The sequence below is a fragment of the Phyllobates terribilis genome, unplaced genomic scaffold (genome assembly GCF_046119375.1).
Source record: "Phyllobates terribilis strain yellow unplaced genomic scaffold, ASM4611937v1 Scaffold_115__1_contigs__length_5345438, whole genome shotgun sequence".
Taxonomy (NCBI): domain Eukaryota; kingdom Metazoa; phylum Chordata; class Amphibia; order Anura; family Dendrobatidae; genus Phyllobates; species Phyllobates terribilis.
This window is the reverse complement of record NW_027362875.1, coordinates 1,198,965-1,487,322: the sequence shown is the minus strand read 5'-3', so window position 1 is coordinate 1,487,322 and position 288,358 is coordinate 1,198,965. Positions and strand designations below refer to the sequence as shown.

Here is a 288,358-nt window from a genome sequence, read left to right as displayed (position 1 = left end):
CTAAGGACACCAGGGACAAAATTGTAGACCTGAACAAGGTTGGGATATGATATCGGATAACAGGCAAGCAGCTTGGTGAAAAGGCAACAACTGTTGGCACAATTATTAGAAAATGGAAATAACACAAAATGACTGTCAGTATTCCTCGGTCTGTTGCTCCATCCAAGATCTCGCCTGTGGGGTAAGGCTGATTTTGAGAAAAGTCAGTAATCAGCTCAGAACTACACGGGAGAACCCGGTCAATGACTTAAAGAGAGCTGGGACCACAGTCTCAAACATTACTGTTAGTAACACACTATGCCATCATTAGAATCCTACAGGGCACGTAAAGTCACTTGCTCATGGCAGCATATGTCCAGGCCCTTTTGAAGTTCACCAATGACCATTTGGATGACTCAGGAGAAGGTCATGTCATCAGATGAGACCAAAATAGAACTTTTTGGTATCAACTCCACTTGCCGTGTTTGGAAGAAGGCGTATGGATACAACCCCAAGAACACCATCCCAAACATGAAGCATGGTGGGGGAAACATCATACTTTCAGGGTGTTTTTCTGCAAAGGGTACAGGATGACTGCACCGTATTGAAGAGAGGATGGATGGGATCATACAGTATATCGAGAGATTTTGGCCAACAACCTCCTTCCCTCAGTAAGAGCATTGAAGATGGGTCATAGCTGGGTCTTCCAGCATGACAAACACCCAAAACACACAGCCAGGGCAACTAAGGAGTGGCTATGTAATAATCATTTCAAGGTCCTGGAGTGGCCTAGTCAGTCTCCAGACCTGAACCCAATAGAAAATCTTTGGAGGGAGCTGAAACTCAATATTGCCCAGCGACAGCCCCGAAACCTGAAAAATCTGGAGAAGATCTGTATGGAGAAGTGGGCCAAAATCCCTGCTGCAGTGTGTGCAAACCTGGTCAAGAACTACAGGAAACGTCTGACCTCTGTAACTAAGGTTTCTGTACCAAATATTAAGTTCTGTTTTTCTATTGTATTAAATATTTATTTCATGCAATAAAATGCAAATTAATTATGTAAAAATCATATAATGTGATTTTCTGTTTTTTATTATTAGATTCTGTCTCTCACAGTTGAAGTTTACCTACGATAAAGATTACAGATCTCTCCATTCTTCGTAGGTGGGGAAGCTTGCAAAATCATTAGTGTATCAAATACTAAGTTTCCCCACTGTATAAAGGAAAGGATATGGTACTCATCAGAGAATGTTTCAATAATCTGCCTCAACGAGTTTCCCCAACAGCTTCATCAGGAGCTTTGATACAGGGATGATAATTCATGATGTTCAGCATAGTGTGCCTAATAGCCAGCTGTCCATGTTTAACCTCTTTGCGCCAGAGCCTGTTTTCGCCTTCGTGACCAGGCCAAATTTTTCAATTCTGACCAGTCACTTTATGAGGTAATAGCTCTGGAATGCTTCAACGGATCCCCCTGAATCTGAGACTGTTTTTTTGTGACATCTTGTACTTCATGATAGTGGTAAAATTTCTTCGATATCACTTGCGTTTATTTGTGAAAAAATCAGAAATTTGGTGAAAATTTTGCAATTTTCAAACTTTGAATTTTCATGCCCTTAAATCAGAGAGATATGTCACACAAAATAGTTAATAAATAACATTTCCCACATGTCTGCTTTACATCAGCACAATTTTGGAACCAACATTGTTTTTTGTTAGGAAACTATAAGGGTTAAAAGTTGACCAGCGATTTCTCATTTTTCCAACAAAATTTACAAAAACATTTTTTTAGGGACCACATCTTATTTGAAGTGACTTTGAGGGGCCTTTATGACAGAAAATACCCAAAAGTGACACCATTCTAAAAACTGGACTCCTCAAGGTGCTCAAAACCACATTCAAGAAGTTTATTAACCCTTCAGGTGCTTCACGGGAATTTTTGGAATGTCGAATAAAGCAATGAACATTTAACTTTTTTTCACAAAAATGTTACTTTTGACCCAATTTTTTTTATTTTCACAAGGGTAACAGGAAAAAATGGACTACACAATTTGTAGTGCAATTTCTTCTGAGCACGCTGATACCCCATATGTGAGGGAAAACCACTGTTTGGGCGCACGGCAGGGTTCGGAAGGGAAGGAGCGCCATTAGACTTTTTGAATGTAAAATTTGCTTGAATAATTAGCGGATGCCGTGTTGCGTTTGGAGAGCTCCTGATGTGCCTAAACAGTGGAACCCCCCCCCAGGTGACACCATTTTGGAAACTAGACCCCTTAGGGAACTTATCTAGATGTGTGGTGAGCACCTTGCACCCCCAGGTGCTTCACAGAAGTTTATAATATTGAGCCGTAAAAATAAAATTTTTACATTTTTCCCACAAAAATGTTTTTCATCCCTTAATTTTGCATTATCATAAGGATAACAGGAGAAATTGCACCATGAAACTTGTTGTGCAATTTCTCCTGAGTACGCCCATACCCCATATGTGGGGGAAAACCACTGCTTTGGTGTACGGCAGGGTTCGGAAGAGAAAGGAGCGCTATGTTGTCTGGGATAGGTGGCAGACACCATGTCACATTTGAAGAGTCGCTGACATGCCGAAACAGCAGAAACCCCCACAAGTGACCCCATTTTGTAAACTACACCTCTCAAGGAATTCATCTAGGGAAGTAGTGAGTATTTTTTAAATTTTAAATTTATACCATTGGGCAGTGAAGAAAACTTAATTGTATTTTTACCACAAAAAAATGTTTTACCCTCAGATTTTACATTTTCACACAGGGCAATGGGTAAAAATGGTGCCAAAATGTGTCACACAATTTCTTCTAAAAGTGGCAATACCCCATATGTGGCTGTATCGTACCGCTCAGCCATACGGCGAGATCTGGGGGGGACGAAGCGCTATTTGACAATTGGAGAACAAATTATTGTAGAATAGGCATTTGGATTTGGGAGCACAACATTTTCTGAATTTCTTTTGGGGGGCAAGGGCCATTTCGCTTTTCCAGAGCCTTTCTGCTACCAGTAACTTGGAAGTCCCTTATATTTTTAACAGATGACAGACCTGAGTGGGGACTAGCTTTTTTTGAGGACTGAGTTGAAGCTTTTATTGGGAACATTTTACGTAACATTTATCCGGCGCTCTAGGCTGAGCACTTACATCGGGGTTTCCATCTAAATTTTCAAGTGATGTAATTCAGATGAAACCCCTGCGGGATCCATTCACTGTAATGAGGCAGCAGAGTTACTCTGGACTCCGTCTGGCCTCTGTTTAGCAGTGTCCTTTTTTTCAGAAGTGCACAAAACTGTGGCCAACCGCACTTTTATGCACGCCTAAAACAAATGACACCGTGGGATCCCAGGCCAGACGGCATCCACAGTGGCCTATATCTGCCTCATTACAGGGAATCTTCCGTCATGGGCTCCGTCTGAATCACGTATTTCAGAGATTTACACGGAAACTCTGGTGTAAGTGTTCAGCGCTGAGCGCAGGATAAATGTGAGCAGAGCCTTACAGCGATCTTTGGGAGACATAATAAACAAATCAGTAGCAGGTGAAGAATTGGTTTTATTTATTTTTTACGCCGCTCCTAGTGTGATATAACTGATTAGATTACTTTATTCTTCGGGTCGGTGCGATTACAGAGATACCAGATTTATATCGGGTTTTTATGACTGACAGCTGTCACACACTAAGAGACGCTTTTTTTTGCAAAATCTAGTTTTCACATCGCCATATTTTGAGAGCTATAATTTTTCCATATTTCGGCCGACAGAGTCATGTGATGGCTTGTTTTTTGCGGGACGAGTTGATGTTTTTATTGGTACCATTTTTGGGTACATGACATTTTTTGATCGCTTGCTATTCCGTTTTTTGGGAGGTAAAATTGACAAAAACCAACAATTCAGGAATTGTTTTTTGAGGTTTGTTTTATGCCGTTCTGCGTGTGGTAAAACTGATAAGTCAGCGTTATTCTTTGGGTCAGTACGTTTACAGTGATACTACACTTACTGTATATTTTTTTATGTTTTGGCGCTTTTACACAATAAAACAATTTTATAGAAAAAAAATTTTTTTGCATCGCTTTATTCTGAGAGCTATAACTTTTTTATTTTTCGGCTGATGGAGCTGTATGGCGGCTTTTTTTTTGCAGAACAAGATGATGTTTTCAGCGGTACCATTTTTATTTCCATGTTGCTTTTTGATCGCATTTTTTTCCACTTTTTGTTTGGCAATATGATGAAAAAGCATAGTTTTTTGCCCCGTTTTTTATTTATTTTTATAACGGTGTGCACAGAAGGAGTTAATTAGTGTGACAGTTTTATAGATCGGGTTGTTTCAGATGCGGCGATACCAAATATATGTACTTTTTTTGTTTTTGCATAAATATACGGATTTATTGGTTTAATATTTTAGTTATTTATTTTTATTTATTTTGTGATTTTTTTTAACAGTTTGAAAACATTTTTTAGACTTTTTTTTACACTTTTACTTAGTCCCTGTATGGGACATTAATTTGTATTTTTCTAATCACTGTTCTCATGCAATGCAATAGACATGTATTGCATTGCATGAGAACTTTGCTGACAGTTTCACACTGTCTGTCTCCTGCTTGACTCAGCTTCAGGCTGAGCCTAGCAGGACACCATATATGGCAGATACGGAGGCGGTCATGTGACCTCCGGCTGCCATAACAATGGCAGGTCCTGGAAGACATCACCAGAAGATCGTGAGAGGAGAGGGGGTCGTCCACTTACCTCTCCGACGGCCCCCTCTCCTCTCACGATCTTCTAAATGCCGTGATCGCTATAGATCATGGCATATAGAAGATAGCAAAGGGTTAACATCATTGGGACCTGATCCAATCAGGTCCCGATGATGTCCTCTGTCAGAACTGTCGCTCTGAACCGCAACCGCAGTACTTGCAGGACCCTGGGGGTCCTCAGGGCTGTGGGACCACCGACCGTTCATAAACGTCGGCGCTGCACAGAGCCCAGGCATCGCCGACGTTTATGTACAGTGGGCGGTCGGGAAGCGGTTAAGAGATCAGCATCCAGACATCCGGAGTGTTATCTCATGGTCTCAAAGAAAACTCACCATGTCATAGTCTCTGTTCAAACCTTTTGGGTCTAGAGTTTGAAGTAAGAAAATCCAAAATGCCCCACGTTTCTTCAACTGTTTAATTATGTTTTGTCCCCTTCTGAGGGGTGGTGGCACGGGTGTGTCAAGGTTGACAGACAGTCATACGGTGTCCGGCTGTAGAAGGTCGTTGCATTTGGCCTTACAAACATCTCCCTAATCCTTTTAGGATTCCTCTCTCTTTAGAACCCAGAGGTGATCCTCCCCTTGCTTGGGGATTATACCTTTCCCTTTAGGACCCTGAGGTATCCTCACCTTTCTGCTGTTAATCAACACTTTCTTGCCGTGTCCTTAAATACACGCAGAACCTCAGAGAGTTGCTGGTGATAGCGTGTTTTTACATATTCAGTCCTGAGATTCTAGTAGTCGACTAGAATTCCCTTGGAGTTCCTTCGTGGATTGTTGCCGTGCTTTCTTCTGTGTCATCTTGGAGCTAAGTGTATTCCTCTGTTTGTTTCCCCTGTGTGTTCTTTAGTTTGTAGTGGGGCTGACTTAGTGCTCACCCCTCCCACTCCCTACCTAGGGCCTAGCCTTAGGGTCAGCTAGGGACAAGTGTCCTGCTTGGCGATAGATGCAGAAGCAATTTAGGGTCTATAGGGGAGTCACGGTTTGTCGTTAGATCTCCCTTTCTCTATTTGTAGGGCTCCCTCCCATTTTCCCATCGTTATACGCTGGGTTCTCCCCATTCCTGAGGTGACAGATATGCAGGAAAGAGGTTTATTAGTCAACAGTCACAGTGGTTTGTCCTGATGAAGAAGTTTTGAACTTCGAAACGCGTTGACTAATAAACCGCTTACCTGGATATCATTCTATTCTTCAATACCGGCAGTGCAGAATTAACCCTAATATTCTAATTACTTGTTTTCCACGCCTCGTGTCCACAGCAGCCTTGAGCCTTTTAGTGGCTGTGGATACGCAACCACACCAGGTGAGTACCGTTGCCTTTCGTCTCCCCTTTGCTACTCGGATAAAACCCTATTTGTGCTTTATTGTTATTCCAGTTTTCCTATTTATAAAAATCAGACCGGTATTTGATTTGCATGTAATCGATTCACTCATCTTTGCTGACAAGTGACTTGTTCACAGTCACTGCATTTGGGTTAACCACATCTTGGTATCATGTAACATACTGATGACAGATCATGAAATTTACATTTACATTGAACAATTTACTGCCAACAATTTTTTTTCCTCGCATAAATGAAGAGCAATGATCATTTTTATACAAATCCCAAAGGTTTAAGACCTGTTTACACAGTTATGCCTAACAAGTACTCATTAGCAAAGACTCCAAAGACCTACTGATAGGGAATTTAGATTGTGAGTCCCAATGGGGATAGCGATGATAATGTATGTAAAGTGCTGCGGAATATGTTGGCGCTATATAAAAATAAAGATTATTATTCGCATTTGAACTATAATTATTATCTGCATGTCTAAATGGACCATAAATGTGGATATACTGTAGCTAAAAATGAATCGGACTCCTGTTATAGGGAACTTCTATGTGTCTGGAAGTCATGTAGAAATCTTTATTCTCTATTGTTAGTACAATAAAGGTCCATTTTCATTGTCCAACCAGTGGCACAATACAACTGCCGATCAGATAACTTTTACAGATCTGCAGTTATTTGCCGGTTTACACAGACAGACAGCAGTAAATGATGTGCACGGAGCGATCTGTAGTAAATCCCTCAGTGCACATAGTGTGGGCGGCCATAGTTCTCGGCAGTGTGAGCCCTGTCTATACAGGACAATGCACGGCTGAGAATGCGGAAGAAATCATTCCACCCAGTGAATGTTCAGCAAACTGTTTATATGGCAAGATAATAATGAAGAGGGCATTTTTAACAATGCTCATTCATGATTATCTTGCAGTGTAAATGTCCCTTAAAGGGGTTTTCCCACGAACAAAAGTTAATTTTAATCAATAGCTGTGTCTGACCGTGTACGGAACATGGTCTGATCATACCACATCTCCTGGGCAGGGGAGGAAGGAAAAGAGTATACAGACATTACAGCAGGGGAGGACGCAGGAGAGTATACAGACATTACAGCATGGGATTGCAGCTGATTCTTTCTTTGAATAAAACATTGTTTAAAAACAGGCAGTGAAATGTTTTACCTCACAAAAAGAATCAGCTGTGATCCCCTGCTGTAATGTCTGTATACTCTTTTGCTTCCTCCCCTGCCCAGGAGCTGTGGTATGATCAGACCATGTTCTGTACACGGTCAGACACAGCCATTACACAGGGGAACATTTATAAGATTATCTCAGCATAGGAACATTTTTAAACACATACAATTGTGGAACTTATTAGTAGTCCAAGGTCTATTGATTAAAATCAACTTTCCTTCATCGGAAAACCCCTTTAAGTCATTTATTGAATGTATACAATGCATTTAGTTGCAGCTGCACCAATACCTCACTACTTTTTCAGATATCTGTATGAAAAATAGTTTGATTTTCATCCATAAAAAACTACAATTTTTCACGTGTATGTCTATTTTTGTCATCAATATCAAATATATTAATTTACACATCAAAAAGCTAAAAAATTACGCAAGGCCACATACAGTTTTCTCTGTTAATAAATGCAATGGATTCGTGAACAACAGATGCCATACATATTGTGTCCATATGTCATTTTACACACCCATTGAGTTTAATAGGCAAGCCTGATCCAAAAATGGATCCGAGTGTTGCATCTGCAGTGATCAAGGTTACATATGTCTGAACATTAACTTGCAACGGTCTGTGTGTGGTACATTGGTATATTCATTGTGTGCCAAACTGTTTGCAAATGGAAATCCATTTATCTGAACAGACCCTAAGACTCATTCCTTTTACCAAGGCATTTTGTCCTATTACCAAGACTCTGATGAAGTCAGACCAGCAACAGCTTATTAACATTTAAGCCATTTACAACTTGCTGTTCCTTCATGGACAACACTAACAGGTAAGCGTATCACAAACTCAACCTTCTAAAGATTTTATTAATATGGTGCTGTGGCAAGCTCATTTTTGTTAAAGTTTTTAGTTCAATCATAGTCGATACTAAATGTGAGCTGTAAAATCAGCATACCCTTTTTTACCGTGAAGAAGCTATATTGTGGTATACTTTATTGTGATATACTTTAAGGATGATTGCATTTTTTAAAATTCAAATTCGCCAGGTTTCATACCCATTTTTACCATGGAAAAGCTATATTGTGACATACATTAGTAGCTATTAAACCCGTTCTATGCACAGATGGGGAGCATTTTTATTGGTATATGCTCATCATAATGTGTGGGGGGCTGTGGTAACCATCATACTATTTAGGGGGCTGAGGTGACCATCATAATGTGAGGGGGGACTATAGTGACGAACATACTGTGTGTGGGGGGCTAGGGTGACCATTACTGTGTGGGGATTGCAAGGCCATCATGCTGTGTAGGTGCAGGAATGTGGGAACATCATTCTGTATGGGGCCATTTTTGTGGGCATTTATCTATGGGGGCTCATAGAAGGGATATCATAATGGACAAGAACCCTTAGGGGCTTCAGTATGGGCGAAATAACTGTAAGTGCCGCAGTACATTGTACAGTGGGTATGGAAAGTATTCAGACCCCTTTAAATTTTTCTCTTTGTTTCATTGCAGCCATTTGATAAATTCTAAAAAGTTCATTTTTTTCTCATTAAAGTACACTCTGCACCCCATCTTGACTGAAAAAAAGCCCAGAAATGTAGAAATGTTTGCAAATTTATTAAAAAAGAAAAACTGAAATATCACATGGTCATAAGTATTCAGACCCTTTGCTCAGACACTCATATTTAAGTCACATGCTGTCCATTTCCTTCTGATCCCCCTTGAGATGGTTCTACTCCTTTATTGGAGTCCAGCTGTGTTTAATTAAACTGATAGGACTTGATTTGGAAAGACACACACCTGTCTATATAGGACCTCACAGCTCACATGTCAGACCAAATGAGAATCATGAGCTCAAAGGAACTGCCCAAGGAGCTCAGAGACAGAATTGTGGCAAGGAACAGATATGGCCAAGGTTACAAAAGAATTTCTGCATTACTCAAGGTTCCTAAGAGCACAGTGGCCTCCATAATCCTTAAATGGAAGAAGTTTGGGACCACCAGAAGTCTTCCTAGACCTGGCCATCCAGCCAAACTAAGCAATCGTGGGAGAAGAGCCTTGATGAGAGAGGTAAAGAAGAACCCCAAGATCACTGTGGCTGAGCTCCAGAGATGCACTAGGGAGATAGGAGAAAGTTCCACAAAGTCAACTATCACTGCAGCCCTCCACCAGTCGGGCCTTTATGGCAGAGTGGCCAGACGGAAGCCTCTCCTCAATGCAAGACATATGAAAGCCCGCATAGAGTTTGCTCAAAAACATATGAAGGACTCCCAGACTATGAGAAATAAGATTCTCTGGTCTGATGAGACAAAGATAGAACTTTTTGGTGACAATTCTAAGTGGTATGTGTGGAAAAAAACAGGCACTCCTCATCACCTGCCCAATAGAATCTCAACAGTGAAACATAGTGGTGGCAGCATCATGCTATGGGGGTGTTTTTCAGCTGCAGGGACAGGACGACTGGTTGCAATTGAAGGAAACATGAATGCGGCCAAGTACAGAGATATCCTGGATGAAAACCTCTTCCAGAGTGCTCTGGACCTCAGACTTGGCCGAAGGTTCACCTTCCAACAAGACAATGACCCTAAGCACACAGCTAAAATAACAAAGGAGTGGCTTCAGTACAACTCTGTGACCATTCTTGACTGGCCCAGCCAGAGCCCTGACCTAAACCCAATTGAGCATCTTTGGAGAGGCCTGAAAATGGCTGTCCACCATCGTTCACCATCCAACCTGACAGAACTGGAGAGGATCTGCAAGGAAGAATGGCAGAGGACCCCCAAATTCAGGTGTGAAAAACTTGTTACATCATTCCCAAAAAGACTCATGGCTGTACTAACTCAAAAGGGTGCTTCTACTCAATACTGGGCAAAGGGTCTGAATATTTATGACCATGTGATATTTCAGTTTTTCTTTTTTAATAAATTTGCAAAAATTTCTACATTTCTGTTTTTTTCAGTCAAGATGGGGTGCAGAGTGTACTTTAATGAGAAAAAAAAATGAACTTTTTAGAATTTACCAAATGGCTGCAATGAAACAAAGAGTGAAAAATTTAAAGGGGTCTGAATACTTTCCATACCCACTGTATGTAACATATACATTCAACCTAAATATGAAATTACACATAGTATCTATAGGTGGTGCTATAACACTGTTGAGGGAGGGCAGCAATGACCCTTCACGGTTGACCAAGTGAATGTCAAATTATTATGTTACAAGGTTGATTGCAATCAGGGGACGGAGACAGAGCTCTGTATGGGAGGATTCGGAGAATCTCTAATCCCGTTTATTTTACTTAGCATTATATATTGTTTTGAGTATATCAATAGCCAATCACCTACAGCCATACTACAGGCTTAAACCAATGTTAGTACAATTATTACGGAAACACACATATGGTCATATTATCGTTAGTTCGGCACATGATGGAAAGTTACAAGGTTATACAACCCGACTCAGACTAGTTAGATAACAGGAGCAGGGTATTTCATAGAATATTCTTGAGAGAAAAGGTTCTTGTGAGAAAATTGCATGTGAAGAAGGAGAAAAGAATAAAAGAATGTATGCTATGCAAGGAGTAATAATAACATGATTTTAGAAGCAAGCAATCAAAAAATGACGTAACTATAAAAGTAACTATAGCATGAATATCGATATGTCCTTTACATTTCCCCCCTAAAAATTATGTTATTATCAACAATAGAAGTGCTTTCCCAGGGTCATGGTTTGAGTCTGAGGGACATTGGTCTTCACTCAATTAGTGCCCTTGTCACCAATTGAGGCCGTCTCGGCATGTCCATTCCCCCTTGTCCTTTGATATAATCATAAAGCTCTGATCTTCAGACGTGAGGTTGGTCGGGGTGTGCGGGTGATGGTCATCATTCCCTTGCCGTCCAAGTCCTCAATTCTGGTTACATCTGGAATGTCCGTGTATAGTAGCACTGGATGTTGTTTGACAGCATTCTCCTTGCTCTCTGATGACTGGCAGGTTTTCCTCATGCAAATTGGGATACAAAAAAAGACTAGTTTTAGTAAGACCTACATTAACAAGATGCAAGCAGCAATATGCAACACTCCTTGTAATATTCCAGCAATCCATCCACCAATCCCTTTAAACCAATTAGTAGGATTTAAAAAGGAGAACGTGTCAGACCACCAACTGTCTTTGGTCAATTCGTTATGTTTGTTATATTCTTCCCTGAGTTTCCTAATGTCTTCCATTTTAGTCTTTAACCGTATGGTAGAATCGGGGTCAATATAGTGACAACAGGCTGGGCCTATTGTAATAGTGGGGAAGGGCGTAGCCTTCCCTTGGTACTGAGGTAGTTAAAGGAAGTGTTCCTAAGTCAGACCTCCTCCAACTGTGGTAGACCAAGCTAAGGGGGTTGGCTTTGGTGGTCCAGTTAATAGAGTAAAGGGGGAACTTAGTGCTCTTATCAAGCCTAGAGGGATATAGAGCTTGTTCCTGGTATAGTTCCTTCTGGGCTGTAGTACCTGAAAACAGCCACAAGATGCCACTGTTCTGGTTGCAGACGTCAGGTTGAGTCTCCCAGCAGAGTCATAGACAGTGATGGGTTAAAGTTCTGTGATGACAGCTCACCGAGGGTGGGCATATTAGGAAAGTCTCTGTTTTAATTTCCAGAATCAGGAAGTGATTGAGTAGTACGAGTTGAGACCTCAAGTTGTTCAGACAGCCTGATTATAGTGGCTGCTAGGGTAGACGGGAGCTCCGTACCCTCAGACAGTGGGATCCCAGCGTGCAAGTCTCCCCACACAAGAGCACGAGTCCTGTCCGCCAGCCCGGTGAAACTCATCAAAGTGTAGTGAGGACACGGGGCACTTCTAGTCTGCAGGAAGCAGAGGAAGCTAAATAGGACTCCAGGCTAAGACGTGGGGGAGAGATATCGGATCCAAGTCACTGTCAATACAGAGGAGTCTCTTGGGCCAGGGATTATAGCCACAGAGATGCTCCGCTTAAAGAGGGAACCAGGGCTGAAGCAGTTAACAGCGCCTGTGAGAGAGATGATTGCCTGTCGGGCCTTATCCATTATATCTGACTGTAAATATTCCTCTTCCCCAAGTAAAGTCCAAGTTCTGGTTAAGAACCTCGTGTCCTCTGAAATTATTGCTGCCCTGGTCCCAGAAGAAAATTACCTGGAGACAGCCGCGATCGGATGGCTTGAAATAAGTGAAGAGCACTACATACACAGCCACACTTCAGAGGGAGGACACGTATTGTCTGTAGGGTGCCATAGCGAGAGGGGGCTACAGCTCGCCCACGACTACCTCGCTGGGGCACCTTACATTATAACCTGACACATCCCTCCTTGAGCTGCTGTCAAATAGTCCAGCACTAAAGTATGTTGATTGGCCACTATAATAAGTTTATTCTGCACCGCAACAGTAGTATTAATTACTTCCAATACACTCCAATTCTGGTCATCTAAGTAGTCAATGACTTCCACTAATTTATCCCACATTTGTGTTACCATAGGGTAGAGGAAGACAGTTCTGGCTATCTTATCGGGTATACTCATTTGTACTAAATGAGGTCTTCCTGATGGGCGTGGGGTGTTGTCCTTGGCACGTTTATAAATGGTATGAAGAGGGATGGCTCTCATATCTACTTCACTATGGGGAATAAGATAAGTGGCTGGTGTTAGCCGGGCCAACGTACAAGTCCCCCCTACTCCAACTGGGAGCCATTTATACGCATTATTCCCACAGACCTAATATGTGGCGGATGGCAGATCACATAAAGCAGAGTGCTGTAATACTAATTTATCTACCAAATCGATAAAAACGGTGTTATTTGATAACATACACCATGAAGGCATTTGTCCCAGGGGGCTACAATATCCAACATCCGGATTGCCACATGTTGGATCACTAGGCTTATATTCAGAAGATTCATTGCAAGGGATGTTACCAGATATTTTATAACATTTGTCAGTGGTACCTTTTATAAACAGATTTGCATGTACCCATGAGTGATTATGAATGTATCTTTCCAACAATGACGGTTTAAAAGCATCTGCCGTACTAGAGGTAGCATTAAAACTGATTTGTAGACCTTCAGTTGGTATGAAGCCTAAATTAGTCAAGGAGGACTTGTTTCTGGGAACCCATTTGTTTCCTTTAAGGGCAAGAAATTGTAGGTGTCTACTGGTGGCAGTAAGATTTCCTTGCCACCAGGGGAGATCCACCCACCCAACTACTGGTATACCTACAGTGGTGTTCCATAATCTACTAAACTTAGTAGCGTTATTAGCAAGGGCGTCGCTACAATTGGGCCAGTTTAATAATTCCTGCAGAGTGACTGGGACCGCCAGAAAAGGCATACTAGTGGCTGAAACTGGTGAGTGAGTATATATCCAACAGTCACTGATCTGGTTGTTCTCTAATTGACCCAATTATTGTACCAAAATCTGGTGGTAAGTAATGAACTTGTTATTAAAAGGGTCAGTACTCTGTTGTAGGCTATTCCAGGTATTGACTAGTCTAACCACGCATATTATCATAAAACATCTCAGGATGGTTGACGTTTGCAGTGTGAAGCATGGATCCATGTTGACTTCCCTTCAAGTTTTACTGCTGTTGAGGTTGTAAGGAGCACTTGGTATGGTCCGTCAAACAATGGTTCTAGTCCGTGTTTCCGAACATGCTTCTTCACATACACATAATCTCCGGGCTTGAGGGTATGACAACATTCTGCATCAGCTGGATCTGGAATAGAAGATGATACTAACGCATGGGTGTTAGTTAGTGCTTTGGCAAGCTGAATCACATACTGTACAACATAATCCGTTTCCTCTGACAATTGTTGTGGGGTAAATCGAGCTATAGCTAGTTGCGACCGAAATAGTATCTCATAGGGTGACAATTTATGTTTCCCTATGGGGGTGGTTTGGAACAGCATCCCCCGTGATTCCTCTGTGCCATACAACTATAGGATATGTGGACATGTGGCATCAACTGTTTCTCTACGCCTTGGAGGTGATGGCCTTTCTTGCCACTAGGGTTTTGTCAGGGTTTTTTAGTGCAGCTGGGGCATAATAACTGATAGGTGCATCCTTCTGTCAAATGAAAAGGCTGACAGGTTGACTCTTATCAAAATGAACAAGATCTAGATTGGCCCAGGCTTCTCAACCCCACCGGATGACAGCAGCGGAACATAAATCCAATTAAAATGTTCCTTTTTTTCTGATGTATTCCCATACACCCCTTTTCCACTCAAACAAGTGTATACGGTTCATGGTTTATTATTTTCCGTGTCCTCCTCATCTACCATATCAACAGGGTGTTCGTGAGACCCTCGCTCTTATTTTTTACAGGGTGTGTATGATGCCCTCCATCATCATTTTGAGAGGCCTATCTCTAAAAATCTCTTACACGCACACATATACAGTGCCTACAAGTAGTATTCAACCCCCTGCAGATTTAGCTGGTTGACACATGCGGAATTAACTTGGCATTGTGACATTTGTACTGTAGATCAGCCTGGAAGTGGGAATGCACTGCAGCAAACTTTTTTTTTTTTTTTTTTTTTTTTAAACGTTAAAAGTTAATTCAGAGTGTCATTTATTAATCAACCCCTCAAACCACAAGAATTCTGTTTGGTCCCCCTAAAGTATTAAGAAGTAGTTCAGGCACCAAGAATAATGAGCTTCACATGTGTGGATTAAAGATCTCTTTTGCCAGCCTTTTCTGACTATTTAAGACCCTCCCCAAACTTGTGAACAGCACTCAGACATGGTCAACATGGGAAAGACAAAGGAGCATTCCAAGGCCGTCAGAGACAAGTTCGTGGAGGGTCACAAGGCTGGCAAGGGGTACAAAACCCTTTCCAAGGAGTTGGGCCTACCTGTCTCCACTGTTGGGAGCATCATCCGTAAGTGGAAGGCTTATGGAACTACTGTTAGCCTTCCACGGCTTGGACAGCCTTTGAAAGTGTCCTCCCGTGCCGAGGCCAGGCTTGTCTGAAGAGTCAAGGCTAACCCAAGGACAACAAGGAAGGAGCTCCAGGAAGATCTCATGGCAGTGGGGACATTGGTTTCAGTCAATACCATAAGTAACGTACTCCACCGCAATGGTCTCCGTTCCAGACGAGCCCGTAAGGTACCTTTACTATCAAAGCGTCATGTCAAGGCTCGTCTACAGTTTGCTCATGATCACTTGGAGGACTCTGAGACAGACTGGTTCAAGGTTCTATGGTATGATGAGACCAAGATCGAGATCTTTGGTGCCAACCACACACGTGACGTTTGGAGACTGGATGGCACTGCATACGACCCCAAGAATACCATCCCTACAGTCAAGCATGGTGGTGGCAGCATCATGCTGTGGGGCTGTTTCTCAGCCAAGGGGCCTGGCCATCTGGTCCGCATCCATGGGAAGATGGATAGCACGGCCTACCTGGAGATTTTGGCCAAGAACCTCCGCTCCTCCATCAAGGATCTTAAGATGGGTCGTAATTTCATCTTCCAACAAGACAACGACCCAAAGCACACAACCAAGAAAACCAAATCCTGGTTCAAGAGGGAAAAAGTCAAGGTGTTGGAGTGGCCTAGTCAGTCTCCTGACCTTAACCCAATTGAAAACTTGTGGAAGGAGCTCAAGAATAAAGTCCACATGAGACACCCAAAGAACCTAGATAACTTGGAGAAGATCTGCATGGAGGAGTGGGCCAAGATAACTCCACAGACCTGTGCCGGCCTGATCAGGTCTTATAAAAGACGATTATTAGCTGTAATTGCAAACAAGGGTTATTCCACAAAATATTAAACATAGGGGTTGTATAATAATTGACCCACACTTTTATGTTTAAAATTTAATAAAATTCAACTGAGCAACATAACTTTTTGGTTTGTAAGATTTATGCTTCTGTTCATAAATCCTACTCTCGTTTGCAGTTTGAAGGCTCTAACTTATTTGCATCTTATCAAACCAGCTAAATCTGCAGGGGGTTGAATACTACTTGTAGGCACTGTATGTGTATAATTCCCAGGGGGAAATGTTTTTCAGCCCTTGCACTTAGTGAATAGGCTTTACCAATCTAGGAGTCCCACTCCTTTCAACTGGGAAACAAATGTTTTCTGAGGCCCTCCTCTACGTCTCTTCTAAGGCATATTGAAGTCCCTCCTTCTAATTTTTGACCGCCCTTGCACTTAGTGCATAAGCTTTATGACTCGGGAGTCCCACTATCTAACAATTTTAACAGAATGTTCTATGAGCTCTTTTTATGTCTAATACAGGGTGTATCGGAGATCCTTTTCCTTCTTATTTTTGGCAGTTCTTAATAGGGAAAAGAAAATATGTAGCCTGAAAAGGACTTTTGTTTTAGGTTGCTGCAGCAGTAAATATTGTAGTGCGGGGGTGTTCACAATGTGGGGTAATGAGGCAATGACCCAAGGAAAGTTCAACTTAAATGTCTTTATTTGCAAAAACTCACAACTTAAATGCAAATGATATCCTCCGGATTGCAGCTGGGTGGTCCAAACAGCCCGTGTACACTGGTTGACGTGGGCGACTGCAGCGCTCTTTTCCTCTGAGGTGCGCCAGTTACGTTGCCTTCACAGGCCTGTGTTATGCCTTCACACAGGCTTGCAGTGCAAAGAGCCTCCTGCACTGGAACTAGCAAACAAACTACTGACATTCCCAAACCTTTGCTGCAGGTTTTTAAATGAAAACTGTCGATGTGAGCCACTTGAAAGACCAGGATTTAATCAAGGTCTATACTAGAGAAGAAGCCACAGTGTCACTAAAGTGGGACACAAGTTCTCCTACTGAGAGCTGAAGATGCTGTGCCACTGCAAGGTGTGTGTGGCCCTCATCGAATGGACTTTGAGAGCACAAGTAACGAGTCGTACCAATGCACCTCAGCCAATGAGGTCCTCACAAATCAACTGGGAATTGCTCTGAGGGGCCGTAGTGACACATCTCGACCCATATGGTCCCCACAAGGTATGATGGGCCTTCCCACATTTTTTTTTTGCTGGCTGTCGTAGCTTGTAAAAAAAAGTTATGTACCACCACATGTAACCGGAAACTTCCTGACTCTGCATAATGCAGGAGAAGCATTCATAAAGTGTTGTGCCTGCTATCTGAAGTGTATAACTCTCATCAAGTTGTTGTTAAGTAAAGAAAAGTTTATTTTTGGACTTTGGTCTCCCTCATTCGTCTCCACTCCATCCGGTCCGGGCCTGCCAAGTACAACAGCAGCATGTGGTCTGTAGAGTCGGGGAATATGACTCCATTATATATATATATATATAATTTTTTTTTTTCTCCCTTAGAGGTCGGGGGGGCAATAACAGCTATTGCTGTGGAACCTGTGATTTCTATCTACACCACTGTGTATAGGATAATAGAGTATAATAAAGTTGTTATGGACGAGACTTAAATTACATTTTGCAGTGACTCTGTTTTCCCTATAGTGACGGATATTTCTTGTTGCTAAAACTTTTATATTGTTTTTTCACTTTTAACCTTTAACTAAACTTTTTTAAACAATTCTGATTAGTGCGATCATACAACATACAAGCATTTGATTGCTCCGGTGATGCACTGTACTACTGTAGTGCTGTGTATCATCACTGTGTGGTCACTGCATTCTGAGTCTTCTATCCTTTGGATTACGATATCGGAGAGAGAGTGAGACACAGGACAGGATGTGTGTCAAACAAGCTGTAAACTTTATTACAAAGCATGGGTTTTATATCCACCCTGAAGGCAGGAAACAGATTTACCATATATGGTTTGATTATATAATTTTAGCACACAAAGACTAACTTCTATTCTCGTGCTTGTGTTGAAACATTCAATCGGACACATTGAATTAGACACATTAAATCAGATACATTCTGATGACTGGCAAGGACGCATTATTGATTTAAGAAGGAACATTCATAGCTGGTGTTTTTCTTTTGACCTAAAGTAACTTTCAGACTTATATAGCATAGATGGGGCTTTTGACTTGAGGGGCCTCATCTTCTGCTATAACAACTGCCTGTCAGTGTAATATTAACGACCCCATACACATGAGATAAGTGTTGGCTGAATGGTCATTTGGCAGACGGCTATCTCTCATAACTCCCCTATACACACAAATGTTCAAATTTCCTATGGTCTGTATAATAGAGTCGGCTGCAGACTCCTCTACAGGAAGAGCAAACGGATTAGTCTCTGAAATTCAGGATGCCAAATCCTTCTCTGCCCTGACATCATAGGTCGGAAGGCCCCCAAATAAATGATATAGTCGACCAACCCCCCCGAAATCAGTGCTTTCATGCAACTTTAGTCTAATGTGAATAGGGGGCGATAAAAGGTAACTTATTGGAAGCTGTCTCTGGTCCGGCATAGTAGACTTTCATACATTGCAGGCCCAGACACCATTATTAGGCATTTAAGTATCATAGTAACTAAGTAGCCCCATACAATCGAGTACTTGGGGGAGGAGGGGCATTTAGTTGAATTCTGTCAAACCTTATTAGATGCCATGTTTGCATTTGACAGCAGCAAGTGGTTAAACTACCAGGGTTTTTGTTGCTGCCGCACCTGTGCCATCCCTGCAGTGAAAATCTATGTTCTGGTGCCCAAAAGAGTTCATTTTTTTTACAACAAATGTTTAACGTGTTAAAAAATAACAAAATGTGTTCTTTGGTTTTTGCATGTTCTTTTCTTTTTACAAGAATTGTTGATGCCAATAATATCTACTTTTTTCTGGTGTTTCTCTTGTAATATAGGAAAGCCTAAGGCCAGAAATAAACCCCATAAAACACTGTGCATGTAGACTTTGGTATCAAATCATTTCTGCCCTCGGTGTTTGTGCAAACAAATAAGCTTTATAAATGCCTCAAACTTCTGTGTGTGAATCAGACATCAGATCTAACGTGATAGAAGATTTCAGTCCGGTGAAGACGGGAAACATTCATATAGACGACCGGTGGTGATGTAGTCAGTGACGGACTCTGGCTAACTATGTTTCTAGAGCCGTAGTAGACGATGAAGATGTCGTCCTCATCATGAAGTAATTACTTCTCATGTCGTGTAATGAATATCTCCTGCAGTATTGCTAATCCAGTGTCCATAAAAGAGACGAGATGTAAAGAAGAAAACTAAATACTGTAAAATAATAAATCTCCTCATATGTTTCCCTCATTGTCTCCAGTAATTGTATTATTACACAGGATTTTTATGATGTTACATAGGCTCATCTTCTTCTCATTTAGGTCTCTACCATATCAGATCCTCTCAGTGAAGATCTTCTATATAAGAGAATTTTCCTTATTTACCCATCAAATATGGATATGGACAGAGACAAGATGGCGGAGAGGATATTACACCTCACCCTAGAGATCCTCTTCCGTCTTACTGGAGAGGTGAGAGATTCTGATGACCTCACATTACATCATTCTTATCTATGGGAATAACAGATGGACAGAACTGGAGAGGTGAGGACTCTGGAAATGTCTGTAGTGAGATTTATTAATGTGTCTCTCCATAACCAGGATTACACAGTAGTGAAGAAGACCTCTAGTGGGCGCTGTCAGGACCCTGTGTCTGAGGGAAGGGAGAGACCTCTGAGCCCAATCACGGGGCCTCCATCTCACCCCCTGATACATGAGGACATCAATGACCAGAAGATCCTAGAACTTACCTGCAAGATGATTGAGCTGCTGACTGGAGAGGTGACACAGCTGGGACTGCTGGGACATTATACAGTAACGCTATGAAAGGATCGGGGGATGACGGTATCATTGTATGTGTCAGGTTCCTATAAGGTGTCAGGATGTCGCTGTCTATTTCTCCTTGGAGGAGTGGGAGTATTTAGAAGGACACAAAGATCTGTACAAGGACGTCATGGAGGTTCCCCAGCCCCTGACATCATCAGGTAATAGACAGGACTAAATACACACGGCCTATAATTATCTGTATGTAAAGAATGAATTCAGCCCCTGTATGTGTTTCCTCCAGTTCTATCCAGTAAGAGGACAACACCAGAGAGATGTCCCCATCCTCTTCTTCCACAGGACTGTAAACAAGAAGATCCCAATGTTCCTCAGGATCATCAGGTAGATGTCATGAGATCTCCCCTATGATGTGTAGATGGCTGTGAAGGTCTTGTGCTCAGTCTTGTTTTATCCACCAGTATTATATGTTTTATACTTGTGTAATGAGAACGGTGGAGATGGCAGGATTAGAGCTGATCATAGATGGGACTTCTCCATCTGTCTGTGATTCTTACAATATTTGTTTCAGGGTGAAGATCTGACCCATATTAATACTACAGAGACATATGTGAGGGGTGATGAGCGGTGTAAAGAGGAGATTCCTACATATAACCGACCAGGTGAGTAGTAACCACTAAATGCAGAGAAGTCACAGATTCTTCCCAGTCACCGGCTGTGGCTGCTTTATCGGTCGTGTAGACTCATAGAAGAACAAAGCGATCAAGATCACCCAAAAGAATGTTTCTCAATATAAAAAACAAATTTTATTGTATAAATATAAAATGCAAAATGCAATACACATGCTTGACAGAAATTGTGTAAATACATACACTATAAAAAATCCATCGTAATGTAGGACCGACGCGGTCCGTTCTGTGAGAATCACAACAGCTCAGTGGCCATGTGCACTATCATTAAGTGACCCACCTAGCCATACTAGAGTCCAAGTAAATATACGAGCATAGAAGTTAAAGTTGTCCAGGAAAATAATACTGGTCTATGGTAAACAGTTCATTGAATAGTCACCAAATTGTTAGGCATCAAACTATCCACAAGAGATAGATGTATGGACAATTAATTCATACCTGGACACAGGACCTTATGGTGTGAGAGCTCACAGAAGGGCCACGCGTCCACCCCAACGTGCGTTTCGGCGCTGCCTTCTTCAGGGGGCGTAAACCATCTCAGGAGGTGTGTCTCTTTAAATGATAGCCCAGCCAACGAGTGACGATGGGAGGACCATGGGTGACGCATGTAGAGTCGCGGTTGCCAGGTCGACCCGTAACGTCGGCGTCATGCGGCGGATCACGCGGAAGTCACGTGGGCCCATGTGACTCCGCAGGTCCTTGCAGGTGGACACCAAAGACCACAGGGCGCTGTGCCAGCCCGCGAAGCGCATGCGTACAGGTCCTATCGGCCCCAAACACTATCCCAGTGCTCAAAGAATGCAATGCATAACCACATAAATGGCATACCCCCCAATGTTACATGTCACCTTTACCACAACTCATACAATGCGATCTGAAGGTCAGTTTAGCAATACTGGGCTCCAGGGTACTGCCATCGGGGCAGCATTTTCCCCGGCTTATGCTAATCTTTTCCTGGGGCTGTGGGAGAGGGACCTCTCCCTGCTGGATCGGCGGGCATCAATGGACTGCGTCCCTCTGTGGACGCGGTACATTGATGACATCCTGCTGATCTGGCAGGGCACTGTTGAAGCTTTATTTGAGTTCATGGAATCCTTCAATAAGAATGATATGAACATTTTTATCACATATACGTGGGATAGAAATGTAATTAATTTCTTAGATGTGACCCTTACCAGGGATCGAAATAATTTCTTACAGACTAGTATCTATAGGAAAGACACTTCCACAAATATGCTACTCCATGCGACATCCTCTCATCCCCCTCATATGATTCAGGCTGTACCAACAGGCCAATTCCTACGTTTGCTTAGGATTTGCTCTGATGACATAGAATTTGTTAGACAGTCAGAACACCTGAAAAATAGATTCTACGAGAGGGGCTACAGCAAACGCATTGTAAAAAGAGCATATCATCGTGCCAAATACTCTAGTCGACATGAATTATTATATAAAAAAAGAGCCCCAAGATGGAGGACAAAGTGAGATTTATAACAAATTACCATGGGCAGTTTGGACGTATGAGGGAATGCTTGACCAAGTCGTGGCCAATTTTATTGACAGATCCCACGCTGTCAAAAATTCTTCCAGATCGTCCATCTATCACTGTACGGCGCTCCAAAAATCTACGGGACCAATTAATACATAGTCATTACCAGACTGAATCCGTGACTACAATTTTGGGTGCCTCAAGTCCTGTGTGTGGAAGTTTTCCTTGCGGTCGATGTGTTGCCTGCCCTAATGTGGAAAGAGTGAATACTTTCACTAATGCAGCTGGCACTAAGACGGATTTTGGTAAGACCTTACCTGTAAAATCCTTTTCAGCGAAGGAAGGAAGGGAGACACAGTCATTACTAGTGAGGGAGACACAGTCATTACTAGTGGGTAGGCGGAGCCCACATAGGATAGAACACCTCAGATTAAAAAAGAGTGTTGTCCGGCCCCTCCAGCTTGGGCTCCTCCTACTCCAGCTCCCCAGTCCGTACACAAGCTAAGGAAGAGCAAATATCACCAGCGGAGCAACATAACCCCTTCTGAAGAACTTCAGAGAAAAAACAAGAGACAGGTTATGCATATAACAGAAAAACCACACAGTCCCAGGTACTACTCACTGGACCTGACCACTGCGATGAGCTGGCAATGCTGGAACAGAGCCTTAGCGCGCCGACCTCAGCCCAGATAATCGCTATCAGAGAAGGGTCACGCTGCATCTGAAAACACAACAACACACTTCTGCCATGGGAGGGAGCTGTGTCTCCCTTCCTTCCTTCGCTGAAAAGGATTTTACAGGTAAGGTCTTACCAAAATCCGTCTTTCAGCAGCAGATGGAAGGAAGGGAGACACAGTCATTACTAGTGGGACGTCCCAAAGCAGTCCAAAAATTAAGGGTGGGAAAAAACCAACAGAGGCAGAATCCCAACAACCTAGAAAAATGCGCAACTAGCGCTAAATACAAGTTAACGATAACTTAAACTACAGCCGCCTGCAGGACCCTACGTCCTAAGGCTGCATCAGCGGAAGCACTGACGTCCACCTTATAAAACTTTGTAAAAGTGTGGACGGAGCGCCAGGTAGCCGCCCGGCAGAGTTGAGCTGCTGAGGCCCCTTGATGAAAAGCCCACGATGAACCCACAGCTCTCGTGGAGTGAGCTCGAATCTTAATTGGACAAGATTCGCCCTTGAGTCGGTAAGCCTCTAAAATGGCCGACCGAATCCATCGAGCTATAGTGTCCTTGGAAGCTCGTTGACCACGCCGACGACCTGCTGGAATCACAAACAGAGAGTCCGATTTCCGAAAACCTTGAGTAATAGACAAATAGAACTTCAAAGCCCGCACTAAATCCAATGAGTGCAAGGCCCGTTCCTTCGCATTCCTCGGTTCCGGACAGAGCGAGGGCAACATAATATCCTGGTTAACATGAAATTGTGACACCACCTTAGGTAGAAAGTCGCCCCGTGTGCGAAGCACCACGCGATCCGGGAGAAACTCCAGAAAAGGAGGCGAGCAAGAAAGAGCCGCCAGTTCAGAAACCCTTCTCAAAGAGGTGACTGCCACTAAAAAGGCAACCTTCCAAGAAAGCAAAGAAAGGCTAACGGAGTCCATAGGCTCAAAAGGCCCATGTTGAAGAGCCTCCAAGACCAGATTGAGCCGCCAAGGGGACACAAGCGCCTTCCGCGGCGGAAACTGACGGGTTACCCCGCGAAAAAAGGAACGAACGTCCCTACGCGAGGCGATAGCCTTCCGAAACAGCAAGGACAAAGCAGAAACCTGACCCCTCAGAGTGCTAACTGCCAAACCCTTGTCCAGGCCATACTGCAAAAAGGCCAACAAATTGGGAATGGAAAAAATCCTCGGGTTCCTTGAAGAACCCGAACACCATGAAAAGAAGGCCTCCCAAGTCTTGTGATAGATCCTAGTAGTGGCAGGACCCCTGGCAGCTCGCAGAGTGGCAATGACTTCGGCTGAAAAACCTTGACGAGTCAAGATTTCGGTCTCAAGAGCCACGCCGTCAAACGCAGAGACTTCAGGTCCGGATGACGAACGGGCCCTTGGGTTAACAGGTCCGGGCGAAGAGGGAGAGGAAGTGGAGGCGCAGCCAGAAGCGACACCAGCGTCGAGAGCCACGTCCTCCTTGGCCAGTCTGGGGCTACTAACATAGCCGGGACTCTTTCCAGTCTGATCCGACGCAACACCAGAGGAAGTAAGGATATCGGCGGGAACACATAGATTAGCTCGAATTGGTCCCACGGAGCCACCAGAGCATCCACCGCCACAGCCTTCGGGTCCTTGTACCTGGACATGAACGTCGGTAACTTGGTGTTGAACCTTGATGCCATCAAATCCACTTGAGGAGTTCCCCAACGGGAGCACAGCTGTGCAAAAATTTCTGGGTGAAGACTCCATTCTCCGGGATCCACCTTCTCGCGACTGAGGAGAATGAGCATTTGGAGAGTCCTGGAATGAAATTGGGCAAACGGAAGTGCCTCCATTGACGCCACCATCAAACCCAAAAGGCGCATACACCTTCGAAGGTGCTTGCTTGTCTGGAGGCAGGGACACCACTGCTCGTACCGTGTCGAAATGCATCCCCAAAAACAGGATTGATTGCGACGGTTCCAGAGACGACTTCTTCCAATTGACCAGCCACCCGAAGTCCTCCAGGAGCTGAAGGGATAGATTGCGAGCCGTCACCGCCTCCTCCTTTGAGGACGCCACAATCAAAAGGTCGTCCAGGTAGGGAAGAACCGTAACCCCCTGTCTTCGAAGGATCGCCATGAGAGGTGCCAGAATTTTTGTAAAAACTCTGGGCGCCGAGGCCAACCCGAATGGTAGGGCCACAAACTGGAAATGGTCCTGACCTATGGTAAAACGAAGGAAGCGTTGGTGGGCCCTTCCGACGGGAACATGCAAATAAGCGTCGCGAATGTCGATTGACACCAAAAAGTCGTTCTGCGACAGGGCCGCCACAACCGAGCGAAGCGACTCCATGCGGAATTTCCGGGTGCGGACATGCCGATTCAATCTTTTGAGATCCAGAATGGGGCGAAATTTGTCCTCCTTTTTGGGGACCACAAAGAGGTTTGAATAAAACCCTCTTCCCCGGTCCTCCGGCGGAACCGGTACCACCACACCATTCTGTAGAAGGGAATCGACCTCCTGCCGTAGAGCGGCAACTAGCTCGGGCTCTGACGGAATGCGAGATCGGCAAAACCTGTCCGGGGGTCGAGAAAGAAACTCTATGAAGTAGCCTGCTGACACAACCCGCGTCACCCAGGCGTCCGAAACGCGGGACGCCCAAGTCGATTCGAATTGGAGCAGGCGACCCCCCACTCAAGAGCCCTCGAGTGAAAACCTGGCGTCAGTCCGCCTTAGCGGGCTTTTTGTCAGCTTCCCGCTTGTCTTGACGGAAGCTCTGTTTCCAGGGAGTGCGGGCTTTCTGAGAAGCCTTTTTTCCTGAAAAAGAGGGACGACCCGATCCCCAAGAGGGCTGACCGGACCGTCCCCTGGACCGAAAGGGCCGCCGACTACTACCGGCACTAGGCCTGCCCGACGCAGAAGCCACAGTTCTTCGCTGTGGTAAGGCCGCTTCTTTTGCCTTTGCCTTGACAATCAGCTCCGTGAGGTCAGATCCAAATAACTGACCACCCTTGTAAGCTAAAGATAGCAAACCTTGCTTGGAAACCGCGTCCCCGGTCCACTGTCTGAGCCACAGTGCTCTTCTGACTGTGACCGCCGAGGATTGCGCCCTGGACAGCAGTGACGCGGTATCCAAACCTGCATCACTGCCATATCGGGCCGCATCCTCCAAAAACTTGAAAAGCCCATCTACCTCGGATAGCGGGGATCCATCCTGCCACGCCGTCCGTAGACGGTCCAACCAGCTTAGGGAAGCTTTACAAGCACACATGGATCCTAGCACCGCTCTGAATCCATGACCCGCGGCTTCGTAGATGGATTTCGCCGCCATCTCCGTTTTTCTGTCCAGCGGATCCTGCAGACTCGCCTTCCCTTTAACAGGCAGTAATGAGGATTTGCTAAGCTGGGATAAAGGGACATCCACTTCAGGAGAAGGAATCCAATTATCAATCAACTCCGTGGAACACGGATACAGTGCCTCAAAAAACCGTGTCCCCTGAAAACGTTTATCTGGACACAGGCGTTCCTTCTCCACTGCCCCATTAAGCTCATCCAGAGATGGTAATGCCAAGCGCGACCTATGCGACTCCTGAAACATCCGGGCCGACTTACCAGGACGTCTAGTTACCTCCTCCGGAAACTGTAACGCCTCCCTCATGGCTCCAATAAAAGCCTCTGCACAGCCCAAAAAAGAGGCAGAGTGCCCCTGCCGATCCTCCTTATCCGAATCGGACATCTCCCCATCTGAGCTTGAAGGGGAACCCTCCATAACAGAGATCTCCGAGTCGCTGCGCGGGGAGGGCAGTACCGGCCTGTGGCGCTTCCTGCCATGAGAGGATCTAGCTGACACCCAATAACCTAGAAGGTCATCAATAGAACGAGTGAGGGCCTCCATTTTGACCACTGCCCCATCACCGAAACCCCCGACCGCTGCGCTTGACGCCGTCGAGGACTCCTGCGTGTCAGACACGCGAGACTGATCCTGTAGCGGACCTGGGAGATGGTCCGCACCTCCTGGACCCTGATCTGACATGCCCTCACACAGTATATGGCAGGTTAAACCTGTCAGTAAGTAGGACAGTGTGGTTTCTTAAAAGAAAGCTGAAGGGTTAAAGCTCTTAAAGAGAGAGCTACCCCAGCTGACCCCCAATTAAGGGATAACCGCCTAATAAGGGGTTAATGTCGCAGACTCCCCACAACCTCTGTAAATGAAAAGGATGTGCGAGCCCCAGACAAAAAAAGGAACCTCTATATGAGGTAATAGCTGCAGGACAGCACAGTCTGCCACCTTATTGTGCCTCAGAAAGGTGCCCTGCGCTGAGGGGGTGAGGGGTTAAGCTTCTGCTCTGACAGGCAGAAGCGACTCACCCAGCTGGCCGCGGTGCAGTGTTCCTTCGGTCTGTCGGGAGGAGAGGAGAGTGAGGAGCCCGATGGAAGCCGTTCAGTAATGGCCGCCGCGCTGTGAGGAGAGAGAAGCCGGAAGAGGAGGGGCAGGAGAAAGCGCGCGCTCAGAGCGCTTCCTGCCCGCGAAAGACCGGGAAGGCGCGAAGCCACGCCCCCCGCCGGCTTCAAAAAAAGCGCGCGCGACTCCTCCGCTCTCCGCTCCTGCCCCGCTTCCATGTCCTGCAGGCATCCACCTGCGGACAAAAAAACACAAGTCACCACCTGAATACATGTAGCAGCGGCTGCCGCAGCAGCCGCTGAAGCACTCAAAACACATTAACATGCTGAGTACTCACCCAGCTGAGCGCCACAGGGACCCCCAGGGATTTGTGGCGCTGTGCCCAAGCTTCCCCCCAGGGCGGAGAACGCAGTGACCCCAGATGCGCGGTTTGCGTCCCCGCCAGGGAAGCATCCCTCATCCTCCGGGGCCGGCAGGGTTCTGCAGGGACCTCTCTCAAAGGGTAATGCAGATCCGCCAAGGGAGGGGTGGGGGTCCAGCAGCGCTGAGACCCCTGAGACCTCAAGACCACGGGGGTCCAAGTCTCTGTCCGATAAAAATAAAAAAAATTTCTGAGGAGCTGCTTCCAGCAGCGACCATCCTCTGTGACCTCAAATTTTAGACTGGGGAGCTGGAGTAGGAGGAGCCCAAGCTGGAGGGGCCGGACAACACTCTTTTTTAATCTGAGGTGTTCTATCCTATGTGGGCTCCGCCTACCCACTAGTAATGACTGTGTCTCCCTCACTAGTAATGACTGTGTCTCCCTTCCTTCCATCTGCTGCTGAAAGATATATGGAATCAGGAGCCTCATCACCTGTACCTCACGCTATGTCATCTATTATGCCACTTGTCCTTGTGGACTAATTTATATTGGCCTAACTACGCACCAACTGAAAGTGAGAGTAAGGGAAAATGTGTTGGGTATTTTGGCAGCCACCGACTGCGTGGACACTTCCACACTCAGGACAATACCAAGACACTTCAAGCTATGTCATGGCTGTGATAGTTCCCTATTAAATATTAGAGGGATTGATTCACTTAAGTATAGAATTCGTGGAGGAAAACTTAGTCAACGTTTAGCTCAATTAGGGTCACGATGGATTTGGAATTTAGGTACGGTACATCCAAATGGATTGAACGAGAACCTCAATTTTCTCCCTTTTCTCTGATCGCTCTCTGCCTGCAACATTGATTTTATTTTTCACAGCGTGTATCCATCTATATTTGTTGCTAAATCTTCTTGGGATGGATGTGGCCTAGTTACATCTCTTCTGATGCCCTTTATATTCGACCATGGGTGGAGAGGAAAATTCACTTGATCCAGGAATGACAAGTGCCTTACTGTGCATCGATTGGTTTCCTGACCCGTTGATACTGTGATTTTTTTGTACCCATTGTATGAAAGCTTATCCATTGCAGTTTGGCCATGTGTCTTATGTAGTGCAGGGGGTGTCCAGGTCGGGTCATGTACGGACTCATTTGGGGTTTTGTAGTGCCCAGCGTGGACACCTCCTGTCCATGATATTTTGTCTATATTGGTGGGTGCACACACGTTCCCCTATAGGGACACTTACATTCTTGTGGGATGTAGTGCAAGCCTATATATATATTTTGGACCCCATAGTGACTGCTTTACATGTATGGATGGTTTAGGTGTGAGGACTGTAGTGGTTGTGATGTATGTCATTTTTATTATATGTGAGCTATTGTCTGTACACTGATATGTTAACTATCTATATTTATGTGAATGAAGACATTATAAAGTATGTACATGTTGTCATTGGGTTGGTTAATGTATGAAACTTTTCTATTAATTATAACATATCTGATATATTGTGTTGTATATGATAATGTATTACTATCCAGATCTAAATGTATTGCTAAACTGACCTTCAGACCGCATTGTATGAGTTGTGGTAAAGGTGACATGTAACATTGGGGGGTATGCCGTTTATGTGGTTATGCATTGCATTCTTTGAGCACTGGGATAGTGTTTGGGGCTGATAGGACCTGTACGCATGCGCTTCGCGGGCTGGCACAGCGCCCCGTGGTCTTCGGCGTCTACCTGCAAGGACCTGCGGAGTCACATGGGCCCACGTGACTTCCGCGTGATCCGCCGCTTGACACCGACGTCACGGGTCGACCCGGCAACCGCGACGCTACATGCGTCACCCATGGTCCTCCCATCTTCACCCATTGGCTGGGCTATCATTTAAAGAGACACACCTCCTGAGATGCTTTACGCCACCTGAAGAAGGCAGCGCGTTGGGGTGGACGTGTGGCCCTTCTTTGTGCTCCCACACCATATGGTTCTGTGTCCAGGTATGAATTAATTGTCCATACATCTATCTCTTGTGGATAGTTTGATGCCTAACTATTTGGTGACTATTCAATGAACTGTTTACCATAGACCAGTATTATTTTCCTGGACAACTTTAACTTCTTTGCTCGTACATTTACTTGGACTCTAGTATGGCTAGGTGGGTCACTTAATGATAGTGCACATGGCCACTGAGCTATTGTGATTCTCACAGAACGGACCGTGTCGGTCCTACATTACGATGGATTTTTTATAGTGTATGTATTTGCACCATTTCTGTCAAGCATGTGTATTGCATTTTGCATTTTATATTTATACAATAAAATTTGTTTTTTATATTGAGAAACATTCTTTTGGGTGATCTTGATCGCTTTGTTCTTCTATGAGTCTTTATGGGTGGCGATTAGTGTTGAGCATTCTGATACTGAAATATCGGGTATCGACCGATATTCGCTGTATCGGAGTTCAGATACTGAGTTCCGATACTTTTACAATATCGAATACCGGAATCGGAAGTTCCCATAATGCCTGCGCTCTGCAGTGTCTCTCAAGGATGACAAGCTGGATGTCAGCGCTCAGTTGCGATCCAGCCTGTCATCAGAAAGCCATCCCAGCGTGGGAGAATTCTGCTGCTCAAGCGCTGTTCACAGTGAAACATGAAAAGCCGGCAATTCAGCAGCGGCATACACCGGTACCCGACAATTTAGAACAGAAAGATAGAGCATCACACATAGATTAGATAGATAGAAACATGTCAGTCACATATATAAGAAGTACAGTCACAGTGTTGGTTACTGTACTTGTCATTTAGTGTTAAAGGATTTATTAAAAAAAATAATAGTGTTTTCATGCACCGTCTCTTTAAAAAAGCCAGCCGGCAATTCAGCATAGGTACCCGACAATTTGGAACAGAAAGATAGTGCATCACACATAGATTAGATAGATAGAAACATGTCAGTCACATATATAATAAGTACAGTGATAGTGTTGGTTACTGTTCTTGTCATTTAGTGTTAAAATAAAGGATTTCTTAAAAAAAAAAATTGGCGTGGGGTTCCCCGTAATTTTAGTCTCTAGCGGAGGTTAAGCAGACGGCTGGGGCAGATGTTTGAAGCCTGGGAAGGGGGTAATACCCACGGAGCTTCCCAGGCTACTAATATCAGCCCCCAGCTGAATACCTAGCCTTTACTAGCTATTAAAATGGGGGACCCCCCCCAAAAAATGACATGGGGTCCCCCCTATTTTAATAGCTAGCAAAGGCTAGGCAGACAGCTGGGGGCTGATATTAACAGCCCAGGAAGGGTGCCATGAATATTGGCCCCCTCCCAGGCTAGAAACACCAGCCGTCAGCTGCCCCAGAAATGGCGCATCCAATTCTGGCACTTAGCCTCGCTCTTCCCACTGCCCTGTAGCGGTGGCAGTGCGGTAATAGGGCTGGGGTTGATGTCAGCTTATAATGTCAGCTGACATCAAGCCCAGATTAGTAATGGAGAGGCGTCTATAAGACACCCCCATTACTAACCCCATAGTCAAAGTTAAAAAAAACCACAGACACCCAGAATAAAGTCCTTTAATTGAAATAAAGACACAATTCTTTATTGTTCTAAATTAAACCATACTTACTGTATCGCCCATTCCAGCTGAAGCCAACGATCTCCTGCAATAAAAGTAAAATAATAAACCAACATCATCCTTACCTTTCCATGGTTCCCAGGACAGCTCCAGCTCTGCTACATCGAGATGACAGGCTGGATCGCTGCAGAAAGCTGCCATCCAGCTTGTCATGCTGCAGACACTGAGAAGAGCAGGCATGCTTGCGCTCCTCAGTGTTTGGCTGTGACGGCATCCAGATGAGCCGAGGTCATGTACAATGAACTCAGCTCACCTCATGCACGTCACTGACAGCGTGGGAAAATTCTCCTGCGCATGTGGTAAGCGTGAGAGAATTCTCCTGCGCTGATGGCAAGCGCAGGATAATTTTCCCATGCTGTCAGTGACGTGCATGAGGTGAGCTGAGTTCATTGTACATGACCTCGGCTCATCTGGATGCCGTCACAGCCTGACACTGAGGAGCGCAAGCAAGCCTGCACTTCTCAGTATCTGCGGGATGACAGGCTGGATGGCAGCTTTCTGCTGCGATCCAGTCTGTCATATGAATGTAGCAGAGCTGGAGCCGTCCTGGGAACCATAGAGAGGTAAGGATGATGTTGCTTTATTATTTTACTTTTATTGCAGGAGATCTTTGGCTTCAGCTGGAATGGGCGTGACGGTAAGTATGGTTTAATTTAGAACATTAAAAAATTGTGTGTTTATTTCAATTAAAGGACTTTATTCTGGGTGTTGTGTTTTTTTAAATACTTTACTAGAAATTCATGGCGGTCATGTCTAATATTGGCGTGACCCCATGAATTTCGGGCTTAGGGCCAGCTGATAATACCAAGCTGGCCCTAACCCCTTTATTACCCAGTGAGCCACCGCACCAGGGCCCTGGATGAGTTGGGTACAGCGCCAGAAGATGGCGCTTCTATGAACGCGCCATTTTCCGGGGTGGCTGCGGAATGAAATTTGCAGCGGGGGGTGGGACCAGAAATCTTGGGCCTCCCTGCGCTGCGGATTCCAGCCCCCAGCTGCCTAATTGTACCTGGCTGGACACTAAAATAGGGCGATGCCCCACGTTTTTTTTTTTTTTTAATTATTTCATGAAATTCATGAAATAATTTAAAAAAAAAGGGCTTCCCTATATTGTTGTGTCCGGCCAGGTACAAATAGGCAGCTGGTGGTTGGGGGCAGCACGTTCCTGCCTTCTGTACCTGGCTGGACACAAAAATAGGGCAGAGCCCCACGTCAATTTTTTTTTCATTATTTCATGAATTTCATGAAATAATTAAAAAAAAAAATACGTGGGGCTTCGCCCTATTTTTGTATCCAGCCAGGTACAGCAAGCAGGAACGGGCTGCCCCCAACCACCAGCTGCCTATTTGTACCTGGCTGGAAACAAAAATACAGGGAAGCCCTTTTTTTAATTATTTCATGAATTTCATGAAATATTAATAAAAAAAGGGCTTCCCTATATTGTTGTGTCTGGCCAGGTACAAATAGGCAGCTGAATTTCATGAAATAATTAAAAAAAAAAAATACGTGGGGCTTCTCCCTATTTCTGTGTCCAGCCAGGTACAACTAGGCAGCTGGGGGCTGGAATCCGCAGCGCAGGGAGGCCCAAGCTTTCTGCCCCCCCCCCCCCCCCCCGCTGCAAATTGCAGTCCGGAGCCACCCCATAAAATGGCGCTTCTATGAACGCGCCATCTTCTGGCGCTGTACCCAACTCATCCAGGGCCCTGGTGCAGTGGCTCACTGGGTAATAAAGGGGTTAGGGCCAGCTTGGTATTATCAGCTGTCCCTAAGCCCGAAATTCATGGGGTCACGCCAATATTAGACATGACCGCCATGAATTTCTAGTAAAGTATTTAAAAAAACACAACACCCAGAATAAAGTCCTTTAATTGAAATTAAAAAATTGTGTTTATGTTCTAAATTAAACCATACTTACCGTCACGCCCATTCCAGCTGAAGCCAACGATCTCCTGCAATAAAAGTAAAATAATAAACCAACATCATCCTTACCTCTCCATGGTTCCCAGGACGGCTCCAGCTCTGCTACATCGAGATGACAGGCTGGATCGCAGCCGAAAGCTGCCATCCAGCCTGACATGCCGCAGACACTGAGAAGCGCAGGCATGCTTGCGCTCATCCGTGTCTGGATGTGTCTTTATTTCAATTAAAGGACTTTATTCTGGGTGTTGTGTTTTTTTGTAACTTTGACTATGGGGTTAGTAATGGGGGTGTCTTATAGACGCCTCTCCATTACTAACCTGGGCTTGATGTCAGCTGGCATTATAAGCTGACATCAACCCCAGCCCTATTACCGCACTGCCACCGCACCAGGGCAGTGGGAAGAGCGAGGCTAAGTGCCAGAATTGGCGCATCCTATGGATGCGCCATTTCTGGGGCGGCTGACGGCTGGTGTTTCTAGCCTGGGAGGGGGCCAATATTCATAGCACCCTTCCTGGGCTATTAATATCAGCCCCCAGCTGTCTGCCTAGCCTTTGCTAGCTATTAAAATAGGGGGGACCCCACGTCATTTTTTTGGGGGGGTCCCCCATTTTAATAGATAGTAAAGGCTAGGTATTCAGCTGAGGGCTGATATTAGTAGCCTGGGAAGCTCCGTGGGTATTACCCCCTTCCCAGGCTTCAAACATCTGCCCCAGCCGTCTGCTTAACCTCTGCTAGAGACTAAAATTAGGGGGACCCCCACGCCAATTTTTTTTCTATAAATCCTTTATTTTAACACTAAATGACAAGTACAGTAATCAACACTGTCACTGTACTTCATATATATGTGACTGACATGTTTCTATCTATCTAATCTGTGTGATTCTCTATTCTTTCTATTCTAAATAGTCGGGTACCGCTGCTGAATTGCCGGCCGGCTTTTTTAAAGAGACGGTGCATGAAAACACTAATATTTTTTTTAATAAATCCTTTACACTAAATGACAAGTACAGTAAGCAACACTGTCACTGTACTTCATATATATGTGACTGACATGTTTCTATCTATGTAATCTATGTGTGAAGCTCTATTCTTTCTGTTATAAATTGTCGGGTACCGGTGTATGCCGCTGCTGAATTGCCGGCTTTTCATGTTTCACTGTGCACTGTTCCCATCGATTTGGGCAACCACCTCCCCCAATACATTCTACATTATTGTTAGTTGTTTTCCTTCATGTAGAATTAACCTACAAGGAAAGAAAGGGTTTATTTTCATTCCGATATTTGTGTCCCATTGACTTGCATTGGTTTCCGGTATCGGAATCGGCGATGTCCAATACTTTTTGGGAATCGGCCCGATCCCATCCGATCCGATATTTCCTGATGTCGGAAGGTATCGCTCAACACTACTGGTGAGATCAGTCAAGGACAATCCTCAGACCACCTCCAGAGAGCTCCAGCATCAACTTGCTGCAGATGGTGTCACTGTGCATCGGTCAACTATACAACGCACTTTGCACAAGGAGAAGCTGTATGGGAGAGTGATGCGAAAGAAGCCGTTTCGGCAAGCACGCCACAAGCAGAGTCGGCTGAGGTATGCAAAAGCACATTTGGAGAAGCCAATTTCTTTTTGGAAGAAGGTCCTGTGGACTGATGAAACCAAGATTGAGTTGTTTGGTCATACAAAAAGGCGTTATGCGTGGCGGTAAAAAAACACAGCATTCCAAGAAAAACACTTGCTACCCACAGTAAAATTTGGTGGAGGTTCCATCATGCTTTGGGGCTGTGTGGCAAATGCCGGCACCAGGAATCTTGTTAAAGTTGAGGGACGCATGGATTCCACTCAGTATCAGCAGATTCTTGACAATAATGTTCAAGAATCAGTGACAAAGTTGAAGTTACGCAGGGGATGGATCTTTCAGCAAGACAATGATCCAAAACACCGCTCCAAATCTACTCAGGTATTCATGCAGAGGAACAATTACAATGTTCTGGAATGGCCATCCCAGTCCCAAGACCTGAATATCATTGAACATCTGTGGGATCATTTGAAGAGGGCTGTCCATGCTCGGCGACCATCAAACTTTACTGAACTGGAATTGTTTTGTAAAGAGGAATGGTCAAAAATACCTTCATCCAGGATCCAGGAACTCATTAAAAGCTACAGGAAGCGACTAGAGGCTGTTATTTTTGCAAAAGGAGGATCTACTAAATATTAATGTCACTTTTCTGGTGAGGTGCCCAAACTTATGCACCTGTCAAATTTTGTTTGAATGCAGATTGAACATTTTCTGTTAGTACAATAAACCTCATTTCAAGGCAGAAACATTACTGTGTCCAACAGTTATTACATATATCAAACTGAAATAGCTGTTGCAAAAACACCAATTTTTATAAAACAATAAGCTTAAGATTAATAGGGGTGCCCAAACGTTTTCATATAACTGTACATAGAAATCATGTGGCCCAATAACAGAAGTTCTAATTGAGCCGCCCCACCCAAAAAAAACCTACCTCCCCATGGTCCTCCTCACAATATAATGCACCCCCTTATGGTCCCCTATACCAGTATAATGTGCCCCCCAAGATCCTCTATACAATATAATGCACCCCCATGGTCCCCCACACAATATAATGCGCCCACCATGATCCTCCACCCAGTATAATGCACTCCCCATGGTCCTCCAAACAATATAATGCACCCCCCATGGTCCTCTATACAAGTATAATGCACTCCCCATGGTCCTCCACACAATATAATGCACCCCCCATGGTCCTCTATACAAGTATAATGCACTCCCCATGGTCCTCCACACAATATAATGCACCCCTCATGGTCCTCTATACAAGAATAATGTACCCCCATAGACCTCCATATAGTTTAATGCACCCCCATGGTCCCCCACACAATATAATGCGCCCGCCATGATCCTGCATACAGTATAATGCACCCCCATGGTCCTCCACACAGTATAATGCACTCCCCATGGTCCTCCACATAATATAATGCACCCCCCATGGTGTATTATGGCCACTGGTCCCTGATTTTAAAAAAATTAATACAGTACTCACCTCTCCTGGTTCCACCCAGTGCTCCAGTCTCCTCAGCGTGCATTGTGAAGCGCCGGGCATCTCAGGGCAACGGGCACCATGTGTTGGCGTCATCGCAACCGCTGCTCTAAGATGTCAGACGACGAGGAAGAATTATGGGGTGGAAGTGACTGCTGACCCTCCCTCCTCCATCATCATTGCTTGCACTGGTCCCCCCCCTCCGGCCATCAGCGCGAGCAATGATGATGGAGGAGGGAGTGTCAGTTGACGCTTCCACCCCCATCATTCTGTGTGGGCGGTTGGCCAGGAAGTACGGGTGCTGATGGGCGGAGGTGGGGCCCCGTGCGGGGAGGGCCCAGTGTGGTGCGCCCCCCTCCCCGGTTCACGTCCCCATAGCAGTGATGGCCTGCCTCCATTGGCGGTACGCCACTGTGTGTGTATGGGATGTTTGGCTTGAGATGAGAAGGCTATGGGGCTCTCGTGCTGGACATGGGGAGGCTATGGGGGTCTCATGCTGGACATGGGGAGGCTATTGGAGTTTCATGTTGGACAAAACTATATGCCAAAAGAAAGATAAAGAAGGTGGGGTGTAAAGTCAAATAGTAACCAAAGCAAAAAAACCAAACAAACTTAAAATAACTTTTAATAGATAAATCTAAAAGTACCCTTATCAATATACATAAAGACACAACCCAGGCTATCCCTAGAATTCCCTATTGGACTCGTGGCCTTCTTAGCAGCGGAGGTTGACACCCTAGCGAATGGATTTGGTGTCCCCTCTCCACGTCAGCTCTCCCTTAACCCTTTTTACCCTTAAACAGACATACACATACATAAAAAAGTCATCAAAGATTGAAGGATACCGGCAGTCGTGTTACTGCCCACCTCCGCCCATCAGCACCCGTACTGCCTGGCCGACCACATGCACAGAATGATGGAGGTGGATGTGTCTGCTGACGCTCCCTCCTCCAAGCAGTATATAATACATCAGTCAAGCAAAAAAGCAAAAACAAGGGAAATGCAAAAATAAATATAGTGCACTGATATGGACAACTAAGTCAAATGTACCAATAAGTGATTACGTTGATAGGATGTAAAAGTATTAGCTCAAAAAGCCGTTCTAGACAAATAAAGTGCAGCAGTGCTGATAATTCGGGGCAAGGAGAGGACAATAATATGCCCCTACTGTAATGAGAAGCCCATATGTTCAGTCGCAAGAAATAGACAACAATTTTTCATGCTGGACATGGAGAGGCTATGTGGGGCTCATGCTGGACATGGGGAGGCTATGTGGGGGCTTATACTGTATATAGAGAGGCTATGTGGGCCTCATTCTGTAAATGGGAGGCTATGTGGAGCTCATGCTGTATATGGGGAAGCTATGTGGGACTCATGCTGTATATAGAGGCTATGTGGGGCTCATGCTGTATATGTGGAGGCTATGTGGGGCTCATGCTGTATATAGAGGTTATGTGGGGCTCATGCTGTATATGTGGAGGCTATGTGGGCATCATGCTGGACATGGAGAGGCTATGTGGGGCTCATGCTGGACATGGGGAGGCTATGTGGGGGCTTATACTGTATATAGACAGGCTATGTGGAGCTCAAGCTGTATATGGGGAAGCTATGTGGGACTCATGCTGTATATAGAGGTTATGTGGAGCTCATGCTGTATATGGGGAAGCTATGTGGGTCTCATGCTGTATATGTGGAGGCTATGTGGGGCTCATGCTGTATATAGAGAGACTATGTGGGGCTCATGCTCTATATAGGGAAGCTATGTGGGGCTCATGCTGTATATAGGGAGGCTATGTGGGGCTCATGGTGTATATAGGAAGGCTATGTGGGGCTCATGCTATATATAGGGAGCCTATGTGGGGCTCTTAAGGTTTATAGGGGCTGTGTGTGGGCTCTTAGGGTATATAGGGGGCTCATATGTTATATAGAAGGGGAAATATTTATATATACACGGTATATAGGGGGAAATAAGCATACTTAATTCTGTTCAATATTAAGTGTTACAATTAATATTAATATAAAATAATTAGAATTAATATGTTAATATTAATATTTAGTAAAATCAATTATAAACCCTCCATAGACTTTATTATACATGATTATATTGAATAGCACTGGCTGCAGGGCTTGTCCTAAGCACATTCTAGAATGTTGTGACATCACAAGATCTTCACCATCGTCACCTCTGCCTGGATATTATGACATCATGAGGAATATATAAGCAACCGCTCACCCGGAACTCCTCTGAGAGTTTATAGTAGGCGTTCAGAGGGAGTAAGTGTTTCTTATACTTCTGGTCTGTCCGTATTATTTCCCATTTTCTGTCTATATACGTTTCTGATTTCTTAGGACAAGCTTCATCTACTCCCCAATTCTCATTTCCCATACATTTTTAATGAGAAAGCCTTATATTTATTAATTAGCTCGTTATGGCAATATTTACTATTGATACAATTGGTTTTTAAGATCAGGCTATTCAGAAGGAAACCTCTCTATTTCTTCAATTCAGGATTTTGCAGTTATTTAGATTTGAAAAATATCGAGCAAAAATCGAAGCTCAATTTATGTACCGGTAAGTCCTAAATAAGAAAAGTCATGTAATTCAGAACAGTGATTGTAATGCTGTCTCTATAAGTATATATAATAATGAATTTCTGTTTTCTGATGTCCGTTCTTTACGCACGGCAAATGCCCGGACCAGTCAGGCCAGGACGATTACCACGATACCAAACTTGTATTTTTTCATTTAAAGTGGTGAAAAAAAATTAGCAAAAATTAGCTTGAGTCTGCATTTTTGAATACTCGTAACATTTTAATTTGTTGTGGATGGAGCTGTGTGAGGACTTGTGTTTTGCATGGTGACCAGATGGTTTTATTGATACTATTTTGGGGTAGCTTCAACGCTTTGATCGCTTCTTAATGCATTTTTTGTGGAATTGTAGCAATCAAAAACCTGCAATTTTGCCATTTTGATTTCTTCTTTGCTTTACAGTTTTTACAGATTGGGTCAATTAATTTTATATTTTCATAGATTGGACTTTTCTGAACACGTTGATACCAAATATGTGTATTTTTTCTTTTTTTTCTTTCTTTAATGTTAACTGGAGAAGAGGGGGTGTGATTTGAACTTTTTTTTACTTTTTTAAACACGTTTTTCTTCACTTCTTTCTCTGTTTGTTAGTCCTCTTAGGGGACTTGAATCTGCGATTGTCTGATCTCTTATGCCACATACAGCAGTATTCCGGTATATAGTAAAAATCACTGTCTTCTATGACGCCCAACCACAGGCAGAACGTCACAGGAGAGAGAAAAGTTTTTATATTCTATGGAGCTAGTAACCTGTCAGGTTTGGGGTGAATTGTGGATCACACTCACCCATTGACTGACTATTAGGAAAAACTTGGGAAATTTCCATCAGCTTTTTTATTTTTTCATACAAAGATAAATGGATGACATACTGATGGTAAAAATGGACACATGGACCAAAAAAAAAAAAAAAGATGAAAATCGGAAGCTGCACACTAATGAAAATTAGATTGTTTGGTTTTGTGCAGATGAGAAAAAAAATCACGTGTGAATATGGACTAAAAATAAGTCGCCCAACTGAGTGACTTTTATTAAATACTTCAGTAAATCTAATTCTAAACTATTGTTTGTGTTTTCAGATGCAAGTGTAAATCACAGGTAAAAGTCCTTCCTCTCACTGTACAGTGGTGTGGTGCGCACAGGGCCGGTTTTAGACAAAGTGGGCTCTGGGCAAAAGTTTAAAGAGGGACCCCCAATGTTCACATATTGCAGCATCACACAGAAACATTTCAGTTGTATTCACATGTGCTGAGTTCAGGCCGTTAAACGAGCGCGATCAACAATATTGAAGTCGTTCAACCATTGTTTCCCGGCCTCTTTACACCGACTGAGGAAGAACGATGGACACAATCACTGATAGATCAATCTGTCCCCATACAGTATCATGTTATCAGCAGCATATCTGAACTTTTCCCTGAGCGATGTGCTGCAGAGAACAATGATTTTTGTACCGGCATAAACAATCCAGTCACTGAATGAATAGGCAGCATTTTGATTGTTTAGTGTAATGCACAACCCATAGTCCTCCATATAGTATAATGCACAGCCCACAGTCCTCCATATAGTATAATGCACTCCCCATAGTACTCCACATAGTATAATACACTCCATAGTCCTCCATATAGTATAATGCACAGCCCATAGTCCTCCATATAGTATAATGCACAGCCCATAGTCCTCCATATAGTATAATGCACAGCCCATAGTACTCCACATAGTATAATACACCCCATAGTCCTCCGCATAGTATAATACACTCCATAGTCCTCCATATAGTATAATGCACAGCCCATAGTCCTCCATATAGTATAATGCACAGCCCATAGTCCTCCACATAGTATAATACACTCCCCATAGTACTCCACATAGTATAATGCACTCCCCATAGTCCTCCGCATAGTATAATACACTCCATAGTCCTCCGCATAGTATAATGCACAGCCCATAGTACTCCACATAGTATAATACACTCCCCAAAGTCCTCGGCATAGTATAATACACTCCCCATAGTCCTCCGCATAGTATAATACACTCCCCATAGTCCTCAGCATAGTATAATACACTCCCCATAGTCCTCCGCATAGTATAATGCACAGCCCATAGTACTCCACATAGTATAATACACTCCCCATAGTACTACACATAGCATAATGCACTCCCCATAGTCCTCCATATAGTATAATGCACAGCCCATAGTACTCCACATAGTATAATACACTCCCCATAGTACTACACATAGCATAATGCACTCCCCATAGTCCTCCATATAGTATAATGCACAACCCATAGTACTCCACATAGTATAATACACTCGCCATAGTACTCCACATAGCATAATGCACTCCCCATAGTCCTCCATATAGTATAATGCACAGCCCATAGTACTCCACATAGTATAATACACTCCCCATAGTCCTCCGCATAGTATAATACACTCCATAGTCCTCCGTATAGTATAATGCACAGCCCATATTCCTCCATATAGTATAATACACCCCATAGTCCTCCGCATAGTATAATACACTCCATAGCCCTCCGTATAGTATAATACATTCCATAGTCCTCCATATAGTATAATACACCCCATAGTCCTCCATATAGTATAATACACTCCATAGTCCTCCATATAGTATAATGCACAGCCCATAGTCCTCCATATAGTATCATACACAGCCCATAGTCCTCCATATAGTATAATGCACAGCCCATAGTACTCCACATAGTATAATACACTCCCCATAGTACTCCACATAGTATAATACACTCCCCATAGTCCTCCGTATAGTATAATACACCCCATAGTCCTCCGCATAGTATAATACACTCCATAGTCCTCCATATAGTATAATGCACAGCCCATAGTACTCCACATAGTATAATACACTCCCCATAGTACTACACATAGCATAATGCACTCCCCATAGTCCTCCATATAGTATAATGCACAGCCCATAGTACTCCACATAGTATAATACACTCCCCATAGTCCTCCGCATAGTATAATACACTCCATAGTCCTCCGTATAGTATAATGCACAGCCCATATTCCTCCATATAGTATAATACACCCCATAGTCCTCCGCATAGTATAATACACTCCATAGCCCTCCGTATAGTATAATACATTCCATAGTCCTCCATATAGTATAATACACCCCATAGTCCTCCATATAGTATAATACACTCCATAGTCCTCCATATAGTATAATGCACAGCCCATAGTCCTCCATATAGTATCATACACAGCCCATAGTCCTCCATATAGTATAATGCACAGCCCATAGTACTCCACATAGTATAATACACTCCCCATAGTACTCCACATAGTATAATGCACTCCCCATAGTCCTCCGTATAGTATAATACACCCCATAGTCCTCCGCATAGTATAATACACTCCATAGTCCTCCATATAGTATAATGCACAGCCCATAGTACTCCACATAGTATAATACACTCCCCATAGTACTACACATAGCATAATGCACTCCCCATAGTCCTCCATATAGTATAATGCACAGCCCATAGTACTCCACATAGTATAATACACTCCCCATAGTCCTCCGCATAGTATAATACACTCCATAGTCCTCCATATAGTATAATACACCCCATAGTCCTCCATAGAGTATAATACACCCCATAATCCTCCATATAGTATAATACATTCCATAGTCCTCCATATAGTATAATACACTCCATAGTCCTCCATATAGTATAATACACTCCATAGTCCTCCATATAGTATAATGCACAGCCCATAGTCCTCCATATAGTATAATGCACAGCCCATAGTACTCCACATAGTATAATACACTCCCCATAGTCCTCCGCATAGTATAATACACTCCATAGTCCTCCATATAGTATAATACACCCCATAGTCCTCCATAGAGTATAATACACCCCATAATCCTCCATATAGTATAATACATTCCATAGTCCTCCATATAGTATAATACACTCCATAGTCCTCCATATAGTATAATACACTCCATAGTCCTCCATATAGTATAATGCACAGCCCATAGTCCTCCATATAGTATAATGCACAGCCCATAGTACTCCACATAGTATAATGCACAGCCCATAGTACTCCACATAGTATAATACACTCCCCATAGTACTCCACATAGTATAATGCACCCCATAGTCCTCCATATAGTATAATACACAGCCCATAGTACTCCACATAGTATAATGCACTCCCCATAGTCCTCCATATAGTATAATACACAGCCCATAGGCCTCCATACAGTATAATGCACAACCCATAGTCCTCCATATAGTATAATACACTCCCCATAGTCCTCAATATAGTATAATGCATCCCATAGTCCTCCATATAGTATAATACACTCCCCATAGTCCTCAATATAGTATAATGCATCCCATAGTCCTTCGTATACTATAATGCATTCCACATAGTCCTCCATACAGTATAATGCAGCCCCATATAGTACATATATAGTACACTGCAGCAGGGGCGGACACAGACTGTAGTGGGCCCCTGTGCAAGAAATTTTGGGGGGCCCCCCCTGCCCTTCATAAGGCAACAAAGTTATGTAAACATAACCCCCCATGTGCATCTCTCACCCCCCCATGTGCAGCTCTCATCCCACCCATGTGCAGCTCTCACCCCCCGTGCATCTCTCATCCCCCCCATGTGCATCTCTCATCCCCCCCATGTGCATCTCTCATCCCCCCCATGTGCATCTCTCATCCCCCCCATGTGCATCTCTCATCCCCCCCATGTGCATCTCTCATCCCCCCCATGTGCATCTCTCATCCCCCCCATGTGCATCTCTCACCCCCCCATGTGCATCTCTCATCCCCCCCGTGCATCTCTGATTCCCCCCACTCCTAGTTAATTAATTGTATTTAAAAAAAATAAAACTTGTTATACTTACCCCCATGCAATCCCTGCAGAATCCTGGCGCTCGTCCACGTCGCTGCCACCAGGTTCTCCTGACGTTTGGCCATGTGACGGCGCCACATACATAGCCATCAGCTTTTGTTTTGGCCAAAAGATTTTTAAAGCCGCCACCACGATAAGGTAGACTTTTCTGGGCGGGCCCTACTCTAACCTATTAAAATTTTCTTAAAATATCCAATACTCTTTTTAGATATATTTTTATTTAGTTTTCTTTAAGGGAATGTGTCATATACATTTTTTTTTTAAATGACCAATACCACCACATACAGGGAATACCGCCACACCATGACCAGTCCACATATTACCACAACATAGTGACCGAATAATACCACACAGAAGGGAGAAAAACTGCCACACCATGACCAGACCACATATTACCACTACATTACTAATATTACCACCACATTACTAATATTACCATAAGTGTCATTATACACGGGAGCTCTATACATGGTATGTATAACGTAAGTGTCCAGGTAATCTAGTGATCACCAGTGAAATTATACACAGAAGCTCTGTATATAGTGTCAGTGTACAGGTAATCTAGTGATCACCAGTGACATTATACACAGGAGCTCTGTATATAGTGTACAGGTAATACAGTGATCATCAGTGACATTATACACAGGAGCTCTGTATATAGTGTCAGTGTACAGGTAATACAGGAATCACCAGTGACATTATACACAGGAGCCCTGTATATAGTGTCAGTGTACAGGTAATACAGTGATCACCAGTGAAATTATACACAGGAGCTCTGTATATAGTGTCAGTGTACAGGTAATACAGTGATCACCAGTGACATTATACACAGGAGCTCTGTATATAGTGTCAGTGTACAGGTAATACAGTGATCACCAGTGACATTATACACAGCAGCTCTGTATATAGTGTCAGTGTACAGGTAATACAGTGATCACCAGTGACATTATACACAGTGTGCATGTAATAGACTGACTCACCGGTGACGTCTCTAGGTGAAGTCCTTCATCTTCGCTTTTCTCCTTCATCCAGCACAGACCGCCATCACGTCTTCCAGCCAGGACTCGTCTCTGCATAAAATAACACAGTTATCTAGAGCACATTCCCCAACTTCTACATTACGCAGCTGAATACAGACGTGCATCCACCATCAATATATGGTTAGTTATTATGCAACCTACCATTCCAAATATAAATTGTAATCCACCACTGTGCCCCCATTAACTGTAAATAGGCACTTAATATATAATTTAATTAGAACCTCTAATCTTTCCGCCAATTTGTTACCAGTCACACTCCAGCATCCGCAACGCCCCCTACTCTATACTTCCTGCTCCCCGCATTCAATATTTACATGCACCCCCTGCCCCAATTCATTATATCATGTCCGTGCTCTCCCCACCCCATCATCATTTATCATTTACTCTCCCCCACCCCACATTCATTATGTGCAGCTCATTATCCCCCTACTCCCAATTCCCCCATGTGCAGCTCTCAAACCCCCCCATGTGCACATCTCTCACCCCCTCCCCCACATGTGCCCCTCTCGTCCCCCTCCCCCACATGTGCCCCTCTCTCATCCCCCTCCACCACATGTGCACCTCTCTCATCCCCCCCCCACATGTGCATCTCTCCCCCCCACACATGTGCATCTCCCATCTCCCCCCCACCACATGTGCATCTCCCATCCCCCCACACCACATGTGCATCTCCCATCTCCCCCCCCACACATGTGCATCTCCCATCTCCCCCCCCACACACACATGTGCATCTCCCATCTCCCCCCCCACACACACACATGTGCATCTCCCATCTCCCCCCCACACACACACATGTGCATCTCCCATCTCCCCCCCACACACACACATGTGCATCTCCCATCTCCCCCCCCACACACACACATGTGCATCTCCCATCTCCCCCCCCACACACACACATGTGCATCTCCCATCTCCCCCCCCACACACACACATGTGCATCTCCCATCTCCCCCCCCACACACACACATGTGCATCTCCCATCTCCCCCCCCCACACACATGTGCATCTCCCATCTCTCCACTCCTAGTTAATTGTATTTTAAAAAAAATAAAACTTGTTATACTTACCCCCATGCGATCCCTGCAGAATCCTGGCGCTCGTCCAAATCGCTGACAGCAGGTTCTCCTGACTTCCGGCCATGTGACGGCGCCGTCACATGACCGGAAGTCAGGGGAATCATGAAGGAGCTGCTGCAACAGCGCAGCTCAGCGCTGAAATGTCCCGGACCCGGCGCATAGCATGGGGCCGGGGGCCCCATGAGGAGAGAGACGCACAAGAGGGGGCCCCTACCGGCCGGGCCCCATACTGGAGTCAGGGCAGTCATGCCCTGATGGCGGCCCTGCTGGAGGCTGGAGGGGCCCCCTCTCCCTCGGGGCCCCCGTTCAATGAACCGGCTGCACGGGCGGTAGTTCCGCCCCTGCACTGCAGCCCAATAGTGTACACTGCAGCCCAGTAGAGTACACTGCAGCCCAGTAGAGTACACTGCTGCCCCACAGAGTACAATGCCGCCCCACAGAGTACAATGCCGCCCCACAGAGTACAATGCCGCCCCACAGAGTACAATGCCGCCCCACAGAGTACAATGCCGCCCCACAGAGTACAATGCCGCCCCACAGGGTACAATGCCGCCCCACAGGGTACAATGCCGCCCCACAGGGTACAATGCCGCCCCACAGGGTACAATGCCGCCCCACAGGGTACAATGCCACCCCACAGGGTACAATGCCACCCCACAGGGTACAATGCCGCCCCACAGGGTACAATGCCGCCCCATAGAGTTCAGTGCTGCCCCATACAATATAGTACAGCCCCATACAGTATAATGGCGCTCCAAAAAGTATAATGCCATCCCATAGAGTACAATGCCGCCCCATAGAGTACAATGCCGCCCCATAGAGTACAATGTCGCCCCATAGAGTACAATGTCGCCCCATAGAGTACAATGTCGCCCCATAGAGTACAAAGTCGCCCCATAGAGTACAATGCCGCCCCATACAGTACAATGCCGCCCCATACAGTACAATGCCGCCCCATACAGTACAATGCCGCCCCACACAGTACAATACTGCCCCACCATAGAGTATAATGCCGCCCCATTGAGTATAATGCAGCCCCATAGGGTACAATTCAGCCCCATAGAATATAATACAGCCTCATACAGTACAATGCCACCCCACCATAAAGTATAATGCAGTCACATAGAGTATAATGCTGCCCAATAGAGTATGATGCCGCCACATAGCATAGCATACAATGCAGACCTATAGAGTACAATTCTGCCCCATAAAGTATAAACCAGCCACCCCATAGAGTATAATGCAGCCACTCCAAAGAGTATAATTCAAACCCCCTCAGGGCATAATGCAGCTACCCCATAGAGTATAATGCAGGCCCATAGAGTACAATGCCGCCACATAGAGTACAATGCCACCCCACCTGAAAGCATAATGCAGCCCCATAGAGTAGAATGCTGCCCCAGAGAATACAATGCTGCCCCATAGAGTACAATGCTGCCCCATAGAGTACAATGCTGCCCCATAGAGTACAATGCTGCCCCATAGAGTACAATGCATCCCCATAGATTATAATGATGCCCCATAGAGTATAATGCCGCTGCATAGCATAAAATGCAGACCCATAGAGAACAATGGCGCCCCATATAGTACAATGCTGCCCCATAGAGTATAATGCTGCTCCATAGAGTACAATGCAGCCCCATAGAATATAATACAGCTTCATACAGTATAATGCCTCCCAACCATAAAGTATAATGCAGCCACAGAGTATGATGCCGCCACATAGAGTATAATGCAGGCCACCCCATAGAGTATAATGCAGGCCACCCCATAGAGTATAATGCAGGCCACCCCATAGAGTATAATGCAGGCCACCCCATAGAGTATAATGCAGGCCACCCCATAGAGTACAATGCCGCCCCATAGGGTACAATGCCAACCCATAGGGTACAATGCCAACCCATACAATATAATGTTACCCTATAGAATGCCATAGAGTACAATGCAGCCCCATAGAGTACAATGCCGCCCCATAGAGTACAATGCCGCCCCATAGAGTACAATGCCGCCCCATACAATATAATGTTACCCCATAGAATGCCATAGAGTACAATGCAGCCCCATAGAGTACAATGCTGCCCTACAGAGTATAATGCCACCCCATAGAGTATAATGCCGCCCCATAGAGTATAATGCCGCCCCATAGAGTATAATGCCGCCCCATAGGGTACAATGCTGCCCCATAGGGTACAATGCCGCCCTCATAGAGTATAATACAACTAACCGATAGCTAATAATGCAGCCCATCCCATAGAGTACAATGCAGCCCCACAGACTACAATGCTGCCCCACAGAGTACAATGCTGCCCCACAGAGTACAATGCTGCCCCACAGAGTACAATGCTGCCCCACAGAGTACAATGCTGCCCCACAGAGTACAATGCTGCCCCACAGAGTACAATGCTGCCGCTTAGCGTATGATGCTTCCGCATAGCATACAATGCAGACTTATAGAGTACAATGCCACCCCATAGTGTATAATTCTACCCCATAGAGTATAATATAGCCACCCCAAAGAGTATAATGCAGCCCCCCCTCATAGAGCAAAAAGCAGCTACCCCATAGCGTATAATTCAGGCCATCCCATAGATTACAGTGCATCCACATAGAGTACAGTGCAGCCCCATAGAGTACAATTCCGCCCCATAGAGTACAATTCCGCCATATAGAGCATAATACAGCCCCATACAGTATAATGCCGCCCCACCATAGAATACAATGCAGCCCCATAGAGTACAATGCAGCCCCGTAGAGTACAATGCAGCCCCGTAGAGTACAATGCAGCCCCGTAGAGTACAATGCAGCCCCGTAGAGTACAATGCAGCCCCGTAGAGTACAATGCAGCCCCGTAGAGTACAATGCAGCCCCGTAGAGTACAATGCAGCCCCATAGAGTACAATGCAGCCCCATAGAGTATAATACAGCCCCATAGAGTACAATACCGCCCCATAGAGTACAATACCGCCCCATAGAGTATAATACCGCCCCACAGAGTATAATGTTGCCCCATAGAGTATATTGCCGCCCCATAGAGTACAATGCAGACCTATAGGGTATAATACAGCCCCACACAGTATATTGCCATCCCACCATAAAGTATAATGCAGCCCCATAGTGTATAATCCAGCCCCACAGAGTATAATGCTGCCCCATAGAGTATAATGCCGCCGCATAGTGTACAATGCAGACCCATAGAGTACAATGCCGCCCCACAAAGTATATATCCGTCCCATAGAATACAATGCTGCCCCATAGAGTACAATGCCGCCCCACAGAGTATAATGCCGCCCCACAGAGTATAATGCCGCCTCATAGAGTATAATGCCGCCTCATAGAGTACAATGCAGCCCCATACAGTATAATGCAGCCCCACAGTGTATAATCCAGCCCCACAGAGTACAATGCAGCCCCAAAGAGTATAATGCAGCCCCCCTCATAGAGCACAATGCAGCTCCTCAAAGAGTATAATGCAGGCCATCCCACAGATTACAGTGCCTCGCCATAGAGTACTGTGCAGCCCCATAGAGAACAATGCAGCCCCATAGAGTACAATTACGCCATATAGAGTATAATACAGCCCCATACAGAATAATGCCGCCCCATAGGGTACAATGCAGCCCCCTAGAGTAAACTGCGGCCCCATAGAGTATAATACAGCCCCATACTATATAATGTCGTTCCACCATAGAGTACAATGCCGCCCCATAGAGTATAATGCCGCCCCATAGAGTACAATGCAGCCCCACAGGGTACAATGCAGCCCCACAGGGTATAATACAGCCCCATAGGGTATATTACAGCCCCATAGGGTATAATGCTGCCCCACAGATTATAATGCTGCCCCATAGAGTACAATACTGCCCCATAGAGTAAACTGCGGCCCCATAGAGTATAATACAGCCCCATACTATATAATGTCGTTCCACCATAGAGTACAATGCCGCCCCATAGAGTATAATGCCGCCCCATAGAGTACAATGCAGCCCCATAGAGTACAATGCAGCCCCACAGGGTACAATGCAGCCCCACAGGGTATAATACAGCCCCACAGGGTATAATACAGCCCCACAGGGTATAATGCTGCCCCACAGATTATAATGCTGCCCCATAGAGTACAATACTGCCCCATAGAGTACAATGCCGCCCCACAGAGTATAAATCCGTCCCATAGAATACAATGCAGCTCCATAGAGTACAAAGCCGCCCCATAGAGTACAATGCAGCCCCATACAGTATATTGCCATCCCACCATAAAGTATAATGCTGCCCCATAGTGTATAATTCAGCCCCACAGAGTATAATTCCGCCCCACAGAGTACAATGCAGCCCCATAGAAAACAATGCTGCCTCAGAGAGTACAATGCCGCCCCATACAGTATAATGCCGCCGTATATCATACAATGCCGCCCCATAGAGTATAATGCCACCGCATAGAGTATAATGCCGCCCCATAGAGCATAATGCAGCCCCACATAGAGTATAAATCAGCCCCCCTCATAGAGTATAATGCAGCTACCCCATAGAGTATAATGCAGGCCATCCCTTAGAGTAAAACACAGCCACAGAGTACAATGCTGCCCCACAGAGTACAATGCTGCCCCACAGAGTACAATGCTGCCCCACAGAGTACAATGCTGCCCCACAGAGTACAATGCTGCCCCACAGAGTACAATGCTGCCCCACAGAGTACAATGCTGCCGCTTAGCGTATGATGCTTCCGCATAGCATACAATGCAGACTTATAGAGTACAATGCCACCCCATAGTGTATAATTCTACCCCATAGAGTATAATATAGCCACCCCAAAGAGTATAATGCAGCCCCCCCTCATAGAGCAAAAAGCAGCTACCCCATAGCGTATAATTCAGGCCATCCCATAGATTACAGTGCATCCACATAGAGTACAGTGCAGCCCCATAGAGTACAATTCCGCCCCATAGAGTACAATTCCGCCATATAGAGCATAATACAGCCCCATACAGTATAATGCCGCCCCACCATAGAATACAATGCAGCCCCATAGAGTACAATGCAGCCCCATAGAGTACAATGCAGCCCCGTAGAGTACAATGCAGCCCCGTAGAGTACAATGCAGCCCCGTAGAGTACAATGCAGCCCCGTAGAGTACAATGCAGCCCCGTAGAGTACAATGCAGCCCCATAGAGTATAATACCGCCCCATAGAGTACAATACCGCCCCATAGAGTACAATACCGCCCCATAGAGTATAATACCGCCCCACAGAGTATAATGTTGCCCCATAGAGTATATTGCCGCCCCATAGAGTACAATGCAGACCTATAGGGTATAATACAGCCCCACACAGTATATTGCCATCCCACCATAAAGTATAATGCAGCCCCATAGTGTATAATCCAGCCCCACAGAGTATAATGCTGCCCCATAGAGTATAATGCCGCCGCATAGTGTACAATGCAGACCCATAGAGTACAATGCCGCCCCACAAAGTATATATCCGTCCCATAGAATACAATGCTGCCCCATAGAGTACAATGCCGCCCCACAGAGTATAATGCCGCCCCACGGAGTATAATGCCGCCTCATAGAGTATAATGCCGCCTCATAGAGTACAATGCAGCCCCATACAGTATAATGCAGCCCCACAGTGTATAATCCAGCCCCACAGAGTACAATGCAGCCCCAAAGAGTATAATGCAGCCCCCCTCATAGAGCACAATGCAGCTCCTCAAAGAGTATAATGCAGGCCATCCCACAGATTACAGTGCCTCGCCATAGAGTACTGTGCAGCCCCATAGAGAACAATGCAGCCCCATAGAGTACAATTACGCCATATAGAGTATAATACAGCCCCATACAGAATAATGCCGCCCCATAGGGTACAATGCAGCCCCCTAGAGTAAACTGCGGCCCCATAGAGTATAATACAGCCCCATACTATATAATGTCGTTCCACCATAGAGTACAATGCCGCCCCATAGAGTATAATGCCGCCCCATAGAGTACAATGCAGCCCCATAGAGTACAATGCAGCCCCACAGGGTACAATGCAGCCCCACAGGGTATAATACAGCCCCATAGGGTATATTACAGCCCCATAGGGTATAATGCTGCCCCACAGATTATAATGCTGCCCCATAGAGTACAATACTGCCCCATAGAGTAAACTGCGGCCCCATAGAGTATAATACAGCCCCATACTATATAATGTCGTTCCACCATAGAGTACAATGCCGCCCCATAGAGTATAATGCCGCCCCATAGAGTACAATGCAGCCCCATAGAGTACAATGCAGCCCCACAGGGTACAATGCAGCCCCACAGGGTATAATACAGCCCCACAGGGTATAATGCTGCCCCACAGATTATAATGCTGCCCCATAGAGTACAATACTGCCCCATAGAGTACAATGCCGCCCCACAGAGTATAAATCCGTCCCATAGAATACAATGCAGCTCCATAGAGTACAAAGCCGCCCCATAGAGTACAATGCAGCCCCATACAGTATATTGCCATCCCACCATAAAGTATAATGCTGCCCCATAGTGTATAATTCAGCCCCACAGAGTATAATTCCGCCCCACAGAGTACAATGCAGCCCCATAGAAAACAATGCTGCCTCAGAGAGTACAATGCCGCCCCATACAGTATAATGCCGCCGTATATCATACAATGCCGCCCCATAGAGTATAATGCCACCGCATAGAGTATAATGCCGCCCCATAGAGCATAATGCAGCCCCACATAGAGTATAAATCAGCCCCCCTCATAGAGTATAATGCAGCTACCCCATAGAGTATAATGCAGGCCATCCCTTAGAGTAAAACACAGCCACAGAGTATAATGCTGCCCCATAGAGTACAATGCAGCCCCATAGAGTACATTGCAGCCCCATAGAGTATAATACAGCCCCACAGTATATAATGGTTTCGCAGAGCGCACAATTTACCACCCTTTTACCACCTTGCAGCAAGATTTAACCTGTTTACTACCTGGCAGCAAGATTTAACCCTTTTTTTTACCTAGCAGCAAGATTTAACACTTACCACCTGGCAGCAAGATTGAACCCTTTTTTCTACCTGGCAGCAAGATTTAACCCGTTTACCAACTGGCAGCAAGATTTAACCCTTTTACCACCTGGCAGCAAGATTTAACCCTTTTAACACATGGCAGCAAGATTTAACCCTTTTTTCTACCTGGCAGCAAGATTTAACCCGTTTACCACCTGGCAGCAAGATTTAACCCTTTTACCACCTGGCAGCAAGATTTAACCCGCAAACTACCTGGCAGCAAGATTTAAGCTGTTTACCACCTGGCAGCAAGATTTAACCCTTTTACCACCTGGCAGCAAAATTTAACCCGTTTACTACCTGGCAGCAAGATTTAAGCCGTTAACCACCTGGCAGCAAGATTTAATTCTTTTTTTTCCACCTGGCAGCAAGATTTATCAACTTTTTTCCACTTGGCAACAAGATGTAACCCTTTTTTTTTTCCACGCGACAGTAAGATTTAACCTTTTTTTCCCACCTGGTAGCAAGATTTAATCCTTTTTTTCCCACCTGGCAGCAAGATTTAACCCCTTTTTTCACCTGGCAGCAAGATTTAACCCTTTTACAACCTGGCAGCAAGACCAGATTTAATGCTTTTAGCACCTGGCAGCAAGATTTAACCCTTTTACCACCTGGCAGCAAGATTTAACCCGTTTACTACCTGGCAGCAAGATTTAAGCCGTTTACCACCTGGCAAGCAAGATTTAACCCCTTTTTTCCACCTGGTAGCAAGATTTAACCCTTTTACCCCCTGACAGCAAGATTTAACCCCTTTTTTCCACCTGGCAGCAAGATGTAACCCTTTTTTTTTTCCACGCGACAGTAAGATTTAACCTTTTTTTCCCACCTGGTAGCAAGATTTAATCCTTTTTTTCCCACCTGGCAGCAAGATTTAACCCCTTTTTTCACCTGGCAGCAAGATTTAACCCTTTTACAACCTGGCAGCAAGACCAGATTTAATGCTTTTAGCACCTGGCAGCAAGATTTAACCCTTTTACCACCTGGCAGCAAGATTTAACCCGTTTACTACCTGGCAGCAAGATTTAAGCCGTTTACCACCTGGCAAGCAAGATTTAACCCCTTTTTTCCACCTGGTAGCAAGATTTAACCCTTTTACCCCCTGGCAGCAAGATTTAACCCTTTTACCACCTGGCAGCAAGATTTATCCCCTTTTTTCCACCTGGCAGCAAGATGTAACCCTTTTTTTTCCCACGAGACAGTAAGATTTAACCCTTTTTTTTTTCCACCTGGCAGCAAGATTTAACCCATTTTCTCCACCTGGCAGCAAGATTTAACCCTTTTACCACCTGGCAGCAAGATTTATCCCCTTTTTTCCACCTGACAGCAAGATGTAACCCTTTTTTTTTCCACGCGACAGTAAGATTTAACCCTTTTACAACCTGGCAGCAAGACAATATTTAATGCTTTTAGTACCTGGCAGCAAGATTTGACCCGTTTACTACCTGGCAGCAAGATTTAACCCTTTTACCCCCTGACAGCAAGATTTAACCCCTTTTTTCCACCTGGCAGCAAGATGTAACCCTTTTTCCCACCTGGCAGCAAGATTTAACCCTTTTACCACCTGGCAGCAAGATTTAACCCTTTTACCACCTGGCAGCAAGATTTAACCCGTTTACTACCTGGCAGCAAGATTTAACCCATTTACTACCTGGCAGCAAGATTTAACCCGTTTACTATCTGGCAGCAAGATTTAATCCTTTTTTTTCCACCTGGCAGCAAGATTTAACCTCTTTTTTTCACGCGACAGTAAGATTTAACCCTTTTTTTCCCACCTGGTAGCAAGATTTAACCCCTTTTTTCCACCTTGCAGCAAGATGTAACCCCTTTTAAAACCTGGCAGCAAGACAAGATTTAATGCTTTTAGCACCTGGCAGCAAGATTTAAGCCTTTTACCACCTGGTAGCAAGATTTAACCCGTTTACTCCCTGGCAGCAAGATTTAAGCCTTTTACCACTTGGCAAGCAAGATTTAACCCCTTTTTTCCACCTGGCAGCAAAATTTAACCCTTTTACCACCTGGCAGCAAGATTTAACCCCTTTTTTCCACCTGGCAGCAAGATTTAACCCTTTTATCACCTGGCAGCAAGATTTATCCCCTTTTTTCCACCTGGCAGCAAGATGTAACCCTTTTTTTTTTTCCACGCGACAGTAAGATTTAACCCCTTTTTTTCCCACCTGGCAGCAAAATTTAACCCTTTTACCACCTGGCAGCAAGATTTAACCCCTTTTTTCCACCTGGCAGCAAGATTTAACCCTTTTATCACCTGGCAGCAAGATTTATCCCCTTTTTTCCACCTGGCAGCAAGATGTAACCCTTTTTTTTTTTCCACGCGACAGTAAGATTTAACCCTTTTTTTTCCCACCTGGCAGCAAGATTTAACCCCTTTTTTCCACCTGGCAGCAAGATTTAACCCGTTTACTACCTGGCAGCAAGATTTAAGCCGTGTACTACCTGGCAGCAAGATTTAACCCTTTTACCAAATGGCAGCAAGATTTAACCCGTTTACTACCTGGCAGAAAGATTTAACCCGTTTACCACCTGGCAGCAAGATTTAACCCTTTTTTCTACCTGGCAGCAAGATTTAACCGTTTTACCACCTGTCAGCAAGATTTAACCCTTTTTTCTACGTGGCAGCAAGATTTAAGCCGCTTACCACCTGGCAGCAAGATTTAACCCTTTTACCACCTGGCAGCAAGATTTAACCCTTTTACCACCTGGCAGCAAGATTTAACCCTTTTAACACATGGCAGCAAGATTTAACCCTTTTTTCTACCTGGCAGCAAGATTTAACCCGTTTACCACCTGGCAGCAAGATTTAACCCTTTTACCACCTGGCAGCAAGATTTAACCCGCAAACTACCTGGCAGCAAGATTTAAGCTGTTTACCACCTGGCAGCAAGATTTAACCCGTTTACCACCTGGCAGCAAGATTTAACCCTTTTTTCTACCTGGCAGCAAGATTTAAGCCGTTTACCACCTGGCAGCAAGATTTAATCCTTTTTTTCCACCTGGCAGCAAGATTTAACCCTTTTTTTCCACCTGGCAGCAAGATTTAACCCCTTTTTTCCACCTGGCAGCAAGATTTAACCCGTTTACTACCTGGCAGCAAGATTTAAGCCGTTTACCAACTGGCAAGCAAGATTTAACCTGTTTACCAACTGGCAAGCAAGATTTAACCTGTTTACTACCTGGCAAGCAAGATTTAAGCAGTTTACTACCTGGCAGCAAGATTTAACCCGTTTACCACCTGGCAGCAAGATTTAACCCTTTTACCACCTGGCAGCAAGATTTAACCCTTTTACCACCTGGCAGCAAGATTTAACCCTTTTTTCTACCTGGCAGCAAGATTTAAGCCGCTTACCACATGGCAGCAAGATTTAACCCTTTTACCACCTGGCAGCAAGATTTAACCCGTTTACTACCTGGCAGCAATATTTAAGCTGTTTACCACCTGGCAGCAAGATTTAACCAGCTTACCACCTGGCAGCAAGATTTAACCCGTTTACTACCTGGCAGCAAGATTTAACGCTTTTTTCTACCTGGCAGCAAGATTTAAGCCGCTTACCACATGGCAGCAAGATTTAACCCTTTTACCACCTGGCAGCAAGATTTAACCCCTTTTTTCCACCTGGCAGCAAGATGTAACCCTTTTATTCCCACCTGGTAGCAAGATGTAACCCTTTTTTTCCCACCTGGTAGCAAGATTTAATCCTTTTTTTCCACCTGGCAGCAAGATTTAACCCCTTTTTTCCACCTGGCAGCAAGATTTAACCCTTTTTTTCCACCTGGCAGCAAGATTTAACCCTTTTACAACCTGGCAGCAAGACAAGATGTAATGCTTTTAGCACCTGGCAGCAAGATTTAACCCGTTTACTACCTGGCAGCAAGATTTAACCCGTTTACTACCTGGCAGCAAGATTTAAGCTGTTTACCACCTGGCAGCAAGATTTAACCCGCTTACCACCTGGCAGCAAGATTTAACCCGTTTACTATCTGGCAGCAAGATTTAATCCTTTTTTTTCCACCTGGCAGCAAGATTTAACCTCTTTTTTTCACGTGGCAGCAAGATTTAACCCTTTTACCACCTGGCAGCAAGATTTAACCCGTTTACTATCTGGCAGCAAGATTTAAGCCGTTTACCACCTGGCAGCAAGATTTAATCCTTTTTTTTCCACCTGGCAGCAAGATTTAACCCTTTTACCACCTGGCAGCAAGATTTAGCAACTTTTTTCCACCTGGCAGCAAGATGTAACCCTTTTTTTTTTTCACGCGACAGTAAGATTTAACCCTTTTTTTCCCACCTGGTAGCAAGATTTAACCCCTTTTTTCCACCTTGCAGCAAGATTTAACCCCTTTTAAAACCTGGCAGTAAGACAAGATTTAATGCTTTTAGCACCTGGCAGCAAGATTTAAGCCTTTTACCACCTGGTAGCAAGATTTAACCCGTTTACTCCCTGGCAGCAAGATTTAAGCCTTTTACCACCTGGCAAGCAAGATTTAACCCCTTTTTTCCACCTGGCAGCAAAATTTAACCCTTTTACCACCTGGCAGCAAGATTTAACCCCTTTTTTCCACCTGGCAGCAAGATTTAACCCTTTTATCACCTGGCAGCAAGATTTATCCCCTTTTTTCCACCTGGCAGCAAGATGTAACCCTTTTTTTTTCCACGCGACAGTAAGATTTAACCCTTTTTTTTTCCCACCTGGCAGCAAGATTTAACCCCTTTTTTCCACCTGGCAGCAAGATTTAACCCGTTTACTACCTGGCAGCAAGATTTAAGCCGTTTACCAACGGGCAAGCAAGATTTAACCTATTTACTACCTGGCAGCAAGATTTAAGCCGTGTACTACCTGGCAGCAAGATTTAACCCTTTTACCAAATGGCAGCAAGATTTAACCCGTTTACTACCTGGCAGCAAGATTTAACCCGTTTACCACCTGGCAGCAAGATTTAACCCTTTTTTCTACCTGGCAGCAAGATTTAAGCCGTTTACCACCTGGCAGCAAGATTTAACCCGTTTACCACCTGGCAGCAAGATTTAACCCTTTTTTCTACGTGGCAGCAAGATTTAAGCCGTTTACCATCTGGCAGCAAGATTTAACCCGTTTACCACCTGGCAGCAAGATTTAACCCGTTTACCACCTGGCAAGCAAGATTTCACCCTTTTTTCTACCTGGCAGCAAGATTTAATCCTTTTACAACCTGGCAGCAAGACAATATTTAATGCTTTTAGTACCTGGCAGCAAGATTTAACCCGTTTACCACCTGGCAGCAAGATTTAACCCGTTTACTACCTGGCAGCAAGATTTAACCCTTTTTTCCCACCTGGTAGCAAGATTTAATCCTTTTTTTCCACCTGGCAGCAAGATTTAACCTTTTTTTCCCACCTGGTAGCAAGATTTAATCCTTTTTTTCCACCTGGCAGCAAGATTTAACCCCTTTTTCCACCTGGCAGCAAGATTTAACCCCTTTTTTCCACCTGGCAGCAAGATTTAACCCGTTTACTACCTGGCAGCAAGATTTAAGCCGTTTACCAACTGGCAAGCAAGATTTAACCTGTTTACTACCTGGCAGCAAGATTTAAGCAGTTTACTACCTGGCAGCAAGATTTAAGCCGTTTACCACCTGGCAGCAAGATTTAACCTTTTTAGCACCTGACCAAAAGGTTGTCCAACCAATTATATTTTTGTAATTTTGTAAACACCACAATAAATTGATTTTTGACCTTTTGTTCCTCTTTAATTTCACTTGGCAGTGCCACCACCGATCACTACACCTTACGCCCTATCCACAAAGTTGATAGTCATCACATGTCCCCTACATTACCAAGGGGTAATGTTTACGGTGGCAGAAACTTCTACTGGACCTATGCTGACGCCAGTGCCCACTTCAATTGGATGTGCACCTGGACGCACAATCAGCTGAAGTGTGTTACGGTGCAGAGACACATTGAGTTCCTGCACCGCAATACACATCATCGGCCAATCAGAAGCCAGCAGCTCACAGGCATAGACGTTGCATGGCAGTGACGTTAGCCTACACACACAGTGTAGCCTATGCTGGGGCTACACGATGTTTGGTCACAACATAGGTCAAGCTGCCAAACTTCAGTCTGTGCCGCTGCTACATGTTAGCGTGATGCAGGTGAGTAGGGTTACATTACGACCCCTGCGGTGATGTGACAAGTTCTGATTTTTTTTTATCTGCTTGCTGCATTATGTAGGGTGGGCGTAATGTGACCCTACTCACTTTATTTCTGCTGCTATGTCATGTAGCAGCATTTTACAATGATTATGCTGCACAACCTGCGCTATGACCAAAATCACTGAGTAACCAGCATCAATAAATAATAGTGTAATGTATAGCTGAATAAAAAGAGTCACAGGACTCCATAGGAATCGGATCAGGGTCATGCAAAGATATTCAGCCGGTCAAGAAATAGTGTGCCCTTGTATTTAGTGCCACATACATTCAAGATGATGAGTCTGAATACCAGCCGAAGAAGGTTGCAAGTTTTCCAATAGATCCTGCTGATCAATTGGTCGAGTTTGTATAATATATGAAGCATGTATGCAGTTATTGTTTTACATATAAAAAACGTAATCATACGAATAAAGATTGTTATAGATAAATATTTATTTATAGTGATATACGACAATAAAATGGCAGCACTCCAGACGTGAAATAGTGAAGAAAACTGATCATTACTCACCCATGTATGCAGGGCTGCCACCAGGAATTTCAGGGCCCCATACTGGCAAAATTTTCGGGCCCCCTTGAGACTCTGCCCGGGTTCCACCCCAGCTCCACCTCTATCCCTCGAACCTTCTACAGTCCAACTGCCAACTCTTGGAAAAACTCCACTCCACACATTACCAGTTCCCAGTGAACACCAGATCACACACATAGCCATCAGCTTTTGTTTTGGCCAAAAGACATCCTCACCAATCACACATTACCAGTTCCCAGTGAACACCAGATCACACACATAGCCATCAGCTTTTGTTTTGGCCAAAAGATTTTTACCACGATAAGGTACACTCTTCTGGCCGGGCCCTACTCTACTCTAACCTATTTAAAAAAAATTAAAATATCCAATACTCTTTTTAGGTATATTTTTATTTATTTTTCTTTAAGGGAATGTGTCATATACATTTTTTAAAATGACCAAAAATACCACATGCAAGAGACAAATACCACCACACCATGACCACACCACATATAACCACCACATAGTGATCAAATAATACCACATACCAGAAACAAATACCGTCACACCATGACCAGACCACATATTACCACCTCATAGAGCCCAAATAATATCACATACAAGGAACAAAAACCGCCACACCATAACCAGACCACATATTACCACCACATTGTCACCGAATAATACCACATACAAGGGACAAATACCGCCACACCACGACTGGACCACATATTACCACCAAATAGTGACCGAATACTACAATACTGATCATTAATAAAAAAAACACAATATTACCATAAGTGCCATTATACACGGGAGCTCTGTACATGGTACAATGTATAATGTAAGTGTACAGGTAATATAGTGATCACCAGTGACATTATACACAGGAGCCCTGTACATAGTATACAGTGTATAGTGTCAGTGTACATGTAATACACTGACTCACCGGTGATGTCTCTAGGTGAAGATCTTCATCTTCGCTTTTCTCCTTCATACAGCACAGACCGCCATCACTTCTTCCAGCCAGGACTCGTCTCTGCATAAAATAACACACAGTTATCTAGAGCACATTCCCCAACTTCTACATTACACAGCTGAATACAGACGTGCACTCACCATTAATATATAATTAGTTATTATGCAACCCACCATTCCAAATATAAATTGTAATCCACCCCTGTGCCCCCCACTAACTGTAAATAGCCACTTTCCCCAACTAATAAATATATAAATTAATTAGAACCTGTACTCTTTCCCCCAATTTATTACCAGTCACACTCCTGCATCCTCAACGCCCCCTACTCTGTACCTCCTGCTCCCCCGATTCATTATATTTATATGCACCCTCTACCCCAATTCATTGTCAAGTCTGTGCTCTCCTCATCCCCACCCTCTATTCAGTCAGGAGAAATATGCAGCCACGCAGCTCCGGTAAGGCACTTAGCGCCGAGGTGTGTGCTCCCTTGCGGCGCCCCGGCGCTCGGCACTCTGTTACAGCATGGGGCCCCGTGAGCAGAAGCACAAGAGGGGGCCCCCCCTCTGTACTGCTGCTCAAGGGGCCCCATACAGCAGTAAGGGCAGTAATGCCCTGATGGCGGCCCGGTATGTATGTGCGACGTTTCGGCTCTTCACACTGTGAGCCTTTCTCAAGCCATGAATATTCACTGTGCATAAGCAAGGTATATATAGTGTAAGGCAGCGCTTGTCATTATCCTGGGGGATACTCGCTTTGCTGCGTCAATCACTGCACACCAGCAACTACTTTGCCGTTTTTCACAATCCACAGTTTATTACACGTCATAAACCGTATTTCCCATACATGTCCACGAGCCCAAGTGGCAGACCGGCCCACTTGGCTCTAATTACAGCCTCCCGCAAGGTAATAAAACAATGTCCATGAAAATGTCCATAACATAAAGAGTATTACCTTTATCGGCTTTCAGCTGCTTTTAGTCCGCCACCACTGTGACTCTAAGGCTTGACCACACGTGGTCTCCAGCCCTCCACCCGTCCAAGGCCACTGGCATCTCTCACATACTCAGATCCAGGCTCTGCCCTCCAGGACGCTTGTGTGGCACTCCGAGGCTTACTGGCATCCCCCACACTCTCACAGGGATCCAGGCTTCACCTCCACCGGAGTCCACCAGGCCTCACACGAGCGGTGTTCCCCCACACACACACAGGGAACAGCCTCTTTCCAGCCGACACTCCCTTTAAGGCTTACTGGCATACTACCCATATCCAGGCTTCACCTTTCAGGACGCTTGTGTGGCACTCCGAGGCTTACTGGCATCCCACACACACACACAGGGATCCAGGCATCACCTCCACCGGAGTCCACCAGGCCTCACACGAGCGGTGTTCCCCCATACACACAGGGAACAGCCTCGTGCCTCTCACACGGTGCCCACACAGGAGCTCCCAACACACAGAAACTCCTACACACCGGAACACGCCCACACAGGAACATACAGGGTTTTTATATCTTGCAGCACACATGCACACATCCACAGATAGGACCTTAACTGATGTCAGAGTCATGTGTCCACACCCTCTGTGTGCATAAGGACCTGTGTGATGTCACGGTCATGTGACCAGTCAATTAAAGGGGAAGGTACATGGTCATCCAAACACACTGAACCATTAAAGGGATGTCTGCTACATCACATATCCCCCCTCTGTTCAAACTTGTGGGGTTGAACACATAATATATAAAACAGTCTATATCCCACAGTTCACACTGAGACCATGCACTTGACCCTTGCGTTGTCCAGCCCCTGGAACATTAAACATTGACATTAGCCCACTCCTTAGGGATCTACCATCTGTCAATGTCATTGACTCCGTCAAGTCACATTTCCGGGTCGTAAACTTGTCAGACTTCCCTCGCTCCCAGCGGCTCCCCCACTCCCAGCGGTCAGTCGTAACCTTGTCAGGTCTCCCCCCCTCCCAGCGGTCAGTCGAAATCCTACCAGGTCTCCCCCGCTCCCAGCGATCAATACAACAGTGTGACTCCACATGGTTCCGTCCTCTATTGGGTTGATTGTATGGGCCACTCAACCCCGAGTCACTCGAGGTCTCACTACCTCCAAACCCACTCCCAAGACATCTTGAAAGGTCCCTAACCTCAGCTGTTCTGATATTTAGGGAGCCCTTTCTCTGTCTGGTCTCACACTTTCTAGACGGCTGCCATCTTCTGCTGCTCAGATGATGCTGTCTATCCACTCGCAGTCTAGCGAGATTCAACTTTTCCACCTCTCGCAGGTAGGTCACTCGGTACTCCACCAGCATGCTCATATCTGCAAGACTTTCTTCCGTTCCTACAGCGTAGAACGACACCATGCCGTCTTCATCCGGCATCCAGTCCTGACGATCACGTGGACTGCTTACTTTTACCACACCAGACTTCTTCACCATCATCTGCATGGCTCGGCCATTTCTCCCAATGAGCTCTCTCACCAGAACATGAGGCACCCGGATGACCTCTTCTCGCAGACTGTGAGCTTTTCTCATCAGCTCCAGTTGTCTAACGGCTTGCTCCGTCTTCAACCGGAGAAACCGCTTCGTGCGAATACATCGCCAATGTATGTCACTCAGGATCGCCACCCTCTTCACCGTGACTTCGGTTGTGGACAGGACCACCAGCTGTTTAGCTTCTGAGGTCTAGTACACCTTACAGGCTCCCACGGCCTTCTTAAACTCCTCATGCACGAACTCACGGGTGCATTCTTCCCTCAAGTCCTCGGGTACATCTACGAGGCACTTGTACCGAGACGTTTCGGTCTCACCAGTGGTTTCCAGAAGATCAACCAGCTCAGGTTTCAGGGACAACTGACTTCCAGCTTCTTCACCCTGGATGCTTCCCCTAAGCTGACTCACATCTACAACTTCACAACTTTTCGTCTTGACCACCTCCACTTCACCTTTATCTTCCAACACCTTACTCTTAGCTCTCCTCAGGTCCACCTTCTCATGGTCTAAGGGAGTAAGTGCAACTTGTTTGCCTTTTCCCTTTTCCAAGGAGACCTCGTTCACCACGTGACACTTTGCTAGGCGACCTTTGAGCTCTAAAACTTCTCCTTCCAGCTCAGTTACTCGCCTCTCATAAGTCCATCTCTGAAGCTCTTCCTGCTTCAACTGCTCTTCCAGCAGCAGAGCTCTCTCAGACCTCTCCGTCTCCAATGCGCCCACTCGGCTCTCAATAGCCAGTCTCTCACGCTTCTCTTGCGTCCACTGGGCTTGTAGCAACTCCTTGAGCTGCTTGATCTCGGCTCCGACATCCACCGAACCCTCCGAGCCCACATCACTCGAGGAGGTATCTGCTTCATACCTCCCATCACCAGCGGTCAACTCCTGGCACTGGTCTGTGGCTTTTCCGATGGACTCCTCCATCTTCTCTCGCTCAGCTTCCATCTTGCTGACTGTTTCCTTAAGGTACATCTCCGCCTTCTGGAGAGTATCACAGGACATCTGTAGCTCCTTCACCTGAGCTTCCAGATCTAGGGTCTTTCCCCGGAGATCATCATTCTCCTCACGGATATCTTGCAGAGTGGTCTCAACCACTTGGCGCTCTTGCTCTGCATCCGCCTTATCCTCCTCTAGTTTTTTCTTCACCTTGAGGAGATCCTCATAATCTCTCTTACTCTGTTGCAGTTCCCTACTGCGTTCACCACACTCCTTCCTGAAGTCACACAGCCCCTGGTTGAGCTGTTTGCGCAGTCGTTCTAGGATTTGTTCACGTCCAGAAACACCATCCTGCCGCGCCTCCTTCTCAAGCTTCAACTGCAAAACCTCTTCCTTGATTTTGCGACGGTCCTCCTTAATTGCGTGGAACATCTCCTTCCATTAATTAACTTCCTCGTTGCTTTCTTCCAGTTCGGTATCGGAGGTTGCTACTGGCAACGTCACCTCCTCTTCTTCCAAAAGAGGATCCAAACTTGCAATAAAGGCACACAGCATTACATTCTCTTTGCTTTCACTTTCAGCAAAGACTACAGGAGCAACCCCTCTATGGCCCTCGCGCCATCTACCACGAGAGGTTGACTCTCTCCCCTCGTCTAGCCCCTCCTGACTGACCTCTCCCTCTACTTCCGTAGTGTCACCGTCAGCTACAGGGTCTGTGTCACTCCCCATGATGTTGTGGACTACCAGGTCACCTCCCACTTTGACTTCACCCCCTTCCACGGGAGCTACCCCGTTCTCAACGGTCAAATAGTCATTTCTAGGAGGTACCATCCCACCATCAGCAACAATTTCCAGTTTTCCAAACTCTACGCTCTTGTGAAAATCCGCCCCTTTTTTAGACTCCGCCCCCTTTTTAACAACCACACCGGCAGGGTAATTTTTACAAAAAACATCAGCGACAGTCTTAGGACTCAGTTCACAAGACCTCTTACCACCTCCCCGGGCACTCTGGGACAACACGGCCGCCCCCGGAGAGTCCATAGAATGGTCCACCGCCGCCATTCTATACGGTGCCCACAGCTCCTGCGGTTCCCACACCATGTCCTGCGAAAGTCTCTCAAATACCTGATCCGGTCCCAACCGGTCCCTCAATCGCTCAACAGCTCCAAACACATCTGCTGCTTTGCTCACAGAAATCACGGTACACTGTTCACACTTGAACTTCACCGCTCTCCCCGAAAAATTTTCGTGGCCCCGCCGAGCCACCGCAACACAGGATTTGAGTGCGATGTCAATCTTCGCAACCCCGCCGAGATGCAGCAAGATGCTTTGAACTTCGTGAGCCCCGCCGAGCCACAGCAAACCAGGTTTGAGTTCGGCGACAACCTTCGCAACCCCGCCGAGTTGCAGCAAGATGCTTTGATTTTTGTGAGCCCCGCCGAGCCACAGCAAACCAGGTTTGAGTGCGACGACGACCTTCACAACCCCGCCGAGTTGTAGCCAGATGCTCCACCACACTCGTCGACCTGTAGTTGCTCCCAGCAACCAGACTGCAATTGCCCCTAGCAACCAGACTGCAATTGCTCCCAGCAACCAGACTGCAGAGTGCCCCTAGCAACCAGACTGCAGAGTGCCCCTAGCAACCAGACTGCAGCTGCCCGCACTCTCAAACCACATGTAAGGCAGCGATTGTCATTATCCTGGGGGATACTCGCTTTGCTTCGTCAATCACTGCACACCAGCAACTACTTTGCCGTTTTTCACAATCCACAGTTTATTACACGTCATAAACCGTATTTCCATACAACATGTCCACGAGCCCAAGTGGCAGACCGGCCCACTTGGCTCTAATTACAGCCTCCCGCAAGGTAATAAAACAATGTCCATGAAAATGTCCATAACATAAAGAGTATTACCTTTATCGGCTTTCAGCTGCTTTTAGTCCGCCACCACTGTGACTCTAAGGCTTGACCACACGTGGTCTCCAGCCCTCCACCCGTCCAAGGCCACTGGCATCTCTCACATACTCAGATCCAGGCTCTGCCCTCCAGGACGCTTGTGTGGCACTCCGAGGCTTACTGGCATCCCCCACACTCTCACAGGGATCCAGGCATCACCTTCACCGGAGTCCACCTGGCCTCACACGAGCGGTGTTCCCCCACACACACAGTGAACAGCCTCGTGCCTCTCACACGGTGCCCACACAGGAGCTCCCAACACACAGGAACACACAGGGTTTTTATATCTTGCTGCACACATCCACAGATAGGACCTTAACTGATGTCAGAGTTATGTGTCCACACCCTCTGTGTGCATAAGGACCTGTGTGATGTCACGGTCATGTGACCAGTCAATTAAAGGGGAAGGTACATGGTCATTCAAACACACTGAACCATTAAAGGGATGTCTGCTACATCACAATAGGTTACACCCCATAATCAGTGATTAATCACTATACATCAGGAAAGCATAGTGCATATGTATACAGTGCAGTAATATCAATCTCCTCATGTGTCAGTATGTATATAAAAATAATTCATTTTTATTATGTGCCAGTTGACAGGTCATTGCTAAAGAAGCTGGCTGTTCACAGAGTGCTGTATCCAAGCATATTAACGGAAATTTGAGTGAAAGGAAAAAGTGTGGTAGAAAAAGGTGCACAAGCAACAGGGATAACCGCAGCCTTGAAAGGATTGCTAAGAAAAGGCCATTCAAAAATTTGGGGGAGATTCACAAGGAGCGGACTGCTGCTGGAGTCATTGCTTCAAGAGCCACCACACACAGACGTATCCAGGACATGGGCTACAAGTGTCGCATTGCTTGTGTCAAGCCCCTCATGACCAATAGACAACGCCAGAAGCGTCTTACCTGAGCCAAGGAGTAAAGGACCTGGACTGATGCTCAGTGGCCAAGGTGTTGTTTTCAGATGAAAGTAAATTTTGCATTTCATTTGGAAATCAAGGTCCCAGAGTCTGGAGGGAGAGTGGAGAGGCCACAATCCAAGCTGCTGGAGGTCTAGTGTGAAGTCTCCACAATCAGTGATGGTTTGGAGAGCCATGTCATCTGCTGGTGGAGGTCCACTGTGTTTTATCAAGACCCAAGTCAGCGCAGCCGTCTACCAGGAAATTTTAGAGCATTTCATGCTTCCCTCTGCCGACAAGCTTTTTGGAGATGGAAATTTCATTCTCCAGCAGGACTTGGCCCCTGTCCACACGGCCAAAAGTACCAATGCCTGGTTTAAAAGCAACAGTATCACTGTGCTTGATTGGCAGCAAACTCGCCTGACCTTAACCCCATAGAGAATCTATGGGGCATTGTCAAGAGGAAGATGAGAGACACCAGACCCAACAATGCAGACGAGCTGAAGGCTGCTATCAAAGCAACCTTGGCTTCCATAACCCCTCAGCAGGGCCACAGGCTGATCGCCTCCATGCCACGCCGCATTGATGCAGTAATTGATGCAAAAGGAGCCCCGACCAAATCTTGAGTGCATTTACTGAACATACATTTCAGTAGGCCAACATTTCGATTTTAAAAACATTTTTCAAGCTGTTGTTATAAAGTATTCTAATTTACTGAGATAATGACTTTTGTGTTTTCATTGACTGTAAGCCATAATCATCAACATTAACAGAAATAAACACTTGAAATAGATCACTCTTTGTGTAATGACTCTATATAATATATGAGTTTCACTTTTTGCATTGAAGAACTGAAATAAATTAAGTCGTTGATGATATTCTAATTTTGTGAGAAGCACCTGTATATGTAACATAATATTACATGGTGCACTTTCTTGTCCTTTACATATCAGGTTCTGAACATAACAGGACGCTATATAATAAAGAAAGGAGCCATACATAGCTAGAGAGGATGCTACATAATAAGTGAGAGTGCCATACATAGCTAGAGAGGGTGCTACGTAATAAGGGACGGCGCCATACATACCTAGAGAGGATGCTACATAATAAGTGACAGTGCCATACATACCTAGAGAGGATGCTACATAATAAGCGACAGTGCAATACATACCTAGAGAGGATCCTACATAGTTAGAAAGGGTGCTACGTAATAAGTGACAGCGCCATACATAGCTAGAGAGGGTACTACGTAATAAGGGACGGCGCTATACATATCTAGAAAGGATGTTACATAATAAGGGACGGCACCATACATACCTAGAGCGGATGATACGTAATAAGGGAAGGCACCATACATACCTAGAGAGGATGATACATAATAAGGGACGGCACCATATGTAGTTAGAGCGAATGCTACGTAATATGTGTCAGCACCATACATACCTAGAGAGGGTGCTACGTAATAAGGGACGGCGCCATACATTGCTAGAGAGAATGCTGCGTAATAAGGGACAGCACCATACATAGCTAGAGAGGGTACTACGTAATAAGGGACGGCTCCATACATAGAGCGAATGCTACGTATTATGTATCAGCACCATACATACCTAGAAAAGATGCTACGAAATATGTGACAGCGCCATACATAGGTAGAGAGGATGCTACGTAATAAGGGAATGCACCACACATAGGTAGAGAGGATGCTAGGTAATAAGGGACGGCCCCATACATAGCTAGAGAGGGTGCTACGTAATAATGGATGGCGCTATACATAGCTAGAGAGGGTGCTACGTAATAAGAGAAGGCATCATACATAGGTAGAGAGAGTGCTACATAATAAGGGACGGCGCCATACATACCTAGAGAGGGTACTACGTAATAAGGGACGGCGCCATACATAGAGCGAATGCTACGTAATATGTCTAAGCATCAAACATACCTAGAGAAGATGCTACCTAATCAGTGATAGCGCCATAAGTACCTAGAGAGGATGCTACATAATAAGGGAAGACGCTATACGTAGCTAGAGAGAGTGCTACGTAATAAGTGACAGGGTCATACATAGCTAGAGAGGATGCTACGTAATAAGGGACGGCGCAATACATAACTATAGAGGTTGCTACATAATAAGGGACGGCACCATACATAGCTAGAGAGGGTGCTATGTAATAAGGGACGGCGCCATACATAGTTAGAGTAAATGCTACGTAATATGTTTCAGCACCATACATACCTAGAGAAGATGCTACATAATAATTTACAGCGCCATACATTACTAGAGAGGATGCTACGTAATAAGGGAATGCACCACACATAGCTAGAGAGGATGCTACATAATAAGGGAATGCACCACACATAGCTAGAGAGGATGCTACGTAATAAGGGACGGCGACATACATTGCTAGAGAGAATGCTGCATTATAAGGGACAGCGCTATACATAGCTAGAAAGGATGGTACGTAATAAGGGACGGCCCCATACATAGCTAGAGAGGTTGCTACATAATAAGTGACAGCGCCATACATACCTAGAGAGGGTGCTACGTAATAAGGGAAGGTGTCATACATAGGTAGAGAGGGTGCTACGTAATAAGGGACGAAGCCATACATACCTAGAGAGGATGCTACGTAATAAGGGACGGCACCATACATAGCTAGAGAGGATGCTACATAATAAGGGACGGCGCCATACATAGCTAGAGAGGGTGCTACATAATAAGTGATGGTGCTATACATAGCTAAAGAGGATGCTATGTAATAAGGGACAATGCTATACATAGGTAGAGAGGATGCTATGTAATTAGGGATGGTGTTGTATATAGAGGAGGACATTATGTAATTAAAGGGGTATTCCCATCTCTAAGATCCTATCCCAATATGTAGTAAGTATAGTAATATTAGCAAATACCTCAAATTAGAAATTTAGTATAGTTCTCCTAATTAGCTATGTCACTTACCTCATGTGCAGGCATTGCACTAGCCTACGTATTGTAAGGTGGCGGTGTTCACACCATGCAGTAACTGAGGCAGTGACCCAAGCAAGTCCAACATAAACAGCTTTTATTCAGCAACTCACGGGTAAACAGAAAGTCCTCCGGTTCGCAGCCGGGTTAGCTTGAGTCCATAAACAAAAAGTTGCCGGGGGCAACGGCCGCGCCGGGCCGCTCAAAGCCTGACAGGTGCAGAGGCTTCCCAGGAGTGGGTTCAGCCACCCTCAATTCTGCTGAGCTCCCCTGCTGTGCTCCTAGCAGGTTCCAACATAGAACAACACTAATCCTTAGTGCAGGAATTTTAAAGGACCTGTGGCAAGAGCCACTGGAAAACCCGGGTTGGAGGGAGGAGGCCGCCCCACTGCCTCCTGTGACCTCCTCCAAGAAATGAAGGCCCTTCCAGGTTTTACTTAATCTGCCTTAGCCAGGTAGTCTGACAAGGTCAATGCTCACCTTCATTCCTGCATTGCAGCTGTGTCTATGACTGCAATGCACTCCAATGGTTTTAATAGGTCTCTGTACACATTCTGGGGGAGATATAATGTCCCTCGTATACGATCCCGGTCACTGCCTCACATATCCCCCCCTCTGTTCAAACTTGTGGGGTTGAACCTTTGCCATCATACACGGTGCCCGGGACAGGGCATCCGCGTTTCCCTGTGACTTCCCGGGGCGATGTTCTACAGAGAAACTGAAATTTTGCAGTGATAGGAACCACCTGGTGACTCGCACATTCCTCTCCTTGGCATTTCTCACCCATACCAAAGGTGAGTGGTCCGTCACCAAGAGGAACTGACGCCCGAGTAAATAATAACGTAGCGATTCCAAGGCCCACTTAATAGCCAAACACTCCTTCTCTACCACGCTATAGTTTTTCTCTACCGGGACAAGTTTTCTACTTAAGTAAGTGACCGGGTGCTCTTCACCATTCACTTTTTGTGACAATACCGCCCCTAGGCTTACCTCCGAGGCATCTGTCTGTACAATGAAGGTTTCCTTGAAGTTGGGGCTGATGAGGACCGGCTGTTCACACAGGGCCAACTTCAGGGACTGAAAAGCTTCTTCTGCCTGAGGGTTCCACCGGACCATTACCGATTTTTTTTTTCCCTTTCAAGAGATCGGTCAGGGCCGCCGTTCGCCCAGCAAAATTAGGTATAAACCAGCGGTAATACCCAAGGATGCCAAGGAATGCCCTCACCTGCTTTGTACTTGACGGTTTAGGCCAGTTTTTTATGGCCTCAACTTTATTGATTTGGGGCTTGATAGCTCCTCAGCCTATCACATACCCCAAATATCGGGCTTCCTCTAGCCCTATCGCACATTTTTTGGGGTTTGCCGTTAACCCCGCGGCTCTGAGAGAATCCAGCACCGCTTGTACCTGTGATAGGTGCGTATGCCAGTCGGTGCTAAAGATGATAATATCATCTAGATACGCGGACGCGTACTCCTGATGAGGCTTGAGCACTATGTCCAACAACCTCTGGAATGTAGCCGGAGCCCCATGTAACCCAAAAGGTAAGACCACATAGTGATATAGACCCTCCGGAGTTATGAAGGCAGTCTTTTCCTTCGCCGATTTTGTGAGAGGTACCTGCCAGTAACCCTTGGTGAGATCGAGCGTGGTAAAGTACTGGGCCTGCCCCAGTCTGTCAATCAGCTCATCCACCCTGGGCATTGGATAAAGGTCAAACTTCGACACTTCATTCAATTTCCGGAAATCGTTACAGAAGCGTAAAGATCCGTCTGGTTTCGGAATCAGTACGATGGGGCTAGCCCACTCACTCCGTGATTCCTCTATAACGCCTAACTGAAGCATTTGTTTTACCTCAGCCGTGATGGCTTGCCTCAGGGCTTCGGGTACCCGGTACGGTCTCATTCGCACCCTTACCCCAGGTTCGGTGACAATGTCATGTTGGATAACCGTAGTCCTACCCGGTAGCTCTGAGAACATGTCGGTATTGTGCTGCACCAGCGAGCGAGCCTCCCATTGCTGCTGTTTAGTGAGGGCATCATTTATCCTGACCTCCCCCTCGGACGCTTCCCTGGCTTAAGGTAGAGAACTCTCTGGCGATATGCCCGGAGTGACGTCTGTAACTAAACACTCTCGATCTTTCCAAGGCTTTAGCAGGTTTACATGGTAAAGCTGCTCAGGTTTCCTCCTTCCGAGCTGATATACCCGGTAATTTACCTCCCCCACCTTTTCTCGAACCTCATATGGCCCTTGCCACTTGGCCATGAGCTTACTCTCGGCTGTGGGTACCAGTGCTAACACACGATCGCCCTTGTTAAAAGACTTGACTCTGGCTCTTTTATTATATGTGCGCCTCTGAGCTGCCTGGGCATCTAACAGATGTTCTTTCACGATGGGCAGGACCGCCGCGATCCGGTCCTGCATACTAGCCACGTGTTCAATTATACTCCTATGTGGAGTCGGCTCTTGTTCCCATGTCTCTTTGCTACGTCCAACAGACCCCTAGGGTGTCTGCCGTACAATAACTCAAAGGGAGAGAACCCTGTGGAAGCCTGGGGTACCTCACGGGCGGCGAACATCAAATAGGGTAGCAACATGTCCCAATCCCTTCCGTCCTTAGAAACCACCTTTTTTAACATGGACTTGAGGGTTTTATTGAACCGTTCTACTAGCCCGTCGGTTTGAGGGTGGTACACCGAGGTGCGCAATTGTTTAATTTTTAGCAATTTGAACAGTTCCCTTGTCACTTTGTTACATAGTTACATAGTTTATAAGGCTGAAAAAAGACAAGCGTCCATCCAGTTCAGCCTATTTCTTGTGCACTGCAGCTATTCCGCAGCGTTGATCCAGGGGAAGGCAACAAAAACCCATGCGGTATAGGCCAATTTACATCATTGAGGAAAAATTCACTTCCCGACACCAATCTGGCAGTCAGATTAAATCCCTGGATTAATTAACTATCACTAAGCATAAGATGTAATTTTATTGTTCTCAAGAAAGGCGTCCAGGCCTCTCTTGAACTCATTAAGTGAGTTGGACATCACCACTTCCTCTCCCAGAGAGTTCCAGAGTCTCACGGCTCTGACCGTAAAGAATCCCCTTCTATGCTGGTGCAGGAACCTCCTTTCCTCCAGACGCATAGTGTGCCCCCTCGTCTTTGTCACCATCCTTGGTATAAACAGGTCATGGGAGAGATCTCTGTACTGCCCCCTGATGTATTTATACATGTTTATGAGGTCTCCCCTAAGCCTTCTCTTTTCCAATGTAAATAGGCCTAATTTTGACAACCTCTCTGGGTATTCTAGTCCCTCCATTCCCTTTATTACCTTAGTCGCCCTCCTTTGTACCCTCTCTAGCTCCAATATGTCTTTCCTGAGCACCGGAGCCCAGAACTGTGCACAATATTCTAAGTGCGGCCTTACCAGCGCTTTATACAGAGGAAGAACAATGTTCTCATCATATGCCCCTATTCCTCTTCTGATGCATGCCATGACTCTATTTGCCTTCGCAGCAGCTGCCTGACACTGGGCACTCCAATTTAATTTGCTATTAACCAAGACGCCCAGGTCCTTCTCCATGTCAGATTTCCCCAACGGTTTCCCATTTAATATGTATGGGTGACTGCTGTTTTTCTTTCCCATGTGCATGACCTTACATTTATCGGCATTGAACCCCATTTGCCATTTTTTGGCCCAACTCCCCAATTTATCTAAATCCTCCTGTAGCTGTGCCCTATCCTCATCTGTATTAACTACTTTACAAAGTTTAGTATCATCTGCAAATATTGCTATTTTACTATGCAACCCTTCCACTAGATCATTAATAAATATATTAAATAATATAGGGCCCAAGACAGACCCTTGAGGCACCCCGCTAGTAACCCTGACACACCCTGAGCTTACTCCATTGATAACCACCCTCTGCTTTCTATCACTCAGCCAGCTATTTACCCACTTGCACACATTATCCCCCAGACCAAGCATTCTCATTTTATATACCAACCTTTTGTGTGGCACGGTATCAAACGCTTTGGAGAAGTCAAGGTATACAACATCCACTGACTCTCCCCGGTCCAGCTGTGAGCTCACCTCCTCGTAGAAGGCCATCAGGTTTGTTTGGCAGGAGCGATCCCTCATGAATCCATGTTGATATGGAGTTAGACAGTTATTATCATTAAGATATTCTACAATAGCATCTCTAAGAAATCATTCAAACAATTTACCCACAACAGACGTTAAGCTGACTGGTCTATAGTTCCCAGGGTCACTTTTAGACCCCTTTTTGAATATTGGTACCACATTTGCTTGGCGCCAGTCTAGTGGGACAGTCCCTGTTCCTAAAGAGTGCTTGAATATAAGATACAGCGGCCTGTCTATCACATTACTTAATTCTTTTAGTACCCGGGGGTGTATGCCATCTGGGCCTGGTGACTTGTCTATTTTGATATTATTTAGGCGTTTCTGAACTTCCTCCTGGGTTAGGTGGGTGATATTTAGCGGAGGGTTTACTTTATCACTCTGCATTTCCTCCGATAAATTGTTTTCTTTTGTGAAAACAGTGGAGAAGAAGCTATTGAGTAGGTTTGCTTTACCCTCATCGCCCTCTATGATTTTACCAAGTTTATTTTTCAATGGGCCAACTCCATCAGTTTTAATCCTTTTACTGTTTATATAGTTAAAGAACAGTTTGGGATTCGTTTTACTTTCCTTGGCAATTAGTCTCTCTGTCTCCTCTTTTGCTATTCTTATTTGTTTCTTACAGATTTTGTTTTTTTCCCTATAAGATATTAGCGCTTCCTCGCTGCCTTCTTGTTTAAGTTTACCGAAAGCCCTTTTTTTGTTTTTGATTGCCCTCTTGACTTCCTTATTTAGCCACATTGGCTTCCTCCTATTCCTAGCCCTTTTATTCCCATAAGGTATGTACCTTCTACAGTGACTATGTAGGACTGTTTTGAAAATTTCCCATTTTCTATCCGTGCTCCTATTACTGAAGATACTATCCCAGTCTATAAGGTGAAGGGCATCTCTTAGCTGATCAAACTTTGCCCTCCTGAAGTTCAGTGTTTTTGTGACTCCCTTGCTGGGCTCCCTACTGAAGCACATGTGGAATTGTATAATGTTGTGGTCACTATTTCCCAGGTGCCCCCCGACCTGCACCTCAGTTATTCTGTCTGGCCTGTTAGTTAATATTAAGTCTAAAAGGGCCGTCCCTCTAGTTGGTTCCTGCACAAGTTGTGACAAATAATTGTCTTTGATAATTGACAGAAACCTGTTTCCTTTCTGAGATCTACAGCTTTCGGTTTCCCAGTCTATATCGGGGTAGTTGAAGTCCCCCATAATAATCACCTGGTTATTTTTTGCTACTTCGTCTATTTGTCTCATTAATAGACTTTCCGTGGCTTCTGCTATATTTGGTGGTTTATAACAGACTCCTATGATAATTTTATTATTGTTTTTTGCCCCATGTATCTCCACCCATAAGGACTCGACCTCCTCATTTCCCTCCCATACATCCTCCCGTATTGTAGGCTTTAGACACGTCTTTACATATAGACAGACTCCACCCCCTTTCCGACTTCTTCGATCCCTTCTAAACAGACTGTAACCCTGTAAGTTAACTGCCCAGTCATAGCTTTCATCTAACCATGTCTCGGTTATTCCCACTATGTCATAGTTACCTGTAGATATTTTTGCTTCCAGTTCATCCATCTTGTTTGTCAGGCTTCTGGCATTTGCTAGCACGCAGTTTACACGATTTTGTTTTGTTTCAATCTTCTCCCTGTGGATTGTATTAGAAATTTTCTTACCTCCCTTCCAAGTATCTTGTCTTGGACCTTCTTTGTCGCACTTCATATCTTTCATTAGTATGTTCTCTGGTTTCATGTTCGTGTCCGGCGTTTTTCTTCACATCCCCTCTTCTTCTAGTTTAACACCCTCCTGATGAGTGTTGCGAGTCTCCTGGCGAATGTGTGTTTCCCGGGTTTGTTGAGGTGTAGTCCGTCTCTGGCAAGGAGTCCGTCATAGAGGTAATTCACACCGTGGTCCAGGAATCCAAATCCTTGTTGTCTGCACCATCGTCTCAGCCAGTTGTTCACATCAAGGATCCTGTTCCATCTCCTGAGGCCATGCCCGTCTACTGGAAGGATAGAAGAAAAAACTACCTGCGCATCCAGTTCTTTTACTTTCTTCCCCAATGCTTCAAAGTCCTTGCAGATTGTCGGTAGGTCCTTCTTTGTCGTGTCATTGGTGCCAACATGTATCAGAAGAAATGGGTGGACATCCTTGGAACTGATGAGCTTCGGTATCCTATCGGTAACATCCTTGATCTTCGCCCCTGGGAGGCAGCATACTTCTCTTGCGGTTATGTCCGGTCTGCAGATAGCTGCTTCTGTTCCTCTCAGTAGTGAGTCTCCCACCACCACCACTCTTCTTCCCTTCTTGGCTGTCCTTTTTCTTGTCGCTTCTGGGTGTTTCTGGGTACTCTTTTCTTTTTTGCTTGCTGGTAGTTCCTCATCCTTAGGTGTGCCATCTTCGTCCTCCACAAGTCCTTGGAATCTGTTTCTCAGTTCTGTGGTTGGTGGTGTCTCCATGGTCTTCTTGCTTCTTTTGGTCACTCGCCTCCACTTGTCTGCCTCTGGAGGTTCTCTGACACTTCCATCACTTTCCGTGACCAGTAGTGACGCTTCTGTTCTGTCCAGGAAGTCTTTATTTTCCTTAATGAGTTTTAATGTCACAATTCTTTCTTCCAGTCCCCGCACCTTTTCTTCTAAAAGAGCCAGTAGTCTACACTTCTGGCAGGTGAAGTTGGTTTCAGCTTCTGGTCGATCTGTGAACATGTAGCACATGTTGCAGCTCACCATGTAGGTTGTCACATCTGCCATGCTGCTCCTTGTCCCTGCTAACTTTATGTCTGTCTTCTTTCTTGTGATACCCTAGGATAAACAAATTAAACAAATTCGCGCCCCGGCTGTACCCAACGATCTTCTAGCTGAAGGAGACTCTTCGCTTTTCCCAGAAGGCACCTGGAATATGCAAATTGTCCTCTTCAAGCTTCAATCCCTGGTTTGGCGATGCTTTCCAAGCAGCTGGCCCCGGCTGTACCCAACGATCTTCTAGCTGAAGGAGATTCTTCGCTTTTCCCAGAAGGCACCTGGAATATGCAAATTGTCCTCTTCAAGCTTCAATCCCTGGTTTGGCGATGCTTTCCAAGCAGCTGGCCCCGGCTGTACCCAACGATCTTCTAGCTGAAGGAGACTCTTTGCTTTTCCCAGAAGGCACCTGGAATATGCAAATTGTCCTCTTCAAGCTTCAATCCCTGGTTTGGCGATGCTTTCCAAGCAGCTGGCCCCGGCTGTACCCAACGATCTTCTAGCTGAAGGAGACTCTTCGCTTTTCCCAGAAGGCACCTGGAATATGCAAATTGTCCTCTTCAAGCTTCAATCCCTGGTTTGGCGATGCTTTCCAAGCAGCTGGCCCCGGCTGTACCCAACGATCTTCTAGCTGAAGGAGACTCTTCGCTTTTCCCAGAAGGCACCTGGAATATGCAAATTGTCCTCTTCAAGCTTCCATCCCTGGTTTGGCGATGCTTTCCAAGCAGCTGGCCCCGGCTGTACCCAACGATCTTCTAGCTGAAGGAGACTCTTCGCTTTTCCCAGAAGGCACCTGGAATATGCAAATTGTCCTCTTCAAGCTTCAATCCCTGGTATTGATCCCTTTATACCTTTCTTACAAGGCTTTTTTTGGGCTTATTAATTGCTGCCTATGCATAAAATCAGTTTTATAACAGGGCTTGCAATTTGCTAAGTAGTGGGGGACTAGTTGTGGGGGTGTTGTTTTCCCAGACTAATTGTCCCACTAGTCACGTTATACCCCTGTGAGCATGAGTCAGATTATTTACAAGAGCATTGTTACCACTGGCTCTTTGACATTGCGCAGTCAGCCAGGCGTATGCACCCCAACTTTATCAGGGCACAGTGTATTAACTGCAGGCAATGATGACAGGACACAGCCAGCCTTCACAGATGGTTCTCTGCAAATTCCGCAGCTGGCTCTGTCCTGCGTCCGTGCTGCATACCCGGCATGCTCAGTGTTCCAATGAAGCCAAGGTAGACACCTGGCTTACTGTGCATTATCAGTGATGCTGAAATTTACAAAGAGCTGTTAGTGGCACCGCTCTTGCAAATAATATCACTTAAACCCACAGGGCATGATAACATGATTAGTGGGACTGTGGAACAATTAGTCTAAGGAAAACAATGCCCACCAGACCAGTCACCCATTAGTTATCATATTTCAAGTCCAGTTACAAAACTGATTTCTTGGGTATGCAGCAGCAGATAAAATATATAAAGTTGTCATTGGATTTAGGTTTCAAGGACCTGCATGCCTATATATGTGGTTTGGGCCAGGTTCATATTATTAAACGATTCCCTTTAAATGAGGAACTAGTTACTTTACATTCAAGTGACTGAAGATATGAATAAAACATGGTTTCTTTTATTTCTCATCTCCATTGCAGAGATATCAACTTGTAAACTTTACGCCAATTTTCCATTCAACTAAGGGGGCGTTCACTTTTCCCCTGTATGACGTTGTCCAATAATATGCAAGAGGTGTCATGCAGAGGATAAAGAGCACACCCCCAGAGAATATCAGAACTGGCTTTCTCTGTATCTGATATAATACACGTCTAACTAGTTAAAAAAAAATCTCACTTCCAGCGATTACTATGCTGAGATGTGAGATTCCATATACTGCTCTGCATCCGTCCCAGGCTTTGGGGAATAACTTCCCGGTACCTGGGATAAATGCTGATCGCACACTACAGCTCTAGTCTCACAGCAGCAGGACAGGACTGAGATGAGAGCTGCAGTGTCCGATCAGCACGTGTCACATACAGCGCTCAGCGTTTACCCCAGGTCCCAGGACATTATTCCACACAGCCTGGGATAGATACAGAGCAGTACATGGAATCACACTCCTCCGCTCTCCTCCCCTGCACAGTAATCACCGCTAGTGAGAGTTTTGTGACCTGGTTAAAGCTACGGTCTAGTGTTTTGTTTTTTATTTCAGTGCTGGAATGGTGCAACTAAACGAAGTTCCTGGAGTAGTGCTTCAAACACAAGTCTTCTATTACACAGAAAAGGTCAGGTCTTACCTAATCTGGGGGTGTTTTCTTTTTTTCCCTCCATGTTGCCTCCAGTTTATGATTGGTCAGCATCATACAGGGGAAAAGGGTAACGCTTCCAGAGACAAATCTCTACTAAGTCCCCTTGGTTGAAGGTCAAATTAACTTATAAAATGTAACAAGTAACAAACCCCAAACTATCTGCTGTGCTTGAGCTTAGGCTTAGTGAGAGGATACTTTCTACAGTTTATGGTTCTGGTGGCTTTATGAAATATATACAGTACAGACCAAAAGTTTAGACACACCTTCTCATTTAAAGATTTTTCTGTATTTTCATGACTATGAAAACTGTACATTTGAAGGCATCAAAACTATGAATTAACACATGTGGAATTATATACTTAACAAAAAAGTGTAAAACAACTGAAAATATGTCTTATATTCTAGGTTCTTCAAAGTAGCCACCTTTTTGCTTTGATGACTGCTTTGCACTCTCTTGGCATTCTCTTGATGAGCTTCAAGTGGTAGTCACCGGAAATGGTCTTCCAACAATCTTGAAGGAGTTCCCAGAGATGCTTAGCACTTGTTGGCCCTTTTGCCTTCACTCTGCGGACCAGCTCACCTCAAACCATCTCAATTGGGTTCACGTCTGGTGACTGTGGAGGCCAGTTCATCTGGCGTAGCACCCCATCACTCTCCTTCTTAGTCAAATAGCCCTTACACAGCCTGGAGGTGTGTTTGGGGTCATTGTCCTGTTGAAAAATAAATGATGGTCCAACTAAACGCAAACCGGATGGAATAGCATGCCGCTGCAAGATGTTGTGGTAGCCATGCTGGTTCAGTATGCCTTCAATTTTGAATAAATCCCCAACAGTGTCACCAGCAAAGCACCCCCACACCATCACACCTGCTCCTCCATGCTTCACGGTGGGAACCAGGCATGTAGAGTCCATCTGTTCACCTTTTCTGCGTCGCACAAAGACACGGTGGTTGGAACCAAAGATCTCAAATTCAGACTCATCAGACAAAAGCACAGATTTCCACTGGTCTAATGTCTATTCCTTGTGTTCTTTAGCCCAAACAAGTCTCTTCTGCTTGTTGCCTGTCCTTAGAAGTGGTTTCCTAGCAGCTATTTTACCATGAAGGCCTGCTGCACAAGTCTCCTCTTAACAGTTGTTGAAGAGATGTGTCTGCTGCTAGAACTCTGTGTGACATTGACCTGGTCTCTAATCTGAGCTGCTGTTAACCTGCGATTTATGAGGCTGGTGACTCGGATAAACTTATCCTCAGAAGCAGAGGTGACTCTTGGTCTTCCTTTCCTGGGGCGGTCCTCATGTGAGCCAGTTTCTTTGTAGCGCTTGCTGGTTTTTGCAACTGCCCCTGGGGACACTTTCAAAGTTTTCCCAATTTTTCGCACTGACTGACCTTCATTTCTTAAAGTAATGATGGCCACTCGTTTTTCTTTACTTAGCTGCTTTTTTCTTGCCATAATACAAATTCTAACAGTCTATTCAGTAGGACTATCAGCTGTGTATCCACCAGACTTCTCCACAACACAACTGATGGTCCCAACCCCATTTATAAGGCAAGAAATCCCACTTATTAAACCTGACAGGGCACACCTGTGAAGTGAAAACCATTTCTGGTGACTACCACTTGAAGCTCATCAAAAGAATGCCAAGAGTGTGCAAAGCAGTCATCAAAGCAAAAGGTGGCTACTTTGAAGAACCTAGAATATAAGACATATTTTCAGTTGTTTCACACTTTTTTGTTAAGTATATAATTCCACATGTGTTAATTCATAGTTTTGATGCCTTCAGTGTGAATGTACAATTTTCATAGTCATGAAAATACAGAAAAATCTTTAAATGAGAAGGTGTGTCCAAACTTTTGGTCTGTACTGTATATATATTTATTTTACATTATACATTTGACATTTTTTTATTGATATAATGACTGATGTTTCTATTGTAGTGGAAATGTGATAGTGTAAATGTTTTCTACAGTATTCTGTGTTTGTGCTGCACTATCGATATGAAAAGCTTGTGACAACTGGAAAAAGACTTGTTACATATTACAATTGGTCTGTTCAATACTATGGCTTAAACAATCTTTTAACTGTAGGTAAATTTTATATAAATTGATGTTTTTTTTGGTTATAGTTTCACTCAGCAGCTATTTTTTTCAGAAATAATCTGTTTCAGGTATATGATGACCCGTCACGTGACCCGTCGGGGGTCCACAGTCTGAACTGCCCAGGGCCTGGCTATCCTTAACCCACCTCTGGATATATACATTTGAAACCAGAAATTTACATACACTATATAAAAAGACACATCTGCATGTTTTACTCAATATCTGACATGAAATCAGAATAAACCTTTCCCATTTTAGGTCAATTAGGATTACCATAATTTTTAATATTTGCCAAATGCCAGAATAATGAGAGAGAAAGAAAGAGAGAGAGAGAGAATGTTTTAAGGCATTTTTATTACTGCAAAGTCAAAAGTTTACATACACTAAGATCATTATGCCTTTAAACAATTCTGGACTGCCCATATGATGATGTCAAGCGTTTGGAAGCTTCTTTTTTTTTGGCAACATCTGAGTTAATTAGAGACACACCTATTGATGTTTTTAAATGCACACCTGAAACACACTGCTTCTTTGTGTAGCATCATGGGAAAGTGTAAAGAAATCAGCCAAGATATCAGGAAGAGAATTGTGGACTTGCACAAATCTGGCTCATCCTTGGGTACAATTTCAAGATACCTGAAGGTGCCTCGTTCATCTGTACAAACAATTATATGCAAGTACAAAAAAGATGGGAATGTCCAGCCATTATACCGCTGAGGAAGGAGATGGGTTCTGTGTCCCAGATATGAACATGCTTTTTTCCGATAATTGCATATCAACACAAGGACAAAAGCAAAAGACATTGTGAAGATGATGGCGGAAGCTGTTAAGAGTGTGTCAATATCCACAGTGAAATGAGTAGTGTATCAACATGGGCTGAAAGGCCACTCTGCCAGGAATAAGTCATTGCTCCAAAAGAAATATAAAAAGCCAGATTAATGTTTGCAAATGCACACAGGAACATAGACCTTAATTTTTGGAGACATGTCCTGTGGTCTGATGAAACTAAAATTTAACTTTTTGGGCATAATGACTATCGGTACGTTTGGAGGAAAAAGGGAGAAGCTTGTAAGCCTAAAAACACCATCCTAACTGTGAAACACGGGGGTGGAAGCATCATGTTGTGGGGTTGTTTTGCTGCAGGAGGGACTGGTGCAATTCACAAAATAGATGGCCGTGAAGACCCGGGGTTTTCCGTGGGCGTAACACTACTCAGACAACACAGGGTGAGGGTTAAACAGTGTGGCAATACTTTATTGAACCACAAAACAGGACAATAAACACATAGAACAGTCCCAGCAAGTACCCAAGATGGTGCAAATTACAGAGTCCTCACCCTTCCGCTGGCCCATCTAGGATAGAACAGTCGCGATTTTGGGGCTTCCAGGGCTGACTACCCCCACCAGTGGCACGCCGCTTTTTGCAGGCCCCCAAAGAGAGGAGGTAATGACAAGCTTAGGAAACTAGCCGAGGGCAGTGAGGTCTGGGGCCAGGTGACTTGTTTGTCCCAACCTGGATTCTTTAAGACGTCTCTGAGGGTTCAGCAATGGTCAATGGAGCCAATCTGTATTCCTCCAGCTGGGGCCGAAGTCCCCTAAGCTGACATGCTCACCGAATAGAGACAGAGAATCCCTTTTTATAGATCACAATTTTCCTTGCAGCCATCATTCACAAGTCAAGGGTCAGGGATGAAGGTGGAAAGAGCTCATGTTTGTGCATTTAATCAACTTGAATAGTTTGTCCTCTATTGCTCGGCAAATCAACAACTCCCTTTAGCTGGTATAATATGTAATCAGCATATTATCAAACAGTATTGCTCACCCTATCTTGCAAGATTTGCAGACAATAAGTTGTAGATCATCTTAACTCAAGTGTCAACAATCAGGATTATTCAAACAATAGTCTGTGTTAATCAACCACAGAAGATCACAGGTTAAAAAGTCAACATAAAAATAAAGGTATATTGCTCTTGCCATCAGAAAGTATGTCTGGCATAATTAAGAAGAAAAGCTGTGTTGTCTCAATGACATCATGAGAAAAAAAGATTATGTGGCAATACTGAAGCAACATCTCAACACATCAGCCAGGAAGTTAAAGTTTGGGCGGAGATGGGTCTTCCACATGAACAATGACCCAAAGCATACTGCCAAAATGTTAAAAAAGTGGCTTAAGGATAACAAAATCAATGTTTTGGAGTGGTCATCACAAAAGCCCTGATCTCAATCCTATTGAAAATGTATGGGCAAAGCTGAAAAGGCTGCGAGCAAGGTAACCTACAACCCTGGATCAGTTACACCAGTTTTGTCTGGAGGAATGGGCCCAAATTCCGACCAACTATTGTGAGAAGCTTGTGGAAGGATATCCCAAACGTTTGACCCAAGTCATTCAGTTTAAGGGCAATGGTACCAAATACTAATGAAATGTATGTAAACTTTTGACTTTGCAGTAAGTAATAAAAACGCCTTAAACATTCTCTCTCTCATTATTCTGGCATTTGGCAAATATTGAAAATTATGGTAATCCTAATTAACCTGAAACGGGAAAGGTTTATTTTGATTTAATTTCAGATATTGAGAAAAACATGCAGATGTGTCTTTTTATATAGTGTATGTAAACTTCTGGTTTCAAATGTATATATATTGTAACGGGACCGGGAGGTGGAACCTCTGAGCTGCAATACAAAGGAGGAAGTCCTTGTAAGGAAGCGGGTGACTCCCAGGGAAGGCAAGCAGGTAGTCACAGCAAGTGACGGGGACAGTCTCTGGGTAAGCAGGCAGGTGGTCACGACAAGTGACGGGGACAGTCTCTGGGTAGACCGGCAGGTGGTCACGGCAAGTGACGGTGACAGTCTCTGGGTAGACTGGCAGGTGGTCACGGCAAGTGACGGGGACAGTCTCTGGGTAGACAGGCAGGTGGTCACGGCAAGTGACGGGGAAAGTCTCCGGGTAGACAGGCAGGTGGTCACGGCAAGTGACGGGGACAGTCTCTGGGTAGACGGCAGGTACCTTCAACCCAGCGGGCTGATCGACACGGCAGGTACTGGCAGGTGCTTCCGGGTAAGCTGGTGGATAGCCGCGGCAGGTGCTGGCGGGCGCTTCCGGATCAGCAGGTAGATAAACTCAGCGGGTGCTGGCAGGTGCTCCCAGGTAAGCAGGAAGATAGACTCAGCGGGTGCTGGCAGGTGCTTCCAGGTAGCAGACAGGTGACAGGCAGGAATCAGGCTGGACTAGTCAGGTTAGCGGAGGGACCAGAGGGCTGAAGCAGAGGTGAAGACACAGTGCGACAACTGTTGCTCGGGCACCTCCATTTTGGAGGAGGTGCCTTAAATGTGGGAAGTCCTCTGGCCATTGGCCGGGGACTTTTTAGGAAGACGCGCGCAGTCCCTTTAAGAGGGGGGGAGTGCGCGCGCGCCCTAAGCACTCTGCTGGAGGAAAGACGCGCACCGGCCACAGCAGGGAACGGAGCGCAGGGAGAAGCCGCGCCAGGAGCCGGGGGCGAGAGAGAGAAGCGCTGGAGGGACCCACGTGAGGAGCGCGGAGGTGAGAGGGACGGCGTCCCTGCCTAGCAGAGGGCAGGGACGCCGATGCTACAGTACCCCCCCTTTATGCCCCCTCTTCTTTAGGCCAGAAAGAAATTTATCAAGGAGGAGCGGGGCATGGATGTTCTCCCGGGGCTCCCACGTTCTTTCCTCAGGACCAAACCCCTTCCAATCCACTAGAAAAAAGGTCTTTCCTCTTACCCTCTTGGTGGCCAGAATGCTCTCTACCTCAAACTCGTTTTCAGCGGAAACCGGAGCAGGAGGCGTACCTGTAGTCTTGGAAAAAGAGTTAAGTACCACGGGTTTGAGCAGAGATACATGGAAGGAGTTGGGGATCCGCAAGTTGGCCGGGAGTTTCAATTTATAGGCCACCGAGTTGATTTGCTTGATAATTTCCAGTGGGCCGATGAACCGGGGTCCTAACTTGTAGGAAGGAATCTTGAGCCGGACATATTTGAACGAGAGACAGACCTTATCTCCAGGACGGAATTGGGGCGGATCCAGACGTCTCTTGTCAGCCTGTCTCTTCATCCGCTCGGAGGATTGAAGAAGTGCGGATCTGGTACTCTCCCAAATGGTGGAGAATTCGCTAACAAGAGATTCCGCGGATGGGTTGTCCACCGAGGCGGAGATGGGAAACGGAATTCGGGGATGTTGGCCGTAGACTGTAAAAAACGGGGATTTGGAAGAGGATTCGCTCTCGTGATTATTGTAGGAGAATTCGGCCCACGGTAAAAGATCCACCCAATCGGAATGGTGGGCATTAACAAAGTGCCGGAGGTAACTGGTTAAGATTTGGTTGATCTGCTCTACTTGACCATTGGACTGTGGGTGATAAGCAGAAGAGAAGTCTAAGGTGACCCCCAGCAGTTTACACGTGGGCTCTCCAGAAGCGAGAGGTGAACTGAACCCCTCGATCGGACACGATGTGGAGAGGAAGACAATGGAGACGGAAAATATGATGAATAAAGTCCTTAGCCAACTCAGATGCAGACGGAAGAGCAGGCAGGGGAATTAAGTGAGCCATTTTAGAGAAGCGATCAGCGACCACCCAAATGACCGTACAACCAGCAGAGACAGGGAGATCCGTTATAAAGTCCGGGGCAGCAGGTACGGGAAGAGGCAGAAGGCGGCCGGCTGGCAGATGTCTAGGAACCTTGTTATGGGCGCAGGACGCACAGGCCGAGACAAAGTCTATTACCTCCTTGCGCAGGGTAGGCCACCAGTAATGCCGGGCAATAAGCTGGAGGGTCTTCTTTTGGCCAGCATGGCCGGCTAGCTTAGATGAATGTCCCCAGTGCAGAACCTTCTCACGATCAGGTACTGTCAAGAACGTCTTACCGGGTGGAAGACGATTCAGATCCAAGGGAGCCACCTGCATTACCTTGGCGGGGTCGATGATGTGCTTAGGCTCCTCCTCTAGATCGGAGAACAGAAAGGATTTGGACAAGGCATTGGCTTTGATATTCTTGTCTGCCGGGCGGAAATGAAGAATGAAATCAAAGTGGGCGAAGAACAAGGACCACCGGGCCTGGCGCGGGTTAAGTCTTTGGGCACTCTGGAGGTAAGCCAAGTTTTTGTGGTCCGTATAAATTATTTCCGGGTGAAGAGCCCCCTCGAGCAGGTAACGCCACTCCTCCAGTGCCAATTTAACGGCTAACAATTCTCGGTCTCCTATAGAATAATTGAACTCAGACGAAGAGAAGAGCTTGGAGAAGAAGCCGCAGGTTACCATTCTCCCGGATGGCGACTTTTGGGTGAGCACCGCTCCGGTTCCGGAGGAGGAAGCATCTACTTCTAAGAAGAATTGTTTGTTGTAGTCCGGACGGTGCAGCACAGAAGCGGAGGAGAAAGCTTGTTTCAAAGAAAGGAAGGCCTCTTCAGCCTCGGGCGGCTATTCTTTGGGACTAGCGCCCTTACGGGTGAGCGCAGGGATAGGGGCAGTCCGGGAAGAGAAGTGCGGAATGAAGAGGCGGTAGTAATTGGCGAAGCCCAGGAACCGCTGAATAGCCTTCAACCCCTCCGGTCGGGGCCACTTCAGGATGGCAGAAAGTTTCTCAGGATCCATTCGTAGGCGGGTCTGGGAGATGACGTAGCCCAGAAATGGAAGCGAGGTCTGCTCAAAGAGGCACTTCTCAAATTTTGCGTAGAGATGGTTCTGCCTGAGCCTGAGCAGGACCTGACGAATGTCCCTCCGGTGTGTGGGAAGATCCGGAGAGAAGATCAAGATGTCGTCCAGGTACACCACCACGCAGGAGTAGAGAAGGTCACAGAAGATGTCATTGACCAACTCTTGAAAGACGGCGGGAGCATTACAGAGGCCGAAGGGCATTACGAGGTATTCGTAGTGGCCATCCTGGGTGTTGAATGCCATCTTCCATTCATCCCCCTGGCCGATACAGACCAGGTTATATGCCCCACGGAGATCCAGCTTGGTGAAGATTCTGGCACCCCTCAGACGGTCAAATAATTCAGGAATGAGTGGAAGGGGGTATTTATTCTTCACCGTGATCTGGTTAAGACCTCTATAGTCTATACAACAGGGGTCTCAAACACGCGGCCCGCGGGCCGCATGCGGCCCCTGAGGCTGCTTTATGCGGCCCGCAGGCACAGACCCCTTGATGATCCCGACCAGGTCCAGGAGGAGCCGCCGACAGCAGCGCTGCATTGCCGCACAGAGACTGTTTCCCAGCACTGCATTTCCAATGCCAGCCGCTGGCCAATCAGAGGCCAGCAGCTGATATCTGCGTGTCGGCGCAGCGAGTATGACGTCATTGCCATATGCAGATGTCAGCTGCTGGCCTCTGATTGGCCGGCGGCTGACATTGAAAATGCTGTGCTGGGAGACAGTCTCTGTGCGGCAATGCAGCGCTGCTGTCGGCGGCTCCTCCTGGACCAGGTCGGGATCGTCAAGGGGTCTGACTCTGTGGTGCCTGCGGGCCGCATCTGCAGGAAGGCCGCCGAGGGAACGGAGGACAGGTGAGAATCATCTTTTTTTTTTTTTATGTGTGTGAAGAACAGCACAGGGGGCACATAGCCACAAGAGGGGACCTGGATGGGGCACATAGCCACAGGATGGGGACCTGGATGGGGCACATAGCCACAGGATGGGGACCTGGATGGGGCACATAGCCACAGGATGGGGACCTGGATGGGGCACATAGCCACAAGAGGGGACCTGGATGGGGCACATAGCCACAGGATGGGGACCTGGATGGGGCACATAGCCACAAAAGGGGACCTGGATGGGGTACATAGCCACAAGAGGGGACCTGGATGGGGTACATAGCCACAAGAGGGGACCTGGATGGGGTACATAGCCACAGGATGGGGACCTGGATGGGGCACATAGCCACAGGATGGGGACCTGGATGGGGCACAGAGCCACAGGATGGGGACCTGGATGGGGCACATAGCCACAAGAGGGGACCTGGATGGGGTACATAGCCACAGGATGGGGACCTGGATGGGGCACATAGCCACAAGAGGGGACCTGGATGGGGCACAGAGCCACAAGAGGGGACCTGGATGGGGTACATAGCCACAGGAGGGGACCTGGATGGGGCACAGAGCCACAGGATGGGGACCTGGATGGGGCACATAGCCACAAGAGGGGACCTGGATGGGGCACATAGCCACAAGATGGGGACCTGGATGGGGCACATAGCCACAGGATGGGGACCTGGATGGGGCACATAGCCACAGGATGGGGACCTGGATGGGGCACATAGCCACAGGATGGGGACCTGGATGGGGCACATAGCCACAGGATGGGGACCTGGATGGGGCACATAGCCACAGGATGGGGACCTGGATGGGGCACATAGCCACAGGATGGGGACCTGGATGGGGCACATAGCCACAGGATGGGGACCTGGATGGGGCACATAGCCACAGGATGGGGACCTGGATGGGGCACATAGCCACAGGATGGGGACCTGGATGGGGCACATAGCCACAGGATGGGGACCTGGATGGGGCACATAGCCACAAGAGGGGACCTGGATGGGGCACATAGCCACAAGATGGGGACCTGGATGGGGCACATAGCCACAGGATGGGGACCTGGATGGGGCACATAGCCACAGGATGGGGACCTGGATGGGGCACATAGCCACAAGAGGGGACCTGGATGGGGCACATAGCCTCAAGATGGGGACCTGGATGAGGCACATAGCCACAGGATGGGGACCTGGATGGGGCACATTAGTACAAGATGGGGACTTGGATGGGGAACATTACTACAAGATGTTTGCCATTATTACTATATGATGCTAATTGTAAGACAATATTACTGAATGTGGCCAATTGGGGGAAACAAAATTGTAAAAATCAAAAAAAAAATATAAAGCATGAAAAAATATTGGGCACTAAAAATGCTGTTTTATATGTAAACTAAAGTAAACACAAAAAAGTGCACGTTTATTATCGCCACATCCATAACGACCCAAGCCATAAAAAATAAACACGGAAAAAATGTTCAAAAGGTGTATACAAAAAAAAATGGTATCACTAAAAATGTCACATTGAACAAAGAATGCGGCCCCCAAAATTCAAATTTTTTCCATGTGCGGCCCATATACCCAGCCGAGTTTGAGACCCCTGCTATACAAGGACGAAGTGAGCGATCCTTCTTTTTAACGAAGAAGAAGCCTGCTCCCGCCGGGGAGGTAGATTTCCGGATAAATCCCCGGGCCAGATTTTCCTCGATATATTCAGACATGGCCCGGGTCTCGGCAGCGGACAACGGGTAAATACGCCCACGGGGTGGAGTAGCGCCGGGTACCAGGTCGATTGGGCAATCGTATGGTCTATGGGGGGGTAATGTCTCTGCTTCTTTCTTGTTGAAAACATCAGCATAAGACCAATAAGGAACCGGTAGACCGGGTAGATTGGCTGGAGTAGGAGAAGGACGAGCAGGACGAACAGGAACTAAACAAGTCTTATGACAGTCCTGCCCCCAGAGAAGGACTTCTCTGGTCTGCCAATTCAGCATGGGTGCATGTCTCTGGAGCCAAGGAAGGCCTAACAAGAGGGCATGAGAGAGTCCAGGTAGAACATGGAAGAAGATCCTCTCAGAGTGCAGCATTCCCACCTGCAGAGTTATGGGTTCGGTGATGAGTTGGATGGTTAGCGGTAAGAGCCCTCCATCCACAGAGGCGACAGATAAGGGTCCAGCCAAAGGTTTAGTGGGAATGCAGTATTTCTCTACCAGGGACTGAGAAATGAGGTTTCCGACAGCTCCAGAATCGAGTTGAGCTAGTTCAAAGTAGCGGTTATCCCCGCAGATGATAGAGACCGACAGCATCAGAGATGGAGAGTGTTTACTCTTGTCTAGGATGACCTCTCCGAGCGATCCTAGACACTGGCGTTTCCAGGCCTCTCCGGGCAGGAACGGATCCGGTGCTCCTTACTGCCACAATAGAAACAGCTCCCCTTGGCACGGCGTGACTCTTGATGGGTTCTGACCATCTTGGTCTGGTCGACCTGCATGGACTCTGGCGAGTGCGCCCGGGGAGTTACAGAGGAAGAGACGGGTCTCTGGAAAGTGGAAGCAAGGCGGGGAAACCTCCTCTCACGGATGACCTCTTTGGTACGCTCCTGGAACCGGATGTCAATCCGGGTGGCAAGTGTTACTGAGTCATCCAGGGAGGTTGGAATGTCCCGACCGGCGAGTTCATCTTTAATCTGGCCGGATAGGCCTTCCCAGAAGACGGACACCAGGGCCTCGTTATCCCAGGTAAGCTCGGAAGCAAGGGTACGGAACTGTATGGCATATTGGCCCACGGTGAGACTCCCTTGGCGGAGGTGTAGCAGAGAGGAGGCGCATGAGGTCTTTCGTCCTGGTTCGTAGAAGACTTTCCAGAAAGCCGTGAGAAAGGCTGGCAGGTTGGACACCAGGGGGTCTCCTCTTTCCCATAAGGGATTTAGCCAAGCCAGTGCCTCCCCAGTGAGATGGGACACGATGATGGCCACTTTGGCCCGGTCGGTGGTGAATTGGTGTGCCAAAAGTTCGAAGTGCAGGGTGCACTGGTTAATGAAGCCTCGTGCCAGACCGGGGTCTCCACCAAAACGAGGCGGGGCGGATAGGCGGGGACCGGGAAGGGATGCCATGGTATTGATGGGCAGCGACGCTGCCGGGGTAGGAGTCGTGTGACTGGAAGCAGGTCACGATGAGGCAGTCAGTGTGTCCAGGCGGGAGTTAACATTACGCAGGTGGCTCAGGATGGACTCCTGTTGGGACCTCTGACGGAAAAGTTCATGGCATAGGTCCAAGAGCGAGGGAGCTTGGGTGCCACCGGGTTCCATGGCCCGAGCAAACTGTAACGGGACCGGGAGGTGGAACCTCTGAGCTTCAATACAAAGGGGAAGTCCTTGTAAGGAAGCGGGTGACTCCCAGGGAAGGCAAGCAGGTAGTCACAGCAAGTGACGGGGACAGTCTCTGGGTAAGCAGGCAGGTGGTCACGGCAAGTGACAGGGGACAGTCTCTGGGTAGACCGGCAGGTGGTCACGGCAAGTGACGGGGACAGTCTCTGGGTAGACAGGCAGGTGGTCACGGCATGTGATGGGGAAAGTCTCCGGGTAGACAGGCAGGTGGTCACGGCAAGTGACGGGGACAGTCTCTGAGTAGACGGCAGGTACCTTCAACCCAGCGGGCAGATCGACACGGCAGGTACTGGCAGGTGCTTCCGGGTAAGCTGGTGGATAGCAGCGGCAGGTGCTGGCGGGCGCTTCCGGATAAGCAGGTAGATAAACTCAGCGGGTGCTGGCAGGTGCTTCCAGGTAGCAGACAGGTGACAGGCAGGAATCAGGCTGGACTAGTCAGGCTAGCGGAGGGACCAGAGGGCTGAAGCAGAGGTGAAGACACAGTGCGACAACTGTTGCTCGGGCACCTCCATTTTGGAGGAGGTGCCTTAAATGTGGGAAGTCCTCTGGCCATTGGCCGGGGACTTTTTAGGAAGACGCGCGCAGTCCCTTTAAGAGGGGGGGAGTGCGTGCGCGCGCGCCCTAAGCACTCTGCTGGAGGAGGGACGCGCGCTGGCCACAGCAGGGAACGGAGCGCAGGGAGAAGCCGCGCCAGGAGCCGGGGGGCGAGAGAGAGAAGAGCTGGAGGGACCCACGTGAGGAGCGCGGAGGTGAGAGGGACGGCGTCCCTGCCTAGCAGAGGGCAGGGACGCCGATGCTACATATATGTTATATTAAATTAACTCACAGCTGACGTTTTCTTTCTGATGGAGTCGTTCACTTTTCCCGTCTTTTCCATCTGGGCCGGGCCGATATCACAACTTCTCCAGCAACATCTGCAGAGATTACAACAAAGAAACATTTGACTTCTCACACCTCCAGCACCGTCCCCATCTATTCCCAACCTGCACAAACTCCTCATCCCGCTGTCACCCCAATGCTGAACCACTGCTGTGTCCCTATTCCTGATCCTCTTATTGCTCACATAATAATGCCCACCAATGTGCCTCTTGCAAAGTAAAATGCCTCCTTTGTACCCTTAGATGGTAAAACTGTGCCCCCGAAAACAGTGCCCACATTTTTCCCATAGAAAATAATATAAAATATATATAATAAAACTTGACAGTCACAATAGCCGCAGTGCCCATATAACAATTATGCATCTTACAGTGCCTTGTGAAAGTATTTGGCCCCCTTGAACTTTTCTACCTTTTGCCACATTTCTGGCTTCAAACATAAAGATATAAAATTCTATTTTTTTGGGGAAGAATCAACAACAAGTGGGACACAATCGTGAAGTGGAACGAAATCTATTGGATATTTTAAACTTTTTTAACAAATTTAAAACTGAAAAGTGGGGCGTGCAATATTATTCGGCCCCCTTGAGTTAATACTTTGTAGCGCCACATTTTGCTGCGATTACAGCTGCAAGTCGCTTGGGGTATGTCTCTATCAGTTTTGCACATTGAGAGGCTGAAATTCTTGCCCATTCTTCCTTGCAAAACAGCTCAAGCTCAGTGAGGTTGGATGGAGGGCGTTTGTGAACAGCAGTTTTCAGCTGGGGAAACAGTGTGGGAATTGGGTTAAATGCTCAAGTGTGGTGTTGGATGAGTTGGTCAGAGACATAATATTTGATATGCTAGTTCTTTAATAGCAACATAATAGGATGGATAGAATGTTGTGCAATTCATGATACATTTGGTATTTCTACGTCAAGGAGGGACGATAGTCTTATGCAAAATCAGATGGGTAAGGGATGAAAAGGGGGGTTCTGGTGGGGAGGGTTGGGGGTGTTTTTTTAAATCCTGTAAATGTGATGTTTTATTATATAAATAATATTTAGGGGGCGCTGGTGGACTCACAACCGTGACCTGCTGCTGATACGCGCAGTAAACCAAAAAAGACTGCAAGGGTTTAAGTAGTAAGTGTATAGAGTATCTGCGCTGGTCCTGGTCAGCTTTAGGTACTAATAAACAGGCTATGAACGGGTGAGGTAAAACTTATATTATTTTATTCAATGGTTAAAAAGGCTCAAATAGTAGTTTGTCTAAAAGCACATGTAGAATAAAATTGTCAGACTAGAGATGGCTGACCAAGTTCGTTTTAAAACCACATAGTAGACAAATTCCTGATTGGAACGTGCTAGATGGGGTTAGTGGGTAGGAGGCTTGATGTTGGGTGAGGATCACCTGAAAGGAAAGGGAATGGCAGTTAGAGGATGACCTAATCACTATTTGATTTTTACATAGGTTATAATATTAATGTGGAGTATTAGAGCTTGGTGTGAGAGGGCGGTTCTAGTGGTGGCTTCAGATCCGTAGGGATGCTGTAGGTCAGCTGTCTGTAGGGACAGAGGAGAAAGTAAGGAGGAGCATACTCAGGGTTGATATGTTAATAGCGGTATAACAGGGTTTTACCTGGATTTATAGAAGGAGTGAAGGCACAGGTGTAATTGGCTCCAAGGTCATTAGGTCACTGCTGGCTTTACACTGTATCTGGGTAAGGGTTAAAAAATTATAAATAGGAATTATACTAAATTCAGAATGGTAACTGGGTGGTGATGTGGTGAATTACCCTGAGTTGGTAAGTGGCGTTTCTCTCCTGGAAAGCGCAATCCTGTGAGGTCCTGGATTGGCGGATAAAATTGAGAGTTGCTAATCACTTGTATGCAGGACGAGCATGAAATGATTGTGTTCTTTCTGCTCCAAGGTGGTCTGTCAGTAGATGGCTGACAGGGATGGGCAGCCAGTACTTTAGACTAACGTTGGTTTACTGATAGTAAAAGGTGGCACGCAATGTGGTTGAGGTCGTGCGTGACAGACGCCAGCTTATCGATCACGTACCTTGTGGTAGCGGTATTAGCTGGCAGTAGTCGGTGGTCGTTCCAGGCGCCTGTCACTTTACTGACCTGCGGGTGGGAGCGTATGACGCTCTGCAGTGTGGGTGTCTCGCCGTACACGGAGTCCCGGCCAGAGGCTCCAGTGGAGGCGGGCACCCAGATATGGCGGTACCTTTTCGTCCGGGCTAGGACCCGCGTGACGTCAGGTCACGTGATGTCTCGCAATGAGGTTGGTACGGATAGCACTGAGGACTTTTGCATGGCGTCTTTGCTATATGAGCAGTTTGTTTTTTAGTGCTTAGTTTGTGACTATGATTTTCCTTAGTAGTCGGTAATGTATCAGAAGACAGGACCTGTTTCAAAGGATCAGATTACAGATCTTTGCTGTGAAGGGATGATGGTATATCTGGAGTAATGGCATTCACTTCAATTGTATCCTGTGGGATCTCAAGATCGTCTGATTTAAAAATTTAAGATGTCGGCTGTCCCTCTGATCTCCTGGTACAGTCATCTGCTATGATAAAAATCAATTATTATTTTTCAATAAAATATCCTTGAATTTTATATTTTTTAACATTTCTACTTAAACTCTCTGTAAAAATATGAATTATTCAGCAAGACAATGACAGTTCACAGTCTAATAGAAAACCTCATAGGATGAACCTGTTATGTTGGGGAAAATAATACCAATAAAAACTTCCACTCATCCCACAAAGAACAAGTCCCCACTCAGACCCATCATCTGTCAGTGGAAAAACAGAGGTTTCCACATTATCAGTGTCTCAAAGGCTCTTGAAGAGCAACATGGCTTCCATAAACCAATCCAGTAATATCCGCTCTCCCAAAGTCAAATCTCCCCTCACTTTTGAGCCTTGCAGTGTGCCCAAACCACATTTAGCATCCATGTATTTGGCATTACTATAGTGAGAAGAACCCACTTAATTTACGGTGTGTGTGTGTGTGGCACCCTGCTACACACAGGTACCACAGGACCCAAAAGGGTGCATGGACGGACTTCTCCACCAGAGGCCCTCATTACATAACAGACACCTCCACCCTTCCACCCCATACCACCAGAGGGAGCCCTGTTAGGAATATATATATTGGAGGGTGGAGTTAGGTAGTCGAAGTGTGCTGACACTTTAGATCAGTGAAGGAGCAGCACGTCTGCTGCTGTGTTGAGGGCTCCGAGTGAGGCCGGGGCCCGCTCCGCCTGTGGGGAGCAGAAACATCCCAGCTGCCATCCCATCGCCCCCGGAGGTCTGCAGCAGCGCCGGTACTCATTACCGGGAACCACAGGTGGCGTCACGAGACAAAACTGTTAACAAACCCCCTTTTAAAGAGTGACCCCAGGGTACGGGCCTGGGAGCAGACTGCCGTGACATCCCACAGAAGGTCAAGGCCCGGGTACTGAGTTTCCCCCATATCCCCCTGGGCGAGTCAGCTCTTCCTGGCATCACGAACAGGATTTCGTGCCCGTTGCCACCGGGTACTGTGTGCCGTATTTGAACTGTGTTTGAACTGTGGTGAACATCGCCGCCATTACTTCGTCGCCGCGCGGGAAGAAGTGCGTAACCGTGGGAACCAGAGAGGCGTGACCGTTAGTAGCTCACAAAGCTCAAGCCCCGCCTCGCACTCTGACACAGCACCAGGAAGTGTCAGATCCGGGAAGGAGACCGTGATCTGCGGAGCTGCGGCCTACCTGATAAAAGTAAAGAAGGTAGGCTACGGTTTACTAGGGAGGCGCAACCATGGCCGACGACCAGCAAAACGCAGGAGCACTGGTTAATGCTCCCAATGCTCAACTCGCGCCCGGCGCTGCTCAGGGCGGAGCGGCCGCCCCACCAGCAGGGGTCATGGCTCCAGTGATACCCATGGCCCTGCCGTATGTCCACAGGGTGGTGGAGGAGAGCAAACCCTCGCCACCTAGAGCTGATGACCCGGCTGGGCCAGCCTATTGTGGACAGGTGCTTCCCCGGAGTGAGCACCATTATTGAACTGCTGAAAAGTACTGTAAATAGTTACCTGTAAGGGTACAAACAGTTATATGTGTGTGAACTGGAAAATTTATATGTGTGCCTTTAGTTACCCGTGAGGGTATAAAGACTGTAGGTTATGGACAGTGAATAACCAAAGAACTGTCCCTTGTACATAGTTGCACTTGTTAAAGTGCCCTCTATTGGTTTTATATCAAAAGACCACTGAACAAAAACCCATTTGGCATGGCCGAAGACGTGGTCCAACACCTGGATCACTTATGCCCTGTAGCCAATGCCCAGGGCCTACGTTGAGGGTTTTCAGACGGGTCCCTCATGCTGCTCATGTTGCACCTTCACCACTGAGATGGACACCTGGTCATGGGACTCACTGTAACTTTAATATGTGTTATTGTAATTGTTGTTGTTACCTGTTTTACAGAAATGCTTCAGTCCGGGAGTACTGAGTTGTACTAGGGGGGAATGTGGCACCCTGCTACACACAGGTACCACAGGACCCAAAAGGGTGCATGGACGAACTTCTCCACCAGAGGCCCTCATTACATAACAGACACCTCCACCCTTCCACCTCATACCACCAGAAGGAGCCCTGTTAGGGATATATATATTGGAGGGTGGAGTTAGGTAGTCGAAGTGTGCTGACACTTTAGATCAGTGAAGGAGCAGCACGTCTGCTGCTGTGTTGAGAGCCCCGAGTGTGGCCGAGGCAAAGAGAGGAGAGGGAGTTAAGGGGGCAGAGGAGCATCTGAAGCTCACCCCAGGACACAAGCCGGACACCGGGTCCGCGCCTACAGGGTCCTCTACATCCAGTAGGGACAACCGGCATACCAGGAGGATTCCAGATCCCTGGTCAACCTGAAGCTACCATCATTTTACAGAACTAGGAACCACGAAGGCCCCAGCGTCCAGGGATAGTGGTAGCCGGAGAAAAGTTCTATTACCAAGCAGACAGGTGAGAGAGTGAAACAGCATAGAAGCTAGGCCTAGTTCCAGGCTGGCCAGAAGCTTTAGAGAAAGGAAGAAACGGACCAGGAGGCCTACAACCTGCTCACTGGGGAGAGTCCAGAAGGGCACCCTTCCTACTAGGTACCCTGGACCATACCTGCCGTTACACCAGTAAAGGTACTGAAGCGAATCCCCTGTGTGCGTGACCATCATTCCCCCTGACCCGACCGGGCCACCTCTCACTTGCATCCCTTCCATCAACTCTGCCCTGGGGGCCCGCTCCGCCTGTGGGGAGCAGAAACATTCCAGCTGCCATCCCATCACCCCCGGAGGTCTGCAGCAGCGCCGGTACTCATTACTGGGAACCACAGGTGGCGTCACGAGACAAAACTGTTAACAAACCCCCTTTTAAAGAGTGACCCCAGGGTACGGGCCGGGAGCCGACTGCCGTGACATCCCACAGAAGGTCAAGGCCCGGGTACTGAGTTTCCCCCGTATCCCCCTGGGCAAGTCATGTGTCTCCTGGAGCACAATCTGGGCACTATGTGTTGGGTAACAAAATAGCAAATGCACAATTTTCACTCTGCAACATCCACTGAGTGCTAATTTCCGATAAAGTACATGTAGAGTCAAAATATTCCCTACTTCTAAAGATTAATTCATTCACGGTTATAATTTCCAAAATGGAGTCACTTTATGGGGATTTCTACTGCTCTAGTTTTCTGCCTTTTGTCATAGCAAGGGCTTCTGCAAATGGTGTGTCCCATCTCCTCTGGGATCTGCTCCTGCGACGTCAGCTTCTGTCACCAAGCGCCACCTTATTCATTCTACAGGCAGCGCTGGTGATGGAGGAGACGTCAGAACCAGAAGCTCTGTCCAGCCACTAAGATTAGGTTGCCTGGGACCTGTAGTACCATCCAGTCTGGCTGTGTGGGTGTGTGTGCTGTCGGGCAAAGTAATCTGCTCCCTACTTCAGCCAACTGGAAAGCACCACACCCTACTAAAGCTGGAAGCATATTGCCGGAAGCCGCCAGATACAGCCTTGTTCTCTTCTGGTTCAGTCCTCTGTGCTCAGCTCCCGGCTTGTGTATTTGTCTCCTGTTGTAACCCCGGCCCGTTTACTGACTACTCTTGTGTCTTCTGATTTTGCATTTTCTCTGCTCTCCTGGTTCTGACCCGGCTACCTGACTATTCTTCTTCCCATCTCACACCGCAGAACAGCAGGTAACACCATGGCCCAAGCCTAGGGGTCTCTGTGTAAGTCCAGATACGGAGAAAACAGAGTAGATAGCGCCAAGCCTGTTCATGGTGACCATCTTTTGAGCTGCCAGGTGACCATGAACAGCGCCCCCAATACATTGTGTCTGCAAACTATTCCAGCAAGATCTGCATTCAAATAGCTAAATGGCGCTCCTTCCCTTCTTAACCTGCCATGTGCCCAGATAGTAGGATACAACCGTAAAATAATTTGTAAGGTGTATCTGTTTCTTATTATCCTTTGTGAAGAATTCCAAAGATATCACCATATAATGTGACACACGTCAGATATAAAAAATGGACACTGATAGGAACACAAAACCGGCAGCGGGAAGTGGATTAATCAGAGTATTTTGGGAACTAACTGCTGTAGTCAAAAACTGTGACTATAGACAATAACATCTACTGAAATGATCAAACTCAACAGCTTTCATCAGTAAATAGTGAATAACTAGTGGTGAAACCTCTCTGGGGTAATTAGAGTAGGGGGCTGGGGGGCTCTTGGTAATCTAAACTATCGTAAGGGACAATATTTTCTGTCAGATGAGTGTCAAGAAGAAATATTACACATTTAAAGTGAACTTTTTGTAATACTGCAGAGATGAGGCGTCTTAAATTTAGCTTAGAGATATATCGTGGCGCAGGTGAAATGTTTTTATGTAGTTTATCGCAATACTATTTGAAGTTAGTTGCTTTTAAAATAAATTGAAAAGTCAGGATAAAGGGAAACTCTGTTGTTATTGCACAGAAATTCACACTTGGCCCTCACTGCACATTTAATGTTGTCGATTATAAAAGCAAAGTTTGGCCAGAAAGACTGGACCTGGTCTTGTAGGGACCATATGAGGACATTCAGCAGCACAGAAAGGACTTTCAATGCCCAAAGTCATTTGAACAATTTTGTTTTGGGTGGAGGAGAACGTTTTGATCTAGAGGCAAAATGGTGATCACACGATTGTGATACGGCCGGACAACACTACTGATAAAGCAGCCACAGCCGGTGACTGAGAAGAATCTGTGACTTCTCTGCATTTAGTGGTCACTACTCACCTGGGTAGTCATATGTAGGAATCTCCTCATTACACCGCTCATCACCCCTCACATATGTCTCTGTAGTATTAATATGGGTCAGATTTTCACCCTGAAACAAATATTGTAAAAGTCACAGACAGATGGAGAAGTCACATCTATGATCAGCTCTAATCCTGCTATCTCCACCGTTCTCATTACACAAATATAAAACATATAATACTGGTGGATAAAACAAGACTGAGCACAAGATCTTCACAGCCGTCTACACATCATAGGGTAGATCATATAAAACCTTCTCTCCATCTACTTGATGATCCTGAGGAACACTGAGATCTTCTTGTTTACAGTCCTGTGGAAGAAGAGGACGGGGACATCTCTCTGGTGTTGTCCTCTTACTGGATAGATCTGGAGGAAACACATACAGGGACTGAATTCATTCTTTACATACAGATAATTATAGACCGTGTGTATTTAGTCCAGTCTATTACCTGGTGATGTGAGGGGCTGGGGAACCTCCATCATGAAGTCCTTGTACAGATCTTTGTGTCCTTCTAAATACTCCCACTCCTCCATGGAGAAATAGACTGTGACATCCTGACACCTTATAGGAACCTGACACATACAATGATATCGTCATCCCCCGATCCCTTCATAGTGTTACTGTATAATGTCCCAGCATTCCCAGCAGTGTCACCTCTCCAGTCAGCAGCTCAATCATCTTGTAGGTGAGTTCTAGGATCTTCTGGTCATTGATGTCCTCATGTATCAGGGGGTGAGGTGGGGGCCCTGTGATTGGGCTCAGGGGTCTTCCCCATCCCTCAGACACAGGATCCTGACAGCGCTCACTAGAGGTCTTCTTCACTACTGTGTAATCCTGGTTATGGAGAGACACATTAATAAATCTCACTCCAGACATTTCCAGAGTCCTCACCTCTCCAGTTCTGTCCATCTGTTATTCCCATAGATAAGAATGATGTAATGTGACGTTATCAGAATCTCTCACCTCTCCAGTAAGCTGGAAGAGGATCTCTAGGGTGAGGTGGAATATCCTCTCCACCATCTTGTCTCTGTCCATATCCATCTTTGATTGGTAAATCAGGAAAATTCTCTTATATAGAAGATCTTCACTGAGAGGATCCGATATTGTAGAGACCTGAATGAGAAGATGATGAGCCGATGTAACATCATAAAAATCCTGTGTAATAATACAATTACTGGAGATAATAAGGGAAAGATATGAGATTTATTATTTTACAGTATTTAGTTTTCTGCTTTACATCTAGTAATAAAACCTATATATTTTAAGCCACAGACAACAAGCAGTTTCTTCCTTGGAGTCTGCAGCTGAATCCGTTTTTCACAAGATGGTTATCTGATGGTTTTATGAGATGGTTGTTTGTTCTCGGCCCCGACCCTTTCACAACTCCTGTCTCCTGGTTTAATCGTTAGAGAAACACATAACGAGAACCTGGCTTACACCTCTGGGGTTTCACAGATGCGGCATTGATAAATGTCCACCATGTAAATATGCCGAACACAAGAAATAGATTTAATCACATTAAATAAAACATTTCATTACACAATGTATCACCGGCAGCAGAGAATTTGTGGTATATTGTATTCAGTGTCTGGGGTGTAATGTCAGATATGTCAGCTGCACCTACCGTAAATAAGGCAGAGAATTAATGAGAATTAATGAGCACATAGGAGACCCCACTAATCCCGCGGCCATTAACCCCTCCAACGTTTCCACACATTTCCTAAGAGAACACAATGGTGACTTCAAGAACTTTCAGTTTTGTGGCAGTGAAAGGGTAAATCGTTCAGGTGGAGGGGAGATGGCAGAGGGGCATTGCTGAACCGTGAAGCTTCCTGGACACTGAGGGTAAATCCATCGCACCGGAGGGTATAAAGAGAAGGATGGATCTGATCTTACACTACCAGACGGGTGAAGGGGCCATATTGTGATGACTGTAAGATGATTGTGTTTCATCATTGTATTCCTTTATATAACATCTATTACATCTATTAATGCCGCCATTCATCCTGTGCACAGGAGCGGCTGCTCCGGAGACATTTATATCCTGCTCGGGTTTCATTCTTACCTTCGGTTCTGGGTATGAAGTATCACTCTGAAACGCGTCACCTCCACCTTAATTCTCTCTGGATTCTTTCCTCCAATCTTCTGATGACGTCCCATCATTATTGTGACATAAGGTTATAAAATGAAGGAATAAAGGTTTTATGTTGAGGTCCTGGATCGTCCTCTATGTGTGGACGGTTATCACTACTATCTACATTACTGTGCTGGGGCTAGGAGAGGAATAATGGCGCTGTGTGAGGACTTCTCTGGGCTTCAGTCCTTCATCCTGCAGTCTGAATGGATCTAATGTGGACGGGAACTAGCTAAGCCGCATTCTGTCCACAGCTGTTACCTCACTGTTCACACCACACAGAGACCCCAAAAGAGTCTCCGTGCTGAAGGGGTTAATGCCCCCTGCGCCCAGTAATGGCGGATCTCCACATACCTCCACCTGCAGAGCCGCCACCACATATATGGCTGCTCTGTGCGCACAGGAGCTGTGATGAGGTCACAGGAGGGGAGGAGTCAGGGGTCACATGATCAGGGGCCTCAGTGAATGCACAGTGTGAACAGTGCGGCTCCTGTACAGTGATATCCGGAGTGAAGACGCTACATGGAGACGTCTCCGCAGTCAGTGACATTTCCGGCATTATTTGCCCCTCACTACTGGCACAATTACCCCGCACCGCCTTTTCTACAGTTTTATGTGTGGAATGTAACGTGGGATTTTCCTGCTTGGAGACAAATAGACGACACATGAGGTGATTATCACCAGTTACCGGACGTCTACTATATGGCGGCATAAGATTGTGCTATCCACTTCATACCAGGAGCTATAAGGCCGAAATCTCGTATGTTTAACCCCTTCCACGGAGGGAGGCCTTTATATATTCAGAAGAGTCCGGCTAAGGGTTCGTTCACATCAGCGGATTATAAATGGCTCCAATGTTCATCCCGAATAGTTGGACGAGTGTCATGCGAGTGTGCCATGTTTTTCTCGCCTGCATCCAATTAACATCGTCTTTTACTTATTATAATGCTTTATGTAACTTAAAGCTGGTGTATAAAATTAAGAAAGCAATTTTATATACAGATATCGACAGAAAGAAGCTAGAGATATAATAGATAATAGATAGATGTCCTGCAGATATATCATTTCACAACCCCCTAAATATTATAAATCTGCGCCCTTCAGGCTGTGTGCCCACTATGCGTTTTTCAAGCGTTTTTGCCGCAGAATTTCCGCAGCGAAAACGCTTAAAAAAACGCTTGGTAATACGTGACCCATTGTCCCCAATGATAATCCACATGTACTGTGCACGTGCTGCGGAAATTTCCGCTGTGGATTATAATTGCGGAAAAATCCACAGCATGTCCATTAATTTTGCAGACACGCAGCGTAATTGCCGCCATTGACTTGCATTGAAACGCTTGATATCCGCATCACTACATGTGCACACGCGGATATGAAGCGATTCAATGTGCGGATAGTACCCGGGCCTGGAGAAGAGGAGACTCTCCTCCAGACCCGGGTACAATAGAAACTGTAAAAAAAAGAATTTAAAATAAAAAATAAAGATTATACTTACCTTCCGATGTCCCCCGGCCTCCTCAGTGATGCGTGCGGTGTGATGGGCGGTGTTAAGTTCTGCTACCAAAGCTAAGGAAAGAGAGGAGATCTGTCCCTACTATAAGACTCAGCTGAATCCCTACGATGTAACAGGGAACCTGATCCTGCGATCAGACCTGCTAAAGTCCTAATCTAGTCTGTACGGAGACCTATAGATTTGGGGAGGGAATCCCTACAAGTACTAAGGACTGGGAGGAATATGGGACACCTCCTAACAGAAATAGTAGCAGACAGACGAACAAACAAAATAGATAGAACCTAGAGGTCCGTAGACCAAGCAAACTAACAGAGTTAGATACAGAGCACAGGCTAGCTAGAAAGTAGATATACAATGAAGTCCAGCAAAGCCAGAAGGGCGGAGCAGGATTAAATAGGCCAACAAGGTCATGTGACCAGCAAAGGAAAAAAAACCTAACAGCAAGGTTCTAACAGTACCCCCCCTTCTAAGAGGATCCTCCGGATCCCCTAGGACCAGGCTTATCAGGAAATCTCCTGTGAAACGCTCTGATAAGTCTGGACGCAGAAACATCATCTGACCTCACCCAAGAGTTATCCTCGGGTCCGAAACCTTTCCAGGCCACAAGATACTGCAAACTACCTCTATACCGTCTAGAGTCAAGGATGCGAGAAATTTCATATTCCCCGTCCTCCACCACCGGAGGAACAGAGGCAGAGGCGTCACCATCCGACACAACAGCTTTTTTTAACAGAGAGACATGAAAGACCGGATTAATTCTCCAGGAGGTAGGAACCTCCAACCTAACAGCAGATTGGTTGACAACCTGAAGCACCTTAAAGGGCCCTACAAACTTGGGACCCAATTTCTTAGAAGGAATCCTCAACCGCAGATTCCTAGAGGACAACCAAACCATGTCACCAACAGCGAACAAAACCTCCTGTCGTTTCCTATCAAAGTAGTCTTTAGATTTTCTGTTGGCCTCCTGAAGATTACCACGCACATCCGTCCAAACTCTTTCCAAATCACCGGAAAAATTCTCCTCCTCAGGCACGGCAGATCCCAACTTGGAGAACGACCCAAACGACGGATGTCTCCCAGAACAACAAAAAAAAGGCGAACAACCAGCAGAAGAAGATGTATGATTGTTCAGAGCAAATTCGGCAAGTGGCAGAAACTCAGACCACCCCTCTTGATTGTCTGCCACAAAACAACGCAAGAACTGCTCAACATCCTGGTTTTTCCTTTCTGTCTGGCCATTAGATTCAGGATGATATCCGGACGAAAACGACAAATGAATTCCCAACCTGTCACAAAAGGCACGCCAAAAACGAGCCACGAACTGAGGACCCCTATCAGAAACAATGTCAGTAGGAACGCCATGAAGTCTGACAATTTCCTTGACAAAGGCCTTAGAGAGAGTTTTAGCGCAGGGCAGTTTGACGAAGGGAACCAAGTGACACATCTTGCTAAAACGGTCCACGACCACCCAGATGACAGTAAAACCCTCAGAGGGGGGAAGGTCAGTTATAAAGTCCATAGCCAAATGTGTCCAAGGAGCACTGGGGACCTCCAAAGGACAAAGCAACCCCGCAGCAGGAGTATGTGAGGACTTAGATCTAGCACATATAGTACATTGGCGCACCCACTTAATGACTTCCTTCTGCCATCCAGGCCACCAAAAACTGCGACCCACCAGTCTCTTGGTCTCAGAGATTCCGGGATGACCTGCCAACCGAGATTCGTGACACTCAACAAACAAATCTCTCCTAAAGGTCCCAGGCACAAACAACCTCCCATGAGGAGTGTTAGATGGGGCATTCTCCTGAGCTTTAAGAATCTCATCTTCCAAAACGGAGTCTAAAGCAGCTATCACAACACCTTCTTGTAAAATGTTTTCCTCTTTCTCAGCACCGACTATGGGAGAAAAACTGCGAGACAAGGCATCCGCCTTAACATTCTTAGTACCAGGGATGTAAGTAACGGAGAAATTAAACCGCGAGAAAAACAGTGCCCACCTAGCCTGACGGGCATTCAGGCGCTTGGCAGCGTCAAGATATATCAGATTTTTATGATCCGTAAGAACCTGAACGGGAAATTCCGCACCTTCCAAGAAGTGGCGCCAGTGTTCAAATGCGAGTTTAATAGCCAATAATTCCCGATTACCAATATCGTAATTCAATTCAGTCTCCGAAAATTTTTTTGAAAAAAATGCACAGGGATGTAATCCATCCCCGTTATCCTGAGACAATACTGCGCCAACCCCCACAGAGGAAGCATCAACCTCAACCAAAAACGGCCTAGTAACATCAGGCTGCATAAGGATGGGAGCAGAGGTGAACCTCTCCTTGAGATACACAAAAGCTTCAATGGCCTCAGAAGACCACTGAACCGCATCAGCACCTTTCCTGGTGAGATCAGTCAGAGGTTTGACAATACTAGAAAAAATTTTTATGAATTTTCTATAGTAATTGGCGAAACCCAAAAACCTCTGTATTGATTTCAAACCAATAGGCCTAGGCCATTCCTGCACAGCCTGAACCTTAACCGGATCCATCTCAAAACCTTTGCTGGAGATAATGTAGCCCAAAAAACTAATTCTCTGTACAGCGAACTCACATTTCTCCAGCTTAGCAAAAAGCGAATTGTCCATTAATAACTGTAATACCTCACGCACGCTCCGCCAATGAGACTCCAGATCTGGCGAATAAATCAAAATGTCATCCAAATACACAACCACATTTTTACCGATCAAAGGTCTAAGGATGTCATTAATCAGATTCTGAAAAAATGCAGGAGCATTAGTAAGACCAAAAGGCATAACCAGATTCTCAAAATGACCCACAGGAGTGTTAAAAGCAGTCTTCCATTCATCACCCTCCTTCATGCGCAACAGATTGTATGCCCCCTTAAGGTCAATTTTAGAGAACCACTTGGCCCCCAATAACTGGTTAAACAGATCAGGAATCAATGGCAGTGGGTAAGGATTGCGTACCGTAATTTTGTTAATCTCACGAAAATCCAGACAAGGACGTAAACCGCCGTCCTTTTTTTTTACAAAAAAAAATCCAACCGCCACAGGAGACTTAGAGGGCCTAATGTGACCGGCGGCCAAACTTGTCTGTATGTATTCCTCCAAAGCCTTCCTCTCAGGAATAGTAAGGTTAAATAAACGACTTTTAGGAAGAGTCGCTCCAGGGACAAATTCAATAGAACAATCATAGTCTCTATGGGGAGGCAAAACCTGCGATTCTTTCTCAGAAAAAACTCTCCAAAAATCCTGAATAGGAACAGGCAATTCTCCCCTATCCAAAGCTGCAATACGCCCGTTACAACACTTGTCATAACATTTATGGCTCCAGGATTTAATTTCACTGGTAGACCAATCCAGTACAGGATTGTGAAATTTTAACCAGGGCAAACCCAATATTACTGGAGAAGGCAAGTTATTCAACACTACCAAATCCAATTTCTCATGGTGAACACCATTAATAGTGAGAGGAAATTCACTGACCTTGAGAGTAATATTCTTCAAAGGGGAGCCATCCACAGAAACCACAGCAATGGGGGATGATAAAGGTTCAGGTTTTAAATTGAGTTTTTCCACGAATCCCCCATCAATAACATTCAGTGTAGACCCGCAATCAACAAACACCCGAAATTCCATTAATTTTTCCTGAGCAATCGTGGAAGCAGCTAAAAATATACCCTTGGAATTTAAACAGGCAATACGGGCGTGACTGACCATTTTTTTTTCTTTTTTCATACGAAGCTCACAGCCTTTAATCAAATGACCAGATTTCCCGCAATAGAAACACAAGCCTTCTGAAAAACGACGGTGTTTTTCTTGAGAGCGAGGTGCCACCGATCCAATCTCCATCGGTTCACCACTGTTAGTACACACATTATCATAACCAGAAACTGACATAGCAGAGGATTTGCTCTCATTAACCCTAGCACGCAGTCTTCTGTCCACCCGTATAGCTAATTGCATAGCCTGTTGCAAATCCTCAGGTGTAGGATAAGCAATTAGCAGGTCTTTAACCTTTTCACTGAGCCCAGCAAGAAATAGACTTTTCAGAGCAGAATCGTTCCACCCTGTTTGAGTGGACCAACGACGAAAATGTGTACAATATTTTTCCATATTACCTGATCCTTGTTTTAAACGTCTCAACTCAGTCTCAGCTGATGCCACACGGTCAGGATCATCATATAATAGTCCTAAAGCAGAAAAAAAACTATCCACTGATCTGAAGCATGTATCACTAGGTTGCAAAGAAAAGGCCCACTCCTGAGGCTCTTTGCGCAAAAGTGACATTATGAACCCTACGCGCTGGGATTCATCCCCAGAGGACTTGGGTCTCAAACGAAAATACAATAAGCAAGCATTTTTAAATGAAAAAAATTCTCGATGTTCACCAAAAAATAAATCCGGCAAACATACCTTAGGCTCCAAGAAATATGCTCCAGGACAGTTACTCACGTGCTGACGGAGCTCGGCCACTTCCAGAGAGAGTCCCTGCAGGTGTTTAGCCAAATCCTGAACCGACACCATGATGGAACAAAAAAAAATCTTTCCTTAGAGAATTTACAGGCTGGACTTACTGTTAAGTTCTGCTACCAAAGCTAAGGAAAGAGAGGAGATCTGTCCCTACTATAAGACTCAGCTGAATCCCTACGATGTAACAGGGAACCTGATCCTGCGATCAGACCTGCTAAAGTCCTAATCTAGTCTGTACGGAGACCTATAGATTTGGGGAGGGAATCCCTACAAGTACTAAGGACTGGGAGGAATATGGGACACCTCCTAACAGAAATAGTAGCAGACAGACGAACAAACAAAATAGATAGAACCTAGAGGTCCGTAGACCAAGCAAACTAACAGAGTTAGATACAGAGCACAGGCTAGCTAGAAAGTAGATATACAATGAAGTCCAGCAAAGCCAGAAGGGCGGAGCAGGATTAAATAGGCCAACAAGGTCATGTGACCAGCAAAGGAAAAAAAACCTAACAGCAAGGTTCTAACAGGCGGCCCACGGTGGTGTGAGGACCTGACATGACATCATTGAGTCATGTGACAGGTCACGCGACCGCTGACGTTGGCGGTCGCGTGACCTGTCACATGACTCAATGACGTCATCGCAGGTCCTTCACTGGATAGATCATCAAAAGGAGTGTCTATGATGGCGGGAGGCAGTTCACATCTAAGCAACAGCTCTGGGAGGGTATTCTGTCCTCATGCAAAACAATTGAAGCAGAAACCATCCAAAACCTGCCAAATTCAATGGACCAGAGAGTTCAGAAGCTCCTTTCGAACAAGGGGTCCTATGTGAAAATGTAACATCACCTAGAATAAAGTTTTGAGTTGAAAACTATTTGATTTCAGTTTGTAATAACCTGCTAATGCTTATAATTTCAAAAATGACCATTTTTTTGTTCTTTATTAAATTGAAAAGGTTGAAAACTCTGCTGTGCATAATAATTTGGAACATGCATTTTGAGTGCAGTTTGAGTTTTTTTTTAAATATACTGTTATCATAGGCAGTTTGTACAAAAACCTTTCAATTGTACTCTAATAGTTATTTGACTGGAAAATTACAATGACTGCAATTCATATAGGTAATTTGGGAAAATCTGAGAAAATATTATTTGCATAATAATTTGGAACACAGTGTATAGTGTCCCTTTGTGTATATAAGATAAAAGTTTAGTACAAGGACCTACTTGAGTGATTAAGGGTTCAAACGGAGTGAGTTCATCCTTTATACTAGTCAGAAATATGTGAGAATTTATAAATGACCTGAGCTGGAAATAAGCCAAGCAGGATAGACCCCTACCTGGTCAGGAGCCACCAAGTTATGTAAAGGAAGAAAAAGAGCCTGATCCAATAAGAACATGTCTCAATCTAACCCAATCAAATCTTGCCTAGATTAGAAAGGAGTCCACACCTGAAGCAGGTGGGAAATCTGGGTTGTCAAACAAGGACATTAATGGACCCAACCTATGTGATATAGATGATGAGATTAGGACTTGCTCCCATGTATGCAAAAAGTGTTGAGTGAGTATTATTAAGGCTATGTGCCCACGACGTAGAAATGAAACAGAAAATTTCTGCAGCGTTTCTGCATCTCCCTGGCAGAAAAAATGCATGCGGATTGTACATGCGGATTGTACATGCGTTTTCCTGCCAGGGACATGCGGATGTGAAGCGTTCTTCACATGCATTTCCGCGTGCGGGTTATCAAGCGCTTTTCCAGGCGATTTTAGCATCACTTGGAAAAGTGCTTGACAACTTGTTCACACTATATAAACCCATGCAAACGACATGGATTTATATAGTGTGACCCCCAAAGAATGTAAAAAAAAAAATCTATACTTACCTTCCGATGGCCCTGCAGCATAAACGCTTGAAAAACGCATAGTGGGCACACAGCCTAATAGTTTAGTTTCTCCATGTATTTTGTCAATCCAAGGTTGAGATGTGAGTGTCCAGAGAGAGAGGTCCTCTTCCAGTTTCATTCACTGCTTATTTTCCATAGACCTAAATCAGTCCACTGCTCTCATAAGAATCAAAGATTGATGGGATTTTTTTTTTCAGATCTGACAGATTAGTACCCCATTTTATTCTTTGGGACGACACAATAATTTAACACGTATCCTAGGCCTCGATGTTCCCCATACAAACTTGCTGTTAGAATTGTTGAGAAGGGAGAAAAAGGTCTGAGGAACGCAGACCGGAACGGTATGAAATATATAAAGAAGATCTGGTAAAATGCCAGTTTTGATCACATTAACACGATTAAACCAGGACAAGGGTTTTAAGTTCTAATTAATTAGATTTTGAATGGTTTGTTCAAGGATGGGGTTTAAATCATACAGATTATCCAAGTTCCCCAGAATTTGTATACCCAGGTACTTAATAGCATCTTTCTGCCACTTAAAGGGAAAGTTAGAAATGAGTTTTTGTGTCAGTTCAGCGTTAAAAGTTATGTTCATGGCTTCTGTTTTAGAGTAGTTGACTTTAAAATTGCTTACATGGCCAAATTCTTTTAAATATTTTATTATAGAAAAAATGAGATAAGTGGATTTGAAACATAGAGGAACAAGTCGTCTGCATGTAGAGCTAGTTTATAGTGATGTGAGTCTATAGTAACTCCACTAATATCTGGATTTGTGTGTAATGCTACCGCTAAATGTTCCATCAGCAATGTGTATAGGAGAGGTGATAAGGGACACCCTTGTCTCGTCCCCTTTTTAATAGAAAATGTGTCAGATAGTAGGCCGTTTACCCTATCGCTTTAGGGTCAGTGTATAATGATAGAATTTTAGATAACAAGAAAGAGTCCAACCTAATTTGTGGTAGGGGGCTCTTCAAGAAAGACCAATGCACTGTGTCAAATGCTTTTTTAGTGTAGACAGAAACAAGGCACATTGGGATCCCCTGGGCTTTTGCATGTGAATTTAACAACAATGTTTTAATCTGTATTATCACAAGCTTCTCTACCCTTAACAAAACCAAGCTGATCGTTGCTAACAATTGAGGGTAGGTAGTGGGAGAGCCGTGTTGTAATTATTTTACAAAATATTTTGACGTCTACATTAATGAATAATATTGGATGAATATTAGGGCAGGTATTTGGTTCTTTTCCAGGCTTTGATAAAACCATTATATAAGCTTCAAGTGATTGGGGCGTAAAGTCTTCTGAGATTTTATTGAACACTTTAGTTAAAATGGTAATGAGAGAGGTGCAAACATGTTATAAAATCTATTATTGAATCCATCTGCCCCAGGGCTCTTCCCGATAGGGAATGATTTATTGGCCTCTCCTATCTGTTGTTCAGTGAAAGCTTTGTCTAGTACCTCCTGCTCAGGGGTCTGTAAGGAAGGAACGGCAGTGTCCTTAATATATTTGTCAATTTTTGTTTAAAGAATATTAGGTGGCATGTTGTGGTATTGTCCATGAATATTATATAGTGAGCTATAACAGCAATGAAATGCTTCCGCTGTGTCAGTGGGGTTATGAATTTCTGGCCCGGGTGCCCCTTTTATGTTGGATACGTATATCCTTTACATGTGCTGTTGGAACCTTCTTGCCAATGGGTGACCATATTTATCTGTGAATTCGTATGAGTACCTTCACATGCGATCTTGGTATTTTGAATACGTTTGATCTATTTAAGACCTTCGCTCCTTTCTTTTTACAATCAGATTGTTTTTATTGAACAAAACAAAGAATTACCAACATTTTGTTTTTCTTATACAAACATTGTGAGAAAAACAATAAAAAGAAATAAAAACCAGTAAAGAATACAAGAACCGGTTTACAATGATATAAATCCCAATATCGCTCTATAGTACAATGTTTTGGAACAGTAATTTTACATTTGTACATAAATATCTGAATACTTCCTGACGGCTTATTTTTTTCCCTATTGAGACATCAAAAGAAAAAGAATATATCTAAGAAGGGGCAATTGTGTGGACTGAGACAATTATTATTTGCTGACACTTTGGATATAAGTAAAAAGCTCACGGTTTACTATAAGGAAATGGACAAACAGTCCAGTATAATATTTCTGAGAAGGTTTTCTGAAGCAATACCTGGGGTATTTAACCATTGTTTCCATAGGTGTATGGATTTCTTAAGAGCGTTCATTTTAATATAAGATATTATATTAAATATTTCCAAATATATAGTATTATTTATCCTGGATTTTAGTTCTGTTATCGTTTGGGGAGAATTGTCTATCCAATGTAGTGCCAACAACTTTCTGGCTTGGAATAATATTCTTGAGCTAGCTATTGCCATATGGAGTCTGGGTCTACGTCCTCTCCCAGGAGTCCTAGGATACAGATTTTAGGTTCCAACTGAAGTTGTATCCCAAATACAGATAGTACAAGAGCGATCACCCCCTTCCAGTAGTCGCCAATATTTCAACATCATATGCATCAGGTGGGCGTCATTTTGACCACATCTAGGACATGTGTCATCCGTTCGAATTCAAATTTTAAATAAAATACTTGGGGATCTATATACCCTATGAATGAGAAGAATTCGGGACAATCTTTGTGACTCAGACAAGGAAAGTTTAGGTGTCAAATCCAGTATTTCACCCATTGCTCCTCAGATAAGAGACCCACATCCTCCTCCCATTTTGTCTTAACCATCAAAGGATATTTATCCAAATGTAGGGCCAGTAACTGCCTATAAATAAGGGATATTAGACCTTTTGTATCCAACGATGTAGTAATGGTATCTAATGCGTGATGTCTATTAATCAGTATGGCGTTTATTCTAAGTTGTGTACTATACACATGACGTATTTGCAGGTATTGATAAAACACCCTATGTGGAAAGTAAAAATCTGCCTTTATTTGTTCAAAGTTCTTGAATAATCCATCCCTCAGGAGTTGTGACACCAAACATATACCCCTATCCTCCCACTCACTAATATTTTTTAGTTTATGTAGCTCTGGTAAGTTATAGTTGTGCCATAAAGGAGTATAGTTTGTGTACTTTCCAATCCCCAGAATATTTTTACCCCTATCCGACGCCTTATATATTAACTTTAGTGTACAACATTTTAAGTCACTTTCTCGAAGAGGCCCCATATCTATACTGAGAATGGAAGCTTCCATTTGGTTCCTTCCATAAGTACAATGGAGAAAATAATTATTTGATCCCCTGCTGTTTTTGTAAGTTTGCCCACTGACAAAGACATGAACAGTCTATACTTTTAAGGGTAGGTTAATTTTAACATTGAGAGATAGAATATCCAAAAATAATTAAGAAAATCACATTGTATAAATGAGATAAATTTATTTGCATTTTGCAGTGAGAAATAAGTATTTGATTCCCTACTAACAATTATGAGTTCTGGCTCCTACCGACCAGTTAGATGCTCCTAATCAACTCGTTACCTGCATGAAAGACAGCTGTCTTACATAGTCACCTGTATAAAAGACTCCTGTCCACGGACTCAATTAATCAATCACACTCTAACCTCTAAAACATGGGCAAGACCAAAGAGTTTTCTAAGGATGTCAGCGACAAGATCATAGACCTGCAGAAAGCTGGAATGGGCTACAAAACCATAAGTATGATGCTGGGTGAGAAGGAGACAACTGTTGGTGCAATAGTAAGAAAATGGAAGAAATACAAAATGACTGTCAATCGACATCGATCTGGGGCACCATGCAAAATCTCACCTCGTGGGCTATCCTCGATCATGAGAAAGGTGAGAGATCAGCCTAAGGCTGGGTGCCCACGTAGCGTTTTTCAAGCGTTTATGCTGCGGAATTTCCGCAGCCTAAACGCTTGTGAAACGCTAGGTAATCCGCAACCCATGGTCCCCAAGGGGATTCCGCATGTTCTATGCACATGCTGCGGATTTTTCCGCAGCGTTTATGCTGCGTACAAAAATCCGCAGCATGTCATTTAATTTTGCGGAAGCGCAGCGGAATGGCCGCCATTGACTTGCATTGAGACGCATACAATGCGCGTCTGCACATTTGTACAAGCGGATTGTATGCGTCTCTATGTGCGGATGGTACCCAGTTCTGGAGGAGAGGAGACTCTCATCCAGACCTGGGTACCATTGTACCTGTAAAAAAAGAATAAAATAATAAAGTTTATACTCACCTTTCCGAAGGCTTCTCTCTGCATGCCGGCAGCGCTGAAGGACCTTCGGTGACGTCACAGTCATGTGACCGCAGGCCCTTCACCGCTGTGTCTCGCGATATGCCGGCAGCCAGGAACCAGTGAGGAAGCAGCGCTGCAGCCACGCCGGGGCATCGGGGGTGAGTATAGCTTTATTTTATTTTTACGGTTCACACTATATAAATCTATGCTGTTTCCATGGATTATACAGTGTGACCTAGTTGTCAAGCACTTTCCAAGTGATGCTAAAATCGCCTGGAAAGTGCTTGTCAATCTGCATGCGGAAACGCATGTGAATCCGCATGTGGATCTGCATGTATTCCGCATGTATTCTGCAGGAAAAACGCATGCACAATCTGCATGCGTTTTTTCTGCCAGGGATATGCAGAAATGCTGCAGAAATTTTCTGCTTCATTTCTGCATCGTGGGCACATAGCCTAAAACTACACAGGGGAAACTTGTTAATGATCTCAAGGCAGCTGGGACCACAGTCACCAAGAAAACCATTGGTAACACATTACGCCTTAAAGGTTTAAAATCCTGCAATGCCTGAAAGGTCCCCCTGCTCAAGAAGGCACATGTGCAGGCCGATCGAGCAAATAGGAGACTTTAGCTGCTCTCTTTTTTTAGCCTGGATCCATGTTTTATTATTATGCCTCTGAGGATGCATTTCAGTGCTTCCCATTGAAAAGGTAAGGCAGTTTCATCTTGCTCATATATTTGAAGGAGATGTGCCCACGATGCAGAAATGCTCCGGATTTTTCCTGAGCGTTTCTGCATCTCCCTGGCAGAAAAAAACGCATGCGGATAGCACATGCGTTTTACCTGCCAGGGACAAGCGGAAGTGAAGTGTTTATCACATGCATATACTTATGCGGTCGAGTGACCCGTCACATGACTAAATGACGTCAACGCAGGTCCTTTTAGTCCACCGCGAGCTGCCGGCAAGCCAGGATGGATCGCTATGGAGACCGGGGGCCATCAGAAGGTAAGTATAATGTATATTTTTTATTTTACTTTTTTTTACAGGTACTATGGTACCCGGGTCTGGAGGATTTTCTCCTCTTCTCCAAACCCCGGTACCATCCGCACATTGAATCCGCATGTGCAGATGCAGATGTCATGCAGTCCAATGCAAGTCAATGGTGGCAAAAACGCTGCGATTCCACAAAATAATTGGTAGTGCTGCGGATTTTTCCGCAATGATCATTGGGGAACATGTCAGACTTTCTACCAAGCGTTTTTTAAGCGTTTCTGCAGCGGAATTGTCGCTGCGGAAATGCTTAAAAAACGCATAGTGGGCACACGGACTTTGAGCAGATTATCATTTAAGTTCCCACAGCTGAAGCCTTGGTGGAGTCAGGTATAGTCAGATTACAGGACCATGATCTGACCATATAGCAGTCACTATCAGAGATGTAGGTTGCCACGTAAGCAAGTGATGGATAATTAAGGAAAAGTCTTTACGGCTATATGTATTATGTAAAGGAGAATAATACGTATAATCCTTTACATCTGGATGCAGTATCCTCCAGACATCAACCAGTAGGAGAGACCGGAGCACAATTAGCAAAGCTTTTGGGTGATTTAGATTGGTGACTCTGGTCCAGGGATGCGTCTAAAGAAGGGTCCTAGACAAAATTAAAGTCACCTCCAATGATGATAAGATCCTCCACAAAATGTTTTAGTTTAAGTAATGACAGCATGTCTTAATTAGGTCACAATTAGGAAGACAGAAGTTTGTCAAAGTCAAAATTTTGGAGTAGACGGAGATCTTAACAAACACATACCTCCTCTCCGTGTCAGACAGTGTTTCTACAATAGTATGCAGCAGTGATCTGTGGTGGCCTATACTCAGCACCTTAGACTTCAAAACTGCATTTTTCTGGGACGCCAAGATGAATAATATCTATTAGTAAACTGAGGTACAGTATATGATCGCCTCTAAAGTGTGACTCCTGAAGAAAGAGAAAATGTACGTGCTGTTTATGCCTATGATAAAACACTTGAGCTCCTTTCTCTGGAACATTAAGTCCTCTGACATTCAATGAACAAGTTTTGAGTTGTGCCATATTATATGAAAAAAAGGGGGAATGGAAGAGAGAAAGATTAAGAGAAAAGAAGTATAGACGGTAGATAGTAACGTCAACCTCTCAGTGTCTAAGAAGTATAGATTATGAATATATCAAAACAGTAGGAAATTGCGAAACAAGCAGATCCCAATGCAAGTCCCTAACTGGGGGTTGTCTTTACAGGCGTAAGTCCAACCTTCAGTCCCAGGCTTTCTTTTAGGGGGAACCATGGAATATATAGCGAGTAAAGTAATATAGCCTGATATTACAGTAGTATCATGTGAACTCAACTTATATGCCGGTCTAAGATCTTATATGAACTTAGACATTTTATATAGTGGAAGAGTGGCACCTAATGCTCTATTTAGAAATATCTAATTATATGCTTAAAGAAATAAGTAAGCATCGGCAAACTGTCTCTCATCAGGGAAGACAAGATTCATTTCAGGAACTCATATGATTGGCAGGTTCCTTTCCCATCTGGCTGCATCGCCATCAAGTTCCTGATCCATTGAACGCCTTCTGTGACGTGCTGGAACTCTCTGTGGCAATGGTGGAGCAGGTGGCTAGTCAGATATATGGATTCTGGGAACGTCCAGGACATCACAGAAAGGTCTCGTCACTTTGATCTTTCAAAGTATACAATGTTCCATTTTTTCGGACCTGCAGCTGGAAAGCGTACCACAGGAGTACATCAGGCCATTTTTCAATAGAGCATCAAGTTGTGGTTTCAATACCCTTCTTTTAGCAAGTGTCATTCAGGATAGATCTATGATCGATTGTATACGTTTTCCATTGAAAATCACCAGGTCCCAACTCCTCAGCTTTCCTCACAACGGCCTCTTACATTGAAAAAAATGTATGTGACAGAGAATGTCCCTTGGATGCTCAGGATCTGGGCCATGATTGCCTAATGTATGATGCACCCTGTCGGTCTCCACCTCCTCGTCAATAGGGTCACCAAGGATATTATTGATTAATGTCAATAGTGTTGGCATGATTGCTTGTGCATTGATGCTTTCATGTACACCCCTTATCCAGATATTATTGTGATTTTCATGGTCATCAACCAAATTAAATAGACTGTATGTTTATGAGCATTTGGATGGTCCACATCTTGTAGACATCAGCCTCTAATCTCTTTAACTTATCAGTAAGCTGTGACAGGAAAGAAGTGAGGGAATGTATTTCAGTTTTGTATGTGGTCTCCAGCCTTTGTATATATTGCTCTATCTCTTGTTTAGTAGGGATAGACGCAAAATATGAAATACAAATCAATTATGGCGTTCCCCATATCAGAACCTCTGTGGCTGGGGGGGTAAATTTCCCTGTGAAGCAAGCACTGCTCAGTATGTGGGCTTTGGTGAGGGTACAGGGAGATTTGTGGAGCTGTTTTCTTGTGAGGCCTACATTAAGAGAGAAGTTGGTGCAGGACTTACAGGCTGGAGCTGTCTGGCATCATGAGGGTTAAGACTGCTTCTTTTTCCACGCTGAGGTGAGGCAGTAATAGCTCCAGAGCAGGAAGATAAGACCTTCCATAAGAAACGCTGCATACCAGACATGCTGACAGAGGTGGAGGACCTCAGATTAACCTCTGATCTCTTCTTTTTTTCCCATATCAGACATCATGTTGGAGGCTGTAAATTGCTTATAATTCCCCCAGGAATACAGTCTGAAGAGAGTGCTTTCAGTGTGTGCATTCTCTTGATGCTTTGTCCAGGCCATGTCCTTCCTGTTGATGCTCAATATGTCCAAAGGCAGCGTTGATTGAGAGCAGGATTGCGTGATGTAACAATCTTGTGTGAGCCCCGGGAACGGGAGTTGTGACACTAATGGAACAGCGCCAGAATGGGAGGTGCGTATGAGTGTTTTTATTTTAACAAGGCCAAATATGAGGAATGAGAAATGGTTGTCCTAGTAGTGGAAAACCCCTTTAAGAAGATACAATTTTCAGTTAAAAATGAAAAAGGCTTCTCCCCTTTGTGAGTTCTCTGAAGTTTATTAAGAGTTGATTTCTGTGTAAAACATTTCCCACATTAAGAACATGAAAATGGCTTCTGGCCTGTGTGAGTACATTGGTGACGAAGAAGTAAGAATTTCTTCACAAAACATTTTCCACATTCTGAACAGGAAAAAGGCTTCTCCCCTGTGTGGGTTCTCTGGTGTATAACAACATCTGATTTACGGGTAAAACATTTCCCACATTCTGAACAAGAAAAAGGCTTCTCCCCTGTGTGACTTCTCTCGTGCTTAACCAGATCTGATTTCTGCTTAAAACATTTTCCACATTCTGAACAGAAAAAAGGCTTCTCCCCTGTGTGCGTTCTCTGATGTATAACAACATCTGATTTCTGGTTAAAACATTTCCCACATTCTGAACATGAAAAAGGCTTCAACCCTGTGTGGGTTCTCTGGTGGTTATTAAGAATCGCTTTACGGGTAAAACATTTCCCACATTCTGAACAGGAAAAAGGCTTCTCCCCTGTGTGAGTTCTCTGGTGATTGACCAAAACTGATGTCTGGTTAAAACATTTCCCACATTCAGAACAGGAAAAGGGCTTCTCTCCTGTGTGAGTTTTCTGGTGGTTATCAAGATGCACTTTCTGTTTAAAACATTTCCCACATTCTGAACATGAAAAAGGCTTCTCCCCTGTGTGAGTTTTCTGGTGATTGACCAAAACTGATGTCTGGTTAAAACATTTCCCACATTCAGAACAGGAAAATGGCTTCTCCCCTGTGTGAGTTCTCTGATGTGCGATAAAACCTGATTTCTCTGTAAAACATTTTCCACATTCTGAACAACAAAATGGCTTCTCCCCAGTGTGACTTCTCTGGTGATTAACAAGATTTGATTTCTGGTTAAAAAATTTCCCACACTTGAAACCAAAAAATCTATTCTCTGATGTGTGAATGCTTTGATGTTTAAGAAAAGACTTTTCGAGGCAAAAACTATTTCCATATTCTGAATGTGAAAATGGCTTCTTTGAATTAGGAGTAATCTGTTTTTTAATGCTTATTTTGCGACTTTGATTTTCCTTAGTAGTTGGTAATGAATCAGAAGACAAGACCTGTTTCAAAGGATTAGATGACAGATCTTTGCTGTGAATGGATGATGGTATATCTGGAGTAATGGCATTCACTTCAATTGTATCCTGTGGGATCTCAAGATCATCCGATTTAAAAATCTTCTGTCCCTCTGATCTCCTGGTACAGTCATCTGCCAAGAATAAAACCAATTATTATATTTTGAATAAAATATCCTCGAATTATATATATTTTTTAACATTTCTGCTCAAACTGTAAAAATGGCAACTTATGTAAAACTACTGAATTATTCACCAACAAAATGACCTTTCACAGTCTAATAGAAAACCTCACAGGATGAACCAGTAAACCGTGGTGTTCAACTGTTCATCTTGTCTCCCAAATATGGAATAAAAAGCCAAAAAATGTTATGTAGACGAAAATAATACCAATAAAAACTTCTACTCATCTCACAAAAAACAAGTCCCCACTCAGGTCCATCATCTGTCAATGGAAAACCAGAGGTTTCCACATTATTAGTGGCTCAAAGGCTCCTGAAAAGCAACTTTGTTTTCATAAACCAATCCATCAAAATTTGCTCTCCCAAAGTCAAATCTCCCCCTCGCTTCTGAGCTTTGCAGTGTGCCCAAACCACATTTAGCATCCATTTATTTTGCATTACTATAGTGAGAAGAACCCACTAAATGTGTGTCATCTGCAAATATTGAAATACTACTCTGTATGACCCCTAAAAGGTCATTAATAAATATGTTAAAAAGAAGCGGGCCCAATACTGACCCCTGTGGTACCCCACTGTTAACTGAGACCAAGCCTGAGTTCGTTCCATTAATAACCACCCTTTGTTTCCGATCACTGAGCCAGTTCTTACCCCACATACATAAAATTAGAACAATGGGGATAGGGGAAAATATATGTATCAACCTTTTGTGTGGAATCGTATCAAAAGCTTTTGAAAAGTCCATATACACAACATCCACTGCATTTCCTTGGTCCAGTCCGGAACTTGCCTCCTCATAAAAACTGATCAGATTAGTCTGACAGGAACAGTCCTCGTAAACCCATGTTGATATTGGGTCATGAGGTTATTCTTCTTCAGATACTCTAGTATAGAATCTCTTAGGAAACCCTCCAGGACTTTACCCACAGTAGAGGGTAAGCTTACTGGCCTATAATTTCCAAGTTTAGTTTTTGTCCCCTTTTTGAATATTGGCACCACATTTGCTATACGCCAGTCCTGTGGTACTGACCCTGTTATTATGGAATCTTTAAAGATTAAAAATAATGGTCTATCTATGATGTTACTTAATTCCTGCAGTACTCGCAGGGGTATCCCATCCGGGCCCGGGGATTTGTCAGCTTTAGTGATTTTTAGACGCCGGCGTACTTCCTGCTGGGTTAAGCAAGTGACATTTAATGGAGAATTTTTGTTATCACTAATCATGTTTTCTGTCATGCGATTTTCTTGTGTAAATACGGTTGAAAAAAAATCATTTAGCATATTGGCTTTTTCCTCATCCACCATTTCACCCAGACTATTTTTAAGGGGGCCAACACTATCATTTTTTAGTTTTTTACTATTTATGTAGCTAAAGAATATTTTGGGGTTATTTTTACTTTCTCTGGCAATGAGTCTCTCTGTCTCAATCTTTGCTGCCTTGATTTGTTTTTTACATAATTTATTTAATTTTCAATATTTATTTAATGCCTCATCACTACCTACTTGCTTTAGTTCTCTAAATTATTTCTTTTTGTCACTTATTGCGCCCCTTACAGCTCTATTTAGCCATAGTGGTTTCCTCCTATTTCTAGCATGTTTATTCCCAAGGGGTATATATTGTGCACAGGTCCTATTCAGGATGTTAATAAATGTCTCCCATTTGTTTTGTGTAGTTTTATGTCTCAGGATATCGTCCCAGTTTATTGCACTAAAATCATCTCTCAAACGTTGGAAATTTGCCTTCTTGAAGTTTAGTGTCCTTGTAACCCCGCTACTACACATCTTATTAAAGGATACATGAAAGCGTATTATTTTGTGATTACTATTAGCCAAGTGACCCCCAACTCGTATATTTGATATGCGGTCTGGTCTGTTGGTTAATATTAGGTCTAGCAGTGCCCCCCTTCTTGTTGGGTCCTGAACCAGTTGTGAAAGGTAATTGTCTCTCAAAGTTGTCAAAAACCTATTACCTTTGCTTGAACTACAGGTGTCTGTTCCCCAGTGTATTTCAGGGTAGTTGAAGTCCCCCATAATAATGACTTCTCCTTGAGTCGCTGCTTCATCTATTTGCTTTATGAGGATATTCTCCGCTGCTTCCATTATTTTTGGAGACTTATAACTAACCCCTATCAGTAATTTATTATTTTTCCCCCACCCCTTATCTCCACCCACAGGGACTCTACATTTTCATTAGATTCACATATATTCTCCCGCAAGATGGGTTTTAAGGATGATTTTACATATAAACACACACACCCCCCCTTCGCTTGTTTGTACGGTCATTTCTGAACAGACTATAGCCCTGTAAAGTAACTGCCCAGTCATGGCTCTCGTCCTGCCATGTCTCAGATATCCCCACCATGTCATAATTATTTTCCAACAAAATTAATTCTAATTCCTCCATTTTGTTGGTGAGGCTTCTGGCATTAGTGTACATGCATTTTATGTATCTTTCTGTACCTCTATAACTTCTTACTATATTGACTGTTCTAACCCCACCCCCAATTTCCTTATTAGTGCAGATAGTGACCTGGGCACAATCTTCTCCACCTATAAAATGAATACCCCCCCCAATCCCTAGTTTAAACACTCCTCCAACCTTTTAGCCATTTTCTCCCCCAGCACAGCTGCACCCTCCCCATTGAGGTGCAACCCGCCCCTAGCGTAGAATCTGTAGCCAACTGAGAAGTCAGCCCAGTTCTCCAGGAACCCAAACCCCTCCTTCCTACACCAGTTCCTGAGCCACTTATTTATCTCCCTAATCTCCCGTTGCCTCTCTGGCGTGGCACGTGGTACAGGTAGTATTTCAGAGAATACCACCTTGGAGGTCCTTGCTTTAAGCTTGCAGCCGAATTCCCTGAAATCATCTTTAAGGACCTTCGACCTACCTCTAACTTTGTCATTTTTTGCCAATGTGCACCATGACTGCTGGGTAATCACCAGCCCCTCCCAGTAATCTGTCAACCCGATCAGCGATGTGCCGGACTCGAGCGCCAGGTAGGCAGCACACTGTTCGATCCCTGTCTTTGTGACAGATTGCCACACACTGGCTGAAATGATCAAGCTGAACAGTCTTCTTCAGTAAAAAAAAACAAACTTCAGTCTGTAACTAACTACTAGGTAGTTACAGACTCACATAAGTGAGCCCGATCCCGCCACAAATAAACTATCATACAGAAGGAACATGTAAAAAAATACAAGAATAAAAATATATGTAACATCCCCCAAAACAATTTATGTTTGGGAGAAGAACTCCAACACTAAATAGGAGTTGTACTCATTTGTGGTGGACCAGAGGAGCTACGATAAATGCTAATCAGAAGAGTAGAGAAAGTATTTGCGCCCCTATTTCAGGAGAGATTATGCAGTAATCTGAATTCCTTAGGATTGAAAATATAATGGAATTTATGACGTTGAGTTAATCCATGAAACCAGGGCTCGAGCCATGCCAACACATCTCCTGCAGGCATGAATAGATGTATATTATAGCCATCAGCCACGCACAGCTTAGAGATATATCATGGCACAGGTGTAATGTTTTTAATGTAGTTTATCGCAATCCTGTTTGAAGTTAATTGGTTTTAAAAGATATTGTAAAGTCAGGATAAAGGGAAACTCTGCTGTTATTGTACAAAAATTCACACTTGTCCCTCACTGCACATTTAATGTTGTCGATCATAAAAGTGAAGTTTGTCCAGAAAGACTGGACCTGGTCTTGTAGGGACCATATGAGCACATTCAGCGGCACAGAAGGGAGAGAAGGTAGATTCATCCAATAAGATATCAGGGTTCTAGGAAGCCAACAGCATCATTACCCTCCGCTTTCTCTTACAGGCCCATCGTATTTTTCTTCAAGTAATTTTCTAACTTGTCAGCACATTCTATGTACGCTGTCATTTAGCTTTCTTTATTTACAGATCTGGGCAGTTAAGAGTCCGCAGGTAGGAGTCTAATCAAAGGGGGTAGGTGGATCCTCCAGGTTTTAAGGTCTCTAGAAAAGGATTTTCAATGCCCAAATTCATTTGAACAGTTTTGGATGGAGGAGAATGTTGTGATCTAGAGGCAAAATGGTGATCATACGATTGTGATACGGCCAGACTACACCAGTGATAAAGCAGCCACAGCCGGTGACTGAGAAGAAGCTGTGACTTCTCTACGTTTAGTGGTTACTACTCACCTGGGTAGTCATATGTAGGAATCTCCTCTTTACACCACTCATCACCGCTCACATATGTCTCTGTAGTATTAATATGGGTCAGATCTTCACCCTGAAAGAAATATTGTAAAAGTCACAGACAGATGGAGAAGTCCCATCTATGATCAGCTGTAATCCTGCCATCTCCACCATTCTCATTACACAAGTATAAAACATATAATACTGGTGGATAAAACAAGACTGAGCACAAGACCTTCACAGCCGTCTACACATCATAGGGGAGATCTCATGACACCTTCTCTCCATCTACCTGATGATCCTGAGGAACATTGGGATCTTCTTGTTTACAGTCCTGTGGAAGAAGAGGACAGGGACATCTCTCTGGTGTTGTCCTCTTACTGGATAGATCTGGAGGAAACACATACAGGGACTGAATTCATTCTTTACATACAGATAATTATAGGCCGTGTGTATTTAGTCCCGTTTATTACCTGGTGATGTGAGGGGCTGGGGAACCTCCATCATGACATCCTTGTACAGATCTTTGTGTCCTTCTAAATACTCCCACTCCTCCATGGAGAAACAGACGGTGACATCCTGACACCTTATAGGAACCTGACATATACAATGATACCGTCATCCCCCCCGATCCCTTCATAGCGTTACTGTATAATGTCCCAGCATTCCCAGCAGTGTCACCTCTCCAGTCAGCAGCTCAATCATCTTGTAGACGAGTTCTAGGATCTTCTGGTCATTGATGTCCTCATGTATCAGGGGGTGAGGTGGAGGCCCTGTGATTGGGCTCAGGGGTCTTTCCCATCCCTCAGACACAGGGACCTGACAGCGCTCACTAGAGGTCTTCTTCACTACTGTGTAATCCTGGTTATGGAGAGACACATTAATAAATCTCCCTCCAGACATTTCCAGAGTCCTCACCTCTCCAGTTCTGTCCATCTGTTATTCCCATAGATAAGAATGATGTAATGTGACGTCATCAGAATCTCTCACCTCTCCAGTAATCCGGAAGAGGATCTCCAGGGTGAGGTGTAATATCCTCTCCACCATCTTGTCTCTGTCCATATCCATCTTTGATGGATAAATCAGGAAAATTCTCTTATATAGAAGATCTTCACTGAGAGGATTCGATATTGTAGGGACCTGAATGAGAAGAAGATGAGCCGATGTAACATCATAAAAACCCTGTGTAATAATACAATTACTGGAGATAATAAGGGAAATATATCAGGAGATAGACCGTGTAGGTGTTGTATTCTCTAGTCTTGTATGGACTGGAACAAAAGTTGAATTGCTGACTAAGACATCTCCTCCATGCTCCCAATCACTGGCTGTGTTACTCACTGCGCCAGCAGAAGATTGGCTGCAATAATCACAAGATCATTGGGACTGACCAGAAAATACAGAGATTGGCGGGGACCCTAACAGCAATGGTATTTATATTATTTTACAACATTCAGTTATTTTCACTGTCATCTATTAATAAAACCTTTATATTTTAGGCCACAGCCAACAAGCAGTTTCTTCCTCTGAGTTTGCCGCTGAATACATTTCTCATAGACGCATCGTCCATAAAGCTAATTCTCGTCTCATTTAGCAACACTGGAATTATATTATACTGTGTGTGTGTGTGGGGGGGGGTACTGTGGGAACATTACACTATGTGGGGGCATCATACATACTGTATAAGGGGCATAATGGGGGCATTACACTGTGGGGGCATCATATATCCTGCAAAAGGGGTATAATAGGGGCATTACACTGTGTGGGGGCATCATACATACTGCATAAGGGGCATAATGGGGCATTACACTGTGTGGGGGCATCATACATACTGTATAAGGGGAATAATGGGGGCATTACACTGTGTGGGGGCATCATACATACTGTATAAGGGGCATAATGGGGGCATTACACTGTGTGGGGGCATCATACATTCTGCATAAGGGGAATAATGGGGGCATTACACTGTGTGGGGGCATCATACAACCTGCATAAGGGGCATAATGGGGGCATTACACTGTGTGGGGGCATCATACATCCTGCATAAGGGGCATAATGGGGGCAATACACTGTGTGGGGGCATCATACATCCTGCATAAGGGGCATAATGGGGGCATTACACTGTGTGGGGGCATCATACATACTGCATAAGGGGCATAATGGGGGCATTATACTGTGCGGAGCATCATACATACTACATAAGGGGCATTACACTGTGTGGGGGCATCATACATCCTGCATAAGGGGCATAATGGGGGCATTACACTGTGTGGGGCATCATACATACTGTGTAAGGGGCATAATGGGGGCATTACACCATGTGGGGCATCATGCATCTTGTATAAGGGGCATTACGCAGTGTGGGGGCATCATACATCCTGTATAAGGGGCCTAATGGGGGCATCATACATACTGCATAAGGGGCATAATGGGGGCATTACACTGTGTGGGGGCATCATACATACTGCATAAGGGGCATAATGGGGGCATTACACCATGTGGGGGTATCATACATCCTGCATAAGGGGCATAATGGGGGCATTACACTGTGGAGGCATCATACATATTGCATAAGGGGCATAATGGGGGCATTACACTGTGGAGGCATCATACAAACTGCATAAGGGGCATAATGGGGGCATTACACTATGTGGGGGCATCATACATACTGCATAAGGGGCATTACACTGAGTGTGGGGAATCATAAATACTGCATAAGGGGCATAATGGGGGCATTACACTGTGTGGGGGCATCATACATCCTGCATAAGGGGCATAATGGGGGCATTACACTGTGTGGGGCATCATACATACTGTGTAAGGGGCATAATGGGGGCATTACACCATGTGGGGCATCATGCATCTTGTATAAGGGGCATTACGCAGTGTGGGGGCATCATACATCCTGTATAAGGGGCCTAATGGGGGCATCATACATACTGCATAAGGGGCATAATGGGGGCATTACACTGTGTGGGGGCATCATACATACTACATAAGAGGCATAATGGGGGCATTACCCTGTGTGGGGGCATCATACATCCTGTATAAGGGGCATAATGGGAGCATTACACTGTGTGGGGCATAATACATACTACATAAGGGGCATAATGGGGACATTACACTGTGTGGGGGCATCATACATCCTGCATAAGGGACATTACACTGTGTGGGGGCATCATACACCCTGTATAAGGGGCATTACACTGTGTGGGGGCATCATACATCCTGTATAAGGGGCATAATGGGGGCATTACACTGTCTGGGGACATCATACATACTGCATAAGGGGCATAATGGGGGTATTACACTGTGTGGGGCATAATACATACTACATAAGGGACCAAGCAATGTGAACTGAGGTCTAAGATGGTACACATGCAAGAAATAAGAGCATGTTCACACTAGCAAAAAGATACGAAACTTACAAAAGACAAAAAATATATCACATACCCTACCATCATGATATATAAATGTAAGGAAAGTAGCTTTACATCTATATATAATGATGGTAGGGTATGTGATATATTTTTTGTCTTTTGTAGGTTTTGTATCTTTTTGCTAGTGAGAACATGCTCCTATTTCTTGCATGTGTACCATCTTAGACCTCAGTTCACATTGCTTGGTTTTTTGTCTTGTTTGCATTCTGTGCAAATTAGGGGTGTGGCATCCCCCTTGTTGTGCTGGTCAGTATATATGTAGCTTACCATGGGCTTAGGTGATCTGATTTTGGGACACGGTTCTATTTGTCTACCCTTTTATATGCATTACTTCAACTTTGATATACAGTAAGGTTTTTAATATAGACAGTGTAGGACCGTCCCAATTAGGGTCACCTTGTCGCTGGTGGGACGGCTTGTATACTTTTTTTGATCAAAAATAGTTCACTAAGTACCCTATATTTCATATGCAACTTTGCTTTACATTTATATATAATGATGGTAGGGTATGAGATATATTTTTTGTCTTTTGTAGGTTTTATACTACATAAGGGGCAAGATGGGGGGGCATCATACATCTTGCATAAGGGGCATTACACTGTGTGGGGGCATCATACATCCTGCATAGGGGGCTTAATGGGGGCATTACACTGTGTGGGGGCATTATACATACTGCATAAGGGGCATTACACTGTGCGGGGGCATCATACATACTACATAAGGGGCATTACACTGTGTGGGGGCATCATACATCCTGCATAAGGGGCATCATACATACTGCATAAGGGGAATAATGGGGGCATTACACTGTGTGGGGCATCATACATACTGCGTAAGGACATAATGGGGGCATTACACTGTGTGGGGGCATCATACATCCTGTATAAGGGACATAATGAGGGCATTACACTGTGTGGGGGCACCATACATACTGCATAAGGGGCATAATGGGGGCATTACACTATGTGGGGCCATCATACATCCTGTAGAAGGGGCATAATGGGGGCATTACACTGTGTGGGGCGTCATACATCCTGTATAAGGGGCATAATGGGGGCATTACACTGTGTGGGGGCATCATACATCCTGTATAAGGCTATGTGCCCAAGATGCAGAAATGCTGCATATTTTTTAAGCTTCTACTTGGCAGGAAAAACGCATGTGTTTTTTACATTATTTTTTCCTGCCAGGTAGAAGCGTTTGTCAAACGTTTTTGCAGGCATTTCTGCATGCGGGTTATCAAGCGCTTTTCCAAGCGATTTTAGCATCACTTGGAAAAGTGCTTGACAACTTGTTCACACTATATAAATCCATGCAACAGGCATGGATTTATAGTAGTGTGACCAATTTACTTAAAAAAAAAGAATAAGAATGGTAAAAAATAAAAAAATAAAGTTTATACTCACCTTCCGGTGTCCTCCCGGTGTATTCTCCGCTGCATCCAGTGTGTTGGGCGGCTCGCTCTGCTGTGAAGGACCTGCGGGGACGTCATTGAGCCATGTGATGGGTCACATGACTCAGTGACGTCATGGCAGGTCATTCACAACAGCGTGAGCATTGCAAGAGACCGGACGGAGCAGACAAAACACCGGGAGGACATCAGAAGGTGAGTATAAACTTTATTTTTTATTTTAAATTCTCTTTTTTACAGTTTCTATGGTACCCAGGTCTGGATGAAAGTCTCCTCTTCTCCAGACTTGGGTAACATCCGCACATAGAAACGCAAAATATCCATGTGTACGAATGTACTGACACGGATATTATGCGTTTCAATGCAAGTCAATGGCGGTGATTACGCTGCGTGTCCGCAAAATTAATGGACATGCTGCGGATTTTTGAGCACAGCATAAAGCTGCGGAAAAATCCGCAGCATGGGCATTGACATTGCGGCTTGTCATTGAGGACCATGGGGGGGGTGGATTATCAAGCGTTTCCCAAGCGTTTATGCTGCGGAAATTCCGTAGCATAAACGCTTGGAAAATGCATAGTGGGCACACAGCCTAAGGGACATTACACTGTGTGGGGGCATCATACATCCTGCATAAGGGGGATAATGGGGGCATTACACTGTGTGGAGGCATCATACATCCTGCATAAGGGGCATAATGGGGGCATTACACTGTGGGGCCAGTAAAGGGGTCCTGTACTATGAGAACAATACGTTTCCTCCCTTCCTGTCTCCATAGTTGGGTCGTATGTATCTATTACAGGAAACAGAACAAAAACCTTATGATTCTTATAAAGGGGCAACACAAGACCCCAAAAGAGTCTCCGTGCTGAAGGGGTTAATGCCCCCTGCGCCCAGTAATGGGGGATCTCCACATACCTCCACCTGCAGAGCCGCCACCACATATATGGCTACTCTATGCGCACAGGAGCTGTGATGAGGTCACAGGAGGGGAGGAGTCAGGGGTCACATGATCAGGGGCCTCAGTGGATGCAGGACTCTGCTGTGCTGGTTGTCATGGTGCTGGATGAGCTGAAGTTTATGTGTGGGGTCAGGAGGGGTTTACAGTGTGGATGTAGCAGAGCCGTGTGTGTACGAGGTGTACGGAGCAGAGCCGTGTGTGTACGAGGTGTACGGAGCGGAGCCGGGTGTGTACGAGGTGTACGGAGCGGAGCCGCGTGTGTACGAGGTGTACGGAGCAGAGCCGCGTGTGTACGAGGTGTACGGAGCAGAGCCGCGTGTGTACGAGGTGTACGGAGCGGAGCCGCGTTTGTACGAGGTGTACGGAGCGGAGTCGCATGTGTACGAGGCGTACGGAGTGGAGCCGTGTGTGTACAAGGTGTACGGAGCGGAGACGCGTGTGTACGAGGCGTACATGTGTCACCCCAGGCCTGGATGCCACAAATAATAAAGGCTGTGTCTGAGAGCAGGAGGGAGGTTCCCTGGTCAGGGACCATTAGCATACAACACCTCCTGTCCCAGGCCAGTAGGGGTAGCTGGCTGCCCCTATAAAATCTGGAACTGGGGGCAGGATTAGGGAGAACTGGACGACCTAGCTCAGGAGTGAGACTAGTCCCAGAGAAGGAGGGACAGTTCAGCTGTAGCTGAGGAGGTCGTGAGGCAGTGGAGGAACTGCTAGCCAGGGACGTACGGCGCCGAGAGCCTGTCCTGGCAGAAAGGGAGAATAATCTAACCGGACATTGGGGTCGAAGGCTGTAAAGACTCTAAGTCCAGCAGCAGAGAACTAATCCGCGAGGGATTTCATGTCCTTTGGCCTAAAAAGCCCGGAGGCTCCACCACAACAGAAGGGACCAGCAAAGCCAAGAGAGGCCAGAGGTAAAAGGAGCCCAAGTTGCAAGCCATACGGGTGAGAGTACACGGCACGCTCAGGGACGTGGGCTATTTTACCACTAAAGGGGGAAATAGTCAGAGCATAGAGAGCACGGTAGGCCTACACCCTCACCCTGACGAGAGGGGCTTCCGGTACTGTTGTTGGGTCATTACCATCTGTTATAATAAAGACCCTGAACTGTTTAAGCGGACTCTGCATTCTGACCGTCGCGAACGGAACTATTACCCCCAACATTCACCTACACTACCCTGGGGCTACACTCCCCCCGTGGGGAGTTATTCTACCTCTGTGCTGCACACCAACACCAGCCCTGCAGCGGCGGTTATCCCTGACCGTAATCCAAGGGTGGCGTAGTCGGACATTTAAAGCGCTGATTGATAGACCGCCATTTGGTCTGACCACCCTGAGCCACGGGACCGGGCTGCCACCACTACCACCCCCAGCATCGTACAGAGGCCCGGTCTCGAGTGCCCCGCGGCACTTACTTACCTGAGTGAAGTTTCCTGCCATTCGGGGCCGTTTCCCGCCAAAAGACACCATCTTCGGGACGCCGCACGGGAAGAAGAGGGGCGTGGACACCAAAACCGCGCGAGACCTGAAGCCCCGCCCTACGTCCGAACGCTGCGCAAGGTCCTGGAAGGAGAGAGAGCGACGCTGATGTCACCAGGATGCGACGCAAGGTCCTCGCCCAGAGCAGCGCTAGCGGAACCGCGGCCTACGGAAGAGGATCAACGGAAGGTAGGCCACGGTTAACTAGGGGGGAGGAAGATGTCGGACGCGGAGGGACCCTCTACCACCAGCGTAGCTGCTGCAGCTGTGATGCCGTTTTCCATGCCCTATATCCCCGGGGCGGCCTGGCTGCCCCAGTATGCCGGCGAGTCGCATACCTTGAGTGACTTTGAGGAAAGGCTGTATAGCTTGTTCAAAGTTTATCCTCTGACAGAAGAACAGAAAGTAAGCATACTGACAGGGCAGCTAACCGGTGCGGCCCAGCGGGAGGTAAAATCATGGCCAGCTGAGGAGAGAAGGACTGTAAAGGACATTTTGGCCTGGCTGCGGGGTACCTTTGACACCCGCACCTCCGCCGAAATTAAAATGCGGTTCTACGGATGTAAGCAGCGGACACAGGACAGCATCAGAGATTATGCCCTAAATTTACAGGAAGCCTTGGGGGCAATTAAGCAAGCTGACCCTGGCAGCGTGCAGGATACAGATAAACTATTGACTGACCAGTTCATAGAAGGTCTGCTGTCCAGCGCCCACAGAGCTCAGCTGCGCCTCATGGCCCTACAGAACCCCGATTTGACTTTTGCACAGTTCAAAGATAGAGCCATCCGGGTGCTCCGAGAACCCACACCAGGTGACGCTGTAGCTTCCTGGCACCCTGCCATCACTTACCACCAGGAGGCGGCGCCCTACCCTGCAGACCTTGTGGGGGCTGATGCGCAGGCCCTAAATCCATCCCCGCCTGCAAACCTGCACCATCAGGTCCAAGAACTAACAAAGAGTGTTGCTGCATTGACCAGGACCATACAGTCGTTATAGATGGACCCGTCAGGACCAATCAAGCTGGCGTCCAGTCCGGAGGATGTCCTGTGGCGTTGACAGAGGAGGATCCCGTCGTGCAGAGGGAGGCCCACAGACTGCTATGCTGAGGATGGACAGCCGATTTGCCGCCGTTGCAGCCAGCCGGGACACATAGCCAGGTACTGTACTTTAAACGGGTCCGACCTGGGGCAGAGGGCCAACCCCCCAGGCATAAGGTCACCAGGCCCGTCTAATTGGCGCGATAAGTACGTGGGGGGACACCCGGTTTTACCCGTAGTGCTGGATGGTATCCCCATGAGTGCACTGCTGGACACCGGGTCCCAAGTGACTACCATCCCCTATGTACTTTTCAAGCAGTACTGGAGTGACACTGATATAACCCGTTATCCAGACGATGACTTGAGCATCATCGCCAGCAATGGCCAACCCGTGCCGCAGGTGGGGTTCAGAGAGATGACCATTAAGATAGGTAAAGTTGAACTGCTGGCACAGGGAGTGATCATTGTGGACATTGACCGTCGAGAAAGTCACCCTAAAATAACCTTGGGTACTAACGTGATTGAAAATTGTCTTTCAGAAGTAATTGTAATTTTGCAGCAGGTGGCGATGAACGCGAGCTCCAGCCAACAGAGGGTCCTCCAGAAAGAGATAAGAGCCCTTATGAGACGGCAACAGGTAGAACTGTCTGGTGGTGAGATCTGTAGCGTGAGGATGAGCGACCCATTCCCCATTGCAATGCTTCCCAAAAGTGAAATGATGATCTGGTGTCGGACTGCAATCGGGTTAAGAGGGAGAGACTACCAAGCCATGCTAGAACCCGTGTACTCAGACAGCAGGCCCACCATTTTGACAGTCCGGGGGGTGGTTGATGTTCGCCATGGAAGGGTGCCCGTCCGGATCTAGCCAAATTGTATACTGTTGAACACAATGCTGTCAGGGCCGTGGAACCCTTGCCTCCATCTCCCCAGGCGGAGGGTAATGGCTCCCAGAAACCCAAGGAGGACTGGTGCCAGAAACTCCACGTGGGTGCTGACTCCACTCCCCTGCATCAAGAACAAGGAGTCTATCAAGTGGTGCGTGAATATGAAAGAGTTTTAGCAAGCACCCGTTAGACTTCGGCCAAGTGAAAGGGGTAGAACACCACATCCCCACGGGGAGCCACCCACCAATAAAAGAAAGATACAGACTTGTACCCCCCGCACCCTATCAGAACGCAAAGGGCATGCTAAGAGAGATGAAAGAGGCGGGAGTGATCAGGGACAGCTGTAGCCCCTGGGCAGCCCCTTTGGTTCTGGTGAAAAAGAAAGACGGTACCATGAGAATGTGCGTGGACTATAGAAAAGTTAATTGAATCACCCACAAAGACGCATACCAGTTACCTAGAATAGAGGAGTCTTTAGCAGCCCTAAACTCAGCTAATTTCTTCTCTACTTTGGACTTTACTAGCGGGTACTGGCAGCTTCCTGTGGCAGAGGCTGACAAGGAGAAGACCGCCTTCACCACCCCGATGGGATTAAGTGAATTCAACTGTATGCCCTTCGGGCTCTGCAACGCACCCGGGACCTTCCAGAGGCTGATGGAATGCTGCCTAGGGCACCGAAACTTTGAGACGGTCCTACTTTACTTGGACGACGTGATTGTATATTCGAAGACCTACGAGGACCATCTAAAACACCTGGCAGAGGTGTTCGAAGCCCTGGCAGGCTATGGCCTGAAAGTGAAACCCTCAAAGTGTCACCTGTTGAAACCAAAGGTACATTACCTGGGGCACGTGGTGAGTGCTGAGGGAGTAGCCCCCGACCCCGACAAAGTTACAGCCATCAAGAGCTGTCCAAGCCCCTCTAACATAAAAGAAGTGAGGCAATTCCTCGGGTTGGTAGGCTACTACCGAAGGTTCATCCCCGGGTTCACTAAGATGGCAGCTACAATGCAGGACCTCCTGATAGGTCAGTCTAAATCCAGAAGTCACAAGCCACCCTTCAAGTGGGACAAGTTGGAAGAGGATTCCTTCCGCCAGCTGAAAATGGCCCTCACGGGGGATGAAGTTCTGGCCTACCCTGATTATGGCCAGCCTTTTATCCTCCACACCAATGCCAGTAATGTGGGGCTAGGAGCCGCACTGTCCCAAAACCAACAGGGCAGGGAACGAGTGATAGCGTATGCCAGCCGGAAGCTGAGGCCCACTGAAAGAAACCCGGAGAATTACAGCTCATTCAAGCTAGAATTCTTGGCAGTGGTGTGGGCCATCACAGAACGGTTTAAACATTACCTGGCCTCCGCAAAGTTCACTGTATACACGGACAACAACCCGTTGACACACCTGGACAATTCAAGACTTGGTGCCCTGGAACAGCGGTGGATGGCCCGGCTATCAAATTATGACTTCACAATCAAATACCGGGCAGGCAGAACCAACGCCAATGCAGACGCCTTATCAAGAATGCCCCACCTACCGAAGGAGAAGAAGACTCAGAAGAGCTGGAGGAAGTAGAGCTCCCTGCATTCCACCGGTATGGGGCCATTCAGTATTCTCACCGGGTAAGAGACAAAGACCTAACCACCGTCATGTTCAACCCCTTACCCCACCATGGCTGGGCTGAAACGCAAGATAGTGACCCTGCAATTCGCCTGGTGAAAGACATGTTAACCCAGGCAGACGCTAGCCCTGGCCCGGACGCTCCGGAGGAAGCCAGTTATGGAAGGAGAAAAGCAGGCTATTCCTCTACGAAGGTAAGCTGTGCAGAAGGCTTGTCAACCACTGGACGCACGAGCTGACCTGGCAGGTAGTGGTCCCAAGACGAGATGCAGCAATGGTCCTGGAGGCCTACCATGACAGAGCGGGACACTTCGGGTGGAAGAAACTGGAGTTCCTACTGAGAGAGCGGTTCTTCTGGATCGGTATGAGAGGGGCCATAGAGAAGTGGTGCAGGGACTGCGGCCCATGTAACCTCAGAAGGAAGGACTGTACCAGCCAGAAGACACCCTTGAGGCCCATCGTCACCAGGCAGCCTCTTGAGCTGGTAGCTCTGGACCATGTAAAATTGGCTCCAAGCCGGTCGGGCTACGTCTATGCCCTGACAATAGTGGATCACTATTCCCGGTTCCTGGTGGTGGTTCCTGTTAAGGACTTGACAGCCCAAACAGCGGCCAGAGCCTTCCAACAACACTTCTGCCATCCACACGGGTATCCGGAACAGGTCTTGACAGATCAAGGTTCAGCGTTCGAGGCGGAAATCTTCCAGGAGTTCTGCAACCTCTACTGCTGTAAGAAGATTCGGACAACGCCTTACCCCCCGCAAACCAACGGGCTGTGTGAGAAAATGAATAATATCGTCATTGATCTCCTCAAGACATTGCCCCTGGAAGAACGCAGCCTGTGGCTGGAGAAGCTGCCAGACCTGATAGACTTATACAACCATATCCCGGTGAATGCTACAAATTGCATCCCGGCTTACCTGATGCGAGCAAGACCAGGTAAGCTGCCGGTAGACCTGGAGATGGGAGTCCTGACACCCAAGGACACCTCCCCAGATGCAGACTGGGATACGGAACGGCGGCTACAGTACAAAAAGGTACAGGAGAGCGTGGAGAGGAGCCTGGCTCAAGCAAGAGAAAACCAAGAGAGGCTCTTCAACCAACACGCCCCTGCTGGTCCCCTGGAACCTGGCAAGCAGATCCTGAAGTGGAAGAGAAAGCTTCACAAGCTAGATGACCAGTGGGAGAGAGACCCATACACAGTACTGCCGTCCAACCACGACAACTCGAAGGTATGTGTAATTACCAAGGATGGAGGAGAAACCACTAGCACCGTCTCCAGAGACCACCTAAAAAGGTGCCTCGAGCAACTACAGAGTGCAGGATAAGATCAAGATGACCTTGAACCCGCAGAGGACAAGGAAGAAATGATCAGCACAGTTCTTGAAGCGTTCCCCCGGTTCTGGACTCGGATAAACGATGCAATAGTGGTACCCGTCCTACACTTCCTTCAACCAAGCCAGAAAGAACCTACAGGAGAGCAGGAAGAATCAGAAGAACGAGCAGCCCCAGAGGCAGAAGAACCATGCCAGTAGCCCAGGAGAGTCAACCCTCTGCTGACAGTGAGCCTGCCATGCCTGCGATAAGCCAAGGGACCCGCAGACAGCTGCCTGCACTACCTGTAAACCCAGCTGGTAGCTGTACCCTAAATGCTAGTGGGGAAAGCCAGGTTAGACCACCACCAGACAGTGGGTTACGCAGGTCAACCCGGAGCACTAGGGGGCAGATACCCGCTCGCTGGAAAATATAGGGTGTATTAAGAACTGTAAATAACCCTTGTAAATAATTGTCAAATGTTTAAACAGTTAATTGCATGACCAGTAATTATGTTTTTTCAGTTTCTTTCAGTAGACTATATGGACTAACAGGTTATGAACTTTGAGTAACCGGGACTTTCTTGTAAAACATGTTCCGAGCTTAACCAAAGGAATGAATAAAGACTGTCAAGGACTCAGGGCAAGGACAGACCCCCACCTGGTTAAGGCTCCCCTTGTGTTGGTGAAATGGACACCCGGTCACAGACCACATTGTGACCTTAAGAACTCAAATTGTGCTGGTATTTGCTGATGTTTTATGGTTGTATGTATCTACCCTGTTTGTTTTTGGCCAAAAAGGCTTAGTCCCGGAGTACTAAACTTTACTAGGGGGGAATGTGTCACCCCAGGCCTGGATGCCACAAATAATAAAGGCTGTGTCTGAGAGCAGGAGGGAGGTTCCCTGGTTAGGGACAATTAGCTAGTCCCAGAGAAGGAGGGACAGTTCAGCTGTAGCTAAGGAGGTCATGAAGCAGTGGAGGAACTGCTAGCCAGGGACGTACGGCGCCGAGAGCCTGTCCTGGCAGAAAGGGAGAATAATCTACCGGACATTGGGGCCCGAGGCTGTAAAGACTCTAAGTCCAGCAGCAGAGAACCAATCCGCGAGGGATTTCATGTCCTTTGGCCTAAAAAGCCCGGAGGCTCCGCCACAACAGAAGCGACCAGCAAAGCCAAGAGAGGCCAGAGGTAAAAGGAGCCCAAGTTGCAAGCCATACGGGTGAGAGTACACGGCACGCTCAGGGACGTGGGCTATTTTACCACGAAAGAGGGAAATAGTCAGAAAGAACATAAAGAGCACGGTAGGCCTACACCCTCACCCTGACCAGAGGGGCTTCCCGAGTGTTCTCAGACATCCAGGCCCCCTTCTAGCCGGCACTGTTGTTGGGTCATTACCATCTGTTATAATAAAGACCCTGAACTGTTTTAGCGGACTCTGCATTCTGACCGTCGCGGACGGAACTATCACCCCCAACATCCACCTACACTACCCTGGGGCTACACTCCTACCGTGGGGAGTTATTCTACCTCTGTGCTGCACACCAACACCAGACCCAGTGGCCTGCCCTGCAGCGGCGGTTATCCCTGACCGTAATCCACGGGTGGCGTAGTCGGACATTTAAAGAGCTGATTGATAGACCGCCATTTGGTCTGACCACCCTGAGCCACGGGACTGGGCTGCCACCACTACCACCCCCAGCATAGTACAGAGGCCTGGTCTCGAGTGCCCCGCAGCCCAGGGGGCGAGTCATACGGAGTGGAGCCATGTGTGTACGCGGCGTACGGAGCGAAGCCGCGTGTGTACGAGGCGTGTGGAGCAGCTAATGTAGGAGACGTACGGAGCGGAGCAGCGTGTGCGAGGCGTACGGAGCGGAGCCGCGCGTGTGCGAGGCGTACGGAGCGGAGCCGCGCGTGTGCGAGGCGTACGGAGCGGAGTCGCACGTGAGCGAGGCTTACGGAGCGGAGCCACGCGTGTACGAGGTGTACGGAGTTGTGTGTGTACGAAGTTGTGTGTGTACGAGGTGTACGGATAGGAGCCGCGCGTGTACGAGGTGTACGGAGCGGAGCCCTGCGTGTACGAGGTGTACGCAGCGGAGCCGCGCGTGTACGAGGTGTACGGAGCGGAGCCGCGCGTCTACAAGGTGTACGGAGCGGAGCCGTGTGTGTATGAGTAGAATAGAAAGAGGGACGGATGTTGAGGCAAATTTTAGCCATTCCATTTACCATTTCTTTCTCCCCTGCCAGGAGGAGTTGTCATAGGGGCGCTGGTAGTGAGGGACATTCAGCAGAGGAGCCTGGTAGAATGATTTGCTCCAGCGAGCGGCTCCGGAGCTGCACTCATTGAGTGACAGGACACCACTCCTGAGCTCAGCTCCGGGGCCCGCTGGAGCGGCTCATTCTCCTCGGCTCCTCAGCGTCAGCAGTCAGACGATTACAGCGGGGGACATCTCTGGTCAAGTGACTATATGAATTTTATTATAGACATCCAGGCCCCCTTCTAGCCGGTACTGTTGTTGGGTCATTACCATCGGTTATAATAAAGACCCTGAACTGTTTTAGCGGACTCTGCATTCTGACCGTCGCGGACGTAACTATCACCCCCAACATCCACCTACACTACCCTGGGGCTACACTCCTCCCGTGGGGAGTTATTCTACCTCTGTGCTGCACACCAACACCAGCCCCAGTGGCCTGCCCTGCAGCGGCGGTTATCCCTGACCGTAATCCACGGGTGGCGTAGTCGGACATTTAAAGCGCTGATTGATAGACCGCCATTTGGTCTGACCACCCTGAGCCACGGGACCGGGCTGCCACCACTACTACCCCCAGCATCGTACAGAGGCCTGGTCTCGAGTGCCCCGCGGCCCAGGGGGCGAGTCATATGGAGTGGAGCCGCGTGTGTACGAGGCGTACGGAGCGGAGCCGCGTGTGTACGAGGCGTGCGGAGCAGCTCGTGTACGAGACATATGGAGCGGAGCCGCGCGTGTGCGAGGCGTACGGAGCGGAGCCGCGCGTGTGCGAGGCGTACGGAGTGGAGCTGCGCATGTGCGAGGCGTGCGGAGCCGCGCGTGTGCGAGGCGTACGGAGCGGAGCCGCGTGTGTACGAGGTGTACGGAGTTGTGTGTGTACGAGGTGTACGGAGCGGAGGCGCGCGTGTACGAGTTGTGCGGAGCTGCGCGTGTACGAGGTGTACGGAGCGGAGCCGTGTGTGTACGAGTAGAATAGAAAGAGGGACGGATGTTGAGGCAAATTTTAGCCATGCCATTTACCATTTCTTTCTCCCCTGCCAGGAGGAGTTGTCATAGGGGCGCCGGTAGTGAGGGACATTCAGCAGAGGAGCCTGGTAGAATGACTTGCTCCAGCGAGCGGCTCCGGAGCTGCACTCATTGAGTGACAGGACACCGCTCCTGAGCTCAGCTCCGGGGCCCGCTGGAGCAGCTCATTCTCCTCGGCTCCTCAGCGTCAGCAGTCAGACGATTACAGCGGGGGACATCTCTGGTCAAGTGACTATATGAATTTTATTATTTTAATCTTATTTTTACACTGGTGGACACTGGGGGAGCAGACACTACTGCCCTCATCATTGTGCCTGCTGGTGCTGATCGCAGTGCCGGCAGTAACCATGATGAGGGCAGTGTTCAGCACCTGGCGCTTGGGAACAGCGCAAACTGTAGCGTTGAATCCCTGGCGCTGGTACGTGTCACACTGATAACACACAGATGTCATCCATGTGGGACGTTTTGCGGACCGTGCATCCGCAAAAAAATTGACATGTCAGCGTGTGGAGCACACGGTCCGTGAAAACACACTGACGTGCGCAGACACAGAGACTGAATGGGTCTACATGTGTCAGTGTCTCCAGTACGCGTAGAAACTGTCACCACACGTACTAGAAACATGGACGTGTGAAAGAGGCCTTAGATAGCAAAAAAATTCCAAACCAGAAAGTACAAATATCAAATGCAAATGTATACAGTATAGACCTGACAGGGATAATGCTAAGTGATTAGGATCAGTGTCCGTGTAGTGAACAAGTGAGGCATAGATGCAACATTGGTATGGGAGCCTAGGGATATGAATGGCAAATGCCTATAGGTGTAATCAGAGGGTAACCTAGAGGTGACACTTGTATGTAAGGCTGAGCGTAGTAATCCTGGACGGTGGAAGAAGTCACCAGCTGCGTCCCCTAACCCCGACGCGCGTTTTGCTGCCAGCTTCTTCCGGGGGCGTGTCAGGGTGAAGGGTGACTCAAATATTTAAATATAAAGGTGGCCAATGGGAGTCCCAGAGTGCCCGACTCATGTGAGATTTAATGGATGCATGACGCTGTTGTACCTGCTTCTCCGAATGAGAATCTTCCTTCCGGCGCCCAATGACCGCAAGCGTGGAACGCAAGCGGGTCATGTGATGAGCGCCATCAGAAGTCCCGGAGACATCGAGAGCGGAGCATGCACACTGTCTCTGTGACGCAGATAAATGCGGATTGAAATCAATGGATTACTAAGGGTTGCGTAGATGAAATGATGCAATAATACAAAAAGGGGAACTCAATAGGAAACGATGTACAGTACAGACCAAAATTTTGGACACACCTTCTCATTTAAAGATTTTTCTGTATTTTCATGACTATGAAAATTGTACATTCACACTGAAGGCATATGAATTAACACATGTGGAATTATATACTTAACAAAAAAGTGTGAAACAACTGAAAATATGTCTTATATTCTAGGTTCTTCAAAGTAGCCACCTTTTGCTTTGATGACTGCTTTGCACACTCTTGGCATTCTCTTGATGAGCTTCAAGAGGTAATCACCGGAAATGGTTTTCACTTCACAGGTGTGCCCTGTCAGGTTTAATAAGTGGGATTTCTTGCCTTAGAAATGGGGTTGAGACCATAAGTTGTGTTGTGCAGAAGTCAGGTGGATACACAGCTGATAGTCCTACTGAATAGACTGTTAGAATTTGTATTATGGCAAGAAAAAAGCAGCTAAGTAAAGAAAAACGAGTGGCCATCATTACTTTAAGAAATGAAGGTCAGTCAGTCCGAAAAATTGGGAAAACTTTGAAAGTGTCCCCAAGTGCAGTTGCAAAAACCATCAAGTGCTACAAAAAAACTGGCTCACATGATGACCGTCCCAGGAAAGGAAGACCAAGAGTCACCTCTGTTCTGAGGATAAGTTTATTCGAGTCACCAGCCTGAGAAATCGCAGGTTAGCAGCAGCTCACATTAGAGACCAGGTGTCAGGAAAACGACACCCACTCTTGGGTCAGACCTTGCAGCTCTCTGGCGCCCCCTTATCCTGCTGGTCGAACACGGTGTTGACAGAGGATAAGCACGGGTGCAGCTGCTCTAATTTATGTCGACTATTGCGGCACATGATGTGACAGGACGTATATATACCACCAGTTCCTTCCAGGAACGTATATATACCTCCAACCAGCCACCCTCAAACCACAATATCACATAAATACTGGTATACTGCCACCACCGATCGCTTAACAGGTGGATCGGGTACCTGGTAGGTAACGTGAATTAGCGGGTGAGGAACGTGTTTGCTCGACATAGGACAAGAAGAAAGAAACTGGTAAATAATTAATGATTTACTCCCAAAAGGGGGGCAGTGTTTACAAAAGATATACAAGATATTATAAAGGAGACAATTTACATGTATGCATAAACAGTTATTAAAATAAAAGGGATAAGTAATAGCAAAACCTGCTTCACAAGGTGATGGTCTCAGATTCTGTGGGGGGGACGGCCCCCCGGAAATTAGACTTGATTCCTTCACGCAGCGTGTAGTGCATGCGTCTGCGTCCCTGGTTGGAATGGCTTGAAAAATGGCCGATCTGGTTTTTAGCAAGCAGCCAAAACTCTGGGGAACACCCTTTATTTACCTTACAAGGGGGCTCGGTTTTGCGAGCCCACCCAGCTGCAGAAGACCTAAAAAATCCTTCAGATTCCATATCTTGGTGTGGGGGGGTCCCACATCCAAGAGGGAGACATCATCTTGACCGTCACCAATATTCATGAAGATAGATATTAAATATGAAACCTCTATGACGCTCAGAAGCTCAGAATCCATTATCTCAGTTCCCGGTCATTCCTCAGTTATGCAAGTTATACTATTGTAATGGGAAAAAGGTAAGCATTCAAAAAACGTGGTTCCGATGTTTCTGTCAGACCTGTGCGTGATTAAAATTGGCAGAAAACGTTTGTACAATTAAACAATGGGATTTTTTGGAGGGATTTTCCGGTTTGTACCAGTGCTTGCCCTGGACTGAGGTTTTATGGCGGGTCATAAAGATTCCTGGTTTGGGGAAAAGCAAAAGTGAGTTCTATGTCTTCTCTTACAAACAGATAGGGGGTGGGGTTTTTTCCTTTTTAAAACATCTCTCATTTTTAAAACTCGGGCAAAAATACCTTTTGCCTGACACCTCCCCCTTTTAGACTGCGCTATGGAGGTAGGACCTTCTGGTACTCCTCCAAGCGTATGTCTGGAGGCTCCCCTCGCCGGGACAACCCATCGGCATTGCCATGCTCGCTGCCCTTGCAGTGTTGAACGGTAAAGTCGTACTGCTGGAGGGTGAGGCTCCAGCGTAACAACCTTCCGTTGGCACCTGACATGGTGTGCAGCCAACTCAGGGGGTTGTGGTCAGTCACGACAGTGAAGGGGCGCCCGTACAAGTAAGGCTGTAAGCGGTTGAGGGCCCATACAATGGCCAGGCACTCCTTCTCTATGGTGGAATAGGCCACTTCCCTCGGCAGCAGTTTCCGGCTTAGGTACAACACGGGGTGTTCTTGGTTCCCCGAGTCGACCTGGCTGAGTACAGCACCGAGGCCAAACTCACTGGCGTCGGTCTGTACTAAGAGTGGCCGTGTGCCGTCGACCGCCTTTAGTACAGGAGAGCTGCTCAGGGCAGTCTTCAAAGCCCTAAAGGCCACCTCGCATTCATCCGTCCATTTGACGGAATGGGGTAGGCTCTTCCTGGTGAGGTCTGTCAAGGGCTTCGCAAGGCTACTATAGTCCTGCACAAAGCGTCTATAGTACCCTGCGGTGCCCAAGAAGGACTGCACCTGCTTCTTGGTCCTGGGGGTGGGCCAGGACACGATAGCGTCCACCTTCCCAGGCTCTGGCTTCAGAGTACCCCCACCTACCCGGTGCCCCAGGTAGTGGACCTCGTTCATGCCCATCTGGCACTTTCCCGGCTTGATGGTCAAGCCCGCCTGGTGAATGCGCCCGAGCACCTGCTGCAGATGCTCGAGGTGATCCTCCCAGGTGGGACTGAAGATGGCAATGTCATCCAGATACGCCACTGCGTACCTCTCCAGTCCCTGGAGCAGGTGGTTGACCATTCGCTGGAACGTGGCAGGGGCATTTTTCATGCCGAAGGGCATGACAGTGGATTCATACAATCCGAAGGGGGTGATAAAGGCGGACTTCTCCTGGGCCCCGGGGCTCAAGGGAATCTGCCAATATCCCCGACTCAAATCCATAATGGAGAGATAGCTCGCGCTGGCTAACCGCTCCAGCAGCTCCTCAATGCGTGGCATTGGTTGTGCGTCAGAGGCGGTGATAGCGTTGAGCCCCCTGTAGTCCACACAGAACCGGGTGGTCCGGTCCTTCTTAGGCACCAGGACTACAGGTGAGGCCCACGCGCTCTTGGACCGCTTAATCACCCCCAACTGCAGCATCTCCTCGACCTCCTGGCGCATGACATGCTGCACCTCGTCGGAGATTCGATAGGCTGTCCGCCGGAGTGGGGCATGATTCCCGGTGTCCACTTCATGGACCGCCACTTCAGTCCTGCCAGGCAGGTTGGTGAACACTGCTTGGAAGGGTTTCAGCACTGCTTGCATCTGAGACCTCTGGTCTGCGGATAGCAAGTCGCTTAGCTCTACATCCTCTAGGGACCCGCTGGCCTTCGCTTGGGCGAGCATGTCCAAGAGGGGGTCATCCTCCCCATCCTCGGGCAGGTTGCCGACCGGTAGGACGCAGGTGCCACGTTCTTGATGAGCCTTCATCATATTAACGTGAAACGCCTTTCGCCTACCCCGCTCGTGGTCAAGTGTGATCACGTAGGTGACCGGGTTGAGCTGTTGGTGAATGACATACGGGCCCTCCCAGGCCGCCTGAAGCTTGTCCTTTGGTACGGGGACCAGCACCCACACCTTCTGACCCACCTGGTAGGTCCGTTCTCGGGCGTTCTGGTCGTACCAATGCTTCTGGTCAGCCTGGGCTTGCGCCAGGTTGTCATGCACCAACTGCGTCAAGGTCTGCATCTTGTCACGGAAGCGCATGACATACTCCACGATGGACACTCCTGGGGAGCTCGGCTCTTCTTCCCAGAATTCCCTTATCAAACCAAGGGGTCCTCGGACACACCTGCCATACAGGAGCTCAAAGGGGGAGAACCCCGTTGAGACCTGTGGAACCTCTCTGTAAGCAAATAGCAGGTGTGGGAGGTAACGCTCCCAGTCGCGACCCTGGGTTTCAACCAGCATTTTTAACATCTGTTTGAGGGTACCGTTGAATCGCTCACACAAACCATTGGTCTGTGGGTGATACGCGCTCGATACCAAATGCTGCACCTGCATTTTCTTACATAGAGCCTCCATTAAGCGTGACATGAACTGAGTCCCCTGGTCGGTAAGCATCTCCCTGGGAAATCCTACTCGCGAAAAGATGGCCAAGAGGGCGTCCGCCACCTTATCCGCCCTAATTGAGGACAGGGCTACTGCCTCCGGATACCGGGTAGCATAGTCTACCACGGTAAGGATGAATCGTTTTCCAGAGCTGCTGGGCATGGCCAGTGGTCCCACAATGTCCACAGCAATCCTCTGGAAAGGCTCCTCTATCACTGGCAAAGAGATTAGGGGGGCTTTGGGGGCCGGCCCTGACTTTCCCACTCTTTGACACGTGGTACAGGAGCGACAGTAGTTCACCACATCTGTCCTCATTTTGGGCCAATAAAAGTGATGAGACAGCCGGGCCTTGGTTTTGCTGACCCCCAAGTGTCCAGCGAGTGGAATTTCATGGGCGATCCGCAACAACTCGTCCCTGAATTGGTAGGGGACGACCAGCTGTCTTTCCCTCAGCCACTCCTGTTGGGGTGTACAGGGAACTGTCTCCCGGTACAACCTCCCTTGGTCCCAGAATACCCTCTCCTTATCCGACTCGGAGGTGGGTTTCTCTGCGAGGCTCCTTAACGTCTCCAGGCTAGCATCTGAGTGCAGAGCTGCCTGAAACTCCTGGCTGGAGGAAGCCAGAAGTGAGGTTAAGGCCACGTCCTCACTGGGACCCTCTGGGACCGGCTCTGGGTCCATAACTGATTCTGTTATTCCTCTGTCCGATGAGGGTCCAGAAGGCAGGGCGTTACTTGCGTTCTGGGCACTCTGACTGCGGGTAACAGCGGCTATATAGGCCGTCTCCCCGGGGAATAACACCGTCTCATTAGCCTGCGAGGCCATGAGAACTACTCCTCCATCATCCTCCATTACCTCAGGCACAGTGCTACGTATGGGGCAGCAACTATCAGCCAGGTCACCTTCTGTTGTGACACTGGTCACTGGCACAGCACCACCTGCTTCATGGTCCTCGTGCCTCTCCCCATTACCCTTGGCACTGACCTTTGCTCCGGCTAGGGGATCCTCAGCAACATCACCCCGCAGAGTGACATGGCTGAGTTCTCCTGTACCTTCCAAGACAACAACATCATCATCATCATCATCATCATCATCCGGTAAAGCATTGACATTCACAGTATCAGTATTAACCTTACCAACCGTATCAGATCGGGGAGGGGTGTTAGGGACATAATAAGCAAGCATCCTCCCCAAATCAGTTCCCAACAAAACATTAGCAGGTAGGTTTTTGGATACTCCCACTTCCTTCACCCCACTCCCCGCACCCCAATCAATAAAAACCCGGGCCATGGGCAAGGCGCATCGGACGCCCCCAATCCCGGTGACAGTCAGGGTCTTTCCTGGAATAAGCGCTTCAGGGGACACCAGTTCGGGTCGGATGAGGGTTCGTTCGGCCCCAGTGTCCTTGAGGCCTACAGTGAGAGTGTCCCCCACCCTGACAGACTGAAAGTTTTCACAGGCCCTCCCAACCGGCCCACCCACCAAAAGAACTGAGGCATTAGGCCCTGGGACCTTGGATGGGGGGTTCTTCCTCTGCTTCTCTGGGCAAGTGGCGCTGAGATGACCAGTCTGGTTGCAGGAATAACACCTGCGGGCATCAGATGCAGGCCGGGCATTGGTAACGGGAAGGTCGGCTGGCAGGGGCAGGGATGGTGGTTGATGGCTTACCCCCTTTCCAGCTGGTGACGACCGGCTTCCGCACCTCTGGTCTCCGGTTGGCCTCGTAGGTGTCTGCGATCTGCGCTGCTTTATTGGCATCAGGTGGCTCCCGATCCATCACGAACTGCCGTACCTCAGTCGGACACAGATGCAGGAACTGGTCTTTCACCATCAGATCCTTTAGCTGCTCAAAGGTGGTCGCTGACAGTCCTTGGATCCACTGCTCAAAGTTGGTTCGGAGCCCGTCTACCACATCGCTGTAGGTGTCATGTGGTCCACGTTGGAGGGTTCTGAATTTTTTCCGGTAAACCTCCGGAGTCAGCTGGTACTTTTTTATCAGGGCCTGCTTGACGGCCTCATAGTCTCCATCCTGCTCTCGAGGGAGGGAAGCAAACACCTCTAAAGCTTTTCCTCGGAGCCCTGGAGTCAAATATCTTGCCCATTGGTCGATGGGCAGCTGATACTGCCTGCAGGCCTTTTCAAAGCCTCGCAGAAATGTGTCCAAGTCCCCATCCTTTTCCATCACAGGGAAGTGCCCAGGACGAGGTTTAAAACAGTTGGCACTGTTGGACTCACGGGTCTGCGTAGAGGGCGACTCCTTCTGAATCCGGGCTAGCTCCAGCTGGTGTTGTCGGTCAGCTTGTCGCTCAGCAGCCTCTCGGTCAGCTTGTCGCTCAGCCCGCTCCTGGAATTTCAGGATCAGCTGCAGTCGTCCATCATGATCGTCTGTGGCGAGCTCCTCCAAGGCCATCTGCAGGTGGGGGTCCACACTACCCTGGTTGCGGGTATGGCTGGCAATCACCGGTTGGACCCCGGCAGCAGCGCCATCCGGGCCTTGGCTGGCCGCCCCCTCATCAGGGCTCTGCTGTCGGATGGGCTCTGCAGCATCTTGTAACAGTTCAGCAATCATTTGTTCTTTGCTTTTGCCGAGGGGGTCAATGCCTTTGATTATACATATTCCAATAAGAGTGTCCTTTTTCTGCTGGTGATACCAGGACTCCCCAACTACGACCATGATCACCAAAATAAAAATAGAAAAGAAAAAACAAAGAAGGGTAGGGGTAACTGCTACACATACAGTATTGTCTCAGATCTAATAAACACTGAGTTCGATCTTCAAAACTTTTGTGCAAGTTTTTAGTGAGAGGAATGATTGCTCAAACCAGATCACTAATGTCCTATGATCCCACCGCTTGCCACCAATTTGTCATGAAAACGACACCCACTCTTGGGTCAGACCTTGCAGCTCTCTGGCGCCCCCTTATCCTGCTGGTCGAACACGGTATTGACAGAGGATAAGCACGGGTGCAGCTGCTCTAATTTATGTCGACTATTGCGGCACATGATGTGACAGGACGTATATATACCACCAGTTCCTTCCAGGAACGTATATATACCTCCAACCAGCCACCCTCAAACCACAATATCACATAAATACTGGTATACTGCCACCACCGATCGCTTAACAGGTGGATCGGGTACCTGGTAGGTAACGTGAATTAGCGGGTGAGGAACGTGTTTGCTCGACATAGGACAAGAAGAAAGAAACTGGTAAATAATTAATGATTTACTCCCAAAAGGGGGGCAGTGTTTACAAAAGATATACAAGATATTATAAAGGAGACAATTTACATGTATGCATAAACAGTTATTAAAATAAAAGGGATAAGTAATAGCAAAACCTGCTTCACAAGGTGATGGTCTCAGATTCTGTGGGGGGGACGGCCCCCCGGAAATTAGACTTGATTCCTTCACGCAGCGTGTAGTGCATGCGTCTGCGTCCCTGGTTGGAATGGCTTGAAAAATGGCCGATCTGGTTTTTAGCAAGCAGCCAAAACTCTGGGGAACACCCCTTATTTACCTTACAAGGGGGCTCGGTTTTGCGAGCCCACCCAGCTGCAGAAGACCTAAAAAATCCTTCAGATTCCATATCTTGGTGTGGGGGGGTCCCACATCCAAGAGGGAGACATCATGTTGACCGTCACCAATATTCATGAAGATAGATATTAAATATGAAACCTCTATGACGCTCAGAATCCATTATCTCAGTTCCCGGTCATTCCTCAGTTATGCAAGTTATACTATTGTAATGGGAAAAAGGTAAGCATTCAAAAAACGTGGTTCCGATGTTTCTGTCAGACCTGTGCGTGATTAAAATTGGCATAAAACGTTTGTACAATTAAACAATGGGATTTTTTGGAGGGATTTTCCGGTTTGTACCAGTGCTTGCCCTGGACTGAGGTTTTATGGCGGGTTATAAAGATTCCTGGTTTGGGGAAAAGCAAAAGTGAGTTCTATGTCTTCTCTTACAAACAGATAGGGGGTGGGGTTTTTTCCTTTTTAAAACATCTCTCATTTTTAAAACTCGGGCAAAAATACCTTTTGCCTGACACCAGGTCAATGCCACACAGAGTTCTAGCAGCAGACACATCTCTACAACAACTGTTAAGAGGAGACTTTGTGCAGCAGGCCTTCATGGTAAAATAGCTGCTAGGAAACCACTGCTAAGGACAGCCAACAAGCAGAAGAGACTTGTTTGGGCTTAAGAACACAAGGAATGGACATTAGACCAGTGGAAATCTGTACTTTGATCTGATGAGTCCAAATTTGAGATCTTTGGTTCCAACCACCGTGTCTTTGTGCGACACAGAAAAGGTGAACGGATGGACTCTACATGCCTGGTTCCCACCGTGAAGCATGGAGGTGTGATGGTGTGGGGGTGCTTTGCTGGTGACACTGTTGGGGATTTATTCAAAATTGAAGGCATACTGAACCAGCATGGCTACCACAGCATCTTGCAGCGGCATGCTATTCCATCCAGTTTGCGTTTAGTTGGACCATCATTTATTTTTCAACAGGACAATGACCCCAAACACACCTCCAGGCTGTGTAAGGGCTATTTGACCAAGAGGGAGAGTGATGGGGGGCTACGCCAGATGACCTGGCCTCCACAGTCACCAGACCTGAACCCAAGCGAGATGGTTTGGGGTGAGCTGGACAGCAGAGTGAAGGCAAAAGGGCCAACAAGTGCTAAGCATCTCTGGGAACTCCTTCAAGATTGTTGGAAGACCATTTCTGGTGACTACCTCTGGAAGCTCATCAAGAGAATGCCAAGAGTGTGCAAAGCAGTCATCAAAGCAAAAGGTGGCTACTTAGAAGAACCTAGAATATAAGACATATTTTCAGTTGTTTCACACTTTTTTGTTAAGTATATAATTCCACATGTGTTAATTCATAGTTTTGATGTCTTCAGTGTGAATGTACAATTTTCATAGTCATGAAAATACAGAAAAATCTTTAAATGAGAAGGTGTGTCCAAACTTTTGGTCTGTACTGTAGGTATATAATGAATTATAGATTATGAAATGATGAGTTATGAATATATTAGAATAATTTAAGGGGGGCCGTGTTGCAGGGAAAATGATGCACAATGATACACTGAGGGGATTATATCTAATGAGAAACGTGATGATGTGTAATAAATCACTTTGAAAATATGAAAAATAAAGAATAAATAAAGCTGCCTAGCCTCTCACTGGTGGAAAGTGAATACACTGATGAGTGTGATGAAAGTGAAGATGCTAATTAAAGTTATATGAATGGGCAGGCACCAGTGCCGATGCCAGGAAAGAGTAGGATAGGATAAGAATGAAAAAATGAAAATGCCCTTTAAAGTTATCTCCATGTAGTGGCATTACCATAGGTGCAAAAAAGTGACTAGTGCTGAAAATACAGCAAAAAACACATATGTGAAAATCAATAGGCATTTTAATAAAGTGACAAGAGCACAGGGATACTAAGATAAAGTGACATGTGCTGGAGAACAGCATATCAATATAAAATAATCAATATAGGGCAAGTGAGCACATAATTGCGGGTATATATGTATCTAATGGACATCATGATTAAAAATATATAAAAAATCATAGCTAGAGATTTAAGATAAACTAATGTTTACATGTCTAAGTCAGTAATATGTAAAAATTAATCATGCCCCCAAAAGGGGCAAGAAGGCCTGATATATTAGGACTAAGATATTAGCAAGACATAATAAAATCATGATGATTCGAGGACAGAAGGTAGCTACCCGCCTAAAAGCTACCTATAAAATGCCCGTCTAAGTGAATTAATTAAGACAGTAAGGAAACAATGAGATCAAATTATACATAAAGCGGGGCCCAACTTCTGGTTTCAACTGTATCTGTGTGAATAAAGTTCTATGTACAGTTGAAACCAGAAGTTTCTATACACTATATAAAAAGACACATATGCATGTTTTTCTCAATATCTGATATGAAATCAGAATAAACCTTTCCCGTTTTAAGTCAATTAGGATTACCATAATTTATAATATTTGTCAAATGCCAGAATAATGAGGAAGCGAGAATGTTTTATGGCATTTTTATTACTTACTGCAAAGTTAATTAGAGACACATCTGTGGCTGTATTTTAATGCACACCTGAAACACACTGCTTCTTTGTGTAGCATCATGGGAAAGTCTAAAGAAATAAGCCAAGATATCAGGAAGAGAATTGTGGACTTGCACAAGTCTGGCTCATCCTTGGGTACAATTTCAAGATACCTCAAGGTGCCTCGTTCATCTGTACAAACAATTATACGCAAGTACAAACAAGATGGGAATGTCCAGCCATCATACCGCTCAGGAAGGAGACTGGTTCTGTGTCCCAGAGATGAACTTGCTTTGGTCCGACATGTGCATATCAACCCAAGGACACAAGCAAAAGACCTTGTGAAGATGATGACGGAAGCTGGTAAGATTGTGTCAATATCCACAGTGAAATGAGTACTGTATCAACATGGGCTGAAAGGCCACTCTGCCAGGAAGAAGCCATTACTGCAAAAGAAACATAAAAGAGCCAGATTAATGTTTGCAAATCTGCACAGTAGCAAAGACCTTAAAGATGTCCAGTACTTTTTACTATGGCCCAAATATCCCCCAATGTATTTACCCTGTTCAGATAAGGGTTTTTGTAAATACCTTTCGTTGTCCTTTTGGCCGCTCTGGTGACCCCCGGCTGCAGCCGGCTCTGACATCCACTGATGTCACGTCAAATTCTGGCTGCAGCCGGGCGTGACTCAGTGCTGCGCTCCACAGTGAGTGATGGGCTGTGGGTGGGGTTACCCCGAGCGTCACACCCAGCATCCACCGCGCACTTTCCCTCTCCTCATTGGGAAAGCGTGCAGTGGATGCTGGGTGCGACTCGCAGGGTAACCCTGCCCACAGCCCGGCATTCACTGCGGGGACCTTGTCACTGATGTCTCACCTCACTTGACGTGACATCAGCAGAAGGAAGAGCCGGCTGCAGTTGGGGGTCACGTGATGCTTGAGAGTGGCCAGCGATAGCGCCGCTCACAGGTCAGAACAACGAAAAGTATTTACAAAAACCCTTATCTTAACAGGGTAAATACATTTGGGCCATAGTAAAAAGTACTGGACAACTCATTTAATTTTTGGAGACATGTCCTGTGGTCTGATGAAACTAAAATAGAACTTTTTGGGCTTAATGACCATCGTTACGTTTGGAGGAAAAGGGGAGAAGCTTGGAAGCATAAGAACACCATCCCAACTGTAAAACGGGGGTGGCAGCATCATGTTGTAGATTTTTTTGCTGCAGGAGGGACTGGTGCACTTCACAAAATAGATGGTATCATGAGAAAAGAAGATTATGTGGCAATACTGAAGCAACATCTCAAGACATCAGTCAGGAACTTAAAGCTTGGGCGGAAATGGGTCTTCCAAATGGACAATGACCCGAAGCATACTGCCAAAATGGTAAGAGAGTGGCTTAAGAATAACAAAGTCAATGTTTTGGAGTGGCCATCACAAAGCCCTGATCTCAATCCTATTTAAAATTTATGGGCAAAGCTGAAAAGGCAGGTGCGAGCAAGGCGACCTACAAACCAGGATCAGTTACATCAGTTTTGTTAGGAGGAATGGGCCCAAATTCCGACCAACTATTGTGAGAAGCTTGTGGAAGGATATTCCAAACGCTTGACATAAATCATTCAGTTTAAGGGCAATGGTACCAAACACTAATGAAATGTACTGTATGGAATCTTTTGACTTTGCAGTAAATAATAAAAATTCCTTAAAACATTCTCTCTCATTATTCTGGCATTTGGCAAATATTATAAATGATGGTAATCCTAATTGACCTAAAACGGGAAAGGTTTATTCTGATTTCATGTCAGATATTGAGAAAAACATGCAGATGTGTCTTTTTATATAGTGTATGTAAACTTCTGGTTTCAACTGTACTTGAACTTTATGTCCATATCTATATATACTGTATATAGTTGAATATTTATATATATATATCTATGTGAGGACCCAGCATTTCTTCTTAATTCTGCCAAATGCAGTTAGTCAGTCGGCACAGGGACATGAGCTATTGTTGGTGACTCTAGTTATAGATGTAAATAATTGTTGGAATCTTGAATGGCTGCTGTGTACAGATTATAGCGCCCCCTACAGCTTATTGTCCTGCTGTCATCGTGGAACAAAGGCACATGCTAACTGACAGATTGATCATTGTTAGTTTTGCTGTCTACCTATTGTATTAATGAGTTCAAGGTTGTTCTGCAAATATTGAAGGACAAACTATGAACACTGGAGCAATGAGAGAGGACTTTCTCCCAATCCAGTGGGAAAATACCTGAATATGAGGTGTGACCTAGAAAAGTAGGATCTGCCTCTTTTCCCACACACTCTACAGCAAGCCACCGACCAGCTGGAGGAACACAGATCTGCTCCACTGATCATCACTGACCCCTCAAAGACGCTGGAGAATCCAGGTTGAGACAATCAGGTCACCTGGCTATGTACCTCACTGCACTCACTCAGCTTCCTAAGCTTGCCGCTACCTCCTCCCTGGTTGCCGGCCAGAAGTTGGGATAGTCGGCCCTGGACGCTCCAAAGTCACAGCTGCTCAGAGCCAGCGGAAAGGTGAGATTATGTCATCTGCACAATCTTATGTACTTGCTGGGGCTGTACTGTATGTGACCGGCTGGTGTTGGTGCAATAAGTTATTGGCGCACTGTGTTACCCTCACCCTGTCTGGTCTGAGTAGTGTCCACAGGAAAGGAGAGCGGGCGTTCAGTGGGGTGAGCCGTGGTCCATATGGTTTTCTAAAGATGAGACCACCCACTGACCCTCATGTCTCCACACTATCTATTTATTATATTTCAAAATGTTTATGAATTTCTCTATAAAATGATCTATGACAATGATTATATAATGTACATTGTGGACCATTCAACCTCAGATGCAGAGTGTGAACATTGCCAAAAATCTATATTGTACATTTAACTGAAATAAATGATAGAATTAATCAGAAATGTTAACCATTTAAACGGTTTTCGAAAAGTTCCGGATAAATATGAACAAAATGTAAATGTTCATTGATAAGACGTGAATTCAGCGGGTCGGTCCTGAGGGAATTTACATCCCAGGTAGGAATTCAGGGGATCTGGGAAGGGATTTCGCACCATATGAACAACACTGGATGGAATGGGCCCAGATAACCCGGCACCCAGGCTGGAAAAGATCCATACGCTGGTTTTCTTCGATTCCTATATGAAAGAAATAAAAACAAATATTTTCTAACGCTTTTCTATTTTTTTTTTTATAATTATTTGATATTAACCCCTTTACCACTTTGGGCTTCTCCATTTCGTTTTTTGCTCCCTTTCTCTCCAGAGCCATAAATGTTTTATTGTTCCGTCAATGGCCATGTGAGGGCTTGTTTTTTGCAAGACGAGTTGTACTTTTGAACAACACCATTGGTTTTACCATATTGTGTACTGGAAAACAGGAAAATAATTCAAAGTGTGGTGAAATTGCAAAAAAAGTGCAATTTCACAATTGTGACTCACCGGCGCCTGCGCACAAGTTTCCTGCTCCACCTGGCTACACAGATGGCAGGAAGAAGAGCGCCGTCCATACAGGGCAAATTGCGCAGGCGCGGGATCCGGCCGGGAACTGCACGTCACAGGCCCCTGTGACGAGCAGGGGAGGAGGGGGGATAAGGAAAGGAAGCTAATAGGCGTGAAGCTTGCCAAAACTAATTTAATAAAAAGCTATTACACAGCAAGTAGACCTCTAATATGGGACATACAGGTGAGTATAGATTCATACTTCTATCACCTGGATCCCAATATTAGAGGTCAGATAGGTCCCAGGGGTGACAAATTCCCTGTAACATGTTAACAGCCATGGATGGATCGCAACTGCACCTGTGGCAGTTAGGGGCACGTGACAGCTGTACTGATCAGCTGTCATGTCCCTGGAAAGGTGCGGTGTCATCGCCGGAGTCCATACGCCTCGTACACATGCGCGGCTCTGCTCCGTAACCTAATACACGTGTGGCTCCGCTCCGTAAACCTTGTACACGCGCGGCTCTGCTCCGTACATTTCGTACACGCGCTGCTCCGCCCCGTACACCTCATACACGCGGCTCCGCTCCGTACACCTCGTACACACGCGGCTGGGCTCCGTACATCTCGTACACGCGCAGCTCCGTTCCGTACGCCTCGTACACGCGCGGCTCCGCACGCCTCGTACACGTGCGGCTGCGCTCCGTACGCCTCGTGCACGCGCGGCTGCGCTCCGTACGCCTCGTGCACGCGCGGCTGCGCTCCGTACGCCTCGTGCACGCGCGGCTGCGCTCCGTACGCCTCGTGCACGCGCGGCTCTGCTCCGTACGCCTCGTGCACGCGCGGCTGCGCTCCGTACGCCTCGTGCACGCGCGGCTGCGCTCCGTACGCCTCGTGCACGCGCGGCTGCGCTCCGTACGCCTCGTGCACGCGCGGCTGCGCTCCGTACGCCTCGTGCACGCGCGGCTGCGCTCCGTACGCCTCGTGCACGCGCGGCTGCACTCCGTACGCCTCGTGCACGCGCGGCTCCGCTCCGTACGCCTCGTGCACGCGCGGCTCCACTCTGTACGCCTCCGCACGCCTCGGACACACGCGGCTGCGCTCCGTACGCCTCGTGCACGCGCGGCTGCGCTCCGTACGCCTCGTGCACGCGCGGCTGCGCTCCGCACGCCTCGTGCACGCGCGGCTCCGCTCCGTACGCCTCGTACACGCGCGGCTCCGCTCCGTACGCCTCGTACACGCGCGGCTCCGCTCCGTACACCTCGTACACGCGCGGCCCGCTCCGTACACCTCGTACACGCGGCTCCGCTCAGTACACCTCGTACACACGCGGCTCCGCTCCGTACACCTCGTACATGCGCGGCTCCGCTCCGTACACCTCGTACACACGCGGCTCCGCTCCGTACACCTCGTACACACACGGCTCTGCTCCGTACGCCTCGTACACACGCGGCTCTGCTCCGTACACCTCGTACACATGCGGCTCCGCTCCGTACACCTCGTACACGCGCGGCTCTGCTACATCCACACTGTAAACCCCTCCTGACCCCACACATAAACTTCAGCTCATCCAGCACCATGACAACCAGCACAGCAGAGTCCTGCATCCACTGAGGCCCCTGATCATGTGACCCCTGACTCCTCCCCTCCTGTGACCTCATCACAGCTCCTGTGCGCACAGAGCAGCCATATATGTGGTGGCGGCTCTGCAGGTGGAGGTATGTGGAGACCCCATTACTGGGCGCAGGGGGCATTAACCCCTTCAGCACGGAGACTCTTTTGGGGTCTTGTGTTGCCCCTTTATAAGAATCATAAGGTTTTTGTTCTGTTTCCTGTAATAGATACATACGACCCAACTATGGAGACAGGAAGGGAGGAAACGTATTGTTCTCATAGTACAGGACCCCTTTACTGCCCCACAGTGTAATGCCCCCATTATGCCCCTTATGCAGGATGTATGATGCCCCCACACAGTGTAATGCCCCCATTATGCCCCTTATGCCCCTTATGCAGGATGTATGATGCCCCCACACAGTGTAATGCCCCCATTATGCCCCTTATGCAGGATGTATGATGCCCCCCACAGTGTAATGCCCCCATTATGCCCCTTATGCAGGATGTATGATGCCCCCACACAGTGTAATGCCCCCATTATGCCCCTTATGCAGGATGTATGATGCCCCCACACAGTGTAATGCCCCCATTATGCCCCTTATGCAGGATGTATGATGCCCCCACACAGTGTAATGCCCCCATTATGCCCCTTATGCAGGATGTATGATGCCCCCCACAGTGTAATGCCCCCATTATGCCCCTTATGCAGGATGTATGATGCCCCCACACAGTGTAATGCCCCCATTATGCCCCTTATGCAGGATGTATGATGCCCCCACACAGTGTAATGCCCCCATTATGCCCCTTATGCAGTATGTATGATGCCCCCACACAGTGTAATGCCCCCATTATGCCCCTTATGCAGGATGTATGATGCCCCCACACAGTGTAATGCCCCCATTATGCCCCTTATGCAGGATGTATGATGCCCCCACACAGTGTAATGCCCCCATTATGCCCCTTATGCAGGATGTATGATGCCCCCCACAGTGTAATGCCCCCATTATGCCCCTTATGCAGGATGTATGATGCCTCCACACAGTGTAATGCCCCCATTATGCCCCTTATACAGGATGTATGATGCCCCCACACAGTTTAATGCCCCCATTATGCCCCTTATGCAGGATGTATGATGCCCCCCACACAGTGTACTGCCCCCATTATGCCCCTTATGCAGGATGTATGATGCCCCCACACAGTGTAATGCCCCCATTATGCCCCTTATGCAGGATGTATGATGCCCCCACACAGTGTAATGCCCCCATTATGCCCCTTATGCAGGATGTATGATGCCCCCACAGTGTAATGCCCCCATTATGCCCCGTATGCAGGATGTATGATGCCCCCACACAGTGTAATGCCCCCATTATGCCCCTTATGCAGTATGTATGATGCCCCCACACAGTGTAATGCCCCCATTATGCCCCTTATGCAGTATGTATGATGCCCCCACACAGTGTAATGCCCCCATTATGCCCCTTATGCAGGATGTATGATGCCCCCACACAGTGTAATGCCCCCATTATGCCCCTTATGCAGGATGTATGATGCCCCCTCAGTGTAAAGCCCCCATTATGCCCCTTGTGCAGTATGTATGATGCCCCACACATTGTAATGCATTATGCCCCTTATGTAGTATGTATGATGCCCCCTCACAGTGTAATGCCCCCATTATGCCCCTTATACAGGATGTATGATGCCTCCATTATGCCCCCTGTGCAGTATGTATGATGCCCCACACATTGTAATGCATTATGCCCCTTATGTAGTATGTATGATGCCCCCACACAGTGTAATGCCCCCATTATGCCCCTTATGTAGTATGTATGATGCCCCACACAGTGTAATGCCCCCATTATGCCCCTTATGCAGTACGTATGATGCCCCCCACACAGTGTAATGCCCCCATTATGCCCCTTGTGCAGTATGTATGATGCCCCCCACACAGTGTAATGCCCCCATTATGCCCCTTATGCAGTATGTATGATGCCCCACACATTGTAATGCCCCTATTATGCCCCTTATGTAGTATGTGTAATGCCCCCATTATGCCCCTTATGTAGTATGTATGATACCCCCACACAGTGTAATGCCCCGATTATGCCCCTTATGCAGTACGTATGATGCCCTCCACACAGTGTAATGCCCCCATTATGTCCCTTATTTAGTATGTATGATGCCCCCACACAGTGTAATGTTCTCCCAGTACCGCCTGAGGTCCTGCAGTTGGAATAATCCCTCTGGAGTTGGTTTTCCCTTTGGCTGCTCCCCTACATGTAGACCCTCGAGCATGTATACATGCATTTAGGGGAGCAGGCCTCACTAGATATCGAGGCTTTGTACAGTAATATACCGCATGATGATGGTATCAGAGGAGTAAGACGTTTATTGAAATCGAGATCAATAGAGTGTAGCAGACATAATGACTTCATGGAGGATCTTCTAAAATTAACTTTTACTCATAACTTATTTATTTTTGACAGGAAGTACTTCCACCAGCTCAGTGGTACTGCGATGGGGAGCCCTTGTGCCCCCTCGTATGCTAACCTATTCCTTGGCTGGTGGGAGGAATCCACAATATTCAGGGATGATCATAAGTGATGGCATTCATATATTGGGGTATTGTAGAAATATATAGACTACATTTTAATCATCTGGTCAGGGACGAGTGAACAATCTTTTGAATTTGTCAGAGAACTGAACATCAATAGAGTCGGCCTGAGATTTACATCGGAGTTTAATTATAACCAGTTGACTTTCCTGGATGTACTAATGTAGATAGAACGGGATGGGACCCTAGGAACACTCATCTACCATAAACCTACAAGCACTAATAAACTATTGAAGTGGAATAGCCACCACCCCATCCCCATAAAAAGAGGAATACCCAAGGGTCAATTTTTATGGTTGAGAAGGTACTGCCATAATGTCACAGATTTTAATATACTGGCAATAGACCTGAACACCAGATTAAGGGATTATAGGGTACTCATGGTACATTTTGGATTCCACATCATCGTTTGCAGAAAAATGGGAGAAACAGACTCCTCCATACCTAACCAAGAGACCAAGAAAAAGATGGGGTAGCACGAGTAAGAAAAACTTATGACAATCAGAGTGACCTGGGATATACTTGTGGCCGACCCAGCTCGGAGGGTGCTGTGTGATCTACTCCCACAATAACTTTCAGAAAGGGTTGGTCAATTAGGGACCGTTTAGTGCATAGTTTCTACCAAAAAACTGCACCCAAGGGGACTTGGCTAGATAGAAGAATCTGTGGTTTCTTTAGATGTGGAGAATGTTGTACATGTAATTGGATGAGACCATGTAAATCTTTCTCGAGTTCCTCCACGAGTAAAAACTTTTTTCAGAGGGGTTATTCCAACTGTAAAACCTCAGGACTTGTATATATGGCCACATGCACCTGCCCCCTAGATTATGTAGGTAACATGTAAGCAAATAAGAAGAAAGGGTAGCACTCACCGGTCCGTAAAACGTACTTCATTATTGTATGACATCGGTACACTATTCCTGGACCAATTGTCTTCCCCGTACAAAGTTGCCGGTTCTTGTTTTATTTTTTGTGTTTGGACAGATTATGTAGGCAAGACCAAGAGGGAGTCTAGGAGGAGGGTGGGGGGCATTTGGGTGACATATGCCATGGTCAGGACACCCGATTAGCGAGACACATGAATAGTGTACATCGAGGTGAAACCAGAGACATCTCCTTTTGTATCATTGATGTGGTTAAACCCAATGTGATAGGAGGTGATCACAATAGATATATCCTCAAAAAGGAAAGTGAGTGGATTTCCAGACTGGATTGACTAGACCCTAAGGGACTGAATGAGCCAATTTCCTATGCTTGTTTTGTGTGAATACAGCCCCATTCCGGATTACATTTTGGATTTTATACTCTATTCATTGCTACTCAGTTCCCAGTGATTGGAGTTCACATATTATTGTACGTCATCGAGATATCTGAGATTCTATATCAGAATTATTTCTTATCAGTTATATCCTACATATACTATTTAGTAACTAGCAAATGTGATGATCCTTGTGTATCTCTAATTATGCAATGGGGGTCTAATGTGATCATTTAGGAATATACTGTGGGCCATCATCCCATATTTTATGTAGTGATAAAGTAGATCTACGTGCTTATTGCATGATGGGAGGATGTGAAATACTTGTTTTTAGTCTCCCATGACGCTGATCTCAGAGATAGGACTTTTCTATGTTGGTGGTATGCAATCCAAAACCATCATGCGATCCGGCGTGGAACGCATGCTTCCGGACATGCGCATTCGCAGATAGGAGACCGTGATGCACTCCAGCATGGAACGCACATGTCCGGTCACATTTGAGCTTTCTTCCGGCCTGTTGTTTTGTGCTGAATTGTGGGGAATACTTGAGAATTTATTTTTGTTCCATCTGTCTTTAGTTGATCCCACTGATACATCAGATAAGTCCTCAGAGAATTATAATTAGAGGAACCCATGGACACATTAGGATTTGTGAAGCTGACCTCCGCTCTCCTCTATTTCCTTTGAATTTATTGTGTGACTTGTATTTCAGAACAGTAGCTCTTGGTTTTTCATTTCCATGTGTAAATTGAATTTGACTCGTCTTTGATATCTCTTTCAAACTTAGTTTTTTTGATGTCTGAGATGCATCCTCCAGACTTTGTAAATTCTTTTACATATTTTGTTTGAGTTTTGTATCCAAAAAGGCGGAAAACTTTCACCTAGTTTTTTTTTCAAGAAACAAATATCAAACGCATTGTGACTTGGTTATCCTTTATAAATTTATCTTTATTAAGTTTTGAAAAGGAAATACAAATACAAACGCCGGGTACTAGTTGTGCAACAAGTAGTAGGTCAAACATGACCACATAACCATAACAATAACCAGTATTTCCAAAACATTTGAAAACAAAATGAAAGAAGTTAACACAATCCAAAGTAGAGTCGCTGGTAGAACATTGGTTCAATGTGTTTTAGGATATACCAGCGTGGTGACTCTGACTTAAACATTAAGTCATTACATATTCATGTTGGTTAACAAATAAGGGTTATAAAAGAAAAAACGAGTAGTTAAAACCAAAAACACAAATATACACAAAGACAAAGGGAAGTGGGGGAAGGGATGTATGGGTAAAAGGGTTAGGGTAACGTCAGAGAGGCTCCTGAAGTATAGACTTAACTTTCCCCTATGAGGTCAAGGTAATCAGCGGAAGATTTAAACTCCAGTAGGACCATGTTTTATAAAATTTATCATGGGAGTTATTGATCGTGTAGGTGAGCTCCTCCCTTAACATAATCTCATTTATTTTGGAGAACCATAGTGAGATTGTCGGGATAGTGTTACTTTTCCATAGCGAGGGAATACATGCTCTAGCAGACGTGATCAAGAGTCTCAGTATCGAGTTTTTATATGTTTTTAAAGGGATGTTGTTGTGATGGAGAAGGACGAAAGCTGGGTCATGTCTTGCTCCATCCACCAACGTCACGTTACAACACAGACTGTCCAGGAGTTTGCGGAACCTCATCAGGAGAATTCCCAGGCGTTGTAGGAAGGTCATACAGGCACGTGGAGGCCACACACAATACTGAGCCTCATTTTGACTTGTTTTAAGGACATTACATCAAAGTTGGATCAGCCTGTAGTGTGTTTTTCCACTTTTAATTTTGGGGGTGACTCCAAATCCAGGTCTCCATTGGTTAATAAATTTGATTTCCATTGATGATTTTTGTGTGATTTTGTTGTCAGCACATTCAACTTTGTACAGAATAAAGTATTCAATGAGAATATTTCATTCATTCAGATCTAGGATGTGTTATTTGAGTGTTCCCTTTATTTTTTTGAGCAGTGCATTTAATAGAATGTATAGTGAGTAAACTATAATATGTGGGATGCACGTCAGAGTTGCTAAAAAAAATGTATTCGAAGACATTTATCTGATGCAATCAATCCCACAACATTAAACGTCTGTGGTTTCAAGACGCTTCACCATGACATATGATTCAAGCCGTGTTAGTTTCCTTGATACCATGGTGATCAAGGATACACAGGGCCACCTAACTGACCACTATTCCAAGCCCACCGATCTCAATGGCCTATTACACTTTTCTAGCAATCATCCAAGGTCGATGAAGAAATCTATACCTACATCACGATTTCAGAGGGTCAAACGGATTGTGTCCAGTGAAACTATCCGCAATCAGAGGTTACAAGAAATGTCGACCAAATTCACTGAACGAGGCTATCCACCTAGCTTCTTGCATCCCCAGGCGTCGAATTCCAGAACTGATCGTCCAAACAGGACAGAAGGACAGAATCCCCTTTGTTCACACGTTACACCCCTTCGCCTACATCTTACATAAAACCATTAGGAAACACAGGAACATCTTACAAACCGGTTATTCCACGATCCCTGCGTTCCAACAACCCTTCCTACCGTGTTTTAAGAGAGCAACCAATATTAGAGACTCTCTGGTATGTGCCGATTTGGGCGCAGCGTACCTAGGTCCTAAACAATGTTTTTTGCAGAATCCCAAAATGGGCACATTCCCATGTCTCCAATGTCGTCAATGCAACAATGTCCTCAGGGGTAGCATTGTTCATCACCCACAAACTGGCAAAATATACAACATCAAAGGGTACTTTACATGTGACAGTTCATATGTGGTATATCTTATTAAATGTGCATTCGGCCGAATCTATGTGGGGGAGACGGCACAGCCCATAATGGATAGGATTTCAAAGCACAAGTCCACAATTTGGTGCAAAAACCTAATGTTACCCATTCCCCAACAGTTTATCACGGCAGGACATAGTATTTCTCAATTCAAATACCAGTTATTGGAACAAGTTTTGACACCACGTCGGGGAAGCGACCGAGTGAGCCTTCTCAAACGTAGATAAGCCTACTGGATTCATGAATTACAGTTCTTAGAGTCGAAAGGCCTTAATAGGGACTATGAACTACTGGCTTTTTATTTAAGGTTGTTTTATGATTGGAGTTTGGTTCTCATTGAACAATTGGTATAGAGAAACTTGTCACCCAGGGATCTTATGTGACCCTATGTTGAAATGTATTTGACATTTGGAAATGTGGTCTTCAATTTGAATAGGTCAATAATATACATGTTTTGATCTCCATATCCTACTCATATATTGTATCCTTTATTGCAGCTTATTCCTCTCTGGCACACTCTTGTCCCCTCTCCTGGATCCTTCTCCACTCCAACAAAGGCTCTGCCTCATGCCCATTGGGTCTTATGCTCTATACTGGTGGAACCCACATTCTCTCTCCCTGGCACTCAAACTTCCGGCTCACTGGAACGCATTTACACCAGCCTGCGGAACGCACAGCTTCCTGGGAGCAACGCGTCACTTCCGGTGACGTCACACGTGCACTTCCGAAGTGCACACTACACAGCACTGCGGGATTGGTGGCAATTGGTCAGCTGATACCATCCTGCCCCTGACAACGCTCACCGCACCAGGAACTAGCGGTGGACACCGCGTTCCTCTAAGCCACTACGTGCAGTACCACCTTATAACCAGGAACTAGGGGTCACAGGTATGCTACGTCCAGCTCTATTCGGTCTATCTCTGCCTCTACAGTCCCTCTCAGCTGTTAACTCTGAGTCTGCCACTCTCTGCTCTTTTCTGCAGACCCAAGTAACCAGTGTCACCATATCTCCACACTTTTGAATTCCTACCTTTGAATACCATCCAGGAGGCTAGTAGGTGTCGCCTCTCTTCAATTTGTATATATACTTGCTCTATACTATGATGTTGTATCCGCATTAATGGGGTTTGACGAAATATTATACACTGTTTAAGAGGGGTTTGGGAGAAATTGTTAATATTTTCTCAATATTTCCCTGACAGTGCGTCTATGAGAAACGTATTCAGCTGCAGACTCCAAGGAAGAAACTGCTTGTTGTATGTGTCCTAAAATATAAAGGTTTTATTAATAGATATAAAGAAGAAAACTAAATACTGTAAAATAATAAATCTCCTTATATGTTTCCTCTCATTATCTCCAATAGTTGTATTATTACACAGGATTTTTATAATGTTCCATCAGCTTATCTTTTTCTCCTTCAGGTCTCTACAATATCGGATCCTCTCAGTGAAGATCTTCTATATAAGAAAATGTTTCTGATTTACCCATCAAAGATGGATATGGACAGAGACAAGATGGCGGAGAGGATATTACACCTCACCCTAGAGATCCTCTTCCGGCTTACTGGAGAGGTGAGAGATTCTGATGACGTCACATTACATCATTCTTATCTATGGAAATAACAGATGGACAGAACTGGAGAGGTGAGAACTCTGGAAATGTCTGGAGTGAGATTTATTACTGTGTCTCTCCATAACCAGAGATTAATCACGGGGCCTCCACCTCACCCCCTGATACATGAGGACATCAATGACCAGATCCTAGAACTTGCCTACAAGATGATTGAGCTGCTGACTGGAGAGGTGACACTGCTGGGAATGATGGGACATTATACAGTAACACTATGAAGGGATCGGGGAGATGACGGTATCATTGTGTGTGTCAGGTTCCTATAAGGTGTCAGGATGTCGCCGTCTATTTTTCCATGGAGGAGTGGGAGTATTTAGAAGGACGCAAAGATCTATACAAGAACGTCATGATGGAGGTTCCCCAGCCCCTCACATCACCAGGTAATAGACAGGACTAAATACACACGGCCTATAATTATCTGTATGTAAAGAATGAATTCAGTCCCTGTATGTGTTTCCTCCAGATCTATCCAGTAAGAGGACAACACCAGAGAGATGTCCCCGTCCTCTTCTTCCACAGGACTGTAAACAAGAAGATCCCAATGTTCCTCAGGATCATCAGGTAGATGGAGAGAAGGAGTCATGAGATCTCCCCTATGATGTGTAGACGGCTGTAAAGGTTTTGTATTTTTGGATTCAGTCTTGTTTTATCCACCATTATTATGTTTTATATTTGTGTAATGAGAACGGTGGAGATGGCAGGATTAGAGCCAATCATAGATGTGACTTCTCCATCTGTCTGTGACTTTTACAATATTTGTTTCAGGGTGAAGATCTGACCCATAGTAATACTACAGAGACATATGTGAGGGATGATGAGCGGTGTAAAGAGGAGATTCCTATATATGACTACCCAGGTGAGTAGTAATCACTGAATACTGAGAAGTCACAGATTCTTCTCAGTCACCGGCTGTGGCTGCTTTATCGTTTGTGTAGTCCGGCTGTATCACAATCGTGTGATCACCATTTTGCCGCTAGACCACAACATTCTCCTCCGTCCGAAAATGTTCAGATTACTTTGGGAAATTGTGAAAGCCCTTTTCTTTTTTTAAACCAATTATTTTTATTTAGGTTTCAAAAATTTTACAGCAAACAGTTATCAATATACATATAACAATTCACATAACGTGTAATAATACAGTCAAAACCCTCTCCCCCCTCCCCCCTCCCGCCAATACTCCTTATGCCGGGCATACCTGGGAACATTTACAATCATATTACCGCCATCCATGCGGACCATATTTTCCCAAAAGTTCTCTCTCCATGCCTCCGCCTATAAATGCTTTCCTCTAAATGCATTACCGTACGTGTCTGAGCAATAAATTCCCTCCTAGTGGGGGGTTCCGAATCTGTCCATTTTCGTGCTATTAGTTTGCGTGCCACATATAGCAATCGCGCTATCGCCACTTTGTAATGTTCTGAGACAGGTATTCCATCCACCTCCCCCAAAACACACAGCACCGGGTTTCTGTCAATTGTACATGTATAAGCCCTCTCAATTTTGCTGACAACGAACAACCAATAAGCCACCAACCGTGGGCATGACCATAGCATGTGTAGCAGTCCGGCCTGGTCCGTGCCACATCTAGGGCAATTGGAATCTCCCCTCAAGCCCGCCTTGTACAGGCGCAGCGGTGTTTTGTATGTCCTATGTATTATGTATAATTGGGAAATCCGTGCCTGCTCGCTTAAAGAGATCTTCGGGACATATTCTAGAATCGCCTCCCGTTGTTCTGTTGTGAGGGTACCCACCTCCCTTTCCCATTTACTCTTTGCAATGAGGTGATTCCCCCCCAGATAGGAGTGCAGTAGGTCATGATATAAGCTCGATATGACTCCCCTCGTCCCTCCCTTCATACACACAAAGTCTAGTACAATGTCACCCTGAACCGTCATGTCTCCCAATCCACACTGTGCCCTCCAAGCATGTCGAAGCCTATAGTATTGAAATCCCCATACCAAAGGCAAATCAAATTCTTCTCTCAATTTCTCAAAGGTCTTCAGGTCCGTTCCACTCTGCAGCTGGCACACATATCTCACTCCTTGCGCCTTCCAATTGCCCATTTGACACAGCTTATTAAGTTCCGGCAGATGTTCATTGCCCAACACCGGTGAGTACTTAGTCAGCCCGTCCACCCCCCTGATCTTTTTAATAGTGTCCCATACCTTTAGAGTCAAGCCTAAGGTAGGATATATTGCTCCCAATTTCTTAAAGGTACCATCCTCTAACGCCTGGACCAGTGGGCGTCTCCCCGACACATGTACCAGCACCTGGCAAGCTGCCCCTCCACAATCGGGCTCTCTCCATCCCCTGACATGCTGGCCTTGTACTGCCAAGAAATAGACCCAGGGATTGGGAGCGGCCAATCCTCCCTCCTCCTTCCCATTTTGCAGCGTTCCCAATTTAATCCTTGCCTGCCTCTTGCCCCATATCAAGGATCTGAAGATAGAATCAATACCCTGAAACCGTTTTTTTGGTAGCCATATCGGTGAGTTGTGCAAAACGTACATTAGTTGTGGCATAAGGACCATCTTAATCAGGTTAGTTCTACCCGTCACCGTCAAAGCCAATTGGCACCATGCGCCTATTTTCTTTTTAAATTTCTCTAGCAGAGGAACTAAATTCAGATCCGTGAATCGTGTCAATGGAAGCGCCACCCATATCCCAAGGTATTTAAATTGTGAAACCAGCTGGAGCTGCTTCCCCCTCTCCTCTATCTCCTCCGCTTTTATTGGTCTATCTACAGCCATGACATAAGACTTGTGCCAGTTTATCTCCAGTCCCGAAATGCTCCCAAATTGTTTAATTACATCCATCGTGCACCCCAATGTCTCTCCTGCATTTTCCAGAAATAACAGGATGTCATCGGCATACAGTGATATTTTTTCTTCCAGCCTCCCAAATTTAAATCCGACCACTCCTCTCTCAGCTCTTATTTTGGCCGCCAGGGGCTCCACTGCCACCGCAAACAATAGCGGGGACAGCGGGCACCCCTGCCTTGTGCCCCTATGTAAGTCAAACATCCCGGACCGTTCACCATTCACCTTAACTACCGCCCTTGGGGATGAGTACAATAACTTCACCCAGGCCATGAATGCGGGGCCAAATCCCATTATTTCCATGATTTTCCATAAATATTCCCATTCCACGCTATCAAATGCTTTCCTAGCGTCCAACGACATCACTATTCTCCCGCCACCATTATCAGCAGGCAGCTGCATATTAAGAAATAATCTTCTCAAGTTAACAGCCGTGGAGCGGTTGGGCATAAAGCCCGACTGGTCCTCGTGAATAACAGTATGCGCAACCCCGGTGAGCCGGGTGGCCAGGATCTTAGCGAGTATTTTGACATCCGTTGTCAACAACGATATGGGCCTATACGACTCCGCATCCATGGGGTCTTTCCCCTCCTTTGGCAGAACCACTATCACCGCTTCCTCCATTGATCTCGGTAACGCCCCCTTCTCCAAAGCCTCATCAAACACAGATTTCAATTTTGGGGCTAGCAGTTCCACCAGCTCCCTGTACACCTCCCCAGGTAGACCATCAGCACCCGGTGATTTGTTATTGGGCATAGACAGAATTGCACATTCCACCTCCTCCACACTCACAGGTTCATCCAACCTTAACCTATCTTCCTCAGACAATTTAGACAGTGAGATGCCCTCCAAGAATTCCTCTACGGCCCCCTCTGTATCCCGTACTCTTGAATTGTACAGTGCCATGTAATATTCCTTAAAGACCTCCAATATGTCCTTTGTGTCTGTCAGAGTCGTCCCCGCTTGGTCTCTCAACCTGTACACCCTGGAAGACTCCCTCTGTGCCGCAGATATCACCGCCAACAAGCGACCCACTCTCTCTCCTTCCTCAAAGAATTGGGCTTGCTGAAATGCCCTTTTCCTCTCGGCTTGCATCGTGTGCAGTTTATTAACTGCCTCCTGTGCCAATTTTAGTCTATTGTGAGCTACACTCGTTGGCGCCAAAATCATGTCTGCCTCTGCCCTTGTCAAGTCATCCTTTATTTGTTGATCTGCCAATTTAGTTTTGGTCTTACATCGTGAGATCTCACTTATAAAGAGTCCCCTCGTAAATGCCTTCATAGCCTCCCACACCACTGTAGCCTCAGCACTCCCTTCATTAACTTGGAAGAAGTGCTCTAGTTCTTTGGTTATGCCACCCATATCCACCACTTTAAGCCACGTCGGGTGAAGACGCCAACCTCCCCTCTGACCCTGAGCAGATCCCACTAGAAGCGTGACAACCATAGGACTATGATCCGATAGAGTCCTCTGTAGGTATTCCACCTCCCCCACCATCCCATCCATAGCAGTATCCCCAAAAGCCAGGTCTATCCTTGACAGTGTTCCGTGTGTAGCCGAGTGACACGAGAAGGTCCTCTTACCCTCATTTCGTACTCTCCACAGATCCACCAGCCCCAGCTCCCCCACGTAGGTGCCAAATGCAGTCATTCCGTCCCGTCCAGCTTCCATACCTGCCGGACGTACTTTATCCCAGTGATCATTCATGGTGTTGTTAACATCTCCCATAATCAACATCGGAGCCTCCCCCCATCTGGCCGTCAAGTCCATTACTGCTTGAAGTTCCTTTTTAGAATAAGGTGGAGGGATATATAAAGCCACTAAAATCATTTTGTGTCCATACAATCTGCACGCAATCCATACATACTGCCCTTCACTGTCTACTTGCACTGCCAGCTCTTCATAATGAGCGTTTTTGTGTATTAGGACTGATACCCCCCTGGAGTACGAGGAATAAGTAGAATGATATGTCTTTAACATCCACCCTCTCGATAGCCAGTGCCTAGTATCTCTAGTGAGATGGGTCTCCTGTAAGCACGCAATCATAGGATCACAAGATCTGATGTGATTCAGAACTGCTGCCCTCTTAATCCTGTCAGATATACCACGTACATTCCAACTTAAAATCCGAACCGTACGGTTACTCATTGTGCATTAGAAAAAACAATCCACCATCATCAAGTAACATCTTTCCATTTTGTTCCCCAGCATACCAGGTCAAACAGCATAAGCAACCCCATTTTCCCGCAAATCCAACCCATCCACCTCCCCCCCTCCCTCCCCCTCCCCCCACCCTTCTCTTGTCACTCTCTTCCCAACGTGAGAGTGGGAGCTCAAAGAACCTGAGCAACATCGTAGTATACCGCATATCAACATGCGCCGTGTCCTCCTCCAGCATTGGCAGTCTCTCCACCACATAATCAATAGTATGCATAGTCCCGAACCATTAATCAAACAAATTAACTATAAAACTACCGGTGACGGGAAAGAATTGACCTTTCCAAAGGCTTCCACTCTTAATTTAGCAGGATAAATTGTAGAGTATTTCACATTCAAAGAGCGGAGCTGTTTCTTCACTTCACCATACCGTAGCCGCAGCTTTTGCACCTCAGCCGAGTAATCCGGGTATATTTCAATGCGTTTGCCCTCCAGGGTGAGATCTGTCAATTTTCTGGCCTTACGTAAAATAGTGTCCCGGTCTCTGCAGTTCAGGATTCTGGCTAACATCGTACGAGGGCCCTCTCCAGGCACTGGGGGTCTCATGGGCACACGATGGGCACGCTCCACAGCAAACACCCTCGACAGGATATTAGACCCAAACTTTCCCAGCAGCCAGGTTTCAACAAAGGTCATGGGGTCAGCACCCTCAGCTCTTTCAGGGATGCCCACAATACGCAAATTGTTCCTGCGTGACCGGTTTTCCAGGTCATCGCTTTTATTAGCCACTACCGTGATCCTCTGAGTGTGCTGTTGTTGCGTCTTTTGCACTGAGGTTAAATGATCTTCTGTTACGCCAACTCTGCCCTCCACTTCAGTCAATTTGGCTGTAACTTTCTGCATAGAAGCCTCAATGCCTCCCATGTCAGCTTTCAGACCATTCACCTGCTTTGTCAGAGCAGTTAAAGCAGTCTTGCAGTATAAGACAGCCTGGAATACATCTCGCAGAGTCGGCTCTGCCTCATCTGAACTTTCAGCTGCCAGCACAGTGTCACCATCCCCCTCCTCCTGCTGTTCATTATGTAGCACCAGCACAGGCATCTCCTCACAGTCTTCCTCCTCATCTCCATGCTTCTCACTGCCTTCACTTCCTTCTTCATCTGCCTCCATGCCCCTCGCATACCTGTGCAGCCGTGCTGAAGCCTCCAGCCTCCGTGCATAGGCTGTGTTCCTCCTTCCCGCCTCTTCCTCTGTCTCGGTGCCATCTTGGGCTGAGGCACTGCTGCAGGCCCCGGCATCCTTCTGCCTTTTGCGGCCCATGTTGGTCTCTCTGAGTCTGGCAGAAGCTCGCCTCTGACTCCCGGGACCCTCAGACAGCAGTTCCTGATAAGGGATTTGGCTGATTCGGGCTCTGTGCAGGATAATTGAAGCTAATGGTGGTGGAGAGGCACTGCCACCCGACCTCTCACATCAAGAGCTAGGCCACGCCCCCGTGAAAGCCCTTTTCTATAGAACTTACAACCTGGAGGATCCACCTACCCCCTGGGATTAGGAGACGCTGACCGTTACCTGCCCAGGTCTGTAAACTACAAAGCCAAATGACAGCGTACGTAGAATGTGCAGATGATCAGGCCCCATTTTTCAAATCTGACAGATGTCACTTTATGTGGTGATAACTTTGAAATTTTTCACAAAGGATAATAAGAAACAAATGGACCTTACAAATTATTTTCCAACTTCTTTTGAATTTGACAATACCCTATATACAGCTGTACACTACTGTCTGGGCACATGGGAGGTTAAGAAGGGAAGGAGCGACATTTAGCTATTAGGAATGCAGATTTTGCTGGAATAGTTTGCAGACACAATGTATTGGGGGCACTGTTCATGGTCACATGGAAGCTGAAAAGATGGCTACCATGAACAGGCTTGCCTTAACTACCCCATTTACATATTTCACAAATTACTTTCCTCATCACCCTTTAACCTCTCTACATGGATCTGGACTTACACAGAGACCCCTAGGCTTGGGCCACGGTGTTACCTGCTGTTCTGTGGAGTGACATGGGAAGAAGAATAGTCAGATAGCCGGGTCAGAACAGGAGGGCAGAGAAAATACAAAATCAGAAGACACAAGAGTAGTCAGTAAACGGGCCGAGGTCACAACAGAAACAAATACACAAGCCGGGAGCTGAGCACAGAGGACTGAACCAGAGGAGAACAAGGCTGTATCTGGCAGCTTCCGGCAATATGCTTCCAGCTTTAGTAGGGTGTGGTGCTTTCCAAATAGCTGAAGTAGGGAGCAGATTATTCCAGCTGGACAGCACACACACCCATACTGCAAAACTGGATGGTACTACTGGTCCCTGCAACCCTAATCTTAGTGGCTGCGCAGAGCCTGAGCCTCGCAGAGCTTCTGGTTCTGACGTCTCTTCCATCACCAGCGCCGCCTGCAGAATGAATAAGGCGGCTTCTGGTGTCAAAAGTAGACCTCACACAAGTCGAAGCAGGAGGAGAAGTAGACGTCCCAGAGGAGTTGGGACACACCTTTTGCAGAAGCAGTAGAAATCCCCATAAAGTGACTCCATTTTGGAAATTATAACCCTCAGTGAATTAATTTATAGGAGAAGTGACTATTTTGACTCTACAGTCACTCTCCAGAAATTAGCACGCAGTGGATGTTGGAGAGTGAAAATTGCAAATATGCTATTTTATTACCCAACACATAGTGCCCAGATTGTGCTTCAGGAGACACACACCGTAAATTAAGTGGGTTCTTCTCATTATAGTAATACCAAATACATGGATGCTGAATGTGACTTAGGCACATAAACTACTGCAAAGCTCAGAAGTGAGGGGGAGATCTGACTTTGGGAGAGTGGATATTGCTGGATTGGTTTATGGAAGCCATGTTGCTTTTCAAGAGCCTTTGAGCCACTAATAATGTGGAAACCTCTGTTTTTCCATTGACAGATGATGGATCTGAGTGGGGACTTGTTTTTTGTCAAATAAGTAGAAGTTTTTATTGGTATTATTTTCGCCTACATAACATTGTTTGGTGGCTTTTTATTCCATATTTTGGAGGCAGAATGAAAAAACAGTGGAACTCGCTCTACTGATCCATCCTATGAAGTTTCCTATTAGACAGTCATTGTCCTGGTGAATAAGTGAATTTTTTTTTATATAACTTGCCTTTTTTATGGAGAGTTTAAGTAGAAATGTTCAAAAATATAAAATTAAAGGATTTTTTATTAAAAATAATAATTGGTTTTATTCTTGGCAGATGTCTGTACCAGGAGATCAGAGGGACAGCTGACATTTTCAGTTTTCAAATCAGATAATTTTCAGATCCAACAGGATATAATTGAAATGAATGACATTTCTCCAGATTTACCATCATCCCTTCACAGCAAAGATCTGTCATCTGATCCTTTGATACAGGTCCTGTCTTCTGATTCATTACCGACTACTAAGGAAAATCAAAGTCACAAAACAAGCATTAAAAAACAAACTGCTTCTAAAGCAAAGAAGCCATTTTCACGTTCAGAATATAGAAATAGTTTTCCTCTCAAAAAGTCTTTTCTTAAACCTCAAAAAATTCACACAGCGAAGAATAGATTTTCTTGTTCCAAGTGTGGGAGATGTTTTAATCAGAAATCAGATCTTGTTAGGCACCAGAGAACTCACACAGGGGAGAAGCCATTTTCCTGTTCAGAATGTGGTAAATGTTTTACAGAGAAATCAAATCTTATCGCACATCAGAGAACTCACACAGGGGAGAAGCCATTTTCCTGTTCAGAATGTGGAAAATGTTTTAACCAGAAATCAAATCTTAATATACATCAGAGAACTCACACAGGGGAGATGCCTTTTCCATGTTCAGAATGTGGAAAATGTTTTAACCAGAAATCTAGTTTTCTTAAGCACCAGAGAAACCACACAGAGGAGAAGCCTTTTTCATGTTCAGATTGTGGGAAATGTTTTGTACAGAAATCATATCTTAGTATACATCAGAGAACTCACACAGGAGAGAAGCCATTTTCCTGTTCAGAATGTGAGAAATGTTTTTCAGAGAAATCAAATCTTATTGTACATCAGAGAACTCACACAGGGGAGAAGCCATTTTCATATTCAGAATGTGGGAAATCTTTTGCAAAGAAATCAAATCTTACCAAACATCAGAGAACTCACACAGGGGAAAAGCCTTTTTCATGTTCAGATTGTGGAAAATGTTTTGGACACAAATCATATCTTAATAAACATCAGAGAACTCACAAAGGGGAGAAGCCATTTTCCTGTACAGAATGTGGGAAATATTTTACAGAGAAATCAACTCTTACCAAACATCACAAAACTCACACAGGGGAGAAGCCTTTTTCATGTTCAGAATGTGGGAAATGTTTTACAGAGAAATCAAGTCTTATCAAACATCAGAGAACTCACACAGGAGAGAAGCCTTTTTCTTGTTCAGAATGTGGGAAATGTTTTAACCAGAAATCAGATATTGATAAGCACCAGAGAACTCATACAGGGGAGAAGCCTTTTTCATGTTCAAAATGTGGGAAATGTTTTAACCAGAAAGCGCATCTTGATAGCCACCAGAGAACCCACACAGGGGAGAATGCCGCAACTACACCCAACTAGTCTCTGTAGAAACTAGAAAAAAAACCTAGCTGCACAACTAAAAATGCCACCACACACCTAACTAACTAATAAGCCGTTGAGGAGTTTCTCATACTTCCTGAGGAACCAGAGAGGAGGCTGCAAAACACTCTGAACAAGGGGAAAGGAAAGTATGAAGTAAAATATGAAAACTCTGAATGAGAAACAAAAACACATTCATATAGGGCAAAGAAGGCAAGCTAAGGAGAACCAAAAATAAAAGGAACAAGTATAATCTCCCAGAAACTCATCACTGTTAGAATTAAAAGGTACTGGGAGGGAAAGCAAACTGACCGGGAGGATAGTTTCACCTTTGTGGTGAAACTTACAAAATTTATCCTCACCAACTGTGTATGTAAAACCCATCCATTTATAATGACCACGGACAAGATAAAGATTCCCAACTCACATCAGGACCACAAGATCCCAGGGACTTTCAGCTGCATCACAACTAATGTAATGTACTTAATTATATGTAGCAAATGTCCAACTGGGGGTCTGTATGTAGGGGAGACCAGGCAAAAACTTAAAACAAGGATGAATTCTCATCACCACCCAAAAAAAGAAAAAGAGAATAGATCTACTTGTGTCCACACATATTTACCGCCACAACTGCTTATCCCTTTCCGAAACTGATAGTTCTGCTTCACGTCACTTGTCTTATCCATTGCATTATTCCTGTGCCCTGTTGTGTATAAATATGTGACTCTTCAGATTTTGTGTTATACTATGCCTGATGAAAGACCTGAGTAGTCTAGAAAGCTTACTGACTAATGGCTAACTGAAAAGATGGTATCCTCCACTGAGGACTTTCAAATTTTAAAGTTTTTCTCCAAACAGCAATTTTAAGATCTCTCCACAGGTGTTCAATGGGATTTAGATCCGGATTCATTGCTAGTCAGAACTGTCCAGCACTTTGTTTCCATCCATTTTCTGGGTGCTTCTTGAAGTATGTTTGGGGTCATTGTCATGCTGGAAGACCCATGACCTAGCACGCAAACCCAACTTTCTGACACTAGGCACTACATTGTGCCCCAAAATCCTTTGCTAATCTTCAGATTTCATGATTCCTTGCACACAGTCAAGGTACCTGACCTGAGGCAGCAAAACAACCCCAAAACCTCTTTGAAGCTCCACCATATTTGACTGTATGTGTTTGTAAATGTATTGATTATGTTGCACATTGGACAGAGGAACATCCGGATCTCAAAAGATGGACTTATAACCTTGAAATTATTGATATTTTTCAACAATTTTGGTTCTCAAGTCCTCAGACAGTTCTCTTCTCCTTTTTCTGTTTTCTCCATGCTTAGTGTGCCACACATATGCACACAATGCAAAGATTGAATCAACTTCTCCCTTTTTTATCTGGTTTTAGTTGTGATTTTCTTATTGCCCACACCTGTTACTTGCCACAATTGCATTTGAACAAGCTTCACATGCTTGAAACAGAGTTGTTTACCCACAATTTTGGCAAGGTGTCAATAATTTTGTCCGACCTATTTTATGTGGTTTTGTGTGAAATTATGTTCAATTTGCCTTTTTTTTCCTCTGTTTTCTTGTGCTGTTTCAATAACCGCAAAGGAAATAAACGTGTATAATAAAACATGTAATTGCAATAATTTTCTGGGAGAATTATTTCATTTTCTGGCACAATTTCAAGGGATCCAACACTTTTGACCATGACTTGTTTTTGTTGCCTTTTTAATTTGTTGCAGCATATCATCCTCTTCATGTTTAGCTATATTAGGAGGCTTGTAGCAAAGTCCAGTTAGCAGCTTTCCATTATTGCCATTTCCATGTACATTACCCATACTGACTTTACATCAGGGATGTAAAGCTCAAAACATGTAGAGGGCCAAAATGAAAAACTTGGACAAAGTTGTGGACCAACCAGTATACAGTATAATGGGCCCCACATAGTCCTCCATACAGAATAATGGGCCCCACAAAGTCCTCCATTCAGTATGATTGGCCCCACAAAGCTTTCCATACAGTAAAATGGATCCCACAAAGTCCTCCATGCAGAATAATGGCCCCACATAGATGTGGTGGTTCTGGTGTCGTGGGTCAAATATAATCACCAAGAGTTGGGCATGTGTGCTGTACATTGTCGAAACTGCCCCCCATGTCGTCATTGAGCTTGAGGTCTTAAGTTGGTTCTAACGAAAATACCCACCCGTCTACCTATTTTTCTTTCCTATCCATTTGAATGTAGTGTAACCATCTATGTTTGACACCAAGTCATGGCTTTCATCCAACCAGGTTTCTGTAATCTGTGGCTGACCTAAGAGTCTAATTCATTCATTTTGTTTTCAAGACTTCTTTCATTTGCCTGCAGACATTTAATACTATTAGCACATTTATTACTGCTACTCGCCTCCTTACTTTCCTTGAATGTCTCACTCTGTCTATTCTACCCCCTTATTTGCACGGCTACCCTCCCTCCCCCAGATCCTAGTTTGAAAGCTCCTCCATCCATCTGACCATTTTTTTTCCCAGCACATCTGCTTTCTCCCCATTGAGGTGCAGCCTGTAGCCGACAGAGAAGTCAGCCCAGTTCTCCATGAACCTAAACCCTTTCTTCCTGACAATTATCTCCTTAAGTTCCCGCTGACTTTCTAGTGACGTAGTGGTATCAGCAGTATTTCTGAAAACACCAAAATGCCCTTCAGTAAGGTTATCAATAAGGGAACAACAAAAACATTAAACTTTAGGAGGGCGAAGTTTGATCAGCTGATAGAAAACCTTCAACTTATTGACTGGGACAAAGTTCTTAATCAAGGAAATACGAATAGTAAATGGGAAACCTTCAAAAGAATTCTGAATACTCAGTGCGAGAGGTATATACCATATGGGAATAAAAGGGCCAGAAATAAGAGGAAACCAATATGGTTGAACAAGAACGTAAAAGGGGCGTTAAATAGCAAAAAAGAGGCATTGAAGAGATTAAAACAGGAAAACAGTAAGGAGGCACTAATGTGTTACAAGGAAAAAACGAGAACCTGTAAAAAACAAATAAAAATAGCGAAGGAGGAAACAGAGAAACGTATTGCTAGAGAAAGTAGATCAAATCCCAAACTGTTCTTTACGTATATAAATAGTAAAAGGATTAAATCGGATAATATTGGAGCGATAAAAAGTGAGGAAGGCAAAATCATAGAGAAAGGTGAGGATAAAGCTAATCTATTAAATAATTTTTTTCGACAACTTTCACAAAGGAAATAGAACTAACAGGAGAAATGAGAAGTGACAAGCTTAATCCTCCACTAAGTATGACAAATCTAACCCAAGCTGGGGTACAGAAACGCCTCAGTAACATTAAAATAAACAAATCACCAGGACCTGATGGCATACACCCACGGGTACTAAGGGAACTAAGTAATGTGATAGACCGTTATATCTTATATTTAAGGACTCTGAGACTGGGTCTGTACCACTTGATTGGCGACAGGCGAATGTAGTGCCAATATTCAAAAAGGGAGCGAAAAGTGACGCCGGAAACTATCGGCCGGTGAGTCTGACGTCCGTTGTGGGCAAAATTTTTGAAAGCTTCATTAAAGAGGCAATTACGGAGCATCTTGATGCTAATAATCTTTTAATCCCGAACCAACATGGATTCATGAGGAATCGCTCCTGCCAAACAAACCTGATTGACTTCTACGAGGAGGTTAGCTCTCGAGTAGATCAGGGGGAACCAATGGATGTCGTGTATCTCGACTTCTCAAAAGCGTTCGATAGCGTGCCACATAATAGGTTGGTATACAAATTGAGAATGATGGGGCTGGGGGAAAATGTCTGCAAGTGGGTAGCTAACTGGCTAAAGCATAGAAGGCAGAGGGTGGTTATAAATGGAATATACTCAGATTGGGTAAGCGTCACTAGTGGGGTACCACAGGGGTCTGTACTAGGCCCAATGTTATTTAATATCTTTATTAACGACATAGTCAACGGGATAAATAGTAAAATATCAATATTTGCAGATGACACAAAGTTATGTAAAACAATTAATACAAAAGAGGACAGTGCAGACCTACAGAGGGATTTGGATAAGCTGGGTAGGTGGAGCATTAAATGGCAAATGAGGTTTAACGAGGAGAAATGTAAGGTCATACATATGGGAAGGAAAAATGGAAGTCACCAGTACTCACTGAATGGGAAATCATTGGGGCATTCAGAGATGGAGAAGGACTTGGGCATCTTAATTGATAGCAAACTAAATTGGAGTGCCCAAAGTCAGGAAGCTGCTGTAAGGGCAAACAGGGTAATGGGATGTATCAGAAGAGGTATAGCTGCAAAGGATGAGAACATTGTTCTTCCACTGTACAAAGCTCTGGTCAGACCACACTTGGAATACTGTGTTCAGTTATGGGCCCCAATATATAGAAAGGATATAAATGAGCTTGAAAAGGTACAAAGGAGGGCAACAAAATTAATAAAGGGAATGGAGGGACTGCAATACCCAGAGAGGTTGGCAAAACAAGGACTATTCAGCCTGGAAAAGAGAAGGTTGAGGGGGGACATAATAAATGTGTACAAATATGTTAGGGGACAGTATAGAGATCTTGCCCGGGATTTGTTCAAAAGGAGGGATATTACGGTAACAAGAGGGCATTCACTAAGACTGGAAGAGAAAAGGTTCCAGCACCAGCATAGGAAGGGGTTCTTTACGGTAAGAGCAGTGAGAATATGGAATTCACTGAGTGAGGAGACGGTAATGTCAGATTCACTACACCAGTTCAAGCGGGGACTGGATGCATTTCTAGATACCAGGCAGATTTCAGCATATACTTAAAAATAAAATAAAATAGTAGGTTGATACAGGGATTTATTCTGACTGCTGGTTTCAGAGTCGGGAGGGAATTTTTCCTCAGGTGAAGATTGGATAAATCATTTGGGGCTTTTGCCCTCCTCTGGATCAACTTTAGCAATTACAGAACTAACAGGTCGAACTTGATGGACGCAAGTCTTTATTCGGCTTTACAAACTATGTTACTATGTTATGTAGGTCACTTGCGCTCAACACTAGTCGCCTGTCACGCTGTCTCTGTATACTGGAGGTAGGGGGCCTAAGCTGACCCTAAGCTGGGGCCCTGACTAATCCCTCTACCTGGAGGTACTGTTAAAGGTACAGAGGTCCAGGCCGCCAGCGTAACCCCTACCTCCTGAGGATCCCTGCACCTAAGTAATCTAGTCCTGAGAAGGACCCCGATCACAACAAAAGGGGACGAGTAATAAGATGCCCACACTCAGTACTTTGACGAACGAGACAGTACAAGGGAAAAACCAAAACCACCTTGCATACAAAAACTACACAACTACAACAGAGGGAACACCAACGGGAAAGGAGATAAATGATAAAGCGAGGAAGGGAAAAAACTCTCCGAATACACTTATCTCTGAAACTCCAAATACCACGATCCGCTCTGTTAGTCTGCATGAAATGCTTTCACCGACACTTCCCTAACAGACCGGCAGGCATTTGAAGGAGTCTCACTACAGCAGCATTGATTGCAGCTGGGCGAGGCTGGACCTCATCTAGCACAGAGAGAGAGAGAGAGAATTAACTCCCTCACTGCCGAAAACCACAAAGCACCAAAAACTCAGCTGCGAGAAGTCAGGCTGTGTAATCGTGACGATCTTCGTGGCGACACACCCGTGACAGTACCCCCCCTTCTACGAGGGGCTCCGGACCCTCAGGGCCAGGTTTATCCGGGTGAGTCGTGTGGAAGGCCCGAACTAATCGGTCTGCGTTAATATCCGACGCAGGAACCCACATCCTCTCCTCAGGACCATACCCTTTCCAATGAACCAGGTACTGAAGGGACCGGCGATTAAAGCCTGAATCGATGACCCTCGATACCTGGAACTCCAAGTTACCATTGACCACCACTGGAGGGGGAGGTAAAGGTGACGGTACCACCGGCGCCACATACCTCTTAAGCAACGATCTGTGGAACACGTTGTGAATTTTAAACGTAGGGGGGAGGTCAAGACGGAATGCCACCGGATTAATTATAGAACTGATCCTGTACGGCCCGATGAACCTGGGACCCAGTTTCCAGGAGGGAACCTTAAGTTTTATATTCCTGGTAGACAACCATACCCGATCGTTCACACTTAGGTCCGGACCAGACACTCTCCTCCTATCAGCCATACGTTTGTATCGGTTCCCCATAGTATTCAGATTCTTCAGCACCCCTCTCCATACTGAAGCGAGTGATGAGGAAAATCGTTCCTCCTCAGGAACCCCCGAAGAGCCCCCCCTACTGAAAGTACAAAACTGGGGGTGAAAACCATATGCCCCAAAAAACGGGGACTTACCAGTGGACTCGCTCCGCCTATTATTAAGAGCAAACTCTGCCAGAGGTAAGAAAGAAGCCCAGTCCTCCTGGTTCTCTGACACAAAACACCGGAGATATGTCTCCAAGCTCTGGTTCATTCGTTCCGTCTGACCATTGGTCTGAGGATGAAAAGCCGATGAGAACGACAAATGCATCCCCCGCCGTGCACAAAACGCCTTCCAGAACTTGGACACAAACTGAGACCCCCGATCAGACACCACCTCGGAGGGTACCCCGTGAAGCCTCACAATCTCCCCAATGAACACCTGCGCAAGAGTTTTAGCATTAGGGAGAGCAGGAAGAGCGATAAAATGTGCCATCTTGCTGAACCTGTCCACTACAACGAGTATGACCGTTTTACCCGAAGACGGAGGGAGGTCCGTAATAAAGTCCATAGACAGATGAGTCCAAGGACGCTCCGGGATCTTCAAAGGTAAGAGGGCCCCAGACGGACGGGTATGTGAGGTCTTAGAGCGCGCACAAACCCCACAGGACGCGACAAAAGTTACCACCTCCTTATGTAAGTTAGGCCACCAAAACCGACGCGAGAGGAGATCCACAGTTGCTTTACTCCCCGGGTGTCCTGCAAAAACTGAGTTATGGTGTGCCTCGATCACCTTTTGTCGCAACTGATCTGGAACAAACAGTCTCCCCGGAGGTCCAACAGGGGCGTCCCCCTGAACCTCCAATACCTCCTCCTCCAGCTCAGAGCATACTGCCGAAACCACCACCCCCTCCTGAAGGATAGGAATCGGGTCGTCCGTATTCCCGGCCCCAGGGAAACTACGAGATAAGGCATCCGCCTTTACATTTTTTGACCCAGGACGATATGTAACGACAAAATTAAACCTGGTAAAAAACAATGACCACCTAGCTTGTCTGGGATTCAGACGTTTCGCGGACTCCAGATATAGCAGGTTCTTGTGATCGGTGATGACGGTGACCGGATGGACTGCCCCCTCCAAAAAATGGCGCCACTCCTCAAAAGCTAACTTAATGGCCAAGAGTTCCCTATTGCCGACATCGTAATTCCTCTCAGCGGACGACAATTTTTTAGAGAAAAAGGCGCACGGATGCCACTTACCAGGGGATGAACCTTGTGACAATACTGCTCCCACCCCTACCTCGGAAGCGTCTACCTCTACAATGAATGGCTGTGACGCATCAGGTTGAATGAGTATGGGTGCCGAGGCAAAACATTTTTTCAAGGAGGAAAATGCTTGACAAGCCTTGTCAGACCACCTAGAAAAATCCGTCCCCTTTTTAGTCATGTCTGTGAGAAGCTTAACCATGGACGAGAAATTACGAATGAACTTCCGGTAATAATTAGCAAACCCCAGGAAACGTTGTAGTGCCTTAAGATTCTCTGACCGATCCCACTCAAGAACTGCCCGCACTTTCCCAGGGTCCATACGAAAACCGGACGCTGAAACCAGGAAGCCTAAAAACTGGAGTTCCTGTACGGCGAACACACACTTTTCCCATTTGGCATACAGTTTATTATCCCGCAAGATCTGTAACACCTGCCTAACGTGCTCCTGATGAGACACCAGATCCGGCGAGTAAATTAAGATATCATCCAGATATATGACAACAAACTGTCCCACCAGGCGGCGAAAAATGTCATTAACAAAGTGTTGGAACACCGCCGGGGCATTAGTCAGACCGAATGGCATGACAAGGTTCTCATAATACCCCTCCGGAGTGTTAAACGCCGTCTTCCACTCATCCCCCTCCTTCATCCTAATCAGATTGTACGCCCCCCTAAGATCCAACTTAGAGAACCATTTGGCGCCCACGATCTGATTAAAGAGATCGGGAATAAGTGGGAGCGGATACGGATCTCGGACCGTAATCCGATTAAGTTCACGGAAATCCAGGCAAGGGCGTAGGCCTCCATCTTTCTTCTTAACAAAGAAGAACCCCACAGCCATCGGTGAAGATGAAGGTCTAATATGCCCCTTAGCCAGACTTTCTGAAATATAATCCTTCATGGCCTGCCTCTCAGGACCAGAAAGGTTATACAACCTAGCTTTAGGTAACTTGGCCTCAGGGAGCAGTTTTACAGAACAGTCATACTCGCGATGAGGAGGTAGTTCCTGACACCCTTTCTCCGAGAATACATCCTCAAAGTCCGCCAGAAATGGAGGTAAGACCCAAGGAGTAACCGCACCGATGACCGTGTTCATGCAGTTTTTATTACAGAATTTACTCCATTGGCTTATCTCTCTGGATTGCCAATTAATAACCGGGTTATGCTTAGTTAACCAAGGAAGGCCCAACACTATAGGAGTGGGAAGACCCTCCAACACGTAGCAAGACAACAGTTCTTTATGTATCGCCCCCACTTGAAGTTTTACGTTATGCACAGCTTGCAAAAAACTTCCCTGACCGAGAGGCCTGGCATCGATCGAGAATATGGGGATGGGTTTAGCCAACTCACTCAATCGCATACCTTGAACCCGGGCAAACCGAGCGTCCACCAGATTAGCCCCGGCCCCACTATCCAGAAGAACAGATATCCTCTCAGTTCTCGTACCCACCACCACCTCCGCCGGTACGAGAAACTGAGACGAACCTAGGGACGAAATACCTACTCCCAGATTGCCGTCCACCACACAACCTGGGATCAACAGTTTTCCGACGACTCTTCACTCTGCAAGGGACGGGATGGACACCCCCCAATAAAATGTCCCTTTCTCCCGCAGAAGAAACACCTTCCTGTCTTATGGCGCACCACCGGTCCCCTCCCCCGAAATGATGTCCCTCCTAATTGCATAGGCTCCTCTGGACTGACCAGGGGAACCACCATATGAGGGGACCTTGTAGGAGGTGGAGTCATCACAGGGGGTGGAGTTATCCCGCACCTCTCCCGAAGCTGTCTGTCAACGCGAATAGCAAGGGCCATAGCGGCTTCCAGTGACGCGGGAGAGTCATACTGTGCCAACACATCCTGTAATTTGTCGGATAAACCTTGACAAAACTGGCTCCTAAGAGCCGGGTCATTCAACTGGGTGTCCGTGGCCCACCTACGGAACTCCGAACAGAATTCCTCCGCCGGACGATCTCCCTGCTGGATCCTACGTAACTTAGACTCAGCAAGGGAGATCCGATCCGGGTCATCATATACGAGTCCCAGAGCAGCGAAAAACCTATCCACTGACTGGAGAGCCGAGGAACCCGAGGGAAGAGAGAACGCCCAAGATTGTGGGTCCCCTTGTAGGAGCGAGATGACAATTCCCACCCTTTGTTCTTCACTCCCCGATGACAGAGGCCGCAGCCGAAAGTACAACTTGCATGCCTCCCGGAAAACAAAAAACTTGTCCCGCCCCCCAGTGAACCTGTCAGGGAGAGCTACTTTAGGTTCTGGTCCGGCTTGCTCCTGAGGATACAAAACCTTGGACCTAACGTCCGCCAGCTCCATGGACAAACTCTGCAACTGCCGAGCTAGACCGGCTACTGGATCCATGGTAGCTGGAGAAAATCTAAGTGGTCGGTGAAAATGTCACGCTGTCTCTGTGTACTGGAGGTAGGGGGCCTAAGCTGACCCTAAGCTGGGGCCCTGACTAATCCCTCTACCTGGAGGTACTGTTAAAGGTACAGAGGTCCAGGCCGCCAGCGTAACCCCTACCTCCTGAGGATCTCTGCACCTAAGTAATCTAGTCCTGAGAAGGACCCCGATCACAACAAAAGGGGACGAGTAATAATATGCCCACACTCAGTACTTTGACGAACGAGACAGTACAAGGGAAAAACCAAAACCACCTTGCATACAAAAACTACACAACTACAACAGAGGGAACACCAACGGGAAAGGAGATAAAGGATAAAGCGAGGAAGGGAAAAAACTCTCCGAATACACTTATCTCTGAAACTCCAAATACCACAATCCGCTCTGTTAGTCTGCATGAAATGCTTTCACCGACACTTCCCTAACAGACCGGCAGGCATTTGAAGGAGTCTCACTACAGCAGCATTGATTGCAGCTGGGCGAGGCTGGACCTCCTCTAGCACAGAGAGAGAGAGAATTAACTCCCTCACTGCCGAAAAACACAAAGCACCAAAAACTCAGCTGCGAGAAGTCAGGCTGTGTAATCGTGACGATCTTCGTGGCGACACACCCGTGACATAGCCATATCCTCATCATTTTTTTCTTTACTTTTGAAAAAATCCCAACCCTAACATAACCCTAACCTTAACACAACTCTAGTCCTAACTGTAACCCTAATCCTAACCCCAACCCTAACTCTAACACAACCCTAACCCTACCCCAAGGGATCTTTTCACTATAAAGAGGCAGCAGAGTTTCTCTGGACTCTATCTGGCCTCTGTTTAGCGCTGTCCTTTTTTTCAGAGGTTCACAAAACTGTGGCTAATGGCACTTTTATGCACATCTAATTAAAAGACAGACACCGTGGGATCACAGGCAAGACTGCGTCCACGTTGCCTCCATCTGACTCATTACAGGGAGTCTTCCGCAGGGGGTTCCATCTGAATCATGTATTTCAGAGATTTACACAGAAACCCCGGTGTAAGCCCTCAGCGCAGAATACAGGATAAATGTGAGCTGAGCCATCCTGCGATCTTTGGGAGGCAGAATGAACAAATCAGCAGCAGGTAAATAATTGATTTTATTTATTTTTTATACCGTTCCTCATGTGGTATACCATATTTTTCGGACTATAAGATGCACTGGACCATATGACGCACCTAGGTTTTAGAGGAGGAAAAAAAAAATGTAAGCAAAAAATGTGGTCATGATGCACTTTTAAGGGGGAGGGGGTCTTCTGCTGACACTGGTATAGGGGTAATGTCCCCCAATTCTGACAATATCCCATATTCTGATATATGTGCCCCCCCCTTCCTTTTATACGTGGTCCCCATCCCCATCCTGATATGCCTGACATCCCTCCATCCTGGTATGCATGGCACCCCTCATCCCTATCCTGGTATGCATGGCACTCCTCATCCCTATACTGGTATGCATGGCACCCCTAATCCCTATCCTGGTATGCATGGCACCCCTCATCCCTATCCTGATATGCACGACACCCCTCATCCCTGTCCTGGTATGCATGGCACCGCTTATCCCTGTCCTGGTATGCATGGCACCCCTCATCCCTGTCCTGGTATGCATGGCACCCCTCATCCCTGTCCTGGTATACATGGCACCCCTAATCCCCATCATGCTGCACATTAAAAAAAAATAAACACTCCTACTCACCTCTCTTCTCTCCTCCAGCGCTGCGTCCTGTCTGCCTGCACTGATCTTTCCATGTGAGCCGCGCATGACGTCACTGCGATGCGCGGCTCACATAGAAAGCTCAGCTGCCGGAAGACACTGTTCCCCACGCCGGGACTGTGTGCACGGGGAGCAGTGACTTCACTCTCCTTCATAGCGGCACACAGCGGAGCTGCGCTGCGGCTGCTGCTGGCTATCTCCTGTGCTCGCTCATTAAAGGGCATGAATATTCAAACCCTCCCCACGCCCATGGGCGTGGAGAGAGGTTGAATATTCATGCCCTTTAACAGAGTGCACAGGTGATTCCGGCAGCAGCAGGAGCCGCAGCGTGGCTACACTGTGTACCGCTATTAAGGAGCATGAATATTCAGTGCTCCCCACGTCCCATGGGGCGTGGGGAGCAGTGAATATTCATTTTCTTTAGCAGCAGGGACAGTGCAGGCTGCAGCGGGCGGCTGCTGCCTCCTGTGCCCCGCTCCTCCACCGCTACCGCTCCCCCCACACCCCACATATATAAACACCACCCACCCCCAACATTCGGACCATAAGACGCACCCCCCATTTTCCTCCAAAATTTGGGAGGAAAAAAGTGCGTCTTATGGTCCGAAAAATACGGTAAGTGATTAGACTACTTTATTCTTTGGGTCGGTGCGATTAGTGATACCAGATTTATATCGGGTTTTTATGTTTGGCTGCTGTCACACTAAAATACACTTATTTTTGCAAAGACTAGTTTTTGCATCGCCATATTTTGATAGCTATAATTTTTCCATATTTCGACCGACAAAGTCATGTAAAGGTTTGCTTTTTGCCGGACAATTTGAAGTTTTTATTGGTGCCATTTTCTGGCATGTGACATTGTTTAATGGCTTTTTATTCCAATTTTTGGGAGGAATAAACAAAAACCAACAGTTCAGGAAGTTTTTTTTTTATGCTGTTCCACATGTAGGGTGACCACTGAATTTAAATTCTTAGTGATATTGGACGTTTTTTGATATCTGAATTATTTCTGTCGTTACAGAGTGTCCAAGTAAAAAATTGTTTGATTAAATCCAAAATGGATCTTAAAGGCAGAGAACAGGTCTGGCAATCTAAGGCTATAGACATTTTTAAAAAAGGTAGTACATGTGGTTTTAGTGACACCTCCACCTCAAATAAAGAAACCATAGGTCAATACAAAAATCTATTATTCAAGAAAAACAAACTTTGGTGGACCAAAACTTCACTTGAGAATTATCTAGATCAAAAAATAATTCCTGGGAGTCTGAGAATCCAGCTTTTTCCCACTTTAGAACTTGAAGATGAAACCCTTGTTAGTAAATGGATCACAGTAGCCACTACATGCTCCATGTTGTTCATTAAGATCAAAGTGGACAAAAATACCTCCTAAGGCTAAGTGCCAACGATGCAGAAATGCTGTAGATTTTTTCCGCATCTCCCTAGCAGGAAAAACGCATGCGGATTTTACATGCGTTTTTCCGGCCATATAGAAGCGTTTGTCAAGCGTTTTTGCATGCATTTCCGCATGCGGGTTATCAAGCGCTTTAACAAGCAATTTTAGCATCACTTGGAAAAGTGCTTCACAACTTGGTCACACTATATAATTCCATGCAACGGGCATGGATTTATATAGTGTGACCAAGTAATAGTTAAAAAAAAAGAATAAAAATGGTAAAAAATAAAAATAAACATTATACTTACCCAGGGGTGGATTAAGAGTAGCAAGGGCCCCGGGCAGTTTAGAAGGCGCGGGCCCCCCCCCCCCCACACACACCTGATTTATCACGTGACATGTCACATGATCCCCTGTGATAGATCATGTGATAGTTCACGGGAAATTAATTTGGCACAATATTAATTTTGCTTGCTTATCTGAGAGCAGCACAATATTGGGGCAGATACCCTGATTCCAGCGATGTGTCACTTTTTCAGCTGCTTGTTGTCATTTTGAGAAAATCACCGTTTTATCTGCTGCAGATCTAGCAGCTCTCTGAATGCTGTGCTCTGTATAGCCCCACCCACACCACTGATTGGCAGCTTTCTGCCCATGCTCAGTGTACACAGAAATCTACTGATCAGTGATGGGGGTGGGGTCCTACAGAACTTACTAGTCATCTAGTGATAATTACCTTCTGACAAATCAATGATTTTATCAAAACAACACTAAGCAGCCCAGTAAGTGACACATTACTGGAATCAGTGCCTCTAACCCTACATTATGCTGCTCTCAGATTAGGTGGCAAAAACCTGATGACAGATTCCCTTTAAAGGAGCTGTAAAGACAAAAAAGTTTGTATTAAAAAAAATACAAGCCATTTGTTAAATTAACTTTTTTTCATTGTTAATTCACATTAGACTGTATCTTCAACACTTTTGTCAGCAGGTCTTATTACAGACTCTGAATAGGGCAGCTCTCTCCCTCTCCCTCAGCAGAAAGTCACAGCATGGTTAAAAAACGGGATCTTTTATGATTTTCTCATAATAAATAAAAAAGGACATGCAAGTCCTCCAAACTATTTTCCGTTTCTCTATAGGGGAGGTCCTAAATCTTTCTTGTTCTTTAGTTGATCACATGTCAAAAAGGCAAAGCATTTACTATGAACTCGCCTAAAAAAATATACACTTGGAGAGTAATATCATCATCTGCATGTAAATACTCCTTGACTCTAAGGGCTCGCTCACACTGTCGTATAACACGGCCGAATGCTATGTGATGTTTTATCGGATAGGACTCGGCCCTATGTTATACTATGGGACAGTGCGATTATTGGCATGAGAAAATAATCTCATTCGATATTCGGACCATGTGCACCCATACAAGTCTATGGGTGCACGTAAAACATTGGACTGCACTCGGATGTCATCCAAGTGCAGTCCGATGAACACTCACAGAGACTATGGAGAAGATGGAGAAATTAAGCTCTCCATCTTCTCCATATCTGTGCTGCGAGAGAATCAGATCACACTCAGTTGAAGCTCTCACAGAGTTTGAGCCGAGTGTCATTAGCATAATTGGCCCTATTCTCTTGCATGAGAGAATATATGGCTTAGTGAGTGGACCCTAAAACTGAATAGTAGTGACGGACAGGCACCTCACAAGCGGGATCCATGTAGCTCTCAGATGTCATGTAGGTAGGGCTTCACTCCATGGGGTAGGGCTTAATTTCAAGGTATATAAAAAAATGAACTTCAAATAAAAATTAAATGAACACAAAAAGCAATAATTGAATTATTTTTTTCGTATTTATGTTTGCAGCCCCTTTAAAAACCCTTTGAGGACCAAGGCACATATATGTCCCATAGTTTTAAACTGGAAAAAAATTTGATTGAATAAAATTTAAGGTCCTCAAAGGTTTAAGTAGGTCAATAATTCATATGAATACTTGCTCATACAATTGCACATGCCAAAAGATGAAGAAGAACAGAATCAAAAATATGACATTAAGTGGAGTACTTACAGGTATTCAAGGTGAAAGAGACCAGCAAAGGCATCGTCTCGAATGACAATAAATGAGTTAGAATTCAACAAGACAGCAGGTTAGAAGCGAACCAGACTTTATGGTGCTCAGAATTAGTCAAGCAGAATTTATTGACTGCTCTTGCAAAGCACTGAGACTCCCGCTGTGTATAGATGGCGCCGTGCGGCCTCCCGCTGTGTATAGATGGCGCCGTGCGGCGTCCCGCTGTGTATAGATGGCGCCGTGCGGCCTCCCGCTGTGTATAGATGGCGCCGTGCGGCCTCCCGCTGTGTATAGATGGCGCCGTGCGGCCTCCCGCTGTGTATAGATGGCGCCGTGCGGCCTCCCGCTGTGTATAGATGGCGCCGTGCGGCCTCCCGCTGTGTATAGATGGCGCCGTATAGATGGCTACGTGCGGCCTCCTGCTGAGTATAGATGCCACACGGCGCTCCCCCCAGAGACAGCAGGAGGCCGCACAGCGCCATCTATACTCAGCGGGAGACCGCACGTAGCCATCTATACTCAGCGGGAGGCCGCACGTAGCCATCTATACACAGCAGGAGGCCGCACGGCGACATCTATACTCAGCAGGGGGCCGCACGTAGCCATCTATACACAGCGGGGGGCGCACGTAGCCATCTATACACAGCGGGGGGCCGCACGGAGCCATCTATACACAGCGGGGGGCCGCACGGCGCCCCCCCCGAGACATCAGGAGGCCGCACGGCGCCAACTATACTCAGCAGGAGGCCGCATGCAGTCATGCACACACACAAACATATACAGACACGCATAAACACATTTGAAACACAAAAATACATACAAACAGACATCACACTGACATCTGCCCACACACACACACACACAAACAGACATCACACACACACACACACACACACCTGCCCACACTCACGCACACATCTGTGTGTGTGTATGTATAGTGTGTGTGTGTGTGTGTATAATGTGTGTGTATGTATAGTGTGTGTATAATTTGTGTGTGTGTATTTTTTTTTTTAAGTTAAAAACAAGTAAAATGCTTGTGGCATCAATATCAAGACTCCAGATATAAGGGCCTATTCACACTGAATTTTGCAATGCATTCATCTCCTCTTTCCAGGCTTCTATCTAAATCCCTGAAAAATGGCATTCAGATGTGCCTTGACATAGCCATTGATTTGAACAAAGGCAAACCGAGGCTAAAGTCTGAATCTTTAGGCTCCATTTTCTCTGCTTTCAGATGTCTCATTTCAGACAGCACAATCCTGAATTTCAGGGATTCAGTTGTAAGCCTTGTGTAAAGACCTGAATGCAGCGCTGAATGTAGTGTGAATAGGTCCTTACATCCTACACCACCTCAGGGGATTGTTGTTATGGAGTATTGCCCCTGGGTGGCCGCAGTTATGACCACCACCAGGGCTCGCGGTCACCCACCCTAGCTTTGGTATTCTGGGGAGCTGGTATAATGAATATCTGAGAAGAGCCCTAGAAAAGCAAGAACATTGGACAACCAAGAGGTGGTGGCCTCAAGTCAGGTGTAGTGTTCAACAGGGCAAGACTTTCTAACCTGCCCACACACACACACACACATATATACACACACCTGCCCACACAGACACACACACCCACACACACACACCTGCCCACACACACACACACACCTGCCCACCCACACACCTGCCCACCCACACACACACACACACTGGACATGGGTATACAGAGGATATGCAGCCGGTAGCATGCATACACACACACACACACACTGGACAGGGGTATACAGAGGATATGCAGCCGGCAGCATGCATATACACACACACACACACTGGACAGGGGTATACAGAGTATATGCAGCCGGCAGCATGCATATACACACATACACACACTGGACAGGGGTATACAGAATATATGCAGCCGGCAGCATGCATATACACATACACACACTGGACAGGGGTATACAGAATATATGCAGCCGGCAGCATGCATATACACACACACACACACACACTGGACAGGGGTATACAGAGTATACGCAGCCAGCAGCATGCATATACACATACACACACTGGACAGGGGTATACAGAGTATATGCAGCCGGCAGCATGCATATACACATACACACACTGGATAGGGGTATATAGAGTATATGCAGCCGGCAGCATGCATATACACACACAAACACACACACACTGGACATGGGTATACAGAGGATATGCAGCCGGCAGCATGCATATACACACACACACTGGACAGGGGTATACAGAATATATGCAGCCGGCAGCATGCATATACACATACACACACTGGACAGGGGTATACAGAGTATACGCAGCCAGCAGCATGCATATACACATACACACACTGGACAGGGGTATACAGAGTATATGCAGCCGGCAGCATGCATATACACATACACACACTGAACAGGGGTATAGAGAATATGCAGCCGGCAGCATGCATATACACACACACACACACTGGACATGGGTATACAGAGGATATGCAGCCGGCAGCATGCATATACACACACACACTGGACAGGGGTATACAGAGTATAGGCAGCCGGCAGCATGCATATACACACACACACTGGACAGGGGTATACAGAGTATATGCAGCGGGCAGCATGCATATACACACACACACACACACTGGACAGGGGTATACAGAGGATATGCAGCCGGCAGCATGCATATATATACACACACACACTGGACAGGGGTATACAGAGGATATGCAGCCGGCAGCATGCATATATACACACACACACACACTGGACAGGGGTATACAGAGGATATGCAGCCGGCAGCATGCATATATACACACACACACACACACACACACACACACACTGGACAGGGGTATACAGAGGATATGCAGCCGGCAGCATGCATATACACACACACACACACACACACACGTGTGTGAACCTGAACCACAAAGGAGCAAGTATGTACAAGTAGAATGAGGCCAAGCGTATAAAGCAATATGCCTAGTGCTTAGTGTAGCATGTCAATGATCCTGGGTTAGCCTAAAAATAATAACATATAGATGAGCTTAACTGTATAGCATAAGATGATTGTAGATATAAAGTGACCCTACACAGGCGGCGAGCCAACTGATGGGATCAGGGAATGAATCCCTCTTGTAAAAATTTAAATAGAGTCAATGACTAATGAAGGAAGTGTAATGTAAAGGCTCCGTCACACTTAGCGACGCTGCAACGACCCCGACAACGATACGACCTGTCAGGGATCGTTGCTGCGTCGCTATGTGGTCGCTGGTGAGCTGTCAAACAGGCAGGCTCACCAACGATCAGGGGAGCAGTGACATCGTCGAAAGAATCTTTCCACGATGTCCTGCTCCTGGTTACGAGCCAGCTGAAGCAGGATCAGGCTGGTAACTATGGTAAACATCGGGTTACTAGGGGCACACGCGCTCCTAGTAACCCGCTGTTTATCATGGTTACCACTCTGCTACAGTGAGCGGGAGGTTACCGCTCACTTAGCAGGCTCGTAACCATGATAAACAGCGGGTTACTAGGTGCGCGTGTGCCCCTAGTAACCCGATGTTTACCATAGTTACCAGCCTGATCGCTGCTCCCGCTGGTCACACACAGCGATGTGTGCTGACCAGCGGGAGAGCAACAACCAAAAAATGGTCCAGGACACTTTGCAGCGATCAGCGACCTCATAGCAGGGGCCTGATCGTTGCAAAGTGTCACACATAGCGACATCGCTGGTGAGGTCGCTGTTGCGTCACCAAAACCGTGACACAGCAGCGATCTCGCTAGCGATCTCGCTATGTGAGACGGGGGCTTAAGGTACGGAGTATTCCAAAGAGAGGGAAGGGGGAGGGGAAACAATGGACACAACACCAGATCAATGGCAGACAGTGTTATATATAAGAGGGGCTTAATGACCGGCTGTGGAGAGAAGTGCCCAGAAGATGCTGGTTAGGGGAAGTGTTCAACATGAGGGCCAGGTCAAAGCTTGTAGACAAGCAGACGAGATAGGTAATATGCCTTATACTTCTGCTCTAAGGGGTCCAGGGTACCGAGTATGCGCCACACTCTGCACCCTGGGCCACTTAGGTAATATGCCTTCCATGACGTCATGTTCGGTGTTTCTGCTTTGGGTTTTGGCTTGCAAAACGCAGATTTCATTAGAATAGATTGTGGACTCCATTAGCTGACCCCTGAGGTGGCAGAACACCCCCCCCCCCGGTGACCCCATATTGGAAACTTCACTGCCTAAGGAATTAATCTAGGGGTGTAGTAAGTAATTTGAACCCATAGGCGCCTTACAGAATTTTATAACATTGAGTCATGGAAATATGACATTTTAGTGGTAAAAATGCAATTTTTGTATTTGCTACAAATTTGTCAGGTACACAAGGGTTAATAGGTGAAACTGAACCCCATAATTTATTAAATAATATATCCTGAAAGCGGTGATGTCCCATATGTCATCAGAAATTAGTTAGCCCACACCTCAGGGGCCACTCATTGCCATGGTGACTCGATGTCATCATGACAACATCCGGGTGACCAGAGCTAACAAGTTATTTAGGTCATGTGCACAGTGCACGATCTACCTAACTGGTGTCAGTGCAGCACTAACCGTTATAAAGCATAGCAGCATAGCAAAGCTCCTGAATATATTATACACATACATGCAGTTGTGCTCAAAAGTTTACATACCCCGGCAGAATTTTTTATTTTTTGGCCTTGTTTCAGAGAATATGAATGATAAAGTTTTTTTGTTTTCTCCACTCATGGTTATTGGTTGGGTGAAGCTATTTATTGTCAAACTACTAAGTTTTCTCTTTTTATATCTTAATGACAACCAAAAACATCCAAATGACCCTGAGCAAAAGTTCACATACCCTGGTGATTTTGGCCTGATAACATGCACAGAATTTGACCCAAATGGGTTTGAATGGCTACTAAAGGTAACATCTCACCTGTGACCTGTTTGCTTGTAATCAGTGTGTGTGCGTAAAAGCTGAGTGAGTCTCTGGGATCCAGACAGACTCTTACATCTTTCATCCAGCCACTGACGTTTCTGGATTGTGAGTCATGGGGAAAGCAAAAGAATTGTCAATGGATCTACGGGAAAAGGTAGTTGAACTGTATAACACAGGAAAGGGATACAAAAAATATCCAAGGAATTGATAATGCCAGTCAGCAGCATTCAAACTATGATTAACAAATGGAAAATCAGGAGCTCTGTAAAAACCAAACCACGGTCAGTTAGACCAACAAAACTGTTGGCCACAACTGCTAGGAAAATTGTCTGGGATGCAAAGAAAAACCCACAAATAGCATCAGCTGAAATTCAGAACTTTCTGAAAACTATTGATGTGGCAGTTTCAAGATGCACAATAAGGAGGCACTTGAAGAAATATGGGCTGCATGGTCGAGTCGCCAGAAGAAAGCCATTACTGTGCAAATGCCACAAAGTATCTCACCTAGAATACGCCAAACAGCATAGAGACAAGCCTCAAAACTTCTGGAACAGGGTAATTTGGAGTGATGAGACCAAAATTGAACTTTTTGGCCACAATCATAAACGTTACATTTGGAAAGAGGTCAACAAGGCCTATGATAAAAAGGAACACCATTCCTACAGTAAAGCACGGAGGTGGATCGCTGATGTTTTGGGGATGTATGAGCTACAATGGCACAGGAAACTTGGTAAAAGTTGAAGGAAAGATGAATGCCGCACGTTATCAGCAAATACTGGAGGCAAATTTGCACTCATCAGCTCGCAAGCTGCGCATGGGACGTACTTGGACGTTCCAACATAACAATGATTCAAAACACAAGGCCAAGTCGACCTGTCATTGGCTACAGCAGAGCAAAGTGAAGGTTCTGGAGTGATCATCTCAGTCTCCTGACCTCAATATCATTGAGCCACTCTGGGGAGATCTCAGGCGCGCAGTTCATGCTAGACAGCCCAGGAATTTACAGGAACTGGAGGCTTTTTGCCAAGAAGAATGGGCAGCTTTACCATCTGAGAAATTAAAGAACCTCATCTACAACTACCACAAAATACTTCAAGCTGTCATTGATGTTAAAAGGGGGCAATACACGCTATTAAGAACTGGGGTATGTGAACTTTTGATCAGGGTCATTTGGATGTTTTTGGTTGTCATTAAGATTTAAAAAGAGAAAACACAGTAGTTTGACAACAAATGGCTTCATCCAACCAATAACCATGAGTTGAGAAAAAGTTTTTTTGTTATCATTCATATTCTCTGAAACAAGGCCAAGAAAGGAAAAATTCTGCCGGGGTATGTAAACTTTTGAGCACAACTGTAAGAGATTTCAAGAATGTGGAATGTTAATTGGAAGATCTAGGAACTGCAAGTTATCAGGCAGTAATGGGCAAGCTGAAAGGATATATAGGAGAGATGAATGTATGTGATCCTTATGGTATGTTGCTTTATTATTGCATGTACTGGTTTCTTGGTTTTGTCAAAAAAAAAAAACTAATCAAAAAAATCTCAAATGTATTGGATTAAAAAAAAAAAAGACTAAGAAAAAGTCTTCTCCACTGTGTGGGTTCTCTGGTGCCTAATCAAATCTGATTTCTGGTTAAAACATTTCCCACATTCTGAACATGAAAAAGGCTTCTCCCCTGTGTGAATTCTCTGGTGCTTAATCAAAGCTGATTTATGGTTGAAACATTTTCCACATTCTGAACAGGAAAAAGGCTTATCCCCTATGTGAATTCTCTGGTGTTTAACCAAATATGATTTATCGTTAAAACATTTCCCACATTCTGAACATGAAAAAGGCTTCTCCCCTGTGTGGGTTCTCTGGTGCTTAATCAAATCTGATTTCTGGTTAAAACATTTCCCACATTCTGAACATGAAAAAGGCTTCTCCCCTGTGTGGGTTCTCTGGTGCTTAATCAAATCTGATTTCTGGTTAAAACATTTCCCACATTCTGAACATGAAAAAGGCTTCTCCCCTGTGTGAATTCTCTGGTGCTTAATCAAATCTGATTTCTGGTTAAAACATTTCCCACATTCTGAACATGAAAAAGGCTTCTCCCCTGTGTGAATTCTCTGGTGCTTAATCAAATCTGATTTCTGGTTGAAACATTTTCCACATTCTGAACAGGTAAAAGGCTTCTCCCCTGTGTGAGTTCTCTGGTGCTTGACCAAAGCTGATTTCTGGTTAAAACATTTTCCACATTCTGAACAGGTAAAAGGCTTCTCCCCTATGTGAAGTCTCTGGTGCTTGACAAAATCTGATTTCTGGTTAAAATATTTCCCATATTTGGAACAAAAAAATCTATTGTCCGCTGTGTGTATTTTTTGATGTTTAAGAAAATACTTTTCAAGGGTAAAACTATTTCCATTTTCTGAACATGAAAATGGCTTCTTTCCTTTATGAGCAGTTCGTTTTGTAATGCTTATTTTGTGACTATGATTTTCCTTAGTAGTCGGTAATGAATCAGAAGACTGGACCTGTTTCATAGGATCAGATGACAGATCTTTGCTGTGAAGGGATGATGGTATATCTGGAGTAATGGCATTCACTTCAATTGTATCCTGTGGGATCCCAAGATCATCTGATTTAAAAATTGAAGATGTCAGCTGTCCATCTGATCTCCTGGTACAGTCATCTGCCAATGAATAAACAATTATTAATTTTGAATAAAATATCCCTGAAATTTATATTTTTGAACATTTCTACTTAAAACGCCTGTAGAAATGACAAGTTATTGACAGAATGACAGTGAAACGTGAAAACCTCATAGAATGAACCAGTAGAGCGTGGTGTTCAACTGCTTGTTCATTCTGCCTCCAAAATATGGAATAAGAAGCCATCAAACAATGTTATGTAGGCAAAAATGATACCAATAAAAACTTCTCATCCATAAAACAATCCAGCAATATCTGCTCTCCCAAAGTCAAATCTCCCCCTCACTTCTGAGCCTTGAAATGTGCCCAAACCACATTTAGCATCCATGTATTTGGCATTACTATAATAAGAAGAACCCACTTAATTTACGGTGTGTGTCTCCTGGAGCACAATCTGGGCACTATGTGTTGGGTAATAAAATGACACATTTGCAATTTTCACTCTCCAACATCCACTTCGTGCTAATTTCCGGAAAGTGCCTGTGGAATCGATACGTCTATAGATTAATTCACTGCGGGTTATAATTTCCAAAATGGAGTCACTTTGTTATATTAAAGACGTTGTCCAGTACTTTTTACAATTGCCCCAATGTCCCCCAATGTATTTACCCTGTACCCATAAGTCTTTTTGTAATTACCTTCTCCAGTCCTTCTTGCCTGTGAGCGGCATTATCTCTGGCCGCTCTCAGGCATCACGTGACCCCCGATAGCGTCACTCACAGGCTAGAAGGACAGCAGAAGGTGATTACAAAAATTCTTATGGGCACAGGGTAAATACATTGGGGTACATTGGTCAATTGTAAAAAGTACTGGACAACTTCTTTAAGGCTTCTGTAAATAGTGTGTCCAATCTCCCCTGGGATCTGCTCCCCCACGTCTGCTTCTGTCACCAGGCGCCGCCTTAATCATTCTGCAGGTAATGCTGGTGATGGATGAGACGTTAGAACCAGAAGCTCTGGGCGGCGCAGGCTCTGTCCAAACACTAAGATTAGGCAGCCTGGGACCTGTAGTACCATCCAGTCTGGCAGTATGGTTGTGTATTCTGTCCAGCTGAAGTAATCTACTCCCTGCTTCATCCAATCGGAAAGCATCGCACACTACTAAAGCTGGAAGCATATTGCCGCAAGCTGCCAGATACAGCCTTGTCCTCCTCTGGTTCAGTCCTCTGTGCTCAGCTCCCGGCTTGTGTATTTGTTTCTTCTTGTGACCATTTACTGACTACTCCTGTCTGATTTAGTATTTTCTCTGCCCTCCTGGTTATGACCCGGCTACCTGACTATTCTTCTTTGGGTTAAAGGATGATGAGCAAGGCAATCCCTGGGATCAGGAAAATGGAGTACATATCGCCAAGCCTATTCGTGGTAGCCATCTTTTGAGCTGCCAGGTGACCATGAACAGTGCCCCCAATACATTGTGTCGGAAATATATTCCAGCAAGATCTTCATTCATAAATGGCGCTCCTCCCCTTGTGCCCAGACAGTAGTGTATAACCGTATATAGAGTATTGTTGGATTCAAGAGAAGTTGGAAAATAATTTGTAAGGTCCATTTGTTTCCTTTTATCCTTTGTGAAGAATTCCAAAATTATCACCACATAAAGTGACACACGTCAGATTTGAAAATGGGCCCTGATAGGAACACAAAACAGGCTGCAGGAAGGGGTTAAATCGGAGTATTTTGGGCACTAACTACTGTAGTCAAAAACTGACTATAGACAAGAACACATCTACTAAAATGATCAAACTCAACAGTCTTCATCAGTAATAAATGAGTAACTAGTGGTGAAACCTCTCTGGGGTAATTAGAGTATGGGGCTCGGTGGCTCTTAGCAATCTAAACTATCATAAGGGACAATATTTTCTGTCAGGTGAGTTTCAAGAAGAAATATTAGACATTGAAACAGAACTTTTTATAATAGTGCAAAGATGAGGGGTCTTAAATTTAGATCTCGGGCATTGGGAAGAGGTAATGGAGACCTTCTTTTAAAGACTACCAGGGAGTTACAGAGTCAAATAAGTGAGTCAGGCCGATCACACCAAAATCAAACAAAATGAACCTGTAAAAAAAGACAGAATAAAAGATATGTTACATCCCCAACAACAACGTATATACAAGGGAGAGCTCCAACACTAAACCGGAGTCACACTCATTTATGGTGGACCATTGGAGCTACTATGAGTCCTGACCAGAAGAGTAGAGAAAGTATTAGTGCCCCCATTTCAGGAGAGATTTTGCAGTAATCTGAATTCCTTAGGACTGAAAACATAATGGAATTTATGACGCGGTGTGAATCCATGAAACCAGGGCTCGAGTCATGCCAACACATCTCCTGCAGGTGTGAATAAATGTATATTTTTGCCATCACCTAGGCACAGCTTAGAGATATATCATGGCACAGGTGTAATGATTTTTATGTAGTTTATCAAGATCCTGTTTGAAGTTAGTTGGTTTAAAAAGAAATTGAAAAGTCAGGATAAAGGGAAACTCTGCTGTTATTGTACAGAAATTCACACTTGCCCCTCACTGCACATTTAATGTTGTAGATCATAAAAGTGAAGTTTGGCCAGAAAGACTGGACCTGGTCTTGTAGGGACCATATGAGCACATTCAGCAGCACAGAAGGGAGAGAAGGTAGATTCATCCAATAAGATATCAGGGATCTAGGAAGCCAACAGCATCATTACCCTTCGCTTTCTCTTACAGGCCCATCATAATTTTGATTTTCTCACTTGTCAGCACATTCTACGTACGCTGTCATTTGGCTTTGTAGTTTATAGATCTGGGCAGGTAACGGTCAGCGTCTCCTAATCCCAGGGGGAGGTGGATCCTCCAGGTTGTAAGTTCTATAGAAAAGATATTTTACAATTACACATAGTAATGTGAAAATTTTCGGATGGAGGAAAATGTTGTGGTCTAGAGGTAAAATGATGATCACACGATTGTGATACAGCCGGACTACACCACCGATAAAGCAGCCACAGCCCGTGACTGAGAAGAATCTGTGACTTGTCAGCATTTAGTACCCAGTACTCACCTGGGTAGTCATATGTAGGAATCTCCTTCTTACACTGCTCATCACCCCTCACATATGTCTCTGTAGTATTAATATGGGTCAGATTTTCACCCTGAAACAAATATTGTAAAAGTCACAAACAGATGAGAAGTCACATCTATGATCAGCTCTAATCCTGCCATCTCCACCGTTCTCATTACACTAGTATAAAACATATAATACTGGTGGATAAAACAAAACTAAGCACAAGACCTTCACAGCCGTCTACACATCATAGGGGAGATCTCATGACACCTTCTCTCCATCTACCTGATGATCCTGAGGAACATTGGGGTCTTCTTGTTTACAGTCCTGTGGAAGAAGAGGACGGGGACATCTCTCTGGTGTTGTCCTCTTACTGGATAGATCTGGAGGAAACACATACAGGGACTGAATTCATTCTTTACATACAGATAATTATAGGCCGTGTGTATTTAGTCCTGTCTATTACCTGGTGATGTGAGGGGCTGGGGAACCTCCATCATGACGTCCTTGTACAGATCTTTGTGTCCTTCTAAATACTCCCACTCCTCCATGGAGAAATAGACGGCGACATCCTGACACACTATAGGAACCTGACACATACAATGATATCGTCATCCCCCGATCCCTTCATAGCGTTACTGTATAATGTCCCAGCATTCCTAGCAGTGTCACCTCTCCAGTCAGCAGCTCAATCATCTTGTAGGTGAGTTCTAGGATCTTCTGGTCATTGATGTCCTCATGTATCAGGGGGTGAGGTGGAGGCCTCGTGATTGGGCTCAGGGGTCTTCCCCATCCCTCAGACACAGGGTCCTGACAGCGCTCACTAGAGGTCTTCTTCACTACTGTGTAATCCTGGTTATGGAGAGACACATTAATAAATCTCCCTCCAGACATTTCCAGAGTCCTCACCTCTCCAGTTCTGTCCATCTGTTATTCCCATAGATAAGAATGATGTAATGTGACGTCATCAGAATCTCTCACCTCTCCAGTAAGCCGGAAGAGGATCTCTAGGGTGAGGTGTAATATCCTCTCCGCCATCTTGTCTCTGTCCGTATCCATCCTTGATAGGTGATTTAGAAAAATTCTCTTATATAGAAGATCTTCACTGAGAGGATCCGATATTGTAGAGACCTGAATGAGAAAAAGAGCCGATGTAACATCATAAAGAATTCTGTGTAATAATACAATTACTGGAGACAATAAGGGAAATATATCAGTAGATGTGTAGATGTTGTATTCTCTAGTCTTTTATGGACTGGAACATAAGTTGAATTGATGACTTAGACATCTCCTCCATACTTCCAATCACTGGCTAAGTTGGCCACTGCTGCAGTAAGAATCACCCAGAAACCCAAGCAGCAATGGTATTTTTATTATTTTACAACATTCTGCTTTTGTCCCTGACGTACTAATAAAACCTATATATTTTAGGCCACAGACAACAAGCAGTTTCTTCCTCGGAGTCTGCAGCTGAATACGTGTCTTATAGACTCATCTTCCATAACGCTAATTCTTGTCATATACATTACACGTGACATGAGAAATAACAACTTCATGATGAGGACGACATCTTCATCTTCTAATGCGGCTCTAGAAACAAATTTGGCCAGAGTCCGTCACTAACTACATCATCACCGACTGTCCACATGAATGTTTCCCGTCTTTCCCAGGTTGTAATCGTTTATCACGTTAGATCTCATTTATAAGAGCTTGTTTGTAAGAACACAGACAGGAGTTATTTGATGCGAATGTCTCCATGTACAGTGTTTTTTTTCCTGGATATTATGTTTCTTTTAGCATTTTTATGTAGGCTTCCATATATTACATGAAAAACACCAAAAAAAGAAAACCAAGTGTTAAAACATAAAATAAAATTGGGGTTGGCGGCACTGTGGGATCATTATACTGTATGTGGGGGGGATGGTGGTATTGTGAGAACATTATACTGTATGTGGGGGGGGGGTTATTGTGGGAACATTATACTGTATGTGGGAAGATTGCGGTACTGTGGGAACATTATACTGTATGTGGGAAGATGGCGGTACTGTGGGAACATTATACTGTATGTGGGTAGATGGCGGTACTGTGGGAACATTATACTGTATGTGGGAAGATGGCGGTACTGTGAGAACATTATACTGTATGTGGGTAGATGGCGGTACTGTGGGAACATTATACTGTATGTGGGAAGATGGCGGTACTGTGGGAACATTATACTGTATGTGGGTAGATGGCGGTACTGTGGGAACATTATACTGTATGTGGGAAGATGGCGGTACTGTGGGAACATTATACTGTATGTGGGAAGATGGCGGTACTGTGGGAACATTATAGTGTATGTGGGTAGATGGCGGTACTGTGGGAACATTATAATGTATGTGGGTAGATGGCGGTACTGTGGGAACATTATACTGTATGTGGGTAGATGGCGGTACTGTGGGAACATTATAGTGTATGTGGGAAGATGGCGGTACTGTGGGAACATTATAGTGTATGTGGGTAGATGGCGGTACTGTGGGAACATTATACTGTATGTGGGAAGATGGCGGTACTGTGGGAACATTATACTGTATGTGGGTAGATGGCGGTACTGTGGGAACATTATAGTGTATGTGGGTAGATGGCGGTACTGTGGGAATATTATACTGTATGTGGGAAGATGGCGGTACTGTGGGAACATTATACTGTATGTGGGAAGATGGCGGTACTGTAAGAACATTATACAGTGTGGGGAAATAGAGGTACTATGAGAGCATTATATTGAGAGGCTTAATGACCGCAGTCGCTCCTGTGACCGGGCCCAGCCACCACCAGCCCCTGCTGCAGCTGGATGTGTGTTCTCGGACTGACATTCAGCTTAGTGCCACAATACACGCTGCCGACCAATCAGAGGCCAGCAGCTGACATCGGCATGTACGTCATTAGAGGCGCGTGGAAGTGACATCATGCTCTCCTGTCGCTTCCAGCTGAAGTCAGCGGCAGCTCCAGAAAAAGACACCGCGCGGCGAAGGAGCGGAGAGAAGGTGAGTGTAATGTTTGTTTGTTTTTTAAATCAGCGAGTACACGGTGCCCTTGGCCATAATACTACATGTAAGAGTGTGGGCTGTGCATTATACTACATGTACGGACTATGGGCTGTGCATTATATTACATGGATGACTGTGGGCTGTGCATTATACTACATGTATGGACTATGGGCTGTGCATTATACTACATGGATGACTGTGGGCTGTGCATTATACTACATGGATGACTGTGGGCTGTGCATTATACTACATGGATGACTGTGGGCTGTGCATTACACTACATGTACGGACTATGGGCTGTGCATTACACTACATGTACGGACTATGGGCTGTGCATTACGCTACATGTATGGACTATGGGCTGTGCATTATACTACATGTACGGACTATGGGCTGTGCATTACGCTACATGTACGGACTATGGGCTGTGCATTACGCTACATGTATGGACTATGGGCTGTGCATTATACTACATGTACGAACTATGGGCTGTGCATTATACTACATGTACGGACTATGGGCTGTGCATTATACTACATGTACGGACTATGGGCTGTGCATTATACTACATGTACGGATTATGGGCTGTGCATTATACTACATGTACGGACTATGGGCTGTGCATTATACTACATGTACGGACCATGGGCTGTGCATTATACTACATGTACGGACCATGGGCTGTGCATTATACTACATGTACGGACTATGGGCTGTGCATTATACTACATGTATGACTATGGGCTGTGCATTATACTACATGTACGGACTATGGGCTGTGCATTATACTACATGTACGGCCCATGGGCTGTGCATTATACTACATGTACGGACTATGGGCTGTGCATTATACTACATGTAACAGTATGGGCTGTGCATTATACTACATGTAAGAGGATGGGCTGTGCATTATACTACATGTACGGACTATGGGCTGTGCATTATACTACATGTAAGAGGATGGGCTGTGCATTATACTACATGTACGGACTATGGGCTGTGCATTATACTACATGTACGGACCATGGGCTGTGCATTATACTACATGTACGGACCATGGGCTGTGCATTATACTACATGTACGGACTATGGGCTGTGCATTATACTACATGTATGACTATGGGCTGTGCATTATACTACATGTACGGACTATGGGCTGTGCATTATACTACATGTACGGACTATGGGCTGTGCATTATACTACATGTAACAGTATGGGCTGTGCATTATACTACATGTAAGAGGATGGGCTGTGCATTATACTACATGTACGGACTATGGGCTGTGCATTATACTACATGTAAGAGGATGGGCTGTGCATTATACTACATGTACGGACTATGGGCTGTGCATTATACTACATGTATGACTATGGGCTGTGCATTATACTACATGTACGGACTATGGGCTGTGCATTATACTACATGTATGACTATGGGCTGTGCATTACACTACATGTACGGACTATGGGCTGTGCATTATACTACATGTACGGACTATGGGCTGCACATTACGCTACATGTACGGACTATGGGCTGTGCATTATACTACATGTACGAACTATGGGCTGTGCATTACACTACATGTACGGACTATGGGCTGTGCATTATACTACATGTACGGACTATGGGCTGCACATTATACTACATGTACGGCCCATGGGCTGCGCATTATACTACATGTACGGCCCATGGGCTGCGCATTATACTACATGTACGGACCATGGGCTGTGCATTATACTACATGTACGGACCATGGGCTGTGCATTACACTGTGTTCCAAATTATTATGCAAATAATATTTTCTCAGATTTTCCCAAATTACCTATATGAATTGCAGTCATTGTAATTTTCCAGTCAAATAACTATTAGAGTACAATTGAAAGGTTTTTGTACAAACTGCCTATGATAACAGTATATTTAAAAAAAAAAAAAAAAACTCAAACTGCACTCAAAATGCATGTTCCAAATTATTATGCACAGCAGAGTTTTCAACCTTTTCATTTTAATAAAGAACAAAAAAATGGTCATTTTTGAAATTATAAGCATTGGCAGGTTATTACAAACTGAAATCAAACAGTTTTCAACTCAAAACTTTATTCTAGGTGATGTTACATTTTCACATAGGACCCCTTGTTCGAAAGGAGCTTCTGAACTCTCTCGTCCATTGAATTTGTCAGGTTTTGGATGGTTTCTGCTTCAATTGTTTTGCATGAGGACAGAATACCCTCCCAGAGCTGTTGCTTAGATGTGGCAAGCAATCCCCGCAATGTGCATATCCGAGCACCCGATGCAAACTCAAGTAGCGAACACTTGCGCTCAACACTAGTCGCCATATCGTCATCTATTTTTTTTTTAAATATCCCAACCTTACCCCCAACCCTAATACAACCCCAACCCTAACCCTAGAGTTTGTTTTTTGCGCCGTTCCTCGTGCGGTATAAGTGATTAGACGACTTTATTCTTCGGGTTGGTGCGATTGCAGCGATACTAGAATGATATCGGGTTTTTATGATTGACAGCTGTCACACACTAAAAGACACATATTTTAGTAAAATCTAGCTTTTGCATCGCCATATTTTGAGAGCTATAATTTTTCTATATTTTGGCCGACAGAGTCATGTGACAGCTTGTTTTTTGCGGGATGAGTTGACGTATTTATTGGTATCATTTTCAGGCACGTGACATTGCTTTCTATTCCGATTTTTGGGAGGCAGAATAAACAAAAAACAACAATTCAGGAAATGTTTTTTTTTTTTTACAATTTTTTTATGCCGTTCCGCGTGTGGTAAAATTGATAAGGCAGCTTTATTCTTCGGGTCAGTACGTTTACAGCGGTACCACATTTATATAGTTTTTCTATGTTTTGGCGCTTTTACACAATAAAAGCTATTTTATAGAATTTTTTTTTTTTGCATCGCTTTATTCTGAGAGCTATAACTTTTTTATTTTTCGGCTGATTGAGCTGTATGGCGGCTTGCTTTTTTGTGGGACAAGATGACGTTTTCAGCGGTACCATTTTTATTTATATTCGTCTTTTTGATCGTGTGTTATTCCATTTTTTGTTTTTGCGGTATGATGATAAAGCATTGGTTTCTGCTTAGTTTTTTTTTTACCGTGTTCACTAAAGGGGTTAACTAGTGGGACAGTTTTATAGGTCAGGTCGTTCCGGACGCAGCGATACCAAATATGTGTACTTTAATTGTTTCGTTGTTTTTTTTTCATAATAATATTTATTGATGGGTACATTATATTTTTATTTTTGGTGGATTATTTTTTTGATTTTTTTTTTTTTAAATATTTTTACAATTTTTTTTTTCATTTTTTAACAATTTTTTTTTTACTTTTAGACTTTTTCCCACAATAGGACTTTTTTCACTCTGATCACCTGTATAGCATAGGGATGGAGCACCATCCCTGTGCTATACAGGCTGTCAGTGCTGCAGATGCAGAAGATACTTTGGTCGTGCACTGCATATGACCAAAGTATCCTCCTGCTGTCTGGTGACCCGGATGTTTTTATGACATGGCAACATCCGGGAAGCCACGGCAGACAGTGTTGGACGCCGGCAGGAGAGGTGAGTATGGGCGATCACCTCCCCAATCGACTTTGATCGTACATTGCATGGGTTAATGTGCCAGGCACATAGCACCGGGTGTCAGCTGTGACAATCAGCTGACACCCGGCGGCGATCACGCCCGCACAGCCTATGTGCGGGCAAAATCAACAGGGCGCACTAATACGTACCTGGCTCTGAAAGCCCAGGGGGCAGGTGCGTATTAGTACGCCCTGGGCTTTTAAGGGGTTAAAGTACACTCTGCACCCCATCTTGACTGAAAAAAAACAGAAATGTAGAAACTTTTGCAAATTTAATAAAAAAGAAAAACTGAAATATCACATGGTCATAAGTATTCAGACCCTTTGCTCAGTATTGAGTAGAAGCCCCCTTTTGAGCTAGTACAGCCATGAGTCTTCTTGGGAATGATGCAACAAGTTTTTCACACCTGGATTTGGGGATCCTCTGCCATTCCTTCCATGCAGATCCTCTCCACTTCCGTCAGGTTGGATGGTGAACGTTGGTGGACAGCCATTTTCAGGTCTCTCCAGAGATGCTCAATTGGGCTTAGGTCAGGGCTCTGGCTGGGCCAGTCAAGAATGGTCACAGAGTTGTTCTGAAGCCACTCCTTTGTTATTTTAGCTGTGTGCTTGGGGTCATTGTCTTGTTGGAAGTTGAACCTTCAGCCAAGTCTGAGGTCCAAAGCACTCTGGAAGAAGTATTCATCCAGAATATGTACTTGGCCGCATTCATGTTTCCTTCAATTGCAAGCAGTCATCCTGTCCGTGCAGCTGAAAAACACCCCCATAGCATGATGCTGCCACCACCATGTTTCACAGTTGGGATTGTATTAGGCAGGTGATGAGCAGTGCCTGGTTTTCGCCACACATACCACTTAGAACTTTTTGATGATAATTCTATCTTCGTCTCATCAGACCAGAGAATCTTATTTCTCATAGTCTGGGAGTCCTTCATGTGTTTTTGTTCAAACTCTATGCTGGCTTTCATATGTTTTGCACTGCGGAGAGGCCTCCGTCGGGCCACTCAGCCATAAAAGCCCGACTGGTGGAGAGCTGCAGTGATAGTTGACTTTGTGGAACTTTCTTCCATCTCCCTACTGCATCTCTGGAGCTCAGCCAAGTGATCTTGGGGTTCCTCTTTACCTCGCTCACCAAGGTTCTTCTCTCACGATTCCTCAGTTTGGCTGGACAGCCATGTCTAGGAAGACTTCTGGTGGTCCTAAACTTCTTCCATTTAAGGAATATGGATGCCACTGTGCTCTTGGGAACCTTGAGTACTACAGATATTCTTTTGTAACCTTGGCCAGATCTGTGCCTTGCCACAATTCTGTCTCTGAGCTCCTTGGGTAGCTCCTTTGAGCTCATGATTCTCATCTGGTCTGACATGCACTGTGAGCTGTGAGGTCTTATATAGACAGGTGTGTGCCTTTCCAAATCAAGTCCTATCAGTTTAATTAAACACAGCTGGACTCCAATTAAGGAGTAGAACCATCTCAAGGAGGATCACAAGGAAATGGACAGCATGGGACTAAAATATGAGTGTCTGAGCAAAGGGTCTGAATACTTATGACCATGAGATATTTCAGTTTTTCTTTTTTAATAAATTTGAAAAAACTTCTACATTTGTTTTTTTTTCAGTCAAGATGGGGTGCAGAGTGTACTTTAATGAGAAAAAATGACCTTTTTAGAAGTTACCAAGTGGCTGCAATGAAAAAAAAAGTGAAAAATGTAAAGGGGTCTGAATACTTTCCGTACCCACTGTATATATCAGGATGGGTGGTGGTCAAAATCAACAAGCAACAGGTCCCATCATAGTTATGCCTCTGATTATACTGTGTGGGGGGATGGCGGTACTATGGGAACAATACACTGTGTGGGGGCGTCATACATCCTACATAAGGGGCATAATGGGGGAATTACACTGTGTGGGGCATCATACATCCTGCATAAGGGGTATAATGGGACATTACACTGTGTGGGGCATCATGCATCCTGCATAAGGAGCATAATGGGGGCATTACACTGTGTGGGGGGCATCATACATCCTGCATAAGGGGCATAATGGGGGCATTACACTGTGTGGGGGCATCATACATCCTGCATAAGGGGCATAATGGGGGCATTACACTGTGTGGGGGCATCATACATCCTGCATAAGGGGCATAATGGGGGCATTACACTGTGTGGGGGCATCATACATCCTGCATAAGGGGCATAATGGGGGCATCATACATCCTGCATAAGGGGCATAATGGGGGCATTACACTGTGTGAGGGCATCATACATCCTGCATAAGGGGCATAATGGGGGCATTACACTGTGTGAGGGCATCATATATCATGCATAAGGGGCATAATGGGGGCATTACACTGTGGGGGCATCATACATACTGCATAAGGGGCATAATGGGGGCATTACACTGTGGGGGCATCATACATCCTGCATAAGGGGCATAATGGGGCATTACACTGTGTGGGGGCATCATACTTCCTGTATAAGGGGCATAATGGGGGCATTACACTGTGTGAGGGCATCATACATCCTGCATAAGGGGCATAATGGGGGCATTACATTGTGTGGGGGCATCATACATCCTGCATAAGGGGCATAATGGGGGCATTACACTGTGGGGGCATCATACATCCTGCATAAGGGGCATAATGGGGGCATTACACTGTGTGGGGGGCATCATACATCCTGCAAAAGGGGCATAATGGGGGCATTACACTGTGGGGGCATCATACATCCTGTATAAGGGGCATAATGGGGGCATTACACTGTGTGGGGGGCATCATACATCCTGCATAAGGGGCATTACACTGTGTGGGGGCATCATACATCCTGCATAAGGGGCATAATGGGGGCATTACACTGTGGGGCATCATACATACTGTATAAGGGGCATAATGGGGGCATTACACTGTGTGGGGGGCATCATACATACTGTATAAGGGACATAATGGGGGCATTACACTGTGTGGGGCACCATACATCCTGCATAAGGGGCATAATGGGGGCATTACACTGTGGGGGGCATCATACATACTGCATAAGGGGCATAATGGGACATTACACTGTGGGGGCATCATACATACTGCATAAGGGGTATAATGGGGGCATTACACTGTGGGGGCATCATACATCCTGAATAAGGGGCATAATGGGGGCATTACACTGTGTGGGGGCATCATACATCCTGCATAAGGGGCATAATGGGGGCATTACACTGTGGGGCATCATACATACTGTATAAGGGGCATAATGGGGGCATTACACTGTGTGGGGGGCATCATACATCCTGTATAAGGGACATAATGGGGGCATTACACTGTGTGGGGCATCATACATCCTGCATAAGGGGCATAATGGGGGCATTACACTGTGGGGGGCATCATACATACTGCATAAGGGGCATAATGAGGGCATTACACTGTGGGGGCATCATACATACTGCATAAGGGGTATAATGGGGGCATTACACTGTGGGGGCATCATACATACTGCATAAGGGGCATAATGGGGGCATTACACTGTGGGGGCATCATACATCCTTCATAAGGGGCATAATGGGGGCATTACACTGTGGGGGCATCATACATCCTGTATAAGGGGCATAATGGGGGCATTACACTGTGTGGGGGGCATCATACATCCTGCATAAGGGGCATAATGGGGGCATTACACTGTGTGGGGGCATCATACATCCTGCATAAGGGGCATAATGGGGGCATTACACTGTGGGGCATCATACATACTGTATAAGGGGCATAATGGGGGCATTACACTGTGTGGGGGCATCACACATCGTGTATAAGGGACATAATGGGGGCATTACACTGTGTGGGGCATCATACATCCTGCATAAGGGGCATAATGGGGCCATTACACTGTGTGGGGGCATCATACATCCTGCATAAGGGGCATAACGGGGGCATTACACTGTGGGGGCATCATACATCCTGCATAAGGGGCATAATGGGGCATTACACTGTGTGGGGGCATCATACATCCTGCATAAGGGGCATAATGGGGGCATTACACTGTGTGAGGGCATCATACATCCTGCATAAGGGGCATAATGGGGCCATTACACTGTGTGAGGGCATCATACATCCTGCATAAGGGGCATAATGGGGGCATTACACTGTGGGGGCATCATACATACTGCATAAGGGGCATAATGGGGGCATTACACTGTGGGGGCATCATACATCCTGCATAAGGGGCATAATGGGGCATTACACTGTGCGAGGGCATCATACATCCTGCATAAGGGGCATAATGGGGGCATTACACTGTGGGGGCATCATACATCCTGCATAAGGGGCATAATGGGGGCATTACACTGTGTGGGGGGCATCATACATCCTGCATAAGGGGCATAATGGGGGCATTACACTGTGTGGGGGGCATCATACATCCTGCATAAGGGGCATAATGGGGGCATCATACATCCTGTATAAGGGGCATAATGGGGGCATTACACTGTGTGGGGGCATCATACATCCTGCATAAGGGGCATAATGGGGGCATTACACTGTGTGGGGGGCATCATACATACTGTATAAGGGGCATAATGGGGGCATTACACTGTGTGGGGGGCATCATACATACTGTATAAGGGACATAATGGGGGCATAACACTGTGGGGGGCATCATACATCCTGCATAAGGGGCATAATGGGGGCATTACACTCTGGGGGGCATCATACATGCTGCATAAGGGGCATAATGGGGGCATTACACTGTGGGGGCATCATACATACTGCATAAGGGGTATAATGGGGGCATTACACTGTGGGGGCATCATACATACTGCATAAGGGGCATAATGGGGGCATTACACTGTGGGGGCATCAAACATCCTTCATAAGGGGCATAATGGGGGCATTACACTGTGGGGGCATCATACATCCTGTATAAGGGGCATAATGGGGGCATCATACATCCTGCATAATGGGCATAATGGGGGCATTACACTGTGTGGGGGCATCATACATCCTGCATAAGGGGCATAATGGGGGCATTACACTGTGGGGCATCATACATACTGTATAAGGGGCATAATGGAGGCATTACACTGTGTGGGGAGCATCATACATCCTGTATAAGGGACATAATGGGGGCATTACACTGTGTGGGGCATCATACATCCTGCATAAGGGGCATAATGGGGGCATTACACTGTGGGGGGCATCATACATACTGCATAAGGGGCATAATGAGGGCATTACACTGTGGGGGCATCATACATACTGCATGAGGGGTATAATGGGGGCATTACACTGTGGGGGCATCATACATACTGCATAAGGGGCATAATGGGGGCATTACACTGTGGGGGCATCATACATCCTTCATAAGGGGCATAATGGGGGCATTACACTGTGGGGGCATCATACATCCTGTATAAGGGGCATAATGGGGGCATTACACTGTGTGTGGGGCATCATACATCCTGCATAAGGGGCATAATGGGGGCACTACACTGTGTGGGGGCATCATACATCCTGCATAAGGGCATAATGGGGCCATTACACTGTGGGGCATCATACATACTGTATAAGGGGCATAATGGGGGCATTACACTGTGTGGGGCATCATACATCCTGCATAAGGGGCATAATTGGGGCATTACACTGTGGGGGGCATCATACATCCTGCATAAGGGGCATAATGAGGACATTACACTGTGGGGGCATCATACATACTGCATAAGGGGCATAATGGGGGCATTACACTGTGTGGGGGCATCATACATCCTGCATAAGGGGCATTACACTGTGGGGGCATCATACATCCTGCATAAGGGGCATAATGGGGGCATTACACTGTGTGGGGGCATCATACATACTGCATAAGAGGCATAATGGGGGCATTACACTGTGTGGGGGCATCATACATACTGCATAAGGGGCATAATGGGGGCATTACACTGTGTGGGGGCATCATACATCCTGCATAAGGGGCATAATGGGGGCATTACACTGTGGAGGCATCATACATCCTGCATAAGGGGCATAATAGGGGCATTACACTGTGTGGGGGCATCATACATCCTGCATAAGGGGCATAATGGGGGCATTACACTGTGGGGGCATCATACATCCTGCATAAGGGGCATAATGGAGGCATTACACTGTGTGGGGGCATCATACATACTGCATAAGGGGCATAATGGGCGCATTACACTGTGGGGGCATCATACATACTGCATAAGGGGCATAATGGGGGCATTACACTGTGTGGGGGCATCATACATCCTGCATAAGGGGCATAATGGGGGCATTACACTGTGGGGGCATCGTACATCCTGCATAAGGGGCATAATGGGGGCATTACACTGTGGAGGCATCATACATCCTGCATAAGGGGCATAATAGGGGCATTACACTGTGTGGGGGCATCATACATCCTGCATAAGGGGCATAATGGGGGCATTACACTGTGGGGGCATCATACATCCTGCATAAGGGGCATAATAGGGGCATTACACTGTGGGGGCATCATACATACTACATAAGGGGCATTACACTGTGGGGGCATCATACATCATGCATAAGGGGCATAATGGGGACATTACACTGTGTGGGGGCATCATACATCCTGCATAAGGGGCATAATGGGGGCATTACACTGTGTGGGGGCATCATACATCCTGCATAAGGGGCATAATGGGGGCATTACACTGTGTGGGGGCATCATACATCCGGCATAATGGGGGCATTACACTGTGGGGCCAGTAAAGGGGTCCTGTACTATGAGAAAATACGTTTCCTCCCTTCCTGTCTCCATAGTTGGGTCGTATGTATCTATTACAGGAAACTGAACAAAAACCTTATGAATCTTATAAAGGGGCAACACAAGACCCCAAAAGAGTCTCCGTGCTGAAGGGGTTAATGCCCCCTGCGCCCAGTAATGGGGTCTCCACATACCTCCACCTGCAGAGCCGCCACCACATATATGGCTGCTCTGTGCGCACAGGAGCTGTGATGAGGTCACAGGAGGGGAGGAGTCAGGGGTCACATGATCAGGGGCCTCAGTGGATGCAGGACTCTGCTGTGCTGGTTGTCATGGTGCTGGATGAGCTGAAGTTTATGTGTGGGGTCAGGAGGGGTTTACAGTGTGGATGTAGCAGAGCCGCGTGTGTACGAGGCGTACGGAGCAGAGCCGCGTGTGTACGAGGTGTACGGAGCGGAGCCGCGTGTGTACGAGGTGTACGGAGCGGAGCCGTGTGTGTACGAGGCGTACGGAGCGGAGCCGCGCGTGTACGAGGCGTACGGAGCGGAGCCGCGCGTGTACGAGGCGTACGGAGCGGAGACGCGTGTGTACGAGGTGTACGGAGCAGAGCCGCGCGTGTACGAGGTGTACGGAGCGGAGCCGCGTGTGTACGAGGTGTACGGAGCAGAGCCGCGCGTGTACGAGGTGTACGGAGCAGAGCCGCGTGTGTACGTGGTGTACGGAGCAGAGCCGCGCGTGTACGAGGTGTACGGAGCAGAGCCGCCTGTGTACGAGGTGTACGGAGCGGAGCCGCGTGTGTACGAGGTGTACGGAGCGGAGCCGCCTGTGTACGAGGTGTACGGAGCGGAGCCGCGCGTGTACGAGGTGTACGGAGCGGAGCCGCGCGTGTACGAGGTGTACGGAGCGGAGCCGCGCGTGTACGAGGTGTACGGAGCGGAGCCGCGCGTGTACGAGGTGTACGGAGCGGAGCCGCGCGTGTACGAGGCGTACGGAGCGGAGCCGCGCGTGTACGAGGTGTACGGAGCGGAGCCGCGTGTGTACGAGGTGTACGGAGCAGAGCCCTGTGTACGAGGCGTGCGGAGCCGGGCGTGTACGAGGCGTGCGGAGCGGATGCTGCCCCTCTCCAGGAGCGATCACAGCAGCACGGCATGAGACATTCTTGTACTACACGGACTGTCCTGACAGAACACAGCTCGTCAGCACATAGCCCCGACCTCCAGCGACAGCCGGACAGTCCCATTGGATCTGGGACGGTTGGGAGGTTTCTGTATATAAGTTGTGTGTGATAATTGTAGAATTATTAATGTCTTAGCATAAAAGGATGTACCGGAGTGTTTGTGCCGGGGTCCACATGCATGGAGGGGTTGAGGCGGTGCTGGCTGTATTATGCAGACGGCATCTGCCTGTAACAGTAGTAACCAGAAACTACTAGAAACTCTGCACCAAAATGAAGCAAATCCTTATTCTGGGACCTTCGCCTTGTACGTAACACCCCCGGATCCGGTACAAGCCGGGCAGATGTTCTCATTCATGTCACTTTCTGCTTAAGGTTCTGCGGTTTTCTGGCCAACTATAAAAAAGAAAAAGCGTAAAACAATATTTGTTGCTGCTGCATTGACATAAGTACAATCTTTCATTATATATAAATCTATTACACGCCGGGTCAATGCTGTAAAGGACATTAAAGTGCCATGGTTGTGGTTTTTGGGTCACTCTACTTCCCTCCCAAAAATGCAATCAGAAACTTGTAACTACTGATCTCTCCACAAGAAAAAGCCGACAACTCCATCAATGGGATCATTTTATAAAATTAGGTCTTCGCAAGATGAAAATGGTCTCACAAACCACATTTTTTTTTTAAATGTTCCTAAAAAACCCCAAAGAAACAAAAATAATAACCTTACTTTGATTTTTCCCCCATTTTTCAATACTTTATGTGGTAAATTGAATGTTCTCATTCCAAACAACAACTAGTCCCACAAAACACAAGCCCTCAGTCTGTTAATGAAAAAACAAAGTTATATTTTTTGGGAAAAGGGGAGGAAAAAAATAAAAAATTGGTCTTGTCAGAATAATGTAATTGCTATATATATATATTTTTAAAATTGAATAATTTTACCCCAAAATTTTGATCTGTTATAATATTATCATTCTTCTTGCGAGATTAATCATTAGTCTGTAAATAAATCCAAACATCTGGAAGATGTAGAACAATATATCTCTGATTCTCTTCTGCCAGGATAAGCGCCTCCTTTCTGTGATGGAGAAAACGCTGGAAAGATTCAGAAAGTCCGATGAGTTTTTGGAGCTTATTGTAAAGGGCCTTAATGAAGACCTGGGAAAGAAACCACCAGAAACAAAGGATCCAACCAGGTAAGTTCTAATGATCCCATCTGATAAAATGATCAGCTTTATTTCCATGGGATTGTTCTGTAGAAGAGATGGGACCTGCAGCATTTTGATCCTGAACTTCACTATGTATAGATGTAGCAAAGCTTAATGTGACAATTCACACAGCGCAGTGATAAATTGTCTCAGAAGGTTAGCTCTCATAACAGAATTAAGATCACTTATAGTGGAACTAAACTTACAATTTATTTTCAGAATTGTGAAAATTATGGCACTTTGCAAAGCACTTCATTAGTTTCTTTGGCGTCATATCCATAAAATGATGATATTAAAGTGGCCTCCAGACCCTGCTTTTCCCCAGTGCAGGAGCGTTGCTGGGGTCCTAAGAGATCAGGGACCCCAGCCCCAAAGTACATGTTTCCCCATATAACCTCCCTGCCACTTAAAAGAGGATTTATACATATATAATTACAGTATACCACTGTTACTAATCTAAAATACACTATACAAAGACCAATATTCCCAAAATTACTACTATACAAGGCCAAAATGATCCTGCTACACAATGTCCTCTACCATCACCACCACACAGTGAGTACATACAGTACAGACCAAAAGTTTGGACACACCTTCTCATTTAAATATTTTTCTGTATTTTCATGACTTTGAAAATTGTACATTCACACTGAAGATATCAAAACTATGAATTAACACATGTGGAATTATATACTTAACAAAAAAGTGTGAAACAACTGAAAATATGTCTTATATTGTAGGTTCTTCAAAGTAGCCACCTTTTGCTTTGATGACTGCTTTGCACACTCTTGGCATTCTCTTGATGAGCTTCAAGAGGTAGTCACCGGAAATGGTCTTCCAACAATCTTGAAGGAGATCCCAGAGATGCTTAGCACTTGTTGGCCCTTTTGCCTTCACTCTGCGGTCCAGCTCACCCCAAACCATCTCGATTGGGTTCAGGTCTGGTGACTGTGGAGGCCAGGTCATCTGGCGTAGCACCCCATCACTCTCCTTCTCAGTCAAATAGCCCTTACACAGCCTGGAGGTGTGTTTGGGGTCATTGTCCTGTTGAAAAAGAAATGATGGTCCAACTAAACGCAAACCGGATGGAATAGCATGCCGCTGCAAGATGCTGTGGTAGCCATGCTAGTTCAGTATGCCTTCAATTTTGAATAAATCCTCAACAGTGTCACCAGCAAAGCACCCCCACACCATAACACCTCCTCCTCCATGCTTCACGGTGGGAACCAGGCATGTAGAGTCCATCCATTCACCTTTTCTGCGTCGCACAAAGACACGGTGGTGGGAACCAAAGATCTCAAATTTGGACTCATCAGAGCAAAGCACAGATTTCCTCTGGTCTAATGTCCATTCCTTGTGTTCTTTAGCCCAAACAAGTCTCTTCTGCTTGTTGCCTGTCCTTAGCAGTGGTTTCCTAGCAGCTATTTTACCATGAAGGCCTGCTGCACAAAGTCTCCTCTTAACAGTTGTTGAAGAGATGTGTCTGCTGCTAGAACTCTGTGTGGCATTGACCTGGTCTCTAATCTGAGCTGCTGTTAACCTGCGATTTCTGAGACTGGTGACTCGGATAAACTTATCCTCAGAAGCAGAGGTGACTCTTGGTCTTCCTTTCCTGGGGCGGTCCTCATATGAGCCAGTTTCTTTGTAGCGCTTGATGGTTTTTGCAACTGCACTTGGGGACACTTTCAAAGTTTGCCCAATTTTTCGGACTGACTGACCTTCATTTCTTAAAGTAATGATGGCCACTCATTTTTCTTTACTTAGCTGCTTTTTTCTTGCCATAATACAAATTCTAACAGTCTATTCAGTAGGACTATCAGCTGTGTATCCACCAGACTTCTGCACAACACAACTGATGGTTCCAACCCCATTTATAAGGCAAGAAATCCCACTTATTAAACCTGACAGGGCACACCTGTGAAGTGAAAACCATTTCCGGTGACTACCTCTTGAAGCTCATCAAGAGAATGCCAAGAGTGTGCAAAGCAGTCATCAAAGCAAAAGGTGGCTACTTTGAAGAACCTAGAATATAAGACATATTTTCAGTTGTTTCACACTTTTTTGTTAAGTATATAATTCCACATGTGTTAATTCATAGTTTTGATGCCTTCAGTGTGAATGTACAATTTTCATAGTCATGAAAATACAGAAAAATCTTTAAATGAGAAGGTGTGTCCAAACTTTTGGTCTGTACTGTATATGAAAGAAAACCCCGCAGGGTAAAAGACCATCAAAGGAGTCCAGGGAGTATAAAATCTATAATATTTATTCAGCAATAGAAAAATAGGATGATGGGGGAAGGGACACAACACATATGTGATTGTTAGACATGTAAGCAAAAAAAGCAAGGCACGCAAGAAAGGGGCCATTCCAGGTATAATGGCTGTCTATAGTATCATCATGGGTATACTAAATTATCCCAAAATAGACACCGCATATATTCCACTGGGGGCAACAGTCATGATATACAGGTGCATCTCACTAAATTAGAATATCATCAAAAAGTTAATTTATTTCAGTTCTTCAATACAAAAAGTGAAACTCATATATTATATAGAGTCATTACAAACAGAGAGATCTATTTCAAGTGTTTATTTCTGTTAATGTTGATGATTATGGCTTACAGCCAATGAAAACACAAAAGTCATTATCTCAGTAAATTAGAATAATTAACAAAAAACACCTGCAACGGCTTCCTAAGTGTTTAAAAATGTCCCATAGTCTGTTTCAGTAGGCTCCACAATCATGGGGAAGACTGATAACTTGACAAATGCCAAGAAGGCAGTCATTGACACACTCCACAAGGTCCCAGAGTTCCAATTTTCCTTTGGAAATCAAGGTCCCAGAGTCTGGAGGAAGAGTGAAGAGGCCACAGTCGAAGCTGCTTGAGGTCTAGGGTGAAGTTTCTACAATCATTGATGGTTTGGGGGAGCCATGTCATCTGCTGGTGTAGGTCCACTGTGTTTTATCAAGACCAAAGTCAGCGCAGCCGTCTACCAGGACATTTTACAGCACTTCATGCTTCCCTCTGCCGACAAGCTTTATGGAGATGGAAATGTCATTCTCCAGCAGGACTTGGCACCTGTCCACACGGCCAAAAGTACCAATACCTGGTTTACACACAACAGTATCACTGTGCTTAATTGGTTAGCAAACTCACATGACCTTAACCCCATAGAGGATCTATTATAGAGAATCTATGGGGTATTGTCAAGAGGAAGATAAGAGACACCAGACCCAACAAAGCAGACGAGCTGAAGGCTGCTATCAAAGCCACCTGGGCTTCCATAACACCTCAGCAGTGCCACAGGCTGATCGCCTCCATGCCACGCCGCATTGATGCAGTAATTGATGCAAAAGGAGCCCTGACCGAGTATTGAATGCATTTACTGACCATACATTTCAGTAGGCCAACATTTCGGATTTTAAAAACATTTTTCAAGCTGATGTTATAAAGTATTCTAATTTACTGAGATAATGACTTTTGTGATTTCATTGGCTGTAAGCCATAATCAGTGGCGTACCGCCAATGGTGGCGGGCCACACCACCTCTATGGGGCCCGTGAGCCTCGGGGGAGCGAGGAGGATAGGTGAGTACTGGGGGGGTGGGAGGTTGCGGCAGAGGAGTGGGCACACGCAGTAGCGGCTGCTGTAGCTACCACGTGTGCCCGCTGCTAAAGGGACATGAATATTCCCTCTTCTCCACTTCCATGGGCGTGGAGAAGAGGGAATATTCATTCTCTGTAGTAGCGGGCACGGAGGAGCGCTGAGCCGTGGCTCCTGCTTACAGTGCCCGCTACTAAAGAGAATGCATATTCACGCTTGTCAACGCTCATAGTCCCGGCGTGGAGAGGAGTGAATATGCCGGCAGCAGTAGCAGCTCACCTCGGCAACTGAGAGCGCGCGCTGCTCAGATACCAACATGAGCTGCTGGCAGACAGAACACAGCTCTGGAGCAGAGGTGAGGAAGGAAGGCGAGTATAAGTGTTTATTTTTTGTGTGTGCAGTGATGGGACCACACATACCTGGATTGGGGGCTGAGGAGGCCATACATACCAGGATTGGGGGATGAGGAAGCCATGCATACCAGGATTGGGGGATGAGGGGGCCACACATACCAGGATTGGGGGATGAGGAGGCCACACATACCATTCCTGACCCCATTTTTGGCGATTGGATATTTCCCTGGATCTCGTGTATCCTGCTGCATATTGCTGTATATAACATAGGCTTACGTCATGTGAACAATGGCCAAATAGCTGTTGGCTGAGAACTCGTCCTGTATGATAAAATCTGCGATGGAGGTTCCTAATACGGCTTCCAACGAAGATGTGAAATCATCCAAATGTGTATAAGAACTAGCGAGTGATAAAGGAGACAATGGCTGGTAGGTAATAAGTCATTACCTGTCTGCCAATATCTTCTTCTGGAAGACTTCAAGATATCATGTATTACATATTACATATTATTCTGAAAGAGCACCATGTAATACCACATGTGTCCTGGAGAGGCCGCTACGTCCAGCAAAACACAGCTGATTGCTGAGGGGGTTCACTGCCAGACCCCCGACTATCAACTGATCGCCTGCAAATCCTCATTTGGGGACAGGAGTTGTTCACACTTGGCATATTTTGTGATTCATGAGGGGAGGACAGCAGCCGGATATAGACTTTTTCTATAAAGTCAGATTAAAGGGGTTTTCAGGAATGTTTTTATGTAATATATAGGAGGTTCCCAGTGGTAGAGAAAACACACAGAGCTTTACTTTCTCCTGCTGCTCCAGCTCTGGATCTTCAGCGCTGCCTGTGCTCTATTGTGACAGGCTGCAGGGGTGATGGCTCAACTTCAGCACACATCATTGCTGCAGCCAATCACTGAGCTTAGAAGCTCTGTCAGCGTGGCCCACTGAGCCAAGTGATTGGCTGCAGAGCTGCAGTCATGATGTCACCCTTGAAGCCAGTGACTAAAGATCAGCGGCAGCGGTGAAGTGCTGGAGCTGGAGCAGGAGGTAGTAAAGCTTCATCTCTTCTACTTAAGTGACGATTTATAGGATTTATATTTAAGTGATGAAAAATAATTTGCTTGTGTCGCCACTTTCCGAGATCTGAAAGCCGCAGCGTTTTCATGTTTCGGGAATGGGGCTGCGTGAGGGCTAGTTTTTTGCACCACAAACTGATGGTTATATTGATATCATTTTGGGGTATATACAATGTTTTGATTGCCTGTTATTATATATTTTTTTCTTGTTCAACAAATGAAAATCTGTAATTCTGGCATTTTATGTAATTTTCTAGTTACGCCGTTTACTAAATGGATTAATTTATTTTATATTTTGATGGATCTGACTTTTACAAATGCAGCGATACCAAATATGTGTATTTTTTAAATGTTTTATATTTCTTAATTTTTAATGGGGGGAAAACTGGGATGATTTGAACATTTATACTTTTTTCATTTTTTTTTTTACTTTTCACTGTATTTGTTCGTCTCTTTAGAGGGCTTGAACCTGCAATCATCTGATTGCTTGTGCTATATACAGCATTGCTATATATAGCAGAAATCACGGTCTCCTATGAACACTTGCAGCAGGCTGGCTGTCACAGGAATGCAGTGATGACAGACAGTGTGCAGTGATGGGGCCACACATACCAGGATTGGGGGGTGAGGAGGCCCCACATACCAGGATTGGAGGATGAGGGGGCCATGCATACGAGGATTGGGGGTTGAGGGGGCCACACATACCAGGATTGGCATTGTGAGGAGGCCCCACATACCAGGATTGAGGGATGAGGGGGCCATGCATACCAGGATTGGGGGATAAGAAGGCCACACATACTAGGATTGGGGGATGAGGAGGCCACACATACCAGGATTGGGGGATGAGGAGGCCACACATACCAGGATTGGGGGATGAGGAGGCCACACATACCAGGATTGGGGGATGAGGAGGCCACAGATACCAATATTGGGGGATGAGGAGGCCATACATACCAGTATTGGGGGATGAGGGGGCCAGGCATACCAGGATTAGGGGATGAGGGGGCCACGCATACCAGGATTGGGGGATGAGGGGGGGCACGCATACCAGGATTGGGGGATGAGGGGGGGGCACGCATACCAGGATTGGAGGATGAGGGGTGCCATGCATACCAGGATTGGGGATGAGGTGGGCCATATATACCAGGAATGGGGGATGAAGAGGCCATGCATACCAAAATTGGGGGATGAAGAGGCCATACATACCAGGATTGCGGGATGAGGAGACCATTCATATTAGGATTGGGGAATGAAGAGACCATGCATACCAGGATTGGGGGATGAGGGGGGGCCATGCATGCCAGGATTGGGGGATGAGGGGTGCTATGCATACCAGGATTGGTGGATGAGGGGTGGCCATGCATACCAGGATTGGGGGATGAGGGGGGCCATGTATACCAGGATTGGGGGATAAGGGGTGCCATGTGTACCAGGATTGGGGGATGAGGGGTGCCATACATACCAGGATTGGTGATGAGGGAGCCATACATACCAGGATGGTGAAATTTTCCAGTAGCTGCTGCATTTCCCGCCCTAGGCTTATACGCAACTCAATACGTTTTCCCAGTTTTTTTGTGGTAAAATTAGGGGCCTCGGCTTATACTCGGGTCGTCTTATTTAAAACATACGGTATTTTAAAATCAGTGAGTACGTGGTGCCCATAACACGGCAGGACTGTGTGGTACATTATACTATATGGGGGCTGCATTTTACCCTTTGGGGTGTGAAATATACTGTATGGAGGACTATGGCGAGTGCATTATATTCTATCGAGGACCATGGGAAGTTCATTATACTATATGGAGGATTATGGGGGGTTCATTATACTATATGGAGGATTTTGGAGGGTGCATTATACTATATGGAGGATTATGGGTGGCATATTATACTATATGGAAGTCTATGTGGGGCCATTATGATATTTTGAGGGCTATGTGGGGGGCCGTTATACTGTATGAAAGCAATTATACGGTGTGAAGGTTTGTGTGGGGTCCATCATACTGTTTGGAGGGCTGTGTGGGGCCATTATACTGTATGTAGGTCCATCATACTGTTTGGAGGGCTGTGTGGGGCCATTATACTGTTTGGAGGGCTAGTGTGGGCCATTATACTGTATGTAGGCCCATTATACTGTATGGAGGACTGTGTGGGAGTCACAGTTGGGGGATCATACAGTGTTAGGGTCACCATACTTTGCCTTGGGAGTTGAAGTGGGGTACAATAAGGTCATTATACTGTTCATGTAGAGGCTAATGTGGAGGAATGCACCATGGGGGTATCATACTGTGTTTGGGGGGGCACTTTTATTGGCATCATACTTCATGGGGGCAATGAAAGAGGGATCTAGGACTTCAGTAGGAGGAACATTAGAAAAACGAAGTAAAGGCTGGAAAGTTGTGAGATCGGCTCTTCTGTGACACAGACAAATATTCATTTATTTTTTTGGTGGGGGGGTCCAATTAGAGCTTATGCTATGGGGTCTCATGATTTCTATGTGCGCCCCTGGCCATAATCATCAACATTAACAGAAATAAACACGTGAAATAGATCACTTTGATTGTAATGACTCTATATAATATAGGAGTTTCATTTTCAGCATTGAAGAACTAAAATAAATAAACTTTTTGATGATATTCTAATTTAGTGAGATGCACCTGTATATATAAGGGGTGTGGGTGCCATCATACTATAAGGGGCTATGGGAGTCATCATGCTATATATAAGGGCCAGTGGGGCCATCATATTATATAAAATGGGGAGTGGGTGCCAGAATACAGTTTATAAGGGGCCGTGGGGCCATCATACAGTATAAAGGGAGCTGTAAGGGCCATAATATAGTGTACAAGTGGGTGTGGGGGCCATCATACAGTATATATTGGGCTGCGGGGGCCATCATACAGTACTGTATATATGGGGCTGTGAGGGCCATTATACAGGATATAGGGAGTTGTAGGGACCATCATGCCAGTTATAAGGAGTTGTAGAGACCATCATACAGTGCATAGGGAGCTGTGGAGACCATCATACAGGGCATAGGGAGCTGTGGGGACCATCAGACAATACATAGGGAGCTGTGGAGACCATCATAGAGTGCATAGGGAGCTGTGGGGACCATTATGCAGTGCATAGGGAGCTGTGGGAACCATCATACAGTGCATAGGGATCTGTGGGGACCATCAGACAATGCATAGGGAGCTGTGGAGACCATCATACAGTGCATAGGGAGCTGTGGGGACCATTATGCAGTGCATAGGGAGCTGTAGGGACCATCAGACAATGCATAGGGAGCTGTGGGGACTATGATACAGTACATAAGGAGCTGTCGGGACCATCATACAGTGTAAAAAGAGCTGTGGGGACCATCATACAGTGCATAAGGAGCTGCGGGGACCATCATACAGTGCGTAGAGAGCTGTGGGGACCATCAGACAATGCATAGGGAGCTGTGGAGACCATCATACAGTGCCTAAGGAGCTGTGGGGACCATCATACAGTGCATAGGGAGATGTGGGGACCATCATACAGGGCATAGGGAGCTGTGGGGACCATTATGCAGTGCATAGGGAGCTGTGAGTACCATCATACCGAGCGTAGGGAGCTGCGGGGACCATCATACAGTACATAAGGAGCCGTGGGGACCATCATACAGTGTATAAGGAGCCGTGGGGACCATCATTCAGTGCATAAGGAGCTGCGGGGACCATCATACAGTGCGTAGAGAGCTATGAGGACCATCATACAATGCATAGGGCACTGTGGGGACCATCATACAGAGCTTAGGAAGCTGTGGGGACCATCATACAGAGCATAGGGAGCTGTGGGGCCATCATACCGAGCATAGGGAGCTGTGGGGACCATCATACAGTGTCTAGGGAGCTGTGGGGACCCTCATAAAGTATCTAAGGAGCTGTGGGGACCATCATACAGTGTATAGGGAAGTATGAGGACCATCATACAGTATCTAAGGAGCTGTGGGGACCATCATACAGTATCTAAGGAGCTGTGGAGACCATCATACAGTGCATAGTGAGCTGTGGGGACCATCATACAGAGCGTAGATAGCTGTGGCGACCATCATACAGTGCATAGGGAGCTATTGGTACCATCATACAGGGCATAGGGAGCTGTAGGGACCATCATACAGAGCATAGAGAGCTGTGGGGACCATTATGCAATGCATAGGGGAGCTGTGGGGATCATCATACAGTGTATATGGAGCTGTGGGGACCCTCATACAGTATCTAAGGAGCTGTGGGGACAATCATACAGTGTGTAGGAAGCTGTGGGGACCATTATACAGTTTCTAAGGAGCTGTGGGGACCATCATACAGTGTATAGGGAGCTGTGGGGATCATCATACAGAGCGTAGGGAGCTGTGGGGACCATGATACCAGTGCATATGGAGCTGTGGGTACCATCATACAGTGCATATCGAGCTGTGGAGACCATTATACAGTGCATAGGGAGCTGTGGGGACCATCATACAGGGTATAGGGAGCTGTGGAGACCATCATACAGAGTGTAGGGAGCTGTGGGGACCATGATACAGAGCATATGGAACTGTTGGTACCATCATACAGTGCATAGGGAGCTGTGGGGACCATTATGCAGTGCATATGGAGCTGTGGGGACCATCATACAGTGTGTACGGATCTGTGGGGACCATCATACAGTGTCTAGGGAGCTGTGAGGACCATCATGCAGTGCATAGGGAGCTATGGGGACCATCATGCAGTGTATAGGGATCTGTGGGGACCATCATACAGTGCATAGGGAGCTGTGGGGACCATCATACAGTGTGTAGTGAGCTGTGGGACTATCATACAATATACAGGGTGCTATGGGGGCACTCAGGACATTATTTCTTTTAAATGGGTGCATCATCAGAAATTTCTTCTTTCACCACCCCGAAATCATCGTCCATAGACTTGAAGAAGAACTTTGTAGTTGGGTGTAGTTTGATTGTGGCTTTAAGGGGGCATTATTACTTAAAGGGGATACTCAACGGTATTTGTTGCTTGGAGGGAACACTTCAGACATTGAAACTTTCATAAGAGCATATCTGGCATTATTACTTGCTAGGTAGCACAGTGGGGTCTTTACCACTTTCTATGGGATTCTATTATTTTTATAGGTCCCCTCTATCTGGCACACAGTCTTTGTAGCATTAATTGGTGGAGGGTAATCATAGTAATGACATAATTTTTGAAGTATTGAGGTTCCTCTTCCACGTCGGAAGAGCAGGCAGCATGGGGAGGTTGTGCAGGGTGGGAATAGAAATGTGAGAAGTCAGATGGTCTTTGTACAGTGTGTTTTTTATGTAGAGGCAATGGTCATATCATAATACTATGTACTCACTGTGTAGTGTTGATGGTAGAGGGCATTGTGTAGCGGGATTATTATTGCCTTGTATAGAAGTAATTTTGGGAATATTGCTCTTTCAGTTGTGTATTTTAGGTTAGCATCAATGGTGTACTGTAATTATATATGTATAGGTCCTCTTTTAAGTGGCGGGGAGGTTGTATGGGGAAACACCTACTTTGGGGCTTTGGCCCCTGATCTTTTAGGACCCCAGCAACGTCCCGGCATACAAGGGATATGGGGCACAAAGTGTTCTGGACATTTCCTTTACAGTATGAAGCATTTTCCACACAGTATCCTTCCTGTGTAATATACTCCAGGACTGGTGAGGCGCACTGTCGCTCCCTATTTCTCCATAACTCGGCCTCCGCACTGCAGTGCTGATCAGCAGGTCTGCTTACTTGTTCTTCGGTTTCGCGCACTATGTCTTCCACTACTGGCGCCCTTGAACCCTTGCACTCGTGACTCCCACTAGTACATCATATTCAGTGCTGCTTTGGGGTCCGTAACTCGGCGTCCAATCCAAGGACCCTTCTCTGTAAGGCCACTCTGTCTCATCGGTCCAAAAAAGTCGGGCGCACTTCATGGCCGCCTCCTATAGAATGAATGGAGCAGCATTTTAGCATGCGGACCACCGTTCCAATCTAAAGGGGATGAAGGTTCCTGTAGATTGGAGCTTGTTTTCATTGGACAACCCCTTTAATTTTTCACACCCTGTTTCTGCATTTCAGTCTATTTTTTGGTAAATATTCGATGACCTGGTGTAATTTGTGATGTGTTGTTCTTCACCTGAGGTTGTATTGACCTCATTTTATAACTTCTAAGGACCAGACTTTCTTTAATATTTCCTGAATAGAACACAATAGAATTGTATGGAAAACATTATTGTGTTCTTCACAATTCAAGGCAACGTGTCCTTATGAGATCTTTTTCTTGAAGGTATATGGCCCTCAGGTTCTTTATCACCATGCAATCTGAAGAGCCAACTTAGACTAAGACAGGGGTCGACAAAGTTGTTCAGAATCTAGGAGCCAGCCAAAAAATTTAGGAGCCAGAATTTTTTTTGTTGACAAACTGTACATATAGACCCCCTCACACACGGCGTCTCCCCGGGGAGCACGGCCTTTGTATGTACTTACACAGGTAGCGGCCCCCCGGCCACAGCGATCCTTCCCCCCAGGGCCGGCTCCAGGTTTTTCTGGGCCCCGGGCGAAAGAGTCTCAGTGGGCCCTTTTAACACATACACGATTCATGATGCACAGATACGGCGGAGAAATAAATATATAAATATATATATATATATATATATATATATATATATATATATTTATTTATTACACATGGCCCAGCCTGCCCCCTCATCCTTCACATACGCAGACATATGCGCGCGCACACACGGTATGCAGACATATGCGTGCGCACACACGGTACGCAGACATATGCGTGCGCACACACGGTACGCAGACATATGCGTGCGCACACACGGTACGCAGACATATGCGTGCGCACACACGGTACGCAGACATATGCGTGCGCACACACGGTACGCAGACATATGCACGCACACACGGTACGCAGACATATGCACGCACACACGGTACGCAGACATATGCACGCACACACGGTACGCAGACATATGCGTGCGCACACACGGTACGCAGACATATGTACACATACAGACATACACATAGATAAAACAGACAAATATATATACACAGTCATATACACTGACATTCACATACATGCACTCACACAGACCCATTACTAATATTTTTAATATGGGGATTGGGGAAGCCTCACTCACCTGTCCCCGGTCCAGTGTCCTGTCCAGCAGCTCCTCGGGTATGGGGCAGTGCAGGGCCCCAGGCGTGTCACAGCCATCATGGTCCTGGACCATCAGAGGGGCCCACTTGCGGTCGGGTCCGGGCCGCTCCCCCCCATCTGTGCAGGACCTCCGCTCCGACGGTGTTTGATTGCCGGCACTTCCCCCAGACATGACCGCGCGCTGTGCGACTGTGTCTGCTAGTAATGACGCGGCAGGAGCGACACACAAGCACAATTAAAGGTGCAGTGCCGTCGACCCTGCCGTGTCATTACTAGCAGACACAGCCGGACAGCGCGCGGCCATGTCTGGGGGAAGTGCCGGCAATCAAGCAGCGCCTGCGTCCCTGAACAGGTGCCGAGGAAGCGGCCCGGGCCCCGACAGTGAGTGGGCGGGTGGGTGTGTGAGCCCGGCCCCAACAGTGAGTGGGCGGGCGGGTGTGTGGGCTAGGCGCCAGACAACATTTTCTAGGCGCCACTGGCGACCAGGCGCCTGGGTTTGTCGAGCCCTGGACTAAGAGTGGCCACCACTGGGCATACACCATGGTGCAGCAAGGACTAGCAATCTGTCCCTCCAATTGTGTGGGTACTTATTGCTTAGGGAATGTCAGTCCAATTCTTCTTTTTAAGAGGGTTCACTGTCTGTGCATCTCTGTGCCCGAAGAATATTAACCTGGTGTTACTGTATTACTGCTGTTCCAAGTGGCAAGCACATGGTTCTCTTAGAGACAGTGCCCTTGTTTAAACCCAAGTAGACTTGAATTGGAAAGGCCACTGGTCTGGACCAGGACTCTGGTTGTGTCCGGTGATGGCGGCATGCACGGTGTCTATGGACGTGTCTGTGTGTAGTCAGAAAAGCATTTCAGTGGTGGCCTAATAACTGCAAGGACCGACGGAGGTGTTGGACAAAGGTAAACGAGTGGCTGCAGAACGGTTGGTAAATGTGGCCACTTCATGGGAATATTGGCCACTGATGACTGAGGCCTCCCTCCTGGTTTGGTCCTGGAGCCCCCTGGCCACTTGTTGATCATCTTTCCTGTTTTTTACTGTTACACAAGCCCCTGTGTCTCCTGTATTCTGCGGCTGCGTCCCGTTCTTCAGTCTTCTTTCTGTAGCATGGTGTGTACGACGTCCTGGATACAATGTTACTGCTCCATCACAGACTGAACCCCAGAACAATTGTCATGGAATTTGGTACCAGAGTTCTCTCTGTGTATGGAGCCCCCATATTTTGTGATTACTCTTATCATTCTCACTGTGTAAGGTGAAATCCAGGAAAAAAACACACAAAACAATATATATATATATAATTAATTTTTTTATTGAAATAGCAATAAGCAACATTGTAATGAAAATATTACTGGCCCTTTAAGAAATTAAACTATGGTCACAGTCACTCTCAGATTGGCCCCGGTGGAGACTACAAAACGAGCTGCGGTCATTGGGGACCACCTGAGAGTCATTGGGACCCAAAGATCCAGAAGAAGGCAAAGAAACCCCCCAAAAGAATTCTGATTCAGGGGGGAAAAAAATTCCTTCCTGACCCCATTTCTGGCGATCGGATATTTCCCTGGATCTCGTGTATCCTGCTGCATATTGCTGTATATAACATAGGTTTACGTCATGTGAACAATGGCCAAATAGCTGTTGGCTGAGAACTCGTCCTGTATGATAAAATCTGCGATGGAGGTTCCTAATACGGCTTCCAACGAAGATGTGACATCATCCAAATGTGTCTAAGAACTAGCGAGTGATAAAGGAGACAATGGCTGGTAGGTAATAAGTCATTACCTGTCTGCCAATATCTTCTTCTGGAAGACTTCAAGATATCATGTATTACATATTACATATTATTCTGAAAGAGCACCATGTAATACCACATGTGTCCTGGAGAGGCCGCTACGTCCAGCAAAACACAGCTGATTGCTGAGGGGGTTCACTGCCAGACCCCCGACTATCAACTGATCGCCTGCAAGTCCTCATTTGGGGACAGGAGTTGTTCACACTTGGCATATTTTGTGATTCATGAGGGGAGGACAGTAGCCGGATATAGACTTTTTCTATAAAGTCAGATTAAAGGGGTTTTCAGGAATGTTTTTATGTAATATATAGGAGGTTCCCAGTGGTGGAGAAAACACACAGAGCTTTACTTTCTCCTGCTGCTCCAGCTCTGGATCTTCAGCGCTTCCTGTGGTCTATTGTGACAGGCTGCAGGGGTGATGGCTCAACTTCAGCACACATCATTGCTGCAGCCAATCACTGAGCTTAGAAGCTCTGTCAGCATGGCCCACTGAGCCAAGTGATCGGCTGCAGAGCTGCAATCATGATGTCACCCTTGAAGCCAGTGACTAAAGATCAGCGGCAGCGGTGAAGTGCTGGAGCTGGAGCAGGAGGTAGTAAAGCTTCATCTGTTCTACTTAAGTGACGATTTATAGGATTTATATTTAAGTGATGAAAAATAATTTGCTTGTGTCGCCACTTTCCGAGATCCGAAAGCCGCGGCGTTTCCATGTTTCGGGAATGGGGCTGCGTGAGGGCTAGTTTTTTGCACCACAAAGTGATGGTTATATTGATATCATTTTGGGGTATATACAATGTTTTCATTGTCTGTTATTATATATTTTTTTCTTGTTGCAACGACTGAAAATCTGTAATTCTGGCATTTTATGTAATTTTCTAGTTACGCCGTTTACTAAATGAATTAATTTATTTTATATTTTGATGGATCTGACTTTTACAAACGCAGCGATACCAAATATGTGTATTTTTTAAATGTTTTATATTTCTTAATTTTTAATGGGGGAAAACTGGGATGATTTCAACTTTTATACTTTTTTCATTTTTTTTTACTTTTCACTGTATTTGTTCGTCTCTTTAGGGGGCTTGAATCTGCAATCATCTGATTGCTTGTGCTATATACAGCATTGCTATATATAGCAGAAATCACGGTCTCCTATGAACACTAGCAACAGGCTGGCTGTCACAGGAATACAGTGATGACAGACACAGGGATCTTCAGTGATCAAGTCACGGGTGCGCCAATGAAGAGATGGAATGGTGCACCCCCTGCTGGCGCACATTAAATGCCGCTGTCACACACTGATAGCAAGATTTAATAGGCTAACTGTCGTGGGCAGAGCTCCGCTCAACCTGCGACTGTTAGAGGCATATGATTGCTGAATAACACAGCCATCATCTGCCGAGAAAGATGCAGACTCGGCGTGTGAGCCTGCAAGAAATGCGGGGAGCCGAATTATGACGGATATAGTCCTTCATAAGTTAAGATGCATTTCTGAGTTAAAGAGTGACCGTCATTAACTGTATTTTCTAGACTATATGACGCACTTTTTAACAACAAAAAATCTTGCTCAGTATTGTGTGCGTCCTATAGACCAGAAGCAGCGTCCTATCAAGTATGCTTATCATGTGTCTGGCACCTGCCGGAGCAGATTTCAGCTGATCGTGGGGGTGCCAGGTGTCAGACCCTCCGATCTCATACTGATCAGCTATCTTACAGATAGGTCATCAATTCTTAAGTCCCAAATAACCCTTTAAGGGGACTGGGAATGAAATCACCACCAAGGCACCAACAGAATAATAAATATGTCCTTGTATAAACTGTTGGTTCATTATAAGCTCATTGTCTACACAATGCAGAAATGAATGATTTATACAGGGGCATCTTTATAAACTCATTACACAGTGGTATTTCACAATGGTGGTGGTTTAGGGGCCTGAAATGAAGTGATGGGTTACCTTTAATACATCCATGAACATTCACACACATACACACTCACCTCAACACACACATACATACACACACAGACACAAATACACACTCACCTCTATACACATACAATAAACACACGTGCACACACCCCTTCAGTGCTGCAGTGCTCGGTAGACAAACACACAGACCAGGGACACACAAACCATCACACAGCCACCCCGTTATTGATGGGGTCACAGACACACACATCTTCAGTGCTGGGGTCACAGACACACATCCCTTTGGTGCTGAGGTCACACAAACAGACACAGACACACACCTTCAGTGCTGGGGCCACACACACAGCCCTTCAGTGCTGCATTTCAGGGGACATGTACACGTGTGCCAAACACACGTGCACACACCCCTTCAGTGTTGCAGTGTTGCAGTGATGAGGAAACAAGCACACACCCCATTAGTGCAGGGACACGCAAACCATCACACATCCACCCCTTTATTGATGGGGTCACAGAGACACCCCTTCATTTCTGGGATCACAGACACATCCCTTTGGTGCTGAGGTCACACAAACAGACACAGACACACACCTTCAGTGCTGGGGCCACACACACAGCCCTTCAGTGCTGCAATTCAGGGGATATGTACACTTGTGCCAAACACACGTGCACACACCCCTTCAGTGCTGCAGTGTTGAGGACACAAACACACACCCCATTAGTGCAGGGACACACAAACCATCACACAACCACCCCTTTTATTGATGGGGCCATAGAGACACACCCCTTCATTGCTGGGGTCACAGACACACATCCCTTTGGTGCTGAGGTCACACAAACAGACACAGACACACACCTTCAGTGCTGGAGCCACACAAACAGCCCTTCAGTGCTGCATTTCAGGGGACATGTAGATGTGTGCCAAACACACGTGCACACACCCCTTCAGTGTTGCAGTGATGAGGAAACAAGCACACACCCCATTAGTGCAGGGACACGCAAACCATCACACAGCCTCCCCGTAATTGATGGGGCCATAGAGACACACATCTTTATTGCTGGGGTCACAGACACACATCCCTTTGTTGCTGAGGTCACACAAACAGACACAGACACACACCTTCAGTGCTGGGGCCACACACACAGCCCTTCAGCGCTGCATTTCATGAGACATGTACACTTGTGCCAAACACACGTGCACACACCCCTTCAGTGCTGCAGTGTTGAGGACACAAACACCCACCCCATTAGTGCAGGGACACACAAACCATCACACAACCATCCCTTTTATTGATGGGGCCATAGAGACACACCCCTTCATTGCTGGGGTCACAGACACACATCCCTTTGGTGCTGAGGTCACACAAACAGACACAGACACACACCTTCAGTGCTGGAGCCACACAAACAGCCCTTCAGTGCTGCATTTCAGGGGACATGTAGACGTGTGCCAAGCACACGTGCACACACCCCTTCAGTGTTGCAGTGATGAGGAAACAAGCACACACCCCATTAGTGCAGGGACACGCAAACCATCACACAGCCTCCCCGTAATTGATGGGGCCATAGAGACACACATCTTTATTGCTGGGGTCACAGACACACATCCCTTTGGTGCTGAGGTCACACAAACAGACACAGACACACACCTTCAGTGCTGGGGCCACACACACAGCCCTTCAGCGCTGCATTTCATGAGACATGTACACTTGTGCCAAACACACGTGCACACACCCCTTCAGTGCTGCAGTGTTGAGGACACAAACACCCACCCCATTAGTGCAGGGACACACAGACCATCACACAACCATCCCTTTTATTGATGGGGCCATAGAGACACACCCCTTCATTGCTGGGGTCACAGACACACATCCCTTTGGTGCTGAGGTCACACAAACAGACACAGACACACACCTTCAGTGCTGGGGCCACACACACAGCCCTTCAGTGCTGCATTTCATGGGACATGTACACGTGTGCCAAACACACGTTCACACACCCCTTCTGTGGTGCAGTGTTGAGGAAACAAGCACACACCCCATTAGTGCAGGGACACGCAAACCATCACACATCCACCCCTTTATTGATGGGGCCACAGAGACACCCCTTCATTTCTGGGATCACAGACACACATCCCTTTGGTGCTGAGGTCACACAAACAGAGACAGACACACACCTTCAGTGCTGGGGCCACACACACAGCCCTTCAGCACTGCATTTCATGAGACATGTACACTTGTGCCAAACACACGTGCACACACCGCTTCAGTGCTGCAGTGTTGAGGACACAAACACCCACCCCATTAGTGCAGGGACACACAAACCATCACACAACCATCCCTTTTATTGATGGGGCCATAGAGACACACCCCTTCATTGCTGGGGTCACAGACACACATCCCTTTGGTGCTGAGGTCACACAAACAGACACAGACACACACCTTCAGTGCTGGGGCCACACACACAGCCCTTCAGTGCTGCATTTCAGGGGACATGTAGACGTGTGCCAAACACACTTGCACACACCCCTTCAGTGTTGCAGTGATGAGGAAACAAGCACACACCCCATTAGTGCAGGGACACGCAAACCATCACACATCCACCCCTTTATTGATGGGGTCACAGAGACACCCCTTCATTTCTGGGATCACAGACACACATCCCTTTGGTGCTGAGGTCACACAAACAGACACAGACACACACCTTCAGTGCTGGGGCCACACACACAGCCCTTCAGCGCTGCATTTCATGAGACATGTACACTTGTGCCAAACACACGTGCACACACCCCTTCAGTGCTGCAGTGTTGAGGACACAAACACCCACCCCATTAGTGCAGGGACACACAGACCATCACACAACCATCCCTTTTATTGATGGGGCCATAGAGACACACCCCTTCATTGCTGGGGTCACAGACACACATCCCTTTGGTGCTGAGGTCACACAAACAGACAGACACACACCTTCAGTGCTGGGGCCACACACACAGCCCTTCAGTGCTGCATTTCATGGGACATGTACACGTGTGCCAAACACACGTTCACACACCCCTTCTGTGGTGCAGTGTTGAGGAAACAAGCACACACCCCATTAGTGCAGGGACACGCAAACCATCACACATCCACCCCTTTATTGATGGGGCCACAGAGACACCCCTTCATTTCTGGGATCACAGACACACATCCCTTTGGTGCTGAGGTCACACAAACAGAGACAGACACACACCTTCAGTGCTGGGGCCACACACACAGCCCTTCAGCACTGCATTTCATGAGACATGTACACTTGTGCCAAACACACGTGCACACACCCCTTCAGTGCTGCAGTGTTGACGACACAAACACCCACCCCATTAGTGCAGGGACACACAAACCATCACACAACCATCCCTTTTATTGATGGGGCCATAGAGACACACCCCTTCATTGCTGGGGTCACAGACACACATCCCTTTGGTGCTGAGGTCACACAAACAGACACAGACACACACCTTCAGTGCTGGGGCCACACACACAGCCCTTCAGTGCTGCATTTCAGGGGACATGTAGACGTGTGCCAAACACACTTGCACACACTCCTTCAGTGTTGCAGTGATGAGGAAACAAGCACACACCCCATTAGTGCAGGGACACGCAAACCATCACACATCCACCCCTTTATTGATGGGGTCACAGAGACACCCCTTCATTTCTGGGATCACAGACACACATCTCTTTGGTGCTGAGGTCACACAAACAGACACAGACACACACCTTCAGTGCTGGGGCCACACACACAGCCCTTCAGCGCTGCATTTCATGAGACATGTACACTTGTGCCAAACACACGTGCACACACCCCTTCAGTGCTGCAGTGTTGAGGACACAAACACCCACCCCATTAGTGCAGGGACACACAGACCATCACACAACCATCCCTTTTATTGATGGGGCCATAGAGACACACCCCTTCATTGCTGGGGTCACAGACACACATCCCTTTGGTGCTGAGGTCACACAAACAGACAGACACACACCTTCAGTGCTGGGGCCACACACACAGCCCTTCAGTGCTGCATTTCATGGGACATGTACACGTGTGCCAAACACACGTTCACACACCCCTTCTGTGGTGCAGTGTTGAGGAAACAAGCACACACCCCATTAGTGCAGGGACACGCAAACCATCACACATCCACCCCTTTATTGATGGGGCCACAGAGACACCCCTTCATTTCTGGGATCACAGACACACATCCCTTTGGTGCTGAGGTCACACAAACAGAGACAGACACACACCTTCAGTGCTGGGGCCACACACACAGCCCTTCAGCACTGCATTTCATGAGACATGTACACTTGTGCCAAACACACGTGCACACACCCCTTCAGTGCTGCAGTGTTGAGGACACAAACACCCACCCCATTAGTGCAGGGACACACAAACCATCACACAACCATCCCTTTTATTGATGGGGCCATAGAGACACACCCCTTCATTGCTGGGGTCACAGACACACATCCCTTTGGTGCTGAGGTCACACAAACAGACACAGACACACACCTTCAGTGCTGGGGCCACACACACAGCCCTTCAGTGCTGCATTTCAGGGGACATGTAGACGTGTGCCAAACACACTTGCACACACTCCTTCAGTGTTGCAGTGATGAGGAAACAAGCACACACCCCATTAGTGCAGGGACACGCAAACCATCACACATCCACCCCTTTATTGATGGGGTCACAGAGACACCCCTTCATTTCTGGGATCACAGACACACATCCCTTTGGTGCTGAGGTCACACAAACAGACACAGACACACACCTTCAGTGCTGGGGCCACACACACAGCCCTTCAGCGCTGCATTTCATGAGACATGTACACTTGTGCCAAACACACGTGCACACACCCCTTCAGTGCTGCAGTGTTGAGGACACAAACACCCACCCCATTAGTGCAGGGACACACAAACTATCACACAACCATCCCTTTTATTGATGGGGCCATAGAGACACACCCCTTCATTGCTGGGGTCACAGACACACATCCCTTTGGTGCTGAGGTCACACAAACAGACACAGACACACACCTTCAGTGCTGGAGCCACACAAACAGCCCTTCAGTGCTGCATTTCAGGGGACATGTAGACGTGTGCCAAGCACACGTGCACACACCCCTTCAGTGTTGCAGTGATGAGGAAACAAGCACACACCCCATTAGTGCAGGGACACGCAAACCATCACACAGCCTCCCCGTAATTGATGGGGCCATAGAGACACACATCTTTATTGCTGGGGTCACAGACACACATCCCTTTGGTGCTGAGGTCACACAAACAGACACAGACACACACCTTCAGTGCTGGGGCCACACACACAGCCCTTCAGCGCTGCATTTCATGAGACATGTACACTTCTGCCAAACACACGTGCACACACCCCTTCAGTGCTGCAGTGTTGAGGACACAAACACCCACCCCATTAGTGCAGGGACACACAAACCATCACACAACCATCCCTTTTATTGATGGGGCCATAGAGACACACCCCTTCATTGCTGGGGTCACAGACACACATCCCTTTGGTGCTGAGGTCACACAAACAGACACAGACACACTCCTTCAGTGCTGGGGCCACACACACAGCCCTTCAGTGCTGCATTTCATGGGACATGTACACGTGTGCCAAACACACGTTCACACACCCCTTCTGTGCTGCAGTGTTGAGGAAACAAGCACACACCCCATTAGTGCAGGGACACGCAAACCATAACACATCCACCCCTTTATTGATGGGGTCACAGAGACACCCCTTCATTTCTGGGATCACAGACACACATCCCTTTGGTGCTGAGGTCACACAAACAGACACAGACACACACCTTCAGTGCTGGGGCCACACACACAGCCCTTCAGCGCTGCATTTCATGAGACATGTACACTTGTGCCAAACACACGTGCACACACCCCTTCAGTGCTGCAGTGTTGAGGACACAAACACCCACCCCATTAGTGCAGGGACACACAAACCATCACACAACCATCCCTTTTATTGATGGGGCCATAGAGACACACCCCTTCATTGCTGGGGTCACAGACACACATCCCTTTGGTGCTGAGGTCACACAAACAGACACAGACACACACCTTCAGTGCTGGAGCCACACAAACAGCCCTTCAGTGCTGCATTTCAGGGGACATGTAGACGTGTGCCAAGCACACGTGCACACACCCCTTCAGTGTTGCAGTGATGAGGAAACAAGCACACACCCCATTAGTGCAGGGACACGCAAACCATCACACATCCACCCCTTTATTGATGGGGTCACAGAGACACCCCTTCATTTTTGGGATCACAGACACACATCCCTTTGGTGCTGAGGTCACACAAACAGACACAGACACACACCTTCAGTGCTGGGGCCACACACACAGCCCTTCAGCGCTGCATTTCATGAGACATGTACACTTGTGCCAAACACACGTGCACACACCCCTTCAGTGCTGCAGTGTTGAGGACACAAACACCCACCCCATTAGTGCAGGGACACACAGACCATCACACAACCATCCCTTTTATTGATGGGGCCATAGAGACACACCCCTTCATTGCTGGGGTCACAGACACACATCCCTTTGGTGCTGAGGTCACACAAACAGACACAGACACACACCTTCAGTGCTGGGGCCACACACACAGCCCTTCAGTGCTGCATTTCATGGGACATGTACACGTGTGCCAAACACACGTTCACACACCCCTTCTGTGGTGCAGTGTTGAGGAAACAAGCACACACCCCATTAGTGCAGGGACACGCAAACCATCACACATCCACCCCTTTATTGATGGGGCCACAGAGACACCCCTTCATTTCTGGGATCACAGACACACATCCCTTTGGTGCTGAGGTCACACAAACAGAGACAGACACACACCTTCAGTGCTGGGGCCACACACACAGCCCTTCAGCACTGCATTTCATGAGACATGTACACTTGTGCCAAACATACGTGCACACACCCCTTCAGTGCTGCAGTGTTGAGGACACAAACACCCACCCCATTAGTGCAGGGACACACAAACCATCACACAACCATCCCTTTTATTGATGGGGCCATAGAGACACACCCCTTCATTGCTGGGGTCACAGACACACATCCCTTTGGTGCTGAGGTCACACAAACAGACACAGACACACACCTTCAGTGCTGGGGCCACACACACAGCCCTTCAGTGCTGCATTTCAGGGGACATGTAGACGTGTGCCAAACACACTTGCACACACCCCTTCAGTGTTGCAGTGATGAGGAAACAAGCACACACCCCATTAGTGCAGGGACACGCAAACCATCACACATCCACCCCTTTATTGATGGGGTCACAGAGACACCCCTTCATTTCTGGGATCACAGACACACATCCCTTTGGTGCTGAGGTCACACAAACAGACACAGACACACACCTTCAGTGCTGGGGCCACACACACAGCCCTTCAGCGCTGCATTTCATGAGACATGTACACTTGTGCCAAACACACGTGCACACACCCCTTCAGTGCTGCAGTGTTGAGGACACAAACACCCACCCCATTAGTGCAGGGACACACAAACTATCACACAACCATCCCTTTTATTGATGGGGCCATAGAGACACACCCCTTCATTGCTGGGGTCACAGACACACATCCCTTTGGTGCTGAGGTCACACAAACAGACACAGACACACACCTTCAGTGCTGGAGCCACACAAACAGCCCTTCAGTGCTGCATTTCAGGGGACATGTAGACGTGTGCCAAGCACACGTGCACACACCCCTTCAGTGTTGCAGTGATGAGGAAACAAGCACACACCCCATTAGTGCAGGGACACGCAAACCATCACACAGCCTCCCCGTAATTGATGGGGCCATAGAGACACACATCTTTATTGCTGGGGTCACAGACACACATCCCTTTGGTGCTGAGGTCACACAAACAGACACAGACACACACCTTCAGTGCTGGGGCCACACACACAGCCCTTCAGCGCTGCATTTCATGAGACATGTACACTTCTGCCAAACACACGTGCACACACCCCTTCAGTGCTGCAGTGTTGAGGACACAAACACCCACCCCATTAGTGCAGGGACACACAAACCATCACACAACCATCCCTTTTATTGATGGGGCCATAGCGACACACCCCTTCATTGCTGGGGTCACAGACACACATCCCTTTGGTGCTGAGGTCACACAAACAGACACAGACACACACCTTCAGTGCTGGGACCACACACACAGCCCTTCAGTGCTGCATTTCATGGGACATGTACACGTGTGCCAAACACACGTTCACACACCCCTTCTGTGGTGCAGTGTTGAGGAAACAAGCACACACCCCATTAGTGCAGGGACACGCAAACCATCACACATCCACCCCTTTATTGATGGGGTCACAGAAACACCCCTTCATTTCTGGGATCACAGACACACATCCCTTTGGTGCTGAGGTCACACAAACAGAGACAGACACACACCTTCAGTGCTGGGGCCACACACACAGCCCTTCAGCGCTGCATTTCATGAGACATGTACACTTGTGCCAAACACACGTGCACACACCCCTTCAGTGCTGCAGTGTTGAGGACACAAACACCCACCCCATTAGTGCAGGGACACACAAACCATCACACAACCATCCCTTTTATTGTTGGGGCCATAGAGACACACCCCTTCATTGCTGGGGTCACAGACACACATCCCTTTGGTGCTGAGGTCACACAAACAGACACAGACACACACCTTCAGTGCTGGGGCCACACACACAGCCCTTCAGTGCTGCATTTCAGGGGACATGTAGACGTGTGCCAAACACACTTGCACACACCCCTTCAGTGTTGCAGTGATGAGGAAACAAGCACACACCCCATTAGTGCAGGGACACGCAAACCATCACACAGTCTCCCCGTAATTGATGGGGCCATAGAGACACACATCTTTATTGCTGGGGTCACAGACACACATCCCTTTGGTGCTGAGGTCACACAAACAGACACAGACACACACCTTCAGTGCTGGGGCCACACACACAGCCCTTCAGCGCTGCATTTCATGAGACATGTACACTTGTGCCAAACACACGTGCACACACCCCTTCAGTGCTGCAGTGTTGAGGACACAAACACCCACCCCATTAGTGCAGGGACACACAAACCATCACACAACCATCCCTTTTATTGATGGGGCCATAGCGACACACCCCTTCATTGCTGGGGTCACAGACACACATCCCTTTGGTGCTGAGGTCACACAAACAGACACAGACACACACCTTCAGTGCTGGGGCCACACACACAGCCCTTCAGTGCTGCATTTCATGGGACATGTACACGTGTGCCAAACACACGTTCACACACCCCTTCTGTGGTGCAGTGTTGAGGAAACAAGCACACACCCCATTAGTGCAGGGACACGCAAACCATCACACATCCACCCCTTTATTGATGGGGTCACAGAAACACCCCTTCATTTCTGGGATCACAGACACACATCCCTTTGGTGCTGAGGTCACACAAACAGAGACAGACACACACCTTCAGTGCTGGGGCCACACACACAGCCCTTCAGCGCTGCATTTCATGAGACATGTACACTTGTGCCAAACACACGTGCACACACCCCTTCAGTGCTGCAGTGTTGAGGACACAAACACCCACCCCATTAGTGCAGGGACACACAAACCATCACACAACCATCCCTTTTATTGTTGGGGCCATAGAGACACACCCCTTCATTGCTGGGGTCACAGACACACATCCCTTTGGTGCTGAGGTCACACAAACAGACACAGACACACACCTTCAGTGCTGGGGCCACACACACAGCCCTTCAGTGCTGCATTTCAGGGGACATGTAGACGTGTGCCAAACACACTTGCACACACCCCTTCAGTGTTGCAGTGATGAGGAAACAAGCACACACCCCATTAGTGCAGGGACACGCAAACCATCACACAGCCTCCCCGTAATTGATGGGGCCATAGAGACACACATCTTTATTGCTGGGGTCACAGACACACATCCCTTTGGTGCTGAGGTCACACAAACAGACACAGACACACACCTTCAGTGCTGGGGCCACACACACAGCCCTTCAGCGCTGCATTTCATGAGACATGTACACTTGTGCCAAACACACGTGCACACACCCCTTCAGTGCTGCAGTGTTGAGGACACAAACACCCACCCCATTAGTGCAGGGACACACAAACCATCACACAACCATCCCTTTTATTGATGGGGCCATAGAGACACACCCCTTCATTGCTGGGGTCACAGACACACATCCCTTTGGTGCTGAGGTCACACAAACAGACACAGACACACACCTTCAGTGCTGGGGCCACACACACAGCCCTTCAGTGCTGCATTTCATGGGACATGTACACGTGTGCCAAACACACGTTCACACACCCCTTCTGTGCTGCAGTGTTGAGGAAACAAGCACACACCCCATTAGTGCAGGGACACGCAAACCATCACACATCCACCCCTTTATTGATGGGGTCACAGAGACACTCCTTCATTTCTGGGATCACAGACACACATCCCTTTGGTGCTGAGGTCACACAAACAGACACAGACACACACCTTCAGTGCTGGAGCCACACAAACAGCCCTTCAGTGCTGCATTTCAGGGGACATGTAGACGTGTGCCAAACACACGTGCACACACCCCTTCATTGTTGCAGTGATGAGGAAACAAGCACACACCCCATTAGTGCAGGGACACGCAAACCATCACACAGCCTCCCCGTAATTGATGGGGCCATAGAGACACACATCTTTATTGCTGGGGTCACAGACACACATCCCTTTGGTGCTGAGGTCACACAAACAGACACAGACACACACCTTCAGTGCTGGGGCCACACACACAGCCCTTCAGCGCTGCATTTCATGAGACATGTACACTTCTGCCAAACACACGTGCACACACCCCTTCAGTGCTGCAGTGTTGAGGACACAAACACCCACCCCATTAGTGCAGGGACACACAAACCATCACACAACCATCCCTTTTATTGATGGGGCCATAGAGACACACCCCTTCATTGCTGGGGTCACAGACACACATCCCTTTGGTGCTGAGGTCACACAAACAGACACAGACACACACCTTCAGTGCTGGGGCCACACACACAGCCCTTCAGTGCTGCATTTCATGGGACATGTACACGTGTGCCAAACACACGTTCACACACCCCTTCTGTGCTGCAGTGTTGAGGAAACAAGCACACACCCCATTAGTGCAGGGACACGCAAACCATCACACATCCACCCCTTTATTGATGGGGTCACAGAGACACCCCTTCATTTCTGGGATCACAGACACACATCCCTTTGGTGCTGAGGTCACACAAACAGACACAGACACACACCTTCAGTGCTGGGGCCACACACACAGCCCTTCAGCGCTGCATTTCATGAGACATGTACACTTGTGCCAAACACACGTGCACACACCCCTTCAGTGCTGCAGTGTTGAGGACACAAACACCCACCCCATTAGTGCAGGGACACACAAACCATCACACAACCATCCCTTTTATTGATGGGGCCATAGAGACACACCCCTTCATTGCTGGGGTCACAGACACACATCCCTTTGGTGCTGAGGTCACACAAACAGACACAGACACACACCTTCAGTGCTGGAGCCACACAAACAGCCCTTCAGTGCTGCATTTCAGGGGACATGTAGACGTGTGCCAAGCACACGTGCACACACCCCTTCAGTGTTGCAGTGATGAGGAAACAAGCACACACCCCATTAGTGCAGGGACACGCAAACCATCACACAGCCTCCCCGTAATTGATGGGGCCATAGAGACACACATCTTTATTGCTGGGGTCACAGACACACATCCCTTTGGTGCTGAGGTCACACAAACAGACACAGACACACACCTTCAGTGCTGGGGCCACACACACAGCCCTTCAGCGCTGCATTTCATGAGACATGTACACTTGTGCCAAACACACGTGCACACACCCCTTCAGTGCTGCAGTGTTGAGGACACAAACACCCACCCCATTAGTGCAGGGACACACAAACCATCACACAACCATCCCTTTTATTGATGGGGCCATAGAGACACACCCCTTCATTGCTGGGGTCACAGACACACATCCCTTTGGTGCTGAGGTCACACAAACAGACACAGACACACACCTTCAGTGCTGGGGCCACACACACAGCCCTTCAGTGCTGCATTTCATGGGACATGTACACGTGTGCCAAACACACGTTCACACACCCCTTCTGTGGTGCAGTGTTGAGGAAACAAGCACACACCCCATTAGTGCAGGGACACGCAAACCATCACACATCCACCCCTTTATTGATGGGGTCACAGAGACACCCCTTCATTTCTGGAATCACAGACACACATCCCTTTGGTGCTGAGGTCACACAAACAGAGACAGACACACACCTTCAGTGCTGGGGCCACACACACAGCCCTTCAGCGCTGCATTTCATGAGACATGTACACTTGTGCCAAACACACGTGCACACACCCCTTCAGTGCTGCAGTGTTGAGGACACAAACACCCACCCCATTAGTGCAGGGACACACAAACCATCACACAACCATCCCTTTTATTGATGGGGCCATAGAGACACACCCCTTCATTGCTGGGGTCACAGACACACATCCCTTTGGTGCTGAGGTCACACAAACAGACACAGACACACACCTTCAGTGCTGGGGCCACACACACAGCCCTTCAGTGCTGCATTTCAGGGGACATGTAGACGTGTGCCAAACACACTTGCACACACCCCTTCAGTGTTGCAGTGATGAGGAAACAAGCACACACCCCATTAGTGCAGGGACACGCAAACCATCACACAGCCTCCCCGTAATTGATGGGGCCATAGAGACACACATCTTTATTGCTGGGGTCACAGACACACATCCCTTTGGTGCTGAGGTCACACAAACAGACACAGACACACACCTTCAGTGCTGGGGCCACACACACAGCCCTTCAGCGCTGCATTTCATGAGACATGTACACTTGTGCCAAACACACGTGCATACACCCCTTCAGTGCTGCAGTGTTGAGGACACAAACACCCACCCCATTAGTGCAGGGACACACAAACCATCACACAACCATCCCTTTTATTGATGGGGCCATAGAGACACACCCCTTCATTGCTGGGGTCACAGACACACATCCCTTTGGTGCTGAGGTCACACAAACAGACACAGACACACACCTTCAGTGCTGGAGCCACACAAACAGCCCTTCAGTGCTGCATTTCAGGGGACATGTAGACGTGTGCCAAGCACACGTGCACACACCCCTTCAGTGTTGCAGTGATGAGGAAACAAGCACACACCCCATTAGTGCAGGGACACGCAAACCATCACACATCCACCCCTTTATTGATGGGGCCACAGAGACACCCCTTCATTTCTGGGATCACAGACACACATCCCTTTGGTGCTGAGGTCACACAAACAGAGACAGACACACACCTTCAGTGCTGGGGCCACACACACAGCCCTTCAGCACTGCATTTCATGAGACATGTACACTTGTGCCAAACACACGTGCACACACCCCTTCAGTGCTTCAGTGTTGAGGACACAAACACCCACCCCATTAGTGCAGGGACACACAAACCATCACACAACCATCCCTTTTATTGATGGGGCCATAGAGACACACCCCTTCATTGCTGGGGTCACAGACACACATCCCTTTGGTGCTGAGGTCACACAAACAGACACAGACACACACCTTCAGTGCTGGGGCCACACACACAGCCCTTCAGTGCTGCATTTCAGGGGACATGTAGACGTGTGCCAAACACACTTGCACACACCCCTTCAGTGTTGCAGTGATGAGGAAACAAGCACACACCCCATTAGTGCAGGGACACGCAAACCATCACACATCCACCCCTTTATTGATGGGGTCACAGAGACACCCCTTCATTTCTGGGATCACAGACACACATCCCTTTGGTGCTGAGGTCACACAAACAGACACAGACACACACCTTCAGTGCTGGGGCCACACACACAGCCCTTCAGCGCTGCATTTCATGAGACATGTACACTTGTGCCAAACACACGTGCACACACCCCTTCAGTGCTGCAGTGTTGAGGACACAAACACCCACCCCATTAGTGCAGGGACACACAGACCATCACACAACCATCCCTTTTATTGATGGGGCAATAGAGACACACCCCTTCATTGCTGGGGTCACAGACACACATCCCTTTGGTGCTGAGGTCACACAAACAGACACAGACACACACCTTCAGTGCTGGGGCCACACACACAGCCCTTCAGTGCTGCATTTCATGGGACATGTACACGTGTGCCAAACACACGTTCACACACCCCTTCTGTGGTGCAGTGTTGAGGAAACAAGCACACACCCCATTAGTGCAGGGACACGCAAACCATCACACATCCACCCCTTTATTGATGGGGCCACAGAGACACCCCTTCATTTCTGGGATCACAGACACACATCCCTTTGGTGCTGAGGTCACACAAACAGAGACAGACACACACCTTCAGTGCTGGGGCCACACACACAGCCCTTCAGCACTGCATTTCATGAGACATGTACACTTGTGCCAAACACACGTGCACACACCCCTTCAGTGCTGCAGTGTTGAGGACACAAACACCCACCCCATTAGTGCAGGGACACACAAACCATCACACAACCATCCCTTTTATTGATGGGGCCATAGAGACACACCCCTTCATTGCTGGGGTCACAGACACACATCCCTTTGGTGCTGAGGTCACACAAACAGACACAGACACACACCTTCAGTGCTGGGGCCACACACACAGCCCTTCAGTGCTGCATTTCAGGGGACATGTAGACGTGTGCCAAACACACTTGCACACACCCCTTCAGTGTTGCAGTGATGAGGAAACAAGCACACACCCCATTAGTGCAGGGACACGCAAACCATCACACATCCACCCCTTTATTGATGGGGTCACAGAGACACCCCTTCATTTCTGGGATCACAGACACACATCCCTTTGGTGCTGAGGTCACACAAACAGACACAGACACACACCTTCAGTGCTGGGGCCACACACACAGCCCTTCAGCGCTGCATTTCATGAGACATGTACACTTGTGCTAAACACACGTGCACACACCCCTTCAGTGCTGCAGTGCTGAGGACACAAACACCCACCCCATTAGTGCAGGGACACACAAACTATCACACAACCATCCCTTTTATTGATGGGGCCATAGAGACACACCCCTTCATTGCTGGGGTCACAGACACACATCCCTTTGGTGCTGAGGTCACACAAACAGACACAGACACACACCTTCAGTGCTGGAGCCACACAAACAGCCCTTCAGTGCTGCATTTCAGGGGACATGTAGACGTGTGCCAAGCACACGTGCACACACCCCTTCAGTGTTGCAGTGATGAGGAAACAAGCACACACCCCATTAGTGCAGGGACACGCAAACCATCACACAGCCTCCCCGTAATTGATGGGGCCATAGAGACACACATCTTTATTGCTGGGGTCACAGACACACATCCCTTTGGTGCTGAGGTCACACAAACAGACACAGACACACACCTTCAGTGCTGGGGCCACACACACAGCCCTTCAGCGCTGCATTTCATGAGACATGTACACTTGTGCCAAACACACGTGCACACACCCCTTCAGTGCTGCAGTGTTGAGGACACAAACATCCACCCCATTAGTGCAGGGACACACAAACCATCACACAACCATCCCTTTTACTGATGGGGCCATAGAGACACACCCCTTCATTGCTGGGGTCACAGACACACATCCCTTTGGTGCTGAGGTCACACAAACAGACACAGACACACACCTTCAGTGCTGGGGCCACACACACAGCCCTTCAGTGCTGCACTTCATGGGACATGTACACTTGTGCCAAACACACGTTCACACACCCCTTCTGTGGTGCAGTGTTGAGGAAACAAGCACACACCCCATTAGTGCAGGGACACGCAAACCATCACACATCCACCCCTTTATTGATGGGGTCACAGAAACACCCCTTCATTTCTGGGATCACAGACACACATCCCTTTGGTGCTGAGGTCACACAAACAGAGACAGACACACACCTTCAGTGCTGGGGCCACACACACAGCCCTTCAGCGCTGCATTTCATGAGACATGTACACTTGTGCCAAACACACGTGCACACACCCCTTCAGTGCTGCAGTGTTGAGGACACAAACACCCACCCCATTAGTGCAGGGACACACAAACCATCACACAACCATCCCTTTTATTGATGGGGCCATAGAGACACACCCCTTCATTGCTGGGGTCACAGACACACATCCCTTTGGTGCGGAGGTCACACAAACAGACACAGACACACACCTTCAGTGCTGGGGCCACACACACAGCCCTTCAGTGCTGCATTTCAGGGGACATGTAGACGTGTGCCAAACACACTTGCACACACCCCTTCAGTGTTGCAGTGATGAGGAAACAAGCACACACCCCATTAGTGCAGGGACACGCAAACCATCACACAGCCTCCCCGTATTTGATGGGGTCATAGAGACACACATCGTTATTGCTGGGGTCACAGACACACATCCCTTTGGTGCTGAGGTCACACAAACAGACACAGACACACACCTTCAGTGCTGGGGCCACACACACAGCCCTTCAGCGCTGCATTTCATGAGACATGTACACTTGTGCCAAACACACGTGCACACACCCCTTCAGTGCTGCAGTGTTGAGGACACAAACACCCACCCCATTAGTGCAGGGACACACAAACCATCACACAACCATCCCTTTTATTGATGGGGCCATAGAGACACACCCCTTCATTGCTGGGGTCACAGACACACATCCCTTTGGTGCTGAGGTCACACAAACAGACACAGACACACACCTTCAGTGCTGGAGCCACACAAACAGCCCTTCAGTGCTGCATTTCAGGGGACATGTAGACGTGTGCCAAGCACACGTGCACACACCCCTTCAGTGTTGCAGTGATGAGGAAACAAGCACACACCCCATTAGTGCAGGGACACGCAAACCATCACACAGCCTCCCCGTAATTGATGGGGCCATAGAGACACACATCTTTATTGCTGGGGTCACAGACACACATCCCTTTGGTGCTGAGGTCACACAAACAGACACAGACACACACCTTCAGTGCTGGGGCCACACACACAGCCCTTCAGCGCTGCATTTCATGAGACATGTACACTTGTGCCAAACACACGTGCACACACCCCTTCAGTGCTGCAGTGTTGAGGACACAAACACCCACCCCATTAGTGCAGGGACACACAAACCATCACACAACCATCCCTTTTATTGATGGGGCCATAGAGACACACCCCTTCATTGCTGGGGTCACAGACACACATCCCTTTGGTGCTGAAGTCACACAAACAGACACAGACACACACCTTCAGTGCTGGGGCCACACACACAGCCCTTCAGTGCTGCATTTCATGGGACATGTACACGTGTGCCAAACACACGTTCACACACCCCTTCTGTGGTGCAGTGTTGAGGAAACAAGCACACACCCCATTAGTGCAGGGACACGCAAACCATCACACATCCACCCATTTATTGATGGGGTCACAGAGACACCCCTTCATTTCTGGGATCACAGACACACATCCCTTTGGTGCTGAGGTCACACAAACAGAGACAGACACACACCTTCAGTGCTGGGGCCACACACACAGCCCTTCAGCGCTGCATTTCATGAGACATGTACACTTGTGCCAAACACACGTGCACACACCCCTTCAGTGCTGCAGTGTTGAGGACACAAACACCCACCCCATTAGTGCAGGGACACACAAACCATCACACAACCATCCCTTTTATTGATGGGGCCATAGAGACACACCCCTTCATTGCTGGGGTCGCAGACACACATCCCTTTGTGCTGAGGTCACACAAACAGACACAGACACACACCTTCAGTGCTGGAGCCACACAAACAGCCCTTCAGTGCTGCATTTCAGGGGACATGTAGACGTGTGCCAAGCACACGTGCACACACCCCTTCAGTGTTGCAGTGATGAGGAAACAAGCACACACCCCATTAGTGCAGGGACACGCAAACCATCACACAGCCTCCCCGTAATTGATGGGGCCATAGAGACACACATCTTTATTGCTGGGGTCACAGACACACATCCCTTTGGTGCTGAGGTCACACAAACAGACACAGACACACACCTTCAGTGCTGGGGCCACACACACAGCCCTTCAGCGCTGCATTTCATGAGACATGTACACTTGTGCCAAACACACGTGCACACACCCCTTCAGTGCTGCAGTGTTGAGGACACAAACACCCACCCCATTAGTGCAGGGACACACAAACCATCACACAACCATCCCTTTTATTGATGGGGCCATAGAGACACACTCCTTCATTGCTGGGGTCACAGACACACATCCCTTTGGTGCTGAGGTCACACAAACAGACACAGACACACACCTTCAGTGCTGGGGCCACACACACAGCCCTTCAGTGCTGCATTTCATGGGACATGTACACGTGTGCCAAACACACGTTCACACACCCCTTCTGTGGTGCAGTGTTGAGGAAACAAGCACACACCCCATTAGTGCAGGGACACGCAAACCATCACACATCCACCCCTTTATTGATGGGGTCACAGAGACACCCCTTCATTTCTGGGATCACAGACACACATCCCTTTGGTGCTGAGGTCACACAAACAGAGACAGACACACACCTTCAGTGCTGGGGCCACACACACAGCCCTTCAGCGCTGCATTTCATGAGACATGTACACTTGTGCCAAACACACGTGCACACACCCCTTCAGTGCTGCAGTGTTGAGGACACAAACACCCACCCCATTAGTGCAGGGACACACAAACCATCACACAACCATCCCTTTTATTGATGGGGCCATAGAGACACACCCCTTCATTGCTGGGGTCACAGACACACATCCCTTTGGTGCTGAGGTCACACAAACAGACACAGACACACACCTTCAGTGCTGGGGCCACACACACAGCCCTTCAGTGCTGCATTTCAGGGGACATGTAGACGTGTGCCAAACACACTTGCACACACCCCTTCAGTGTTGCAGTGATGAGGAAACAAGCACACACCCCATTAGTGCAGGGACACGCAAACCATCACACAGCCTCCCCGTAATTGATGGGGCCATAGAGACACACATCTTTATTGCTGGGGTCACAGACACACATCCCTTTGGTGCTGAGGTCACACAAACAGACACAGACACACACCTTCAGTGCTGGGGCCACACACACAGCCCTTCAGCGCTGCATTTCATGAGACATGTACACTTGTGCCAAACACACGTGCACACACCCCTTCAGTGCTGCAGTGTTGAGGACACAAACACCCACCCCATTAGTGCAGGGACACACAAACCATCACACAACCATCCCTTTTATTGATGGGGCCATAGAGACACACCCCTTCATTGCTGGGGTCACAGACACACATCCCTTTGGTGCTGAGGTCACACAAACAGACACAGACACACACCTTCAGTGCTGGGGCCACACACACAGCCCTTCAGTGCTGCATTTCATGGGACATGTACACGTGTGCCAAACACACGTTCACACACCCCTTCTGTGCTGCAGTGTTGAGGAAACAAGCACACACCCCATTAGTGCAGGGACACGCAAACCATCACACATCCACCCCTTTATTGATGGGGTCACAGAGACACCCCTTCATTTCTGGGATCACAGACACACATCCCTTTGGTGCTGAGGTCACACAAACAGACACAGACACACACTTTCAGTGCTGGGGCCACACACACAGCCCTTCAGCGCTGCATTTCATGAGACATGTACACTTGTGCCAAACACACGTGCACACACCCCTTCAGTGCTGCAGTGTTGAGGACACAAACACCCACCCCATTAGTGCAGGGACACACAAACCATCACACAACCATCCGTTTTATTGATGGGACCATAGAGACACACCCCTTCATTGCTGGGGTCACAGACACACATCCCTTTGGTGCTGAGGTCACACACACAGCCCTTCAGTGCTGCATTTCATGGGACATGTACACGTGTGCCAAACACACGTTCACACACCCCTTCTGTGCTGCAGTGTTGAGGAAACAAGCACACACCCTATTAGTGCAGGGACACGCAAACCATCACACATCCACCCCTTTATTGATGGGGTCACAGAGACACACCTTCATTTCTGGGATCACAGACACACATCCCTTTGGTGCTGAGGTCACACAAACAGACACAGACACACACTTTCAGTGCTGGGGCCACACACACAGCCCTTCAGTGTTGCATTTCTGGAGACATGTACATGTGTGCCAAACACACGTGCACACACCCCTTCAGTGCTGCAGTGTTGAGGACACAAACACACACCCCATTAGTGCAGGGACACACAAACCATCACACAGCCACCCCTTTATTGATTGGGCCATAGAGACACAGCCCTTCATTTCTGGGGTCACTGACACACATCCCTTTGGTGCTGAGGTCACACAAACAGACTCAGACACACACCTTCAGTGCTGGAGCCACACACACAGCCCTTCAGTGCTGCATTTTAGGGGACATGTAGACGTGTGCCAAACACACGTGCACGCACCCCTTCAGTGTTGCAGTGATGAGGACACAAACACACACCCCATTAGTGCAGGGACACACAAACCATCACACAACCACCCCTTTTATTGATGGGGCCATAGAGACACACCCCTTCATTGCTGGGGTCACAGACACACATCCCTTTGGTGCTGAGGTCACACAAACAGACACAGACACACACCTTCAGTGCTGGACCCACACACACAGCCCTTCAGTGCTGCATTTCAGGGGACATGTACACGTGTGCCAAACACACGTGCACACACCCCTTCAGTGTTGCAGTGATGAGGAAACAAGCACACACCCCATTAGTGCAGGGACACGCGAACCATCACACAGCTTCCCCGTTATTGATGGGGCCATATAGACACACATCTTTATTGCTGGGGTCACAGACACACATCCCTTTTGTGCTGAGGTCACACAAACAGACACAGACACACACCTTCAGTGCTGGAGCCACACACACAGCCCTTCAGTGCTGCATTTCAGAGGATATGTACACGTGTGCCAAACACACGTGCACACACCCCTTCAGTGCTGCAGTGTTTAGGAAACAAGCACACACCCCATTAGTGCAGGGACACGCAAACCATTACACAGCCTCCCCGTTATTGATGGGGTCACAGAGACACCCCTTCATTTCTGGGATCACAGACAGACATCCCTTTGGTGCTGAGGTCACACAAATAGACACAGACACGCACTTTCAGTGCTGGGGCCACACACACAGCCCTTCAGTGCTGCATTTCTGGAGACATGTACATGTGTGCCAAACACACGTGCACACACCACTTCAGTGCTGCAGTGTTGAGGACACAAACACACACCCCATTAGTGCAGGGACACACCAACCATCACACAGCCACCCCTTTATTGGTGGGGTCACAGGCACACATCCCTTTATTGGTGGGGTCACAGACACACATCCCTTTATTGGTGGGGTCACAGACACACATCCCTTTATTGGTGGGGTCACAGACACACATCCTTGTAGTGCTGGGGTCACAGACACACTTCCCTTTAGATCTGGGGTCACACAAACCTTCAATGCTGTGCCTACACACATACTCACATGCACGCACACCTACCTTCTTGCTGAATCCCAAAAAGTCTTCTCAGTTGATAATTGCCGGACGTATGATAGTTACTCCACAGATCTCAGAACAGCCTTGAGGAAGGTCAAGAAGAAAGAAAACAATGCAGCTAATAATCATCTGGAAATATCATGGGGATGAGGACACAGTCCATACAGCACACACTGCAGATCTCTTCCTGATCTTGCTCTGCTGTTTGTGCTGTGACACAATGCTGTGCAGCCAGTCCTCCTCCCTTTCCGATGTGAGCCGATCCCCAGCGTTCAGTGATGAGCTACTTACCTGGACTGGTCCTCTTCAAGCTGTGACACAAGATGGCTCAGGAATAGAACTTTGTACATTCTGTAGCAGTTATGATGTCATGTGAGGTCTATGATGTCATGTTCTCGGTGCTGTCATGTGCTTTGTGATGTCATCATAACGGACACTGTTGTTTTATGTATCAAGTTTACACTTCAGGAAATAAATTACTAAACAAAAAAGTCACAGACTGCAAATATCCCACAGCCCCATGTTATAATTCATGACAGCTATTTAAATGAACCTTTATTTTAATCCATATAACCTACTGCTATATGAAAAAAACCTTGAGACATGAACTGGAATTTAAATTGTCGTGCATGCAGCATGTAAGAGCATGTTCACACATAGCCACTAACCAGAAAAAAACTAAGACAGAAATACAATACACAAACACCCTGCAGTAAATAAATAAATCGCAATAGTGCATGAAAATAATAAAGCGTACTTAGTTAACATAATTTTTGTCTAAATAATGCGAAAGCCATCCTGCCTCGTAACGGTGACCCTTATGGGACATCCTAACCCTAATATTTAAAACGTTACCGTTATTTGTGTATTGTGTTTCTGTCTTTGTCTTCTACTGCTATGTGAGTTACAGGAAAACACTGGACTAAAATCACTGACTGCGCTGGATTCCCCAATAAAATGTACATTTTATTTCCTTAAATAACATTTTCCTATACACACCTTACCTAATAATCGTGACATTTTGTGGAGCGTGCCAAATATTACCCTCCATTTAAAGTCTGCCAGCTGTGTTTTGTTGAACCTATTCACACTTGGTCGCAGACCAATACCACACTACAAGACCAATGCCTAAAACCGTGATTTATACAGCTGACATGTGCCCCCAACAGCCGCGGGTGGAATCGCGATCCACTTGCGGCTGTTAACATGTTAAATGCTGCTGTCTGTAGCGTCGGCGTCCCTGCCTCCTGCTAGACAGGGACGCCGTTCCCCTCACCTCTCCGCTCCGTGCCCGGCAGCTTCCTCCCGCTCTGCTGGCAGCGCGCGCTGCTTCCCGGCCTCTGTGCTTAGGGCACGCGCGCGCGAGCTCTCCCTCTCTTAAAGGGGCCGCGCGCACCGTCCTAAGGAGTCCCCGGCCAATGGCCGGAGGACCTCACCATATATAAGGCACCTCCTCCAAAATGGAGGTGCCCGAGCAATGTTGTTGCAAAGCCTTTCAACTCTGCTTCAGCCCTCAGGTCCCGTTACCAGATACCTGCCAGTTACCTGCCAGATCTCTGCTTGATACCTACCTGATTCCTGTCTATCTGCTTGCATTCCTGCGGTCCGACAGTCTGCCTTCCAACATCTGTCAGTCTGTCTATGGATCTGCCCGCCCGCTCACCTGGGAGCGCTCACCTGCTACCTGCCTGCTAGCCTACCTGGAGGCTCTGCTGTCACTTGCCGTGACCACCTGCCTGTCCAGAGACTCCTTCCCGCTCACCTGGGAGCGCTCACCTGCTACCTGCCTGCTAGCCTACCTGGAGGCTCTGCCGTCACTTGCCGTGACCACCTGCCTGTCCAGAGACTCCTGCCCGCTCACCTGGGAACGCTCACCTGCTACCTGCCTGCTAGCGTATCTGGAGGCTCTGCCGTCACTTGCCGTGACCACCTGCCTGTCCAGAGACTCCTGCCCGCTCACCTGGGAGCGCTCACCTGCTACCTGCCTGCTAGCCTATCTGGAGGCTCTGCCTTCACTTGCCGTGACCACCTGCCTGTCCAGAGACTCCTCCCCGCTCACCTGGGAGCACTCACCTGCTACCTGCCTGCTAGCCTACCTGGAGGCTCTGCCGTCACTTGCCGTGACCACCTGCCTGTCCAGAGACTCTTGCCCGCTCACCTGGGAGCGCTCACCTGCTACCTGCCTGCTAGCCTATCTGGAGGCTCTGCCGTCACTTGCCGTGACCACCTGCCTGTCCAGAGACTCTTGCCCGCTCACCTGGGTGCGTTCACCTGCTACCTGCCTGCTAGCGAACCTGGAGGCTCTGCCGTCACTTGCCGTGACCACCTGCCTGTCCAGAGACTCTTGCCCGCTCACCTGGGAGCGCTCACCTGCTACCTGCCTGCTAGCCTATCTGGAGGCTCTGCCGTCACTTGCCGTGACCACCTGCCTGTCCAGAGACTCTTGTCCGCTCACCTGGGAGCGCTAACCTGCTACCTGCCTGCTAGCCTATCTAGAGACTCTTATCCTGCTGTCACTTGCCGTGACCACCTGCCTGTCTAGAGACTCTTACCCTGCTGCCACTTGCCGTGACCATCCGCCTGTCAAGAGACTGTCCCCGTCACTTGCCGTGACCTCCTGCCCTTCTACCCAGAGACTGTCCCTGTCACTTGCCGTGACTACCTGCCCGCCTTCCCTGGGAGCCACCCGCTTCCTTACAAGGACTGCCCCTTTGTATAGTTGCTCTGAGGTTCCACCTCCCAGACCCGTTACACTGTCAATCTCTGACAGCGGCATTTAACAGCGCCGCGCCGGAAGCGCGTCACTTACCCCGCCCATCTGTGACCCCGTCACGTAATCGCGGGTCACTGATGGGTGGGCATGACAACCCTGGGTCTGCAGCAGACCCCAGTGATTGTCATGTACTGACTCTATGAGCGCCATCTAGTGGTCGGCGCTCATAGCACAGGAGCATTTCTGCTACATAGAGCTGATCTGCTCATCCCCTGTATGTAGCAGAGGTGATTGGACAGTTGCTGCTTCTAGCCTCCTAATGAGACTATAGAAGCAAGCAAAAAGTGTAAAAAAAAAATGTTTTTAAAAATATAAAAAAAAAATAAAAATATATAAAAGTTTAAATCACCCCCCTTTCGCCCCATTCCAAATAAAATTCTAAAAATACCACCCAGATACACATATTTGGTATTGCCGTGCTCAGAATCGCCCGATCTATCAATATAAAAAAATAATTAATCCAATCGGTAAACGGCGTAACGAGAAAAAAATTCTAAACGCCAGAATTACGTTTTTTGGTCGCCGCAACATTGCAATAAAATGCAATAACGGGAGATCAAAACATCGGATCTACCCCAAAATGGTATCAATAAAAACTTCAGCTCGGTGTGCAAAAAATAAACCCGGCCCCAGATCCCGAAAAATGGAGACGCTACGGGTCTTGTAAAATGGTTCCATTTTATTTTTTAATTATGGAACTTTGCAAAGCACTTCATTAGTTTCTTTGGCGTCATATCCGTAAAATGATGATATTAAAGTGGCCTCCAGACCCTGCTTTTCCCCAGTGCAGGAGCGTTGCTGGGGTCCTAAGAGATCAGGGACCCCAGCCCCAAAGTACATGTTTCCCCATATAACCTCCCTGTCACTTAAAAGATGATTTATACATATATAATTACAGTACACCACTGTTACTAATCTAAAATACACTATACAAAGACCAATATTCCCAAAATTACTACTATACAAGGCCAAAATGATCCTGCTACACAATGTTCTCTACCATCACCACCACACAGTGAGTCCATATATGAAAGAAAACTCCGCAGGGTAAAAGACCATCAAAGGAGTCCAGGGAGTATAAAATCTATCATATTTATTCAGCAATAGAAAAATAGGATGATGGGGGGAAGGGACACAACACATATGTGATTGTTAGACGTGTAAGCAAAAAAAAGCCAGGCACGCAAGGAAGAGGCCATTCCAGGTATAATGGCTGTCTATAGTATCATCATAAGTATACTAAAATATCCCAAAATAGACACCGCATATATTCCACTGGGGGCAACAGTCATCATATGCAGGTGCATCTCACTAAATTACAATATCATCAAAAAGTTAATTTATTTCAGTTCTTCAATACAAAAAGTGAAACTCCTATATTATATAGAGTCATTACAGACAGAGAGATCTATTTCAAGTGTTTATTTCTGTTAATGTTGACGATTATGGCTTACAGCCAATGAAAACACTAAAGTCAATATCTCAGTAAATTAGAATAATTAACAAAAAGCACCTGCAACGGCTTCCTAAGTGTTTAAAAATGTCCCATAGTCTGTTTCAGTAGGCTCCACAATCATGGGGAAGACTGCTGACTTTACAAATGCCAAGAAGGCAGTCATTAACACCATCCACAAGGTCCCAGAGCTCCAATTTTCCTTTGGAAATCAAGGTCCCAGAGTCTGGAGGAAGAGTGGAGAGGCCACAATCCAAGCTGCTGGAGGTCTAGTGTGAAGTTTCCACAATCAGTGATGGTTTGGGGAGCCATGTCATCTGCTGGTGGAGGTCCACTGTGTTTTATCAAGACCAAAGTCAGCGCAGCCGTCTACCAGGACATTTTACAGCACTTCATGCTTCCCTCTGCTGACAAGCTTTTTGGATATGGAAATTTCATTCACCAGCAGGACTTGGCACCTGTCCACACTGCTAAAAGTACCAATACCTGGTTTAAAGACAACAGTATCACTGTGCTTAATTGGCCAGCAAACTCACATGACCTTAACCCCATAGAGAATCTATTATAGAGAATCTATGTGGTATTGTCAAGAGGAAGATAAGAGACACCAAACCCAACAAAGCAGATGAGCTGAAGGCTGCTATCAAAGCCACCTGGGCTTCCATAACACCTCAGCAGTGCCACAGGCTGATCGCCTCCATGCCACGCCGCATTGATGCAGAAATTGATGCAAAAGGAGCCCTGACCAAGTATTGAGGGCATTTACTGAACATACATTTCAGTAGGCCAACATTTCGGATTTTAAAAACATTTTTCAAGCTGATGTTATAAAGTATTTTAATTTACTGAGATAATGACTTTTGTGATTTCATTGTCTGTAAGCCATAATCAGTGGCGTACCGCCAATGGTGGCAGGCCACACCACTGCTATGGGGCCCGTGAGCCTCGGGGGAGCGAGGAGGATAGGTGAGTATTGGGGGGGTGGGAGGTTGCGGCGGCGGAGGAGCGGGCACACACAGTAGCGGCTGCTGTAGCTACCACGTGTGCCCGTTGCTAAAGGGACATGAATATTCCCTCTTCTCCACTTCCATGGGCGTGGAGAAGAGGGAATATTCATTCTCTTTAGTAGCGGGGACGGAGGAGCGCTGAGCCGTGGCTCCTGCTTACAGTGCCCGCTACTAAAGAGAATGCATATTCACGCTTGTCAACGCTCATAGTCCCGGCATGGAGAGCAGTGAATATGCCGGCAGCAGTAGCAGCTCACCTCGACAACTGAGAGTGCGCGCTGCTCAGATACCAACATGAGCTGCTGGCAGACAGAAGACAGCAGCTCTGGAGCAGAGGTGAGGAAGGAAGGTGAGTATAAGTGTTTATTTTTTGTGTGTGCAGTGATGGGGCCACACATATCAGGATTGGAGGGTGATGAGGCCATACATACCAGGATTGGGGGTGAGGAGGCCATACATACCAGGATTGGGGGATGAGGGGGCCATGCATACCAGGATTGGAGGATGAGGGGGCCACACATACCATTCTTGACCCCATTTCTGGCGATCGGATATTTCCCTGGATCTCGTGTATCCTGCTGCATATTGCTGTATATAACATAGGCTTACATCATGTGAACAATGGCCAAATAGCTGTTGGCTGAGAACTCGTCCTGTATGATAAAATCTGCGATGGAGGTTCCTAATACGGCTTCCAACGAAGATGTGACATCATCCAAATGTGTATAAGAACTAGCGAGTGATAAAGAGACAATGGCTGGTAGGTAATAAGTCATTACCTGTCTGCCAATATCTTCTTCTGGAAGACTTCAAGATATCATGTATTACATATTACATATTATTCTGAAAGCGAACCGTGTAATACCACATGTGTCCTGAAGAGGCAAGTCCTCATTTGGGGACAGGAGCTGTTCACACTTGGCATATTTTGTGATTCATGAGGGGAGGACAGTAGCCGGATATAGACTTTTTCTATAAAGTCAGATTAAAGGGGTTTTCAGGAATGTTTTTATGTAATATATAGGAGGTTCCCAGTGGTAGAGAAAACACACAGAGCTTTACTTTCTCCTGCTGCTCCAGCTCTGGATCTTCAGCGCTTCCTGTGCTCTATTGTGACTGGCTGCAGGGGTGATGGCTCAACTTCAGCACACATCATTGCTGCAGCCAATTATACTGTTTGGAGGGCTGTGTGGTGTCCATCATACTGTTTGGAGGGCTGTGTGGGGCCATTATACTGTTTGGAGGGCTAGTGTGGGCCATTATACTGTATGTAGGCCCATTATACTGTATGGAGGGCTGTGTGGGAGTCACAGTTGGGGGATCATACTGTGTTAGGGTCACCATACTTTGCCTTGGGAGTTGAAGTGGGGTACAATAAGGTCATTATACTGTTCATGTAGAGGCTAATGTAGAGGAATGCACCATGGGGGTATCATACTGTGTTTGGGGGGCACTTTTATTGGCATCATACTTCATGGGGCAATGAAAGAGGGATCTAGGACTTCAGTAGGAGGAAAATTAGAAAAACAAAGTAAAGGCTGGAAAGTTGTGAGATCGGCTCTTCTGTGACACAGACAAATATTTCTTTATTTTTTTGGTGGGGGGGTCCAATTAGAGCTTCTGCTATGGGGCCTCATGATTTCTATGTGCGCCCCTGGCCATAATCATCAACATTAACAGAAATAAACACGTGAAATAGATCACTTTGATTGTAATGACTTTATAGAATATATGAGTTTCATTTTCAGCATTGAAGAACTAAAATAAATAAACTTTTTCATGATATTCTAATTTAGTGAGATGCACCTGTATATATAAGGGGTGTGGGTGCCATCATAATATAAGGGGCTATGGGAGTCATCATGCTATATACAGTCATATGAAAAAGTTTGGGCACCCCTATTAATCTTAAGCTTAATGTTTTATAAAAATTGGTGTTTTTGCAACAGCTATTTCAGTTTGATATATGTAATAACTGTTGGACACAGTAATGTTTCTGCCTTGAAATGAGGTTTATTGTGCTAACAGAAAATGTGCAATCTGCATTCAAACAAAATTTGACCTGTGCATAAGTATGGGCACCCTTATCATTTTCTCGTTTTAAATACTCCTGCCTACTTTTTACTGACTTACTAAAGCACTTTTTTTGGTTTTGTAACCTCATTGAGCTTTGAACTTTATAGCCAGGTGTATGCAATCATGAGAAAAGCTACTTAAAGTGGCCACTTGCAAGTTGTTCTCCTGTTTGAATCTCCTCTGAAGAGTGGCATCATGGGCTCCTCAAAACAACTGTCAAATGATCTGAAAACAAAGATTATTCAACATAGTTGTTCAGGGGAAGGATACAAAAAGCTGTCTCAGAGATTTAACCTGTCAGTTTCCACTGTGAGGAACATAGTAAGGAAATGGAAGAACATAGGGACAGTTCTTGTTAAGGCCAGAAGTGTCAGGACAAGAAAAACATCAGAAAGGCAGAGAAGAAGAATGGTGAGATCAGTCAAGGACAATCCTCAGACCACCTCCAGAGAGCTGCAGCATCAACTTGCTGCAGATGGTGTCACTGTGCATCGGTCAACTATACAACGCACTTTGCACAAGGAGAAGCTGTATGGGAGAGTGATGCGAAAGAAGCCGTTTCTGCAAGTACGCACAAACAGAGTCGGCTGAGGTATGCAAAAGCACATTTGAAGAAGCCTATTTCTTTTTGGAAGAAGGTCCTGTGGACTGATGAAACCAAGATTGAGTTGTTTGGTCATACAAAAAGGCGTTATGCATGGTGGCAAAAAAACACAGCATTCCAAGAAAAACACTTGCTACCCACAGTAAAATTTGGTGGAGGTTCCATCATGCTTTGGGGCTGTGTGGTCAATGCCGGCACTGGGAATCTTGTTAAAGTTGAGGGACGCATGGATTCCACTCAGTATCAGCAGATTCTTGGCAATAGTGTTCAAGAATCAGTGATAAAGTTGAAGTTACGCAGTGGATGGATCTTTCAGCAAGACAATGATCCAAAACACCGCTCCAAATCTACTCAGGCATTCATGCAGAGGAACAATTACAATGTTCTGGAATGGCCATCCCAGTCCCCAGACCTGAATATCATTGAACATCTGTGGGATCATTTGAAGAGGGCTGTCCATGCTCGGTGACCATCAAACTTAACTGAACTGGAATTGTTTTGTAAAGAGGAATGGTCAAAAATACCTTCATCCAGGATCCAGGAACTCATTAAAAGCTACAGGAAGCGACTAGAGGCTGTTATTTTTGCAAAAGGAGGATCTACTAAATATTAATGTCACTTTTCTGGTGAGGTGCCCATACTTATGCACCTGTCAAATTTTGTTTGAATGCAGATTGCACATTTTCTGTTAGTACAATAAACCTCATTTCAAGGCAGAAACATTACTGTGTCCAACAGTTATTGCATATATCAAACTGAAATAGCTGTTGCAAAAACACCAATTTTTATAAAACATTAAGCTTAAGATTAATAGGGGTGCCCAAACTTTTTCATATGACTGTATAAGGGGCAGTGGGGCCATCATATTATATAAAATAGGGAGTGGGTGCCAGAATACAGTTTATAAGGGGCTGTGGGGCCATCATACAGTATAAAGGGAGCTGTAGGGGCCATAATATAGTGTACAAGTGGGTGTGGGGGCCATCATACAGTATATATTGGGCTGCGGGGGCCATCATACAGTATAAAGGGAGCTGTAGGGGCCATAATATAGTGTACAAGTGGGTGTGGGGGCCATCATACAGTATATATTGGGCTGCGGGGGCCATCATACAGTACTGTATATATGGGGCTGTGAGGGCCATTATACAGGATATAGGGAGTTGTAGGGACCATCATGCCAGTTATAAGGAGTTGTAGAGACCATCATACAGTGCATAGGGAGCTGTGGAGACCATCATACAGTGCATAGGGAGCTGTGGGGACCATCATACAGTGCATAGGGAGCTGTGGGGACCATTATGCAGTGCATAGGGAGCTGTGGGGACCATTATGCAGTGCATAGGGAGCTGTGGGGACCATTATGCAGTGCATAGGGAGCTGTGGGGACCATTATGCAGTGTGTAGGGAGCTGTGGGGACCATTATGCAGTGCATAGGGAGCTGTGGGGACCATTATGCAGTGCATAGGGAATTGTGGGGACCATCATACAGAGCGTAGGGAGCTGTGGGGACCATCATACAGTGTATAAGGAGCCGTGGGGACCATCATACAGTGTATAAGGAGCCGTGGGGACCATCATACAGTGCATAAGGAGCTGTGGGGACCATCAGACAGTGCATAGGGAGCTGTGGAGATCATCATGCAGTGCCTGAGGAGCTGTGGGGACCATCATACAGTGCATAGGGAGATGTGGGGACCATTATGCAGTGCATAGAGAGCTGTGGGGACCATCATACCGAGCGTAGGGAGCTGCGGGGACCATCATACAGTACATAAGGAGCCATGGGGACCATCATACAGTGTATAAGGAGCCGTGGGGACCATCATTCAGTGCATAAGGAGCTGCGGGGACCATCTACAGTGCGTAGAGAGCTATGAGGACCATCATACAATGCATAAGGAGCTGTGGAGACTATCATACAATGCATAGGGCACTGTGGGGACCATCATACAGAGCGTAGGGAGCTGTGGGGACCATCATACAGTGCATAGTGAGCTGTGGGGACCATCATACAGAGCGTAGATAGCTGTGGGGACCATCATACAGTGCATAGGGAGCTGTGGGTTCAATCATACAGAGCGTAGATAGCGGTGGGGACCATCATACAGTGCATAGGGAGCTGTGGGTTCCATCATACAGAGCATAGAGAGCTGTGGGGACCATTATGCAATGCATAGGGAGCGGTGAGGACCATCATACAGTATCTAAGGAGCTGTGGGGACCATCATACAGAGCATAGAGAGCTGTTGGGACCATTATGCAATGCATAGGGAGCTGTGAGGACCATCATACAGTGCATGGGGGAGCTGTGGGGACCCTCATACAGTATCTAAGGAGCTGTGGGGACAATCATACAGTGTGTAGGAAGCTGTGGGGACCATCATACAGTGTCTAGGGAGCTGTGGGGACCATCGTACAGTATCTAAGGAGCTGTGGGGACCATCATACAGTGTGTAGGGAGCTGTGGGGACCATCATACAGTGTATAGGGAGCTGTGGGGACCATCATACAGAGAGTAGGGAGCTGTGGGGACCATGATACCAGTGCATATGGAGCTGTGGGTACCATCTTACAGTGCATAGGGAGCTGTGGGGACCATCATACAGTGCATAGGGAGCTGTGGGGACCATCATACAGAGCGTAAGGAGCTGTGGGGACCATGATACAGTGCATATGGAACTGTGGGTACCATCATACAGGGCATAGGGAGCTGTGGGGACCATTATGCAGTGCATACGGAGCTGTGGCGACCATCATACAGGGTATAGGGAGCTATGGGGATCATCATACAGTGTATAGGGAGCTGTGAGGACCATCATACAGTGCATACGGAGCTGTGGGGACTATCATGCAGTGCATAGGGAGCTGTGGGGACCATCATACAGTGTGTAGTGAGCTGTGGGACTATCATACAATATACAGGGTGCTGTGGGGGCACTCAGGACATTATTTCTTTTAAATGGGTGCATCATCAGAAATTTCTTCTTTCACCACCCTGAAATCATCGTCCATAGACTTGAAGAAGAACTTTGTAGTTGGGTGTAGTTTCATTGTGACTTTAAGGGGGCATTATTACTTAAAGGGGATACTCAACGGTATTTGTTGCTTGGAGGGAACACTTCAGATATTGAAACTTTCATAAGAGCATATCTGGCATTATTACTTGCTAGGTAGCACAGTGGGGTCTTTACTACTTGCTATGGGACGCTATTATTTTTATAGGTCCCCTCTATCTGGCACAGTCTTTGTAGCATTAATTGGTGGAGGGTAATCATAGTAATGACATAATTTTTGAAGTATTGAGGTTCCTATTCCACGTCGGAAGAGCAGGCAGCATGGGGAGGTTGTGCAGGGTGGGAATAGATGGGGACGGTGCTGGAAATGTGAGAAGTCAGAGGGTCTTTGTACAGTGTGTTTTTTATGTAGAGGCAATGGTCATATCATAATACTATGTACTCACTGTGTAGTGTTGATGGTAGAGGGCATTGTGTAGCGGGATTATTATTGCCTTGTATAGAAGTAATTTTGGGAGTATTGGTCTTTCAGTTGTGTATTTTAGGTTAGCAACAATGGTGTACTGTAATTATATATGTATAGGTCCTCTTTTAAGTGGCGGGGAGGTTGTATGGGGAAACACCTACTTTGGGGCTTTGGCCCCTGATCTTTTAGGACCCTAGCAACGTCCCTGCATACAAGGGATATCGGGGGGCACAAAGTGTTCTGGAGGTTTCCTTTACAGTATAAAGCATTTTCCACACAGTATCCTTCCTCTGTAGTATACTCCAGGACTGGTGAGGCGCACTGTCGCTCCCTATTTCACCATAACTCGGCCTCGGCACTGCAGTGCTGATCAGCAGGTCTGCTTACTTGTTCTTCGGTTTCGCGCACTATGTCTTCCACTACTGGCGCCCTTGAACCCTTGCACTCGTGACTCCCGGTAGTACAGGGGTCTCAAACTCGATAGAGTAAATGGGCCGTGCATAAAAAAAAATGTAAGCTGGCGGGCCGCATTCCTTTCAAATTTAATACAGTACAAAATTATAGCTAAACAATTATTTATTTGAACTGCTATAACAATTCTCCATTACGTTACTATAATACTGCTAGGTTTAAACTTAACGGAAATTTGCCGGCTTACTCCACATGCTTATTTTAACAATCCAGTTTTCCACTTCAAGTGTCGCAGAATTCAGTCTGGCTGCTCAGTTGTCAGCGTTTGCCAGATACGAGAATGTCAAGATTGGGCTTGAAATCATGAGCGTCGGCCAATCGCAATGTTGCACGAAGATGTTCATCTGTAAGTCTTGACCGTAATGCTGATTTGTTCAGCTTCATTGAAGAGAAAAACTGTTCGCATACGTATGTACTTCCGAACATGGCCATGATCCTGGCAGTGGCTTTAAGAAGATTTGGAAATTTTTCTCGTGCGACAAACCTATAGAGATCTGGAACAGCAATGTCCATATACTTCTGTTTAAGAACAGCGTCGCATTGCAAGTCCACAATCTCCATCTGCAGATCTTCTGAAACACAAGCAATGTCTACCGCAAACGGAGTGGCGAAGAGTGTAAATTCAGCTTCAAGATCCTGAAACCCATGAAAACGTCTATCAAACTCTTGTAGTAACTGAGAAATTATATTGGAAGAGTAGTTCAAGCGTTCTGGTTCAGCTCGTACCAGCGACTGCATAGCTGAGAAATGAGACAAATTGCCAGACTGCAGCTGCTGGGCCACAAGGACAGCTACATCTGATTGCTTTTATACCAGCAATCATCATTGTAATCATCTGCTTTGGGCCCCGGAGCTTCAGGTTGAGTGCGTTGAGGTGTTCTGTGACATCTGTTAGAAACGCGAAGTCAGATAGAAAAGCTGGGAAGGAAAGTTGGAAAGAGTCTTCATCTTTCAGTGCCATAAAAATCTATCTCCTGTCTCAAAGCAAAAAATCTTTTCAACCCTCTTCCCCGACTCAACCATCTGACCTCGGTATGCTACAGCAAGTCTCCATATTCACTGTCCATATCAGACAGGATTGAAGTGAACGGCCTATGGTTAAGACCTCTTGCCCGTATAAAGTTACCAGTCTTAAGCACAAAGTCCATAACTTCTTACATTTGTGCACTTTTTCCGCACAGCGCCCCCTGATGCAGAATGCAGTGTATAGCACTGAATGGACCTGACAATGAACGCTGGCCTCGTTTCGCTTTCAATAATCCCACAACACCAATGTTTTCAGAACACATTGCTGGTGCCCCATCCGCTACCACAGACACCAGTTTATCCCATGGCGGTCCTGCTGGGTTAATACAACCTTCAAGTTCTTTAAAAATGTCTCGACCGGTCGTTGTGCCTTTCATTGGTAATAAATCCAATAATTCCTCGGTTATGTTTAGGTTTTCATCAACCCCACGAATGAACACAGCACAGTATGAAGTATCTGTTACCCCGGGGGTCTCGCCAAGCGCTATGGAAAATGCTTCAAACCTTTGCGCTCCTGTAATCAGTTGCTGATGACCGTCACTAGCAGATTCACTGATTCTACTAGTAACACTATTCGCCCACAAGCTTACACCTTCAAACAGTTTTTTTTTGTCCGGACAAATAATTTCACTTGCTTTTATAAAACAGTCTTTAATAAACGGACCCTCAGGTCCTTACAGCAACTACTCATAGTGTAGTAAGCCGGCTTAAGCAACTCCTTGCATGACTGAAAGCCGATGGCTCTTGAAAGAAATATAGTTCAGTTTCCCAGTAGCTGAACTTTTAGTAAAGCTGCCAGGAAACGTTGTAACACTATTTACCTGCAGATTATTCCTGTATCTGACGTTTTCAGCTATACCATTTTTGGTACATGGCTTTTTGATAATTTTTTATTCTATTTTCTGACAGTATGATGGAAAAGCTACATTTTTGGTGCGTTTATTATTTTTTATTCATCATGAGGCTTTGATCACACATTACGTTTTTGCAGTGTTTTCTCTGCAACCAAAATTTGCTCTTGCTTGTAAGGGCTCTTTCACATGTCAGTATCTCCAGTACGAGTGGTGACAGTTTCCACACGTGCTGGAGACATCAATACACGATGAATGAATTGGTCTGTGCACATCTCAATGTGTTTCCACAGACCATGTGTCAGTGCGCTCCACGGGGAGAATGAGCGGCTTCGGAGCTGCTCTCAGTGAGTGACAGGACACGGTTCCTGAGCTCAGCTCCGGAGCCACTCATTCTCCCCGGCTCCTCAGCGTCAGAGGATTACAGCGGGGGACACCTAGGAGAGGTGAGTATATGGATTTTATTATTTTATTCTTAGTTTTACACAGGGACACAGCGGGAGCAGACACTACCACTACCCTCATCCTTGTCCCTGCTGGTGCTGATTGCAGCGCAGGCAAGGAATCATGGGAACAGCGCTAACTGTACGCTGATTCTCAGGCGCTGGTATGTGTGATCCTGATGTGGCACATGGGCCGCACACGGATGCAATATGTAAAACGCACACGGACACGGATATCTCCGGTAACGGAAATATATGCAAAACCGGCCTAAAAAACAGGTTTTGTGGCGTTTTTTGGTGGAGATTATAGGAATCTACAGTACGTTTAATAAAGTCAGTTTTATTCACCAAAAAAGCTGCAAAATCAGTGTTTTCCCACTTTCTTATTGCAATGGGTGAAAAATGCTTTTGTTCAATGTCCCCGATGGGGCATACGTTCGAACCCTACAAGAAAACGGGATACGGATATTTGTGCCTACAGGGCCATAGACTGTAATGATGCCGGCAGAGCAAACGTGCGCTGTGCATAATTTTCGGGAGTGCACGCCTACAGGAGGCGGACACTCAGACATAATAGACTGCATCTGAATGTGCGCTTCCAGTATGTGTACACTTCCGAAAATGATGCCGGCAGAACGCACGTTCACTCTGTGGGCACCATTACAGTATAAGGTCCCATAGGCACATATGTCTGAATCCCGTTTTGTGGGGGGGACTGGACGTATGCCCCGATGGGGACATTGAGCGTAATGTGAAAGCACAGTAAGCCAGGGATATGGTACAGATTTATAGTTTGGATCATTTCATATGGGGAGATAATACACATGTGTACTTTTTTTTTCACTTTCAAGTTTAGTAGCAGAATACTTTTATTTCATATTTTATTTAGATTTTTTTTTTAAGTAGCTTTAACTTTTACTTTATAGTCACTGATCTAATATCCTGCAATACTTCTGTACTGCAGAATATTAGGTTTGTCTGTCTTATATTGACAGTTCACATGTAGGACCCTGCATATTCCAGGCCCCAAAGATGGCTAACCCAAAGGCCATTACCTGGCCTCAGGTTACCATAGGCTTAAGAGTAAGCCCCTCCCCTGAAATAGCCATCTAGATGCCGCTGTCACAATTGATGGTGGTATCTAAGGGGTTAATCGGCTGCGATCTGTGTTAAAACCAATCGTGACCGTTAAAGTAGGTTGTCAGCTGTGATGTACAGCTTACCTCAGCGGATGATAGTGTCGGCTCTTCATGTGAGCCGGCGCTATCAACTCGCTGTACACGCACAGCCACAGTGTATGTCACCTGCAAAATCCAGCAATGGGGGGGGAGTCACGCCTCCGCTCTCTGAGCGCTGGTGTGATGTCATCACCCAGCGCCAGAGGGATGTCATCACGCAGCGCCAGAGGGATGTCATCACGCAGGGCCACAGCCACTATGGAGCAGCGCACTCCTCCTCTCTGCTAGGGTGAGACTTGTGGGGCCGCGTGTTTGAGACCTCTGCTTTAGAGCCTTTATGTGAAACTAAAGGGAGTTTAGCCTTGTTTAACCTAATAAATAATTAAAACAAACAACATGGGGTCCCACTATTTTTTGTAACCCGCAAAGGTGAAGCAGACAGCTGAGAGCTGATATCTGGTTGGAAAGGACCCTGGTTATTGGACCCTCCCCAGCCTAAAAATACCAGTCCACAGCCGCCCCAGAAGTCGCGCTTCACATGAATTGCACTGATGCGTTGACAATCAGTATAAAGTATCTTGGGGTTGATGTCAGCTGTGATTTGTCAAAAATCACAGCTGGCATCAAACCCTGGTGATAGTAATGGAGAGGTGTCTATCGGGCAACCCCATTACTGACCCAGTAATCAAAAATAAAAAACAGACAAAACAATATTTAATTTGAATAAACACTCCCCAACACTGTTCCTGGTTCACTAATTTATTAAAACCGAGAAAAAACGCTTGCAGGTCCGACGTAGTCCACAGAATCCGACGATAATGGTCATTCCCACCATATATGTAACATAGACCCAGCTGCGCCACCACACCGCCTGCAAAGTCTGACACAGAGAGGAACATCCTATGTAGCATAGTGGGACAACGGTACCATGTAGATAGAATCTTATAGTTTTTCTTCTGAGCATGGCAATACATAATTTGTGGCAGAGTATGAATGTTTTTGCCAATCCGCCTATGAAATTTGACTACCCAATTCCTTCTCCCAACCCCAGTAAAGGGTAGGGGGTCATAGCTGGTGTCCCTTTGTGTTGCTTTGTGTAAACAAGATAGAAGTTTAGTACAAGGACCTACCTGAGTGATTAACCCCTTTCTGACACAGGGCGTAATAATACATACCTGCACCTTGGGACTTAACAACCAGGTATGTATTATTACGCTTTGGCGATTGCGCCCGCATAAAGGCTGTGCGAGCGAGATCGCTGCCAGGTGTCAGTTGATTTTGACAGCTGACACTCGGTCCTGCACTGCTCCCAGCACATTAATCCCCGAAATGCTACGATCAAAGTCCACCGCAACATTTCTGGGACAGGCAGAGATAATAGCACCCCTCTTACCTTAGATCGGAGACCCTGTGCTGTGAGCACAGGGTCCAATCGTTGCCATGGTGACCCAATGTTGTCATGACGACATCCGGTAACCAGGCACTAGAAAGTTAGATAGATTGTGCACTGCGCACGATCTAACTTGTGTCTACAGTGCTAACTGCCTGCATAGCCTAGGGATGCATCTGCAACCCTATGCTATGCAAGCGATGAGCCTGCAAAAAATGAAAGTTCCATAGTGGGACAAAGTGTAAAAGTGCAAAAAGTGTCAGAAAGTGAAAAAAAAATTGTAAAAGTATATAAAAAAATGAAAACATAATCCAAAAAAAATAAAAATATACTGTACTCATAAATTAATATTATGAAAAAGAAAAAGTACACCTATCACCATGGCCAGAACGACCTGACCTATAACACTGTCCCACTAGTTAAGCCCTTTAGTGAACACTGTAAAAAAAAAGAAGCAAAAAACAATGCTTTGTCATCATACCGCCAAACGAAAAATGGAATAAAACTCAATCAGAAATATGACTGTAAATAAAAATGGTACCACTGAAAACGTCATCTTGTCCCCCAAAAAACAAGCTGACATACAGCTCCATCAGCCGGAAAATAAAAAAGTTAAAGCTCTCAGAATAAAGCTGTGGAAAAAAAAATTTTTTTTCTATAAAATAGTTTTTATTGTGTAAGGCTATATGGGCAAGATCAGGATTTGAAGCAGAAATTTCCTGTGCATTTCCACATCTCCTTGGCAGGAAAAATGCATGCGGAAATTCTGCGTGTTTTTGACGTATTTTTTGAAGCGTTTTTGTACATCAATGAATGCTTTTTGGAGCTAAATAAAGTTATTTGCTAAAACCCTTGGGTTACCTTCAGAACTGGGGTGAGTATATTGGTTAATTTAAATGATTAAAGAATGTGTCTGTTGTATTTCAAATAAAGTGTTTACTCTGTGTCTGTGTGTTTATTTAACTCTTTACTTTACTTTAATTAGGTTTGGTCATGAAAAGAGCTAGGTGTCAGCTAATCCCATTCACCCAATCTTCATTAGCATTTCTATTCACATAATTTATGCGGCAACTCACAGCTGGTTTGTTAGCAGCTACGTCCCCCCAATCAGCACTCAGCAGCGCTTTGGACGCATCGTATAAACGCGGTGTTCTAATGCCGCACTTTTGATGTCGGTACATGTGAATCCACCGCATATAATGACACTTCAATTGGTCAAAATCTGCAGTGGAGACTGGCGTGTCTGCTACAGAAATTGACAGGTTGCGGGTGACTTTGGGTATGTGGCCGCGATTAGGAGCAGCTGCGGGTTTGAAGCTGCGTCTTTATACAGCGCCAAACCCGCAGCTTCCAGAAGTTACAGCATAGTGGATGGGATCTCTAGAAATCCCATGTCCATTATGCGTGCATCAGAGGATGCTGATCATCCGTGGACACTGACATGCGGCACGTTTTTCAGGACCGCAGCATGTCAAATTCTCTTGCTGAGTCGCTAGTCTCTGCAACAGAAATTTGACCACTAGAATGTATAGAATGCGGTAAATCCACATGGTTCAGTGAACACATGCAGATCTATCTGCGTTCAATAGAATACAACGCTTTGAACGCAGCAAAAGTATGCGTCCAAAGTGCTGCTATATCCGGATCGTGGGCACAGAACCTAAAATTAAAATAAAAATGGCGTGGGCTCCCGTGTAATTTTTATAAATAGTAGAGAGAAAGCCGACCGCTGGGGGCTGATATTAGTAGCCGGGGAAGGGGCCATTAGCCAACAATGTTCCCTGGCTATTAATATCAGCCCACAGCTGTTTGTTTAGCCTTTACTGGCTAGATTACAGGGGGACTCCAGAAAAATATTGACGTGGGGTCCCCCTATAAAATCTAACCAGCTAAGGCTAAACAGACTGCAGAGGGCTGATATTAATAGCCAGGGAAGGGGCTATGAATACTAGCCCCCTCCGCGGTTATTAATATCACCCATCCATAAGATGCGCCAAATCTCCGCTCTTCCCACTGCCCTGTAGCGGTGGCCAGTGGGGTAATGGGGTTGGGGTTCACGGCAGACTTGTATTGGTGGCTGACGGGAAGCCCAGGTTAGTAATGGAGGGCGTCTATAAGACGCCCCCATTACTAACTGCGTAATAAAATGGTTGCCTCTTTTTCAATAAAAGACACGGCCAGAATAAAGTATTTTAATTAAATAAAAAACACACGGTTCTACAATTTTTTTTATTACCCTCTGTCCGCGAAGCCATCGATCTTCTGAAAAAAACTTAAAATAACAAACAACCATATCCCTCACCGCCAACGATTGTCCAACGGCGATCCGGTTCACTTCTACAGCAGTGACATCAGCAATCACTGATGTCACTGCTGTGGAAGACAGCAGTGTATACTGACAGGAGTGTAAAATCACTCCTGTCAGTATACATGCGGCTGCAGGAGGTCACCGGGGTTGATCAGCTGAAGATCAGCTGATCAGCCCCAGTGAACTTACCACTGTGGGAGCATTCTTGAGAATGTTCCCACGGGGAGATCACGTTAGCATCAGCTGATCAGTCACGTGACCGATCAGCTGATCGCTGACGTCACCGCAGGTTCTGGCAGCTCAGTACACTGCTGGGAGTGAGCGGGCTCCCACAGTGTACCGCTGGCCGCCAGGAGCATCGGATCGCCGCCGGGGACCAGGAGGACACCGGGGGCCGCCGGACAGGTGAGTATAAGTTTCTTTTTTATTTTTACTTTTTTTTCTCTATTTTTTGACCGCGGGCTGGGCAGAGCAGACTACTGCTCCTCCCAGCCACGCCGCTCTCGCTGTCCTCAGCGGGAGCGTGGGTCGGATGAGAGGAGGTGTAGTCCTCCTCTCCCGACCCGGGTACCACCCGCATCGCGTTTCCAGCACGAATTTGCGCCCATTGGCATTAATTGAAACACAGCAAATTCGCCAGTATAGATAATATACCTGGGGGTTTACTGCGGTTCAATGCAAGTCAATGGACGCGAATTTCCAGCGGAAATGCCCGAACATTGGTCATGCTGCGGTTTTTACTGCAATGGTAATCTGGAGCGGACATTTCCGCATCATGTACACAGCACTTCCGGATTACCATTGCTATACCTGGCAGACCTATTAACAAGCTTTTTCTCAGCATTTCTGTGGCGGAAAATACCACCGCGGAAACGCAGTAAAAACGCTTCGTGTTCACATAGCCTTAAAGTGCCAAAACATAAAAAAAATGTAAATGTAGTATCGCTGTAAATGTACTGACCTGAAGAATAATGCTGCCTTATTAATTTTACCACACGCAGAACGGCATAAAAAAAAATTTCTGAATTGTTGTTTTTTGTTTATTCTGCCTCCCAAAAATCGGAATAGAAAGCGATCAAAAAATGTAATTTGCCCGAAAATGGTACCAATAAAAAGTCTTTGCAAAAAAGCGTCTTTTAGTGTGTGACTGCTGCCAAACATAAAAACCCGAATCTGGTATCGTTGTAATCGCACCGACCCGACGAATAAAGTCCTCTAATCACTTATACCGCACGAGGAACAGTGTAAAAATAAATGCTAAGGTTAGGGTTGTGTTAGGGTTAGGGTTGTGCTAGGGTTAGGGTTATGGTTAGAGTTATTTGTTACGGTTAGGCTTGCGTTAGGGTTGAGTTTTTTCAAATGTAAAAAAAAAAAAAAATGACGATATGTCGACTAGTGTTGAACTCAAGTGCTCACTACTTGAGTTTGCATCAGGTGATTGGGTATGCACCGAGTATAGCGGATGCTCAAGTGACATGTTCGAGTCTCCTCCCCATATGCTCTGCGGCTGTTATACAGCCAAAAAAAACACGCAGGGATTGCCTGCCATGAACGGGCAACCCCGCATGTTTTATTTGGGTGTCTAACAACTGTGAAACGTGTGGGGTGGGGACTCGAGCATGTCACTCGAGCACCCGCGATACTTGGTGCATACCTGAATACCCGATGCAAACTCAAGTAGCGAGCACTTGTGCTCAAGACTAATGACATCTTATTCAATATGATGAACTAATGTTATCAAATTCTGTGTTGTACCTCTGGGTTCAAAATGTTCACTATACCCCTTGATAAAATCCTTGAGGAGTCTAGTTTGCAAAATGGGGTCACTTGAGGGGAATTTACACTGTTTAGGCACATCAGGGGCTCTCCAAACGCGACATGGTGTCCACTAATTATTCAAGCAGATTTTACATTCAAAAGGTCAAATGGTGCTCCTTCCCTTCCGAACCCTGCCATGCGCCCAAACTGTGGTTTTCTCACACATATGGGGTATCTGCTTACTCAGGAGAAATTGCACAACAAATTTTGAGGTCCATTTTTTCCTGTTACCCTTGCAAAAATAAAAAAAATTGGGTCTAAAGTAACATTTTTGTGAAAAAAAAGTTAAATGTTCATTGTTTTCTTCCACATTCCAAAAATTCCTGTGAAGCACATGAAGGGTTAATAAACATCTTGAATATGGTTTTGAGCACCTTGAGGGGTGTAGTTTTTAGAATGGTGTCACTTTTGGGTATTTTCTCTCATAAAGGCCCCTCAAAGTCACTTCATTTTGATGTGGTCCCTAAAAAAAAATGGTTTGTAAATTTTGTTGTAAAATGTGAAATTGCTGGTCAAATTTTAACCCTTATAACTTCCTAACAAAAAAAATATATTGGTTCCAAAATTGTGCTGATGTAAAGTAGACATGTGGGAAATGTTATTTATTAACTATTTTGTGTGACATCTCTCTCTGATTTAAGGGCATGAAAATTCAAATTTTAAAATTTGCTAAATTTTCAAAATTTTTGCCAAATTTACGATTTTTTCACAAAGAAACACAAGTCATATCGAATACATTTTATATCTATCATGAAGTACAATATGTCACGAAAAAACTAACTCAGAATCGCTGGGATCTGTTCAAGCGTTCCAGAGTAATTACCACATAAAGTGACACTGGTCAGAATTGTAAAAATTGTCCTGGTCAGGAGTTTCCCACAGTGGAAGAATCATAAATGGAGGCCAGGATCAGCGCTGTCTTCTGTTGTCACGATTGAATCAAGGACGGTGTCTTTTTTGATTTCCTCAATGAGTATTAATTTAAAAATAAAATATTATTAAAAGACTGCTTTACACAACGCGTTTCGGCTGCTTAAAGCCTTCATCAGGTGCATAATAAAAATATACTTATCCAACTTTCCATCTTCCACCACCAGAAAGTGGGAGGAATGGATAAGGGAGGGGAACAGGGGAAGGGAAGGTTTAATCATTTGCCTATTTAATCCTTGCTCTGTACTTTTGTTTGGAACCATATTTACACTGTGGCACCCTCACCCTCATCCTGTTTTATATTTTTCAGCTACAAGGAAAGGTTAAATTACTAAAATCCATCTGTTCAATATATAGTGCATACAAAAATGCGATAACACTGTGCAAAAAAAATAAAATAAATGAATAAAAATAAAATAAAAAAATAGAATTAAAATAGTTTTACCCATATATCGCATAATCTATATTGCCAAGGGTTGAGACTTCAGAGATAGAGACGTAATTGGGTTCATATGAATTAACTGACATTAAACATACAGAAAATATAAGTACATAAACACACACATTTCCTTTCTGTCTCCATCTGTTTTATCTGTATTGTCACGCACTTCTCTACCCTCAACAAAGCCAACCTGATCGCTGCTGACAATTGAGGGTAGATAGTGGGAGAGCCGTGTTGTAATTATTTTAGAGAATATGGTGACCTCTACATTAATTAATGATATTGGATGAATATTAGGGCAGATATTTGGTTCTTTTCCAGGCTTTGATGAAACCATTATATGAGCCTCAAGTGATTGGGGGGTAAAGGGGAGTCTTCTGAGATATCATTGAACACTTTGGCTAAATATGATAATGACAGAGGTGCAAATATCTCATAAAATCTATTATTGAATCCATCTGGCCCCGGGCTCTTCCCGATAGGGAATGATTTATTGTCCTCTCCTATCTCTTGTTCAGTGAAAGCTTTGTCTAGTACCTCCTGCTCAGGGGTCTGTAAGGAAGGAACGGCAGTGTCCATAATATATTTGTCATTTTTAGTTTCAAGAATATTAGGTGGCATGTCGTGGTATTGTCCATGAATATTACATAGCGAACTATAAAGGCAACTAAATGCTTCCGCTTTGTCAATGGGGTTATGAGTTTCTGGCCCGGGTGCCCCTTTTATTTTGGATACGTATGTCCTTTACACGTGTAGATGTAACCTCCTTGCCAATGAGCAACCACATTTATCTGTGAATTCGTACGAGTACCTTCACATGTGATCTTGATATTTTGTATACGTTTGATCTATTAAAAACCTTTGCTCCTTTCTTTTTCCAACCAGATTGTGTTTAATGAGCAAAACAAAGAATTACCAACATTTTGTTTTTGTCATACAAACATTGTGAGAAAAACAATAAAAAGAAAGAAAAACCTATTAAACAATATAAATCCCAATATCGCTCTATAGTGCAATGTTTTGGAATAGTAATTTTACATTTGCACATAAATATCTGAATACTTCCTGACGGCTTTTTTTCCCTATTGGGACATCAAATGAAAAAGAATATATCTAAGAAGGGGCAATTGTGTGGACTGAGACAATTATTATTTGCTGACACCTTAGGTATAAGGATATAAATTCCTGGTTTACTGCAGGGATATGTACAAATGGTCCAGTATAGTATTTCTGAAGCAATACCTGGGGTAATTAACCATTGCTCCCATATGTGTATGGATTTCTTGAGAGCGTTCCCTTTCCAAGCATAGAGTGTAATTTATCCTGGATTTTAGTTCTGTTATCGTTGGGGGAGAATTGTCTATCCAATGTAGTGCCAACAACTTTCTGGCTTGGAATAATATTCTTGAGCTAGCTATTGCCATATGGAGTCTGGGTCTACGTCTTCTCCCAGGAGTCCTAGGATACAGATTTTAGGTTCCAACTGAAGTTGTATCCCAAATACAGATAGTACAAGAGCGATCACCCCGTCCAGTAGTCGACAATATTCCCACATCATATGCATCAGGTGGGCGTCCTTTTGACCACATCTAGGACATGTGTCATCTGTTCGTATTCAAATTTGAAATAAAATACTTGGGGATCTATATACCCTATGAATGAGAAGAATTTGGGACAATCTTTGTGACTCTGACAATGAAAGTTTCAGTGTCAAATCCAAGTTTTCCCCCATTGCTCCTCAGATAAGGGACCCTCATCCCCCTCCCATTTTGTCTTAATTATCAAAGGATACTTTTCCAAATGTAGGGCCAGAAACTGCCTATTAATAACGGATATTAGACATTTTGTATCTACTGCTGTAGCAATGGTATCTATTGGGTGATGTCTATCAATCAGTATGGCGCTAATTCTAAGTTGTGTGCTATATGCAAGATTTATTTGTAGATATTGATAAAACACCCTATGTGGAAAGTTAAAATCTGCTTTTATTTGTTCCAAACTCTTGAATAATCCATCCCTCAAGAATTGTGATACCAAACATTTTGTCACACAAGGTGTGGGAAAGACTTAGTGCAACACAAAGGGAAGGGGGAAAGGGAGCCCAGACTCTAGGGAAAGGGGAGAGTGGAGACCTCCTAGGCTGATCTGATATCACCCTGTCTCCACTGACATCCCTATATTGATTCTTCACCAATCGCCAAAGATGAGCCTAAACCCTGTATTTCCCTAGCGCTTGGTCCTGTATAGGGAAGGGGGGAAATGAGCGCTAGTCAGTTCCCACTAAACACTAAAGACAGCAAGGGGAGACAGACACGGGCGAATTAGCTTAGCTTGAGACGACTTCAGAAAGATTGCAACATGTCCTCTCAGCTCCAGGAGGAAACAAGCAGACTGCACCAGCTCCAAGCCTTCACAAGGGGTCATGTGAATATCACCGGCCCCTCCCTCTAGCAACAGCCAGTATTTAAACACCCAGCCTGGGTGTTAATTAGCCAGAGGGAGGTAGCCACTGGGTCCTAGAGTGAGACGTGTAAGAAAGTGTCTGTAATGCCAAACAAAGAGATCTTCTGCAACCAACTGCAGGGCAACTGTCTGTCACTTCTGACACACCCGTAACAGTACCCCCCTCTACGAGTGGCCTCTGGACACTCAGGACCAGGTTTCTCAGGATAAGAGGTGTGAAATGAACGAACCAACCTGGGGACGTACACCTCGGATGCTGAAACTCACATCCTCTCCTCTGGACCATAACCCTTCCAATGCACCAAGTATTGTAAAGAATGACATTGGAGACGAGAATCTACAATCCTCGAAATCTGAAACTCCAGATTACCATTAATCATTACTGGGGGCGGCGGTAGAGGTGAGGGCTCAAGAGGTTCCACATATTTCTAGAGTAAGGACCTGTGGAAAACATTGTGTACCTTAAGGGCCTGAGGAAGCTCAAGACGAAACGCTGCTGAGTTAATGATGGCGGTTATTTGATAGGGACCAATAAACCTAGGTCCCAGCTTCCAAGAAGGGACCTTCAACTTGATCTTCCTGGTAGACAACCAGACAAAGTCATTCACATTCAGGTCCAGACCTGGCAAGCGATTTCTGTTAGCCATACGTTTATACCTGTCACCCATGATCTATAAATTGCTCAGGACTCCCCGCCACACCGAGGAGAGCGACGAAGCAAACTCCCAAAGCTCCTCCCGCATTAAAGGTACCAAATTGTGGGTGATAACCATATGCACCAAAGAATGGTGACCTGTCAGTGGATTTTTGACAATGATTATTAATAGCAAATTCTGTCAGCAGTAAGTAGAATGCCCAATCCTCCTGATTTTCGGAGACGAAACTCCTAATAATAATAATAATTTTTATTTATATAGCGCCAACATATTCCGCAGCACTTTACAATTAAGCGGGGACATGTACAGACAATAAATTCAATACAGGGGAAGACAGTTCAAACAGTTAAATTAGGAGTGAGGTCCCTGCTAGCAAGCTTACATTCTACAAGGAAATGGGGGGACACAATAGGTGAAAAGTGCTTGTTATTTCAGTTCTGGCAATTATAATAAATAGGGATTTTCTTATGAAACAACATGATCTGGTCATCAGCCTGTATGTTTAAGTGCAATACTCAAGTATCAAGTGCAGTTATTGTGTGCATGGAGGTTGTGGAGACAGATGAATAGTAGGGTGCAGATTCTGAATAATATTTAGAAGGAGGGGACAGGGGAAAGTTAGTTTACTGAGTAATTGAGGTGGTAGGCTTGTTTAACCCCTTAATAACATCTGACGTACTAATACGCGTCTGTGCCCTGGGACTTAAGAGCCAGACCCGTATTAGTACGTCATCGCGATCGCGCCCGCACACAGGCTGTGCGGGCGCGATCGCCGCCGGGTGTCAGCTGATTGTCACAGCTGACACCCGGTACTATGTGCAGGGAGCGGTCACGCACCGCTCCCAGCACATTAACCCCCGCGATGCTGCGATCGAAGTCGATCGAAGTCGATCGCGGCATTGCGGGGGCAAGGGGAGGTGATCGGCGATACTCACCTCCTCTTCCGGCTTCCAGCGCAGTCTGCAAAGGCTTCCCGGGTGTTGCCATGACGACCCGATGTCGTCATGACAACATCCGGGTCACCAGAGAGCAGGAAGATTGCTTGGACATGCGCAGTGCATCTCCAAGCAATCTTCACACTGTGCATTTCTGACAGCTTGCATGGCATAGGGATGGTGCTCCATTCCTGTGCCATGCAGGCGATCAGAAAAAAAAAGTGAAAGTCCCAGAGTGGGACAAAGTAATAAAGTGTATAAACTGTGTGAAAGTGGAAAAAAAAAAAAAAAAAAAATGTGCAAAAATATTATAAAAAAATAAAAAAAATAATACACCAAAAATAAAAATATAATGTACCCATCAATAAATATTATTATAAAAAAAATTTAAAAAAAACAATAAAAGTACACATATTTGGTATTGCCGCGTCCGGAACAACCTGACCTATAAAACTGTCCCACTAGTTAACCCCTTCAGTGAACACGGTAAAAAAAAAAAAAAAAAAAACAAGCAAAAAACAATGCTTTATCACCATACCGCCAAACAAAAAGTGGAATAACACGCGATCAAAAAGACGCATATAAATAAAAATGATACCGCTGAAAACGTCATCTTGTCCCGCAAAAAACAAGCCGCCATATAGCTCCATCAGCTGAAAAATAAAAAAGTTATAGCTCTCAGAATAAAGCGATACTAAAAAATATTTTTTTCTATAAAATAGCTTTTATTGTGTATAAGCGCCAAAACATAGAAAAATGATACAAATGTGGTACCGCTGTAAACGTACTGACCCGAAGAGTAAAGCTGCCTCATCAATTTTACCACACGCGGAACAGAATAAAAAAAAAAAAAAAAAAAACAATTCCTGAATTGTTGGTTTTTGTTTATTCTGCCTCCCAAAAATCGGAATAGAAAGCGATCAAAAAATGTCACGTGCCTGAAAATGGCACCAATAACAACGTCAAGTCATCCCGCAAAAAACGAGCCGTCACATGACTGTCTGCCAAAATCTGGAAAAATTATAGCTCTCAAAATATGGCGATGCAAAAACTAGATTTTACAAAAAATGCGTCTTTTAGTGTGTGACAGCTGTCAGTCATAAAAACCCCATATGATTCTGGCATTGCTGTAATCACACCGACCCGAAGAATAAAGTCGTCTAATCACTTATACCGCACAAGGAACGGCGTCAAAAATAAACTCTTGAGTTAGGATTGGGCTAGGGTTAGGGCTGGGTTTGGGGCTAGGGCTGTGCTGGGGCTAGGGTTGTGCTGGGGCTAGGGTTGTGCTGGGGCTAGGGTTGTGCTAGGGTTAGGGCTGGGGTTGGGATTTTTTTCAAAAGTAAGAAAAAAAGATGACGATATGGCGACTAGTGTTGAGAGCAAGTGCTCGCTACTTGAGTTTGCATCGGGTGCTCTGGTATGCATTTAGTATCGTGGGTATTTGAGTGACATGCTCGAGTCTCTGCCCCATATGCTTCGCGGCCAAAATACTTTATAGGGATTGCCTGCCATGCACGAGCGATCCCCGCATGTTTTTTTTTGGGTGTCTAATAACCGTGAAACATGCGGAGCAGGGACTCGAGCATGTCACTCGAGCACACGCTGTACATGGTGCATACCTGAGTACCCGATGCAAACTCAAGTAGCGAGCACTTGCGCTCAAGAATAATGAAAACTTATTCAATATGATGACCTAATGTAAACAAATAATGTGCCGTACCTCTGGGTTCAAAATGTTCACTATACACCTTAATAAAACCTTTGAGGGGTATAGTTTCCAAAATGGGGACACTTGTGGGGGAGCTCCACTGTTTAGGCACATCACGGGCTCTCCAAACGCGACATGGTGTCCGCTAACAAATTGAATGGAAAATCGGCTCAAATTGTTAGCGGACGCCATGTTGCGTTTGGAGAGCCCCTGTGTGTCCAAACATTGGAGCTCCCCCACAAGTGACCCCATTTTGGAAACTAGACCCCCCAAGGCACCTATCTAGATACATAGTGAGCACTTAGAACCCCCAGGTGCTTCACAAATTGATTCGTAAAAATGAAAAAGTGAAAATAAAGCACTTTTTCATTTTTATGAATCAATTTGTGAAGCACCTGGGGTTCCAAGTGCTCACTATGAATCTAGATAGGTGCCTTGGGGGGTCTAGTTTCCAAAATGGGGTCACTTGTGGGGGAGCTCCAATGTTTGGGCACACAGGGACTCTCTAAATGCAACATGGTATCCGCTAACAAATTGAATGGAAAATCGGCTCAAATTGTTAGCGGACACCACATTGCGTTTGGAGAGCCCCTCTGTGCCCAAACTTTGGAGCTCCCCCACAAGTGACCCCATTTTGGAAACTAGACCCCCCAAGGCACCTTTCTAGATGCATAGTGAGCACTTGGAACCCCCAGGTGCTTCACAAATTGATTCGTAAAAATGAAAAAGTGAAAAAAAAAACACTTTTTCATTTTTATGAATCAATTTGTGAAGAACCTGGGGTTCCAAGTGCTCACTATGAATCTAGATAGGTGCCTTGGGGGGTCTAGTTTCCAAAATGGGGTCACTTGTGGGGGAGCTCCAATGTTTGGGCACACAGGGACTCTCCAAATGCAACATGATATCCGCTAACAAATTGTCGGCTCAAATTGTTAGCGGATATCATGTTGCATTTGGAGAGTCCCTGTGTGCCCAAACATTGGAGCTCCTCCACAAGTGACCCCATTTTGGAAACTAGACCCCCCAAGGCACCTATCTAGATGCATAGTGAGCACTTGGAACCCCTAGGTGCTTCACAAATTAATTCGTAAAAATGAAAAAGTGTTTTTTTTTTTCACTTTTTCATTATTACGAATCAATTTGTGAAGCACCTGGGGGTTCCAAGTGCTCACTATGCATCTAGAAAGGTGCCTTGGGGGGTCTAGTTTCCAAAATGGGGTCACTTGTGGGGGAGCTCCAAAGTTTGGGCACAGAGAAGCTCTCCAAACGCAATGTGGTGTCCGCTAACAATTTGAGCCGATTTTCCATTCAATTTGTTAGCGGATACCATGTTGCATTTAGAGAGTCCCTGTGTGCCCAAACATTGGAGCTCTCCCACAAGTGACCCCATTTTGGAAACTAGACCCCCCAAGGCACCTATCTAGATGCATAGTGAGCACTTGGAACCCCTAGGTGCTTCACAAATTAATTCGTAAAAATGAAAAAGTGTTTTTTTTTTTCACTTTTTCATTATTACGAATCAATTTGTGAAGCACCTGGGGGTTCCAAGTGCTCACTATGCATCTAGAAAGGTGCCTTGGGGGGTCTAGTTTCCAAAATGGGGTCACTTGTGGGGGAGCTCCAAAGTTTGGGCACAGAGAAGCTCTCCAAACGCAATGTGGTGTCCGCTAACAATTTGAGCCGATTTTCCATTCAATTTGTTAGCGGATACCATGTTGCATTTAGAGAGTCCCTGTGTGCCCAAACATTGGAGCTCTCCCACAAGTGACCCCATTTTGGAAACTAGACCCCCCAAGGCACCTATCTAGATGCATAGTGAGCAGTTGGAACCCCCAGGTGCTTCACAAATTGATTCATAAAAATGAAAAAGTGTTTTTTTTTTCACTTTTTCATTGTTACGAATCAATTTGTGAAGCACCTGGGGGTTCCAAGTGCTCACTATGCATCTAGATAGGTGCCTTGGGGGGTCTAGTTTCCAAAATGGGGTCACTTGTGGGGGAGCTCCAATGTTTGGGCACACAGCAGCTCTCCAAACGCAACATGGTGTCGCTAACAATTTGAGCCAATTTTGCGTTAAATTTGTTAGCGGACACCATGTTGCATTTAGAGAGCCGCTGTGTGCCCAAATATTGGAGCTCCCCCACAAGTGACCCCATTTTGGAAACTAGACCACCCAAGGCACCTATCTAGATGCATAGTGAGCACTTGGAACCCTCAGGTGCTTCACAAATTGATTCATACAAATGAAAAAGTGTTTTTTTTTTCACTTTTTCATTGTTACGAATCAATTTGTGAAGCACCTGGGGGTTCCAAGTGCTCACTATGCATCTAGATAGGTGCCTTGGGGGGTCTAGTTTCCAAAATGGGGTCACTTGTGGGGGAGCTCCAATGTTTGGGCACACAGGGACTCTCTAAATGCAACATGGTGTCCTCTAACAAATTTAACGGAAAATCGGCTCAAATTGTTAGCGACACCATGTTGCGTTTGGAGAGCCGCTGTGTGCCCAAACATTGGAGCTCCCCCACAAGTGACCCCATTTTGGAAACTAGACCCCCCAAGGCACCTATCTAGATGCATTGTGAGCACTTGGAACACTCAGGTGCTTCACAAATTGATTCATAAAAATGAAAAAGTGTTTTTTTTTTCACTTTTTCATTGTTACGAATCAATTTGTGAAGCACCTGGGGGTTCCAAGTGCTCACTATGCATCTAGAAAGGTGCCTTGGGGGGTCTAGTTTCCAAAATGGGGTCACTTGTGGGGGAGCTCCAAAGTTTGGGCACACATGGGCTCTCCAAACACAACATGGCGTCCGCTAATTATTCAAGCAAATTTTACAATCAAAAAGTCAAATAGCGCTCCTTCCCTTCCGAGCCCTGCCGTGCGCCCAAACAGTATTTTTTCCCCAAATATTGGGTATCTGCGTGCCCAGGGGAAATTGCACAACAAATTTTGGGGTCCATTTTTTCTTGTTACCCCTGTGAAAATAAAAAAAATTGGGTCTAAATTAACATTTTTGTGAAAAAAGTTAAATGTTCATTTTTTTCTTCCACATTCAAAAAATTCCTGTGAAGCACCTGAAGGGTTAATAAAGTTCTTGAATGTGGTTTTGAGCACCTTGAGGGGTGCAGTTTTTAGAATGGTGTCACTTTTGGGTATTTTCTGTCATAAAGACCTCTCAAAGTGACTTCAAATGTGATGTGGTCCCTAAAAAAATGGTTTTGTAAATTTTGTTGGAAAAATGAGAAATCGCTGGTCAACTTTTAACCCTTATAGCTCCCTAACAAAAAAAAATTTTGGTTCCAAAATTGTGCTGATGTAAAGTAGACATGTGGGAAATGTTATTTATTAACTCTTTTGTGTGACATATCGCTCTGATTTCAGGGCTTAAAAATTCAAATTTTGAAAATTGCAAAATTTTCAAAATTTTCGCCAAATTTCCGTTTTTTTCACAAATAAACGCAAGTGATATCGAAGAAATTTTTCCACAATCATGAAGTACAATATGTCACGAAAAAACAATCTCAGAATCAGGGGGATCCGTTGAAGCGTTCGAGAGTAATTACCTCATAAAGTGACAGTGGTCAGAATTGTAAAAATTGGCCCGGTCATTAACGTGCAAACCACCCGCGGGGCTTAAGGGGTTAAAGAGATGGGTTTTTAAAGTGCGCTTGAAGACATCGGGGCTAGGCATCAGTTGGATCGTCTGAGGTAGTGCATTCCGGAGGACTGGCGCAGCACAAGAGAAGTCTTGGAGACGGAGGTGCGAGGTTTGGGTTTTGGGGGATGTTAATCTTAGATCGTTTGTAGAATGGAGGGGCACGTGTAGGGCGATAGACAGACATGAGAGAGGAGATATAAGGCAGTGCAGAACTGTGGAGAGCTTTGTGGGTGAGAGCAATGAGTTTATATTGGACCTTGTAGTGAATGGGCAACCAGTGTAATGACTGGCACAAGATGGAGGCATCGTTGAAGCGGCTGGACAGAAATACGACCCTGGTTGCTGCATTCAGGACGGATTGGAGAGGAGAAAGTTTGGTAAGAGGGAGGCCGATCAGAAGAGAGTTGTAGTAGTCCAGACGAGAGTGAATACGAGCGACAGTAAGAGTTTTAGCAGTTTCAAAGGTGAGAAAAGGTCAGATTCTGGAGATGTTTTAAGATGCAGGTGACAAGAGCGAGTGAGTGATCGGATATAGGGAGTAAAGGAAAGGTTAGTGTTGAATATGACCCCAAGGCAGCAGGCGTGCTGCTTGGGAGTTATGGTTGAACACTCCAGAGTAATTTCGATGTTAGGTTAGTAGAGGGAAGAAACACAAGGGAGGACATGATGTTAGAGACAGAAGACAGACAATCCTTGGTATTTTGTATTAGAGTAGGGGTGATGTCAGGGGAAGAAGTGTATAATTGGGTGTCGTCAGCATAGAGATGATACTGAAACCTAAATCTGCTGATTGTTTGTCCAATAGGGGCAGTGTATAGAGAGAAGAGGAAGGGGCCTAGGACTGAGCCCTGCGGAACCCCAATACTAAGGGGACGAGGAGAGGAAGAGGAGCCGGCAAAGATACAGTGAAGGAGCGGTCAGAGAGGTAGGAGGGGAACCAGGAGAGAACGGTTTCCTTGAGGCCTATAGAGCGGAGCATAGTGAGGAGGAGCTGGTGATCCACAGTGTCAAATGTGGCAGAGAGATCCAGGAGAACCAGCAGGGAGCAGTGACCTTTGGATTTAGCTGTTAGTAAATCATTAAAGACTTTAGTGAGGGCAGTTTCATTGGAGAGTAAAGAGCGGAAACCAGATTGTAGATGGTCAAGAAGAGAGTTATCTGAGAGATAGCGGATTAGACGGAAGTGGACCAAGCATTCCAGGAGTTTAGAGATGAAAGGAAGGTTAGAGACAGGTCTGTAGTTAGCAGTGCAGTTCTGGTCCAGGTATGGCTTTTTAAGTAAAGGGGTTATGATGGCATGTTTAAATGAGGAGGGAAAGATACCTGAAGAAAGAGAGAGGTTAAATATTTTAGTCAGGTGAGTGGTGACCACCGGTGAGAGAGACTGCAGGAGATGTGAGGGAATGGGGTCCCTGTTGCAGGTTGTAGGTCGAGAAGAAATGAAGAGCTGGGTAACTTCTTCTGTAACAGGCTCAAAGATGGCTAGTGAGCTTGAAGTGTGGCAGGGAAGGGGATCCAGGCACTGGGGAGATTGTACTGAGATGTCCTGATGGATGTGGTTGATTTTTTCTAGGAAATAAATGTCCGGATCCTCCCCGCTGAGGTTGGTGATGGGGGCTTGTGCTTTAGGGCTCAGGAGGGAGTTTAAGGTTTCAAAAAGTCATTTTGGATTGTTGGATAGTGAAGTGATGAGGGTGGTAAAGTAGGATTGTTTAGCTAGATGAAGGGCAGAGTTAGAGGTTTTGAGCATGAATTTATAGTGGATGAAATCCTCTGCTAAAAGAGATTTTCCCCACTGACGCTCAGCACACCTTGAGCAACGCTGAAGAAAACATGTTTGCATTGTGTGCCAGGGTTGCCTTTGTCTGTGTCAGGTCTTTCTGCATGTAGAAGGTGCTGCTTCATTTAGGGCACTCTTCAGTGTATTATTGTAGTGTGACAATGCAAAGTCTGGACAGGAGAGGGAGGAGATGGGGGCTAGAGATGTGTGGAGATTGTCTATAAGCTGCTGAGTATTAATGGTACGTGTATTCCTATAAGTTTGGTAAGTGGGGGTGTCCCGGGTGAGGAGACAGTTCTTGACAGAGAAGGAAAGAAGGTTGTGGTCCGAGAGCGGGAGAGGGGAGTTAGTAAAGTCATGCAGCGAGCAAAGACGGGAGAAAACCACATCCAGAGTATTATCGTCTTCATGTGTAGGAGAATTAGTAAATTGTGAGAGGCCGAATGTGGAGGTTAGAGAAAGTAGATGAGAGGTAGATTGGGAGAGAGGATCAATGATGGAGATGTTAAAGTCTCCCATGATGAGGGTGGGGATGTCACAGGATAGAAAGTGAGGAAGCCAGGTGGCAAAGTGATCCAGGAACTGGCAGGAGGAGCCTGGAGGGTGATACACAACCACCACTCGCAGGGAGAAGGGTTTAAAGAGTCTGAGGGTGTAGACTTCAAAGGAAGGACACATAAGTAAGGGAACTGGGGGGAGGACCTGGAAAGCACATTGTGGTAAAAGGAGCAAACCAACACCTCCACTCTGTCTATTCTCAGGTCTGGTGGTATGTGAAAATTTCAGCCCACCAAACAAGAGAGCAGCAGCTGAGGTGGTGTCTGACTGCTGGATCCAGGATACTGTAATAGCCAGAAGATTAAGGGAGTTAGAGAGGAAACAATTGTGAATGTAAGTTAGTTTGTACACACAGACCGTGCGTTCCAGAGAGCTCAGTGGAAAGCAATAGGAGAGGGCATGCATTGAATGTTAATAAGATTGGCAGGGTTTCTATATGCAGCTGGAGGAGAGTAGTGTATGCTAGTGGAGGGAGGCACAGGGTTGGGGGAGATGTCGCATGCGACTAGTAAAAGGAGATAAAAGAGAAAGAGCAGGTGGTGCAATGATTTGTATGAATGTTTTGAGTGTTGTATGGAGGTAGTGGATGGTTTGGAGTGGGTGAGAAATGTCATTAGTGCCTCAGGGTTATACATGGGAGAGGGGAGAAGGGATGGGTTGATATGGAGAGAGTGCACAGAATTTGTTAAAGGGTGGGCGAGTTGTGAGAAAGTAGAAGTTAAAATCAAGTAAGAAGCAGATTGCTATGACCAATGCATAATGCAATAGAACTGACCAAGAAGCAGCATGTTTGTATGAATATCTAATGCACCTTACCTGTCTCCTGCCCTGTCCAACTGCCATTGTATAACTGCTTATTAAAAGCTCTTTAAGCTATTGCACTTAAAGTCTATCGCACACGTGACCCCACACGTGTGCTATCCCGAGCCAGAGCTGAATATATATGAATTGAAATGTCTGCTAACATGCAGCACCAGTTGGCCAAACTGAGTAATTAGCCAATTAGCACTAGGCCAGAGCAGACATTACTATGCAGGATAACAAACCAATGTACAACAGAGGGTCATAAAACCGTGAAATAGATAGCTTTGAACACTTTAAAACAGAACCAAAAAACAAAAAACCACAGCAGCAATGAATTAAATAACATGTAGAAATCATGCTAGAATATGACTCTGTTCACACCTAGACAGCACAGAAATGGATGAATGAATTAAATACCATGTAGAAATCTTGCTAAAATATGACACCTGAGGTAGGTCTCCAAATTCTGATTGACACGCCCGGTCTGTCCATTCGACTGAGGGTGGAAGGCAGAGGAAAAGGACAGCTGAACCCCCCGTCGAGAACAGAATGCCTTCCAGAACTTGGAAACTAACTGGGTCCCCCGATCTGACACCACATCGGAGGGAACCCCGTGAAGCTTCAAGATCTCATTTATGAACACCTGAGCAAGTGTCTTGGCATTTGGAAGTGCAGGTAATGCGACGAAGTTAACCATTTTACTGAACCTACAACCACCAAAACCAGCGTTTTGCCTGCAGAAACCGGTAGGTCAGTAATAAAATCCATGCACAAGTGTGTCCATTGCCTACTAGGATTAGGAAGCAGAAGAAGAGTACCAGACGGACAGGTATGCGAAACCTTAGAACGCGCGCAAATACTACAAGCAGATACATGTTCAATCACATCCCGATGCAACCCCGGCCTCCAACACCTCACCCTCCAGTTCAGGATTCAGTGCTGAAATGACTACCCCTTTCTGTAATATCGGGGCAGGGTTCTCATGGTCACCACCACCAGGGAAGCTCTGGGACAAAGCATCAGCCTTGACATTTTTGACCCCTGGAACAAAAGTGACAACAAGCTTGAACCTAGTAAAAAACAGGGACCATCTGGCTTGCCTAGGGTTGAGACGTTTAGCTGACTAGAGATATGACAGATTCTTATGGTCAGTAATAACAGTAATAGGATAAACAGCTCCCTTCAACCAATGTCACCATTCTTCGAACGCCAATTTGAACGTCAAAAGTTCCCTATTACACATGTCATAATTTCTCTCAGCTGAAGACAATTTTTTGGAAAATAATAATAATCTTTATTTTTATTTAGCGCCAACATATTCCGCAGCGCTTTACATACATTATCATCCCTGTCCCCATTAGGGCTCACAATCTAAATTCCCTATCAGTATTTCTTTGGAGTGTGGGAGGAAACCAGAGAACCCGGGGGAAACCCACATAAACACGGGGAGAACATACAAACTCCATGAAGATGTTGTCCTTGGTGGGATTTGAACCCAGGACCCCAGCGCTGC

At 46.1% G+C, this 288,358-nt stretch overlaps 2 protein-coding genes across 2 annotated transcripts; one reads left to right on the top strand and one right to left on the bottom strand.

The window, feature by feature from the left end:
* Positions 1 to 117,475: 117,475 nt before the first annotated feature.
* On the bottom strand, positions 117,476 to 264,630 carry LOC141201398 (uncharacterized). Its single transcript, XM_073663389.1, has 4 exons — positions 264,162 to 264,630; positions 198,866 to 198,963; positions 198,578 to 198,668; positions 117,476 to 118,706 (listed from the first exon to the last, which is right to left on the bottom strand). Exons 1-4 carry the CDS (start codon positions 264,628 to 264,630, stop codon positions 117,526 to 117,528), a joined length of 1,839 nt encoding a protein of 612 aa, XP_073519490.1. The 3' UTR covers positions 117,476 to 117,525.
* LOC141201428 (uncharacterized) lies at positions 162,088 to 174,258 on the top strand. Its single transcript, XM_073663417.1, has 8 exons — positions 162,088 to 162,468; positions 162,564 to 162,634; positions 163,002 to 163,151; positions 163,281 to 163,382; positions 163,466 to 163,589; positions 163,673 to 163,770; positions 163,975 to 164,065; positions 171,469 to 174,258. The coding sequence occupies exons 3-8, from the start codon at positions 163,050 to 163,052 to the stop codon at positions 172,827 to 172,829; spliced, it is 1,878 nt and encodes a 625-aa protein (XP_073519518.1). The 5' UTR covers positions 162,088 to 162,468; positions 162,564 to 162,634; positions 163,002 to 163,049; the 3' UTR covers positions 172,830 to 174,258.
* Positions 264,631 to 288,358: the final 23,728 nt, after the last annotated feature.

What these genes read in the sequence shown, in the direction of transcription:
- LOC141201428 (XM_073663417.1), top strand. Translation starts at nt 163,050, where the DNA reads ATGTTTCTGATTTACCCATCAAAGATGGATATGGACAGAGACAAGATG. An exon ending in ATGTTCCTCAGGATCATCAG is followed by an intron (nt 163,771 to 163,974) that starts GTAGATGGAGAG and finishes TATTTGTTTCAG; the next exon opens with GGTGAAGATCTGACCCATAG. An exon ending in TCCTATATATGACTACCCAG is followed by an intron (nt 164,066 to 171,468) that starts GTGAGTAGTAAT and finishes TATTCTTGGCAG; the next exon opens with ATGTCTGTACCAGGAGATCA.
- LOC141201398 (XM_073663389.1), bottom strand. Translation starts at nt 264,630, where the DNA reads ATGCAGTCGCTGGTACGAGCTGAACCAGAACGCTTGAACTACTCTTCC. An exon ending in TCTTGACATTCTCGTATCTG is followed by an intron (nt 198,964 to 264,161) that starts GCAAACGCTGAC and finishes TGTTTCCTCCAG; the next exon opens with ATCTATCCAGTAAGAGGACA. An exon ending in ATGTTCCTCAGGATCATCAG is followed by an intron (nt 198,669 to 198,865) that starts GTAGATGGAGAG and finishes TATTTGTTTCAG; the next exon opens with GGTGAAAATCTGACCCATAT.